General features: G+C 53.3%; 4 protein-coding genes across 10 annotated transcripts; 1 reads left to right on the forward strand and 3 right to left on the reverse strand.

The window, feature by feature from the left end:
• Positions 1–87,165: 87,165 nt before the first annotated feature.
• KIAA0513 lies at positions 87,166–114,101 on the reverse strand. 5 transcript variants are annotated; one of them, XM_082319136.1, is made up of 13 exons: positions 113,987–114,080; positions 111,838–111,952; positions 96,376–96,870; positions 95,468–95,567; positions 94,946–95,019; positions 94,734–94,804; positions 93,994–94,201; positions 93,506–93,546; positions 92,837–92,915; positions 92,415–92,492; positions 88,057–88,137; positions 87,642–87,736; positions 87,166–87,523 (listed from the first exon to the last, which is right to left on the reverse strand). In XM_082319136.1, the coding sequence occupies exons 3-13, from the start codon at positions 96,711–96,713 to the stop codon at positions 87,474–87,476; spliced, it is 1,215 nt and encodes a 404-aa protein (XP_082175262.1). In that variant the 5' UTR covers positions 96,714–96,870; positions 111,838–111,952; positions 113,987–114,080; the 3' UTR covers positions 87,166–87,473. The 5 variants fall into 5 exon arrangements, with proteins under 5 accessions (XP_082175262.1, XP_082175264.1, XP_082175261.1 ...); XM_082319138.1 differs by lacking the exon at positions 111,838–111,952 and having other exon boundaries at positions 113,987–114,101; XM_082319135.1 differs by lacking the exons at positions 111,838–111,952; positions 113,987–114,080 and adding an exon at positions 108,391–108,551.
• Positions 114,102–121,873: 7,772 nt separating this feature from the next.
• Positions 121,874–150,133, reverse strand: FBXO31 (F-box protein 31; the record flags this gene model as incomplete). Of its 3 annotated transcripts, XR_014229043.1 has the most annotated exons (11): positions 121,874–122,391; positions 122,575–127,619; positions 128,810–129,168; positions 129,766–129,919; positions 130,648–130,757; positions 132,502–132,576; positions 133,293–133,460; positions 134,822–134,898; positions 139,340–139,426; positions 141,934–142,005; positions 149,752–150,133. XR_014229043.1 is itself a non-coding variant. In XM_082320267.1 (10 exons), 10 exons carry the CDS (start codon positions 150,131–150,133, stop codon positions 127,397–127,399), a joined length of 1,707 nt encoding a protein of 568 aa, XP_082176393.1. In that variant the 3' UTR covers positions 121,874–127,396. The 3 variants fall into 3 exon arrangements, 2 of the variants coding, with proteins under 2 accessions (XP_082176393.1, XP_082176394.1); XM_082320267.1 differs by having other exon boundaries at positions 121,874–127,619; XM_082320268.1 differs by lacking the exon at positions 139,340–139,426 and having other exon boundaries at positions 121,874–127,619.
• Positions 150,134–158,630: 8,497 nt separating this feature from the next.
• Positions 158,631–168,849, forward strand: MAP1LC3B (microtubule associated protein 1 light chain 3 beta). Its single transcript, XM_082319298.1, has 4 exons — positions 158,631–158,775; positions 161,653–161,708; positions 164,144–164,250; positions 166,996–168,849. The coding sequence occupies exons 1-4, from the start codon at positions 158,736–158,738 to the stop codon at positions 167,168–167,170; spliced, it is 378 nt and encodes a 125-aa protein (XP_082175424.1). The 5' UTR covers positions 158,631–158,735; the 3' UTR covers positions 167,171–168,849.
• A 612-nt stretch (positions 168,850–169,461) lies between these two features.
• ZCCHC14 (zinc finger CCHC-type containing 14) lies at positions 169,462–224,482 on the reverse strand. Its single transcript, XM_082320235.1, has 13 exons — positions 223,861–224,482; positions 210,222–210,345; positions 187,215–187,288; positions 184,376–184,447; positions 184,056–184,165; positions 182,066–182,160; positions 181,919–181,973; positions 180,157–180,430; positions 178,680–178,771; positions 177,116–177,243; positions 176,570–176,710; positions 175,011–176,483; positions 169,462–173,751 (listed from the first exon to the last, which is right to left on the reverse strand). Exons 1-13 carry the CDS (start codon positions 224,422–224,424, stop codon positions 173,696–173,698), a joined length of 3,258 nt encoding a protein of 1,085 aa, XP_082176361.1. The 5' UTR covers positions 224,425–224,482; the 3' UTR covers positions 169,462–173,695.
• Positions 224,483–247,061: the final 22,579 nt, after the last annotated feature.

A 247,061-nucleotide genomic window follows, 5' to 3' on the forward strand; every position in this document is an offset into this window, starting at 1 on the left:
CACCGTCCCCACCAGACAGGGAGAGCAGTGGTCACCCCCGTGCCATCTCGCCATCACCCTGCGGGCTCTGCCCCCACCCGAGTTTGGAGACACCAGTGAAACGAGCGGGGTGGGGCTCAGCCCACTCGCAAGCGGAGGAAGTTACCGATCATTTACCGGCCATTACAAGCCATGCCGGTCGGCTCCGCGTGCCCAACAGGCTCGGCAGGCTCCAACAGGCAGGACCCCGACCTTCCCCGGGGAAGAAGGGAGGCTCCGGCAAAAAATTCTGTCCTGGTGCTGCTGGCCATGAACTTGCATCTCTGCAGCAGGAGACGCAGGCCACGGCGGGGACATCCAGCCGTCCCCAAGCAAGCTGCCACACCACCACACACCCCCAACCCACCCGAGCCCCTTCTCGGCTCACCCTCACCTCTGCTTCCCCTCCATCCTCCTCCTCATCCTCCAACAGGCCCCACTGCCCACCACGCCGGCGCCGGTCCTGCCCACCGCCTCCCCCGGCCCTCCTTGCCGCCAGCACCAGCGCTTTCTCCCCTCCATCTCTCTTTTCCCATTCTATTTTAAATTTTTATTGCATTCTTTTTAAAGAATACAGAGGAACAAATGCCCTTATCAGCAATTCTCACAAGGTATAAAGAGCTGCTTTTATCTCCCTGCCTTTACTAATCTAGAGCGAGCCAATGCCTGTTAATTTTTTAATTTTCCTAGTGAATGCATTTGTGGCTTTGTCAGCATCCATCCGCACACGCACGCTCTCCTCCGCGTCCCAGCCCGGCAACCCCGGCATGGGATTGCCGCGGTGCCGGCAGAGCAGCAGCAAACACAGCTCATGGTTTTGCAACCACGAAGGAGTTTCATGTGCCGGAAAGTCCTGTGTGTCACACGAGTATCACCGGGACATCTTGGGATGTGCCACCGACTGGAAAACCCCGAGATATGGTGGTACGCCCGGGGATGCCAGCCCAGCTCTGCCAGGCGGCAAGCGCCGCGGGGACGCTGCCGGAGCGGGTCCTCATCCTCTGCACGGGGATGGATTCCCGCGCCAAGCCGCCCAGCCGTCACCATCACTCGCTCTGGCCGAGGTCCCCACAGGGACACGGGGGGGTTCACCCCTGTCCCCCCCAGGGAAGGGAGGGCAGGCGCAGGCTGCCCGCACACCGGGGCTGGGAGCGCCAGCAGCCGGCCGCGCTGCGCAGATGAGATGTGGCAGGCGTGTAACAAGCCATTAGTCACTGTCACCTTTGCCCGGCAGCCACTGGCAGGGTAATAAATCCCGAGCTGACTCCAGCGGGCCCGTTCCAGGCCACGGCTCCCAGCTTGCCTCCGTGCCGCTGCCGCCTGGGCTGTGAGCAGCTTGCAAATGCCTCCCGGCCCCCCCGGGGGACACAGCGCCTTGCGGGGTCCCAAACCAGGGCCGAATCCCCGCGGGACTGATTGACAGCCGACGCGGGCCACCGTGTCCCCGGGAAGTGCCCTTCCTCAGGGACATGGCGGGGGTCACACACAGCCCCCCACCAAGCAGCCCCCTCGCCCCATGGAGGCAGCGCTGCCTGCCCCAGCTCCCTGCCTGTGCCAGCTCCCTGCCTGCCCCAGCTCCCTGCCTGCGCCGGCTCCCTGCCGGTGCCGGCTCCCTGCCCGCTGCACCTTGCGGTTCCCAGCTCTCCCAAGCCCAGCGCCAGGAACCGGCATCGGCGGTTGTTACCAGATCAAAGCAGCCTGGCGTGGCACGGCACGGCGCGGCACAGCGCGGCACGGCGCGCCCGCCGGGAAGGGCTGGCAAACAAGCCGGTCCAGGGAGGCGGCAGGAGGGAAGCACGCGTGATACCTCTCCCAAAAATGCTGCCGCTCCTGACGGACGGGGCGGCCGAGTCCCGGGAGCCGCGGCCTGGCCCAGCCCCGGGGGCCCCCCAGCTCACTGGCGCGGCCAGCCCAACACCGCGGCTCTCTCTGGCACCCACGGCCTGACTCACGGCCCCGGGGATGGCAGGCAGGGACCGAGGTGCCGTTGGGGTCACCTCCCCGGCAGGGCTGCAGGTTTCGGAGCCCGAACAGCAAACCGCTGGGCGCAAGGCTTCGCCAGGAGACCCAAACCGTGGCGGCACACCGGGCTGGCTCCCCACACCGTGCATCCCCGCACCCCCCGGCAATCCCCGGCATCACCTACTTGTGGCTCCAGCGTCCGCACCCTCTGCATCCAAAGCCGTCCTCTGGCCGATGTCCGGGGCAGCACCGCCACCCGTCCCTGGGCTCTCCCCGGTGCTGGCCGCCCGGTGCCGGGGCTCGCCGGCGGCAGGCTTGGCGGTGGCTGTCTCGAGGGATGAAGAGGACGCCTGGAAGAGAAGCAGGGAAGAGACTCAGTGCCTTTCCCTTCCCCGGCCCGAGCGCGGCAGGGTCGGAGCACGGCCGGCACGGGTGGGGGGCACAGGGGGGACCGGGGCGCACAGACACAGGATGCTTTTGTTTTCCTGCCGGCCGGTGCACGTGGCCGGCGCGGGGAGCCGCACGCCAGCCCGCGCCGCCGGGCTACAGCTGGATCCGGCCGATGGCTCCCAGCGCAGCCAGACAAGAAAGGCTGGAGGGGGGGGAGAGGACATGAATCAAAGCGGCGTCCCCTTGCTTGCCGGCGGCAGCTGGCCGGTTAGGCAGCTCCCGATTACTCAACCGGGCAGTGTTTACTCGAGATCAACAACCCCCTCATCGCCGTCCCTGCCGGGCGGGAGAGGCGAACATGCCGCAAGGATGGGGACGGCGCTGCCGCTGCTTCTCACTCGGTTTGGGGACGGTCCCCCTCCCCAAACCCCGGCGTCCCCAGGCGCTGCTGTGGCCCTGTGTTCGTTGTAGCTGTCACCCTCTCACGTCAGGCGTGCCCAGGCCCACAGCTTGGGCTGTCACCGCTTCCGTTTATCTTTAATAAAGCAACAGCCATCGACGCCGCGTGCATCCCAGCGCCACTGTGCCGCTCTGGGACAGACGCACGGACAACCCGGCCCCGGGTCCAAGCAGGTCCCCAGGATGCTGTGCCCACCCTGGGCACAGCAGGATGAGGGCGACCTCCCCTCCTGCCATAGGGGACACCCATAGGGGACACCTCGCTCCTGATTTGGGGACTTTGGGGTCAGGGTTGCAGCACAGCGAGGATTTTATGTTGATCCCGTTTTTCTTGGGATTAGTCCTATAAATGTAGAGAGCCGAAGCGAGATGGATGGTAGGTGAATTTTTTGCTGGGAAGCCCTTAGACTCAATGAGGCACGCACGCGAGCGGACGTATAAATTTACCGTTCGCTTCCTGGAAAGGTTTAATTTATGGAATCCATATGGCAGTGCCGCACAACTGCGAGTGCTCGGCACATCCCGTGAGTCCTCGAGTGCCACCACGTACTGGCTCCAGCTGGCGAGGTGCCAACGGGTGCCCCGGTGATGGCGGGATGCTCTTCCGTTTCCCAATGATTAACAGAAGATGACTTTCATACCGGGTAGGGGACAAGCCCAGGGACCAGTCCCCATCCCCAAAAGCTTGGCGTGGGATCCCTGGAGATGGCAGGGACGTCTCCCCGGGGTCCCAGGGGGGATGTCGTGCCACCGCTCCTCCTCCCGGGGCGATGCCACTGGCAGCAGCAGGCAGCAATCCCCTACCTGTGGGCACGGGAAAGGGATGGGGCGCACTTTGATACCCGGAGCAACTAATCATTAATTAGCATTAATCATCCCTCGTCATGCGTCACAGCAGCATTGGGCAAGACGTAGTCAGGGAGCAGCGAGTCAGGCCGGGGTCACGGCGGGGAAGGCGGATTTTGGCAGTGGTTGCCAGGCCAAGGCTGGCACCCTCCTGCTCCCCGGGGAGCCCCGGCAGCACCCCAGACCCCAGCCCCGCACCGGTGACAGCCTGCAGCCCCCACCCTTTCTATTTTCCCGCCGGGGGATGCCAAGATGCAAAAGCACCAGAGATGGGTCCCACCTGCCCAAGGGGCAGCCAGGATTCATCCCCCCTCGCTGCCTGGGACCCCTGGGACCCCCCAGGCAGCAGCCGGAGCCAGCGCGGAGCACCGGCCGCCTCCTTGCTTTAACTTCACCCCGCGCTATCTGTCAGCAAATCATCCCCGGTTACACAGATAAGGAATAATTGATGCAAAGGAGCCATCTGTTTGCGAACACGGAATATCTGCTCAATTAGGAGGGATCTGTCCACCCAGATAAAGCATCGCGGCAGCCCCTCGGAGGGGGGGCCTTCCTCCCTGACCACGTCCTCAAAGACTCACCCCCAATTAGAGGCAAGCGGGTTGATTTGGGTGCTAATTTGCTAAGCAGCACCCCGAGGTGCTCAGACAGAGGCCAGGAGGGAAGGGTGCTCTGCCACCAAGTGCCGAAATTCAAGGGGAGGGCTGGCAGCCCCCCCACATCCCACCGTGGCGATGCTCTGCCTACCCCAGGGCTCGGGGAGATGCACATCCCCGCGGGTGGCGAGAGGGGACCAGCCAGCTGCACCTGCCCAACGGCGCTGAGCTGAGGCTGGCCTGCTCGTTGCATGGGTGGCTCTTGCAGAAACGCACCAGGGAGCATGCACACGGACAGAGGGACTCAGGGATGAGCCTGCAACAGCTCTGCAGCACGCACCGGCCATGCACAGCACCAGCGGGGACCCAGGGCCACAGGGCACGGCCCTGGGAAGCGTCCAGGTCCAGAGTATGTGTGCAGCGAGGTGACATCAATGTGACATCGTTATGTGATGTTATTAACAGAAGAAAAATTGAGCTGGCACGCAGGCAAGGGCTGTGAGGCAGGGGAGGTGGGCAGGGACGGCAGGGCAGCTCCACAGGTGACAAAACCGGCGGAGAAAAGGCTCCCACCGGAGCTGGCACGGATGGCCCCACGGCGCCTCAAACCCCGCTGTGTGGCATCGGCCTCCATCTCCCCCAGCAGGTCCTCAGCACGAAGCACATGGAGAGCTTGAGCTGGGTGAAAACACAGCCGGTGGCCTCGAGGGACAGGCACAGAGAGGCACTGCCAGACCCCGTGTCACCCGTGCCCCCCACCGCCGGCACGGCAGCACCGCGGTGCCCCACCGCCCTCGGCTCGGTGCCTGGGTCAGGCAGCTTCGCAGCCCAGGGACACGATGGCGGCAAGGGCAGGGAGCGGTGTCCCCGCGTCCGTCTCTCCCTGCCAAGGGCACATTCCTTCTGCTCCCGTCACCGGGATAAATACCTGCAGCGGCACTCGGCTCTCCCCCCAGCCTCGGCTTCGGGACGGCGGTGACAGAGCGGGAAAGCAAAAGGCCGCAGCGGCTCTCCGGCGAGGGAACCGGCACGCAGGCGGCTGCACCGGCGCGTTTCCTGTGCCTTCGGGACACCAGAAAACACGGCTTCCCCGTTCCACCTCCCCTGCGCCTCGCCTGCCGCCGGGGCGGGCTGCACCGCACGCAGCAGCGATGCCGCCCACGGGGATGCCGCCCATGGGGTGCCGCGGGCACGGCAAAGACCCCCCCCGTCCCGGCACCATCGTCCCTGCACAGCCCCAACCTCCACCCTCCCGGGTGGCAGCGCCCTGGAAAGCCCCCGCGCTCCCAGCAGCCAGGGCACCGGGGGTGGATGCGGTCGCGGCGCTTTGCCTCTTGGCTGGCATCACCCTGGCAGGGCGGCGGGCACGGAGCCCGGCGAGCACCGGCACAGCTGCACCCGCAATGTTTTTTGGCACAGCCCTTCGTGCAAGCTCCCGTGAGCGAGCAAGGGCCGAGGTGGGGAGGATGCTCAGCAGGAAGGGGCCGCATCCTGCACCTCCCAGGGGATGCAGTGAGCCGGCTGCAGAAGGAGGAGCCTCGGCACAGCGGGAGCAGCGCACCCCAGCACCCAATTGCAAGGCTGGGGGGGTCAAACCCCCGCCGCCCCCCAGGCCTACAAGGCAGAGCCCAGAATAAAAGGTGGTTTTGGAGCATTTAGGGCTGCGGGGAGTAGGGTCCCCTGGCTCCCTTTGTCGGCAAGGCCGCCGAGCCCCCCGGCTCACGCTGGGGCTTTATCGCCGCCACCGCAGGCACAACCCCTGCCGTGTGTTCACCCAGGCAGTTTCTGCTGCTCTTCCCAGGAAGCTCTCACCCTCCTCTTCCTCATCCTCCTCCCGGTGGCCTGAAACCAGAGGGTTTTCCCCCAAAAGCAGGCTGTGCCCGGAGACCTGGTGCAACGGGGGTCCCCGCCGGTGGCAGGGCTCAGCACCCCGTGGGTCCCTGTCACCCTGCGGGTCCCTGTCACCCCGCTGGGTGCCCGCAGGAGGGGCGGTGGCCGGATCCGTGCATCCCCGCCACCGTGTTTAAAGTTTCTCAGCCGTGTTTGCTGGCGGAAAGTTGGAACCTGCAATTACAGCTGTGCTAACCCCTCATTAAAAAGGGGAAGGGGGGGGGGGGGAATGGGAAAGAAACAAAAGGCTCCAGAGAGAGACACACGGTGCCGTTAACCCTTCCCAAGCTGGGGATATGCCCAAGCCAGGTGGCCCCCCCAGTAAATTAATACGGCTGTGGGGACACGTTGCAGTGGTGGCAGGGAGCCGGCGGTGACACCGTGTGCCGGGGGTCAGCCCATCCCCGCAGCCACGGGCATCGCTGCCCACCCGGATTCCCCCCTCCGGGTCCCGGTGCAGCGGCGAAGCCGGCTGTGCCACGGCATGGCCCAGCTCGCCGGCGGCGCCCGCGTGGGCACGGCTGCGGCTGTGCCGGAGCCGTTTGTCACGGCGAGGCTGCGGTTCCTACTCGCTCTCCAGCAGCGACACCGTGACGCCTGCTGCAGGAGCCCACACAATATGTTCGCACTCATCTCGCAGCTGCCCCCAGACAGCCCGAGGTGCCGCGCTCCTCCCCGGCGCGGGGGCCGGTGTGTGCCGGCAGAGCCGCGGCGCGCCGGCGAGCCCAGGCGGGAACCGGCAGCGGGACAGGCAGGGATGGAGGGGGCTGGACAGGCAGCGCCGGAGACTGCGGTCAGGCTGGACGCCACATGGGGAGACGATGCTGGAAACGCCGCCGGCACTGGGAATGGATGCATCCGTGACCCCCCGTGCTCGAGCACCCTGACCCGGGGCCAGGCTGTGCCGTGAACCCGGGGAACACCAGGCAGGGGGAAAGGCCTGACCCTGACCCCAGTGTCACCACGGTTCCCCCCCCCGCACCGCACCGGCAAAGCAGGTTTGCAACCACCCACCGCTAGCATGGCGGAGGAAGCGCCCGGCGGAAGCGGGTGCAGCACCGCCCCGCTCCCTGCTGCTTTTGGGAGCCCATCCCCAGCAAGAGCCTGACCCTGCACCCACCCCAGCACGGCCACGTCCCCCGCCTTGTGTCCCCATCCCCGGGGAGCAGCAGGTCCCTGCATCGCCCTCCTGCCCCCCCCCCCCCCCCCGCCAGCGACACCATCTCACCCGCCGCGGCCGCAGCGGCTCTGACAGCCAGCTAACGAGCTGCAGGCAGCAATTTGGGTTATATATAGCCCCAAAGTGACTGCATCTAATTGCTCCAGCGCGCGCTGGCCCCGCCGCAGGGTCTGGGTGCTGGGCACAGAGGGACGGGGCGGGCGGCACGTGCTCTGTCCCCCCCTCCGGCCGTCACCCCACGTGAGCCGCCGGGCCCCCGAGGCTGGCGGGGCGCGAGCATCCCCCCATCCCACGCCGGCTCCGGGAAGCGGGGCTGTTCTTGCCGGCTTTGTGCCAGGCCGTAAGCAGCTTTGGCTAAAGCTGTCGCCCCAGCCCGTCCCAGCCAGGGGCCCTAAGGAGCTTTTGTCCCCTCTCATTAAGGGGTTTCGGCCGGCGGGTCCGCGGGGTGCAGCACCCAGCACCCCCTTGCTGCAGCCTGCGGGCTCCGGCCAGCTGCTCCGGCAGCCCCGGGAGGGAGGGATGGTGGGATGCAGGGAGGGAGGTGGTCCTGCTGCCGGCCCCCATCCCTTTGTGGCAGCCCCCCGTCCCCTCGCAGCAGCTGCCAGGCGAGGCGGCGGGCGCGCAGATGCGGCCGGGGGGGGGATTGGTGGTGGGGTGGGAGGGGGGTCCCCCGCGGTGGCTCCCCACGCCGGCGGGGTGAGAGGCGGCCCCCGCGTGCAGCCGCCGGCGGGGAGGGGAGCCAGAGCCGAAATTGTTTGCCAGCTTCCTCGAGACGGCACAATGGAGGGCGCGCAGGCGGATCCAGGGTCAGGGGTGAGAGCAGCAATAAGTGGTTTATGCCTTTTGTGAAGAGGCTGAACTGACAGCTTGCTGGATTAACAAAGACGTCCTCTGTTCCCGGGCAGGTCATGTGGAAAGCGCTGCGCCGACCCCTGTCACTTCTTTTTTTTGCAAGAACAGACATTTGTTCGCCAGCGAGCGGGGAGGTGATGGAGGGGGAGGCGGGGGGTGCGCAGCCGCTCGCTCCCGGCTTTCCTCGAGCCCTCCGGGGCTCTGGGCGTGGGGATCAGTGGCTGCTCGCTGTTTCGGCAGCCCCGGCCACACCGCGTCCCCTTCCGTGCCTCAGTTTCCTCAGGTTGTGGGATGAGCCACGGAGGATGGCGATGCACGAGGCCCGGGGGGACGCCAGCACCTCCACCCCGCTGCCCAGGCGGTGCTGGGTCCCGTGCCACCCCGTTTCCACACCAAAAGCCCCCTGTGCTCACCACCCCGTCACCCCAGAGCCAGGCTGGCTGGGCAGGATGGCACCCGCACCCTGCTTGGTGTCGGAGCAGCCCCCGTCCCACCGTGGGGACACACAGCCCTTGCTTACGTCTGCCGGTCCCTGCCAGGGTGGGAAATGTTCCCTCCACCCTGCTTTCAAGGCAGGGAAACTGAGGCAGGGAAGGATGTGAGCATCCCATCCATGCACGGACAGCAGGGCCGGCAGCCGCACCTCCGCTCCGGGCACTGAAAGGGGAGCTGGCCCTGCAGAGAACAACCAACCCTCTCAAATCCACAAGGATTTCCCCAAGGCTGTGCAGCACAGTGCCCACACTGTCATCATTAGACTCCAGAGTAAACAGCTGAAACAGTGCCATTCCACACTGAGACAAACTACCCTGGCCGGATCAGTGACCCCCCAGCCTCGGCTGTCCCTGCAGCTCCCATCACCCTCTGCCACCACACCACAGCCCTGGCTCCAGGCCACCGCTGCCTGTGTGTCCCCGGGACCATGAGGGCCCAGGCCGGGAGGGGAGGGATGCAGCTCTCTGCAGAGCAGGGCCTGCTAGCCAAATCCTGCAGAGACGGCGCGGGACATGCTGCTGCTCAGCCCTGGGACCCTGCTCCATCCCCCACGCTCCCCATCCCCATCTCGGGGACACCACCACCCTGCAAGCTATCACAGCACCCAGCTCACCCACCTCCAGCTCCGGAGCTGCCGAGCAGTCTGCGGCCGCCGTCCCCTCCCTGCCACCCTAAATACCTGCTGCGGGGAGAGGCGGCTGCCCCAAGGGGCTTTTCACTCCGGAAAATCCCACCCGCCCCACGGCGGCTCATGTTTTCGGGGCATTCCCACACATGCAAAGCCCCACGGCGCACTCGGGGGGCAACTGAGGCAGGGAGGAGCAGCCAGGTCAGTGCAAGGCTCTGCCAGGGAGCAGGGGGACGGCACCGTGTGAGGAGACCCGGCTGGGGGACCCCATCCGACTCAAGGGGGGGACACGTTACGGCAATAACGCACGGCAAAAGCCCTCGCCTGCCTCGGCACAGGTCCCGGCGAGGGCCACACGCCGTCCGGGCAATCAGCTTGCGACGCAACGGCATTAAAGCCTCAATCCCCCCCGTGTCCCCCTTCTTTATCCAGCCGGGCGGCTTAGCACGCTGCTTCTCAGCTCCTGCCTGCCATCTAAAGACAGACTTACCGCCAGGTCCGGCGCTTCGTTAAGCCGCAGATTAAACGCACACCATCTGCAAAGGGAAACTTTAATACAGGATAATACCTGCAGCCCACACTCTGCCGTGTCACCGCGCGCCCCGGGCATGCCAGGCGGGCGGGCACGAAGCCCCTCGGTGGCATGAAGTCCCTTCGCAGCGCCATGCCCCTCAGCGGGGATTTCAAGGGCTTTGCACATGTGAGTGGTACCCAGGCTGGATGTCCCCATCCTCCCCGCTGTCCCCTCCCGCCACAGCCCCGCAGGGACCCACGTCTGGCTGCGGCAGGAGCCGCGTCCCCGGCCAGCCCCCTCCGCACCAGCCCCTGTGTCCCCGCTGTGGCAGCCACCCCCAGGCAGGGGACAGCCAGGCGCTCAGGGTGGTCCAGCCACCATCCCACCTGGGTAATTACTTTAAGCGATTACAAGTCTGCAGGGAGCAATTCCCACCTCTCCAACCCCACAAAGGTGGCCCAGGTGCCTTTTGCCCCCCCCAGCTTGGCGAAGCCCCCCGGGATGCCCAGGCCAGCAGCATCACCCGGGGCACAGCAGGGACACGGGGTCACCCAGGCTGTCCCTAGTGATGGGGGGAACAGAGCTAGGCTGAGTGTCACGCCGATGAGGGACGCCGGGTACCGCTCAGCGGGGAGGAGGGATGCTGGTGGGGGACAGCGCACCCCAAAGGCGGGTGGGGGAGGACGAGGCAGCCGTCTGCCGACTCAGCGCGCCGATGAATTACACCGGATTACAGGTCCCTGCTCAGGTCAGCGGGGAAAGGAGCCAAGGAGGCTTTCCGCCTCCCGGCCCGCTCCTGCTGGAAAATTTACGGCCAGGACTCCGCGACGGGCTGAGTAATTAGTGCCGGGAGGGAAATGGCTGAATCAGCACCCAGCAATCGGCACCAAAGGGATGGAACTGGAGGAGGGGGTTCACGTGGCCCTGAGCTGGGGGGGCTGCGGGACTGACGGCGGCCCCCTGGGGTACAGGGGGCAATGGGTAGGCCCAGTAGCGCCTGCTGGCAGGGGATCATCCCTCTGGCCATGAGCATTGGGGAAAAGCTGGCTAGCCCAGCATCCCATCCCCGACCCACTCCTCCGGGCCCAGCTCTGGCCCAGCATCTCTGAGTCGGTCCCTCGAGCTGTCACTTTGGGAAAGCTCCAGCAAACAACCCTGGGATGCAGCGATGGCACGCAAAAGCCCCCCCATCCCGCTCTCTTAAACACAAGCGTCGCTCTGGTCCTCCCCTCATGGCCTGGAGAGAGATGCTGCATCCCCGGGATGCTCAAGCCCTGGGATGCCCAAGCATCCACCCAGCCATGCCCGGGCAGCCCTCCGGCCTTTGCCGCTGCCATCGATTTACCGGGGTTGGGAACGGCAGAGCTGGCTCCCCAGCACAGCCAGCCCCTGCTCCGCGGCTGATTACAGCCATTTCCCTGCCCGTTCCCCCTCCCCGCTGTCTGCCTCCTGCCTCCGTCTGCTGCCTGGTTTTACGAGGGCCATTTCCAAGAGGTCGCTGGAAATAGATTTTTATCACCTCGTGATAAATATCGTTTACGGTGACATTACTGCTCGGAGCAGCCGTGCGGAGGAGGGAGGAGAGGCGGGCAGGCAGACGCCCGCTCGTAGCCCCCAGCTCCGCGGGGCACCGGCTGGGCCCCTTCTCGTCCCTGTCCCCATCCCCGCAGGTTCGGGCAGCGCCAAGCCCCGACACCATCCATCTATCCAGGCGGCACGAACAGAGGGAGCCGCATCATTAGCCCCGCGCGCCATTAAGCACTTAAAAAGCCATAGGAATAAGCCGCGCCATTAGCTGACAAGCAAGCTGGGAGGGGAGGGATGCGCAGCGGTGGCGGGGTGAGCCGAGCGTGGACTGGGGGATCTCACCACCCTACATGCCATGGGGTGCCCACAAACCCCCTGGGAGAGATGCTCTGGTCCCCCGAGAGCTCCAGTGCGCCCAGGAAAGGGGGGCAGAACAGCCCCCTCCTGCACACAGCTCCGGGCTGGAAAACCAGGGGCTTTCAGAGCTGACACATCACTTCCGCAGGGGTGAAGCCACCAGGCACCTCTCCAGAGGGACTTTTCGGCAGGGCAGGGAGAACCGGCTCCCCACTCATCCCCTCCAAGCCTGCCCAGGCCAGGCTCTGCTTTAGGGACAGAACTGGTGCGGAGAAAAGCCACCGCTGGGCTGAGAACTGCAAACTCATGACAGCCGTGGCACCGGCCCCGGGTGTTACAACCCCACGCAGAGGTGATCCGGTAGCCCAGGGGAGCACGGGTCCTGCCCCAGCCGAGCCCGCAGGCAGGACGGCTGCCAAGCCGTGCCCACAGGCAGCTGCCTCTGGAAAAGGGCACGGCAGCGGGCAGGGGGCCAAGGCCAACCCGCCGCCCGCGCCAGCCTCGCCACACACAGCGCCGGGGGCCAGCCACCCCCGGGGGCGAACAATCGCCCCTTTCACCAGCGCCGAGGGGAGGGTGGCACTTGCGGGGATGGAGCCACGGTCCCCGGGGTGCCCCCCGTGCAGGGCAGCCCTGCAAAAGTAAGGGCTCAGAGCAGCAGCGAGCCTCGCCGCGGCGCCGGCAGGGAGAGCTAGCCTGCAACACCCGGCAAAGAGCAACCCTCGCCTGCGGGCAGAGAGCGCAGCAACACCAGCCCGTGCCAAGAATCCTGTTTTCTCTCCCCAGCCCTGGCACCGGCTCCCTCGGGCAAGCCGCCTCCTGCCCCGCTGCCTCAGTTTCCCCAGCACCCAGGAGCTGGCAGAGGGGCAACAGGCAGGGGGTGGGCAGCCACGGGGGGAGCCCAGCCCCACGTCCCGGCTGCTTCTTGCGACACGCGGTGCGAACCCGCCGCGGCACGAAGGCCCGGCGTCTCGCTTGGCAAGCGGCCCTGCGGCTTGGGGCCGGGAGGGAGGGAGGGAACGGGGCTTTGTATGGGGATGGGCCCCGGCGAGACAGCGGCAGCGGCCACCTGCCATGAGCCGCCGCGGTGGCACAGCCCCTCCTCTGCTCCCCACAGCCGGCGGGCGGAAAACAACCCCAAAAAAGGCCACCCCAGTGGGCTGCACGGGGACAGCCAGCCCCAAATGCAAGGCTGTGGGGTGCTGGTGGAGTGGTGTCCACCCTGTCCCTCTCTCTACAGCAGGGATGTCACCTCGCTGCCAGGACATGTGCATGGGTCAGCCGCCGCTGCCCCCGTGCCATCGCCCCCGCCAAGGCTGTACCAGCAGCTGGCACTGTCCCCCGGTGCCACATCCCACCCCAGGACGTGGGGCTCCCCCAGCCACTGCATCCCCTTGCAACATCCCCAGGGACAAGGGGTCCCTCATCCGCCCCTGGAGACCCCCACGGCGGGCAGCGCGCCCGGGATGCCCAGCAGCAGGACGCGTGCCGAGCCAGCTACCTCCAGCCAGCATGAAAGGGGGTTTGTTCACCTGGCGAGCGGCTCGGTGGCCCTCGGGGCCAGCCCCTGCCACCGCCTCGTGGCTCCCGGCACGCAGGAGCCACTGCTGGAGCCAGCACGCCCTGGCAGGGCCACCTCCCCGGCGGTCGCGGTGACCTTATGTGTCGCTGCGGGGAGAGCCTGTGCCTTGCCGCCAGCCCAGCGCTTGGCCCGGCACACGGCTCCCGTGGCCAAGGCAGGCCCGCGGCTTGGCACCCACCCAGCCTGCCGCCTGCCCGCGGCTCCCACCGCGCATCCGCCCTCCTCTCCCCAGGGCTGGCGGGGAGGCGGGCAGGAGCTGCAGGAGGTGCAGACAGACAGCCAGACAGCAAGACCACAGACCCCTGCGCGCTCTGCCCCAAGCCCTGGGGTGGAGGTTTGGGCGTCTCCTGCCCGCGCCAGGACCTGGCAGAGGCAGCGCCCGCGGGGATGCTGCCTGGCGCTGCCCGCTCCCAGGGCCACGAGCATCCCTCGGGGACGGACGGCTCCAACCCCAGCACACCCAGCTGAGCACCCGGGGGTCGTGGGGTGGGGGGGCAAAGCTTTGTCCCCCATCATCCACAAACGCAGCCTCGCGCTGCCAGGGAGGCAGCGGCCACACGGACCCTTCGCCCCCCTCCCAAACACCGCTGCCCCCCAAGAAGCCAGACCCAAACCCCCCCCGAGGATGAGCACATGTGCTGCAGCCCGGGGTGCCCCCCCATGCACCCCCGGAGAGCTGCGTACGGGCCTTCCGGGGTGCAGAAAGACCATTTTACTACTTTAAAAAAAAAAAAAACCATGAAGAACTGCAGCGGCGGCGGCGGCCTGGCCCACCAGCACCGCGCAAAGTTTGCAGCAAGTTGCGCAGAGCCCCCCCCGCCCCCGGGTGCCCACGGCGGGTCAGGGTGCCGCGGGGGTCCCACCGCTGAGCCCCCCGCCATGTGCTCACCCCCACCCACAGCGGGGGCAACCCCTGGCCGCCCCCCCCCCCCCCAGGACCCCCCCCACCTCGCAGTTTGGGGGCCACACGCAACAAGTCCCGGGGGGGGGGGGTACATCCTCCTACACCACCCCACTCCCCCCCACCCGCATTAAGGACCCCCCCCAAGGGCTGGCGCGGTGCCCCCCCCCCCCGGGGGGGCTGGGGTGGGGGGGGTGGGGGGGGTACAGGCAGCTGCCTGCCCTGCACCTACCTGGGCGGCAGCGGCGGTGCGGGCAGGAGCGGTGACCCCACGGCAGCGAGCGGGAGGAGGCAGCGCCGCGCACACGCACACGCACGATCAAATCCCGAACCGCCGGCGAGAGGCGGGGGGGGGGGGGACACGCACACACGGTGAGGAGGGGCGGGAAGGGGGGGTCAGGGACATTAATAACCTTAAAAAAAAAAAAAAAAAAAAAAAAGGCACTTACCCCCTCGGCGGGGCTCGCCACCGTGCCGCGGGGGTGGCTGGAGGGTGGCGCTGGGGAGGATGGGGGGGATCAAAGGCTGGCGAGGGGGGGGGGGTCTCGCCAGCCCCCGCTGCCTGCCACAACAAAGAGCCAGACACAACAAAAGCAGCATATGGCCAGAGCCGCGCGGGGCTGTAAATTAAACATAAAGGGAAGATTAGATAATTAATGAGCGCTCCCGGGCCGGCCTCGGGGGGAGGGGGCTGCCTGCTGCGGGGAGCCCTTCGCCCCGCGCCCAGCCCCGACGGGGAGGGGGGGGCGACGGCCCCGGCCTTGCGGGGGGCCGGGGGGGCCCGGGGGGGCACCTGTTGGGAGGGGAGGATGGGCAGAGGCCGGATCCAGCCTCGCCAGCTGCTCCGGGCCGCCAGCGCCTAAGAGGATTAGCGGGGTGTACCCCCCGCTCCCCCCCCCCGGGAAATAGGCCTGAAGCTGCAGGGCTGGGGGGGACGGACACCCCGTGGGGTCCCACCTCTGCCCCAGCCCCGGGCAGGCGGCACCCAGCATCCCCGGGGGGGGTGGGCAGGCATCCCTGCTTCCCACTGCTTCAAGGACCGGGGCCCACGGTTACGCACGGATGCGGCGCACGGAGGCACGGCTCAGCGTGGACCCCCCCGCGTGTGTGTGTGTCCCCCCACGCAGGCAAAGCGGCTCCTTTGCGATGCCCAAAACCACCCTGCTTGGCAGGAGGGGAAACTGAGGCAGGCAGGGAAACTGAGGCAGACGGGCAGTCAGCCCATGCCGGCGGCTCAGATCTTCACGGGGGCAAATTGGGGCTGTCCCCAGCGAGCCCTGCGACCCTGGGACATCACCCCCGGCATCTCCCGGCAGGCAGGAGGAGAGGGGGTACCCCGGGAAAGGGGTGCCAGAAACACCATCAGGCTCAGCCCCAGCCAGGGGAAAGAGTTAATCCCATTATTGGCAAGCTCACAGATGGCGACTGCACCGATTCCCCTGCTTAGCAGATTTAACAGATAAGGCAGGAGGGAGGGAAGGAGGCAGGGGGGATCCTCCCCCCAAAATACACACACAGCAGGGGCACAGGGGGGCAATAAACCCCCGCCCCCCCAAGCCATGAGAGCCTGCGAGCGGCGGGGGATGCTGCCCTGCTCGCCATGGGCACCAGAGGGTGCGGAGCGTGCAGGATGTGGCCAGTATGCACCAAACCCTTTGGAAACATGGATATCCATCCATCCTGCCCTGGACAAGGGGTGGCAGACAAGGCCAAGACTTGGGGACACCCAGGCTGGATGCTGTCCCCATGCCAAATCCGCCACCCCCCCTCATTTCTCCGGGAGGTCAGGGGCCAGGTCCCACTTGCCTGGCTCAGGGATATTGAAGCAGCTGATGGATGGATGAAGGGATGGATGAAGAGGATGGACAGGAGCCAACATCGCTTCGACACCAGTGTGTACCCACAAGACTCTGCCCGAGTGCCTCCATCCCTGCCACGAGCTCGGCAGGGCTCAGCGGCCCTCGCCTGGCAGCTGTTTCCCACCACGGCCCCCCTGGAGCCCCGGGATAACCCCAGCCGCAGCTGCCAGGTCCCGGCGGCGCCCAGCCCGGCCCCAGCGGGCAGGATGAGGCCAGCAGCCTCCAAAGCAAACCTGCCCGCTCTCCTTTTAAGCTGTTGCAAAACACTGCGCCTTTGATTCTGCGGGCGGCGGGGCAGCTGAGGGCAAACAGCGATGCCCAGCCTGGCACCCCGCAAACGAACCCCCTCCCCGGCCACCCGCACCAGCCTCCCTCGTCCCGCCCCGGGGGGGGACCTCAGGGATGGGGAGGGCACATATGAGACATCCCTTTGCAGAAGGCTCCGCGTTACCATGCCGGAGGTTGCCACGGCAATGGAAAAGCGGGAATCTGGGTGGAAAAGGGGGGAGGATGCGATCCCGCAGGGCTGCGGGGGCACAGCACCGTGCTGGGGGCCCCCCCTCCAGAGCCTCAGTGCGCAATGGGAGGTGGGTCGGGGTGCCATGGCACCCTCCCATCTTCTGCCCCAGGCAGGGAATAAGGATGCACCCACCTCCACACCCAGCCTGGCCCCTCTGCTCGGGGCTGGGTGCCTCCACGCCAACCCCCTCCCGCCGGCATCTCTCCCTGGGGGGCTGCTGGCAGGTTTGGGGGTGCAGGAACAGGGTCACCGTGGCAGCGACACTGAGGCAAACCCAGCCAGTGTCTGACCCCCAGCAAGAGGGGAGAGCCCCAAAGCCTTGGGGACACGCTGCATTCAGGAGCTACGGGTACCGGGGGAAGCAGGAAAGCCCCGGTGGGCACCCTGTCTGTGCTTTAGTGCAGGATGGGGCCCAGGGCAAGACCCCAGCAGGGTCAGGGTTGCCAAGAAGGAGGGCAGGCTGCTCCCCAGCCCTGCCGTGCCTCAGTTTCCCCTGCCATTAAGGCCTTACCAGCTGCAGGCAGGAACGCTACAGGCAGATTTACCAGCAGCCACCCAGCCCCATGGCTCACCTGGCCTGCTGGGAGCAAGACACCAGCGCTGCCTTCGAACCTGCCCATCCGGGAGCTCCGGCACAGCTCCCGGCGGACCTGGCCGAGCCACCCCACCTGTTGGCATAGGGGAGAGGGCGCTTGGCAGCCAGACTGCAAGCACCCCTCTCCAGCTCCCACTCCTCGCTCCAGGCACCGGCCAGCTTGGGAGCCCATTTGCACCTTGCGAGCCCAGCCAAAGCCCTCGTAAACCCACCTGGGGAGCCCTGACCCAGGCAGGGGCTGGTCCCGCCGCCGTCCCGCATCGGCGCAGGGCTCCCCGCACCAGAGCATCCTCCCTCTGCCCTCTGGAAGCAGCTCAGCCAAAGCCCACTGCAGGTGCCAAGCCGCAGGGATGCTTGGCTGTCCCCGAGCTCTCGGGGGACCCTCATGCCTGGCCGGCAGCACGGCACAGGGACCCCCCCTGCTCCGCCGAGCAGCAATTTCCATACATTAGAGATCTGACGATCCATCAGCTGGGAGCAGACAGGCTGAGGCTGGGAGCTGCCTTCCCTGTGCCAGCCCAGACAGCGCTCCCAGGGGACTAATACCGGCATGTAAATATTAGATACTTTTGTCTCCTCCGAGACCAATTACACAAATCGTGGCAGCTCCCGCAGGACTCTCCGCTTCTACTTACTGTATCATCATTAACAGCTTATTAGAGAACAGCTGCTCAAAGAGGGGGAAGAAAAAAAAAAAACCACAAACCAGGAGGAGAGATGGCAAGGAGACACGTACATGGGAGCACAGGGTGGGAAGGGTGACCTCCACCCTGCCCCGGCACCCAGGGACACCCGCACCCATCCCTGCGGTGCCGCCGGCATGCCCAGTCCTCTCTGCAAGCTCAGCGGAGGGACCAGTCCGAAAACCGTGCTGGGATCCGCTACAGGCTTCCCGGGCGGTGCCAGGAAGGTGGCAGAGGGATGGTCCCTGGGGGGGACAGACCATTCGGTGGCTGGGGACAGGAGCGAGGTGGCTGCAGGACCTCCAGGGAAAGTGAGAGCTGGAGAAAAGACACCAAAGCAGCCTGGCACCCCCCCACCGGGGGCGTATTGGGGCTGGAAGGTCCCTTCGTGCCCAGGAGGGAGGTTATTCCTCAGCCTTCGGGTGCTGGCCACCTGCAGCAAGTCCTCCCTGGGTGGAGGAGGGAAGAGGTCCCCCATGGGGGGGCAGGCAGGGGATGCTGGGGAGGGGGCTGGAGGCTGTGGGATCAGCCCCTGCCTGGGGCAATGCTGTCCAGTGGATGCTCCTCCATCCCCCCTACTCTGGGATGGGGGCACAGGAGGTTTGGGATGAGCCCCCCAGCACAGCCCAGCCTCCCTGAGGGGGATGCACTCCCTAAGCCAACTACAGCATCATTAAAAGGTGCAGCTACTTGGGAGCTGGATGCTCCTCGCCCTCCTCCTGGTCCCCTGCGGGTGATACTGGCCGGGCTGGGAGGGCAGGGGTGTTTTTCGGGGTGCCACATCCCTCCACCCCTCCTGGCTCCTCCAAGGGGCAAAGCCCCAGGTGCAATTAGGCAGCATCAATCACAACCCCGACATCCACTAACGATGTCCCCTGCGGCCACCGAGAGCAACCGGGGTCCCCAGCGGGGCGGCAGCGGGTGCCTCTGGGGCCACCCCAGGGTGCCCACGGGCAGGTGGCCGGGGCAGGTGGCCCTGCTGGGTGCCGTGTCCCCAGGAGGATGCCATGGCATGCTTCTGGTGCGCTCTAGCGTCAGCTAGCATTAATGCATTGCTGGTGCCGCGCAGCATGGACGCGCACACATGCCTAGCACGGCCACCGGACCCCCTTGGAGGGGAACACGGCCACCCCTGCACGGGTGGCTTTGCAGGGCAGGTGTCCCATGCTGGGGGGTGGAGGAGGGCAAAAGCGATGCAGCCACCCGGCATGGGGGCAGATGCTTTGCAGAGCGAGACCTGCGAGGCAGGAGGGGGAGCCGGGCTCCCCGGGGCTTTCGGGGGACGACACGCAAGCAGGGAGGTAGCAGCTTCCCGTCTGATTGCTAATTATCCTCGTTATTCGGTGTCAGACACTTTATGAAGCACCGGAGTGATTTGCTCTTTCCCTGTAATTAGGCACGTCGCAATTACCATCTAATTCAAGTTCAAGCTCCGCGTCCTCACGACCTTCCCGGCCTCGACACCATGTCCCTGCTCGTCTCTCCAGGGGCCCCCCCCAATGTCCCCTCCCGCCCCGTGCCTGGATCTCCTGCATGCCGGAGGGGAGAGGGGTACGGAGGATGGGGCACAGAGCAGCCCCACAGTCCCCCCAAACCTCTCCCCCAGCTAAATAGGATGCCAAAAGCCCCAAGCCAGGTCTGGTGTCCCTCCCTCAAGGACAGGAGGGTGACAGTCCCCAGCACAACACTCTGCGCATCCTTGAGCCCTTCAGATTTCGTCCCGGCCGCAGCAGAATCAGGACCAGGGCTGAGCCCCTCATGCAGCCGGACCCTGCCCATGCACAGCTCCAGGCCAGCGGCCACCTCATCCCCATTAGGGTCATTTTAGACCCCACAGGACGTATTTAAGTGCTCCTGACATGCCCAGGTCCCACTCTCAGTGCCCATTCCCAGGGGGATAACAGCACAGAAACAACCATGGAGGAAAAAACCACAACACTGCACGGCTTTTTTTTTTCTGAAAAAAAAAAATGTAAAAAAGAAGGCAGGAGTGCGGGCGAGCAGCAGTTCTTGCAGCTTCCCAGCGCTGGCTCGCTCAGGGATTTTCTCTCGCTGCCTGGCCCACGGCGTTTGCTCTGGGAAGACCCGCGGCTCCTTTCGGAGCATCCCCCAGCAGCCCCCGGCCCCGAGCAAAAGCACCGCGGGTGCCGCAGCACCGGGCACGGTGCCACGCCAGGCTCCACCGCTGCACCCAGCGGCACCGGAGTCACCGCAGCAGGATGCCCTCCCTCTCCCAGCAGCTAATTAATCCTTCTGCTCAGGCAGAGCTCATTAGCAGTGGTGCAGCACAGGGCTGCTCCGGCTGCCCAGCATGGCCGCCCTTCCCAGCGGAGAGCAAGGTCAGCACAAGAGGCCGTCCAGCATCGGCATCGCCACCGCGCTCGCCCCGGGCTTTGCCTCCCGTCCCCCCTCAACGGCCTTTCCTGCAGGCTGGTGGTGTTTTTTCAAGCTTATACTATAGGAAAAAAAGAAAAGAAAAAGAAAAAAAAGGGGGAGGGGGTGGAGAAAAGGCCCCCCCCCCGAGCCTGAAGGCGAGGGAGAAGCGGCCAAGGAAAGCAGAGGAGTCAGCCAAGTGCCTCGCTCCGTGGCAGGCAGGGCGCGAGTGGGCCGCCCTGTAAATGTTTTGAATTTCCAAAACAGGAGGGAGAAGCCAAGAGCTGCCGAGTTCCCCCGCACGCCAAGAAGGACAAAGGGCATCCCTGCGCAGCGGAGGTGTGGGCAGGCACCCAGCACCCCGGCTCTCCCCCATCCCCGCTCGCCCTCGCTCCCCCGGGATGCGCAGCGCCGGGGCGATGCGGCGGGGGGGCCCCGTCCAGCTCGGCTCTAATTATAGCCGGGGAGAGGAAACGTGGCAGTGCCGGGCGAGGGCAGGCAGCGGGCGCGGGGCTGGCGGTGGCTGCGCAGGCAGGTCCCACACGGGGACGATGGGCAGCTGCGGGTGGGATGTGCACCCACCAGGACAGCCCAGAGCAGAGCTCGGGGCGACTCGGTGCATGGCAAAGCCCCCAGCTCGCATCCCCTCGGGAACCTGCCCTCTTCAAAGGCCAAATCTGCTGGAAAAGCCCCGAAGCCAGCGCGCTGGAGGCTCTCCTTGCTGTGGGATGCTCCGACGCTGATCCCTGCCGCACGCCGGAGGGAAATCCCAGTGCCCACCCCGGCTGCTGGCAGGGATGCGAGGATGCCGCACGGGTGGTCCAGCCCCTCGGAGTAACCCCCTGTCGCAAGGGGCGATGCTGCGCCCCAAAAAGCAGAGCCTGCCCCATAGGAAAGAAGAAAGGACCGTGGGAGATGGGGCAGCATCCATGGGAACGCCAGCAGCACAGCTCCTATGCTGCGGGGGGGGTCCTACCGCCCCCACCACAGATTATAACCTTGCACAGATTATAATCTTAAATTATAATCTTCAACAGACCCAAAACCCCATCTGCCTAATCCTGCCCACCCCGCAGTATAACCCCCCCGGGGTTTATGCCCCAGCTGGGGCGAGCGGGGCCGCCCGGGTGCCAACCCGGCTACTGAGGAGGGGGGGAGAAGCCGTGGGGTGAGCCCCCCCAGCAACGTACCGCCGGGTTAGGAGCAGGCAGGGAGACAATATAGGGACTATGCGGCCTCCTCGCCGCCAGATGTGTGTTAATAAGGCAGCTGCCCCCTAAGCTAATAAGGTCACTTACTGGCTCCAGCAAGACGAGAAAACAAGCAGGGGCTTGGCTGTGGTACAGCCTGACTTGGCACTCGCCGCACGCCGGCTTCCTGAATTCTTGCCGCTTCCAGAGCGGCGCAACGGGGTGGAAAAAAGCAAATCTAACACCCCCCCCCCCCCCCCAAAAAAAAAAAGCCCCCGCAGCCCACCCGCCTCGGGCATCCCCAGCGTTGCCCATCGTTCTGGGGGTCTGGGGAGGGGGCTGGCTCCTGCACCCCGCTGCAGAAGGGCTGTGCAGCCCGGTGGGGATGGCGGGGCGAGGACACCCCCATCGGCTTCTTTTATTCTCCAGGGAAAACCTCCCGGGAAGGGCTGGGCGGGGGGGGATTCCTGCAGACTTTCCCAGCACAGCAAGCAGAGCAGCAGCCCCCTCCCTCCCTCGCCTGCCCCCGATCATGGCGCCTACAACTCCCTTTGTTTTAATATTATAAAGCGAGCCAGATGCCGGCTTTAATCCCCTCAGCTGGTGAGGATTTGCAAACACATTAGGAGGCAGAGCCGCTGCGCGCCGGCCCCTCCGCCGCTGCTCCCCAGCCCCACGGCGCGTCGCCGTGCCCCATCTGCTGCCTCCGAAGGGGGATCCCGGCCCCTAATTGCCTTCTCATGTCCGGATTAGGAGCCGACAAGGTGCCCGACAAGGGGGACGCGGGCATCCCCTGCCACTTGTGGTTGGGGAGCACCAGGAGGGCCTTCTGCTTCCCTTGCAAAGCCCCCAGAGGGGAGTTTGGAGGATTTGCCTCGGGTGACGTGACACTAGGGTGATGGGCGCAGCGGGGATGAACCCCGCGGGACGGCGTGGATGCACGTGGGATACAGGCAGAGGTCGGCCAGGCAGCCCTCCTGCTGCAAGGATGATGGATAGCATGTCTATCCCAGTGGTATACCATCACGGCTGCCGGACCGAAGCGCGAGCCGGCTCTCCCGCATCCCCGGCAGATGCGGGATGTTCCGGGCAAAGCTCTGCGAGTCCTTCCTGCAGCGTTAACAGGGAAGGGACCCTGTTAACGCTCCCGACCTCCATCGCTGCCAGCTCCTGCTCTGCAGCACCTGAAGGTTGCCGCTGCGTCCGTTCCCCCGGGTTTCAGCACGCAAGGCTGAGATTAAACAGGTACCAGCAGCAGGAGCAAGAGGAGTCGCTCCCAAGTGTCGCATCCCACAGGAGCGGCTCCGGGGGCAGACCGGGAGCCAGGCGTGCATTTGCCTTCCCTCCTGTCAGGGGACCATGTTTATCCCATGCAGCTGACAGCATCCAGGCCATCCCCCCTGCACCGCAGCCCTGGCTCCCCGGGCATGCATGGACCCTCACCGCAGCCGGGAGCGGGGAAACGACCTCTGCAAAGTGCGGAGATGTGGCTGCAGAGCCCCGGGAGCCTGCAGGTGAGGGGGATGCGATGCCAGAGCGATGTCCCAACCCTCCAGCATCCCAACAGGGGAAAGGGCTGCCAGCCAAGATGCCCCATAAACCCCCTCCTCACCCAAGGGCCGGCTCACAGCACGACCCTCACGCCTTCCCAAAGGCTGGGGGTTTCCCTCCAGGCACCCCAATCCTGGGGGGACACACCAAACAGCCCCCAGCCCCACAGGGACCAAGCACCCCCCTGGATGCTGCTCCCAGGGTACCTCTGCATCCTCCCCTGCCGCCAGCCCCTTGGTCACTCCCAGCCGGCCCGGTGCTGCTGGGTGCTCCCGGGAAAGCACCACGCTCCATCCCAGTGCCACCCAGGAGGGATGCACCACGCCGGGGCCATGGCAGGAGGATGCTGCTCCATCTCCCCTGAGGAAATGGCTCCAGGAACACACACAAAATCTTCCTGAGCTGCCCCAGACCCCATATTTGCACTGCAAAGGCAGCAGGGCTTTTTTGAGGGTGTGTTTTTGGTTTTTTTTTTTTTTTTTTTAAGACCAGGATCTCCTACATACCACTTAGCAGCCAGCAGTTCAGAAGGAGCAGAGCTCAGTGCTTTAAAACGACGCCTCGTTTGCCAAGAAATAATCCCAAGGAACAAAAAAAAAAAAAAAAAAAAAAAGACCAAAAACCCAGACTCAGAAGATAATTAACTCCACAAAGCAGCGATCCTGAGTAGTTCAAATCTTCGCTGTAACTACCAAGCCTCTTCTCCAAGGGCTTATTTCTTGCTGTCTGCAACACAACGGCACCAGCGCTCGGAGGCCTGGGGATTTTATGAGCATCCCCCAAAGCCCGCTGGCAGATTTGCCCCCCCAGCACACTCAGCTCACTGCCTTGGCCAGGCACGGTGGGGGGCTTGGCCCAACATAAGACCCCACGTCTCTGAGCAAAGTTGCAATGGGGTCGCTCTCCATCCCTATATGCGGCTGCAATAGGGACATCAAGGATGCGGGGCTCCATCCCTGGCTGCCATGGGAGACGGTGTACAGGAGCTGGAGAGAGGGCAAAGGGATGCTGCTGCCCCCCAGCACCCCTCAACACCCCCTGGCAGGGAAGGAGCCGTCCTTCAGGGTCCCCCCTGCAGGCAAACAGCAAGAGAAGGGAGGGCAGCTCAACCCTGGGGGGGCATTTCAGCCCCCCCCCCCCCCATTCCGTCTCCCACCTTTGGGGCTTGGCGGAAGGGATGCTCCACCGGGAGCTGGCACGAGTGACCCTGGTAGCATCATCCCCTGCAGCATCACCCCCCAGCAGCATCACCCCCCAGCAGCATCACCCCCTGCCCCTTCCCACTGCTCAACAGGGAGGGGAATAAAAGAGAGAAGAGCCGAGAAAAAGCAGTGCGGAGCCAGCCCTTCCCACTGCCGCTCCCCCCGGCATCCCCCTTCCCCTCCCAACCGCGAAAAGCCAACGTCTCCCGCGCCCCTCCAGCCAGGGGATGGGAATGTGGAAGCAATTGCACTTGGCAAGGCAGCAACAGTGAGTCAAAAACAGTTGTTTGGCTTGTCAGCCACCCAGGCCCTGCAGCACTCTTGTTTTCCTTCGCCTGCCTTAACCCCTTCCAGCCCTGGCCCCTCTCCCCAGCGGGACCCGCTGCCCCCAGCCCCACCGTGGAGAGGGGTCGGGTACCGGAGAAAAGCCTCATCCCACCACTCGGCCACCCTGCTCCTAGAAATGGGATGACGGGCAATTCCCCGACGTGAAAACCCAGAGCGAGAGGGTGTGCCGGCCGTGTGCCGAACCTGCCGTGGTGCCAGGAGGTGCATGGGGCTGGCATGGGGCAAAGGGACATCCCTGAGGCCACCAAGGAGCAGGATGCCTGGTGCTCCTGGAGCATCCCACTTGCTCGACCCAGGAGATGCAGAGAGGTCCTCGTCCCTGTGACAGAGAGCATCCAAGACGCCCCTTGGCAGGGCAAGGGGACACGGCCACGTGTGCTGGGGACCCTGTGTCGCCCCAGGGTGGCCAGACCCTCCCCCAGAGCCAGCCCGGTGGCCCAGAGCTATTTAAAGCCCTGAGCACAGCCTCCCCCGTCATGTTTATGATGGTTTAGCACATCCCAGGCTGCTTCCCACCGGCTCCTCCAGCCCCTTCCTTGCCGGCCATATGGCGGCAAGGCCAGAAACACGTTCAGAGCCACCATGTGCTGCATCGGGGTCTCTTCTCCATCCTCAGGTCACCCCTTGCACCCTAAGATGAGGGACCCAGGCCAAGCACTCAACGTCCCCCTGTCCGGCAGCATCACACGCTGCTGGGACCCCGTCCCCATTCAGGCCACCACTGAGTTGGGGCAGGGTGGGGGGACACCAGGACCCATCCACCTCCTCCCCACCACGGACGGACAGCCATGGGGGTCAGGGCATCCCTCAGGACACCCAGCCAGGACCCCCACCCCTGCACCGCACCCCAAGTCGGACCCAGAGAAGACGACGACAAGGAGGGAGCTCAGGGAAGGGGCTGCTCCCTCTCCCCATTGGGGGGGCCCTCCCTGCACCCCCTGGTACAAGAGAGCCAGGGCAAGGGGATGGATGGGGAAGAGTTAAACCCTCCCGAGCGAGCCGATGGGGAGGAAAAGTGGAGGGCACCCGCCCGGGAGAGACAAAGCGAGATGCTAGAGCCAAGAGATGAAGGCGAGGATGCGATAAGAGGGGGAGCCGGGGTGTGTGCGCTGGAGCGAGGGAGAGGGGAGGAGGAGGAGGAGAGGTGGGTGATGACCAAAGTCATTGAACATTTTTTGGCACGCCTACCCCCGAGTATCCTGGCCGTTGGCCCAGCTCGGAGCTGAACTTAAACAAACTCCTGTTGCAGCCATCTGCTTGATTTTAAAATAAATCAAACAATCTGTTGAGCCGTGGGTGATCAAATTTCCATCTGTGCGGACGCCTGCTCGCCTCCTCGGAGCCTCCGCTTGCCTCTACCAGCCAAACACTCCTGGCAGCATGTGGCCTCCCTAATTCCTCCAGGAAAGGGAGAAACCGGACCTCCCCCCCGCACCCCGGCCCCCTCCCAGCCCTTCCCCGCCACCCTCCTAACTCAAACCAAGTGCTATTTTTACAGCCGCCCACCAAACAGAGCCTTATGCCGGGTTTAAACGGGAGGAAAACAGGGCTGGGGCGGAGGGGGGGAGATCCCAAGAGGTCTCGAGCTTCTCCATCACTGCCCGCGCCGGGGGGGATTCCTCATCCTGTCCCCATCCATCCCACGGGTCCCAGGGAATGAAAAGGGCAGCAGCTGCCGGCAGCGGGACCCTGCCTGCCCCGGCGCTGGTGACCGCGGCACAGAGGCCATGGACTGGTCAGAAATAGCAGCTGCGAAGCCAGCGCCTCGCGGCTGTCCCCAGGACGGGGACATCAGGCGCACGTCACCTCCAGGTGCCCGGGGGTGCCCAGCCCCGAGCCATCCTGCCCGGCCGTCTCCTCCAGGCAGCGTGCTGGCCCTCCAGCCCACCCAAAATCGCCCTGTCCCGAGGGGCGCCCCCTCCTCTGGGAGCAGAAAACCCAAGGGGATGCAGTGCCGCTTGCATATTTAGGCACTTACCCCGAGGTCCCCAAAGTGCCAAAAGAGGGGTGGCATCACCCTCCTCCGCTGTCTCTTTGGGTGCTGCAAGACCCCAGCTCACCCTGGGCTGCCCTGGCTGCAACCCAGCCATGGCTCCACACGTGGGGACCCACAGGGGAGCCAGCACCCACGATATCCATGGCCCCGAACCCCCTCTGATCAGTCGGTCCATTCTCCAAGCTGGGGTCAAACCTCCGCTGGCATCACCCAGGCTTTGCCCTCCTTCCTCCGGAGCCCTTCCTTCCGCTCCGAGCGGAGGGCGCCGGGCACGGGGCCAAGGCGGCCAGAAATAGGCCAGCGAAGCCAGGGGAACACAGCAAAGGGACACAGAGGCGAGCAAAGAGGGAGGAAAATGTTGTGCATGAAGGAGAAGGGGGTACAATAAAGGACAGAGCGGGGTTAGGGCTCGCAGGACCCCAGCAGCTCGGGTGCAGGAAGGTCAGGTTGCTGAAAGCAAGGGTTGCCCATGCAGGGGAAGGGGAGGAAGAAGGAGAGATGCAACAGGATTTACTGCTCCTCGAGGGCTGCAAATATCAGGGCGACGCATTGCCGAGGGTCCCCATGGCACAGCACTGTGGAAGCAACAGCGAGGAAGAGGAGGTGCCCAGCACCCAAGCGCAGCCCTGCCAAGAGCCCGAGCTGGCGGCAGGGCTGGAGGAGAAACCTCACCCATGCAGGATGCTGCTGAGCCAAGAGCCGTCCCGGCCAGCTCAGGACCAGGCTCGCCAAGCCACCCGCTGCTGGAAATAACGGGGAGCTGGGGGGGTGGTTTGGGACCAGGGTGGCCCCCACCCTGCCACAGCCCTGCGTGCGTCCCCGTGCAAGCTCCTGGGGGGGAGCTGCGGGCTGCAAAGGGGTTACACAGTCCCAAGCACGCTGCAAGCAGTGCCTGGGCTCTGGGGATGCAGGATCAGGCCTGAGAGCACAAGGACGGGGCGGATCAGCAAGGGAAAACCGGCTGGAATAAATAAGCGACGTAGCAGCTTGTGTGACCCCAGTGCATCTCCATACCACCAGCCACACGCCTTGGGGACAGCCCCACGGGAAAACCTGCTCCCGGGGGAGTCCGTGTCCCCCGTGCTCAGGGGGTGGCTGAGACAGGGGGTCCCCCAAAAGCCACCCCTGCTTTGCAGCAGCTGCTGCACAGAGTAAAATCCAGGCACAGCCTCGACAGGATACACGGCAGGGAGCAAGTTACACAGCACAAGCAACAGAGGGGAAAAAAAAAAGGCAACAACAAAAAAAAAAAAACAACCACCACCAAACCCCTTTTTGGAAGAGGAAAGGACTGACAGGACCTGGCCGAGAAGCAGGAGAAAGCCCAGATTTCCCAGTTACTGTACAGATGTTCTGGACTGAAAACAGAAGACGGCAGGAGCGAATTCATCTCCCCCTCCAGAGACGCCGCAGCCAGGGCATCTGGACTCTGTCTGCAGGCAGGAGAGGCGGTTTCCCCCCCAGCTCTCCGGGGAGCCCTCCGCACCGGGGACGGCCGGGGCACGCCGAGCCCCCCGGGCTGCCACCCGCGCCCGAGAGCCGGGGCGGCAGAGGCAGCCAGGGCCCCGTCCCCGTGCCGGGTTGACCTTGGCACCGTTACCTCCCGGGAAAACTGAAGGGCCTTGTCTTCGCCGTGTTTTCACTTCAGGATAACTCATGCTGCCTGCTCCGGGGAGGGGGGAGAAGAGATGGAGAGAAGAAAATGCAGCTGTTCTAGCAGTGAAGACAAGGAGGGAGGGTGGGAGACATACATACATATATATATATTTTTATTCCTGGCCAGGGTAATAACTGAAATCACTAGCACTTGATCATCACTCGATGAAAAGCTTCACAGCCGACTGAAGCCAGCCCGCTTCCAGAAACATGCTGCAGGCAGATGGGAGGTGACGGTGGCAATTTGCTGCTCGCCCCACACCCTGCGCACGGCCCCCAGGACGCCTTGCGCAGCTGTCTGTCCATCCGTCCGTCCATCCCTCCCTGGGTCTGTCCACCCAGCTGTGGCTGCAAACCGCTGAGCGAGAAGCTGACGCCTTGGCTGTCACCAAAATGTCCCCGGCTCCAAGGTCCCTGCCAGCAACCGCAGCGTCCTCGTGTCTGGCTCCCTGGGGACCGAGGTGGCTGCCGGTGGCCCTCCAGAGCCATCAGCTGATGCGCTCCCCCCTTCCGAGGGGGGCAAAGTCGGGGGGGACGATCAAAACCATTTTGGAGGGTTAACGGGGGAAGCCACCCTGCACAGGGCTGCAGCAGAGCCCAGGCTGTGCCATGGGGTGCAGTGGGTCCTGCAGGGACAGGACCCAGCCCCGGCCGGGGCTCAAAGGGGCGAGATGCCCCCACGATGGAAGTCCCCAACTCCAAAAGCAGCAGGTGTCGGGGACACACCGGGTGCCAGCGTGCCGGGACGCAGCCTCGAGGGGGGGCCACAGAGGGGCAGGCAGCCCTGGGAACAGCCCGGGCTCTGTGCTCCGGCAGCCCTGGCATCGTCTCTGGCTGGAAACCACCACCATGCTCCTGCCCACTGGCCACAGCAGGCAGCTGCCCGCCCCGCAGCAAGGGGGGGATGCTCCTGGCTGCAGGGTCGCCAGCACCCACCTCCCCTAATGACCTTCCCTTGCATCCCAGCTGGGTCTCAGCCTTGGTTTAGCTCTAAACTAGAAGCCAAAAATTCGCCAGGAGGAGCTGGGAGAGAGCATGGGGTGCAAACCGGTCCCTGTGAGCCCTCCTGCCCCTCTCTGCATCCCTCATGGGGGGTGCTGGGACCCTTCCCATGCACCCCCAGTCAAAGCCAGCCCCAAGACGCAGCACCCTGCCGCTCACCCCTGCCAGCCACGGCAGCGCCTGGCTCTCCCTGGGTACCGGCATGGGCAATGCCATGGCTGGCCCTGCCAGAAACCAGTGGGAAGAGGCAGCACCAGGCCAGAGGGCGATTTCCTCAGTTTGGGTGCAAGGGCTTGAATAACCCCCAGTAAATCCTGCGTCGGGTCCCCACTGCAACCGGGAATGGCCCGTCCAGCACCGGTGCTTGTATATAGGCACCGAAACGCGGCATCTCGGCAGTTCTCCAGCTGGAGGCAGCTCCTACACCTGCAGCATGACAGCGCGGATACCTCCAGCTCCGTTTTGCACGTGCCGCCGGCATGCGATGCGAGGCAGCCTGGGGCAGCCGCGGCGCTCGCTCTGCCCCGGCGCAGGTCGTGGCACGCTCGGCACAGGCACCTCGCCGCGGGCCGGCAGGTTAGAGAAGGAAAGCCGGGGCAGCTGCTGCTCTGAGCACGCCAGCTCCATGGGTAAACAGATGACTTCAGTCTCCCGAGAGCTACTAAAGCCCGGCAGCACTTGCATTAACATGGAAGGAGGGAGGAAAATAAGGAAAATAAAGAGAAGCAGCGTCATATTCATGCCAGGCTGCAAAGTGCACCCAGGTAATGTCCTCCTCCTCCCAGCCCAGCCAAAACTCCCTCCTGGAGCCATCCCCTTCCTTCCCACTCTGCTACTGAAGATCCAAGGGGGAAAAAGTCACGCCAAGGCCAGGCCAGCTGCACGAGGCTGTTTATCCAGCCACGCTGCAGCAAGGCTCGTGTGCGCCGGGGCGGCTGGGGTGGGGAGAGGCTGGTGGGGCCACCAGTGCCGCGCCGGAGCAGCTGCTCGCCCGGCAGCGGGAGCAAACTGGCTGGCACTGGGGGTCCAGCATCCTCTCCGTGGCACAAGGAGGGGAACCAGGCTCTGATGGCTGGGAACGACGCCTTTTGCAAACAGGGATGTAAGTAAGGAGCAGCACTGCACCCCCGAAAGCCGGGCTGGCACCTGCCAACGCGCAGCGCCGGCTCTGCAAGGAGCCAAGGCACGCTCGAGGCACCGCTGCCGCCCGCCTTGGCGGCAGGGGGACCCGGAGCTGTCAGAGCCCTGGGCCGGGGCCCGGGAGGATTGCGCCGCTGGAAGGTCTCCCGTCGCCAGCTGCTCATGGCAGAGGAAAGCCCAGCATGGCTGGGAGCCTGCCACCGCCGGTCGAGCTCCGGTGGCTCTTTCTCAGCCTCCCACCCTGCTTGCCATGCACCAAGATGCTCCTGCCCTACCACCCTCCCAGATTTGCCCCTGGTCCCCCCAAAACCCCCAGCCTGGCAGTCCCCAAGAAGGGCAGTGTCCCCCTCAGACACACCAAAGGGACATTTCCATGCCACCCCTTCAAGCCCAGGATGCCAGCGTGCAGCAACAGGCCTTTTGCTGCAGGGAGGAAGGGCAACATCTGGCCAGATGCTGCCTAGCAGGAGCTGTATGGCCGACGGCCCTTCCTGGGGAGCCAGGGAGCACCCCGCTCTGAGCGGTACGTGCCAAGGGTGCCAGCAGGGAGCAAACAGACCCCCCCCAACTCAAAACCAGCACGGGCACGCACCCAGGGCACTGCAGGCACCCATTGCAGCCAAGGTGCAAACAGGCTCCTGGCAAACCAGCTATGCTCTGTGCCCAGGCGGTCCCCAAAACCTCACGGGTCCCCCAAACCTGCTCAGGAGATGGAGACATCTCCCTGGCCCCAGCTCAGCCCCCGAGGACGATGACAGCAGGGGTGTTGGCACAGGACCTAGCTGGTGCACCGAGGGGCAGAGGTTGGTGAAAAGCCGGCTCCTGCCATCACCGACACAGTTGCAAAACCAGGCACCCACGCTGCTACTGCAGGGAGGTTCCTCCGTGCTGGGAAACGGCCAAAGAGCATCCCAGGCTGCCCTCTGCGACCGCGCTTCCCGGACGGCCGAGAAAGGCCAAGTATCTGGACAAAACATCTGTCCGTCTGCAACAGCCAGAGCCGTCCGTCCCTCTACAGCATCTCCCAACTTGGCTGCGGCTTCGCACGAAGGGCAGACAGGGAAGCTGCTGCAAGATGCTCCAGCGGTTGCGAAAGCATTTTCGCTGCAGGGGACCGGAGCGGAGCCAGTCCCTCTCCCGGGGGGGCTGCGGGGGATATTTCGGGGGGTGCAGGCAGGGTTTCCTGGGCAGCACACATTTCAGGCCAACGTTTTTGGCAAGCGCCTGCAGAAGAGAGGCAGCGCTCGAGCTGCCAGTCCTCCGCTCCTGCTTTTGGGAAAGGCAGAGAGAAGGCAAGGGGCAGGGGAGGGGTGGGTAAAAAATAAATATATAGCAGCCAGCTGGTGAGCTGTGGAGTCAGCACAAGGTCTGGAGGACAGGGCGGCTGGCAGCGGCGCGGGAGCCCTGGTATTTTGGACAGCTGGTACAGCAAGGTCAGCCTGGCCAAAGCAAAAGGCCCCTTTGCTGTTCCCCCCTGCCGTGGCTGAAGGACACACAGCCCCAGCCAGAGACCCCGAGGGGACAAGCCACCGGCCCATGGGGTGACTCCGAAACAACCTAAGCGGTGGGTGAGGATGAGGAGGGACGCGGATTTCCAGCCCGGCTGGGTACATACCAAACCCGCCCTGACCTCATCGGCAGGAAAAAGCAAGCAGCACATTTTCCTCGTGTTGTTTCTTTGTTTGCCATCTGGGAACACGATCCCGCGGGAGGCCGTGCCCCGAGACATGAAGTCATATCATGATTATATTGCCACCTCCGTGCCGGGATTGAGATCTCATCCGAAAATGCCAGACCCGGTCGGTGTTAGCCGCAGCAGGCGCTGCGGAGGAAGCCGCTTTGCTAAAAGGCAACGTGAGCCTCGCTAAAAACATCTTTACATAGACATATGCTGCAAACAAACCAGGTTTATCCCAATAAAGTTGGCTTAAAATACCTTGGCCTGATTTTGCTCTATATCCGCTAGAATTAGTGATGTCAAAAATTGGCACAAGCACAGATATTACCACCAAAGCTGGAAGCCAAAGAACTGAGATGAGTGAGACCGGCTCTGCTCCTCCCTTACGTTTAAGGGATGAGCAGAAGCCTGGTGCATCCCCTGCCACCCCTCTGGAGCCCACACACAAAGCCCGGGCTGGGGACACATGGAGGAGCCATCAGCTTGGCAGAGAAAGTGCAACCACCCAAAACACTGCCAGTCGCCAGAAGGTTTTTGGTTTGCTTCAAAATTAATAAAAGATGCAAACAAGCCAGAGGTCCTGCCTGCCCAGCCACGACCTGGGACCCTTGCTGCACAGGCTTCTTATTTCTCATGCCACGATACACCAAAATATCCATCCCCTCACCGGGAATACAGCCCGGTGCAATGCAGGACGAGGGTCAGGCATCACCCTCCACCTCCTGGGTTTGCTTTCATGGCATCCAGGTGTTTCTGCTGCTGCTCAGCTTCATCAGGACAAGGCTTAGACGAGAACACAAAAACTCTTTGATGTTCACCCAAAACCTTTTTCAAAAGGCAAAAAGAAAATGCCCACCAACAGCTGTAAGCTCAACATAGCATTCTGGAAAGGCAGCATGACCTTTGAAGCTTGTAACCTGAAAAAAGGGGCCAAATCCCCAGCTGAGCTAACACCACCGCTGCTGAGCGACAGATGCAGCAGACTCGGCCCCGTGAGTCTGACTGTGCCCATGCAAGGAGACCCAAGTGACCCCTACAAAGCAGGACATGGAAAACATGGGGCGATGCTCAGAAACCAGCCCGAGGACAGGGCTGGAGACACGGCAGCAAGTTCTGGGTCCTCCCAAGGAGCGGGATGGCACCAGCTGCAAATTTTGCACGGTGCCGTGCAGCACCCAAAGAAAACTTGAACAGCTTTGCTTGAGTTATGGAGGGATCTGAGAGCTTTCCACAAACCTGAAGGTATTTGCAGAAAGTTGCATGCAAGGGGAAAAAACCAAACAAAACCAAGCCAACGGAGCTCACTCTTACAGGTATGTAACTGCAGCGAGAACGGTGGCAGGCAAAGATGGGAAAACTCAGAAAGGCAGGGGAAGGTTTTCCCAGTGTTGGCAGAGAGAAAGGATTGGAGCAAGCACAGAAAACCCCAGCCAGGTCAAGCACAAGCAGCCCTTGACCTGGGACCGCCGGCGATGCAGCGCTTCGCCCCTTTAGAGAGGGCAGGAGGGCTCGAGGGGCGGCTTCAGAGGCCTCTTCAGCAGGCACGGCCGGCCGGGGACACGGGTCAGCATCGCCTCTGGACACCGGCCAAGCCTGGGCGTTTTATGGTTTATTCAAAGCAATCGACCTCTACACCTGCTCTGCTCGCAGCGGCTGCCGGTCCCGCAGCGCCCCAGGGAGCCGGCTCCTCCTGGCCGGCAGCGGGGGCTCGACAGTGGGATGCACAGACCATTTTGCCGGATCAGGAGAACAAGGCATCGTACCTGGTGGCAGCAGCCACCCCAAATTCAGGAGCCCCGCACTGATGGGCGCATAGATCTGCACAGGTCCCCCTTGCAAGGGGCACAGCTGGAGAGAAGACGCATTGTCACGGCGCACATCTGCACACCTTGGAGAGGACCAAGGGTGACAAGGCAAAGGACACCCATGCCAGGGTACCCTTACCAAAAATTGCCATTTTTTCTTGGTGGGAGAACCCAAACCCACCCCACGCAAGCCAACAACAGCGGGGTTTCTGTAGCAGCCCCTCTGCCCGCAGAGCTCACCTCCAGGAGACCCTCCTGCCGCGCCCAGGACCACAGGCACCGCCACACCTCCAGAGAGCATCGCCTGCCCCACTGCTCCCCACCACCAAACCAGCAGCAGAGGCACCACTCCACCCAAAATACCAGAGCCTCCACCCTCCTGACGAGCCTCAGATGTGGGATTCCCTCGTTAGCACCTCCAAGCTGTAATAGAGAGGACCTGAGCCCCATCCTGCTCTCACTGCCCTGCTAAGAGAAGGGGCTGTGGGGGTGCCTGGTGGCATTTTGTGCATCTACCTGGTGCCTCAAACTTTGAGCCACCTGGGTCAAACACCTGCAGGCAGGACAGTAGCAAACCACCAGCTCTATGTGTGGGGGAGTGTGGAAAAGCACCTGCATTCAAAAAAGGAAGTTGCAGAGCTGCAAGCAGGAATGGGAAGATGGTTTTAACCCCTCAGGCTCATTCCCTCCTGCCTGGTCCCATCTGAACAGGGACCTGGGTGTCCCACAAGGGTGAAAGGCTCGCCCAGGGTGACTTCCAGCAGGCAGTGTGGCTGAATGAGGGTACAGTTAAATTAGCCAAGCACTCTGCCCAAGCATTAAGCCATGTTTTAAATAACCTTGATGTCTGTGAGGTCTCAGCCTGATGGGAGGTGTGTGGAGATGGGGAGGGATAAGGCAAGAGGACCTTCTGGCCAGCCAGAGTCACCACCAGGACACAGCAGAGCCCAGCTAAGCGAAATGGTCCCCAGACCAGCCGTGCGGTGGAAGAGCTCTGCCTTGCCTCTTGCCACCCTGCCCCTTGTAGCAACCCCTTAATTTGCTCATTAGCAAACCCGGGAACAAGAGGGAGGAACTGAATAGCATCCCTTCCCCGGGACACCCTCCGCGTCCTCCTCCTCCTCCTCCCCCTCCGCCTTTCATAGTCCCACACAAAAGCTTTTCAGAGCCGCTCGGGTCGGAGACAGGGCTGCAGGCAGGAGCCCAAGTGGGAGTTTGGGGCTGGGGCCAGCAGGGACGAGGACTGGCACGCCTGAGAAATGCCGGGCTCCACGGGGGCACCAACGAAGCATCCCCAAGCACCCAACGCTGGCATCCGCGCTGGGACAGAATTGCTGTCCATAATGTCCCCATGACATGGCCTGGGGACATTAACGGAGCAGAGGCGTGAAACACCGGCTGGGGACGTGCAGGTGCCACCCCCCTAGGCTCTGCTGGAGCATCACCCCAGCATCACCCCCCGGGTTAGCACCGCGGGATGCTCGCCTGCCTCCCAGTCCCTCTGCGGACACCAGCCAGCAAGGGCTCCAGCACCTTGCACGTGCCAACGGACCAGGGGACAGACAAACAGACGGGCATGGCAACCCATGCAGCCCCACACCAGCTCCAACATCCAGAAAGTCTCCACCATCTCAGACCCCTCCACACGCAGCAAGTCGTGTTGGCTGGAAGCAGACGCCCGTGTGGGTGAGCCTGAAAATAAACCATCTGCATCCACGAACGACCTGCAACGATGTCGGGACCGTCCGGCTCGGGCCGACAGAGCCCGGGGGAAACCGCCTGAAAGCAATGGCTTCCGAAGGATTCCCATCGCCAGCGCCAACCCAGCCTCCCGTGCCATCCTGGCACTCTCCGCACCGGCACTGCGCACCGACCCTCTGCTGCGTGCGGCTCCTGCCCGGTGGCTTTCCAAGCAGCGTCCCCCCAGCTCGGGAGCTGTCACAGCTGAACGAAAAATTATATTTGTAACCAGCCAAGGGAGAGCAACCCGAGAGAAAAGGAGCGCTGTCTTGGAAGGGCTGGTTTACATTTCTAAAGAAAATGCCAGTGCTTCGGAGAGCCGCAGGGTTCTGGCTAGGATGGAGCCAAAAGGCTTTGAAAATGAACTCAGGGATTTAGGATGCTGGCATTTTACGGAGCCCGGCCTGGGGCCTGGTTTGCAGATACAGAGCAGCGGCTCTCCAGCACACTCCTGCAAGCTGGAAATTTGGGGGTAAAACCAGTTATTTCCCTATCCCACAAGAAAAGCAAGCTTGCAACTAGTAAACCTTTACTCTGCTGTGCTGCTTTCTAGGTGATGCCCCCGCAGCACCCTGCATAACCCTGGCGGGAGGTGCAGAAAAGAGCAACCCGGGAAACCGGCAGCACCTGGGCGATGACACCCACGACACCCTTCAGGGCTGCAGGGCTCCATCGCGGCGGCTCGGGGGGCTGGAGGCGCGGGGGGATGCTGCCCAGGGCTCCCGCGCTGCAGGATAACCAGAGCAGCACAGGTGGGGGGCACCCAGCCCCGAGCCCGCAGATCAGCCCCCAGGCTGCGGGAAGGGCTGGGGTTTCTCCGAGGGGAAATCCTTTGATTAAGGCGCTTTATAAAACCGGAGATAACTTGGGAAGTTTCCGATGGCGGCGGAGGCCACGCGCTCCTTTGAGCTTCCCAAGGATGCTGCCGCGGCCAGCAGGCCACCAGCCCTCCCTGCCCTCTGGCACCTTGACGGCGAGCGGTACGGGATCAGGATTTCCTCCGTGCTGGCCCCCACCTCCCTTGCGCAGGGCTGCGAGCAAGCAGGCGCCGATAACATAGATAGACGCTTCTGCAACAGGACAGGTCTTGGCTCTCCCCACCTCTTGGAAGGATTTTTATCTGCTCCTTTGCGGCTTGACAGCTCCAAAAGTTCATTGCTAAAGGCACCCCATCCATTAGCCCCCAGGGACCAGACCCAAAAGGAGAGCATCCATCTATGTCACCGCTCTACCTCCTCCTCGATCCCAGAAGTGGGAAACACCGGGAAGGGAGGGATGGGGTCCGGTCCAACCGCCTTACCTTGGGGAGGAGAGCCGGGGGTGCCGCCGCCGCCGCCAGCAGCTCCGGCGGGGTCATGCTCTTGCCGGCCAGGACCACGGCACCGCACTCGGCACAGGCGCCGATGGTCAGCTGCTTCCCGTCATCCACCAGCAAGCTGTTGGCCACGCGGAGGGTGTAGAGGAAGACGGGGAGCCTGGCCACTTGAACTGCTTTTAATCCAAGGCATCGCTTCTTCTCCTGCCGGCAGAAGAAGCAGACGAAGGTCTCCACTTTGTATTGCCGGGACCAGGCGCTGCTGGGGTGGTGGGAGTTCCTGCCCTCGTGCTGCAGCCACTGTCCCAGCAGGTCATGGTAGCAGAGGACGCAGGTGGCCACCAGCCCAGTCGAGTCGGCCGGTCTGGCCCGTGGGGCGGGTGGGTAGACCGTCAGGAAGGGGAAAAAGGGCTCCTTCTCCCCGAATCGCCCCGGTGGGTTGACGTTGAGCTGGAACTCTTTGCCGGCTCCCAGCTCGGCCCCGCAGATGTAGCAGACGGAGGTGGGACCGGGCTTGACGGCGGGGTGGCCGGCCAGGCCGCCGGGGTCACCGGCAGAGAAGACCTGGTGATACCTCCCCAGGAAGCTCTGCACGGAGGTGATGAGCTCCTCGTTGTGGCAGGCCCTGTACATGGCCCACAGGTCCTGCAAGACCCCGAAGCACTTGCGGCAGCTGCTCACCTCCCAGTGCTTGTTCAGCCCCTTGGCACTGGGCGGGCAAGGCAGGAGGCTGAGGAAGGGGAAATGCATGGTGCTCTTCGCATTGCCGTTGGTGATCTTGGCCGCCACCGGCCTCGCCTCCTTGCCGCACTCCTCCCCGCAGAGGTAGCAAGCCTCGGGTGCCGGCGGGACGCCCGCCCCGTCCTCCTTCAGCCCTCGCCGGCCCTTAGCGGGCATGGCACCGGCGTTGAGGGGCACCACGTAGAGCCGCTGCAGCACGGGCACGTTGGCCAGCTCGAAGCTCTGCCACTGCTGCATGAGGGAGGCGAAGCAGCAGGGACACACCAGGGTGCTACCGGTGGGCGAGAGGGGCTGGGCGCCCGGCGGGGGGCTGTGGAGCCAGAGGAAGGGGAAGAAGGGTGCCGGGGAGGTCTTCTCCTGCTTCTGGACGTGGACGCGGTGTTGGGTGGTGGGTGACAAGGGGCTGCCGCAGATGTAGCAGGCGGTGCCTGGCACCCAAGCGGGCCGCTCGCTGCCTTCCTCCTCCTCCTCCTCCTCGCTGGTGATGTTGATCTCGCTGTCCTCCGAGGAGCAGCAGGGCGGCCCCCGCTTGCCCGCCGCCGCCGCCGCCGCCGCCGGGGGGGTCCGCGCCGCGCCGCCCGCCCCCTCGGGCTCCGAGAGGGGCTCGGCGTCGGAGAGCTCGGAGAGGTCGGAGCCGGCTGCTGGCCCTTCCTCCTCCTCCTCCTCCTCCTCCTCTTCCTCCTCCTCCTCCTCCTGGCCGGCGGGGCGGCGCGGCGGCGCGGCGGGGTCCCAGCCCGTCGCCCCCCGCCGCAGCCCGGCTCCCCCCGCCGCCGCCGCCGCCGCCGCCGCCGCCGCTTCGCACTGATGGGGCCGTTTGAGCCAGTACATGCGCTTCTCCACCGGCGTGCGGCTGCGCTCGAAGGAGTCCCACTGCTCGCCCAAGAAACAGCGGCAGACGGCGCAGACCAAGGCGCAGCCCTCCGCCGAGACGGCGCGGGCGCCGGGCGCCGGCTCCTGGTGCTGGAGAAAGGGGAAAAAGGGTCGGTGGTCGCGGGGGGGTCGCACTTGAAGCTTTAGCTCTTTGCCGCGGCTGATGCCCCCGCCGCAGATGAAACAGCAGAGCGGAGGCGCCGGGGGTTGCGGAGCCCCGGGGCCGCCCGCCACCGCCGTTTCGCCGGCCGCCAGCGCGGCCATCAGCCGCTGCTTGCGGGAGAGCGGCAACGCCGCCGCCGCCGCCCCCGGCCCCGCCGCGCTCATCGCCGCCCCCGGCTCATCCCGCGGCTCCGCCGGACACGCAGGCTCGGGGGGCGGGTTTGTGGAGCGCTCCCCCCCCGCTCCCCGCTGCAGCCCGCCTCCTCCCGCCGCGGGGAAAGCAACGAGGGAAGGAAAAAAAAAAAAAAAAAACAACCAAAAAAACCCAAACCCAAAACAACAAAAAAATATCCCCAAACAACTCCAAAAAAAAAAAAAAAAACGGAATAAAAGTTCGGTGCGAAAGTTTGGGTCCCGCTGGCGGCGCGGAGGAAGGGCGGCTGCCGGCCGCCTCCCGGCCCCGGCGCCCCCGGCCCGGCTCCTCCCCGGTCCCCCCCCGCCGCGACCTGCCCGCGAAGGGGGGAGCCGGGGGGAGGAACGAGCCGCTGCCGCCCCCCCCCGCCGCCAGCCCGGCGGGGAGCTCCGGCAGCCGCCGCCGGGGGTGCACAGGGACCCCACGGAGGGGGGGGGGGGGGTCCAAAGCCCCCCCACCGACCGGGTTTATAACCAGCCCCACGCGGGGCTTCGCGCCCCCCCCCCCCCCCGCGTTGTTCCCTCCCCTCCATCACCGCCGTTTCACCCGCGGCCCCCTCCCCACGCCGCGGCTCCCCCTCCCCAAATCCAGCGTGGAAAAGGCACCGTGTCCGCGTTCACGCCGGCGGGACGGATCCTGCACCGGCCACGGCCCTGCCCTTTACAGCGCTGCCCACCGGCCATTAACTCAGTGTCCCGAGCAAGGATCAGCCCCGGTAATTTATTTCACATTTAAAAAGTCCTGCTGCTGTTCCAGTTCAATACCAGATTCTATTTCCCGCTCGGTCCTAAAATGCTGCATCGCTTTGCCACTCGCTGGTAAATAGCTGATGTGTTCCCAGCCGGAGTTGGCCGCCTTTCAGCGACGCATGCAATAATCCCGGTATATCCTTACCTGCCTTGCAGCCTGTGATAAGATTTAATGCTTGTAAAGCACTTTGCTGTCCTTGGACAATAGGCACCGCGGAAGTGCAAACTGTACCGAGGTCCAGCCACAATTAAACCTGACTTATTAACCACCCGAGCATCTAGTCAGCATACCCACCAGCCGATTAAAAAAATATATTAGCAGCTGTAAGGATATTTTTCAAGCGGTCATTTTAGGAAGAAGCCTGCTCCCAGCAGTGCTGTTGAGTTTTGAGTTCATGGCAAGTCACTGCCACATCCCCAGTCCTGTCCTTGCAAAGCCTCTCCTGCTGAAGGAGGGTGCTGTGCGGGATCAAACCCGAAGAGGGAAGGGGGGTAACTGCAGTAGGACGGAGGGACAGAGGGACAGGCGGGACCACGGGACACCCGGCTGATGCGGAGAAGCCCCATCGTCCCCGCTCCTCATCACCCCTGGTGCGAGCGAGCGCGGTCCTCGCCCTTGGGACACCCCGGCTGCGTCCCCCGCTTGGGGTTGACCAGCCCTTGATGTCATCTCCCACCCAGACCGCGGGTGACAGCGTCCGGCGCTCCCCGGCAACTGGCCGTGAGATCAAACAGATTGCGTGACATCAGCTGGAGCGCGGGCAGGGGGCAGGAGGGCTCTTCGGGGACCCGGATCCAGTTTCCACGCAGATGGCTCCGGCAATAAAGAAGCAAAGCGGGGGGGTGGGAGGCGACACACAAAGCGGGGAACACGATACCTTGGGAGAACTGGCTCTACGGGGCTTTTTTCAGGGGTTTTCAGAAGACAGCAGGGCCTTGTTATATTTTATTTATTTATAGGCCTGATGTGGCGGCTGCTCTATGCACCGAGGGCGTTGGGAGGGCTGTGCGCGTCGGGGTGGACATGACTCAGATGTTCTTTAAAGGTGCATGTGGTCTCTCGGTGACACCCCTTTTCCTGGCTGGGAAGGGGCCGCCCAGGCGGGATGGGGTCCCTGACCCCGGGCGGCAGCACCGGGTCGGGGAACGCTTCACCCCGTCCGTGCACCCTTTGCTGCTGCCGCCTCCGAGTTTTCCCTGGGAAGCAGGGTCTCGGGCTGCCCACGATTGCCCAGCCTGAGCTCCCCGGGGAGACGCGGCCATCGGCTCAGCCCACCCTTCGAGCGCGGCCGACAGATGCTCTCCCGCCTGCTCCGCAGATGGGCGAGAAAACAACGTGCTGCATTCAAGGACCGGAGCTCAGCAGGGCCAGACCCCCCTCCCCACCCTGCCCCAAAACTCCAACCCTTCCCGCCACTCTCCGGAGGCACTGGGAGCCCCCGTCTCCCCCCGTGTCCCACCGGGATGCGGGCTGCCTTGGAGCAGCTTCCCGGGCCTTGGCTGCGCACGGACAGAGCAGCTCATTTATCATCCTGTGCCGCCCCAGCCCTGCGGTTGCTGTTTGCAACAGAGAAGCTGGGAGGGAGAGAAAATTTCTCAAGTCGGCCTCGGCAAGAACTGAAAACATATGCCCTGGCGGCAAACACGTCCCCCGGGGCGCGCGGGGATCGAGGCAAGCCTAGCACAGGATTTTCCACCGCGGCTCCCGCCGGCGCACAGCCCTCCTGCCGGAGCCGGCGTTTTAAAGCGACCCGAGGGCTGGGGATGGTGACAGCCAGGTCCGCTCCTCCGAGCCCGATGCCGTGGGGATAGCAGGATGCAATGCAGACGGAGCGGGATGCGGTGCAGGATGGCTCCTCTCTCAAGCTGGACGGCTGCAGTCCAGGTTCAGGAGGCAAACATCCTCGCTGCGCCTGTCTTAGACCTCCTTGCTGGTTTGCAATGCAGAATCGTCCCCTTGCAGAAAGGCAAGCCCCAGGGACGGATGTCCCTTACAAGGCAGGGGTCGGACAGCCACTGCGTGACCGTATTGCGTCAGGACTCGGCGCCGGTTGTGCAAGGTGCTGTACAAACAGCCCCGAGCGGCCTCACGGTGCGGCGCTCCCCCGGCTTGCAGCGGGCAGGGGCTTGGGATGTATACACGAGCAGCCTGCCCGGCGCTGGGGCCATCCCCGTCCCCACCCCTGTCTCCATTCCTGTCCCCATCCCCATCCCCGTGGCTCCTCGGGCGCTGCAGGACGGTGCCCAGCAGCACCCACCTCGCAGCACATGGGGGCTTGGGATAGATACATGAGCAGCCTGCCCGGTGCCAGGGCCATCCCTGGGGCCATCCCTATCCCCATCCCTGTCTCCATTCCTGTCCCCATCCCTGCAGCCCCTCGGGCACTGCAGGATGGTGCCCAGCAGCACCCACCTCACAGCACACGGAGGCTCGGGATGGATACACGAGCAGCCTGCCCAGCGCTAGGGCCACCCCTATCCACATCCTCATCCCCATTTCTGTCCCCATCCCCGTCCCCGTCCCTGTCCCCATCCCCACGGCCCCTCGGGCACTGCAGGATGGTGCCCAGCAGCACCCACCCCACAGCACACCGGCGAGGTGCCGCTGCACCCTCACGAGCAGGCACGTGCTGCAGATTTCTCCCCCCATCCCCAGGACCGGGAGGTTAATATGGAAATTACCAACTGCTTATTCCTTCCAGCTGTTGCTGTGAGTCATCAAGTGCCTTAAAGAGCATTTCAAACAACACAGTGCCTTCGAGACAGCGTGACTGTTCCCCCAGCCACCCCTTCCGGATAATCCTCCACGGGGTCTGGTGTTTGAAAAGGGAATATTTCTCCAAGGAGGCAATTCCCAGCCGTGCGCGGCCGGGGAGGCAGAACAGCCGCTGCCTGGCCGCGGCGCCTGACCAGGCTCCCACCTCCACCCGTGGGCTCCCGGCGTCCTGCCGGAGAGCAAACCCAGGCGGGGAAGGGCACCGTGGCGGGCAGCCCAGTCCTGCCGTCATCCCTGTTCGAAATCCAACGGAGACATATAAATGCCACCGCACGCAGGCAGGGGTGACGATCCCTGCTATGCCACCTGGGGAAACTGAGGCACGGGGCAGCCAGCCTGAGCACCACGGTGTCACCTGCCCGGGGCGAGGCTGGCAGGACACGGCCGCGGGACACCGGGGCACTGGCCTCGCGTTCAACGACCTTGAACTCTGTGCTCAACAGCTGTATTTTTCTCTGCAAGCTTTTTTTTTTTTTTTTTTTTTAAAAAAAGACTGATCTCTGCACTTGGTTGGTGCTGCTTTTTCAGACAGAAAAGATAGGGCTGGCTCATGGAAATAGTCAGGATATATCCTTTATCTGCTGCTTTAACCTTTCTTTGACTTTTTTTCCTTTCATAATTGATTTTTTTTTCTTCTATTCCTTTTGCTGGAAAAGCCCAGCCAGGTTTTCTCCTGCTTGTAAACTATTTCTCCCGGTCCTTCGCGTGGCCACGCAGGTGAGTCAAGGATGCTCTCAGCCAAGATCGCGGCTGGTGCGAGCAGGAACATCTGCCTCTGCGCGGCTTGGGACCTGAAACAAAAAAAGAAGATGACCCAAGAAAAGCTGCGTGAAGGCGACAGGGAGCTGTGGGGCGACCGGGGGGGATGGAGAGGCAGCCATCCTGTGCTGAAACCGCAGCCACGGACTGGGGCATGGGGTCTGGGGTGAGGGAGGATGCAGGGTGGTCCATGCCTAGGAGGGAGGGATGCTGCTGGGATGGTCCCCACAAGGCAAGATGGAGAAAGGTGACTCTTGGGAGAGGAGGGGGCCAGCGACAGCCACCGCAGCCCTGCGGGGACACGCTGCGGCTCAGCCGGAGCCGCTCTGCTCCACCAAGCGCTTTCGGAGATGCTGCGGCAGAGAAATTGCTGCTCCTGCAACAGCCAGAGGACAAAGCCATCGCACGGACGCATTCGGCACTTGGCCCGGCAGTTGCCGGTGGCTGGGTCCGACCAGGAGCCCCAGGGCCAGCCTGGAGGTGCACCCAAGCGTGCACCCGCCTGTGTGAGTGCATGAACATACGTGGAAGCGAAGTGAAGACCCAGCACCCTCAGCCCCTGCTCCGAATCCCTGCGTGGGCACCCGGCGGCGTTAACCTTGTACCACACCTCCCAGCTCATCACCGCCGGGGCCGGGCGCTGATTCACCCCATGGCACCGTGCCCTGCGAGGCAGGAGGGAGCCACGTCCCCTGCAAGGCACAAGGGCCGGGTTGCTTTTTTTTTTTTCAAGGTTTTTTTTTTTTCTCTTTTCCTTTCCAGAACGAGCTGCTCTGCAAATGCCAAGTGCTGATGCCAAAGGGCCGTGTCAACAAAGAAGAATGAGTGTGGCTGTTAGAGGCTGCTATTAAAAAAGGGTGGAGAGGAGAGGGAGGGGGGGGGAGAAAAAAAGGAAGAAAAGGTTTGTCAGTGCAAATAGTAACAGTTTGCACAGCAGTAAAAATTCAGGAGCAGCAGCCTGGCCCCCGCAGTGCCCTCGGGGGCTTACGCCAAGCAGGGACTCTGCACCCCGTGTCCTCCCTGGGGTCGAGCGGCCCGGGGCACAAACCCATCCCAGTGACTTGGCATCCCTGCCACGGGCAGCACAAAGTGTTTTCCAAGCTCCGAGTGTTTTCCGAGCCCGTTCCGCTCCTGCTCGGCTGCTGAGCCCCGATGCAGGGAGCCGCGGCAGGGCTGTGCGTGGCATCGGCTCCCCGGCACGCGGCGGGGCAGGTCGAGGTCCTGCCGCAAAAGTGCCAGGAGCTATTTCTAGGCAAACCCTGGCCGCTGCCGAGTGGGATGGGAGGGAAGGAGCCTCTCACATGACGCCGAAGATGCAACGGGAAGACGCGGTCTCTGGTTTCAGCTTTCTATTCCCGGCCCGTTATTCACCAGTCGAAGATGCCATCTGCCCCGCCGGGCAGCCGCGGGGAGCCAGGGCCCGATCCGCGGCTGGTGGAGCTCCAAAAGAGCCCAAGGGAGTTAGGTGCCCTCGTCCCCCCGGGAAGCAGGCGGAGGTTACGGCTCCTGCCCAGCTGAAAATCCCCCTCGGCGTTGCCTCTCCCCACCGCCGATATCTGGTACCCGAGATGTCAAACCCAGGCAGATGCGGCGGTGCCTGGGATGCCCAAATAGCACGGCATGGGAAAAAGCAAAACAAGCTGTATAAATACAGAGAGAGAGAGATAAACAAAGGCTGAACCTTTCTCCGAAATCCAGATTGAAAGTCTTTCGGAGGTTAATACGCCAGTTTACTCCATTTTTGACTTTTTAAAAAGTATTCTAGCTTACTATTTTTGAAGCGCACCTCAGGCTTTCCTTAGCCCTGATTTTGCTCCCACATCAGCGCGCACCCTGCGCGCTCCACGACCCACCCTGCGGTGCTTGTCTCAAAAGCGATGTGAGGAGGAAGGCAAACCTCCTTGAAAGGCCTGGTGTTTAAGTATTCTTCCCCCCCAAAAAAAAGAAAAATTTGGTCAAAATTGAGATGTTCCCACAGAAATTGGTATTTCCCGATGGAAAAACATTCCATCAGCAAAACGCTGACCCGCTCCGGTTACAGCCTGGTCATGGCGATGAGGCAACGCAGCTGGGAAAGGAATTAAAAGGGAGCTGGAGAGCTGCACGGCTTCACCACATCCCGCGGCCCCGGCTGCGAGCCGGCAGCAAGGACCCCACTCCTGCCCAGTGCTTCCCAGTAGAGGGATGCGGATCGGCCGGGAGGAGCCGAGCTGTCAGCACAGCACCCAGCCAGCGGCACCTTGGGATCCTGGCACCGGTGGCTGTCACCCCGGCCCCATCGTCACCCCAACCCTGCTGTCACCCCGTGATGGCTCACCGGGGTGTGAACACCCGCGGTCCCTGCTCCCCCAAAGCCGACTGCTGCTTATCTGAAGCTCAGGGGAGCCAAGGGTACCAGATGTCCCCAAGGATGAAGCTCTGCAAACAAACCGAGCCCGGCCTGAGCTCGTTATTGGGAACATCTTGCAGGATTTAGCGAGCTGCGGGAGGAGATTAGCAGACCAAGGGCCGGGAGCTCAGCAGGTTCACCACTGAGGCTGCAGATCAAGGGCTGCCGCCAGTGTCTTCGCTCTAAGAATTGGTGGAAGTGCTTGTTTAGGAGGTTCTCCTGCGTCTTCGGGTGGCCAAGCGATGGGGGGTTTGTTTTCTTTCTTTTTTGAAGGCAGGTTGATAAACGCAGGCTGGAGTGGATGAGGAATCAGTTGCCCCTTCTGCAGCCTGAGAAGCAAAACTGCTTTATTGGAAAGATTTTTGTTGGCAATAACAAGGCAGAAGCCCGCAGCCCCATGGTGGCAAGCGCAGCCCACACAGGGTCCGGCCCCGCTGTGGCAAGCACTGATGCAAGGGAAAGGTGCCGGCCGTGCAGGCTAAGCAGGCACTCATCACTGCTGCTGCAGGCCCACCTTCCCCGCACGGCACGGGATCCCATCAGCCGTGACGGACACATCCCTTCGGACACAGGATGCAGCCATCACACCTGGGGAAACTGAGGCAAAGGGGCTCATCTGCAGGAACGTGAGCCCAGACCTCCCAAATTCCCATAACCACCAGCTCATCCCTTCCCTGTACCGAGCCCTTCTCCCCCCGTGCCTGTCAAGAGGCATCACCAGCCCCCAGAGCCCCCTCCCCGGCTTGGCAGGTACCTCTGCGGCCGCGCAGCCCTCCATCCTCCCGCAGCTTCCACATGGGCTGGGCACCTCCTCCTTGGCCAGCTCCTGTCCAGTCTGTCCGGTTAAAGTGCATCCCTGCGTCCTGCTAATTGCTTTCCCAACCAAATGTGGGTTTCCAGCAGGGATTCTCCCCCTCCAGCCGTGTGGATGCTCTCAGCACCCAGCGGTCCCTGCCCTGGGGACCTTCCCATGCCTCCAGCCACGGGGCGTTTAGCAGCAGCACAGGACTCAGGAGCACTGCTTACGATGGGGACATTGAACCTCTTGACCTGTGCTCAGGTTGTCTCCCAGGCAAGCAACAGCCCCTTCCCAGGAGGAATTGCGCCTGTGTGTCTCCCTCTGACTTCTGCTAAATGCATCCATCCCAAGGGACGTGCTCACCCTGCCAGCGGAGGTGAAGCCTGATCCCAGCGGGCAAAGCACCGGAGGGGACCCCACGCCCGCCCAGCCCAAAATCTGGGTGCACCAGGGATGGGATCCCCATCCCAACCTCTCCTCATTCCTCCCCGCTCCACCCCTGCTGTACATCAATGCCAGCAACGTGAACTAAAAACAAGTTTATCTTAAAGGCTTTTTTTAAATACATATTAAAAAAAAAAAAATACAGCTTCATCGGAAAGGCTTTTTTTTCGTTCTTTCTTTTTTTTTTGGGGAAAGGTTTATGCCTCCCTGGAGACCTCTTCAATAAAACGCGTTCTGGCTCTCTGAGCGTCTGACTGCAAATCAGGTTCCAGCCGTTCCCTTCCTGTGCCGACCTGCTGGAGTCGGCTGTTATTCTTGGCTGGGTGCCCCGAAGGAAGAAAAAATCCCCCCCCCCAGCTCCCAGCGGCTGGGAAATGCTGATGACATGACACCTTCCAGCATTCTTCAAGGTCAAGAGGGGAGGGAGGGAAATGAAAGGGGAGAGGGTTTTTTTTTTGTTGTTAGCGTGGGTTATTGCTTCGCTCAGGCATTTCCCTTTGATGCTCGCTCCTTGTTACACAAGATGTTGCAGGCTCGCCGTGCCGCCCAGCGAAGCGCTGGGGGTGCGAGCTCGCCCCTTTCCCCGCCAGCGAGGGGCTGCGCTCCCAAAGGCATTTTGCATTTGATCCATCTCCCGCCGCCCCGCCGAGCTCCAGCCTCCGGGACCGCAGGCACCCAGACACCCCCATGGCCCTGGCCGTGCCAGTGAGGAGCCCACGGTACCTATTTAAAACCACGCAAGCCAAAAGCTGCCTCCGTGGCATCTCCCTGCGGCACTGGCGTAGGGGCTGCCCCACGCAAAAAGCCCCGGTCCCCCTCGGCAGGCCCCGAGTGCTGCAGCGAGCTGATAGGGGCACGCAGCATCCTTCGGGGTCCCCTGCCGCAGGACTTCTACTCCAGCAAATAAAACTTGGCACCTCTCTCCTTGAGATCCAACAAATCTCTGCTAATCCCCCTGCTCCCGGCTGCCAAATCCTCCTCCTCCCCCCCAGCCAAGGTGCCGAGCTCTTCGAGGCAAGTTGCACGCAACCATTAATCCTTGCAACAAGGAATCATCCTTCTTGGTGCAGCCGGTACAGAGGGAGCGGGCGCAGAGGACGAGCGGCAGCGCCAATGTCGTGCACGGCCGGCGCCGGTGAGGATGCTGAACCCTTCAGATAGGTTTCGGTTCATGCCCCGACTCCGGGCTGATGTGGTGCTGCCGGAGCAGATGGCTCTGGCCGCTGTGTCCCTGCGGATGGATGCTTTTGCTCTCCCGCTTTCCCAGACCACTGTGGAAGGAAGATCAGAAACAACCCAAGCACAGTGACGAGGGGAAGCAAAGCAGCTGCCAGCAGCGGTGGCCAGGGAGAAGGAAACAAGCCAGGGACAGCGATGGGGTGCTCCCCATGTTTGAAGACAGCTTGGGATGGGGCGATGTCCCCGGTCCCCCAGTGCATTGCTCTCATCCTCACAAGCTGCATTGCAGTGCCTGCGGTTCGGGATCTACCCCGGGGGGACCGCGCTCCTCCTGCTCCGTGTCCGGCTGAGCTCTCGCTGCCACGCCGGTCCATGAGTCTGCCAAGGATGCTCGAGGATCATCTTCAGGAGCAGACAGGAGATAAACTGCCTGCACTGGGGACCCTGTTGCCTCCTTTACACAACACTTTTGGGCTAGGATGGTGCAAGAGCCTGTTGGCTGTGCTGGACCAGGCCAGGGCTGACAGGGCTCTCACCTCTTTGCCAGCTCTCAGCCCTCCCTTGTGCCATGGGAACTGGCCCATGCTCGGCACGGTCCCCTTGGGATTACCAGGGCCACAAGCACCCAGGCTGGCCCTGGGGATGGCTTGGAAAGGAGCGGTGGAGGGTCCCCAGGCCACCCCAGCATCCATGCAGGCTGCAGGTTCCCCTGGAAGCTGGTGCGCTGCCGCATCCTGCTCCAAGGGCTGCCGGAGGAAATCCTGGAAGGCCATCTTACAATGCAGCCCTTCCTGTCCCCGAAGGACCGCCGAGCACGGAAAAGGCACCGCGGGCTGACGGCACCGGCTGGCCCCGGGGGGATGCGGTCCTACCCCACGGCACCTCGCTGTCCAGCCCACCTGGGGCCCGCTTCCCCCCGGGCTCCCAGCCAGCAGCGCCGCTTTGTATTAAAAATACAGAAATACAATAGGGGCAGCGGGTTGATTGCCCAGGACCCCACCGGAGGCAGGGACATGGGCACAGCCCTCGCAAGGTGGGGGAGACGCAATGGCAGAGGATGCTCCTCTGCACGCCCCCGACCCCCAATGCTGGCACCTCTGTTCCCCCTCCCGGTGACATCCCACCTGCACAGCAAAGGGAAATGTCTCATTAATGTCACCAAATTGCTCCCCCCCTGCCACAAGCAGCCCCTTCTGCTCCTGCCAGCCCTGTGATGCCCCCGGGGACCCGCAGCCCCGTGTTCGGGCAGGAGGCCGTGCGGGGAGGCAGGGTGGCAGCGGGTCACGTCCCAGCGCTGCCTGTGCCGTGGTGACAGGCTCGGCGTGGGGCTCCCGTGTTATTGTTCCCGGTTGTTTTCCAGCGGGGAGGCCGCGGGGCCAGCTGGCTGCCGCCGGGCTGGAACAGCGTGGCCTATTTTAAACCGCTTGCACAAGGAGTCAGCAGCTCCAGCTCGGATTTTTTCCGAACTTTATTTGTCCAAACACTCCGTGGGGAGAGAGGGAGGGAGGGAGAGCAGGAGGGGGGAGCAGCTCCCGGCTTGCTCTGCTGCCAGCAGCTCACCTGCGCCAGCGGTGGTCCGGGCTGCCGGCAGCAGCGGTGAGGATGCCGAGCCCCCGGGGCACGGAGGGGTCCCCAAACCCCGCAGGGTCGGCGCACACAGAGAAGCTGCAGGAGAGAGGGACAGAGCATCAAAGCCAGTATCCTGCCTTTAAAGGGCAGCAAATACCTGTCTAGGGGCCAAGCTATGGCTCTCGCAAGCATCCCGAGGGCGGGCGGCTCCGCTACACACATGGGCTTATGCCAAGCAGCCACACATATGGAAAGACCCACTGGGAAGACAGGATAAAATCCCAGCCAGACCCTGCTGCAAACACCAGCAGGGCTCAGAGACACCCAGAAAAGGGAGCTGGAAAACCCTCCTGCTCCCATGCTGGTCCCAGCCCCATCGTGTCCCCTGTGCCCCCAGCCATCCTGCTGAGGCTGCTTGCGACCTATGGATGAAAATGCCAAGTTTGCAGTGATTAAACATCGACAAGTTTAAATTAAAATCCCCAATTTGCTCTTTTCCACGTCTGCTGCAAACTTCTCGGAAGGGCGACCCTTCCCTGAAGGTCCCGAAGGACCCAGTGGCCCCAAAACATGGAGCAGCAGTGCTCACAGGGAAGCACCTTCTCCCCAGCAGAAGAATTCATCTGTCCACAACATGACCAGGGCATCCATCACCCAGGATTTTTTCCATGCCATTTTCTTTAGACCAAGCTGCTTACTAAACCTCTTTATGAAACAACCCCTCCTGCCCCGGGCTGAGGTGAGCTCAGAAGACCCCCCTCCAGCTCTTTTGTCTGAAATCCAGCATCTCTCGCAAGGGTCAGCAGCCAAAGCGATGTAAAACACAATTTCCTAACCCTGCCGGTGGGAAAACACTGTGAAGAACAGAGGGGGATGACTACAATTTAAAAAAATTTAATTGTGCTCAAAGATCTATTTTTTTCCTCCACTTTTTCCCCCAAAGAAGTGGGAGTTGTTGTGGCCAGTAGAAATAAACTGCCTTTTCCAGAGTTACCAGACCCTTTACTCGCTGGGGAGGGACGGTGCTCCCACTTGGGGGGACTTGGCCCATGTTGGGGGTCCCCGAGCAACCTGAACACCAACGCGTATGTTTTGTAACCGCTAAACCACCCAGCTCACAAAACCTACATCTTGGGTTTACACGCTGTTGGCTGGAGGCCCTTTCGAGCTTTTTAGTTGAAGAACAGCTCAACTCTTGGAAGAAAAGTGGGGGGGAGGAATAGTTATCAGCTGTTGAGTGCTAGCTGGATGCGAGAGAGCCGTTGAGCTGCACGCCGGCCGGGTGGACGGCCAGGGAGCTCCGTGGATGTCATATTGGCTGAAGGCAATATGTTTATGGCCCTGGCTGGAAGCCCTTCTGAGAAACCCATCGCAGTGATTTACGGTGCTTCCGATGTATACGAAGCCATTCCTCTTCCACTGACCAGCCTGAAAAGAAAACATCTGCCATACGTCAAAGTCAGCGAGAGGGATGAAGGCGTAAACAGGCGTGTGTGCTGGAGGGCAGGGTGACACGAGTCCCAGCATGTCCCCATGCCCGGTGCCGGCCGAGCCGGGCCAGGGGCTGCTGGCAGCAGAGCAGCTGGTCCCACTCGAGGACGCCCCGATCCTGCCTGCTGCCCTTCCCAGGGCTTTCCCCTCCAGCGGCGGAGCTGAGAGGTACTAAAACATGCTTTAAATAAACAGGCTACCTTTCCCACCAGAGCCAGTTCGGGGGGATGGAGCCCGGCTCTGTTTAACGCTGGATTTACCCTGGCAAGCCCGGAGCGTGGGTGGGAGCATAGCCGGCAGCCCCCGGCTCTGCCGAGCCCTCCCACCCCAGCCAAATCCAACACCCGCAGCAGCATCACAGATGTTTCTGACCTGCTCTCAACATCTCAGCTGCACCCACACCGGCCCCGGGCAGGTGCTGCCAGCGGAGGGGTCTGACCCACATGCAGCCCCCCAGGACCAGCTGGGGTCCCCCACCGTGGTTGCATGGCTTTACCATCCATCACGGTGCCCAGGGACTGGGATGCAGGAGGTGAGAGGAATTGCTTCACACCAGCAATGGAGATGTGGGACAGACAGACGCCTGGCTCCAGGGCAGCCACCGCCTTGGGGAGCAAACAGCAAATCCCACCATGGAAATGGGATTTTTCTGTGCAAGCAGGTCCCAGCTATCACCAGAAGCAAAGTCCCAGGACAAAGGTGCTGGTGTCCCAGGCTAGGGACAGTGTTTGAGGCCTGCCTGCCAGCTGCGCAAATGCTCCAGCATCTCCATTGCTAATGGTGCGTGCAAGCACCTCGTACAAGGCACAGCTACAACCTGAGTGTGCACTTGGCCAGGCCCCATCACACCAGGGACAGAGCTAAGGACAAGTCTGGCCCCAGGGGACCAGGGGATCTCCTGTCCAGACCTGCAGTTCAGCTCCCATCACACCCACTTGATCCCAGGACTGCAAGCTACACATCCTCTACAAAACGGCTTGGACCCAACCGCCTCCTAAGCAGCAGCCTGCCAGGACCAGTCCTGGTCTGCGAGATGATATCTTCAGCTTCTGCAGTGGCATTAACACCTTGTCCCATTTGGGGACTCCTTGGCAGAGCCAGCATTTCTCCTCTTGGCACCCAGAGGGAAAGGTGACCCCGCGGGGAGACCCAGAGCTCCCCTGCTGCATTTGAGCATGGGGCTGCTCAGGCTGCAAAAGCCAAAAGAGACCCCGGAGGGGGCAATCTGCTCCCACTCAGCCCTTCTGCAGGAGCTGGCAGGTCCCTCACCCTGGGGTAAAGGAGGGACAGGCAGCAAAGCCCATCTCTGCCCCAGTATTAAGAGATGCTGAAAGCTGGGCCTGCATCCAGAGCAAAATCTGGATGTTTTGAGGTGCATCACCCTGCTCCAGCATCCCTCCCTGCATCCCGTGCCGGCAGGGCAGCCGTGATGGGAGCAGGCTCAGGGGATGGAAGGTCTTGGCAGCAGCCAAGATGCGGCCACGATGGCCGATTTGCTCTGGATTTCACTTCAGCTCTTTGCGGGGGCAGAAGGGGGAAGGATTTAAGTCTATTTCTGGGCACCAGAAGTGAAACAGCAGCGTAGAAAAGGGACCGCAATCCCTCCTGCATGTCACCCTGCACCCACCAAGCCAGTCTCCCAGCCTTGAAAGGAGAAGTGGGGGTGATGCTGCCGTCCATGGAACCCCCAAAACCCACACTCCCACCCACCCCCGGGTCAGCAGAGCAGCCAGGCAGCATTGCACCAAAGCCGCATCCCGAGGCTGCCGTCCTTCGGCTGTGGGTCAGGGGGATGTGGCAGCTGCCGGGTACGATTGCAGCCGAGCATAACTCTGCCCTGGCTGCTGCCAAGTTTTTTGTTTTGTTTTTTTCTTTTATGAGCCTAATTTCATAGAAAGGAAAGAGCCTTTAATGCAAGTGGGTGATTGGCAGCCAGCTCCTGGGTACTTGGGGCTGGGGGCTGCCAAGGAGGAGCCCCCCCCAGCTATGCTGCTCCTCCTTGGCAGCCCCCAGCCCCTTGCTCTGCTTCAGCTCCCCATCCAGCCACTGCCAGCTCGGCCAGGTTGCAAATCCTGCATGGCAGAGGCCGAGAAATGCAAGTGGGGAGATTGCCCAGCCAAACAGTTCCTCCTCCAAGCCCTTCGGAAAAAAAAAAACCACAACCAAAACCCCACACACATTGAAAAAGCTGGATCCCACAGGAATCGCAGGCAAATCGCATCCCTGTGCCCTCCCAGACGCAGAGGAGGAGAAGGCATTTGATGTCTGCTTGAGCTCGTGCCAGGACCTGCCCAGCTTGCCTGGTTTGGTACTCAGGAGCTCAAACACGCTGCAAGATGCTTGGCAGCAGGGACAGCAGCATCACCCTCAGCTCTGCCCTCGCCGGCGAGCCCAGCACCTTCCCACGCAGCATCAGCCACGGCCGGCCAGTGCCCTGCAAGGCAAACACCCACGCACAGCCTTGACCTGGCTTTGCAAGCCCATGCATGGGTGCAGATGACCTGGGTGGCTTCACCTTCGCGCCAGGGCAGAGACATTTGGACACGGGCGAGAGGCGGACGCTCCCGGCTCTGTGACCCCCTGCTCGACACAGCCTCCAGCCTCTCCCCCATCCCAGCTGGTTCCCAGCAGAGGATGCATTAAGCCCCCCCCCCACCGCTGCAAATACGAACAGCCCCTGGGCTACGCAACCCAGCGAGCAAACAGGGCTCATTGCCCGCTCCCGGGGACCGACCTGCAGCAATCCCACCCCCAGGTTGGGTGCAGGCAGGCCGGTTTGCCTCCCAACAAAGACCATATGGTTACAGTCATACAACCAGCTCGTACGCCATCAAATGACTAACTGTGAGAAGGCAGGAAGACTCCCAGGGGCCGTAAGGCAGCCCCCGGCACGGCCTTTGAGCAGTAAATGGCTATATTCTCTTCCCAGCACTCACACCATTAAACATGCATGCGTTTCCGCCACCGCTTTAAGAAAGTGATAAGTCAGATTTGGGAGGGCGAGGGGCGGGAAAATAAAAAGCACCCCCAGCAAGCCCCTGCTCCCCTGGCCCCCCCCGGGATTTATGAATGAAAACATGCTTCGCCTTGGCACTGCAAATTTCCTCGATGCATGCGGGCAAGGAGGGGGGGAAATCCTGGAATTATGAGGCTCCAGCACCAATTAGGGCTGTTTACATTGACGTAAAGTCTGGGTGAAGTCCCCACCCCTGCTCCCAGCATATTTATGAAATTACTCCTGCTGACACTGACAAATGCAGGAGGGAAAGTCCCGGAGAACACAGATCCAGCCCAGCTCTACATGGGGCTTTTTTTTTTTTTTTTTTTTTCAAACCAGCACTGAGACAGCCAGTTCCTATAAATATGGGCCCAGACCCCCCAGCCACCCTCACCCCAACTGGGCAGAGGGGACCCCCAGCCCTCAAACCACCCCTGCCCACTGGGAACCGCCAGCATCGCCCCAGGGCCAGGACTCCCGGAGATGGAGGGGAAGGCGGCAGCACACCCAGGGAGAGAGGCTGGGATGTGTAGGCAAACCCTCCACATTTCGGAAACACCTGGATAAACGTGGTCCAGGCTCCCCCTCCCTAATTTAGGGACCTCAGGCCACCGTCACCTGCTGGGAGAGGGTGCTTGGGTGGCAGAAAGGGGGATGCTCTGGGGGCCCCGCTGTCTCCCATCACTCACTGCTGCTGTACCAGAGCAGGATGGCCCAGGCTCCGTCAGCGCTGGCGAGTCCGTGGAAAAGAAATAGCAGCTTTATGGCTGAAAAATCCCCAGGAAAGCTTCCCCCCCCCCCCATAAAGGGAAACTATCTGAACCTGCTCCCCACCACCCACGCGGCAGCCCAGACGCAGCGCTGGGCGCCAACACAGGCGTGTTGGATGCGAACCTTCGAATTAGGGAGGTTGGCCAAGCCAAGATATTCCCACTAACGGCTCCTGGCACGGGAGCTCGCCGGGGCTGAGCAGGCTGCGTGCACGGAGGGAGACGCCGCAGCCGGTGCATGGCGGGGGGTGGGAGGCTGCAAGGCGGGTGGGGGCGAAAGGATGCCGAGCGCTGCCAGATGCTGCCGCAGCCTCCGCGGAGGTCAGCGACGTCGGGAGGGCTGCAAATAGCTCCGGAGGGAAGGAATTGAGGCCTGATTCAGCCAAGCACGCAGGAGCGTGCCGGAGAGGGCCGGGGGGCCAGCGCCGAGCACGTTTGCGAGGTTTTGGGGAAGGGCCTTGGGCAAGCCAGCAGCAGATGAGTTTCGGCACCGAGGAAGGCACATGAAAGATGGAGCAAGCCATTCCTGCATGCTGCCGGGCTCGAAACAAGTCGAAATCCCTCAGGAAGGAGACCTAAGCGTGGCAGCAGTCAGATCAATGCAAACCGCTCGGCTCGCTGCACGCCAGCGGGGAGAGGCACAACCAGAAAGGAAGCAAAGGCGATGGAGGAGGAGGAGGAGGAGCTGGAGCGGGCAGAGGGGAGCAGGCAGAGCAGGCAGCTCCGCCACCCAATAAAGCCGAGCGCAGAAGTGCAAGAGCAGGGAGGAAAAGGGGGAGAAACCCCTGGGCGATGGGGTTAAGAGGGATCAGAAGAGCTGCAGAGGAAATATTAAGCAGGGGGAGCCAGCCCACAGAAAGAAAATTATTTCCCTTTCCCCCCCCTGAACAGAGCTCAGCGCTAACCTGGGGAACTCACCACCACTGTACAGCAGCAAAGCTAGAAGCTCAATGGGATTAAAGTCACGGACTAATTCCTTTTTCAACAAATAAATATCTATTAGGCATCTACATGGACAGCAAAAGCATCTGTGGGTACCTTTATTGTGATAAAAAGCATGGACATAAGAGGAAACCTCAGGCTGCAGAACCATAATCCAGTCAGATCTGAAGGTAAATTTTCCCTGCTGCCATCCTGATACCCAACCAGTGGAAAAAAACCCAGCAGCTTTGCTCAATTTGATGAGAAGAGAGCCTTACCCTGTACCACAAAGCTCTTATTTGTTAACAGATTATAGATTAGAAATTATTTAACATAGCCTGCAAAAGGACAGGTTTCCCATCTGGCAAAACCGCTCTCTTTTGCTCCACACGCACGATGCCTACAGCCCGCCGAAGCCAACAGCCCGCGCTGGGGGGAACACCGGGAACTGCCCCCCCTTGCAACGCCCTGACGACATGCCAAAAAGCAGAACTTCCAGCAGTTAAACTAAAAATGGCAAATCCCCTTTCATCTCCCCAGCATTATTTTTACCCGGTGTCCCAGCGCAGGGACGGCGCTGCCATTTCAAAGCTTAGACTTGAGCTTAAAAAGCTGGGGAAAGCTCAGCGGTGCCTGTGAGCCGTCTCGGGGTGAAAACAGAGCAGAGATGAGTCGCTTTAATTTTATCACGAAATAACTCCCCGCGCTGGGCCACGGGCACCCTCCCGGGGCCGGACCTGCTGGGTTTGGTGCAGCCGGAGTTTTTGCTGCAGGAAAGCTCTCAGGTGTTACTTACCCCAGGTAAAATAATGCAGCTTTTCCAGCAGCAAAACAAGCCTCTAGCAGGGAAGGTAACCCTCCCCATCACTGCTTCTCCGCAGAGGTTTCCTCTGGTGTCTGCACTGATTCAGGAGAGCGAGGACCAGCAGCCGCCGGGGATGGGTGCAGGGGGACGGAGCCGCATCCTCCTCCTGCCAACCGGGGCCAAACCTCCATCGTGGGGAGAGGAAGGGAAGACCAGGAAAGCCTGGGAGCAAGAGGGATGGGATTTCAGGAGCCGGGACTTAGGCAGGCCAACGACATCTGCCTGACAGGGCTTTGAGCCGAGGCGCTGGGTATTCCCACAACAATAAAGCCATGGGGGGAAAAAAAATCCCTTTTGTTTCCCAGGCCAGCGGCTGGAGGAGTTCCTGTTCCAGCAATGATATTAGCGGTTTTGCTGTAACACTAATTACGTGGCAGCACCAACAGGGGAGGGCTCAGCCCTTGTTTTACTTCTTCTTTCCCCCTAAATAACTTAAAGTAAATAAGGAAGGTGCAGCAATGGAGCAGGGAAGCCGTGGCACACATGCCCCATTAGCTCCTGGTAATGATCTTATTTGTATTAAAGCCTGGCCTGGGATGAACGCAGCCCAGGCAGGCCTCAGCTTGGGTCTGGAGGGGAGGCAGGGGAAGAGGCTCCTCGCCAGCTGAGAGGATGCTGGAAGCTGTATCTGTGCAAGGGCAGCGGGGAGAGGGAGAAGTCCCTACCCTCTCTTTCACATCCCCCTGTAAGCACTGGAAAATGGGAATTTTCTTCCCCAGAGGGGGATATAATCTCACTCCCTCCTCCCCGAATGTCACAGCGGGGTCTCCCCCACCCCAGAAGCTCCGTCTCGCTCTGCAAAGCCACGCTCCAACACGACCACGATGCCAAACGCCTGCCGTGGTCCCTCCCTGAGCCCTTGGGATGGCAAGGGGAGAAAAGTGCCTTTTGGGGGCTGCCACCCAGACCCGAAAGCTCTGAGCAGCACCTCTGCTCCCTAAGCACCCACAGAAGCAAGGGGCTGCCTTATTTCACCAGCACTGCTCCCCATATCCAGGCTGGGAGCAAAATACTGGAGCATAAAGCAGAAAATATTTGTTATTTTTTTCTGCAAAACTCACATTGCAAAGGGAGGCATCCCGGGCTTCTCTGCCCCGACAGCAGGGCTGTGCCACCCCGGGGGCTGCATAAACCAAGCATGGATAATTTGGTTGCCAACCCTGGATTTTGCCTCCAGCCCTGCTGGGGAGGGGATGCTGGGCAGCCTGGAGGTGCAGCAACAAATAAACGCCATTGCTTTAACACCGTTCCCATTAAGCGGCCGCAGGTGCAAGATTTGCTCTTACAAACACCATAGAAAAAAAATCAAGGAAGCTTTTGTCCTGTCTCCCAGATGAAGGGAAGGGAAATGAACCATGAAAAGGAGAAATTGGGGAGTTGAAATAAGTGGCAGCAACCCAGACCGGCTCTGGGCAGGTCGGCACCACCCGGGATGCCCTGGGTGATTTTGTACTGTACCGGGATGGGAATGAGCTGGGGAGGACTGGCTCTGCCTCCTGCGTCTCTGTCAAGGCAGCCCCAGCTCTGGTTTTCATGCCTGGCTGGAGTTTGCAATAGCAAAGAGCCAAGAACTGGGTCAGAGCATCCATCCGTGCAGGCAGAGCCGGCAAGGCTGGGGCAGGAGGCTCAGACCTGCCCAAGCCCTGGTCCACCAGCCCAGGGATGGACGTCTGCCCCAGCTCACACCCGGGAGAGCAGATCAGAGCCACTTACAGGGGGAAGAAAAAAAAAAAAAAAAAATAGTGTCTCCGGCTGAGCCTGCCCCGGCTCTGTGCTGCCAGCAGCAGACAGGGACTCCTTGTTCTGCCAGGGGCCTGGAGATTAATCCCCACCCAGGCCCTGCACTTTGCACAGCTCCAACAGCCCCCTTCTCCCCCCGACCCACACCCGCTGATGCTGCTGGGTCCAGGGAGACCCACAGATACTCCAGCACGGAGCCAGGACACGAACAGCTCCCACCAATCATCCTCGGGGCAGTGCTGCTGCACACATGGCGTGCCGGGTGCATTTGTCCTCTTCTGGTCCCCAAACCTCTGCAAAGGCTCCAGCCGGCTTTCCCAGCACGGAGCAGATGGCGTGGTGCAGGGAGGTGGCACAGGCAGCACCAGCTCAGTCTCAAAGCCTCCCGCCTGAGCAGGGATGCATTTTGCCCCATCACTGCAAGCGTGGCAGCGAGGGGATGGAGTGCTTCGACCCCTTTTGTGGGCATTTTCCCTATCTGTAAGGGGTTTGATGGCTTTCCTTCCTCCTCTCTTCCATGATCTGGGATGGTTTTGTGAATGGGCTATTGTAACCAGATCAGGGAGAGGGAAGGGAGCAGATGGGGAGCGGGCTCGTCCTCGTCGCAGGCTGGTGGCCCGAGCCCTGAGCGATGCGGCCAGGTGCTAAAGGCCAGCCTTGCTTGAAGGTTACCCAGACTGGCGAAACCTGAGATGCAAAAGACCTTGCAAAAGGGCAGATCCATCCTTACAGCCCCTCACCACCACTACAGGAGCAGACCTCCCCTCTGGCTTGCACCCCTTCTTTGCCACCCACTTTGCCGGTGGGGTGCAGGCTGGGCAGCAGCCCCTGCTCTCTTTGCTTTCCAGGGCAGGAGCAGCCCGGACCATCCTCCTCAGGCAGTCGTTCTGTTTTGCCTGTGCTTCGCAGAAACCCCAGGCCAAGCTCCGAGCCCAAATACGGAGGCGCTTTGGCCCCCGTTCCTCCCCTGCAAGCGCCTCCAAGCCTGCCCTTGCCCAGTCAGCACGGCAGCGGGTCCCGGTTCAGCGCCGAAAGCAGCCGGGGGGGGGGACAAGGGCAGGCTTGCACCCCAGCGGTCCCATCCCCGATGCAGCTGCGCGGGTGCAGACGCACCCTCGGGCATCGCCGCCTCCGTCCCTCCTGCCTCTTGCTGCTCCCCCAGGCAGCTCCCTGCTCTTGCAGAATGGATGTGGGGGAGACCCCGGGGGGGACAGAGCAGAAACACAGACACCCCCGACACGCACACATTCCAGCAGCTTTACCCTTCGGAGTCGCAGTGGCTGGAGAATTCCAGCTATTCCAACATCTTTATCTTTTTTGGCTACAATTTCTCTTTCGGCCACGTTATAAATTAAAAGCTGCTTTGCTTTTAACCTCCTCCAAGCTGCACCTTTTAACCTCCCTCCCCGGGCCGCTGGCAGGAAGGGGGCTGCTCCTTGCCGGGGCCGATGCTCTCACCTTGGAGGTCTGCCGCAAGCCAGCGAGCCCATTCTCCCCCCCCCCGCCCCTTCCCGGCTCGGCACAGGGTGCCAACAAAGGCTCCTTGCAAAAGGAGCTTGTCATCGCTGATGGATGACGTGGCCGCACGGCGGCTGGAGCCAGGGAGCCGGGATGTGTCTGCACGGGGGCTCAGCCAACCACCTGGATGGCACCAACGGGCTCCCCGCCAGCGCCACGGCAGCTGCCGGGGCTCCACGGTGCTTCCCGGGCAAGGGGGCGACCCGGGGTCCCTGGGGGGCGGTTTGCACCGGGAAGGGAAGGGCCACCCTGGCTCGGAGCAGAGAGCTGGATCGGGGTCCCATGGGGACACATCACCTGGGATGAAGGTGGCACGCAGCCATCCCGAGCCCCAGCCTGGCTGCGCTGGTGACTGGCGGGTTCGGAGGGGCCGGCCGGCGGCTGGGGGATGACAGACAGGCAGCTCTGCTCGCTGAGCTCCGAGAAATAATTCTCTCCATCCTATGTGGCTTCCTACATAAGGTATCAGTGCTGCTCTTGATTAGAGAAAAGCTTCCCATATTACAGGCTTTTGGCTCCGGGGAGGAACGAGTTGGCCAATTGCAATTATTAAGACATTTAAAGTGCATTTAACCCAGGAGCCCTTATTTTCCCCTTTCAATGTAACCACTAATTCCTCCTAAATGGTCTGCTCCGCGCTCCCAACCAGACAAAGGCTTTAATGTTTGCCTGAAAAGGCTTATGGCACAGGCACCGCGCACGGCGAAGGAGAGCAAAATGAAAGGCTGGTGCAGCCTCCAAGGGGAAATCAAAGACGGCGACTGGAGCTGAGCACGGCTCGGGCCCACGGAGGGGTGCAGGGTTTGGGCAGGACCAGCCTGGAGCTGCAGGGTAAAGCTCAGCAGGACAAGGAGAGGCAGGGGAAAAGGTTTGCATTGCTTGAAGCATCGCAGCCGCAGGAGAGCCCGGCCAGAGCCACCCCTGCCTTAATGCAGCGGCAAAGGGTCACCCTGGGGAGCCAAGGCAGCCAGAGGGGACATTACCCACTGTTCCCAACAGCTGGTGTCCCCAGACATCATGGGGACACTCAGCCTTTCCACCTTGACCACGTCTTGTTCGGGTGAGCAACCGGCTGCTGGAGCCGGGGGAGCTCATCCTGCTGCCTTGGGGGCCCGGTCCACAGCCGGCAATCCCCCGGGACACCAGCCCCTGCCACCGCAGCTCGGGGACAGCCCCCGGCCACCCCACCAGTGATGCAAACCCGGGACTTGTCTGGGAGCTTTGTGCTTTAATCCAGGGCCAGGGGTTTATTTGCTTTTTTGCTAACTGCTACTGGATCCCCCTCAGGCAAGAGCCGTGGAGGAGGCAGAGCCCAGGCCTGGAAGCAATGGATTTGTACCAGGTATGAACCTGGGGCCAGGTCTGCAACAACATCGCCGTGCCCTCGCGAGCCAAGCAGCCCGGCAGCCTCACCAAGTGCTCCTCATCCAAAAAAAATTGATGCTCTGGAAGGAGCCTGGCTCAGTGCAACCAGCATCCTCATCCCCTCCTCAATGCCTAAAATCCCAGGTTGGATTTATCACCTCCAAAGGGGTCTGAGCCCCCAGCCACTCACATACCCCCACATTTCTTCCCATTTAATTCCTCCAGGAGCAAGGGACTCTCGGAGGAAGTTTTTTTTCCCCCCAGCCCTGGCTCGCCTGCGGGCTCCCATTCCCAGCTGAAGTTATCGCCGCGCTCTGACCCGATGGGTAAAACAGATGCGGCAGCAGATGCAAAAGTCATCGGCTCCTTCGGGGCGGGGGAGAGACGGACCAAAAAATAAAAAAGCAGAGTGGGATGGGTAAAGGGAAAACACATTTTTTTTTTTTTTTTTTTGGCACTGGGGTAACCAGGAGGCGGCACGGCGGAGCTGGTGCGAGCCCGGCTGTGCCGGATCCAGACCTTTTCCCTGGGGTTTATTTCCCAAACAACAACAACAAATTGGTTGCAGATTCCAAGCCGGGTGGGGAAATAAAAGGAAATCAAACCAAAATCCTTTGACTGCAGAGATTAAAGGGGATCAGAGGCCAAACACACAGTCAGCACCCAGCTCCTACCACTCACATGACGGAGGCTGCTTTGCATTCAGGCTGTAATTAAACAGCTGTGTTTTCTTTAAAGTACAATTTAGAGTTTGTTCAAACACCATTTTTGCAGAGTATCACGGGATTTCGAATGAATAGACTTTTAAAAACATATTTTGCGGGGTGGCCTTGAATTTGTGACCAAGGAAGGAGGCAGGAGAATATCTGAAGGGGGAAAAAAAAAAGGAGAGGAGAAAAAAAAAAAAAAAAAAAAGAGATTAAAATTGCCTGAAGAGCAAACACGCCTCGGCAGCAAGGATGTGCAAACGGGGGCCAGGACTGCCGTCCCTATGAGGGGAGAGGCACCGCCAGCAAGCACAGGGTTAAGGCTCCAACCAGCCCCTCTATTAAGAGCTGAGCACATTTAATGGTTTAATATTAACCGAAGCGTGACAGCAGGATTTCAGCCCAACTGTCTCGCCTTGGAGTGCACAGCCTCGCCGAGGGCTCCGGCTCCCCGGCAAGCAGCTCCAGCGGGCAGGGTAAAACCTGATCCCAAGCCCAGCCAGCTCCAGCATCCCTCTGAGCCGCGAGGAGATGCCAGCGGCCCCTTGGCACGGCCAGGGGGGTCCAGACCCCATGCACACACACGCGCGTGCACGGCGATGGGAAGCACGACTCGCTTTACAGCAGGTAGCGCTGCCCGGCTCGGCAGATAGTCAATACCTAATTTGAGGTTTAGCCTTTCAACCATTTCCCATTCATTTCAGCAAATGGATTGGACTCCCACGACTGCGGGAAGATCGAAGGGCCCCCCCTGCCCACCCCTCCGGCTGGCCAGGGTGGCAGGACAGCGGCTGCCAGACTCTCCCAGCAGCTCAGGAGCGTTAATGGGAAGTCGATGCCACAGCTAACGACTGCTCTGGGTTTGACCTTCGTGCAGGCCAAGGTACTAAGCTATTTCGTTAAGAAAATTGCAACTTCAGGCTGCTGACTGGTTCAGGAGGCTAATTGCGGAAGGGTTGGTAACTGAGACTTGGGGTTGCTGGTTCACATCCACTCCGGGTTTCAGGTTCCTCGGTGCTCATCCTGCTCCAGCCTCCAAAATACAGCTGAGCTAGATCTGGCTGTGACCATCTCCCACATCCCAACCCTCCTCCAGCACCCCTGCAAGGGCTGCTCCGCCACCCACCGCCTCCATGTCCCACCACCCAACCCTACACACACAGTCACCCACAAACCTCCCAAAGCAGCACAGCTGCAACTCGGGCTTCAAGGCAGCATCCCAACGTCTTTCAGGAGGATTATAGTGGTGCTTACCTGAAATCACATCCAGCTGGAAGACGCACAGTGTAGGAAGCATAGTGCCTCTGCTAACACTAACACCATCACCCTCCACAGCAGGGCCAGAAGCAGAGCCAGCCCTCTCTGCTATATAGGCCACCGGGAGCCTGATGATGGGGTAACGATTCCCACCTTGGAGCCTACTGATGGGGTGACGATTCCCACCTTGGAGCCCATCGGTGGGGTGAGGATTCCCACCTTGGAGCCTACTGATGGGGTGACGATTCCCACCTTGGAGCCCATCGGTGGGGTGACCATGCCAGGTCAAGCATGAACCCCACCAGCTTGCACAGCAGAAGATGAGGAAAGCCTGTATTTCGCAGAGAAGGACCAGTGCACCCACCCGCTCCATGGGACCCCCGGGACCCCACTGTCCCCTGCAGCAGGGATGCACCGGCCAAGCAGCCCCCAGGCAGGGTGATTTTTTTGGGGACAGCTGGTTGCAAAGGTCACTGTTGCCCTCTGCTGGTCCAGGGACAGGGAGAGCGGGGACAGCCCGGCTTGCACCCGGGGCCTGGCACCCCGGCTGGCGGGGACCCTGCTGTCCCTTGCTGTCACACGTGCGCTGAATGCGCCCGTGCTCAGCCAGGCTGCCCCCGCCTCGGCAAGCTCATGCTGTTCGATCCGCCTTGCCGGCAAAGAGCCTTTCTGGTCCCAGGTCCGTGTTTTCTCTCACATAAGGGTTTTTCTTCCAGGCACCGCTGCAGGCTGAGCCTGCAGAGACACTCAGCGAAGCTGAGGGACAGGTCTCATGTGGGAAATAAATCAAATCTCTGGGAAACAAATCAAACCTCTATCCCCGGGGGACTGCAACCTACCTCCTCTGCTGCAGGGCCCCTGGGACGACCCTGCCTCTCACCCCTCCATCTCCATCCACCCCCCCCCCCGCAGCAGTAGCTCTCCATCCCAACAGGTAACTCTCTCCTCCTTCCCTTGCTCCAAGCTCAATATTTTTCCTTCTCACAAACAAATCAATAGGAGGTACTCGGAGGCTGGCGACCAGAAGGCAAAGTCCGCAGCTTGCTAAATTCAAAGCTGTCGTTGCAGTCACAGTGCTGGCGGAGGGCCCAGCCAACGCTGCCTTGCCTGCGGGTCCCTAGGCTCAGCACCGGGGATGCTGAGCCAGACCCTGCCCGGCAATTCCTGGCTCCTGGCCATGCGACGGCCTCAAAATCTCCAAAGCACATGGGGAGGAGGGATGCTTTGGGACCAGTGGGGATGGGAGATGCCTCAGGACCCCCGGGGAAGGGGAATCTCTTGGGACCCTGGTTATTGTGGCAGCAACACTGGCAGCAGCAGCAGCTGTAGGGGTTGGGGATGGGCACACCCGTGGGTCGAGCCGAGGGTCTTGGGTGTTTATGGTACCTCCCACCACCAGTCCCCACCAGGCACGGGGCTGTGCTGAGCCCCAGGGCCAACTTTACAGGGAGATGCCCCAAATACCTTTCCCTTCCCCGAGACAGGAGCGAGGACCCAGCTTCCTGCGTGTCCTACACCCAGGTCCTATATCATGCCTGCAAAACCCTGTCAATAAGCATTACGAAAGCATCCAGCTCACTAGGGAAGGAAAAAATCTGTAGGGTTAAGATAAAGACATGATGACAGAGCAAGACAGGGTGTTATCTCGGGCACGGTGGAAGGAAACAGGAGCTTGGAGGGAGGGAGGTGGAGAGCGGGGCTGTTTTTCCCTGCAAAACAGCAGTCTGCCAGGCTGAAGGTCAGGAGAGGTCTGTAGCAAATCAGCTTTTAATTGGAAATGAGCACAGCAATCACACCCGTCCGCGGGTACCTGCGCGATGATGCTGCGAGCTGGCTGGCGAGCCACGACAGCTGTCCCACAGCTTTGCTCCCCAAATACATGAGCTTTTTTTTCTCCCCCCAGCATAAATGGCAGCACACCCTCCCGAGGAAAGCCATGTGTTTAGAAACACAGCCTCTCCTGCATCCCTTTCAAGGGAGGAAAGCAGAGAGAGAAGCAGCCTGCTGTCCTGCTACCTCCCAGCAAGAGCGAGAGGTGGAGGAGAAAGACCCTGTTTGGATTCGGCGTTTAAAGACACATGCAAAAACCACAATTTCCTAGAAACTTTGCATCTGCTGGAGCTCGGAGGCTGCTCTGACAAAGAGGGCTTGCGCTATATTGGATCCATACGTTACGCCGTGCAACTCGAGCCAAGCTCTCGCTGTGGGATTTGCGGGGCCTCATCAGGAAAACGCACCAGAGCCCAAGAGGTTCCCAGGCAGCTGCCAGCAGGCTGCTGCCTCCTTCCTCCCCCAGGTCTTCCTCCCGGCAGAGAGGCCCTTTCCATCCCCACCACCCTGCTACCTAGCAGGTGGTGGGAAGGGCTCCTGCGGTGGTGTTCCCAAGGGATCACGGCTTCAGGCAGTGCCTCCCACCAGCATCCAAGCCGCTCAGCATCTTCTTGCTATTGCAGGAACATCCCTTGTCTCTGGAGACAAGAGCATCTCCCAGACCTGCCCTCAGCTCCCCCCAGCTTTCCCTCACCCTTCACTTGCATTTCAGCTCTCCCCACCTCTCCCTTGTTGGTCCCAGTTCCTTCCTCTCACTGGTCCCCAGCTCATCCAGGCAAATGGGCATGACCCCCCATTCCTTAGGGCACTACAGCCCACCGGAGCACCAGCGCTGCTTGCAAATGCTTTATTTTTGGCAGAGGGTCACTGAAAGCAGGGAGGGGGGAGCAGCAGTTCACTGGAGCTCCAGAACTTGAGAAATTTAAGGTCCTGCTAGTCACCAACCCGCAGCCCACCAGCACCACCAGCACCGTGCACTGGGGAAAGGCAGGAGCAATGGGGAAACTGGAAGAGTGAGCACAGCTCCTGCCAGCCTCAGCCAGGCGTGGGTCTGCAGCACTCCTGGCTTTACAGCTTCAGCAGTCCATCTGACGGACGGACATCGCCACTTGGGAAGGCAGTGGTCAAGGAGAACGGCAGCCCAGCCCTTGAGGATGTGCAAAAGACGCTTCCTTGCCTGCGTTGTGGAACATCATGGCTCAAATTCCCAGTGCTGCTAGCAATCCCGGCCACCCCCCGGGTGTGTGTGTCCCCCAGGGACAGCTGGGTGAAGCTCATGGAGAGGACGGTGGCCAACGCAGAGAGGTCCTTGGCCGGTTCTGCACCCCGACAGCTTCCTACACGCAGAAGGTGGCCAACCTCCGCAACGAGGTGGACCTCCTGGTGAAGCAGCTTGCGGACTACGCCAACACCGAGAGCCTTGTGCCGCGAAGGGCTTTGCCGGGGAGTTAGCCAAAGTGCAGGATTACAGGCAGGCCGAGGTAAAGAGCGGTCGAGACCACAACCCCCTAACAAGGTCCTAAGCAAATAGGTCCCAGATGTGGGCCTTCCCATCAGGAAGCAATAAACGCACACCCGCAATAAAGCGAGCTGCAAGTACTCTGCAGCGCGGTCGTGACTGCCTTGGCCAGGGAGGGATGTGCTCCCTCCTGCCCTCACCATCCACAGGCAGAAATGCCCATTCGTGTGATGCCCGGCTGGGTCCTTCAGCCCATTGGGGAGGAACCAAGCCAAGGGTTGGATCTTGCCCAAGATGATGAGCCATCTCTGCTTCTCAGAGCATTTTGGGGTGGAAAGGGGGGAAATCACATCCTCTGTACCACCTCGTGGTACATGGTACCTGGAGGTAAGCGGCATTTTTAGATGCTCTGGTTGGCATCACCAGCTGGGAGACCTCCAGGTCTGGATCTGGTCCAACCATGCTGGCTGTTGGCCTGCTCCTGTTCATGCTTGCTCTGCCTTTCTACCTGGCAGGCAAACATCCCTTTTCCTTGTAGGTGGAGAGGCTGGACGTGAAGGTCATTGAGCCCCTGAAGCTCTACAGCACCCGTCTGAAGCAGACCCGGGTAAACCCCGGCGAGGCTGCTCTGCCCAGCCCCGACCAGGACACAGCTCCACACGGTGGAAAACTGGTCTGGGAAGGGCACGGGGTGAGACCAGGACAGAGGGGACAGGCCTGAAATGAGCTTTGTCCCTCAGCATCCTCACCGTCCAGGATGCAGCCGGAAGGAAAATCGCCGCTCCCGCTTTGAGCTGAATGGCTCCTGTACCTTGACGGTGGTTCCAGAGATGAGTCCCTGCCTGAAAACACTTCCCCTGAATTAATAACCATTTTTTTCCATTAGCACTTTTGATGAGACAGATCTGCTGCCCGCAGGCATTTGGGAAACCAAAGTAAAGCCCAAAAGCAGGGAAGCAGGGGGTTGCCCCTCTCCCCAAAGTTCAATACGGTTAAACAAAACCTGATTGTTCCTATCAGCCCTGCTTTCCCGCATGGTCCCACATGGAGCATTCGTTTGTCACAGCACTGGGAGATGCTAACTCGCTGCCACTGCCCTTAAGGGCGTTATTCCTGATTTACACCAGGGCCAAGGATCAACTCTGAGTGTCCCCAGCAAGCAGCAGGATGCTCAGGGATTACGACTGACATGCATCGCCCCTGAGGGACAAGGAGAAGCTGTCCCTGCAGTTTCCCATGGGAAGGGGGGAGGAAGGGGAATGTCGCTAAGCAGCTCCTTACCCTGGGAATAATTAATCTGCAAAGCCCTTGAGGAGGGAGCGGCTGCGTTGCCCTCTCCATGCTCCCATTTCCAAGGCGGACCTTTGAAAGCAAGCCCCTGGCTCCTGGCAGGGGCCTTCCCACTTGCCACATACGGGGTCTTCAAGGGCATGGGGAGGACCACCTTGGCTCCCCAGGAGCAACACCCGGAGGCAAGCTGAGCCCCGTGCTGGCCATCTCGGAGCGTGCCGTGCCGCGGGAGGGCTGAGCTCCTCTCCAGCCTCCGGGCAGCCTTTGCAAGCTGGTGCATTTTTAATCTGGCGCTGTGGAAATTTGGGCAGCTCTCCAGCCCTCTGAGCTGTTTCGCATTTAGGCTCGGTTGGCTTTTAGCTACTGCATCCAGGGCAGAGGCAGGAGCAAGGCTGCCTGTCCCCACCGGCTCTGCCCCTCGCACGGGGCTCTGTGCCAGCACATCTAATCTTTCTGCTTTTCTTAGGGCTTTTGAGCAAAGATCGGCACAGCATCAGGAGACTACGACTCACAGCCGCTCCGCTCCATCGTCCACCCTGCCGTGGTCCACGGGCAGCCCCCCATTGCACAGCATCCCCGGGGTCGTATTTTGGTCTTGGAGGAAAACCCCAGTCCCATCCTTATTGCTCAGGCAAAGCCCAGGAGGCCGTTCCCAGGGCGGGAGGCGGCATCCCAGCTCAGCAGGGTGGAGGACGATGGATGGGGAGGGAACATGCATCCTCCGGGAAACCTTCCTGGAGACAAAGCTGCTTTTAGCACCAGTCCAGAAAGTCGCTAGTGAGTGCAACAGCTTTGCAAGACGCTGGTCTGGAGCTCTGTAAAAACAGGAGGGCTCGGCGTAATGGTGCCCTTGAGACGAGCTCGGCGATGCCTTTGAGACATGCTCGCCCTGCCAGCTCCTGCCACCTGCGGCAGCCCCTTCCCCAGCCCCGGCCTTTGATCCGCCTCCAGCTCCCGGCTCTCCTCGGCGTTTGCTGCCCTGGTTTCTCTCTGTAGGGATTTTCCAGACCACCTGGGTAGAAGCAGTTCTGCATTCCCCAGTGCGGCCCGATGCCGGCGTGGGAACACGGCAGCTCCTGAAGTCAGCCTTGTCTCTGCCTCCGTTGCTGACTTGCTCTCCCGTGCCAAACCAGGCCCCTAAAATAAGCTGAATTTCCAGAGCAATCGCTTTTCCCCAGCTCTTCTGAGCTGCCGGCTCCAGCGGGGCCCATGGTGAGGGTTTGCAAAAGCTTTTATTCAGATGTGCAAACACCAGCAGGTCTAAAGCCGCTCTTTAGCTGGGACTGGCAGGGCTTAATCAACCCAGGGGCTCGGAAAGCTTCACCAGCTTCACCTGCCTTGTTTACCAGGAATACATTTCTCTCCTGTGCATGCACCAGACTGAGCCGTATGACGGCATCTCCAGCCCCGGCAAACTCCCCTCCATCACTCCAAAGCTTGAGGGGTTTTGCCACGGCGAGCCCGCCAGCCAGCAGGCCCCGGCTCGCTGCTGGGTTTCAATCTGGTTGGAATGGAGATGTTTGCAGGATTGCAGGCTGCTCCCAGTCGGATGGGGCCGTTGGGTCTGTGCTACGGTCCCTGCGACCCCTCTCCAGCATCCCCTATAGCATGAAACCCCCCGCTCCAGCATCAAAGCCAACCCCCAGCGGTGTCCCCGGTCCCCTGAGCCCTGCCACCCCATCACCCGCTGGTGACAGCCAGCTGAGCATCTCCGCACCCTGACCCAGCCTGCAGGATACGGCCCCTGCTCCCCCCTCCGTGTCCAAGGAGAAACAGCCCCCGGTGGTTTCACCCCCCTCCTCCTTCCCTTGCAGGCTGTTTTTCTCCCCCTCTCCTCCTTCCATCAAGCAGCAAATATGCTTTCAGAGCAATAAGACGGCTGTTCAGCCTTTGGAACAAATGTTCTCTGCCAGGCTTCAAGCACAGGGGCGGAGGGGGGACTCACACTGATTTAATGACAGTGATTTAAGCAATTTGATCCATTTTTATGGCGCATTTACAGTTAGGGGAAAGGGAAAAAAAAAAAAAGAAGAGAGAGAGAGAAACACAGGAGTGGAATGGAGGCAGGAAAGGTTAGGGAATGCACCCCAGCAGGCGCTTGGAGGGGGAGAGAGGCTGCCGCAAGCTGTTCCCCTCGCCGCTCTGCCAAGGCGAGCCCTCGCCAGCCTCCTGCGCCATGCTCCGAAATCTGGCTCGTGTCAGCACCGGCTCCCCGGGGGCTGCGGCTTCACCGGAGAGGTGCTGCAAAGCCTGCGGGGCCGGGGAGACCTGAGGAAGGGCTGATCCTGCAGCGAAGGCTGGGCTGCAGGCATGCACCGTGCAAAAGCCTCCAGCCCCGCTGCAGCTCCCTGCGCTGGATGCAGCCAGGGGCTGGGGGGGTCAGGACAGGGCTGCACCCCCCTTTCATGGGGGAAAGGCAGCAAGGGCTCCTCCAAGCCCCAGCTCTCATCCTCCTGCCCTCATGGAGGGGGTCCCAGTTTGCCATCACTGAGATCCCATCCGCTTCTCGATGCCGGCAGCTATAGGGGCTGCAGATATGCCTTTGGGGTGCCAAGGAACGAGCTGCCAATATAAATGCACCGTATCCACTTGCAGTGGAGGCGAAAACAGAGCTCCAAGCACAGCCAGCTCAGCAAAACACCAGCCCCGGTGAGCCTTCCCCATCGCTGTGCTGAGACCTGGCCTCCTCATTGCACGTGCTCTGCACAGCTTCAGCTCGGCCCCGTTCCCAGCGCGGGGAGCACAGCTGCTCGCTGGGGCCGGCAGCGCTCCGCGTCTCCCAGCTGGCTTTCAGCGCTTACAGAAATGCCGGCCAGACGAGGGTCGTGCCTATGCATCCCACCCCGCTCAGCACCTCCTGCCCCACGGGGCTCTCTGCCGGGAGGTGATACCCCTGCAGAAACGCTGCTGACCCCCGCTGCCCCGTCCGGCTCCGTCACGGCCACTCCTTCACCTCCAACCAGGACTGACCCCTATTAATTCAAGGATGCACCAGCTCAGACATCCCTGCCATTCGGCACGGCCCTGGAGCAGGGGAATTGATGGGCAAACGCTGTTCCTCCATCAGGAAGAGACCCTAGAGATGCCTGCACTCGGTGGAACAACAGCCAGCCAGCAAGATTGGCTCCTGTGGGAAAAGAAAGAAATCCCATGCAAAATCCTAAGGAATCCCTCCTGGGGGTCCCCTCTGCTGCAGGTGGTACCTTGGTGGGACCGGAGCTGGCTGCAGCATCGCACCCTGCACAAAACCTCATTGCCCCATGGCACGGCTGCCCCCAAACCGCATTTATGCTGCTCCTGGTTGTGCAAAGGTGGGTTTAAAACCTTGCAGGGGTGCAAGGTTTCCCAGAGAGCCGGCCGGGGCCACTTTGAAGTCATGTGCTGCTAATATTCAGGCAGTAAAGCTATAAGCTGCAATTAAATAGGCTGTTCGTTTTGCAGGCTTTCCCCAGCGCCTTTGGCCTGTTCCTGCCCAGCTGTGACCACCCTCACGCTCACCCAGTGAGAATCTGTCCTTGGGAGCTCGTCGAGGGCTTGGTATAAGGTAAAACACAGCTGGACCTTATCCCGCTCCCCGGGCTGGAGAGCAAAACGTGTAGTGCCGCAGGAAAACTGACAGGAACCATTAGCTGGGGGGAAAAAAGTTGTTCCAAGAGAGTAAACCTAGCTTTAACATCAATAAACAGAGGGGAGCAGCCTCTGCCAAATCCCCTCCATGACAAGCTGCGAACCGCGTCCTCCCGCTTCGGTGGCGAGGAGAGCCCCACGCCAGGAGCTGCCCCTGTCCCACCGGCTTTGGGTGCCGGTGGTCCCTCGCCGCGGCTGCCGCATCGCCTGTGCGGAGCGAGGGCTGTCCCGAAACGTGGGTCTCAAGTCCTCATAACTCACCCCCGCTGCTCCAGCCTGCGGCAAGCACAGGGTTTGGGATGCTGCGGGTCCCTCGCGCCACCGGAGCCGTCACCTCACCGAGATGCTGTACCATGCACCCATCACTTATGCCTGGTTTCTCCGGCTTGATTCCTTTTGCATCCCGTGGGAATGGGATGCGGCAGCTGGGGGGTTTCTGCAAGATGGGGAAAGGGGCACCCAGGGACAGCGCAGCAACATGGGGGCTCCCAAACTGGGTTTCGGCAGCCCGTGCCTCCCTGGGGAAAATGGGAAAGGGCTGCATGGAGAATCCACCCTCCCGCCCCATCGGTCGGTCCCACAGCCAGAAAAACTCTTCCTGGAGGCCTGTGGGGTTTTTTCTTCTTGTTTTTGTTTTTTTTTGTTAATTTTTTTTCTAAATATCAAGGCTCATCTGGAGGGTACAAATGCCCTGCAGGTCTGTAAAGGGTGGGCTTTGAATTCGCCCCAAAAGGCTCTACTTCAAGTGCTACAGGTGGCACTGACACCTGCATGGACCCAGAGACACAGAGGAGAGCAGCGACCCCAGCCTGGCTCGGGGGGTTCGTCAGCTTTAAATGCCCCCAAGGAAGAGGGGAAAAAAAGAAAAGAGATGGGAAAAAAATTCCTAGCAGCAAACAAAATAAATCTTCCTCTCTGAGCCAAAACAGAGAGAAAATAGCCAGGGCCCTTGGCCGGGAAGCTGTTTATTATAGTCATGGGATTCGCTGCCAATTTCGGCAGTTGGACAATTTTCCTTTTTCAGCCCATAAATAGCCACCCCTTTGCTGGGCGGCCCCAGGCGCTGCAGGGTGGGCTGCTTTCCTCGGCTTGGCGGCTGCTCCCAAAAACATCCCTGCTCCGGCAAACGCCCTGACCCGCCTGGAAACCCCCCGGCCAGCAAGAGGGTTTGCTTTGGCAAAGGGATGGGGCAGGAATCACCTGCAAAGCCGAGATCCGGCGCGTGAGCGAAGCCCCAGCCCTGCCCGGGCGGCCGCAGGCTGCCGCGGGATGCTCTGCCGGGTGCAGCTGCCCTTTTTTTTCTTTGTTTCGAGGGGATTAAAAAAAAAAAAAAGAAAAGAAAGAAAGAAAGCTCAGGAGAGCACAAGTGATAGGCGCACCTGCCTGCGGCGTAACCCTGCGCCCTGCAGCTGCTCCCCCTTCGCCCCCGTCTCAAGAAGGTTCCCCAGGAAAGGAGCAGCTGGTGCTCGGTGGGGTCCGGTCCTCCCATGGGAATGGGGGACGGTGGCCCCAGGGATGGGTGGCTATCGGTGGCCCCGGGATTGCCCTGTTCCCTTCCCATCTTTCTCATCTTCCCATGAAGACGTAAGACAAAGCCGCTCCGGGAAAGGCAGGCTCCCTCCAGCACGCGGCCTTTTGTCTTTCAATTAAAAACAAACAAAAAATAATGTACGAGAGGAACCTGCCTGCTGCGGCCGCGCGGCTCCTTCACGCAGACTTTGCTCAGCGGAAAGGAATCCGCAGGCTGCAAAATCAAATCCACGTGGGATGCGAGAAAACGCTCCCGCGGGGCCGTGCACCCCCCAAAAGCCCCGGCCCCTCTGGGGGGGACGCTCGTCCTTCGCACGTCTGGCAGCGGCACAGCTCCAGCTTGGATAGCATCTCTCCACCAGTGGTTTCACAGCCAGGTTTCTTCGCCTTGCTTCCCTCTACGCCTGCCATTCCTCCGTGCTGCCAGCACTGCCCTGCCATGGGCTCCCCGAGTGAGGGCAGGGGGACGGGGAGCTCCTGCCCTACGCCCTCGGTGGGGGACCCAGCCCTTTGTGGCCCTGGGGAGCCTTTGGGTGCCCAAAACCACCCAGCCCAGGAGCAGATGCTCACAGCAGTGTTTTACCTTCTGCATGATGCCAATGTCATCATTACCTTCTGCAGGTGATAACGGCGGCCAGCATGAAGTCCTGGGCCACCAGGCTGATGGCAGTGAAGAGCAGCATGCTGAAGAGGATCAAGGGCAACTCGATGCCACAGAAAAGCACCTGGCTGAAGTACACCTGGACGTCCGGAAGCATCAAGACCTTGCTGAGCATGGAGCACCACTCAACACCATCAACGGGCTCACACCTTGCCCCAAGGCCGCTGAGCCTCCTTGCAGGAGGGGACCAAGCCTCGCTGGTGATGCTCAAAGCCCGGGCGATGCCCAGTCCCCTCTCCTCAACCCAGAAACCCATTGGGAAGTCACACTGCTGTTATACAGCATCTCAAACTCCACGGCCAAGACATGCTCCAGAAAGATCTTCTCCTTCACCACATCCCCCATATCTCTGCCTACCTGGGGCAGAGCCGGGGCTTGCTCCCACGGCGTCGCAGCCCCTGCAAGGCAGGGTCACGGCAGGCTCTCAGCCAGGGCCCTGGGAACCTGGTTCCCCGCTTTGCGGAGGAAAAATTAAATTTTCATTCAAATTTTCACTTTGGCAGCAGAGATATCGGCTCAATTTCCACCTGCTGCTTTGAAGCCTTCGCTTTGCATGGGAGAAGCGCACAACTGAGAGTTTTCAATTATAAAGCACATACATATAAATGCAGTAACAGCCAGGCATATGGATTTTAAGCCTAAAAAAATTAAATAAAAAAAAAAAAAAAAAAAGAGGGGCACTGAGAAGCACACGCTATCCCAGGAGAGACTGTCTGCTGCTTGGCTGGGTGGAGTGGGGTCAGCCACATCCCCGCCGGACCACGGAGGACCACGCGTGTGCTTGGTTCGACTTCAATGCCAAGAGCTTCTGGCGTGGAGCTTGGCCCTTCCCTCCCCCAAAATCAGCCCTGTAGATCTGGCTGGGGAGGTCCCAAGGCTGAACTCCAGGCCAGGCTTTAAGCTGGAACGTGGGGTAGGTTTGGACCCTTGCCTCAAAGGATGCCCAGGGAGGATGCATGGAACGGGGCTGCAGTCCCCAGGCTATTGCTGTACCCTCTTCCAGAGGGATAAAAGAGGATTTATCCTCCTTGCAGGGCTGGGGATTCCCGTTCCGGGGCTGCAATTAGACTGGAAACTGCTCCAAGTTTCATCAGCAGACTTGGAAAGGTGGGTGGGAGAAGAGGGGAGCTCAGCATAGCTGGGCTTGAATGCAGTGCCCAGCAAACGCCCCGGGAGGGATGCTTGCTCGCTCTGGAGCCCCAAGAGCAGCTCATCCCCGTGCCATTTAAGAGTAATTTCAACTTAAATCTATCACGGACAGCTCTTCGAGACCCAGCCAGGTTGCTGGGTTGGAACCTTAAGGAGCAGAGGTTCACGAGCAGCTGAATCCTGTCCCCCACCAACTCCTTGTAGATGCCAACAAAACCCACCGCCTGCAGGAAGAACAGTGTTAGCTCCCAAAACCACCCCAGGGAGGATGAAAACACAGCCTGGCCTTCCTCCCTCTGGCATCTCACCGCTCAGCATCCTCGCTGAGCCCACTCTCCCTACCAGCCCAGCACCGTGGAGGGTTTACTCCCAGTTTCTCCCTCCCATCCTCCCCGTTGTGCATCCCCAACCCCTGGACCAGGGCTCACCTTATCCAAATTTCCATCCAGCTTTCACGCCAGAGCCCAGTGCCACACGGCAAGCACAGCGTGGGAGCACGACCCTCCGGAGGAGGCAATTGCAAGTGCAAAGAAAAACCTTCCAGCTGGCCACAGGAGATATTTATTGAATAACTGTGACAGCCACAGCTCCACATCACCTCCAGGAGCAGCCTCCAGATTTGGCCCCGCTCGCTGGAGCTCAGGACGGTTCTCCTGGCGCTGCCGGAGGAAGGTCTCCCGAGGGGGAAACGCCACGCTGGGTTCAATTTGCTCCATCCTCAAGCACCGCGCCGGCCGTCGGCAGAGCGCGAAGTTGAAGTTAATCTATCGGTCTCAGGATGAAGCACCGAACTGGCGCTGATTTCTCAGAACTACCCCGGGGCCGAGACTCGTCTCCGAGCAGTAATTAGCTCCGGCAGCCGCGACATGACCTCGAGCAGAGGGTGCAATCCTGTCCTCCTCATAGAAACGGCTCCTGCTCCTCGTGGGTGCCTTTTATTGCACCTTTTATGGCCTTTTATGCATGGCGTTAGTGTGCTGGGGGTCTCCCAAAGCACCCAGAAGCCGATGGGATCACCCACCCACATCATTCGGGCTTCTCCCAGTCCATCGGAAAGGTGGAGGCTGTCGACTGGGTAATCGTGACAGGCAGCAGGTCCTGAGCCCTAAATCAAAGCAGGCAGGGGTTTTGCCCATCACCACGCGGGAGGGCAGCACCACTGCGGTACCCAGCTGGAGCCAGGCTGGGGGGGACACCGATGTGCTTCATGGTGGGGGCAGATTTGGGTTCGTCCTCTGCCTTTCCCCATCTCCTCCCACTCCCGGGGAAGAGCTGGGGAGATGCGGGAGCTGGGGGCTTGGAGCCAGCTCACCCCAGGGCTGCGGCACAAAGAGCCTGGGCTCCTCTCCAGCTGCTCCAGAGGTGGAAAACCACCTCCTCCGCCAGCTCCCGTGGGGCCTGACCCTGCCAGATGCTCGGCCCCAGCCCTGCCTGCGACGAGGGACCCCAGGATGGAGCCGGCCACTGCCTTAGCGGTCAGCGGGGGGGAGGCACACATCCTTGCCAAAGAGGAAGCCACCCCACAGTTAGGGATGGACCTCCCGGCACCTCATCACAGACCAGGACACAGCACATGCCATCCCCTGGGATTTCACATGTGAAACAACCCCAAATATCCCCCCAGGCTGCTGGACCAGGGAGCCCCTGGGGGGACAGGGACAGAGGTTGCAGCCTGGAGCTGCACAGAGCCTGATGAAACACAGCCCGAGCCCAGACCCCTACCTTGAAATCAGCGAGCCAGTAAATCCCAGTTCGTGGGACCACCACAACAATGACATTTGCCAGAGCCCCTGCAAGGAAAGCCAAGAACGAGAGCAGGACCTGTGAAAGGCGAGAGGGGAAAGGCTGCTGGGAGAGCAGCAGAGAAGCCTTCGGGGACGCGTTAAGGAGACCTTGCAGGAGGACATGACACGACCCACAGACGCCCCGCGAGGTCGGCGTCTTCCGACAGACCCAGACAAGGTCCTGCTCTCCAAACCGGACCCGTTTGGAAAGGGGGAACCACACAGCTGTGCCCCCCTCCCAAAGCCTGGCTTCTCAGGGGGGATCAACCCCCGCTTCCCAAGGGACCTTTGCAAGAGCAGACGCCTGCCCTTCCTCCAGGCTCCTCTATTGCATTTTAGGGCTGATCATCAGCATCCCTCGAAGCCATCCCGCATCTGATGCTCACCCCCTCTCTGCCCTTTCCCCAGCCCCTGCCGGTGGGGGGGACTACCGGCGGGTGCCCCCCCGCCAAGGCCAGCTGCGCGGCACACCGAGGGGCCACCGCCGGCTCGGCAGCAGCTGCCTTGGCCCGGGTTCAAGCACAGCACTGGTTGAGAGCAGCTTGTTATTTCGGTCCTGCGCCGGGGTTATTTTTAGAAAGCGCTGAACACCCCTTCTCCAAAATCGCTCCTTGAGGTATGACCTTGCAGTGCTGCAGCCGCTCGGCTCCCAGCCCCACCACCCCTCTCCTCGGGGACCAGAGCAGGGTGTCACCCACCCATCTCCCCTGGGGTCCCCTGCAAAGCCCCGGTGACAGTGGCTTCATTGCACCGCGGCGGCAGGGAGGGAGGGAGGGGGGGGATGAAGCCTGAACTACATCTCAACCCCTGACGCCATCCAGGTTCGCTCCCGGTTTCAATTATCACCTGCTGGAGCAGCAGCTGCCGAGCGCTGGGGAACTCAAAGGCAAGTCAACAAGGTCTTGTTGTTTCAGCTGCTCGGGGGCACGGAGCTCCATGCGCCTTTCCCCCGGCGCCGCGGGGATGCTGCGGCCCCCCGCTCGCCCCTGTGCGTGCGGGGCTGCCGTGCATCGCATACATCCCCCGTCCCGCTCTACCCGGGCAGGTAAACGCTGCAGGAGCTGCCAAGAGGGGAGCAGAGAGAAACCTCAATAACAACAAGGGGAAAAAAAGAGAAAGGAAAAAGGAAAAAAAAAAAAAGCAACAACAACACAGCCACTGCACAGAGGTTATCCGGGGGACAGAGCAAATAATTGGCGAGGCGAACAATGCATTTTAATTAAACCTCTGCAGGAAACGACGGGAGGGAATCAAGTTAATTGCACGGAGCGGGAGCAGGAGATTAAAAATGCTCTTCGCTCGGAAGATGGTGGCTCCCATCCGCCTTTGCCGAGCAAAACATGGCCACCTGGGGCAGCGATGCCGGCAGGGCGGCCCCCCGGGCTGCTGCCGGGCCCTGCCGGGGGACAGGCGGCTCGCTGGCTGCTGCCGGGGCTCGGGGCGGCGAGTGCCAGCGGGGTCTGGAGGGGCATCGCGCTGCTCCCCATGGCTGCGGGGTCCCCAGGGATGGGCGCGGGACGAGCCTGGCCGCGGGAGCAGCTCCTGGGAAGTCCCACAGGGATGGGGAGCATCACTCGTGGCTGCAGGAGCAGGACCAGGGGCTGCATCCCACCACAGCCCAGTCCCTTCCCCAGGTCCGCGCTGCTTCGTGCCCTCTGCTCCGCCCAGGCTGTGCCGGCCGCTCTCCCCATGCCCCAGGCAAAACCACCAGCCTTTACTTTTTCCTGCCCTGGATACTTCAGATTTCAGTCTCCTCCAAGCAGAGACGTGTTTTCTTCAACTATTCCCTTTTCTGATCTTGCACCTTTTGCTCAAGCCCTTGTCTTGACCCCCTCCCTCCATCCCAGACACGGTGCAAATGGAGAGGCCGCAACTTGCTGCCAGCAGACCGGTAACACCGGCACAGCTGGGCTCCCTTTCCTACCCAAGAGAGGAAAAAGCATCCCATGCTCCAGGATGCTGGAAGACCAGGGCAGGAGCCAAGCAGGATCCCCGACCGAGCACCCCAGGCCTGGCACCGGCGCAGGGAAGCGCTGCCAGCCCCCCCAGGCACCCGCCGCCCCAGCGTCCAGGGCAGGAGGCATCAACCTCTGCTCCCAGGCAATTTGTGAGCTATCGCACTCTGCCCTCCGCCCAGCCTCCTGCTAATTAGCACCAGCCCAGCCCTCGCCTGCAATGAGAACAGCAATCAGCTCCGCTGTTCGCCTGCTAGGATCAATCTCCCTCCTTCCCTCCTCTGCATAAATTTCCCAGGCTGTGGTTTTTAGACTCTGATCCCACATAGCTTTATTCACAAGAGAAGTCCTACTTGGGGCAAGCAAATTACTCCAGGAAGCAAAATTACCCGTGCACGGGATGCACATACAGGGCACAACACAAGGGTTTGGTTTTCTTTTTGCACAGCATCGAAACCCAAATAAATCCACTGAGGGAGCTCAAAGCCAAGCCTTGCTCCTGACCATGAGTAAGAGCTGGACAAATTATAGCAATTAAAAAGAATAAAGAGACGTGGACTTTCATACCCACAAACCTCAGGATGCAGTCGGTGGGAGAGAACAATTCAGTCGCACACACGCTGCAAAACCAAGGCACATCGCAAAAGACTTTCTGTCCTCGGAGGCACAAGCTGTCCCTCCAGGCAGGCAGTGCCACCAGCGTGAGCAAGAGGCTGGGACAGCCTGTCCCTGCCGCAGCCACCTGGGATGGCTCGTCTGCAGCAGGACACAGGCAGTATTGTACCCAAAGCGGAGGTTTTCGTGCTGGAGATTGAATTGCAGGTCATCGTCCCCCGCCGTGCACAAATGCTACCCTGATGGGGAACGAGAGCTCAGCCGAGATCTTCCGCTTTTTCCCTGCAGCTGCAATCGGATGGGCAGAAAAACCACAGCGCTCTGCTTAAACGCTCGCTCTTGCTGCACGAACGAGCTTTCCACCCGAGCGACCGCGAGTAACCGGCCAGAAAAACGCTGCTGCTTTAGCACAAGCTTACAGTGCATATTGGGAGGGAGGGAATTGTCCAATATTTTCACCCAAAACCCAAGTCAGAGCCAGGAGGCGAAGCCCACCGTGCAGACAGTGAGGTGGCTGCAGCGTCTCTGAGCTGGTTGTTCAATAAGAGCATCCTAAGTGTGAACAGGGCTGGGAGACGACTGGGTCAGAGCTCAGCATCCCTAGGAAATGGAGGGGAGGTGGGGGCCAAACCAGCAGGTGCACCCCAGGAGCACCCTCCCGGACACCCCCCCTTGCTGCCGCCTCTCCATCACCCATGAGGCTGCCCCAGCCCACCCTGGGGTATTAATTGCAGCCCCGGAGCTGTACGAGGATCCCGGGCTGCGAGCGGAGGCGTGGGCACGCTCGCCTCTGCGTGCCACGCTCCGGGGACGGGGACATTTGGCAGCTGCCTGCAGGGAAGGTGTCTGAAGTGCTGCTTGCTGTGGGAACATGAGTCAGAGCTCCCTGGTGCAAGAGCCTGACGTCTCCCTCCTGCTCATTTATTCAGCACGTCAAATATTTGCCCTGCGCGGTTGCACCAGACGCATGTTATTCAGGAGCTTCCCCCCCCCCCCCCCCTTTCTGCTGGCAGTGACAACTTATAAAAAAACACCACAGTGCCATCTTGGGAAACTTGGCCTTCCAGCTAAGCATCCTTTTCCTCGCCTGCTTTGAGCACCAGCTCCTCTCCAAGCATCCCCTCTGCAGGGACCAGCAAGACCCTGCAGGGACCAGGAGGGGCTGGATGCTAAAAGCCATGGACAAAAGCAACCACCTCATGGGCTGCAATGGGGAAAGGTCATTTCAGACCCATTTCCAGCACTGTCTGAGCGACAGCAAAGCCAGGAGCCTGCAGGCAGTGAGCGGTGGCCCTGCTGTCCCTCCTGTCCCCTGCCCTGTCGAAGCACCCTGCCTGGAAGCGGCACACGCAGTGGCAGGAGAGGCCAGCCAAGGAAAACTGCTCAATTTTGACTCCCTTGGGCGAGAAAGCGGCTTTTCTGGCTGCCAGCCCCACAGTAATCCCGTGGGGACCTCAATTTTTTTTGTGCCACATCCTTGGATTTCTCATTTGTAGAATTTCTCGCACCCTGAATGCCCAGTCCCCAGGGAGGAGGAGGAGGTGTTTGTCTCTGATTAATTGCTAAAGGCTGGAGACGGTGCCCTCGTGCAGAGGTGACACGAGAGGCCCAGCGTCCCACCTGGCACCCCCGGGGTTTCTGTCCTGTGGTTGCAGCTGAAAATGTCCCATTGCATCGGGAAACGGCAGGAACGGTTCATAAAACAGGAACTTCGGGATGCAGCTGGGCAGATCGGCCACCCGCACGGTGTGCTGCCGGATAAACAGTGTGCTGCAGGGAAAACACACATGCCTCCACCCTATTTGTAGGAGGAAAATCACCCTTCAGTCTCTGCTTGCATTCCCAGCTAGGACACACGCTCAGCTGCTTTGGGCCTTTGAAAGAGTTTCCCAGGATCAGAGCTGGGATTTCTTGCTGGTAGTGGCTCCGGAGCCCGCTCCCCCCTAGGCGTGCATCCTCCTTCCCGGGGCTTGCGGGAAGCCACAACACGTGGAAAAGCCCCAGGGCTGGAATAAACCAGCAAACAGCTTTCACAGCACTGTCAGAAATAGCACCAGGAGCAGCAGTGCAGTAGCTGACGCTCTGCTCTGCCCAAGAGGACGCGCGTCGCCGATGCTCGGCGGCCGTCTGATGCCATCTTTATGCTTGGTGGCTCCTGTGGACCCACAAATGAGCCCCGGCAGGACCCACACCCGCTGGGCTGATGCTTTGCAAAGCAAATCCCCCAGTGCATGGCACAGAGCATTTGCTGCGCCAGCCGTGCTGCTGGCGAGGGGAGAGAGGGGAACTGGTTGTGGGCTGGGCCCCCGTTAGCACTGTGTCCTCCCTACCAAGAAAGCATCCTCAAGCATTGTACTCAACCAGCTCCAGAGGGATCTGCTGGGGAGAGAAAGCATGCTGCCAGGAAAGGATGGGATTTTCCAGCTTATCCAGCCCTTGCAAAGCTGCACATCCCGCTCTGCTTGCGGAGGGGCAAGTTAGGCTGAGCCCATGGCAAAGACTGCTCACAGCTGAGCTCGATGCCCTTTGGGGAACCAGCAGTGAAAAAAAAAAAAAAAAAATCATTGCTCGGGTGAAAGCCTGGTGAAACTAATTCAGCCGAGACACCACCACGCACCTCCCTGGCCGGCCAAGAAGCTGCAGCGACCTTGCCCGAACACAGTGTCTCGGGTTGAAAGTGCAGAGCGAGAGGATGTGACTCACATCTGGGATGTGGCTGCAAAGGACAGATGTGTTTCGTCACTGTCCAGGGCCATATCTGCAGCTCTGTCTGTGCACGCAGTGACTCAGCCTTGCCTTCCAGCCCTTCTGAAAGAGGAGCTGCGGCACAGCTCTTCCCAGCAGCATCCCTGTGCTGCCGTAAAACAGATTTGGGAAGTTCAGGCTCCTGCAAGGGAAAAAAAGAAAATAAAATCAATCAAAGTCATGTTCCTCCATGGGAATCTTCCAATTTCAATTGTAAATCATTCCGAGAAGGATAAAATCAAATGCTTTAGCGGTGGAATCCATCTGTCTAAGTTTAGAGACTTAGAAGCTAAACGTCCCCCCCGTTGCAATGGAAGCACACCAATGAGTCCCCTGGGCTTTCTTACACACTTACCATAGGACAAGAGGAAACATCTCCTGGAGATGCTCCTTGTCTGGAGGGAGGAATAAGGGAATTTCAACAGGTCTCCTTCCTACAATCCCTAGAAAATTCAGCAGCGTTTAGTGGAGAGAGCCCCAAAGCACTGAGGTAAGGCTGAGACACCCCATATTAGACATCAGAGAATCTAAAGAGGGGAACGCTGTTGCCAGATAAGCATGGCACATTACTTCTGTGGATCTCCTGCAAAACCCAGCCCCAGCCCCCCCACATTGGGCAGTGTCCCCCCGATTACCCCCACACGCAGCCTTTTTCACTATTTATCCGCCGCTGCCCGCACGCCCTGCGGGTACCGAGGGACACCGCGGGGCGATGGCCGGGGTCCCCGGCCGCAAACCAGCTCCTGCTCTGCATTGCACAGAACCCCCCCTTCACACCAGTGGTTTTTCCAATGGAAGACCGGACGGTGCCACATCTACTGGGAATTTTTCCCGGGTGCATCCTGGCTTTGAGGGCACCAACAGCCCCGTATATTTTGCTTAAACGCCCATGTGCAATATGGGGCCAAGCACTGCCTGACCCAGGGGCCAGAAAGCTGGGAGCCAGCAGTGCAGTTCACTTGGCAGACACTTGATGGGGCTACGAAACCGATTACCGGCGCATCTGGCAGAAATGGGGAGCAAAACAGCCTCTGCCAGATGTTTTGGGGTCCCGCTTTGCGGGTACCAGGCGTTGCAATAGCTGTCAGCACCCGTGCGGGATGCTGGCCCCGGTGCAGGGGCACTCGGTGTCTGGCAGCTTCGCTTTGGCCATCGGTCGTATCCTGGATGCTCTGCGGCTGAGTGAGGATTGCCAGCACCTGGACAAAGCTGGAGGCTTTACCCCCGAAAGATTTTCCGTGATCTGTTTTGAGAAGCGCTGCAGCAACGGGAAGGGAAAGCGGGCAGCTCCGGCAGCGAAGCAGCAGGCATCTCCAGCAGCGCTGCCTCGCGAAGCGCTGATTAAGTTTTATGCTGCTGTTGCAAGACGGGGTGACCCTGCTAACTCCCGACTCACCACTGCCTAAACCCAGGATCTTTGCAGGCTGCTGCGGTGGGCATCGGTGGGATTTTCCCATGTTTCAGCCCCAAGCAAGGGGAGGATGGGGAGATGCAGTCCCAAAGCAGAGCGCGAGCACGGCGAGAGGCGCAGCCCTGCATTGCGGAGCCCGCTGCGGGTAAGGGCCAGCCCCGAATTCCCCGAACGCTGCTGTCAAACTTTCCAACACGGCTCTAAATCCACCAGCACTTGCCTGGCTCCAGCTGGCCGAGCAAGCTGGCAGCAGCACACAGACGAGAGCAGCTAGCAAGAGTCAAAGCATCTTCTGCTCGAGGAGAAAAAAAAGAATAAGAGACAGTCCCCATAAATCACGAGCTAGTTACTGACGGAGAGGACTCCCCTCCCTCTTGCTCCGCACACTGCGGCACGAATTATGGCCCCAACTTCGCTGTTGTTCAGTGATGAACATCTGAAAAGGCTGTGACAGATGAGAAAAGGGATGATTTAACAGCCATAAATCCAGCCAGCTTAGAGGTGTTTTTACAACCAAACCCATCTTGAATCCCCTCTGTTATGAATACTTATCACTCCCAGACACTACTACAATGGAAAGATTTTTAACAGCTTTAATAGAGACGCAATAAAACCCCCAGAGCCCAGCAAGCAAACGTCCTTTGTATCCCTGGAGGGAGGGAGAGGGGGCTGAGAGCCGCTTGCTGCGCTCGGGCTTGAAGGATCAGAGCTGGATGCCACCAGGCCACTGCCAACCCCTGGGTTTAACGGGTGGGCGTCACCACCCGAGGACCGCATCGGCTTTCCTCAAGCCGTTGCACGAAGGGTGTCATTAATACCCCACAGGGAGGGATGGGGACGCAGGCTGTGCCCGTGATGTACGGCGCCTTCCTCCTCCGGTGCTGCTCTTACCTTTGCCGGGGTCTCCTCCTGCCGTTACCCAAATCACAGCAGGTCTAACCCACCCTTGGGGATTTAAAATGAGGGCGGTCTCAGCTCAGCCAAAGACCCTCCTGGGCAGGGTGCCATCCCCCAGCTGCCCCTTGCCTCATTTAATGACCTTGTTTCTCATGCATTAAAGGCTAAGTGGGCTCAACGACCAGCACCCAACGAGCAGGATGGGGACGCTGCAACCTGGCACTTCAGGGAGGCTGGGAGACCTCCCAGCTCAGGGGTAGGTGGCCAAGGATCTCGCTCCTTGCTATGCATGCTGCCCCTATAGCCTCTCTATACCATCCTGCAAGCACAGGCTGCACCCGGCCAGCAAAACCAGTGGCCGAGAGGTGCTGGGGGTGCACTTGCTGCAAAGGGCACCCGGCGCTGAGCAAATCCCTAAGGAATAAACACCTCTTTTCTTATACACAGCAGCTTATCAGGCAAGGCGATAAGTAATTCATCGGACGGAGGGAACAAAGCCGTCCCAGGGCCTGTGGCTTCTGGTTTTCCATAGCTAGTCAGCCTGTACCCGTGTAAAAACCCAGGTAAGACATCCGAGCACAGGCTGCAGGGCTGGTGGGTTTCCCTCCTCCCATGGTGAATCTGTGGAGTGCTCCAAGGAGGGGAATTAGAAAAAAGAAGGAGCAGGGCAAGCTCCTTCCTAAGAGAAATGTGGCCATGAAACCCTGCTCCTGGGCCATCGAGAGAGAACAGGCTCGGCTTGGCCATACGGAGACCCGAGGGGACGTGGTCTCCAAAGCCTGGGTGGAAGGTGATGCTCCCAGCCCATTAATCTAAGGGAACATCTTTTTTTAATAAGATAATACTGAGTAATTGATTTTTAAATACACTGAAATCAAATGTCCCGAGGCCAGAGCAGGATCCCAGCTCCATCGTCAGATCAGCAGCGACTGGCAGAGATTGAGCGCACAAGGGAAAAGAAAATAAAAATTAAATCTCCTTCGTGTGCCTAGCTGGCTCCGGGGCAAACGCTAACGTTTCTTTAAAAGGTGCATCAATTTTTCCCTATTAAAAAAGTAGGCCATCAAAAGGGAGAAGCCGGCAGGGGCTGAGCTGGGGAAGGCACCGGGGACCATCGAGGCCGAGCAGGCAGGATGGAGAAGATCCATCTGATTAAAACACATGACAACGGCTGAGCGAGAAAGTAATTTTTAAGACAATTTATTCCAATCTCACTCTCTCACCCCATCCTTCACACAGTCCCAGTCGGGAAGGGTTTATGGACATTTTTTATTTTATTTTAATACTTTTTTTTAGAAAAATACACATGCAAATAATATACATTTCACCGCTGAAGTTTTTTTCATGTTGGAAAAAAAAATAATAATAAAGAAACAAAGCAGGTTTCGGGAAAGACCCGAGCAGAGACAGACCCGGGGATGCCGCGGGGATGGGATGCTCCAGGGTGTGGGTCTTGGTGCTGAGCTGCCTGATGCTCGTGCTCCAGCACATCCTTTCCATCAGGAAAAAAACCTTTCTCCAGTAACTCTGCCCCGGTTTGGGAATGGCCAAGGGAAAGCCAGTGCTGGATCCGATCCCTCCTACGACACCCAGCATGGAGCAGAGTCCCAGCTTCGTGCTGGCAGGAGCCAGAGCTCCCAAAATCCCAGCAGCAAGGGAAACCCAGCTTAGGGAAAAGCATCATTTTGATGGTAGGAAATGACACTAGAAACTGAGAGCTACATGGAAAAAACCCTGTTATGCTGTTTATCTTACGGGACACAGCTGACAGCACGGGGAAAAATGGACTGACGGTCCCTTGAAACCTGGACGCGTGTTTCAGGACAATGTTTTTGGGGTGAGACTGAGCGCTGGACCCTTGGCTGCATGGGGCTGGGGTTTCCTCTTGCTCGAGGAGCAGCTTTTCCCATCGGAGCAGGGATGCACCCTGCAGAGAGGAGCAGCGATGTCCCCATGTCCCCAGCCTCTCTGCAAACGCCGTGCCGAGCTCCGTGGGGCTCCGATACGCTGCACACCGGGTAGCTGCCGTCACTCGAGCAGAATAGGAGCTGTACTTAAGACAGGGCTATTTCAGGTTTGAATGATGGAGCGAAGGGGCTGGGGAAGGAGAGGGCAGCGAGGTGCAGCCCGGGGAAGGAGAGCGATTAATCTAATACCACAGCCGCTGCGGGAAGCCAGGAGGCTTTGGGAAACGCCGCAAGCCTGCGGCAGCCCCAGACGCTGACGACGCAGCAGGGAGCGGGGGATCTGCCTCGCTGCTGCTTTGCTACCTCCTCCCAAGCCGCTTTCACGCGATGCTCCTCTGCCTCCTCTCCCGGCAATCCCGCCCAAGGCCATGGCTTTTTTCCTGCTGATCCAGGCTAATGATATGGAGCAAACTGTGTTTTCTCTCTGCCCAGAGGTACAAAACCACACAGGCAGCGCAGGGAAGGTTTCCCAGGGGAAGGATTTCCATCTGGCTCCCGAGGAGCCTTATACCAAGGAAGGCAGCAGCACTTTGCCAGCCCCATCTCTGCTCCCATCAAGCCCCCACACTGCCCATGTCCCCGGCCGGCGGTGACATCCCTGCATACACAACACAACCTGTTGCCAGACTGACCCAGAGCCTCCCATCGGCTGCTGCATCCCATCGCCATCCTCAGATGGGATCCACAAACCCACATGCTGCGAACGCCCGGTGCCTCGCTACGGAGGGATACGGGTCTGTCGTGGTTTTGGCTGGGATGGAGTTGGGATAGAGCAGGGTCGGCTGCTCTCCCCCAGCAGTGGCTTCCCTCCGTGGCTGGATGCGGCCTCGGTGGGTGGATGCGCTCCCTGCCATCACCTCCCGCATCCCTGGTCCAGCTCCAGCCTCCGTTGTGCTCGCCCAGTGGATGCCAGCAGGGAAAGGCAGCGGGAGACCCACAGCTTTGTATTTCTCTGGATTTACCACCATCCACAGCAGCCACAGAAAGACATCGAGCAGCAAAGACATTTGGCACCTCTGCACCCGCCACCATCGTGCTACGAAACACCAAGGACCACAGGCTGGAGACACAGCGATCCAGCTCCCATAAACACACTGGGGGGCCGCAGCAGTCGCTCTCTTTTTGTTTTTGTCTTGTTTTTTGGTTTGTTGTTTTGTTTTTTTTTTTTAACTGACAAAATACACTTTTGGGACTGTCTACTCTGAAAATAGATGCAGGAGGGTCTGCCGAGGAGGTGGGGGCTGTTTGGCTTCTATTTCTACAGGCTGCCCTGGTGCAGCTCTAAAGTTTGGTGGAGGATCATGCAGGTTTTATTGCAGCTTGTGTGTGTGACTTTTTTTAAGTAGCCCAGCTTCAGTTTCAGGTAGCCCCGGAGGTGGGTTTTTCTCCCCTCCCCACTCGCTCCGGCCACCGTCTCTCTGCCGCCGTGCCAGCCAGGCGGCTATTCGGTGGCCATCTGCTCGATGTGGTCGCTGAGCAGCTTGTATTGCTCTGCGGAGGAGAAAGAGAAGGGTGCTGGGAGGGTGCTGAAGCATCCCAGCCAGGCAGGTGGGCTCCGTCCCTCCGGGACCCCGCGAAGGCGGCGCGCATCCCCCGGGCTCGCCCTTACCTTCATCCAAATTGCCGATGGTCGCCTGCTTCTTCAAGAAGTCGCTGCAGAGCTTCTTGTTCAGGCCAAACGCCAGCATGTTGTGAATGAAGGTGCTGAGGAAGGACAGAGATGCTCTTGGTGAGGGAAGGGCCAGGCTGCCCTTTCTTCCCCCCACCTTCCTCTTCCTCTCCGCAGCCCCTTGTACCGGGCACTGGGATGATGCTGGGCTGTGGGAGAGCGTGCTATGTCCCTGTGGTGCCCGGATTTGCAACGTAAGGGGCAGGAGCAGGTCCCGAGGAGAAGCATCAAGCATCCTCTGCACCATAAGGGATGTCCCCAGTGGGGGAACATCTGTCAGGTGTCCCACCCACAGCTGGCGAGGACACACCGCGGAGCCCGGCTGCAGGAGGGACGGTCCCCGCGCCCTGCTCACCCCAGCTGCCCGAAAGTGATGTTCTCGTTGAAGCGGAGGCTGTCGTCACGCTCCTCCTGCGTCATGTGGCACCACTTCTCCCTGCAAGGCACGAGCCCGTCTGGCACCGCCGTCACCCTGGGACCCCCCGCCTGCATCCCCCCCTCCCCGGGGCCAGGCTGCCCGAGGACAGGAGGGCACCGAGAGCCCCTCGGCTGCCAGCGCCCGTGCGGTGCTGGATGAGCTCGCACACCTGCATCCATCCGCAGATCTCTCGCCCTGGGGCAAAGCAAGAGACGCCCCAGGAAAAAATTCTTCTTCAACCTTGGCTTTTTCCTGAAGGCCTTGATTAGGAGCTAGGAAATAGCATTGGCCCAGCACAGAGTTGACATCTCTCACCTTCGGTGCTATTGCTTCGATGCAGCGGGGCTCCAGCTCCCCGAGGCCCGAGCAAGCTGCTCCCCAAACGTACCTCCCCCCTCCGACAACACGGGGGGCTCCCGTGCCCCTCCCCACGGCCCCGCTCGGGGGCTGAAGTCCGGAATCACAGCACTGCCCTGAGGATGCTCCAGCTCCACACCGGCTCCCTGGCAAATGCAACTGCAGCATTGCCTCAAAGGAAGGCTTTTTAAGCTCTAGATGTTTGCAACCCACTCTAGGTGGTGGCAGGAGTCCCCATCCAGGTGTCCCACTTGGAGGTCTTTGGGAATAAAGCCTGTGTCACAGAAATGTCACTATGGTGGTGCAATGCTCAGGTGGTGGCAGGGGGACTCAGTGCATGCACGCCAGGGAAACTACAGCTCCAGGGTGAAGCCAGACCCCTTCTGAGAAGTCAGGTGAGGTTACAGCCAAGGATAAGAGGAAGAAAAGCAAGGAAAACCAGGGATAGGTAGAAGAAAAATGGAGGAGAAGGAAGAGGAGAACACAGGAGCAGACCGCACGCGTGCAGCTCGCGCTAGCTCGCCGGCACGCCAAGCAGGATCGGAGGAGCTGTGTCGGGTGAAAACGGCGGCTGGGAAGAAGGGTGTCTTGCAGTAAATTCAGTGAGGTTAGCTCAGCCCCAGTGCGTGTTTGTGCTGCTGAAACTGGGAAAGGATGAGTGCTCAGTCAGGCTGACCCCACGACGGGGAGGCTGGCCTCACTCAAGTCAGCCCAGCCTGGCCGTGCAAGAGCTGCTGAGCTGAGCCTTTGCTCTCCAGGGGTGAGCTACTTATATTTATAGGGCTCTGGAAACTTCTATGATATTTTTAAAAGGCTTAAAAAAAAAAAAAAAAAAAGAAAGGTGTAATTTTTCCCAGATAAAGCTTACGATAGCAAATAAAAACCACATCCAAATCTGGAGGCTGAAAAGAAAGGAGAAGAATCAAATTAAGGGGCTTTGAAATCTGGAAGCAAAACTTCACAGATCTCACTGGCCCACTTACAGAAGAAGCATGTTTGTAACTATTTTTTTCCTGCCTTTTTATGTTTTTGAGGGAGGAAGGGGAGAAAAAAAAAATTATCAAAGAAGTGCCCAAGAAAAATACACCGTGCTTCTGGCTTGTTACTCGGGAATAACATGCCTGGGAAAGGGGAAAGCCCACATGTGGCTCTACTCAAACCCTTTCATCTTTATACCGGCACGGCGGGGCAGGCGCAGGGGTGCGTAACCCCGCGGGCTGCGCTAACACCTTGCCTGTGTTTCAGGGTACCCAGGAAAGCCTCGCCACGGCCGGGCACCGGCGAGAACCGCGCCGGTGAGGTGGGGCTTCTGCCGCTCGGCATCGCTCGTCTTTCAGCAGCAGCGTTTCACCCCGCACAGCTAACCTGAGCAATGCTCTACCTAAGCAATATTTAAGTTATCCAGTTGCCGGCGCATGCCTTAACCACGCAGAAGATTTACTGCCGAGCTTCAAAGAGCCCTCATCCTCTTGCTAATGCCATCACTTCGAGTGATTTGCTCCAAGATCGAATATTCCACGCTCCAGCAAGAGAGCAATGACTCTCCCCACTCCCCCAGTCCCAGCTCGGAGCGCGGATGGATGCGGCTGCTTTTGAGCTTTGCAACCTGGAGGACACGCTCACGAACGCGACATGCAGCCCCGTTTGCATTTTTCTTTTTATCTAGGGATGGCAGCACAAGAGTGCGTTAAAAAAAATAGAAGGACCAGCTTTTCCAGCTGGCAAAGGATCCTTGGCACATCTATGCGGCAGCAGAAGCCGGGAGCAAGCAGGAAGGACAGGAGAGGGGGATGCTTTCTCCATGAAGAGACTCAGTTCATGTCCAAAACCTGCCCGGGGAACCGTTCCCGGCACAAGCCCTTGGCTTCCCTAGCAGCTGGGCACCTGATTCCCACAGTAAAATACCACAGCTTGATATCAGCCGGGTTTCTTTTTAAAAAGCCGCATTAAAGAGGAACCAATCTCAACCTTTCTGGCCCTTTCGAGAGGATGATGCACATGAAGTCAAACCTCCGGCGGCTGTTCCTCTCCAGTGGAGAAGGGCCTTTCAGAGCCCCCCTGAAACAGGTTACCCCCCTCCCCAGGGCAGGATTTGGACGTGAAGTGAGCATCAGCCTCTGGACACTAATGCACCGAAGTACGGGGACAGACACACCTCTTCTCCTCTTCCTCCCCAGCGTTCCCTCTGGAGCGGCAGCAGAAACGGGGCCGACAAAAGTGGTGCGTGAAAGATCATGCAAGACAGAGGGATGGAGGGGAAAGGAGAGAAGAAGAGACGGAAGAAGGTTGTTAGAGGCAGAGAGAGGAAAGAGAGAGGAAAAGAGGAGTTTAGTTCTGGTTTGTTCCCCCCATCCCCTGCCCTCCCCACCGAGAGGAGAAAAAACCTCCCCAGCTCTCACTGCAGCCCCGGGAGGACGCAGCCCGGCCACCCCAGCAATGCCCTGGCCACCCCACAGAGATGGGCACCATCACAAACCCGTCACCACGCACCCTGCAGACGCCTGCCATAGTCAAGCACCATCCCTGGCGTTTCAAACCCAGCCCGTGGGACGCCAGCCCTCGCCAACCAACTCCTCCTGCCAGGGATTTTAATCCTCAGTCCAGCAAGCAGCATCCCAGTTCACCCAGTGGCTTCTGTTATCCTCTCCAGAGGACTGAGGGGGAGTCACCACCAACTTCCAACCCCCCAAGATACTGGGAGTACTCCAGGCTGCAGCTCCTGAAGCTCCTTCGTTAGTCGGGTTTGTTTCTGCAGCAGAGGCAGGCTCAGCCATCAGATTAATTGGGAAAGGCACTCAGAGCAAAGAGCAGCTGCCGGTGGCGTATGACCTTGTGAGACATTTGCTGCTGCTAATTTGGGGCTTAATCAAAGCAAATGCAGTTATGGCTACATTACTGTTCAATAGGTTCTTTCAGTGGCTTGCTTGGAAAAAAAGAAAAGCAATAAAGGAGAAGCAGAGATTGATCGGTGCGCTGAGCCTGGCAGAGCATCCCGTGGTGTGAGCCAGGGCTGCCTTGGCCTAGCTCAGGTTTTGGGGAGGATGCAGGAGGGCTGGCTGCTTCAAGAAGTGCCGTTACTGCTCAGAAAAGGGGTTGTTCAAATGCTCCGAGCTCAAGGACTCTCACCCCGAGAGCTCAAAGCCTCAAAGCACCGCACAGAGTAATAGCTTCGGAGGGGTGAAACTGTGGTCGAGCAAGGAGTGAATCGCTCGAGCCCTCGCAGCAGGTCCATGGTGGAGCAAGAGATGGGCATGAGCCCGGCGAGCATCTTGCCCACCCTTGCACCCCGTGAGGTCCCCATGCCCAGGCACCCAGATGCTCCCTGCACACAGCCACCCTCTGAAACAAGCAGCCCCTTCCCTTTGCAAGGTTTATCCCAATTCTCCCAGCCCTCAGGGCCAACCACGCTGCCGTCTCCAGCTCTCGTCCTTGCTGGCTGCCGGGGGTCGGTCCCCACGCTGTGCTGCCAGCACTTCCATGGCCCTCCCAGGGACAGCCGGGAGCCAGGGCATCCCTTCCCCATCCACTGCACCTCCCCGAAGGGCTGCACCAAGCATCTTTTCCCAGATCTGCTTGCAAACTAAGCACCAGCAGCCTGAACCCTGGCTAGGTTGTCTGAACACACCTCTGGGACTTGCAAAAATGATGCAAAATGAGCAAGAAAACCTTCATGCTCCCAAATCCCTACGAGGATGCACATCACCCTCCTGCTCCCAAATCCCTACGAGGATGCGCATCCATCTGGCCGAGGAAAGGGATTATTTCCCTTGCTCACCTGCCCACCCCACAACCCAGTGGCCCCAGCAGCTTTGCAATTAGGGGTGGAAAGCAGAGCGCTTTCCCATGGTCAGTAACGCTTAGGGCTGTTAGGAGCAGAGGGGAATGCCAGGGGCCGGAGGGCACACGGCGTCTCCTTTTCCCACGGGGACATGTCCTACCTGGTGGTGGGGGACCGCTTCCTGCGCTCACAGTGCACGGCGTCGAAGAAGGCGGCGTTCCAAAACCGCAGGTTGTGCCTGCAGGGAGGGAGGGAGATGTTGGACATGGCCACCCCTCATTTCTCCCAGCCTGTCCCCGAGTCCTCCCAGCTCACCCACGTCCCGGGGGCCAGGAGATGATTCCGGGGGGGCTAAGCAAGTCTGGCAGATTTGGTCCATTTTCGGACCAGCTCCTTGTGTGTCTGCAAACACACTCTCACGAGCATGAGGGATGTGCAAAAGCCGTGGCCACCTCTTTTGGGGGTGGCAGCAGCTTAAAAACACTCATGAAAGTCTGGGGAATGTGTGGGCAAGGAGGACAAATCCCTTCCCCGGGGAGGCCAATGCCGGGCGGGAGCCAGCTCGCCCTGGGCCGGCTTTACCAGATTGGCTGCTGCTTGAGGTGCATGTACAGGTAGATCTTCTCTCCTTTCTTCTCCTCCTCTGGGCTCTGCACAGAAACTGTGGGGACACACAGTTACATGCCAAGGTGTGGATGACTCCCTCCTTCCCACCCATGCACAGACTTTGTGCCCCCCGCACCCCAAGCTCGGCATCCAAGCAGCCGTGATGGCAAGGTCTGCAAACCAAATACTCAGCTCCAACACATCCCCAGCAACATGAAGAGGAGCTTGGGCTGCCCTTTGTGGGCAGATATTAGCTCTGATCAAGGCATGGATGTCCCAGGAGGATGCTCGAGGGACTGGACCTCTGGTTCGGTAGCCCATGCAGCTACCAGGGTGGCAACTGGAGCAGCACGAAAGCTCAAAGGTGGTGGATGCCCAAACCTCTGCAACCCGGTGCCACTGAGGACAAGATGCCACAAGATGTCCTTGCAGGACAAGAGCTGTGATTGCTCCAAAGCAAGGAGCTGGGAAGGTCCCTTTGGAGCACTTCTCTAGGAGCTCACAGGAGACAGCGTCGGTCCCTCTTGCCCTTCTCCCCACCCCACACCTCCCGCAACACCGGGCATCTCGTACCACTTCCAACCCCCGCTCCTTCCCCAGAGATGCCTTGACCATGCCTAATTCAGCAACGCTGGCCCCACTCACCCGTCTTCTTCAGCTTCTCCTTTGGTTTGTCCTCACCTTCGCTGTGGCACAGAAATCAGCATCAGCTCCCAAAAAGTCTGTCCCCCCAACAGCCCATGCAGCAAAGCTCTGGCCCCCCTGGCAAGGGGAGTACCTTCATTTGAAAGACCCCCTGCTCCCATGCCACTGGCCCCAGGGCCAGAAAAGCGGCTAAGAGACTGTGATGTCCATCCCAGTCGGACCCAGTACAGAGATGATGCAGAAGACCACAAAGCAACAGCACCATCTCCTGGAACCACGTATCTCCATGCCCAAGGGACACAGGACTCCCAGGCCGCGAGATGCCCAATGATCAAAGTATGAAGCATGGGACCAGGCTAGAGACCGTCTTCCCATGGCCATGATAACCCCTGGCTCACAGTGGCCCTACACCCAGGAGGTTTCTGGCTTGGTCACGTTACGAGTGCCTGCCTCAGCCCACCCTGCCAACCCAACGGAGTGGTACCCACTCGCTCTTTTTGGTGGTAGGACCCTTCAGTTTGGTCTCCAGGCCCCCGAAGAAGCCCTTAACGTTCTCCGTCTTGGCCGATGTGTTTTTCAGCAGCCGCTCCGCGATGTCCTTCTTCTCCGCCAGCCAGCTGTTCGCCGACTTCAGGTACGAGTCGATGCTGCCCATGGGCTTCTCCTTGGCCTCCAAAGGCAGTGTGTGGGTCTTGCCTGTGGGCAACGTGACAGGAGCTCAGCTTGCCCCATGGTCCTGGGTGCTGCCAGCTCCTGGGGGATCTGCTCCCAGCTACAAGATATACTGCGGAGACCAGGAGCCAGACAGAAACGGCCCAGACCCCATCCCAATCCCAAATTCCTGTAGGTCTTTATTCTCCCCCCAGTTTGGATAGAAAATCCAGCCCCCCGTGGAGGAGTGACCACCACACACCAAGCCACAAGCCAAGGTGCTTCTGGGCTGGGGGTTACACATCACATCCCCAGGGTTGGGGAAGATCTGGGGATCACCACATGCACACATCCCTGGCTAGAAGCAATGACAAACCAGCGTCAGCGTGATGTACCACCCCAGTGAGGGGCTCCGGCAGGTTTGCACAGCTTCTGGGCCACAGAGGCTCTTTTCTGCTCAATATCGGAGTCAGCCAGAGCAAGCTTGGGTACCCATCCATCACCCTTCCCGTGCACAGGCACCCTTCACCACTGGTCTCCAGCACAAGCAAAGCCCAAGGCTGCAGGCACCTCTTACCCACGTAGTAGTAGGTGAAACACATGGTCATGAGGTTCTTGGCAGGGCTGAAGTCATCCATCTGGTGACACCTGACACGGAGGAAGGGTTCGGTGAAGACACCCAGCGATGGCAAGCCAAGCAGCCTCATGGTTGCTGCCCCTGCTCGAGCCGTGGCTCTGATCTCAGGGGCTTTCGGTGGTTGCAATGAAGCCCCCAACCCCCTGACTTACTCGAACAGCACGAGGGCGAACGACTGCATCAGGCGGTAGAAGGTCTGCTCCGAGACGCACTTGGAGTTGCAGCGCTGCAGGCACAAAGCCCAGGGTTTAGCACAGACCCGCGGGGCAGCTGCCTGCCGCAAGCAGCAAGGGCGACCTCGGCCCCCCCGGGACCCCCAGCCGCAGGGAGGTGGGCAGAGAGCACAGGCAGTCAGGCCTCCCTCTTGGAGGCAGCACTTTCCCTCTCTGAATTGTTTTTCTAGGGAATAGGACGTTTCTGAGGGCTGATTTCATTTTAAATAAAACAGATGACTTCTCTCCCACATTGCAACAAGCACGTATTTAACTGCCTCAAGATGCATTTATTCACTTCTCCATCTCCCTGTACTGAAGTTTCTCCCTTTCCCCGAGTTCCTGCCCTCCAAAAATATTGCTTTGGGCCATTGCTAAATTCCCCTGGCCTGAGCCTCCTGCCCAGGCTGCTCCAAAGCCCCGGTACGGGATTGCTGCTCCTTCGCCCATCTCTCCCCTTACCTGGGCACTCACGTATCTCGCGAACCACTCCCTGCCCTTCCCGTTCTCGCCGCTGCAGAGCTCACCAAACCTGGCCTTCTCTTCTTGGTCCAAATCCTCTCTGAAATGGGGAAAAATAAAAAAATACCATTAAAGTTGAGGATGTGGCCGGCATCCCCTATCCAGCCAACACGTCTCAGCTTCCCCACGTCATCCCTCTTGGCCGCAGCATCCTGGTGCTGCGACGCTGGGAGGAAGGCAGAGGAAGAGGGGAAAGGGAGCATCCATTTTGTCATCCTCCGGCTCACACTGCTCTTTTGTTCCTCCCTGGCAGGGGGGAAACCAAAAGGCAGACGGAGAAGGGAAGAGCCAAGGACAGCCCGAGCAGAAGCTGAGCTCCAGAGACAGGCACTCTGCCCCAGAGCAAAAACAACCCCTGTTGCTGCTCATCACACTCGGTTTGCTCAATCCTGCTTGACACGCTGAGCCACAGCGTTATGGAGACGGCAGCGATGGGAGCTGGGAGGGATGCAGGGCTGGGGGGGGAAGCCACGGGCTGCCGTGGGGCCCCAGGGCACACACGAGCTGCTGGCATTCGTACAAGCAGCAGCAGAGATGCCCAGCGGGGGAGAGGAGCTGGAGACCCCTGCCATGGCCAGACCCCAGCATGGGAAAGGGGAGAAAGAAGAGCAGAGGGAATTTGGGGGAGAAAGATGAGCTGGAACGTGCCTGAGAGAGGGGTGCAAGTCAGAGCCAGCATCCCCCACTTAGCTCCAATGCCACGTTATGGCGGGGAGCACCAAGCTGCGTTAGCCAAGCACGGGGAAGCACAAACCGATGCTCCCGGAGTGGGAAAGCAGCCAGCTCCCATCCCGTGGGATGTCCCCTGGCAGCAGCCTCGGCGGCACTGGCCGGCCCTGCTCGCTCACCCGCCGGTGAAGATCTTCTCCACGTAGTGCCGCATGAACTCCCGGCGCTCAGCCATTGCCTCGTCCCGGGCCGACTCGGTGCTCTGGCTGGAGGAGAAGGACTCGTTGGAGGAGGAGCGGCGGTAGCCGCCCCAGTGCCTGGGAGAGTCACCCATGTCGTTCTCGCTGTCCGCCGACTCAGTGGCATCACTCTCCTCCCCGGCCGCGTCCCCCGCATCGCCCAGGTGCCCGTTGCCGCTGGGGGCAGCAGGAGGAGAGGGCTCCGAGGGGATGCAGGTGGGCGTTTCGGCATCAAAATCGATGAGGTTTCCTACGGGCACATCCAGGGGGGCCTCCATGGCTCTGCCGGGGGATGTGGCAGTGTTGGGGGGACTCGGTCCTCGTCCTTTAGCTGCTCAGTGGGGCGTCGAGGCCATCGCCGGCGGGATGCCTGGGATGAGGGGCTGGCTAAGGCAGGCAGGTCCTTCTGCGAGGCGCCGGGCTACCGCAGGACATCTGAAAGACAGAGCGAGGATGAGAGTGAGGAGAGGACCCCGGGGAACCGCCACCATGGACTTTTGGCGAGGAGACCACAGGTCACCACCTACGATGTCCCCAGGATGCCCATCAGCAGCAGGGAGGGACAGGACACGGGTGCACTGGGCAGACAGAGCTGGCTGCTCTCCATCAGCCACGTGAATAAGCAAACCCATGCAGTGCTCATGTGCTTTCTGCACCGTTCAAGTGGGTTTTTCATGCTTTAGCCCAGAAAAGAGACAATTTGAGCCCAAGCTCCATATGCCACATTTGGGATGTGACATCTCGCAGCCTGACGGGCAAAACTGGGCCGGCATGAGCCAGCAGCTGGCAAACACACTGGTGATTTTCCAAGTCAGCCCCAGAAAAGCATCCTCCTCTCTCCTCACAGGTCTGCCTGACCCCGTTTGGAAATGGGACTGTCTCCGGGGTGGAGCATCCCAGTGTTAAACATGCACCAATTTGGTTAAACTGGGAATGGAAAGGGGATGGTGAATGCAACAGAAACCGTAATGGGATGTGGATGTAGCGTTCCAGACTGCAATTAGATTAATTAGTTTTGGTGTCCAACCCAGATTGCAAAGGTCCTGCAAAGCAGGTACGGCAGCCACGGGCAGCTCTGCTCTCCGGAGAGTGCAGGGAGCACCGGCCGGCGATGGACCGCAATGCTCCGGTGCATGCACATCCCGGGTGGTACCGCAGCAGCTGCTGTGCAGCAAAAGGGACAAAGAAGGGACTGCCCTGAAGCTGCCTCTTGGGCAGAGAGTCACTCATGTCCTCAGCAAGCGTGTTTCTGCCCTGGAAGATGGCAAGCGATGCTTTCTGAGACGTGAGCCCGGTACAAGCGGCCACGCTGCAGCAGCCGGGCACGGGGCCAGCGTGGGGCAAGCCAGCACGGCACAGGAGCAGGGACAGCAGCACAGGTAAAGCAGTGACAACCCCAGGGCAGCACAATGGCAGCACTGCTGCAGCCTCGCTCCCTTGGAGGGAACTGATCCCAGGACACAGGCAACCACCCCCAGAGGCAAAAAAAACCCAGACTTCTTTCAGCCCAAAGACTAGCATACCCCAAGGGACCAAGGTCCAGTTCATCAGACAAAAAGGAGTTCAAAATGAACCCAAATCTGAAGTGTTTCACCAACAGAGCACACTGTCCCAACTCAGGGGCTGGGAAAAGAACCCATCGGCTGCAGGAGGAGCAGCTCTCCCAGCAGTGCCCTCCTCCCCTTTGGGTCAGCGGGGTGCTGGAGGTGCTGGGACCCACAGGACAGGGAGGGAGGCACAACACTGCACCCTCCCTGAGCATCAGACAGCTCATCACCCCGGCTGGGAAAAGCCCCTCTCACCCAGGTCCCCAGGGCTGAGAGACGGCAGGGACGGGAAGGAAAGTCGCCTAGCGTGGCAGAAACTCGTGCACCCACATGCACCCAACACCTAGCGGTCACCTCCCCTCCGCTGGCACCCCGCTCTCCCACCCTCCCTCCCACCAAACCCCACTTTCCCCAGGCACGCACCTAAACCCGGGTCCTGGGAGAGCCGCAAGGACTCTGCTGCAGCCAGCGAGCTGCCGAGAGCATCGGCTGGTGGGCAGAGAGGAGCAGCCGAGAGGCTGCGGCACCGGAGGGACTGGCGGCGTGCCCATGGGGAGCCAGCCAGCTGCAGCCCGGCTCAGCCCCCCCGGGCAGCGTGGCCCCCTCCAAACCAGCCCCTCCAGCTGCAGGGATCACGCTGCGCTTCATCCATCCGCCCCCGGCCCTTCCCGCTCCCAAGGCAGCTGCAAAGTCCCTTTTTGCAGGGATGGAGCGGGGACCTCCTCCGCCAGCCCCTCCAGCACCTGCAGGTTTGGGCTCAGAGCTGCCTCCCCAAAACGCGGGCAGTGCAAGCTCGTTTCTGACCATCCCAGGCTGTATTTTAACAGGAGGCAAGCCAGGACGCATGCGGCGGACCTTCACGCAGCTCTGCTTTGCAGCATGTGCCTCCCTCCCTAAGCCCTACCTTGCTTTTCCCCCGTGCGCAGCGTTCGGGAGCATGCCTGGAAGCAGAAGGTGGCAGATCTGCAAACCGAGCTGTCAGAGCTTTTTGAGAATATTTTCTCAGTTCTGCACTTAATGGAAGGGAATTGGTGGGGAGAAGAAATCCCCCTGCCCAGATAACAGCCACTGCGTGGATGTGACATCCAACAGTGTCCCGTGCAAAAGACTTTGTGCAGGTAGCCTGTGAGCTGGGCATTCCTTGGCATGTGACAGTCCCAGATGTCCCCTTTCACGTGCAGCCTGCAAAGAAACTGCAGAAATTCCTCCACCAGATGGGCATCCTTATAAGTATCCATCCAAATCAGAATTGCTCCCGCTAAGCGACTCGGAGACGACAGCGTTCCTGCACTGGTGCTTTGCAAACGGGGAGGGCACAGCCCGACCCAGAGCTGCTCACAGCCCCTTCCCGTGCACAGCCCGCCCTTGGACTGCCACCCACCCCGCGCACGGCCGAGCAGAGAGCTTTGCAGACCCTGCCCTGAGCAACACGCTGTTTAGGAGCAAGACATAGCGAAGATTAGGGTGTTCCAGCTCTAGAAAATAAATATAAATGAAGGTGCATTGCTCAGACATCAGCTCTGGCTCTGGGCAGGCCTGTCCTGCCCCAGAAACCCAGCGCCAGCACACCAGCGGCACAGGGAAGAGACAGTCGCATCCAGGAGAACATATTGCTCCAGACATCACCAGAAAGAAGAGGACTGTGCTGGGGCAACGGTGGCCCCTGGCTCTGCTTCAGGCCATGCCTGTGCCCAGAAGGGACAGAGGGGCATCCCCGAGCTCTCTGCCAGATGTGCGCAGCAGGCAGATGGCACCGCCGCCGACCAGCCTCTGCCCATCCCTGTCCCCCCAGGCGGCAGCAGGTCAGGGGCTGCTCTGCGCAGAGCAGTTTGCAGAGGCTCGCACACAGCTCTCGGCACGCTCTGCTGCCTGAACAACTGCTCTAAAACACATCGCCCCGTGTTTTCCCGGCATCCTTTGTGCCCTTCTCCCTGTACATCCCACGACCCTCTGGGAGAGAGGGCTTGGGGTGCAGGCTGAGCGAGACCCCAGGACTCGCAGGGGGTATAAGAAGCATTGCAGGCTCAGCAGAAACCCAGCCAGGGCTGCAGGCAGCATTAGTAAGTGCATTCTGTTTGCAGAAGGACAGAAAGTTTAACTACTTGCTGACCAGCTCCTGATAAAGCCCTGCCCTTGAACGAAGGCCATGAAAGGTGTTTCAAGGTGCTGGCAGCTGCTGTGGGTGCCCAGGCTTCCCAAGCCTCTCCACAGCTTCCAAGGTTGTTGGGTGCTCAGCACAGAGCCCAGAAGAGCTTAAAAAAAAAAAAAACCAAGCCTCAAACTCAGCCCTGTACCCATACCACAACCCCGTCATTGTTCCAGCAGAACAAATCCAGGAAAGGAATAGCCAAAATACAAACCAAGAGCCCCAGCTCCTGCAGCCTGAGTGCTTGGCTCCATCCGCACATGGAGACAGCCCGGCTGCACGTCCCGCCACCGCTCAGGCACAGCCCGGGGGATCCCGCTCCTGGCTTGCCGCTGCTGGGTCAGGTTTGAGAGTGAACGAGGGCCCTGGAATAAAAAGGAGCTTTTTGGCTGCTCGGGAGCCTTACTACAATGTCATGAGCTTCAGCATCTTTCAGGTCCTGCAGTTCTTGGGCTGCCGCAAAGCTCAGCCAGACAGACAAGGTAGCGTGTAGCTGACTATGGCCTTTCTTGCAAGCAAGCATGTTCCAGCACATCTGTATTCTCCATAGGCAGCTGGCGTACAACAAATCCATGTCTTCCCGCTGGAGACACCATCCCAGGAATACCAGCAACCACAAAAGAGTTGGCTGGAGCCATGCACAGACAGACAGGCAGCTCTGAGAGCTGCTTCTCTCCTGCAGGATTCATCAGAGGATGTTTGGGTGGCAGGAGACATCCCAAGGCAGGGATCTCAGTTGTAAAATCTTATGACTTCTCCTGGCCTGGGCTGTTTTCCTTTCACCTCTCCCTGCCCGGCGAGCAGCCATTTACCCACCAGACAGCCGCACTTGTCACCCCCACCTCCCAGCATCCTGCAAACACCACAGGAAACCCCTGGTGCCCTGAAAGTTTGGGAAAGGCCTGTTTTTACTAAAAAGAATTGCTGAGGTAGATCTGAATGATACACCTATAGATGCATATACACGTGCAAGCAACTTTCATCCATGACCTGCCTTGAATCCAGCATTTCTGGCCCACCACAACCAGGGAAACTGCCCAGTTTTGCTGCTTCAACCTGCATCAACCCCTGCGACATCTCAGCTACCTAAGAAGGGGGCAAAACCTGCCGACCCCCCAGCACGTGGGCACTGTGGGTGGTGCGGGACCTACTGTGGCCGGGTACCCAGGGATAACGATGCTGCCGGCACCGGGAGATGAACAAAACCAAGTTGGTTTGTGCAGCTCCAAGCCCCGGGGCTGCTGGCGGGTCGGTGCCCTGAGGAATGAGGCAGGGAGGGATGGGAGATGTCGCATGGCTCTGCCCTGAGACAGGAGTGTGCAAGCCCACAACGGACCCATGGGGTGTTTAAACACCGGTGCCAGGAGAGGAAGGGAGGAGCGAGGAGCTGGGATGGAAAGCAATGAGCAGGGGATGGGGGAGGACCCTTTTTTCTGCCCTGTTTCGGAGGAATGTTGCAACTTTGCCATCCTCCTCCCACCCTGGTCCCAGCACATCCTTTCCAGGGGACAGGACCACCAAGTCTGGGTTTGCAGTTGAATTCCTTCTCCTTGCAAAGCCTGGGGAAATGACACAGGGGGAAAAAAAAAAAATCACCCCCAAAGCCTCACCAAGCGATGCCAAACTGGCACCCACGGGACCAAGACCGGCGAACAGCGATGATAAAGGACACCATCATAGAATCACAGAATACCAGGTTGGAAGGGACCTCAAGGATCATCTGGTCCAACCTTTCTAGGCAAGAGCACAGTCTAGACGAGAAAACATGACACAGCCTGGCTTCGAGCACAGCCTTTGGGGACCCTCCGCACCCATGTGCCGCTGCCAGCGCTGGTGCAAGCGATGCACCGAGGGCGAGAGCCTTGGCTCCACTCCGGGGCCTGTTATTACCCTGCGAGATGAGTGGCCTGGCCAAGGTGACACAGCAAACCCAAAACTCCCCTTCCCGCCAGCACCGCAGACCCCATCGTCCCACCCAAACCCAGCGGCCGCTTGGACCCCCGCAGCAGCTCTTTCACCGTGCCAGCAGCCTGTGTCCCCATGCCACGGGGTGTCCTGGTACCTCCTGCCAGGCAAGCCTGTGTTTTCCAGGTATTTCAAGATAGGATGCTTTCTCCCAGCATCCCTAAAACCCTGCACGGAGTTTCCCCTTGGGGCTTTTTACAGGTGTGCTGGGTGCAGAGGTCGGGTATGCTGCAGGATCTCAGCAATTCATGCCTGGGAAGCGGGATCCAATCCCAGTTTGCTGCGATGGAAATCCCAGCATGGAGCAGGATTCAGCCAGTCCGTGTCCCAGCTCTCCTCGCTTCCCGGCTGCGGGGCTTGGCCCCCCGCGAGCCCCTGCCCACCCCGTCCCCAGCGCTGGATGACAAACTCGGCTGATCCTCCTTATCAGCTCAGGCCGTGGGCGGCATCCTGCATAATGAGAGCGCTCGAACCCACACTCGCATCTGCATCCTACACGGAGATGGTGCTCCAGCCTGGAGCCATCAGGGGTGATTAAAAACTGTAATTAAAATGAAGACGCCTCTGGCTGTCTTCTTGTAGCTACAAGAGTGCATCTCTCCAGTCCCTCTGCTCCCTGGGTGCTGGGATGGCACCCAGACACGTAGTGCAAGGGCTCTGAAAGCCCCTGGGGACATTCAGCCCAATTGCATCCCCAACTGGAGATGCTGCCCTGGGGAAGGGGAAAAGACACAATTAAATATTCTTGCAGGACTCAGCTTGGCAGCCCAGAGGGGACAGCTCTGCTCCTTCGGCTGCCAGGCACCGACACAACCACGAGCTCCGCCGGGATCTCCAGCAGCGCATCCATGCCATGCCAAGGGCTACGTTTGTCCCCGCTGCTGCTCAGAGCCGGAGGAGCTGTGCCGGGGTGAGAGAGCTGCTCCTGCAGCACATGGGCAGCTTCTTGCCCTGGCCATGGCAGGGCTTGGGCTTGCCCTGGAGCAGAGGTGGTTTAAACACATCCCACGACTCCGTTTCCCAGCCGTGTCAGGGGACATGTCCTCCCTAACCCACGGGAAGGGGGACGGTGCATTGCTACCTCCTCCCACCGAATCTCCTCCTGCCCTGGAGAGGATGCAGCCCCGACGCAGGGGGGACACGGGGAGTCACTGCTGCTGGAGGGACGGGGCAAAGTGCCATTTCTCAGTGCTGGCACTTTTCCACGCTGCAGCCCGCCACGGAGATCCACGCTTGCCTCATCCACCCTGTGCAAGAGCGCATCCAGATCCCCACATCGCCCACCACGCAGCCGGACCGTGGGGTCCCAGGCGGGCACGCCGCTTGCACCACGGCCGCGGCAGCAGCTCCAGGTACCAGCACTCCCCAGGGAGACGATGCAGCCACCCACCTCCAATGCACCCATGGGTCCATCCCAGCAAAGCACCTCCGCACCGGTGAGAAGTGCCCCGGCCGGCACTGAGCCAGCCCGGCATGGCTCTGCAAAGGCACCGTGGGCAAAGCTTTGTTTCTGCCAAGGAAAACTCCCTGTACCGTAAGGGAACGGCCTGTTTCCTCCAGAGGAACTGGTCAGTCTTGTTCCCCCATGTCTCTCCCACAGTGCGAACACCCCAGCAGCAGGGTCATGGCTGAAGGACACAGACCCATCGAGTGCCAGATCCCTCAAACCACCCTAAATCCGGAGGTACCGCACCTACCCCGCCTCCCAAAGTGCCCCACGAACATTTAAACCCACAAACCTCCTTGCTTAAACTGGGACTTAGGGAAGCTGAAACTCCTCCTCTCTGAGTTTGCTTGTCCCCGCTGCAGATCTGCTCTGCTCCCTGTGCTGGCAGAAAGGACACGCTCCCCGTTTTATCGGGGCTTAAGCTGCGTCCTCGCCAAGGCACAGCCGTGCTGCCCCGACTGCAGATGCTGCCCAGCCACTTTGCAGGTGGAGAAGCTACAGCCTCTGCAACTTAATAAAAATAATCCCCTGAATACCAGGGAGGCTGTGAGCTGAGACCTGCGCTCAGCTGTGCTCGTGCAGGCAGAGCAGAGACCGCGCACGCTCGGTGCATGCCAGAATCAGCACCCACTGCTGCACCAAGGCAGGGGGAGACGGGGAGCGGGGTGAGAGCCTGTGGCCGGGGTCGCAGCCCCTGATGCAGGGTTTTTTGGCAGGCGATGTGAACACCGTTTGCCCCCCGGGTCTCCTCCCCAGCTGCGGCTCTTCTGGCCCCAGCATCGCTCTGCGGGGCTCTGCTACCTGCCAGTTTGGGCAGCCGCGGGCAGGACCCTTCCCCTTTCCAAAGCCAGCATTAACCCACACGGGTCACTTTACAAAGCCAGCTCACTCAGCCTTAATAACGGAGCCTTTTCAAGACAATGTGAAGCCCAGCAAGCTCCCAACTTGCCCCCGCTTTGCAAAGAGCCCTTTCTTCTTGCTGCCATCAGACACCAGATGGCAGCTCCCTGTTTGCTTGGACTTTAGAAGAGAATTAAATGTCTCTTGAATAGACCTGCGCTGCATAAGACCGGCTTTTGTGCCAAGCAGCAGCTTCTCCTTTAACATTCGCCAGTGGCCCAGCGTTCACCCCCCCGCCGTGCACACACATCCCCAGGGAGCCCCAAAACGGAGCTATTTATTCTGCAATTCCCATTTTCACCCGGGAAAATTTCACCCAGGGGCCAGGCTGTATTTTGGAAATGATCTCCCCAAAAGGCACGGGAGGGTTTCCCCTGCCCCGAACACGCTCAGCCCCCCACTCCCACGGGAGATGCTGCCTCCAGCCTCCGCTGCTGGGTTCGTGGTTAAAGATGCAGTCGGCACGGCAGCGCGGCCGAAGCCTTTTCCTGATGGAGCCCGGGGAGCCGCGGGGTGCCCGGGGACCCTCCATCCTACCCGGGGAAGATGAATGCATCCAACAGAGGGGCTGAGTTTAAAGAGAGGATGGCGATGCCTCAGCGGCTGGGTCACAAGAAAGCGGGTTATCCCCTCCCAGCGTGAGATGGGGAAAGAAGATGGATTAAACCTCAGCGGGGGGGGGGAACCGCGCTGCCGTGCCGAGGCCTGTCCTCGCGTGGGGTCACAGCGGAGCTGGCGTCCCCGGTAGCTGCCCTCCCTCCCCTTGCTTTTACCTGCACCCAGGAGCCTCGGCACCTTCGCTCGGTGGCGGGTCAGCGGCATCCGGCGAGGCTGGGTCCAGCGTGGCCGGCACGCCGGGGAGCAGCCGAGGTGGGCGACGTGGGGACGATGCGATCCCTCCCTCCGGAGCTCAGGCGCATCGCGTCCCCCCCGGGTGCCCACGCAGGCACGCACGGCTGCGCGCAGAGCCCGGGCTGGCTGCAGCGCCGGCTCAGGAGGAAGGGGAAGGAAAAAGCTCATTGTGCAATTTTGCCACGGTTTTCACGGCCGGCCGAGTGCCGATGTCTCCTGAGAGCCGTGCCGGCCCCTTTCCTGTGGCACAGGGCGAGCGTGCAGCCCTGTGAGAGCACTTGCCTTGCGGGGGGATTCTCATCACCCCCCCAAAACAGCCTGTCCAAGCCCCTGTGCATGCAGACATCCGAAATACTAAATAAAATTAGGGGGGTTCCCATTAAAAGGGGAATTCTCCAGCCCTTTCCATCATCTTTAGCTGGTTTTTAAGCCTCCCCATCACTCAGACCCCTACAGATTGTGAGTTACCTGCTCTGCTCCTCCCCAGATGAGCCACTCCGGGGGAAAAAAAAACTAAACCAATTGAGCTCAGAGGGAAAAAAGCCCCAGTGGGGAGGAGAAACTGGGTGAGAGCAGCCGGCACAGCGTGTGGCGGGACGAGGGCAGTACCCGAGGGCGAGACCCCTGGGAGGGATGCCCCAGAGCGGGTGTTACATGCCCGGGTGGCAATTTTGGGGTGCTCACAACGGGGAGTCTCTGATACAAAGAGAAGCAAACGACCACATAGAGGAGGCCACCAACCCCTCCACCTCTACCATCGCAGGGCATCACAGCCCTCCCAAAAGGACCCTGTCACCTGGCCAGCTGCTGCCCGCGTCCACCCAACGGGGTCTCTCCAAAGGGGGTGCTTTGGGGAAGCAACAGCCCCCCCCAGCTCTGCCCAGGCAGTGGCAAGCACCCTGTGAGAGCGCGGGGAGGCTGGAAACCCCCTGTGCCAGCACGGCATCCCCAGTCCTGCTTATCCTCCCTGCTCCAGCGTCCCCCCAACCCAGAGCAGAGCCCCTTTTCGTACTCCTGTATCAGAGCATCCCCCATGGGCAGGGACCAGCAACAGCCAGTCCTGCTCTGCTACCCGCAGGGAGCAAAAACCAGGCTTGGCTGTACCATCAGCATCTTCCCCTCCAGGAGATGCCATGGGGGATGACCCCTAAGCAGCAAATTGTACAAAGCCAGGGAAATATTGGTGGGACCGGTGCTGAGGGGACTGCGGCATCCCCAACACAGCCTGGCCAAACCCAGATGCTGCCACTCAAAGGCACCCTTGAAGAGAGTCAAAAGCCTCCGCGTGGCTTTTCAGTCCTTTCGAGCTGGGTGAGACACTCCTGCCACGGAGCATCCTCGTAGGGAGGGCTCAGACAGTGCCAGTTAGCACGAAACTGCTCACCGCCCCGTCCGTCCCCGCGCCGAGGGGATGCCGCCTGCCCCCCGCACGCAGCAGCGGCAGCCCACGGAGGAACCAACGCGCTCGTGCCACAAAGTTTGAGCTCAGCAGAAATCCAAGAGCATTACTAATTGACTGTCTGCTGAGGGTGATTATTATAATTAAGTCACATTTCAGAAATTGCAAGTGACATGTAAAAACACATCCCAGATCCCCAGTTTTTATATAACACGATGGTGAGGGTTTTACTGCCTTCCCCTTGCCGGCTCTTGCCGGTTGGGTTTTCATGTGGCCACCCGATCTTTAAAGCCTGACTTGCAGGTCGTGTTTTTTATCTGTTGCTTCCGCTGTTGACCTTGGGTTTGCACCGGAGCACGGGAGACGGAAACCCCGGAGATGTGCCGGCACGCACGCTCCTGGCGCCGAACCAAACCCAGCCTCCGGCACCGGGATGGGAGATGGGCAGTTTTGTGCTTGCTCCGCCTGCTTTGGTAACTCACGGGCCTCCCCAGGAATGATTCACCCTAACGAGGAAAGGAAAGGTCCTGCCGGGAGAGCATCCGCCCCGTGGCTCTGCCGTAGCACACGGCCTCGGTGGGAAGCGGCCAAGGACCAGGGCAGTGCATCTCCACCAAGGTTCAGGTTGGGTTGTTAACCTGCCTGCACCCATATGAGGTGTTCGAGACTTTCCAAGCAGCTTGTGGAAACTTCTCCATGGTGGTACCCACCCAAAGCACCCTCCTGGGAGAGCGGCTGCTCAGCGAGGTGGAGAGACCCCGCTCCCCATCTCCATCCCCATCCAGACCCACCTCCCACCGCCCCCCACTCTTGCAGCTGCATCCACCCTCCAGCACCCACCTCCACCCTCCAGCACCCACCTCCCTCCTCGGTGCATTTGCGGGGAGCCCATGGGCACCCACAGACGCACCGGCGCGGGGGCCCCAGCTGCAGCTCTGCCCCCGGCTTGACGTCGATATTCCTCACTCCATTCCCTTTTTTGCAGACAAAGGCTCCGGGGGTGGCTGTGGCTGTCGCACACGATAAGTGGCCTATTTTCCTTCCCCGATCACAACACGGCACGACTCCAGCAGTAGGCGGGTGCCACGAGACAGCCAAGCTTACATCTGCCAGGGCCGGTTCGCCAGCACCAGGAGGGAGGCAGAGAGGAGGAATGGGTGCCGAGCAGAGAGTGACATCCCCACCTACTCGGCAGCTACAAGGGGAAGCACCTCTTTTGTGGAAGTTACTAAAGAATTGGGCAATTTTTTCCTTCACGCCCTTGAGCAAAAAGCAGCCCAGGAGAGCAGGGCTGGGCCCAAGGCACAGGGGAAGGCGCTGACAGCTCCGGAAAGGAGCCAGGCTTTCGAAGACAGAAGGATGTGGTGCAAAATCCCGCTGTAAGGAATGGAGGCAGAGCAAGAGCAGGGAGAAACGAGATAAAAGCCCTGACAAAAGCCTCAAAGCCCAGGTCCTGCGTGCAAACTCCATAGCCCCATAGCAGAGGGGCAACCGCTCCGCTGGGGCTGGACGTGTCTGCGGCTGCAGCCTGGGCAGCGCCGTGCCCACGAGCACACCCAGAGCACAGCAAAAGCACGTGGGGTGGGACGGGGCAAGAAGATGCTTCAACAGCACGGAGTCCCTTGCATAACGATAAATTAATTTGCATTAAAAAGACCCACAACAGTATGAAACCATCCAAGCCCCGAAGGATACTCACCCTCCACGACCTCATGGGCTAAGGGATTTGGTTCATGCTCACAAGGAAGATGTCGGGTCCCTGGTGCCTACCTCGCCGTGTCCTCCCATGCCCTCTCACAGCCCTGACCACCCTTCCATGGCCACCCTGCACCGTGGCCACCCCGCACCCAGCCCCGGAGCTCCCGGCTGCTCGCTGAGCCCTTCAAACCCAACACCCCGATGTGACCATACAACGCAACAACCTGTTGCAACACCCCATATGGTTGTGACATGACTGCTAAAAACCTAAATAAGCTGCTCTTCCAGACTGGCCCTCTGCAAATCCTTCCTAATCCAATCTGCTTTATGGCATTAAGTTGGACCCTCCCGTACTGAACGCCCCTATTTGCACAACGGTTGGGAAAATCCTCTCGTTTCCTTATTCCTGGTTGAATCTCCAATGCAGAGATCACCAGAGCTTCCTTCTCCTCACTTATGGAAGTATCTAAGGATGAGGATCAGCCTGTGCTCCCAGCTTCGCAACTCACTGCCGCATCCCATGCATGGCACACCACCGGTCCCGGCGTGGGAAACCATCTCCCCTGTGCTGACCGCCACCGAGCTGAACGCGGCTGAACGAAGCCGAGCAGCTTCTCCTTCGCCAGGAGTTTATGTGGTTTAAAACACGAGGTTTTCTCCACCTTAGCCAGACGCAGTGGAAGAGCTAGAGGGGACGAGCCCTGCGCTGACCTCCAGCTTGCCCCAGTAAATCACAGCTGGGATGCAGGTTACGAAACAAGCCCGAAAACACAGCAATTTGGTGCATTATTCATGCGGAGCAGAAGATGCCAGAGCAGACGCTCCCCACCCTGGCTTGGTTCAAGTGAGGCTCTGCCCTCCCCGGGGCCACCCCACAGCTGGATCCCACAGTGGGGACACGACCGCACCGCCAGCTGCCACTCACCTCTCCGCTGAGCAAAGCCGAGCCTGCCACAGGCTGTCAAAGACACACTCCTCCTTGATGCTAACTTCTTTAGGGAGGAAAAAGCCTCCCTGTATCTCCCCAGGGTCCTCTCGGATAGCAAACATCTGCCACAGCACGTGTGTTAGAAGAGCTCGGCGAGGGAGGCAGGTGGCAGCAAGTTAGGACGAAGGTGTTGTAATTACCCTCAGCCCCCCTGTAATCTGCAGAACACCAAAAAGTTATGCCACGGAAAAGCAGCCGAACCTATTTATATTGCCTTCCCGGGGAGACGCAGATGGTCAGGCTGACACGAGCTTGAGCAACAGGAGCAGGGCTCCCCTCCTTGTGCTTTCCCTGCAAATACGCCCGAATCGCGTTTGGATCCATCAAACGCTTAATACAGAAATAGCTGGGGCCCGCGCGGGCGTTGCAAACACACCATTGCTGGCTGCATGGCGAGATGGCCCCAGGGAAGAGATCCTGCTACACCTGCAATTTAAATAATTCCCCTGAGCGCTGCTCTTCGTCCTCTCCCCAGTAAACCAGCCCGTGGGAGCACAGCAAACCACCCAGGGAGCGCCGGCAGCGGCGGAACTGGGAGAAATGGAGGTGGGTTTGATCCCTCCCGCCCATGCGAGGCAGCCGGGATGGGCGAGGAGCAAACGCGGGACTGCTGGGAGTGCAAAGGTTGCATCGGCGAGTGACAGCTCAGCTTTCTGCTGTCACGGTGTCACGGGGCTACGGTGGCAGCGGGGACCTTGCCAGCATCGCGGGGCGGCTCCCAAAGCAGCAGAAGGGGCCTCGGCGTGGCAGGATACGCCTCAGCTTGTGCAAACCGCCGGGTTTCCAGGGAAAAGGCGGCGTGGGCAGCCCGGCACTGCAGCTCGGCGCTGGGCAAAACCCCGCGGTGCCTCCACCAGCCTCCCCAAAACGCGCCGCTTGCTGATACCCGCAGCGCTTGCCCAGCACAGCTCCCACGTTTTATGTCCCCTCTCCCTTTTCTGGCTCAGTTGCTAGAAAGGGTGACAAGCCACGGTTACGTATCGCCTCCAACTGTGCCGTCTTACCCAGGCAGAGCGTGGTCCTCCATCGCCGCCCCACGCACAGGAGAGAGGAGCCTGCGGCAGCCCCACGGTCCCCGTTCGGACACGAGCAGCTCAGGGCGAGTGCAGCGGGTGCTCGGGTGATGCTGGCGGCCGCCGCACCAAAAGGAAGGTCACCGGCAAGGCGGTGCAGATGACTTGAGCCCAGCAACGTGGATGCTAAGGGCATGACATGCTGGCAGAGAAGCAAATGCTATTTTTCTGCCTTTATTTCCAAATCCTGACAAAAAGACGTGGATTCCTGAGCAGGCCACCTTATCCTGAGCACCCTGCTTGGGTGCAGCCTCCCTGCAGAGACTTTTACAACACCATATTAAAACCACTTCTGCTAATACCTTTGTCGATGATTCCTTAAGCGTTCTAGATCAGCCATTCGCGCCACCTGCTCTCCCAGTCACCTTTCCCAAGGCTCGGCTGATTTAACTTTAACATCGCCAGCACCCTCTGCAATCCTCGATGTGCAGCCTGGCACGTCGGGCATCGCCATCGACCTTCCCGATCGGCAGCACGCGGTGCCCAGCAGCAAGCGGGCAGGGACAGGGCGGACAAAAGACCCATTGCATTTCCAGAGGGGAAATTGCTCCATCCCCAGGGAACCATGTCCCTAATTGTTTTGCATTAAGAGCTTCCAAATTCATGAGCACGATAACCAGGAAGAGGAGAAAAGCAATTAAATTAACTCCATGAGCCATGAAAGACAGCTTCGCCTCGCGGTCCTGCAGCCCTCCGTGACGCGGCATGCTCCTTCCGATGGGATGGGATGGGATACCAGCCACTACCAGTCACCCCCAGGTGACTATTTCTTAACCAAATCTACGCAAACCAAACTCATTTTGCACGCACCCACCAAAGCCGCTTCCCCGGCAAAACCCATCACGCTCTCCTAAAGTGCTTTGTGCAATATAATTTCCTTTCCAGTTACAACAGCCAGCAGTGACTCGCGGCTCTCTGTTTGTGTAAAGCTCTATCACATGCCGGATAACAGCCCAACAAGGAATTTATAAATATAGTCTTTTGAGGCAGTAATTGTCACTCCAGCCATCTGTTAAAACAGAGAGCTAGGCAGAGGCGTGGCGGAGGTAAAACGACAGGGGAAAGCGTGGCAGCGGTGCCATGGATGGGCCTCCAAGGGGGAGCAGGGGAGATGCCGTGATTTGGGATCTCATCATGGGAGCTGCACTTTGATCATCGGCCATTGATCCTAGCGCTCATCCTGCTCGCCATCTGAAAAAATGCCCGATTTCCAAACTACGTCAACTTTGCCAACTTTTGCAATTCCACACCTTCTTCTTGCTGTACGGAGTGCAGGCCAGCAGCCAATATTTCGGTGGGCAGACGCCCACCCTCCGGGAGCCCCAAGGGGCTGCTCTGGCCCCAGCACGCTCCCCGGCCAGCCCTGCAGCACCCGTTTGCTTTTTACCTTCAATCCGCGGGCGCCGGCTCCCCGGGGCTGCTCCTTCCAGCGGGCGAGAAGCGTCTGGCAGAAGGCGATGCCCCGCGCACCCCGGCGAGCTTGGTCCCGGGGCGGACACAGCCTAGTGTTACAGGGACAGTTTTGCAAGCATTTACCGGTGCACGATGATTAATTAAAGCTATGACTGTCAAAATAAAAGATAAACAAGGCAAGCTGGTGACGCACCCAGTGCTTTTCCCTCTCCCCGGGTGCCACCCCGCTGCCGATGCGCCCCGAGAGCCGCGATGGGAGCTCCGGAAGGGGCTGCGTGCCGAAACGCGGCCCCGGGCAGTGCCGGGGTGGGACTGGAAAGACCTGTTGCTGCTCACGCTGCCAGAGCCATGAGGGCACGGGGCCGGGAGGAGAGGTGTGGCGGAGGCCAGCGAAGCCGGTGTCACCGCCTCCCGCACCGTCACCGACACCCCTGCGCTTGGCAAAGGGTCGGAGCAACGTTAGCAGCCGGCGGCGGAGGTGGCTGGATGCAGCCCAGAGCATGAGCCCACAGAATACACCCATTTCATTCTGCCCTCGCCTAAGGCTGGGTCTGCAGGTCCCTCACCCATGGCCGGGACCCCCAAGGTCGAGGAGTAACCCCCCATCCCAAATCCGGAGTCAATGGGATGCCCCGAGGCAGCCACTCCCGTGCCCCGGTCCCCATCTCCCGCTGTTCCGACTGCGGCACAAAGTGCCTGCAAACAAGTTCAGCCGGGGGCGGGGGGGGGAAGAAAAATAAAAAGCAAAAAAAGGCAGCTTTATTTCTCCCTGACATTTAATAACCTTTATTGTCCTCCGAGTGGCGGTTTCCCATCCCAAGAGCCAGCAGCACGGCTGATCTTCCTCCAGGCTGGAAACGCTTTAAAGCCCGGCAGCCGCCCCGTCCCCCCACCCTCCACCGACGGCAAGAAACCCCGAAGGGTTCAAAAGGCACAAAACAGAAGGAAACACCGCGGGAAGCCCTGGATGCCGGGGCCAGGCTGGCTCCTCCGGAGCTCGCTCAAACCCTGCATCCCTGCCGCTTCCCGCAGCTCCCAGCTTCTCCCCACGGCATTTCCCAGGCTGCTCCGGTTATTTTTCAGCCTTGCTGCGTGCACTGAGCTCGTACAAAAGGTGCCAGGGCCACAGCAGAGCATCCGACCCGTTGGATGCAGTAGTTACTAGGTGAGGGGAGAGCTGCCGACAACTCGCAGGAGGCAAAAGGAGAAATTAATGGTGCTGCAATTCCCACTGCCTCCGTCATTAGGAAAAGAAAACGCATTCGAGCATCCTCACTCGAATGCACAATGTAATTTGTTTCAAGTTTAATATCACCCTCCTTCCCGGAGATGGGCTGAAGCTGGGAAAAGTCTCCGGTTTTATCGGCTGTGCTTCAGGGCAGATGCAAGGCAAAGGAGGGATTTGCAGGGACTTGTATAAAGGGAAAAAATCATCTAAACCTGCGCGGTGTTGGTGCTGCAAGAGGCAATCGGCCACTAAACCATTATAGACGTTATCACCCAGAGCTGCTTGCTTATAAAATAGCTAAAATTAGCTCAATATTTACCATAAGTCTTTTACAGAGGGTGTCAGTCAGGTTTTCTCCTCCCTACCAAACTCTGCACCACTAAAACTGCCCCAGCGTTGCCGTGCTCCTGCACAACCCAGCGGCGTCACCTCTCCTGAAAGCATGAGTTTTGGGGCAGGAGCGAGATGGGAGAATCCCAGTTTTCTCTGGGATTTAATCCTCTCCTCCAGCCCCGGGCTTTGCACGCGGAGGTTGGGATTTTCCCCAGCCTGGCTCCTGGCGTTTCCTCCTCGGGGCCTCTTGTTTGCACAGGCGGCTGCAAAGGTTTCCTCCTCCCAGCGCCACGAAACGGCCGCGCTCGCCCCTCGACGTGGCTCCCAGGGGAGCAGCCCGGCCGGGTATCGGCACCCACGACTCCCCAGACCCACAAAACACCACTAATTAAGGCATCAGATCTGCTCAGCTCATCCCCCCAAAAGCTGCAGAGCTCCCCTGGCACCTTCTGCTTCTGGCTTTTAATTCGAGAGCACGGCCGGGCCGTCAGCCGCGTCACGCTACGTAATTCAAGTCAGGTCTCCAGGCGCTGCTGGAATAGAGAAATAATAAAATACAGACCTGGTGGTCCCACGGCAGCAAAATCGCTGGGTTTTTTCTCCAGGGCTGGAACAAAGAAGAGATAAAACACGCGTGCTCCAGAGCACAGGCAAACAACAGCTTATCACCACGTTAGCAGCCTCAAGGCTATTGCACGGCTTCAGGAAAAGTATTATTCCTCTCTGCTCCTGGTAAAGTTTCTATTTTTGGCCCCTCCGTCACACCGAGCCGCTGTCTTCACCCGCGCTGGGCTGGGAAGCCAGCCAGCCCCGCAGCCCCGGGGGACCCCTGCAAAGCCCGTTTCCTCCACAGCTGCCAAACTCACCAGCAAAGGGCTAAACTTTCAGTAAAACGGAGGTAGTTTTTGTTAAAGCTGCAGATTTCTTGCAGTTCATCTTGGTTTGGAGGGTTTTTTTGGTTTTTTTTCCCTTGAAATGGTTTATTTCCTGGGAGATCTCCCCGGCGGAGACCCAACACGTCAGCCCGCAGCAGGCGCTGCACGGCATCACCACCGGCAGCCCAAATTTGCAGGAGTTAAGTTGGGGTGGCTGAAACGCATCTGCCTGCAGATGCCAAAGGGCACAGGCCGGGGGGACGCTGCGAGCCTGGGCTGGCAGCGGCAGGGAGGCTGCCGCGGCCTCGGCGTGCTGCTGGGGAGGCTGCCGCGGCCTCGGCGTGCTGCTGGGGAGGCTGCCGCGGCCTCGGCGTGCTGCTGGGGAGGCTGCCGCGGCCTCGGCGTGCTGCTGGGGAGGCTGCCGCGGCCTCGGCGTGCTGCTGGGGAGGCTGCCGCGGCCTCGGCGTGCTGCTGGGGAGGCTGCCGCGGCCTCGGCGTGCTGCTGGGGAGGCTGGCCCGGGAGAGCAGGCAGCAGTTTGGGGATGTTGAGATGCTGGGGAGGGTCCAGCCAGGTCTACCAGAGGGTTTGGGGCTGGCATTGGCATCCCAGGGGATGCTCGCCTGGCTCGGGGAGGGAGATACCCAAAGGGCAGCTGCAAAAGGGCAGAGCCAGACTTTTTGCCGGACTTTGCAATGACGCTTTGGGGGGTTCAGGGTGGAAAACGGTGGATTTTCTGTCCTTGGGGGGGACAGAAAAAGCCGCAGCTGATCTGACCCGGTGCTGGCGACAGCCCTGCATGGTGGGTGAGAGACCGCCAGGTCCTTCTGCCAACACATCTGTGATGCTCTCCTCCCGGCACCACGCTTTCCTCAGCCAGAAAGAAAAGAGACATTCATTTTATCTCTCCGCTGGTTCCACTTTCCAGATCTCATCAGCTAGCCTCGCTTGCAGAGCTGCCACCGCATCGCTGCAATGCTCAAATCCAAACACTAAATACATTGAAAAAGAACATTTTTGATAATTACATTCTGTAGAACTGTGGGATCCGTAATTGAGGGTGAAATTACGTCCAGGGCGCATTGCACTACTGAAAATAGCATGATAAATTAGCTCAGCTTTTTCCTGGTTGACTCAGCTAATCCTTCAGACGCCGACAGACAGATTTGATTGTATCGGCTCTCCTTGGGCTCAGTAAATACCAAGGCCAAGTCGTGGCAGCTGCAGAAGATATATACAGAGCTGCTGCCTGCAATATATAATCTGCCCTTATTTCTGAATGCACCCCAGCTCGGCAGCAGAGCTGAACAGAGGTCGCTCACGCTCCTGTTTTGATTTATGAATATGGATTTTGTTGGTTAAGCCATTAGGAGCGGTGATGAAGCAATTCAGCGTACATCCTGAACTGCAGCTTGCCTCATTTGAAGCCCGCTCCGCAGAACATTCTCCCTGTCTTCCCCCTGCAACACCGTTCATGCAGGGCAGATTATATTAAGGCTTTGTCTGTAACGCTGTAATTCCACCTTGCCGCCCTGAGCCCTCTCCTGTGTTAAACAACCCAGCTGCAAGCAAAGAAACGGTTGCAAAAGGGGATTGCAGAGGACTCGCACCCGTGCCCGGTGGGAGAAGCTGATATCCCACCCAAGAGGCTTAAAGAAAAGCGTTAAATCTGCTGCGACCCCAGCGGGGACCCTGCTCTGGCTGTTTGCGGTGCCACCCCGACGCCTCCATCCACCCTGGGGGGCTTGGGGATGCCCCCGGCCGGGGTAGCTGGGGTGGGGGGGACCCGTCCCGCTCCGCTCCGTGGGCAGCGCTCCCCTGGGAGCAGCACTTACACCCCCCCCGGGGGCAAAGCACCCGAGAGGAGAGTTACCATCACGGCCACGGCTCGCTGAGCGGCCGAGCATCGCTCCCCGGCGAAGCCCAAACCGGTTAGATCCCTCTTCCAAGGTCGTATTCCCCGTTCCCGGGTCAGCACGTCCCAGCCCCATTCCACGGGGCTTTGTACCAGGGTAAGAAACAGGCTGTGCCCGGGAGGCCTCGCTGTGCAATTAGAGAAAACAAAGAGGGAGATGGGAATTGTACGTACGGCGTGGGGAGAGCGGGGGGACGGCCTCTGCCGCCTGCCTCCCAGCTGGCTGCCGGCCCTAAGCCATATTTTCCCCCATCGCTGCCATATCTGCTTGTTTTGGAGAGGAGAAGGCTCCCCCCGGCTGCTGATCGCCTGCAGCTGCCCTTGCGTCGGGCACCGCGCGGTACAGGGCCAATTTGGCCCCTTCTCCCTAACGAACCAGCACAAGCCAAGATGTGGTGGAGGATGAAACAAATGCGTTATTGGCGCCGGAGCCTTTGGGCAGGGTCCCAGCGAGGGCAGGTTTCCCCTTTAAGGCAGCAAGCAAGATGCTCAGAAAGGAGCGCAAGTAACATCCAAGATCCCTTCCAGAGCAGCAGAAAATTAAATTTCCACATTATTTATTCGAGCAACTCGCAGAACTCCTAAATGGAGCGGAGCAGTCGCAGCCATCGAGTGCATCACTTGCCAGCCAGCCCCTCCTCGTTTGTTTTTCAGTAGCAGAAACGAGCAGGGGGCCGAGCCGTGCAGCGCTCGCACTGCTGATACCGTGACAGGTAACGGAGCTCGGCTCCTCCAGCCGGGATTACGGGACATCAGGCAGCCGGCTGCAAATCACCCCCTAATATGCTGGGAGCAAGGGTGGGATAAACGCACCCGAGCAGGTAACAAGGTCACTGCCAAAAGGACACTCTGCGTCTGGGGTATTATGGTAACGAGGATCGAGGGACACGGGGTCAAGCGAGGCTCGGGGACTGCACGAACCGGGGTGAGCTGCAAGACCTGCCCCAGCCCGTGACTAATTTGGGTTCCCGGAGGTGAGGCGAGGGATGAGAAGGTGAGAAAAAGCCGCAGGGAGAAGCCAGTCACCGAGAAAAACGCTGCAAAGAGAGGCGAGACATGAAAGCTGAGAGGGAGGGGAGTGAATTGAAATATAAATTTAAGCCAGTTGCATCCTCCGCGGCTCAGGGGCGGCACAAAGCGTTCACAGTGGCTAAGGCGGGTTTGGGTTGTCCCCTGGGTACCAGAGGGACAGGCTGAGGTAGGGGATGGGAACCGGTTCGTTCGGGATGGGGTGGAGAGGGTGGGTGGTGCAGGTGGGCGAGCAGGAAAGATGCTCCAGCTCGCCCCTCTCCCAGCCCGACCCCAGAGCAGCCCACGAGCCCGGCCCCCAGCCTGGACGCAGCCTGCACCAGGGGGATGCCGGGGCCACCAACGGCCTGGACTGACGGACAGTGAGACAGAGCACCTGGTGACGGAGCACGAAGCAGGGAAGGCAGTGTGTCAGGTCGGCTAACGAGATGCTTATTGAATAATTCAGAGGGAGCCGATGATGGCTGGTGGCCACAGACTCCCATCGCCCTCCCTGCCCTTCGCATCAGTGTCCTGTTCCACCTCGTGCTGTGTTCCCAGAGAGGTCAGAGCTTCCTTACCTGGCTCGGCCCTTCCCGCTCGTTTTCCAGTGGGATAAAGCGCCGTCCCCGCGTCGCCCCGGGCCAGGCGTCCTCAGGCTGTGGCTGCTGGCAAAGCCACACGCCGGGGTCCCCTGCTAGCCCCGCCGCGCGCCATGGCACTGCCGCAGGGAGGGTGCACAAGGCCAGTGTGGAAACGGAGGGCAGTGGTAGAACATCCTGGGGGTGCCCAGGTCCCGTGGGTGCCACCACCCAGTCCCCAGGGCCTGTGGATGCCTGGCTCGCGTGGGTGCCACCACCCAGTCCCCAGGGGTGCCCATGTCCCATGGGTGCCTGGCTGCTGTGGGTGCCACTAACCAGTCCCCAGAGGTGCCCAGGTCCTGTGGGTGCCACCACGCAGTCCCCAGAGGTGCCCAGCTCCCGTGGATGCCTGGCTCCCGTGGGTGCCACCACCCAGTCCCCAGAGGTGCCCGGCTCCTGTGGGTGCCACCACCCTGTCCCCAGAGGTGCCCAGGTCCTGGGAGTGCCACCGCCCAGGTCCTGGGAGTGCCACCACCCAGTCCCCAGAGGTGCCCAGCTCCCATGGGTGCCACCACCCAGTCCCCCCAAAAGATGCCCAGCTCCCGTGAGTGCCTGGCTCCCATGGGTGCCACCACCCAGTCCCCAGAGGTGGCCATGTCCCATGGGTGCCACTAACCAGTCCCCAGAGGTGCCCAGGTCCTGTGGGTGCCTGGCTCCCATGGGTGCCACCACCCAGTCCCCAGAGGTGCCCGGCTCCTGTGGGTGCCACCACCCTGTCCCCAGAGGTGCCCAGGTCCTGGGAGTGCCACCGCCCAGGTCCTGGGAGTGCCACCACCCAGTCCCCAGAGGTGCCCAGCTCCCATGGGTGCCACCACCCAGTCCCCCCAAAAGATGCCCAGCTCCCGTGAGTGCCTGGCTCCCATGGGTGCCACCACCCAGTCCCCAGAGGTGGCCATGTCCCATGGGTGCCACTAACCAGTCCCCAGAGGTGCCCAGGTCCTGTGGGTGCCTGGCTCCCATGGGTGCCACCACCCAGTCCCCAGGGGTGCCCAGGTCCTGGGGGTGCCACTAACCAGTCCCCAGAGGTGCCCGGCTCCCATGGGTGCCACCACCCAGTCCCCAGAGGTGCCCAGCTCCCGTGGGTGCCCCCGAGGGTCCCCACCTGCGAGGATGCCCCAGGGGTCCCGACTCCCGTCGGTGCCCGCTCCCCAGAGCCTCCGGGTCCCACGAGTGCCCGTGTCGGTGGGGGGCGCCGGGCCCCCGCGTGTCCGCGCCCAGTCTCTGGGCGCCCCCTGGCGGGCGCGACGTGCCACAACCCCGCCCGGCAGCGACCCCGCCCGGCAGCGGCCGCCGCGGCCCCCGGGGGACCCCGGCCCCGGAGAGGGTGGCTCCCAGGGGAAGGCCGGAGGGGACGTTGTGACATGAAATCCGGGTCCCAAAGGCCCAGCCGCAGGGATGCCAGCAGCGGAGAGCATCACGCGGGGCTGGCACGCACGTTAATTACCGCCAGAACGCGCCGGCGGGGAGGGCAGCGTGCAAGGAAAAGGCTGACGAGCCCAAGGAACCACAGCAAGAGCTCACGCGTCTTTAATTAGCCAGGTAGAGCTTGCCCCTAATTAACCTTTTGCACTGGGAAGAGGAGGAAGAAACAAAGCCCTGCTGGGAAGCGGGGTGAGCAAAACACACGCCGAATTGCTCATCCTCCTCCCAGCCTCTGCGCCGGGGAGAGGTGCAAAGAGAGGGCAGACCCAAGGTTGGAGAGCCGAACGTTCCCCCGTTTAGGTGCTTCCAAAGGCTTGGAAACTGGGAAACACCAGCCCTTGGCCCAAGGAGTGAGGTGGGTAAGGTTCCTGCCTCTTCCCCTGGTCCCAACCCTCCCAAGCAGCACTGAATAAAAGCCTCTGTTCCAGCCCATTCCCGAAGGAGCAGGGAGATCAGGACCCAGACAGAGTGCAAGATGGTGTTTCACACAAGGATAAGCTTACACAACGCCTGGACCAAACTCAGTCTGGCTTGCCAGGCCGGTCAGCCAGCACGAGGCTCCAGACCTGCCCAGCAGCGCGCGTCTCCCAACAGCCAAAAATAAAATAAGCCTTAGGCAGAAAGGCAGAAGCGTCGCATCGAGAGGGAAAGGCAAAGCCTGATGTCGCGTTCACACCCCATCCTCGCCCCAGGGCGAGGTCTCCAGCGGCTGCCAGGAGTTGGGCTCAGATGGGGAACCAATTTTCAGGCACGTACTTGCAGCAGTAGGAAGGGAGACCCATCTGCCTTCCTGGCTGGAACCGACAGACCTCTGACTCCGCGTTAAGGCACCCAAAGCCTCGTGGTTTTTAGAAACAAGCCAAGTAGGAAGAAGCAGCATCACCACAAACGGCAGCGGTGGCCTCTTCGGTGGAGCAGAGACGCAGCCCTGAGAGGAGACCAAGACCCAGCCGCAAACACGGTCCCCGAGCCAGCGTGGGATGTGCCCGTTCACAGCAACCCCCTTCCCAGAGAGGGAAAAATTCATCCTTGCACGGCCTCGGTCTCTAAGCTAACAACCACGGGGACAAGGCTCTGCCTGTGCCACAGTTAACAGCCCCGAACTGGCCATGAAACTCGGGACTTCACCATGGAAAAAGCAGTTCATCCATCACCAAGCCGGGAGGAGGAACCTACCTGCTGAGGAACATCTCCGCCAGGTCACAGGTCCCTCCGCGCTCCTCGGCCAGCGGCTGCGGCAAAGGAGGCGAGCGAGGCTTAGCCCAGCACCGAACCTTCTCATCTCCGAGTTTCTTTAGAAGGAAAGGGAGGGTTGCAAGCCAACATTTGGGAGGTGCACATGGTTGGTATTCAGAAATGCTGCCGCTTGAGAAACTACATTTGTGCTCCTCGGAGGCCAAACATATGGTAGGAGTCATTGCGTGCTCATTAGACGAGGTTTACTATTTTCCCTTGCTAAGGCTTGAACAGCAGTAGATCATAAATAGAACACTTCGTGTAAAGGAGCGGGGTCAGACGTGACTTTAGCACCAGAAAACGAACACACGGGATTAGGGGAAGGCATGGGTGGTAAAAAAAACAGGGGGAAATGGAACAGGTCACGCGTTCCCTGGACTGCACTCGAGGAGCTCTAACAGTGCACGCTGGCCTCCGTTACCTACCAGCATTATGGCAGAGCCGTTTCCAGATTAAAAGTTCATGCGTGAACTGTGGTATAGCGCTCCACGGCCAAGGTTTGTTCTCAAAAATAATAATCTGCAAGAAACCTCCCGGCAGAAGTGGGCTGCGTAACTGGAAGCACAACACCCACCCCAGCAAAGGCAGGGCTCGGGCCATCCCCACCGAGCGGGGGGCTCCGCCGTACGCCCCGGCACCAGACCCGCCGCGCCGACAAATGACTCCGTGGTGGCAGCTGAGCTCACGCCACAAATTCTCCCATTTCAACGTAATCGCTCTTTTGGAAAAGCAGTGAAAGCAGTACAGATCTGAGCTGGGGGTGAATTTGAAGGCGGGGTGGGGGAAACATGAAAAAAGGCGTAAGAAATAAGGACAACTCAGCCCGATTCCATAAAGAAGGGGGCTCACACCATCATGCTGCCTCCCCCTCATCCCTTGTGTTAGTTTTGTGCCAGCTGATCTCTTTCAGACTAAGTGGAAGGAAGAATAACAAAAAAAATAAAAGGGGGAAAAAAAAAAAAATCAGGATTACCACATGGTTCCTTTCAGAAAGAGAAAGCTGTGGCTGGGAGGGCAGCAAGACATCGTCAGGGCTCCGGTCGTTAGTTCTGCCGGCCCCGGCATCTGCTGGGGAGGGAGCCGGGCACCCCGGGGTAGGAGCCGCGCGTGGCAAGGAGCTGCGGGAAGGACAGAAAACGGGGGCTAGGGAAGAGCTGGGATTTCGCAGCATGAGGTGTGGGGGTGTATGCGCGGCATCTTCAGGAAATCGGTTTAACTGCTCACCAAGTACCCAAACAAGGGAAAATTAATTCGCATCGCGCGGTGGAAGACAGGCTGCCGCACGTCAGAAGGGTGGAACTCACCCGCTGCTTTCCTTTGGAACAAAGAAAAAAAAAGAAGATGCAAACAGAAGTAAGTTCACAAAACTTTCGTTTTTATTATTTGAAACTGGAAAAGGCTCCTTGGGTAACAATGATCAGGTGTAAAAGTAACACACACGTTTTGCTCAGCTTTCTGATACCTGGGATGAAGTAGGCCAAGTGTTGCAAAGTCAGATCTGGCTTTTATACAGCCTGTTCCTCTCACGCTCGCAAACAAAAGAACAGGCAAAGCCCCGTCCCTCAGACAGGGGAGCAGACCGGGCAGGCGAGTTGTTTAAAATACAGTTAACGTGTTCCACATGGATGCTTGTGGCATGAAACCGAGGTGTTTGATGTCAAATGGCATTTTAGAAAGAAAAGCTCACCTTTTTCCTCTGCGCTACCTTCTGTACGAAGCAGGGATCTGGTGTTTCACCTTCATTTTTAGTAAGTACCACGGGGTACTTCATAGAGACTTATTTACGCTCAAAGCCTACAGGAATGCCCGGATTAATCCATCGGTGTCACGTTAAAGTGGTGAGTGCAAAACACACAGGCAAAGAGGGTACACCTGCTTAGGGGAAGGAGGAGTATTAATGAGAAAAAGTGCAGATTGCTTTAATTAAGCTAATGAACACAGTCGATCCGAGTGCTCTTTTCCTCAAAAATTAAAAAGGCCGCAATCCAAACAAAACCCAGAATCATACATTTTAATTTAGCACACACAAAAAAAAAAAGAGTCAGTGGCACTCACAGTTCAGTAACTTATCTTCCACTCCACCGCCTGATCGCGTATCTCAAATATTTCACTGTCCAACTGGTAAGTTATGCTGTCCGTCTGGCCTGCAGCGCAAAGGCCAGCACGCAATCCTTTGGCAGCCGAACGCAACAGAAGATTATTGGCCACGTGAGCAACCAGCTACAAGACAGAGTTAATGTATTATCATTTCCTAAACTAGCAAGTTGAGATTATACAACCCATTTCCACACAACACCCAACACTCCCATTAAGTTCCACTAGTGTTAAATTAATAAAAAGCAATAAAAAGTCATCCTCGTTTAAAAGTAAACATTGAGCCAGCTGCATTTTGGTTTTTTTCCTGGGAGCTTACACCTCCGAGCAAGCCTGCACGTGGATTTGCTTTCTCCCCAGTTACAAGCTTCCTAAATAATTGCCATCCGAGCTCTGCTGTCCCATTCCAGAGTAGCCGTGGCACTGCTCGCTCCAGAATTACACTGACAGCCAAAGTTACGAGTAATTCCATCCCTTTTCCTCCTCCTCAATTAAAAAAAAAAAGCCTGACAAGTCCATGTGGACTGCAGCGAGTCTCCTACAACCACAACGCCCGATCACAGCACATTTATAGCTATGGAATCGGGCCCAAGGCAAACAAACTAGCTGGATGAGGATCTTTGATGCTTCTGTTTTCCAGCTGGCCAAACCCATGTGTTTTGACAACACAGAAAGCATGATCTAGGAGCACAACACAGCCCGAGCACGTAAGCCAGTCACTCGCTCCTGAGCTCGGATTAAGCCCTAGGTCTTGCTGTGGCTATTGGGGCAATCCTGCTCTGCAACCTCATTGCAAGCACTTTCTTTGATCCAAAAGGCTTCTGCCAAGAGAGTATTCCTACCCCTGACAAGTTGTTTTCCATCTTCCCCAGCACTTTCCACCCATCTGGGATCAAGAAATAAAGCCAATCGTCCCCAAGGTTTTCTACAGAGCGAACAGGACGAGGACACGTCAGCACCAGAAATTTATCACCATCTGCAAGGCACCACCACACGTTATCCCTGTCAACAGCTCCCAGAAAAATCCCAACAAGCTGGACGACTAGGGTTCAGGAAACAAGCAGGGTATGCGCCGAGACATACCGCGAAGGGGGTGGTACGTGAACAAATACAGCAAAATAATGCACGGTTAGCACCGCTTCCCACAGGTACCGCGAGGGAAGGCAGGACCGGGGCTGCGGTCGCATCCCCCTTCGGCCACGGGTGATGCTCAGATCCAAATTGCCTGCCGCTAGGTCTGGCTGCACTCCTCTTGGCCGCTCCCCTCTCCCAGAGCTTTCAGAGCTGCAAGCTGTAACTCCTCGTCGTGTTATTCTGCTTTTCTCTGAAAGCACTGACGTAGCCGTGCACGAAGGGACCGGCAAAGGCACAGCAGTCTCTCCAAATTCGCTGCTTTGACAGCTTTCCTCACCCAAAGCCAAGTCAGAGGGAATTTTCTTCTGAAATGCCACAAAAGCCTGCCAGGCTTTGAGGAGCAGAAGGTGAGACGAGAAGGCAGAGGAGGAGTATTAATACAAAATTTGCTATTTTCATTGCCTTTGCTCTAGACAGAATAAAGCCACGGTGTATCAGCAGTTTTGCCTTTAATCGGGACTTGCACATTCTGACATTTTGAGGCCAATCAGGTACGCTATAAATAAAAAGATGCTACTACAGGAGCAAAGCTGAGCTGTGAAAAGTTCCTGCAGGGCATCAAGCCTCTGCAAAGCCCTTCTCTCCAGCCAGCCAAGCCAGTCTCGCCTGCAGAAGGGAGATCCTTAACACTACCACTGAAAAGGTTCAGAAGGGACAAGCTACAAGCAGAAGCACCCTCGTAGCCTGGAGAACAGCAGATGCACAACCCGTGCCAACAGGCAACCAACAGGTCCTCGCCCAAGTGACAAAGCAGACCTGTATTCAGCACCGAGCAAAACACTCCTGCCATCTGCTATCCATGGGTCTGCGCTCCCCGGCAGACTCCTGATATCAAAGGGAATTTAAGCTGCAGGGAACAACTACTAAAAGCATTTTGTGACACAGCAGTGGAACATACCTACACCGCCTTTACACACTCAGTCAACCCAACGCAGCAGGTTACGGGGAGGAGACCGGCTACAGAGTCAGCGCCTGTACGGAACAGTGACTCCGGTCTCAGGCCAAGTGCTTGTAGTGCATTCAATACAGTCTGGATTTTCAATCGTACTTCAAGAACAAAAAGCAAAAACTATTAAGTTAGTCATGTAAAACTTCAGGATTTTTACTTTTTCGGGTGAGCGGGGACATTGAAAGAAGGAGGAATCCACAATTGGAACTATGGATCTATTTGCAGCCGAAGCAGAGCTGGTTTTGAGGACAAGCAACTGAAAGAGCTGCCCAAGGGGACCTCTCCCATCCCTTCAGGCTGTTAGGGAGAACACAAAGCAGCCAACACACTGGCTGCACCAGCCTGACAGCAAGCTCCAAGATAAACTGGCCACCCAGATGCCGAGCAGACTCCCCGTGTCTTAGGTATCCCAGAAATCTGCACCATCAAGCTGGCAACCTCTGTCTGCAAGATTAAGCACGTGCTCCCCTTCTGCACGCAGCTCGGCAGCTGCAGCACAAGGCTGAGATGCCGGATTTTAGCGTCAGCTCACCTCTCTGCCCCCACACCAAGGCTCCGAGAACTGCCAGCCTTCCCCTCTCCCGGCCCTGCGTGACGGGGCGAGATCCAAGTCAACTCTTCCCTCTGCTGATGCCGACAGGAACACCTCTAACAGGCTGCTCAGAAACAACCTACTTTTTATAGCTTATTCACTACAATGGTATTAGCACTTTAGATCCTCACCTCTAACACTGCGGCGGGTTTTCCACTACTGACAAAGCAGTAGGAAACAAAGAAAAAAGTGCCCCAAATCACCTTCAAATTCCCAGAGGTTTGTAAAACTATATCCAAAGAGACAGGAATTAATCCTGTGAGTGATGTGACCTTCTGCTCAAGGTCTCTGCTGGAGACTCGGTTCTCACGCAGCTTGAGGGACCGCTCAAGAGCCAGAAATGGCAAAAAGCCCTTGTGAGAGCGAGAATCAAAGCTGCTCGCAGTCGGCGAAACTAGGCAGTGACTGAAACGTCCTCACAGAAAGGGCCTGAATCCTCCCAGCACAACACGTGTACGGACACAGTGACAAACCAAAACCTGAATAAGCTGTAAAGGCAGAGTTTTGTTAGACACTGATCCAGCTGGTAGCGGGAAGAGAAGCAGCCTGGACTTTATCACCATAGCCAGAGCGCAACTGCAAAAAAGGATGTATTTTGCCTGTAACCAAAAGCCTCCTTACAAACAGCTCTCTTCTCCCCGCACAAGGGTCCTTATCATCTCTTCCTACACCAGATTAATAACACAATGCAAATGCTGATGGGTTTATAGCACAGCTCACAGCCTGTAGATCAGCACTGGCCAGGATTTTCCTGCATAGGACAGTCTATGGGGAATCTGCTTCCTCGCCTGCAGCCCACACTTCCCAGTGGAGCTCACATCTGCCAGAACACAGGTGTTGTGGAAAGAAATTAAGCTCAGGAGCTTTCTGTGGAAGCAGCAATCATCTGGGATGAAACAAGTGCGACTAGAAAGGGAACAGAAGGGTCCTGTGAGCGGAGCAGCAGCACCCACCGGTCAGCACCAGCCCTAAAAGGCGCCAGAAAAAGCCACAGCAACATTAGGAGAATCCCTCATCGCTCCTTCGGACTGCGCAGGACAACCCGCTACAAGAATGACACGTAACTGGGCTCATGTCAGTACCAGCAACACGTGGCACCTTCTGCTGCCCAGCACAGACAGGAGTCAGTGGGCTGCATTTGGGTTTATTTCACGGTTAGTTTTCTTTTTTCTCCTTCCTTTACATTTTCAGGCCCAGTTTAAAAGATCTGAGGTGATCTCTCAGGTACAAAACCAGTTCTGAATACACCAGATTCTGCATTTTACACTCATTTCCAGTTCCGTACCCGGCTCCTATAATAAAGGAGAATCATCTCCTCTGTGCTCAGGGAGACATCCGAACCTGGAGCCCCAGGGACAGCACATCCACTAAGCTCCAGAAGCCAGGGCAACGCTACACACGCTGTCATTTACAGTGGGAATCCTCCCCTTGCTGCCAAGCTGAGGGAATTTCTCAAAAGGAAACCACCCACGCCAATTACTAAGCCAAGGATGCAGGTATTGCACCAGCCTCTCTTGACAACGCTGCACCCAGAGAAAGGTTTCTGGAGAGGAGGATGTGCTTTGTCGTTTTATCGTTAAGCAGCCAGCCAGTCTGCAGCGGGGGACCGCGCAGGTTTTCAAGAGGGCAAAGCAAGTCTCCCAGGAGGACAGATCGGCCTAGAGCACAGCGAAGGCTTAAACGAGTCCCTTCCCTGAAGAAGGGCTCTTTCCACGGGAGACTGCTAAGGGTCAGAGCAGAGGGCTCGTGTCCATCCAGTCAGCTATATGTTCTTCTGATCCAGCTCTGACCTGGCGTTATTTTTGTTCCAATACATTCTTTTTGCAATAAGAAAGGTTTATTTCCTCCTCTGCAGGATCCCTTCAGCTATACAAAGCTATGTTACAGACTGGGTAACAAGGACTGCTGGGGAGCAGTGTGGGGTAGCAGGGAGGAAAGGGCAGTCATGGATATTTTAACCGGGATGTGTACATTTGGGGTAAAAAGGCTTTATTAAAAGTGCATGCTTTTATTCAGAGGTACCGAGAGCGAGGAATCCCCATCCCAGCCCTGGCTGGGGAGTGCAGCAGCCTTTGCAACCCCTAGCCCTGTCCATCACCCATCACCCGTCAAGTAGCCAGCGACTGAATGTTCTTCAGCATTTCGTCAAAAGCCTCACGGGAAGGCGCTTCGGCGTTCTGGAAGGAGACCTTGATCCGGCTGTAGAGACTGAAGGACTTCAGCTCCAGCCAGATGAATCCAAAGCGATCGTCATCAAAGAGAACAAAAACACCTGGTGTTCGCTCGGGGCTGGTGAAGCCGTGGCCAGCAATAAGCCCCGTCCCATAAAAACTGCAAGGAGAGAAGAAGAGCAAAAAAGATGGGAGAACAGCCATAATTACCCAACATTTAATTAAAAAAAATAAAAAACCAAACACGAAACTATGATAAAGCCATTGTCAAACACACTGCCAGGTGCTACAGAACAGGGAGTTTTATGCAGTTCTTACCGCACCACACAAAACACTGCTGACACCATTTTAAGAAAAGAAACTCCCCATTGCTCTTTGGAGGTTGCCGCTTTTGGCTATTCTAATTAGCACCTGCACACCAAGCCTGAATTTTTCTGTAGTTCAGCCCAGTAATCCATCTGAGATTTACTTCTGCAACTGAAGGATCAACCCAGGCACAGACCATCCTCACAGAAAAGGAAAGGCATGTTGAGAGGGTGACCAGAGAGGCAAAACCCAGGGGAAGGGAGAGAAAGAAAAATCTAAAAAAAAAAAATAATAATAAAAAAAAATTAACTGGAGCCAGGGAGGGGTAAAGGTCAGCCTAACCTCCAAGCAAGCAGCAGGTGGAGCAGGGTTTTATTCAAACACAACTTGCTTGTGACAGCAGGGGCCTTCTGGGATTAACCAGCTATTGGTAGGTTTTTCCATGAGCACAGATGTTTGGCTGAAGGTCACTCGCCTAAGCTTCAGCCTTCGGGCTCTTTTTCCACACTTCATTTAGTATGTTGCTTCACGGACTCCAGGTCCCATTCAACAAGGCTCTCTGCGTACTTGTACCTACTGCTTAGGGTGCTCAGCACCTTCCAGAGCTGGACCCAAGGTACCAGAGGCCAGGGAGGGGTGGGAGACAGCACCGTGTTCCCACAGCCAAGGAACACAAAGGACATACGCAGAAATGGGAAGCGACTTGAACAGATCTCCAAATATACTAGCTGGGCAGCTCTGGGAAACAAAACACAGAAAAACAAGGCGGGGGGTGGAATATGGGAGAGGTGCTAGCTTTAGAATTAACAGGATAAAATCTAGCAAGAAAGCCGGATGGCAGATGACAGCATGGTAAGAAAGAGAGGGAGCAAACAAGAGCGTGGGAGACAGGGCAGCAGCGGCAGCAAATCTGAGCACAAGGGGCTGGGAGATCCGCATGCGGGTGAAGGGCAAGCAAATACAGAACACGCCTCAAAGACTCCCCCCCTTCCATTTCAAAAAGTGACTGGCACGACTAGGCTATCAAACACTAGGCCCCGTTACCAAATTCGGCAGGTCCGGGGATAGTCTTCATTCCTCGATATGACTCCCATGGGCAGCACGAAGGGCTGGGAAGCTGGTGCCTTGTCCTGGGTCGTTCCCTCCGCCCCAGCTGCAGTCTCTTCCCCCTCGGCACCTTCTCCTCCCAGGGGCCTCGCAGCAGGCTGGGAGGCAGCCTGCTGGGAGCGGTCCTCTTCCTCCTGCCGGTGTTCCTGCTCCTCCCGACGCACCTGCTCCTGGACCTCCAGGACAATGCGAGAGAGCTCACTGAAATCGCGAAGGTTCTCGATGTCGGGTAGCTGCAGAGGATGCGCCAGGTCGATCTCCACAGTCTGCTGCCCAGCTGGGATGTTGGGATCTCCCTAGAGAGAGGAAGCCACAGCATGGCTGTGCTGCAGAGGCAGGGTGCTACAGACCTGTATCCTCCCCACGTCCATCATCTGACTTCTACATAGCTCACCCTATTCTACAATCACCAAGTTGGCAACAAAAAAAACCCCCTGCTTTCCCCCTCCCAGAAACAGAATTTTAAAATCAAAAGCTGCGAGCCAGGCTGTACTTGCAAGGGTGAAAGAACATCAAAGCTGCAATTGCATTTTGCCAGAATCCCTCCCTGCAGAGAGGAAGGAGCTCACTAGCCTGGCTTCGGCGAAAAGCTGAACAATTTGGTACCTGCTCCTCAGGTGCATGCAAGTGATCTCCAGTGACCTGCTACCAGCTGCTCACAGAAAGCAGCTGGAAGGGAGAGAAAAGGAAGGGGGAGCCAGGTGGCGTCATGAGAAACTTTGCACAGCAGGTTCTAGCTATTCTGCACGTGTTAAGATTCACCCAATGCCACCAATCCCCACAAGGAACAGGGTTTGGGGTGGCAACAACTGACTACTTCCCAGAGAGAGATCCATGGCATCAAGAAGAGAATACTTTTAACACGCATCTGACAGGAAGGAAAATGCACTTACGGTGATTTTAGTCCCCTTTGCTTTCTTTCCATGAAAGCTCAACATGACAATCTCCAGCCCATGGCTCCCATACGTTCCCTTGAAGAGACCTGGCTTTATAAGGTCGTCAGGGCTGCTAGGAGGGAGGTAGATGCGTCGGTATGTCAAGCAGTTGCTGTGCAAAAAACCCAAAAGGTTAGAGAGGTTAAGAGAGAATCCCTCGACACAAAGAAGGTTTTTGCAATCTGCTCCTCCAGGCACCTTTGGGATGTCGTCGAGAGAGGCGGGATCTGTGTTTTCAGCAATACCACCAAGCTTAACGTTTCGCTTTCGACCTATGCAAGCACTCCCTCCCTTCACTTCTCTCCACCAGTCCTTGTTAGCACACCAGGAGGCTCCTGCAGCAAGGTCACAGTAAGCCTCCTCGCTCCCTGGGATTTCTGGAGAACCCAGGAGTGAAGCATATTTAAACATCTGCTACAGCAAGGTGGCTGCTATTGGAAGTCTGGAGTGACGGTTAAAAAAACCCCAAGTTCTCAAGGACTGTCTGATTCCTGCCTAGCACACCAGGAAGCATACTGCTTACTACGGATAATAAGCAGATAGCTCCTTGGGATCACGGGTATTTGCTCTGTCTTCAAATTAAACACAGTTAAATGACTCAAAACCATCTTACTGTGCATAGTTACTGTAAAGAACTTGGAACTTTATTATTATTGCTGTCATTACATCTCATCTCTCTGTACAACTGGAAAGCACTGTGCTTCCCCGTATCGTTGCAGAGACAGAACATTCCTCTGGCTGTTAAAGCCCACTGCAAGCAGCCCATTTTTGGAACAAATGATTCAATGTGTTCTTGAAGCTGCAGCAGCCTCAATACCCAGAAAGAGCTGGAGCCCTTACTCATATTGGCTGGTGTAGATGAACTTCATCAAGATGAGCTCTTGCATGTGTTCATGGAAGATGTCTTCCAGAGTCCGACCCCATTCTTCCCTCAGCCACGTCCGGAATTCCTGCAGCACAAGGAGAAAAGAGGGAAGATAAAGGCATTTCATTTGCGACAGCGAGGTACCCCAACGTGACTTCGCCTCGTCAGCACGATTCATTGGCAGAGTCACAGAGAGGCATAGGCTCTGCCAAAGACAGAGGATCGTGGCTGGATTTGGGAAACAAGCACGTGTTGCTACAGAGCTGGCTTGGAAATATGCTGAACAAGTAGTGGTAACGGTAACTGCCCTGTACTTGCCAGACTCCACACAATAAACATGCTTCCCTTCAAATAAATCACAGGTAGAACCAATATGCTGCCTCAGAATAAAAGCATAAGCATCACCTGTTACTGCAAAGTAGCTGATCTACTACTTCTTTATGTCCTGACTTACCTCGCAGTAACTCATTTGTGTGCCCATAAGCTGACTCCTGTGCCCTATCCTGGCACGTTAACCATAAAAGGGGAAGCTTTTGAAAGGCACTGAAGATTTAGGAGGTTAAATCCTGCTGATTTAATACTGATGCATCTAAATCTAAAGGGTGCTTTGAAAACATCTCCTTAAATACCTCCACACCAGCTCTGACAAGTTAATACCCTACCACGAGTTAGCATGATAACAGCTTACACTAAGATTGCAGCCTACCAAGTGATATTCCAAACCTGCTTTCTTTATCTTCTAAAGCCAGATCCTCCAATTACCATAATGCCATGCACACTTAACGCAGTGCTTTGAAAGTATTAAAGCATTTCTCATCTGCTACGGAACCAGACAACACTTAACTAAACCTTTTACCCAGCTGTTTCCCATTAGTAGACAGAAATTTTAAAGCATTTGTTAGAAGCAACTGAATATCAGATTTGTCACGTTTAACTAGCTGGCAGCAAACACCGCTACCTGGAACAGGTAGGTTTTCTGAACTGAAAACTGAACTGAACTGAAAACTGAAGGTTTTCATCCTGACATTTATACCTGCACCTTAAAACATGTAGTTTGAGTCGGGAATCTGCCTTGCTGGGTACAGCTGACACAGACAAGGGATAAATAATCAAATGAAGCTTTTAATCCCTCAACCAAGATGACAAGCAGCAGAAAGCCACCCCACTGACAAGCAGGTATTCAAATGCAACTGGTACTCAATATTAGGCCTGTGTCTGAAAGATCTTAATTATACAGACAGCAATGCCACAGAGATCAGTGTCTGGTAAGTGCTGCATGGAGTACAACGCACGTTGCTGTCTTTCTTTCGACAGGCCTGCTATCAAATAGTAATGGTGTCACGGCACAGGAAGAAAAAGGGTGCTGGGGCTCAAAGAGCAGCCTGCCACACAGAACCGCCTAAACCAGCGCTTTGCTCAACACGATGGACGTAACAGCCTGCTCCGCACTCGGGTAAGGCACGGGGTCTCCACCCAGACATTCTATACGCGTAACACTGAATTGATCCCGTATACTGGATCCTTAAACCACACCTTGGCAAGTACAGAGGAAGTTCCCCAAGATCCTGCAATTATTCAAACGTGGCCGCTTTAAGTTTTGATTCTAGTCACAGATCAATTCTACTCACTTCAAAAAGATCGTAGTAAATCAGCCAGAAGCCACCAGCCTGGGTTTTCATGTATGTTCAGATATACAGAAATTAGAAGGCAGAAGACCACCTCCCAGACCCCACCACTAGCCAAGAGCTTAGGTAAGAGAGCAATGCTTTATCTTCAGGAAGGGGACATACAAGCAGCCTTAATGCAGACTCATGGCAAAGCACTCTTACCTCTTGCCTTCCACCTGACATCCGATGGTGATCTGTCTGGTTGCATTTCGTGGAGAACTCATCCTTCTTTACAATCTGTAGTTACCATGGAGGAGAATTTAACAGGTTACAGACCTGATTAGAGATGCCTAGGATGATGGAACTACGACTGCTTAGATTAAATGCTTTACACAACAAGCGTTACTGAATTTGCTACAACAGAGAAATCACTAAGTGATACCGAGTGCAACAGCTACAGAATAGAGAAATAAAAGCAACAAAACCACACTGTATTCTAATGAAAGATACTTGTTTTAAGTTGCTTCTCTCTTTGAGCTTCCTTCTTCAAAGAAAAGGAAACCTCTCAGGAAGCCTTTCAAAGCATCCAATGTACTGAACGGATGCTACATCACCTTCTCAAAGTCTCAGCTCAGAGAGAGCTGTAAAACAGAACAGGTCTGCGTGTCTGCTTGGACGCATTCACCAGCTGCACAAGGCCGTTTTGCGTATCGTTTCCCCCAGCCTGTACACATACCGGTGCTCCCACCCTCCCACCCTGTTCCAGCCCAACAGAAGACAGTATAACAGCCTTGCTGTACTATTGCCAGTGAACAAATTCAGAGCGGGGAACAGCCCACACAACTTGTCAGACACATAATGAGCGTAAAGCTGGCATCCACACATACAACAAGGTGGTGAAAGCCACATCCCTTAAATAAAATCCTCACAGTTTGTTGAAGAATCCATTTCCAGAGCCAATGTGCACACACATTGCACCTAGGACCGATGTCGAAAGCGCTAGAGGAGCTCACCTGGATATGGCCGTTATGAGGTCCCTTATGACCATACATGCACTCAACTGTTGCGCATTTCCTCTCCATGAGATGAATCCTGAAGAGAGGTTTGAATCTCATGGGATCGTCGACATGAGGGTCATGAGGTGGCAAGTACATCCACCCAATGATGAACAAACCGTCCACCTGCAGAGGGATGGGAGACAAAGCACACAAGATCAGCCTTGCACGCTTTCTGTTGAGTTTGCAGCAAACAGCTCCGGGGCCTATTCTGCAACAGGGCGGGAGCTGTAGAACAGCTTGCTGCATTTCCAAACTGCTTTCCAGCAATTAAACCAGACCATATGCACTCACAGCACACCCTTGGTGAAGAGGGAGAGGGTTTCTTTACAAGGCTTTCTGCACCACTGGAAAACGATCAGGCCTTTATTACTGCAAACGACTTTGTGACGGGTGCTTGGTGCGCAGGATCCAGAGGGAGAGACTGAGCTGAAGAGACCACACAGCTAGTCAAACGCTAATTGGTTTGAGAGCTCATGCTGGCAGACGCTCGAACAGACAAATTTTGCTTCTCAGGATTATCCGTGCCTTTTGGACAAGGAATTATTTGGCTCCATTACTCACAGACAGCACAGGAAGCAACAACCTCCTCTGCTGAGAGGTACAAGTGCCAGCCCTCTTCCTGCACGCCTAACAGAATCCTTCCCCTCAAGCCCTGCAATTCCAGAGAAAGGATATTTTCTAAACAGAGAGATCTGAGACAAAAGCAGAGCAGCGCCACAGAGGCACACTTGTCTTTATAAGGTCACAAAATCATGTCAGTATTGGTGCACTTGGATGCACTCTTATACCAGTTCATGGAACAGAAGCTTGCAAAACCCAAAGGCCTCATGATTTGTTATGCTTCAACCTGTCAGCTGTTGAACCGTGGTGCAAAGAGCAAGGGCTTCAGGCAAACTTCTGGCCCAGCTCTCACCAATACAGAGTCAAGAGCTGTTCATTAACTGCTCTCCCCAGCAGCACAAGAGCTGCCAGACTCCATGGGTCTTGCACCAGTATCACTACATCCGATGCATCAGCCTTAGACACAGCTAGTGAAAAGCTTTGCAAACTACAGGAAGGAGAGGTGCGTGAACTCCAGCGCAAAAGCCTTTGCAAAATGTTCAGCTGCAGGCTGAGATAAAGCAGTAAGCGAGGGGCCAGCGCCGAAACCTCTGCTGTACTCGATGCACAAGGAACGGACTCCTGTGCCAGCCACTGGAATATCAGCATTAAACTCTAAATCAAGCTTTTCCCTGAAACATTGCTCATGTTTTCTGGGTGCTTCTGTGTTTGGAGTACAGCTGAAAAACAAAAGGACTGTCTGGAGAAAGGTGCTGATGATGAAAAAGATCCAAAAAGCACCCTCTGGGTCCCAATCGCTTGCTTGAGGGTTGACTGTTCAGACTTCTCCACAGCAGGGAGATGGCAAGCGGGTCTAGAAAGCGGGATACAAAAGGCTCATCGGTCCTCAGCACCACAGCCCCCAGAATGAGGTACTCACTCACCACCACGTTCAGCAGTCCCCCGTAGGGCCCGATGTCCGGCTGCCATAATCCCAGGATGTGTCGGTATCGGTGCAGCACTAGGGAACAGTGAGACACTGACGTGAGCACATCAAGCTAAGGAACTGGGATTTGGGGAAAAAAAAATAAAAGGAAAACTGCTGCCAGACTGCACACAACACTGACCAATACCACCCACAGCTGCCTTTAGTAAGGAAAGCTGGTTACACCCAACCGCAGCCAGGCGGTTCTGAACTGAGGCCTCCCACAAGTTCACACGGATTTATGTTTTTCCTTGCAGCCCTGCTCCTGGCCCAGTGCAGGGGCAGGAGTTAAGTTTCCAGGACTTTACACACCAGCAATTCTCAGAAAACTTTTGCAACATGGTCCCGTTAATGCAAATCACATGATATACCCAGAGCTAAAAAGAAATAAAGTATCTGCCATCTTCGGTTACAGAAAATGTACTTAATGCCTCGGACTGCAAAGCAACAGAAAATAAAGAAGGGCACAAAAGCAGTAAGGAATAGGGAAATTTGAGTATTTTGAAAGAATTTCCCCATGTTGTATAGACAAACTTGTCTCCAGGGTTAAGCATCCTTAAAAACAGCCACTGAGAGAGCACGGGCAAAGCGCACAGACCATGCCAGCTCGGGAGATCCGGTGATGTTACCAGGTCAGTAACGGCCTTAAAAATTCTAAGTAAGCGGCTACATTTCAGCAGTGCCCGAAAGCTGCTTCCAAGTCCCTCTCAAAGCCTACTGCAGCAGGTGAGGCTTCCCCATGTCTCCTCTCCGAGCCAGGCGCACTTTCAATCCCACCAAAACTAAAGGGCAAGTAGGAACATTTTCAGCAAGCAGGAGAAAATGCCTACTACAAGCTGATCTTAACAAACCTCCTCTCTTGAGGAAAGCTTAGAGATGCTACTTGCCTCCCGTCCTTACACATTCAGCCATGAATTCTGTCCATACAATCTCCTGACGTGACCAGTTACCTTGACGTGAAGACATTACACACAATCTGGCATTTTGGGCGGAAAGAAAAGCATGGAGATTATTTCTAAGATGGCAAGAAGATGACACTTGCCTTACAATGATGTTGAAGGCCACAGGACTGGCTTGAATAATGGTTTTTGCTTTGCATCAATTTATGGAAAGAACTGTGTTTCAGTGCAGCCGTTACAACAGCTTTGTTTCATTAACTACTTAAGATAGCAAGAACTATAAGCGTGTTTTTATTACACCAAAGCAAAGAACTTCCACAGAGGTTTAGGACAGCGGGGAGGGTTGTCCGGAGCTGCTGCCAACTGGCCTGGAGGAGCCTTTTTCCTGTGCAGTAAACAATTTAAGACTGACGGCCTGGTTTCACCCAGTGAACCGAGTGCAGCACAAACAGCACTAAGGCAAGCAAGCAAACCACATTCCCAGTCTTCTCGTCTCAGTGCAGTAATTACATATTAATAAAACGGTATGTGCATAAGCTGCTCTACCCACCACAATCTGCCTTCTACCCTGTCTGGCATGGAGCTGATAAAACCCAGGGTTTTTTTTTTTATTTTTAGGACACAAAACTTGATGCTAAGCTATCCAAGAGCGATGAGGATGTCCCTCCTCCCCCAGCTCCTGTCGGAAGCACTTTCAGAGCTGTAGCTACAATCGACGGACTTTTCAACAGCGCGGAAAGCGTCTGCTTGACAAGGCAAACCCTTCCACTCCAAGACACGTGCCCGTCGAGGGCAGTTTGTGCGCTCGCTTTGAGTAAACAGCCGGCTCCAGCTGCAGCTTGGTTCACCAGAAAACCTGGCTGAGTCAGACTGAGCCTGCTTCATCACCAGCCCCGACCACCCGGAGACCTGGGGGCTGCAGAGGAGGGAGGAGGCCAAAAAACCCCATTCACCCCCAGAAGAATCTGCTGGACAGCAGCTTCTGTGCTACTACTGCACTACCGTGGGCAGCTCTTCTTTTTTAATTTTTTAAAAACCCAGCTGTTTTGGCACCACAGAAGTCTCCAGATGAGCTGAGGAACAGGCTGCAACGCGAGCAGTGCTTCACCCAGCCTCGCCCTCCCTACACACCAAGGCAGGGACACCTCAACAGACACGTCGTCTCCCTCGCTTGCTCGGGGGACTCCTTCTCCTCCTGTTCTTTCAGGAAAGGACATTACTGGGGAAAATGCTGCTACTTGGCCAAAGGCCCAAACGAGTCTCAAAGCAAAAGCACAGCTCCACTTTCAGGCCTGGGGTGTCTCTGGGCTCCAGCGAGCCAGCAGCTATATTCATTGCAGGAAAAACCTGATGAATCCCAGCTCTGTCTCTCCCTGGCAGGAGACAAGATGGATCTGACAGCTTCCCTCCCTGCTCCTCCAAAGAAAACAGCACTTGGCTCTTTCTCCAAAGTTTCCCTTTGCTATGCTAGCTGCCTATTTTTCTCAGTCCTGAAGAAGCCTCTTGCCTACCCGACTTTCTGAGCCCAAATCCTGCCAAATGGAGCAAAAAACCACCCGCTGGATGCTTCAGTACAACCCTCACCCAGCCTGGATCTTACCCACGTTGCCACAAGCAGCCCTGCACGCTCTTCAGATGGGAAGGTGGCTTGAATCCAGCTGGGGATGGGCTAGGAAAAGCAGCGAATGCCCAAGCTCCCACCAACAGAAGGCTGCCCGGGAAAGGTCTGCGCTCTTCGTTAGAGTTGGATACGGGACAAGGAAGGGACACCGAGCAAATGCACAGCGATTCAAGCAAGCGTCGCAGCGCTGGCACACCACAGACACCACGGGTATGAACAGACAAGTTACAACCCCAGAATGGGTTATTAAAACAGGAGGAGAGCAGACGCTTTCAGGTATTACTTTTTTAACTAAATCTTATTTCATTACCTGTGCCAGCTTGGAGGGCACAGGCAGAGAAATGCAAAAACCTAACATGGGAGCTTTCAGTGAAATCTGCATTCTTTAAAGCAGAGGTAGCTCACGTTGAGTGGAAAAGACCTGATCCACTACAACTCTCTTGGACTCTCAGGATGCAGCAAGGTATCCAGAAGCAAAACGAGTAGGAACAACGTAAGCAGTTACTGCCCTCCAGCTGGTGATAGCTGACCTGCTAGTGGAAAGAGCTAAGTGTCAGCCAGGCTAGCTTAAAACCCTGGGGAAAGTGATCTGAGCTGACCTGGCTAACGCTGCATGAATATGAATTAGGGAGCACTCACATGGTAAATCCTGGCAACACGGTCTTAATACAGAGGAGGGGAAAAGGGGGAAATGGGCAATTGCATCTTAAACAACACTGGCTGCTCCCCAAGTAATACAACACAGCCCAAGAGAAAAGGGGCATGAGACATCAGAGGTTTGGGGCTGCAGTTAAAGAATCAACAACTAAGGGAAGAGGACAAAATGCCATTTCAGAGCCACCACAAACGGCACGTTTGGAGCAAACACCCAGGTAGCAGTCTACAAAGGGATCCCTCATCCTGCGGGGCAGCTTGGACGTGCCTCTCCTTCCCATCCAGCTCCAGAACAAGGCTGGTGTTGACAGGCAGGACTGCCAAACCTAAAATTTTCTACTGATTCCTGCTGTAGCACTGCTGCTGCTTGTCTGTCGTGACTCACATTAAAGACACCATCTTCTCTGCATGGCCCATATTTGACTGCTTTCTTTAGCACAGGTAAGTCTGCAGCATCCACTCCGCTTATTAGTGTGTGCAAAAAACTACATTCCCGAGCAGCAGCGAGTTAGGAACTTGAGTCTGTGAAACTACGCAGACCCAAAGAAGCATTAAAGACAGCTCAACACCCCCCCAAGTACCAAGCAGTACTGGCTTCCTTAATGGATGTAAACTAATCCATACTTTTCCCCAACTCCTGCGGAACAGCGAGCGTTAAACTCCAGTGTTTTACTGTTCTTCCCTCAACACAGCATCAGGAGGGAAAGAACAGTTTACTCAGAGCAGTTTCTTGACTGAGGAAGGCAAATCACAATCTCAACCACCAGCAGAATGTTTCCTAGAGGGGGAGATGGTGGTTAAAACAATTTGCCGTGGAGGGAGGGAATTAGTATGGGAACCCTCAGCATTTTTCACCAGGAAGGGCTGTGGAACTAAATGCAGCTCATCTGGATGAAGACAAAAGTTTTTTGTCAGTCCAGAGCTTATTTAAACTTGCTTTTGGGGAGCCCTCAGCAGGGTATCTGAATACTTCCTTCATGAGAGGAGCAATCCATGAAGAGCAGAGCGAGTGCTCCCCTACTGTGAACAGAGACCCCCCCTTTCTGCGCCCAGTCAGGACCATTTTCTAACTCAAAGCACTTCAAAAGGAGACCAACATACCTCACTGCCTGCCCTACTCACGGTGTCACTCCAAAGGGTCAGAATGCTCCACTAACGTGCAACACAAAGAACTGACTAACCGGCACCCTCCGTACTGTCCCAAGGTCCACCCCAAAATAATTTGCTTAAAGCAACGTCACACTCCATGCAGCATCTTGTGTGTGCTTAGTGCAGGAAGCATCAACCAGCAGGAGGTACGTACGGCAGGTGTAAACATCTCTGTACTCCATGTGCTCGTAGTCGGGAAGGATTTTCATAAAACGCCCCGACTTCACTCGTGGGTTTATACCTGAACAGACACAGCAGGGTAAGTACCAGCGAACGCCGCTCCACTGTAACCAGCACGTAACAGTACGATGAATCGGGACCAACCACGCAGGAAAGTCAAATTCTCTTTTGACTTTACTTCCAGTTGTGGTTCGCCATTTGCTTCCATCAGCCCCAGTCTCGGGTGTACTCGGTTAGCAGGATTACTCACAGAGAACTTGGCACGTTCAAGATTCCCACAGACAATACTTACAAATGGCATCCAGTGAATTCAAAGTGAAACCAGGGTCTCCCAAACTCTGTAGTGCGACTGTAACGAGCACCACTGTCTCAGTAAGACCACTTAGGCCAAATAACTACATGGATGGCAGCCCAGGCCTTGGGTTAGTTATGCTTTCTAGCACTTAAGCTCAGTTCCCCATTTCCAACACTACTTCTTACAGAAACACATTCAGTGGACAGAAAAGTGCACGTGAGCCCTGCCAGTGGCCCCAAATTAACTCTTCTGCAATTAAAGACGTTTATCGGGCAGTAAGGAAAATGGGGTCACACCACCAGGAAAGTGTTCCGCTAAGTGTCTGCAACAGGACAACCTGCTGAATCTGAGCAGGAGAGCTAAGACGGTGCATCCCTGAAAGCCAGAAAACAGCTGCCAAGCATTCTGACTTTAGAGTAACCACCGCTAGTTAGGATTGCTGAATGGATATGGACACAGTCCTTACTCCAAAATGCAATCAAGTCTACCACAGAGGTGGTTCTCACACGTCAAGTGCGACTCACTGCCAATGGATGCTACGGATTCAGAAACTACTTTGGTGCAAAGGAAGACTGGAAACATACATGTAAGACAGATGTGTTGAGGGCTATCAAATCAACAAACCACATTAGACTCTGGAAAGCCCACAACCTGAAAACAGTCAGAAGCTGGGAGAGTATTTAGGAAAGTATCGCCCAGGCTTGCCCTCTTCTTGGTCTTCCCTGGGTGACTGCTCACAGTCATGGCTGGGAGATACAGTACTGAGCTAGGGAGAGACCATTGTTCTGAGCCAGTAAGGCCATTTTTACATATAACTTGTGTATAAAGAAGCACTAAATATCACTTTAGTATATCTGAATCATGGAACTATTGTAGTGAAAAAGACTACAGGTCACGAAGAGATGTTCTGCCATTTAAGACTGGCAATGCAGAATTAAGATCCGATCTGGTACGTGCTGTATGGCTGTTACCACACCAGTATCACACAGAGATACCGTATTGAATGGGAAGTAAAAGAGGCCTCACGTGCTAACGAGACTTCTCTGGGGACATCTAAGTGCCAGCTCAGCATCGCTCAGCCCTCTCACCCAGGAAAATCAGGCAGTTCCAGTCCTAGCGCACAAAGAGGTAAAGAAGGACGCTAGGTGATGAAATAATTTGCTCGTGGATGCTCAGCAAGTCTATTACAGATGGGATTATAAACCTTCTATGCATTCTTTTTTCCAGCATTAAGATCAATGCTTGAGGTCTTCACTGCTTCAAGGCTCAGCAAATACAGTACATGTAGAAGCTGAGCCAGAGTTTGGATCTGCAAAGCCTACAGAGATCTCCCATGACTGTAACTTGGGACAATTACAGCTTTTGTTTCATAAAGCAGGACCTTATTTGAACAGCCAGAAGCCATAGTTCACGTGCTGCAGGTTAAATCTTGTTCTTTATCCTATGGACCACAGGTAACTCCCGTACAAAATTTGTGGTGGGGAACCAAGACAACACAGCCTGGCAGTGCTGGTATGGGAGCTCTTAGGGGCTTCGCGAGGCTCTCTGAGCAACCAGCTCAGCTTCTGACCGCAAAGGGTAAGATTTGGTGATGGGGGAGACAGCCTCACCACGGATCCAGGCCTCCACTCAGTCCTTAGCCTGCCTTGGTTTCTCTCCTCTGATGATGCTCCCTGCCCTCTCCCCGCTATAAGACAGAAGATGTGCATCTGCCTTGCAGCAGGCACACTGGGTCTAAGGAGCTGGGGTCCCACTCCCACAGATGTTCCTAAAACACACCGACACCTCAGCAGAGGCCCAGCCCTGCCAGGCTCTCCTCCTTCAGGAGCAGCCCAGGGGAATGCTCGTCCCGTTACCTACAGCACCTTCCCACTGTCAGCGTGTAACCGTGTCCTTTCACCGAGATCGAGACTTAGCTACATTAGGGCATAGGAAGCCTCCAGCTATGAAAAATATCAGTTAATTCCTCAGCAAGATCTAAAAATGGCAAAACAGGAAAGGATGAAAACCCCTCAATACACTTTATTATAAATTTAAAGTACATGCTCTTTTCCTACCAAAGGATTGTGGGACATAGACAACCCAATTCCTGGCATCTGCTTAGTATTAAATAAAACCCCAAACACATCAACTTCACAGATGAAACCTCTGCCATTAGAAAGTAAGTCTGAGTAACTTATACTGTCAAAGTTTAATAAATATTCAACTTGTATACGCTTTCAAAATTGGTACTAAGCAAGGACATACAGATCTATATCAGCTTTATCACTTACGTTTGGCATAAACATCTCGACAGGACACTCCCGTGATCTCCAATTTCCGCAAGTTCTCACAGACGCCGTATTCTGCAACGACACGGATAATAGTGTCAACTCTGGCACAAAGGTGTTTGCTACCCGTGATCTTGATATCTACTGTTTGAGCAAAAATGAGATCTTATTAGCTGCATTCTTGCCACATCAGTCCAAGAATCTTATTGCTGCTTTGAAGAGAAAACAGAAAACTAGATGTAATTATACTGCAGTTTGGGAATCTAACGCAGTTGACAAGCAATGTCTGCAACAAACACACCATAAGGAACACACAAACACAGCAAAGTTACGGATGCTTACACCCAGACCAGAAAGAGTGTGAAATGTGGAAGACGTACTCATTCCAGCTGGGACTGTATGCCCGTTTCGTTCAAATCATGATTGTGTGTAGTAATTATCTACTCCCACGGAGGTATCCAACAGGGAAAACTGCTTATTAGGATCCTGAAGAAAAGGTCACAGACTTTAAAAAGAATAAAATGGAGACATAAAACAGGCATCAGCATGTACAAATATGGCTACACTTGAAAGCAGATCAGATTGAGATGGGTCTGTTGTACGCTCAAACACCTTTGATTGCTTACAGAACACCCTGAAAACAAAGCAGTCCAAAGATCTTCAAGGCAGCTTTGAAGCAGAAAATGAGATTCTCTCATTTCATTTTCAGGAAGTCAATGCCAAACTTCTAAGAAACTTAAAAAAGCAAGTACTAACATCTCAGTGCAAGAAATCCTTAGAAGACCAGAAGGAGGAAATGAGAGGAGGGATATCCCAAAAAATCATCCGCAACCAAAACCACCCCGCTGCAGTGACCTCGTTAGATCTCAGCACGGAAAACAACCCTCCTTGACATCAGAGACATCTATACCACAGATCAAACACCAGCTTTCCTTAGCAATACCAAACACCTGCCAGAGATTTGATGCAAAAGTGTGTCTGTGAAGGCCCTCATCGAATCATTAAATATGAAACTTATCCTCGGTCGAGCTGCCTTGAATTAGCAATCTATGGCGGCTGCCAAATGCCACTACCTAATGCTGGTAACCTGCTGCAAACCAAGGATTCCTTTTTCATATACGAGAAAAGCAGAAGTTTCCCTGAATGAATTCAACCTCCTGTCTATAAATATACTCGTGGTACATGCACACAATGATAAAGCACGCAGAAAGCTTACTGTCAGCCTGCCTACGGGGAATACACGTCCTGCATAACAGCGCTTCGGGTAAGCGGCAAGTTCAATAAAGGTAAGAGCGGGCAGAAGGTACAACAAACCCATTGCCCTTCATTAAAAGCTGCAGAGGTCAGCGGCAACGTTCCTGCTAACTTCCGCGGCAAAAGCCGGAGGAAGCTCTAAGCGTTATCAAACGCAAGGCGGGATGAGGAAGCACAATTAGCCCGAGAGCAGGCAGACAAGCTCGCAGGAAAGTACATCCAGCCCAGCACAAACAAGCTGTTTAGTGCTGGGCTACAGCCAGCCGACCCGGCACAGCCCTTCTGCAGACTGGTGAAACCAGAGCTCTGCCGGAGGCTGGAAATTCAGACCCAGCCTGCAGGTCACCCCGTGTCTATCCCTCCTGCCAGAGCTATCAAGGCTTTCAACCACTGCTCTGCGTGTGTACACAAGTGGGTAAGTGTTTGGTAATTACACCAAAGCGGGGAGGGAACAGTATGTTTCCTCAGCTGATCAGAAAGTTGAGAGATCTTTATAAGATGACAGAAACAGTGTGGTCATAGCCTGCCGTTTGCAAACGGCCAACTCTATCCACGTAAACAAATACTCACCTGGCCGCAGAATCAGTAAAACGCACACTTTGCGCAGCAGGCATTGCAGCTAGATTAAATTCAGTGTCACTGAAGGTATTTATACTGCATCAGAAAGGGAGGAGACACGCAGAGGACCCTGCCCAAAGCGCATTTCTCCGTGGTGCTCTCCAACGGCAGTACAAGCACAGTGACGTTCCCTCTTCCTCCAGAAGGTGCTGATTTTTCGCAAAGCGTTTTCCCTAATAGATCAGTAAATCACTTCCAGTGCGGTCGCAGCGCAGTGTCACGATAGAGCCACTACCAGCAGGCATCTTGAAACAACAGGGTGGGATGGGAAGCGATGTGGTGTTAAAGCTCTATCCCAGTTTCATGCAAGTGCCCTTGATAACCTGCAGTGAAATTTTATGAAAGCTAAACCACTACTAAATGTGCATTTCCTAACTTTTGTAGTTCAAATCTTTCCTGGAAAGATTCAAGGTTCTCCCAAGTAATAGCAAGCTCCTCTAAAAAAAAAAAAAAAAAAAAAAAAAGACAAAAATTTAGAATTCCGATATTGCTACACGCTATTTGACATTAGACATCCAAGGCTTATAAGAAAGTATTATCAAGAAAAAAAAAAAAAAAATCTCATTTTAGTGTGCTTTAACACTCATCTCATTGTACAATAACTAGTCCTTACCCTGTTTTGTTCAGCAAACAACTACAAAACCTCAAAATCCCAGAGTGATGGCTTAACTCTGGGTAAGAGCATCACTTAAGCTCTTCTGATCCATGAGCTGTTAACACCACGATGGCCGCTTGATAGGAAAAATCAGTCTCTCGGCTCACAGTGCCTACAAAACCTCCAAATATCACCAGCAAGAAAGCTGCCCATCTCTTTTTAATCCAGAGGACAAGAGGGACATAAAATTAACAGCAAGCAGAGCTTCACGATAGTTACAGAAAAATAAAACTGATGAGGTTTTCTTAACAGAGAATAGAAAGCCTTTTCCAAGAAAGCTTTGAAGGGCTCAAGCTTCCCGGGAAATTCTACTTCAGTGCAATTAAGTCTATTTTAAGGCAACATATCTCAGTGCAATAGCTCACCGAGTAAAGTATTTTAAGGAGTTAATAGTCACAGAAATTCACACACGAAATTTATACCGGTAGAAAATGGCTACTTAATCCTGCTTCAAAAGCGAGGATGGAAATTGGGTTTAAAGTTCTTACTGGACCAGCTGGAAAGCCTGTTTTATTAGGTTTGTAAGGAGTGCTTGAAAGATTTACCAAACACAGAGTGACACAGTGCTGTTTCCATGGTCACAGGCACTGGAATTTAAAGGACTTGGAAAGGCAGTCTCCATTTATTATGAACTGCACTAATACTTTTGCAAGTGTAATTCACTCCCGGGCCTGCTCTCACCATGTGCTCTCCTAAGCCTCACCCTCCCTTCTCCTTTCTACAAGAAGCCATGTCACACCCCAAGTTTAAAAAAGCAAACCAAACCAACCAAACGAGGCTCTTTAAACCCAGGTAGGGAAGAGCCCCCGTACTCCTATCAAAGGCCAAATTACTGCTTTTTTCTTTCTTTCTCAGCATGGCAATGCCAGTAAGAGGCTGCAATAACTGTATGTGGACAGCCGCAATTCAGAGGAAATTAGGATGTCTGGCAGAGCCTGACACCCTTACCATTGCTAAGTTTCAACCGTGCCCTGACTAATCAAGCCCTCTAATTTTTCCTGGATAAATAAATGCATGTTTGCAAGGCTGTACACAGAACAGAAAGCACAGAAACTTACTGGATTATTTCAGAGACCACAAAAATGGGAGATTCTCAGGCTAGCATCGCCAAAATACCAGGCGGACACATGTGGAACCAGCTTCTTGTTTCCAAAGGCTGAACTATCAGATTAAAATACACCAAATACTTTCCCAAACATTTCTCCCAGGGGAAGGCTTGTAGTTAGCACCGAGATTATTTTGCAGCCGCAAATAAGGAGCTGAGCAAAAGGAGATTTGATCTGCAACAAGTGAAAACACTGCAGAAACCCTAAAGCAAAAGACGGGTGGCTTCAGATCTACAGCTCACAAACAGATCTAAGGAAGACCTGAAGGACGGCTACGGCGAGCAAGCACCCGCCATCAGCAGTGAGAAACAGCAAACCATTGCCAAGTTGTAGTCTAAAAGCCAACGAACGTGGTCAGAGATGAAGAAAAGCCCCTAGCTATATATATATACATATATATATAGTGCTGCTGGACCTAGGCTTTCGAAGTCTCAGTTGGACACAGGCAGTCTATCCGGGTTTTAACAGCACTTGTATGAGCATGCAAGCTTGTGGCTTGCAAATAACATTTTTTCGGTTCTAGATGCCGGTCCCGCTTTTCACAGCGACACCGTTTAGACCGTCAAGTCCTCGAGACTTAGTTTGCACTTGGTTCACCAAAGAAACAGGCTACACAATGCTTTCACCTCGCACAAAGGGAGATGAGAGCCTTGTGGCTTATCAAACCACCTTGGCATTTACTAGGGTGCAGCACTATAAGAAATTGTTCCTGTTGCGGGAGCAGTCGTACGTGGATTCTCCGGAGTCTTGTAAGACCTGAACTCCACGCAACGGTCCCCTCACTCAGTGAATAAACCAAATTTCCCACTTATTCTCCACAGGCACCTCTTTCTATAAAACTTGCTGAAGGTTAGCATCTTTAATACCTTGGCTGACATTTTTCAGCAGGTCCAAAAGCTGTTGGAGGTTGTTTTCACAAACAAAAGCCTTTTCATCCAAGTTCTAGATCCGGTTATTCTGAATTACTGGTCTGCTTCCAGGTGTTCTGCTGCCCCTGCACTAAGAGGAAAGTGGCTACCATTTCAAATGGACTATCAGGTGTTAATCAAGGTAGGTCAGGCCACCAGCCAGGGTGAAACACACTTTAATTCCGCTCCCACTGCAGAGATCAGCAATCTCCTATTTATAGAAAACACGAAAGTGACTGCAATCCTCTTCTTGCCAAAGAAGCAATTCAGAGACATTGTTTACCCCAAACAGTTGCAATGATAAAAGGACAACAGCCCTAACAGCCGTACCGGTGTTACACAAGTACTCCTGGTTAATCCCAGCACTCTCCCAGTTCACAATCGCCAGCCAAAGCCACTCCGCTTTCAGGAGGACAAGTCCTCCGGATGCTCGCGCTAAACACAACACGTTCTCAAGACTAATCCACACCTGAGTCGGCCCACGAGATACCAACGCTCAAGGGACTGAGTGCCCCATCCCACCTGGGCAACGGCCGGGCTTTTGCTTACGTTCAGTGCTGCTCCTGTCCAAGACAGAGGTAGAAAACGGCTACAACAAAGCACCGCAACAATCAGCTTCTCTCAGAGAAGAACTGTTCTGTTTAATTTTACGATTGTCTTTCTTGTCTCTTTACCGCCGTGCGTTTCTCAGAACACAAACAGTTTTGCATATGCAACCGACACAAAGTTGAAGTCTACCAGTTACTGCCTCAAAGAGCTCAGCTCCGGAACGTCATCAGTAGGCTTCAGAGTGAATAAGCTATCAATACAAGGAGTATGCTAGGAGAGGCACACGTGCTCTCGCTCTGTTTCTAGGACGTGCGGCTTCACAAGACACGTTGCTATGCCACGCAGATATAAGCACACGCTTAGGAACTGTCCTCAGTTGGGAAGTGGCTTGTTTTTGAAAAAGATTACAAAAAGTAATTAAATTTTATGTTTGACTATCATATAGTCACCTATTTATGGCTGTACAGAAATACAGTACAGGATATTCTAAATTTTATTGTGTATTTATTATTATTTATTATTATTATTATAAATTTTATATGTGTATTTATATACCAATGCCTGATGTCCCTGTATGCACTCAGCACACAGTTGCACACTCACATTTGAACACACTCAGTAGCCGAGCATGTGCAACGTATCACTGAAACACATGCAGAGAAATTAACTGCAAAGTAGCTCCATAAAAGTGACCCATTTTATACTCACGTGTACAAATACTCAAAGTTACAGTACTACCACAACGGTAGTTACTTACACTGCTGTGCAGAGCAATGCAAAGCACTATGAGCAGCGCAAGAAGTCCAGATCAGGAACTGCTTCGAGAACCATGACTGGTTAAAAGATTGCAGTAACCGTTTCACAGATGTAGTAAGTTTTTCAGCCAGGAACCTGACCCTTATCTGTCCAGTACAGCTTGCACGCCATGCCTTTGGTACAAGATCTACCTCAATCACACCGGCAGTCCACCAGTACGCTCTCTGACAGCGGCAGGAACGTATACGTTGGGGAAACATAAGAAACTGTGCGCAAAAAGAGAATAAAAATTTGGTTCTATGCGCCTCTCACCTTGTAGCTAGCTACGGGCCTTGAGACAGGAGTCTAGTCTGAGTACCTTCCCTTCCTGTCCAGTTTAGCTTTAGCCGTACAAAGCCCACTGTTTCTTTACGTTTCAGCTAAGCTTCTGAACACTGCTTTATCCACTGGCAAGAAAATCCAAGGAGCAGTTGTGAATTTAATAAATAAATTTATTTCCCCATCAGGCCTAATTTAGTCGTTCCTTTACAAGACAATCTAGCCTATATTTAAATATATCCATTTCTATAGCAACATTTTGCCAGGATAATAACCTACCAAAATAATTAACCAGTGAAGTTTTGCAAACCATTCATGAAACACACAAACATCCATGAGGACTCTATGTCAGTAGAGCAGTACGAGGAAAGAATGAATGCCATTTTGTTAGCCTGTCTCCAAAAAACAACGTGAAGTTATTGGGACAAGAGGATCATCCCACACTGAACGAAGAAATAAGAGTGCTTTGGTACACATTTTCTAGGTACAGCCTTTGTACTGTCCAAGGGTTCTTGGATAGTGCTGATAAGGCATGAATTCATTCCTGCACAGTTTAATGCATTTGAACAGATCCCACTGCCTATGGCAGGCAGCCACTCCGACATACCCAAATTCTTCATCCCGATGCCCTCACTGGTATTAAAAACAGACAACAAACAACAACAACAACAAAGTATACATGACTTCATGTGCTGGCAGCAGATGCACCTGGCAGGATCACACTACGGAGAGAGAGGACGAACACAGCAAGACAGCCCTCGGAGGGTGGGACAGCCGCTGGATTAACAAACAGGGGACAGAGAACCACGCTGATACGAGGAAAAGGACGAGGAGGAAAGAGTAAGAATCACAACCTAACACAGCAGGGCCACAGCAACACAGAACTGAGGAACTACTGAAAAAAAATGTCTCCGAGCCTTTGCATTAATGCAGCACAGCATCCTTGCAACAGACACTCCCCAGGAAACGCACATGCAAACCAGGAACCCCTCCGAACCTGGCAGCGTACCCCCCAAGCCAGGACAGGAACGGATGACCTTCCCCGGGCCTGCCCCCCTCCATCCACTCACTAGACCCCAGCGGGCTCCCTGCTCCCGCTTTCCCTGCTGTGTCCCCAGGCTCCAGGGCCCCCAGCTGCACACCCAAGGGCTTCTTTTTTCCCCAGCGCAGCCCCGTTCTGCCGGGACTCATCGCTCCCTTTCCTCGCTGCCTGAAATGCGGCATCCTCAGGATTCACCCAAGGACACCCTACAGGGAGGCACCATCTGCCAGGGCCTGGGCCTGCTCCCATCCCCATTCCTCCCCTCCAGGGGCACAACCCCAGCTCGACGCCCTTTGCTAAAGCCGCTCGCACCTCAGCCCCTGCTGCAGCAAGCGCCACCGAGAAGGGACCGTGCCCCGAGGAGCCGGGATCTGCCCCCTTCTCCACCCTGCACAGATGGCGCCCTGCATGCACCCCCCCAGGCCCCAGCTCCTTCCTGCACCCCCAGACCTCACACACCACCTCCCTCCGCACCCCGCCACCTCCCCGCACCCTGCGGGACCCTGACCTTGCACCCCCCGGCCCCATCGCCTCTCCGCATCCGCCGCCCCCGCTCCCCGCCCGGGGCCGTCTCCCCAGGGCGCCCCCGGCCCCCCACCTCGGGGCGGGCGGTACCTTCGCGGCAGCGCCGCCGCCAGATCGTGTCGGTGCGGAGGATGCGGCGGAAGGTGGTGCAGACGCGGGCCAGGCTGGGCAGGTCGGTACCGGGCAGGGAACCGAAGATCTGCACCAGGAGCTCGGGGGGCAGCTCCAGGAGGGACAGCGGGGCCCGCCCGCCCGGGCCGCCCTCGGCGGGGTGCGGCGCGGGCCGCCCGCCCTCGATGCGCTCCGCCGCCTCCTCGTCCTCCGCGGCGCCGCCGCCGCCCGCCTCCTCGGGGTCGGTGTCGGTGTCGGGCTCGCTGTCGCCGCCGCCGCCGCGCCGCTGCTCCCGCGCCGCCCCCCGCCGGCGGCAGCCGCGGGCCGGGCCCACCCCGCACAGGCGGGCGCACACCGCCATGGCCGCGGCCGCTCTGCCCGACGGGGCGCCGCGCCCCGCCCCGCCCCGCCGCCGGCCCCGCCCACCGCGCGGCGCCGCCAATCAGCGCCGCCTCCGCCGCCTCGCCACGCCCCCGACGCTCCGCGGCCGTTATCCCCCTCACCGACACCGCCGCCAGCGGGCCCGCCCCCTAGCGCGCGGGGGGACCGGGCCCGGTAACGGCCCGCGCCGCGGCCCGGTGGGGCTCGGTCCGCCCCCTGCTGCGACTCCGTTAAAAAAAAAAAAAATAAATATGTATATATATATATACACACACATCCCGCCTTCCCCGGTAAGGCCCGGCCTGCCCGCGGGGGGAAAGAAAAGGAGGAAACCACTGCTGCCCCGTGTGAGGATCGAACTCACGACCTTCAGATTATGAGACTGACGCGCTACCTACTGCGCTAACGAGGCTCCTCGGGAAACACCGCCCCGCGCAGGGCCCTTCTCCCGGCGCCCCCGCCGCCTGCCCGGGGCCTTCCCGGCGCTCGCACCCCGCCACGGCTCTTCCTCGGGGCGCTGCCTGAGAAACCTCACTTCTTTGCAAATGACTCCTTTTCTGCAGGAGCGCCCTGTTTTGTTGGGTTTTCTTTCCCCAAATTCATTCATTTCCCGTGCTTTTCTGCAAGACAGACCTGACATTTTTTGCAAATATCTCTTTCCCAGGCTGAGCTGCAAGAGAAACCTCGGGGTTTGGGTTTTTTTGCAAATAGCTCCTCTTTCCCATACTGTTCTGCAAGAGAGATCTTGGGGTTTGGGGTTTTTTTTGCAAATGGCTCCTCTTTCCCATGCTGTGCTGCAAGAGAGACCTCGAGGTTTGGGGTTTTTTTGCAAATGGCTCCTTTTTCCCATGCTGTGCTGCAAAACAGCTGCATTCCTGAAAGAGTCCTTTAGGGTTCCTCAACGTCCTCATCCAGCTCCGCTGGCCAGGAACGACTGCGAGGACTGCATTGACAACACGCTCGCAAGGAAATCAAATTGTTCCCATGTAATTACAAAAATTAAAGCCAGCCTCGTTTGCTGTGAAGAGCGGGGCTTTCCGCAGTGAAGTGAACTCCGTGCATCCACTGAAGTGCTGGGCAGAAGAGGGTCCCCTGCGTCGCCGGCAGACGTGCCGCCCTGAACCCCAATCGACAGGCCTCACGCTCAGGGAGGGGCTCCCGGCAGCGGTCACCATGATGATCAAGCTACAGATATATAAATTGGAAGAAGATGGGAAAGCAAGACATTTAATTGATGCAGAAAGTCTCCAAACCTCACCCACAAGAATCACTGGCCGTTCGCCTGCAGAGCGAGAAGATGAAGGAGGAGCGGACCTTTGGACATCAGTCCCACCAGACAAGAAGAGATGTTCGGGTTGCGTTGGAGAGCCCGAGGATTTTGCCAAGGGTCTAGTGGGCAGCTCTTGCTGTCAGGGGGACGATATCCTGATTTCCAACGATCCGGCTGGCCGAGCATTCGGGACGATTGGCCGATGAGTCCAGGCTGGTGGGATGAACACAATTGCTACAACCCCAGGATGAGTCAACGCACGGTTTCTTACAGCCTGAACCTCTGCATTCCTCCCTCCAACGCTGCCGGCGCGCAGAATGAGGATGTCATTCTTAATAGCGTGCTAATCCTTTGGGGCTTCGGTGAGGGATGAGTTTAGTGCCCACGATTCTGATTAAATTAGGAAAAGCTGCTCCAAGCATCTAAAACAAGGCACATGGACAGTGAGTCACCTAAACCCAACATCAGCTGTTTGGAAATATGTCTGTAGCTGTTTTCCACCTGTATTGAATCACTGGGTTTTCCCCCACATTACATTATGCTCAGCTGGTGCCCAAAGTTTCTGACACAGCTCTAGAAGGCCTTGTCGGGTCTGTTTGTTTAGGAACTGATGGATTCATGGAGAGGACAGGAAAAGTACTGATGGCAAGGGTTTTCGTGTGAATGAAACGGAAGATGTCCTTGGTGACATTGCCTCGAGCAGAAACTCAGCAGTCTACGGCACACACATGCTTTTCCCTCTTTTGCATTTTCTATTTTTATCTGGACTTTCTCCTTTTCCTCTGAATGCTCCTGCTGTGCCTAATCACACCCTCCTCTCCCTTCCCTCACCCCCCTGACCCCTGTAGCCTTATCCCACAGCCTTGGCTCCACGGGTGCCGAGCCACCGCGTCCTGCTCCGTCCCTCGGCGATCAGACTTTTCCCCTGGCCCGCTGACGCCCTTTCCAGTCCAACCCAGCAGAAGGCAGGACAGCCCATCGTAAACCCATGCCAATTCCCACGGAGCTCCGTCGCCCCGTGCCCATTTCCTCCAGATCAAGAGGAAGAAGGGGAAAAGCCTGTCCGGCCGAAAGGCAGCGCCCACCTCCGTGATGCACCCATGCCACCTAGCAGGGAGCAAAGCCCAGCAAAGCCAGAGGCAATGAGACTCTCAGTGCTCGGGGTGACCGCGTTTCCCCTTCCCGTGGAGCAGAGCAGGGGAATCCCAGCCTCTCGTCACATTAGAGAGGAGAAACAATCGTCCTCTCCGCTCCCAGTCTCAGTACCCAGACAGAAGAGGTTTCCAGTGCTGCTCTTGCGGAGCATCGCACAGTAGTTACAAGCGGAGAGTTTGGAGGCTGGGCGCAGCGAAGCTCCTTGGGGCCCAGAAGGCAGAGAGCTGGTGCAGAACAGGGTGCTTATAACTGAATATAACTTACAACTTCGGCGTTTACCACCCTGTCATCAGGCTATAAAATTGGCACTTTCTCCTCTATGTTACTGAATCCATTATCTGAATCTACCAGCTTTATTTGTGACGATAGGGAAAACAGTAAAAGCGCGTTACCGTCATCTCCCACCCTCTGCGGCGCTACCGAGTGCCTGAGCACCCTTCTTTGTAAACATCGCCGGAATAATAGCCCGGAGCTTTCCAGTCCTGCTGTTTCAGGCAGGCGGCTTGCAGCCATTACCAAAGGGCTCTTGAAAAAACATGTACTGAAAGGGGAAATTTTATTGTTTTATTTCCCTTTGGCAATTAGGGAGCTGATGCAGCTCTTGCTATAGTCAATTAGTCTCCACGCTCACTCTAAAGGGCTTTGGATTGGTCCCAAAGTTAGCGTCCTCATTTTCTGTAATCCTGGAAGTGTTTACGCCTTCCCAGCCTCTGAGCGGGGATGAGCCAGCTGATGGCATATCCAGCCAATTATAACCCCAACAGCTAGGAGAGAATTATTTCTTTTCCATTTGGCAAGAGGGACAGAAAAGTATGGCAAGGCAGGCCGAGACAGATGAACAAACCCTCCTTGCAAGCCCTGTTTGCCACACAAAGTGTTTGCAGCATGGTTTTCTGGCATAAGCCTGCAGTGCGATTTCTGCTTTGTAATAAGCATCGTCGGAGGCAGGACACTTCGACGAGAGAGTATTTCAACAGAAAGACCAAAGAATTTTGCTTTGGTTTTTGTGAGGTACATATTTTCCTTCTTTTCTTGCTATTTTAAGCTGGAAAATAGCTCTTCTTATCCTGATTTTAGTATTTCCCACCTTCTTCCTTTCTGGCTGGACAAGGATCTCGCCAGCTTTTGCAGGATAAACTGATCAGCGGACAGACGGGGCTCTTCAGGGAAAATCCAGAGCACTGCGGAAAATGCTGCTGCTGACTCAGGACGTGTTTTGCATCCTTCTGCTCTAGAGCCGAGCTCGATGCCCTCTCTTTCTAAAAGAAGGTACAGTCTTTCTTCACCACACCGTCCTTGCAACGGGGTATCAGTCGATCTAATGACCAGCTGCGCTCATGAGTGCTTGGGGTCACCAAAGACTTTATAGCACTTCTGCAAGAAGCAGTTGTTGTTCTTTCTGCTTTGGCCACGGTCCAGCCTGAACAATTTCATTGTGCCCAACGCCTCCGGCAGCTCAGTTCGCAGAAGCATTCTCCCCTCCAGGACAGATCACGGGACAGGCAGTCAGGTGCTCGAGATGCTATTACTGGTTCGGGTGCTGAGCAATGGTTGTGCAATCACAGGCAGCTCGCTGGACCTCTGCGTGCCTCATGTTTCTCACGATGTAAATAAGGAGGGTGTTTACTGAAGCCACAGGCTACGTAGTACTCGGTTAATATTTGAATATGCGTGGAATTGCTGAAATCCTAGGAGTATTAGAAATCAGTGGCAGACTTTGTTGCACGCTGTATTATTCCACAATTTCCCTGCTGTGCCTCCCGCACTCACGCTGTCGTTACTGCTTGCCAAGAGGTTATGGATCTTTTTGAGTGAAAGGCAGTACATAAACATAAGTTATTGTTGCTTACACTGACCGATTTACTGTGTTTCCTTGTGAAACCAATGGCTCCCATTTAAAACTTGATCCTGAAGCCAAGAAATGTTTGCTGGAACAGCAGCAGCAGCAGTAACTGATGTCAGGGTTACGGTACACGGCAATGATGCCTTGGGCAATAGTTCTTGCAGGGGAAGTGCAATGAATTTTTAGCCAAACATTCTAAGAAAATGACAGTTTTGTGACAACATTGCATACCTCTGTGTGTTAGTTTGGATTTACCATCCTGAAAAGCACCTAATAATCTCAATTATGTTCCAGAAGTCTTGTGAAATAGGTGGCCAGATAGAGGAGAGGGACGGTGGCAGTGTTCCCCCGGAGGGACAGGCTCATCTGTTGTTGCCCTCGGAGAAAACCCACCCAGGGAAAATGTTCCGCGAGTGGTTCCTTTAGTTTCCCTTTTCTCAAATTACACTTTTATATCCCCACAAAAGAGAGACCCTTCGTCATTCTCATCAGTTCTTGCTAGAGCCCTCCTAACTCAGAAGGTGACTTCTGCAGAGAAATTTGAAGTTTGGGAATATGTTCGTAGGGTAGGCACCATCTTAAGACAAATTTAAGACTCAAACTTCTCAGAAGAGTTATTTTAAGTCATTGCAAACAGTTCACTACAATCTGATTCTATCTGAAAATCTCCAATAGCAGCTGGGTAATGGCTGCACACCGTATTAAAAAAATCAAGGCCCACATTGATCTTTAGCTGAGCCAGATCAATAAGAACAATTCATGAGGAACTAACTGAGGGAAGGTATTTTGATTCAGGTTTAAATGCAAGGTGCTCTCAGCACAGTGTCCTTCCTTTTATTTTATGGGGATTTTCTCTCCGTGTTCCTGGTGAATTTAATACTGCTGACAGCTGCGGAGCTAATAGCCCTAGACACCGAAGTGCTGTCTTCCAGCAAGGGTGTAGCACTGCAGAGGAATAGCTTTGTCTGTTCGCTGTAAAAAGCCTTTTCAGTACTGGTGTACCAGGGAAATGAGAGGATGGTTTATAATTCTGATATGGTGAAACGCGCTCACTTTGTTGTGAGGCAGCTTACATGGAAAAAATAGGCAAAGTGGGAGTTTTTCCCCAGGGAAATGCTGTAAGTGTCAGCCGGGGTTCAGAGTCACCACTCATACTGGCTTTTTTAACAAAAAAAACCCAAACCCCAGCCTTCTGGAAGATGTAACAGTTGGGAAAGCCTGGCTTTTCTTTACTTCAGCCTTAAAATTTAGTATATCCTGCTGTATAGGGTGCAGACACGAGGATCTGAGCTGGAATCCAAACCCAGCTTGGGCTCTAACCGGCTTTGTAAGCTTGGGCAAATCACGGCTCTTCTGCTTCCTGAAAAACGAGGGCTGACAGGTATTGTAAGAGATTATTTACCCCATCCTTCTCCCGGAGATAAGAACAATTCTCCCTAAACTGTTCAGAACAGATGTTTTACTGATTTCTTGTTCAATAAAAATATGCGATGGTGACTATTCCACTGCTTTCCTAGGCAATTTGTTGCGGTGCTCAACCCTTAACCCAACGTCTGATTTCTATCGCCTTTTCCAAGATGTAAGCTCATTATTTCTTGTCCTAGACTCGCTGCATGCAGAGAGGAGCTAATTCCCTCCTGCTCTGCCGCAACCTTTTGCATATTTGAAGACGATATAATAGCTCCTTTCAGTTACATCTCCTCTTCTTCAGACTAAATGCTTTGTAAAGTGTTCTAAGACTAGCACGAAAATGCTCTGCAGGCTGGATTTTTAAAGGGCTCTGTTCCAGCGGAGTCACTAAGTTTGAGGCAAAAGTGTTTTCAAAAGCAGCATTTTCTCACTAGGGATGGAGAATCGTGCTTAAGCATAGCTGGTCCCAAAGCCTATGTCCATGCTGTCATCCCAACTGCGCCTAACACCTTTCTCAAAACCAGACTCGCCAACTGTCTGTGCTGTCGACATGCAGACATAGGCGAAGGCTGAGATGAGGAGGGAAGGGTCAAGCGAGTCTCGGTGTGGATCTAAGTTTTCCTTCTCACAGCCTCTGCAGATTATTCATGAGCGGAACGTGATAGCCCAGCCTGTCAGCAGATACTCTGATCGTGGCTCTTCCTAAGCACCATATGGATGCTTTCAGCCTGAGCTGCAGCCCTGCTAACAGTTGGTAGCGTGGATGAAAACCGCCCGACACGCGGCGCTCGGTGTTGCCGGCCCTGCCGCCGGGACTCTCCCGCACACCCCAAAACCACGGCTGCGCCCTTTCACCGGGGCTTCTCCTCCGGCCCGCGGCCACGCAGCCCGCGGCAGCCCGAGATGCAATTCTGAGAGCGTGGCGGGATTTCCTCAGCCCAGAAAATGTTTTCTAAAAGGCATCCATTTAAATAAGAAAGAATTCTGTTGAAACAGAAATTTGGGGTGGCTAGTTTAAATTTCGGATGTATCAGCCCTCTGATGATCATCCACCATGTCTCACCTGCTGTCCCCGGACAGTGATGTGATGGATACAGCATTCATAGACCTTAGGGCTGTTTTTCTTCCCTTGATTAGTCACACCTTTAATGGTCTCATCTTATAATTATACAGCCACCGGAACTGTATGACCCTGAATCACAAAATGAGGCAACGAACCCTCATTCCAGCCTGTGAGCGCAGCATCGCTCTGACTTCAATGCATCTGTCCGCCCCAAAAAATGCAAAAATCCTGATAATCTCTAAGCTGGTTAGAAAATGGCCCTTCTCCCTAGACTCATAAGGACACTGCTGGCTGCAACTCCCTGTCCCTTCAGCCGCAGAAGTTGGATTGTACAGCGAGATTGTGTAGCCCTATTGCTGCAAAATGGTTCTTATATTTCAAAACACGGTGCCGGGAACATATGTGAGAGAAAGAGAAAGAAAGGCAGCTGAAAGTCTACAGCCAACAGCTTGTGTCAGAAAGCTGCTAAAGGAGGAAACAGTTGGGCATTTTTAATGGCGACGCGGTATCTGCAGGATGAACGCGAACAAACTTGGCTTGCGACCGAAATTGTTTGCGATCTAATCAATTCCTGACAAACCGCACGAGGCCGGGTGGCGAGCTTCGAAGTGAATTGGAACACCTGCCCCTCAAATTTTGTTCCCCGCACGTCAACTTTGCCTCCTCATGCTCATGTCTATGTGTGCTGCAGGCAAATCGCTAAACTTGCACCTCTGCGTGGAGGCGAAGTCGCTTGAGAGCCCATGTTGTTGAGACGGGACATGGTGGGACACCCCGAGGTGGCCGTGGCTGTGTGTTGCTGAGGGGGAACGTGGCAGGGTGCTCTGAGGCGGCCATGGCAGCGTGCTGCTGAGGGGGGGCACTGCGGGGTGCTGTGAGGCGGCCATGGCTGTGTGTCACCAGGGGTGGACACTGGCAGGGTGCTGTGAGGCGGCCATGGCTGTCTTTCACCAAGGGTGGACACTGGCAGGGCTCTCTGAGGCGGCCATGGCTGTGTGTCACCAGGGGTGGACACTGGCAGGGTGCTCTGAGGCAGCCATCACCATGTATGGCCCAGGGTGGACACTGGCAGGGCACTGGAGGCGGCCATCACCATGTATGGCCCAGGGCGGACACTGGCAGGGCTCTCTGAGACGGCCATGGCTGTGTGTCACCAGGGGTGGACACTGGCAGGGTGCTGTGAGGCGGCCATGTCTGTGTGTCACCAGGGGTGGACACTGGCAGGGTGCTCTGAGGCAGCCATGTCTGTCTTTCACTGAGGGTGGACACTGGCAGGGCTCTCTGAGGCAGCCATCACCATGTATCGCCAAGGTTGGACACTGGCAGGGCGCTCTGAGGCAGCCATGTCTGTCTTTCACCAAGGGTGGACACTGGCAGGGCACTGGAGGCAGCCATCACCATGTATGGCCCAGGGTGGACACTGGCAGGGTGCTCTGAGGTGGCCATGGCTGTGTGTCGCCAAGGTTGGACACTGGCAGGGCGCTCTGAGGCGGCCATGTCTGTCTTTCACCAAGGGCGGACACTGGCAGGGCGCTCTGAGGCAGCCATGGCCGTGCGTCGCCGAGGAGGAACATGGCAGGGCACTGAGCGGCCACGGCCGCGTACCCCCAAGCGCCGGGGGAGGGAGACCCCGCCGGGGGAGGCGGCGGCCGTCCCGCCCCGCCACACTCAAGATGTCGGCGTCGCCGCGGCGGTGCCCGCCCCGCCGTGACGCGCGGCGTCAGCTGACGGCGGAATCGCCGGTGGTGGCGGCGGGGGGCGGGCGCCGGCACTGGGGGTTGTCCGCCGCCGCCGCCGCGCAGAGCCGCCGCCGGGCCTGAGGCCGAGCCGCCGCCGCCATCATGCCCTCGGAGAAGAGCTTCAAGCAGCGCCGCACCTTCGGTGAGCTCCCCGGGAAGGGACGCGGCGGGGCAGGGTCGCTGACAGGACCCGGCCGCTACCCCCCGGTCCCCTCCGGGCCTCGTCGCTCGGCGGGCGGGCGGCGGGGCAGGGCGGCGGCGGCGGCTGCCCTCGCTGCGGGGCGGGGGGGGGGGGGGGATCGGCGGGGGAATCGGCGAAGCGGGGCGGGGACAGATCTCGTTGGGAGCCGCGGAGGTCGCCAGGCCGGGGCCGGCTCCCCCTGACAGCGGGGGGATCGGCGGCCGGAGCGGGCCCGGCCGCCCTGCCCCGCTCACCGGCGTCGCCGTGCCGGGCTGCGCCGGTCTCCGCGGCTGCCGGGGCCGGAGGGGAGCCGCCGCCTGAAATAGAAACGAACCCCGGCTCGGCCTCCGCTCCCTGCGGGGCCGTGGGGCTTGTCCGGCCCGGCAAGGCGAGCCGCTCCGCTGTGGGGCCAGGGCCTGGGGGTTTGGGCCGGGGGTCTCTTTTTTGGGGTGTCCGGGGGGGGGTGGGTGGGGTGAGCGAGGTGTGGAGGTGGGCGGCAGGGCGGCGGCGAGGGGAGCTCCGCGCTGCCTTGGGAGAGGGGCTGGGGTGGGGAGATCGCCTCTCCACATCATCCATTATCCACTGCAAAATTCCCAGGAGCCTGGAAACATCACTTTGCGTTGCGTGCCAGGAGCGGGGCCTGCCCTTCCCTCCCGACGTGTCTGCTCAGTGTCCGGCTTCGGCTGCGCTATTGACAGGAGAATTAAGCTCCACTTGCAGTTTGGTCCTGGGCACGGTGCGAGGAATTCTCCACTCGGGGAGTTGCGAGTGGACTGGGATGTGTGCCTCCTGTCTCCGTGTCGTTACTGAAAACTAGCAAGGCATCGAAAAGAGCTGTGTAATGATGGCTGGGGAAATGAGATTAGTCCCTTTCTAGAAGGAGCAGCCTTGATAGAGCGGTGCCAACACTTCTTTCTGTGCTTAGGTTGGGACCAAAGCGATCAAAGAGCTCAGTATCTGTTTGTGTGTGTCGGTGAGGTAGGCTGAAACGCTCCGAGGGTAACAAGAACTGGCAGCGTAACCTATTTCTGCGTGAACTATAAAATCTCGTACGTAAAATGGAACTGGTGGAAGTAATTGATCCAGATTTTCTTTTCCTTCTGCCTTTGGGTTAAAGTCAAGCTGCTTAAGACAGCTTTCTGGTGTGCCCACCCTCGCCTTCGCTCTTCTGTTAAACGTAAGCTGTTCTCCGCATTGAAGCAGACAGAATTTTGATCTATCAGAGTCTGTGTTTAAGCCGCCCCTTTTCTTCGAGTCTTCCAAAAATGTTGTTGACCCCATCGCCTGTCAGCAGCCTCTGTTGCAGGTATTAAGTTCAGCTAGGATGGCAGCCAAGCAGTTGCCACTGCAGCTAATGTCGTCAGAGAACAGTGTTTATCTGTGGCTGACTGAAGCCTGATTTTGAACACGCCATATACAATAATCTCAATGATTTGTCCCGTTTATGTTCCTTCTGCTCCAAGGAGTTCTGCTGAATAACACTGCCGTGAACAAGCCTGTCTCAGCTGAAAAGTTAGTCAAACTTCTCTGTGCTTGCTAGGTTGACGGTTGGTCTCATTCACTCCCCGTCTCTCTTTTGTTTCTGGTTAATCTTAAAAAGTATTTTAATTAGCTAGCGATCTCTGCCCTTGAAGCGTTAGTGCTGGTCTGTAAGAGCGTGGCTTGGGCTGTGGGCTGTGAAGCAGGATGGCTTTCGGGTTCTCGGTCGTGCAGTCAGGTGAAGGCTTTGCATACTCCTTGCCTTAGTTCTGCTTGATTCACCTCCAGCTTAAACCCGTGATTCACGTGAGTTGCGTTTCCTTACTGGGCTCATGAAAAGGCGCACGGATGTATTTCATGCGCGCAAACTTAATATGGACTAATGGAGAGCTGAGTGATGTTATTGCTGGGTGACGGGACAGGTAGGGTGTCCCGGGCATTAGCATACCAGCAATGAGTTGGGCTGATGGCTGCTGATCTAAGCTCTTCCTCTCCCATGAGCAGCACCTCTCCCTAGGTAGATGTCTGTTAAAGCTGTGATGCAACACTAAATCTTCTCTCCGAGAGGTGTTTATAAGATGGAAACGGCCTGGAAAGCCCCGGCCTGCTGAAAAGAACTAGAGGTTAAAATTGAGTTCGCCGAATCTGAAAGTAGGCAGGGTATAAGCAGATGCAACTGCCTGTAAAAGCAACTGCGTCTGTTTACTTTGGCTTGGACGTGTACTTTAGCCTGGTTTATAATATCTGTGCTATTAATATTTATGTCTGGGGAGAGGTGAACTTTATCTGAAAACTGGCGCAGAGCGCGGTGAAATGTTTCGGTACACAAGAACCTACCGACAGCTCCTGCAACAATGGGTGCGGCATAATCAAAATAGAAGACTGTAATTTGGTAATATTAGAACGCACGGCGTAAGCTGATGCTGCCAGGCTTCGGCTAGTCTTAAGTCTCAAGTAATTGTCGACAGCTTCCTCTTCTGGGATCTCGCAGAAATAGTACAGGATATTTAGTCATTAACTTGGGTGGTGTAACTTGATGCTATAAATTTATGAGATTAAATGTCTGCTTTTGTGGGCAGAAAATGAGGTGGGAGGGTGGGTCCATCTCCTTTGACACTTTCTAGGAGTCCCCGGCAGCGTGCATGCAGTACTTGTCACCTTGGCTAAAAGAGCAAAGTATCATCTGTCAAAGGAGATATTTTACTTGTGACAGTGCTGTCCCATTTGAAACCTGCTTTGCCTGAATTTGCTTTTGTGGCTTTTACTAACACGCAGTTCCTCTCTTCAGTGGTGGAGAAATAAAGTAATAATAGCATTCAGTGTGGATGTTTGAACAGAGTTTTTTTTAATCTCTTGCAGAGCAAAGAGTGGAAGATGTACGACTGATTCGAGATCAGCATCCAACTAAAATACCAGTAAGTCTGGTTCTTTTCATTCAGTTTCCAGTCTCGTCTTCTTTTTAGTAGCTAGAAACCTGGAAAAGAGCTGCCCTGATGAGACCAAGTTAAAATTTGGCCATTCGGGGTGGTTAAGCCTGGATTTCAGAAACATTCTCAACTAGTAACCAGCAGTCAGTATGGCAGAGCAAGGTGCTAGCTGGGGACTGGAGGAAACGGGGTTTCCTGCGTATTGAAGTTGTGTGTTGTAACTTGAAAGAAAACCACACCCCGGCTGAGCTCTGAGATTCTCCTGAGCCTTCAGCTCTTCTCATCTCAGTGTTTTTCGTCTCCAAAAGAAGAGTCTGCAAAGGCTAATCAAGAAGAATACACAGTCATGTAGAGGCAGATACAGCTTTTATCACCAGTCTGTGCTGAGAAAGACAGAAACGCTTGCCGCTTGCCTTCCGGGAAATGGGCCTTTGCTTGGGGTTTCCAGGAATGCTATTTGGCTGTCAAACCCCTCCACCTAGTGTTGGGCCACCTCAAAGAGGAGTTTTGATTTTCTTTTATTTATGGTATCCTCAAGGTTACAAATGCAAAGCATCTTAGAAAGCAAAAGACATGGTTTGCGGTCTGTTGTTGATGAGTTCTGCACAACTGGTGGGCTTTTGTGTGACGGCTGCCACCGCAGTAAGCAGTGAATGCAGCCGTCCTTACGGCCGTTTGGTGGAACAGGGAAAGTCTCAGGAGATCTTGGGGGACAGAAGAGAGAACTTAATCGGACGCCTCAGCCTTTGGTTGTCAGTGGTGAGAGCTGGGGATCCCTGCGAGTGGAAATTCTTCCACGAACAAACTGCAAACTGTCTGCAGTTCCAGTGCAAGTTCATTAACACAAGCAGTTGTTGCCTCCATGTCAAACAGAAACCGAAAGGTTTTCAGTTTCCCTTTAGCTTTAAAGCACTTCACCTCGAAGCTGCTGCTGCTGTTTCACTATGCTGTTAGGCATGGGAACAAGTAATATTTTACAGCAGAGATTTTCTGACTTTTCTGGACTGCGCAGTTTTCCCGAAAGGCCTTTTCCTAACAAATCTGTTTCCTGACAGAAGATTGCTTTTTCACCCACCTCTCACAGATCATGTAGCTGTAGTCCCCAAGCTCTGTGACCACAGATTGAAAGCCATTGATTTATAGCAAAGCTCTCGTCTTAAGTCAGCCATGGGCATATTACTACCAAAAATTCGGAGGTACCTTGCTGAAGGTGCAGTGATGCAAACTCACAACTATGGCAGAGGCCTGCTGGGATCCCTGGAGGCTTCCTGTGGTCGCCTGTCCACGTCCTAGCTTGAGTCGCTGCCTCGTTATTATCATTAGCAGTTCGGGATGCGATAAGATGGCAATGTCACGCTAGATGGTAAATCCCTCCTGCGCTGTCAACATCCTTCATCTTGCTGTTGGAAATATTACCTATTGGTTATGGTCTAGCTTTTTAAAAATAGCGTTGGTTTTCTTTCCAGAATGAGCCAGCATTTATTTAAACTGGTGTAAGGAAGTCTCTCTCTGATAAAATTAAATTGGCTCAATATCTCTTCACCTGTGCAACTTTTGAATGTCAACACAGCCAGACCCCGTGAGCATGGAAATGATCCAAGGGAATGGTGTCACGTAGCTACCGTTGATATAAAAACAACAAAACCCACACGGCTGTGGCAACGGGAGCGCACGAATTCTGAGATCATTTCTTAAAAGCAGGAACTATATACAGTTGCTGGGCAAGGTGCTACTTAAATTGGCAAATCTGCAATTTCCTTGTGAATTAAGTAGTTACTACATAACAATCTTGACGGAATTACTGGTCCCTAAGCATGCTGTCTTGAGATTAAGGAGGAGGAAATTCTCTCCTTTGAGGCTTTATACCCTTCCAAAGTAGCTTTCTTTCATGCGTTAGAGTAACCATGGAAGGTGAATGGAATAGCTTACTAATCTGGAGGTGTAGTTCTTAGAAAGAGATGGCCTGAAACGGGAGAAATTCTAGTGAAAACTGGTTCAGTTTGCAGACTTCCATAGCAGCCCAAGCCCCTAGTCAGCCACTGTAATGCGTTAGAGGGAAGCGTACTTCGTCTTTTCTTGGGTTTCCTTGTTGCTGGGTGGTTCAGTGCTGGATTAAATGATTCCAGCAAATGAGCTGTTGTAAAACTGCACCGAAGCTGTGGGTGTTTGCTGTTAAATCCCTGTTTGTTTCCCCTTTGTGCAGTGACTCTTGCGAACAGAACAAGAGGGGCAGGTGAAGATAAATATAAATGTGCCTTTTCAATTTCGAGATGCTGCATTCACACGTGAAGGGAAATGGAGTTTAGCGTAAATGCTTGTACTTTGCTGTGTGTAAAATGGAAGGGGGAGATGAGGGCACCAGAGTGCAGCAAAGTTCCTGCTTTTCACATCTTCGGCTCCTTTCTTTTTGTGTTTCTTTTTAGGTGATCATTGAAAGGTACAAGGGAGAGAAGCAGCTTCCAGTTTTGGATAAGACCAAGTTCCTGGTGCCAGATCATGTCAACATGAGCGAGCTAATCAAAATTATCAGGTAGTATGCTGGGATTTCAGTGTAAGCTGCATCAACCTCAGTCTATGATTCTTTATTAACTCCCCACCTGGTGTATGCATTTGGGAACTCTTTAAATGGGAAATTCATCTAACGAGCGCTTGATGTCGTCACTAGGGCAGATTCATGAGAAGGTGCTCTTCGTTGGGCTTTGCTGGGAAAAAACCTCTGAAAAGAGCTGAGCTGGTAGTCTGCTTTCAAGAGAAATAATTGGTTCCCAGAGATGTAGGAGGGAGTCTGGGGCCGTGAATCCCTCCCTTAACATGGGTGCATCTGGCCCAGGGCCCCAGCGCTTTCTGCTTGGCTATTTTAGGATGCCTTTTTGGTGTTCTGCCTGGGAGTCCCTCTCCGGAGCGCCTGCCTCTTCCCACCCACTGGAGAGGGAGTTTGGGCTCATAGCCAGAGCTCCGAGCTGTTGCTTAGGGTTGATGTTGGCATCCTTTGATCGTGAGATGAGGTTTCCCTCAATGGCAGCGTTGAGGCCTGAAAAACACACGTTCAGACCAGCGTCTTCTTGTCCCAGCTGTTTGCACAGACCGTGGCTTGAGTACTGCTCCGCTCTGGTGCTTGAGCTTCGCTTACAAGAAAAGGCAAAGGGGAAGTAGCCATGGAGTGGAAGTTGTGTGGTCTAAAATTGCGGTCAGAAATTCTGCTAGAAGGGCGTTTCTCCTGGCTTAACGCCAAGAAGGAATATTTGATCAGTAAGAGTTCTCAAGCGGTAAACTTGGAAGTTAATGGCAAACCAGAGTTTGCTTTTTGTTGGTCACGGTGTAGCAGGGAGCTAGCTCTTGGAGGCCACAAGCTGTTAAAACCGAGAGTTGTCCCACGTATCCAAACAATTCCCCGCCTCCGAGGCTTGGACGAAAATTGTCTGTCGCAGGCAAATCCCAGCTCTTCCATGAGTAAGAAAGTGAGATAGGGTTTTGGAAGCGGGAAGCAGGTTGCTCGAGTCTTCCAGAATTTCTCATGAACATTGGAGGCCCTGAGCGAAAAGGTTAACAGCAAGCTGAAGGATTTTCCCCACCTTTTTTCTTTGGCTTCGCTGTTAATAGGTGACTTGGTACCAGCGGGAGTTGGTCCTCAGCCAGCTCCTCTCGTGCATAGCAAAGCCTGTCCTTCCCAGCCCTCGGGTCGCTGCTGCCTGCTCTCGGCCTGCTGGCTCTGGAGTGATGGAGCTTGGTTTTGGAAGGGTCCCTTTCCAGGGCTGCGGCTGGGAGGGTAAATAAATCCTTGTTTCCAGCTGCTGCCGCCCCTCAGCCGTGATGGAGAGCGGCGGGAAGCTCTTCTGATCTGTTGTTCTTTCCTTCTCCCTTTGGTTGCTCTCCACATCTCGGAGTTCCTCTTGCTCACTTGGTTTATGAAGCAGTAAGAGCGCTCCTCTCTGCAAACCTGCTTTCCAGCAGGCAGTTTAGCAGAAATACCTCTTTCCTCCCAACCGGAGCGAACGATCCAAGGGAAACCCCAAAGTTAGATGTTCACTGTGCCACGCGGTCTGTGAAGTCTGTCGCTCTCTGCCCTTCCCACGACGCTTCTCCTGGGAGGGAGGAGAAGAGGGGGCGAGATGCTCCAAAGGTCAAACGCAGGCCGTTACAGAGCTGGTGACAAAGTGAGTGCAGAAGGTCCAGGGCCTTCCCGTGGAAGCTCTGCCCGTCCGCCCTCCCCGTCTTCACGCGGATCTCTCAAGGTCAGCCTGGGTTTGCATCTCCAGTGAGACGCTGTTGAGCTGACCTGCAAGCCGGCGGTCCCGTGGGCCTTGCGTGTTTGCTGGTTGTACAGGGATCATCCTGAACGTGAGCCGGCAGTGGGCCCGGGTGGCCAAGGTGGCCAACGGCATCCTGGCTTGCATCAGGAACGGTGTGGCCAGCAGGAGCAGGGCAGGGATGGTCCCCCTGCGCTGGGCACTGGTGAGGCCGCCCCTCGAATGCTGTGCTCAGCGCTGGGCCCCGCACCCCAAGGCGGCCATGGAGGGGCTGGAGCGTGGCCAGAGCAGGGCAGCGAGGCTGGGGCAGGGGCTGGAGCACAAGGCTGGGGAGGAGCGGCTGGGGGAGCTGGGGGGGCTCAGCCTGGAGAAGAGGAGGCTGAGGGGAGCCCTCCTCGCTCTCTGCAACGGCCTGAAAGGAGGCTGGAGCCGGGGGGGTCGGTCTCTGCTCCCCAGGAACAAGCGATGGGACGAGAGGGAACGGCCTCAAGCTGCGCCAGGGCAGGGTTGGGTTGGGCATTGGGAAAAACTTCTTCCCCCAAAGGGCTGCCAGGCCCTGGCCCAGGCTGCCCAGGGCAGGGGCTGAGTCCCCATCCCTGGGGGGATTTAAAAGCCGGGGAGATGTGGTGCTTGGGGACATGGTTTAGTGGTGGCCTTGGCAGTGCTGGGTTAGCGGTTGGACTCGATGATCTTAAAGGTCTTTTCCAACCTTGAGTCTATGATTCTATGAGTACCTCTTCCTTCTCGCTTCAGGTTAATGCCCTTCTAGAGCGTAGTTTTTCTAGTGAAATAAGGGCTTCTCTCAGCCTGTGACTGGACTTAGCAGATGAATTTAATACCAGTTTGAGGTGGGAAGCAAATGCCCTCTCCAGTGGCCGGGCTGCTGTGGGTGGGGACATCTTACTGCTGTCGGTGGTGGAGGACTTTGCTTTGCCAGCTGCCCTAAAGCCTTTGTTCATGTGGGTGGAAATGCGTGGTCATCCCTGTGAACCTCCTTCCCCCTCCGCTCCCCAACCTCCCCCCAACAGGCGACGCCTGCAGCTGAACTCCAACCAGGCGTTCTTCCTCCTGGTGAACGGACACAGCATGGTCAGCGTTTCCACGCCCATATCCGAGGTGTACGAGAGCGAGAAGGACGAGGATGGGTTCCTCTACATGGTGTACGCCTCTCAGGAGACTTTCGGAGTGCAATCTTCTGTCTAAGACACGCAAGCGGCTTCTAGCCTAGGATTTTGGTTTACCCTTGGCCATCACCCCCACTCTGCCCACACACACCCCAGGGAAAGAAACGGATGTCACCTACGCTCTCCGTACCTTAGCATAGTCTTGCTTTAGCAGGTGTCTCATCTTACCTTGCCTTCTTCGTGACTATTAAACAGTACAGACGAGCACCTCCGGCTTTGAAACCTGCTGTAATATTCCACACAGGCACATTTACATTTCTGGACTTTATGAATGGAACCCAATTGTGCGTGTGACAACAAAGGGACACTCGATTGACTTTGAACAAGCAAACGGGCACCAGGGAGGAGCTAAAGTGTTTCGTGTGACAGTTTTCCGGAAAATCTCCCTCTGATTCCTTAAAGCTTTTTTTTTTTTTTTTAAAATGGGAAGGCTTCTCACCAGAGCAAAAATGTTTTAATGCTCCAAAGCGGAGCTTTGTCTCCTGCAGCTCGATGAGCCTCGTGTCAGTGCCGCAGCGAGCCGAGGCGAGCGCTTGGGGTGAGCTGGGGGAGCGCAACTCTTCTTGTGTCCGTTTTTTGTGGCACCGCAACCTTCGGGACGGTGCCGGTTTCTGAAATACTCGTACCAAACACCACAGCTTTATTGTTAGTTTTAGGAAGTGTTTAACTGTAAAATACACACCCGGACAGGTAACACTGAAATAAACTCCGGTCTGTTATGAATTTCCAATGCCTATGTGTTCGGTGAAACACTGTTCGGATGAGCTGGCTTCCAAAAGATCGTCCCCTCCCCTCGCCCGGGGCTTTGCCCTTCCCTCACCCGGCAGCGCCTGCCGGGAGAAGGTAGCGGAGGGCCGCGGTGCCAGCGCCCGTCGGGATGCGCGCCACCAGCACGGCTAGCGTGATCCGAGACGGGAGCCCTGCCCGCGTCCCGGCCTCGCCGTCTCCATCCGCTCGGCGGGACGGGTGCATGGAAGCCCTCCGACGCCAGCGGGCCTCCGTACCCAACGCCGGACTCGGCCGTGCCGCTGCAATCACCGACCCGCGCCGCCCGCCCGGCCCGTCGCTTCTTTTGCCTGTCACCGCCGAGGGGCGGTGAGGGAGAACCGCTTTTGGAAGCAGCTCACCTCCAGGAGTTGCTGTCGAGAGCTGACGAACAAATGATTTATTTTTCTTTTCCATCACCGAACTCTCCTGCCACTCGCACGGGGTTTGGAAGATCTTGCTGTTACCGCTGTCCCAAGGAAAGGTATCTCGTAGGACCTGGTTTTTTTTCCTCTCGAGTCGTTGTCAAGTGAAGCGTAGCGGGATGAGATTACTCGTGTATATTCTGTGTCTGTGAACTAACTACATCTGTTACTGGAAGCTAACTTACTCTAACGGGGGGAAAAAGAAGCAATACTACTGCGTCTTGGCACTCTAGCTCAGCGAGGCGGACGCTTTGTACCTACCTACGCCTCTTTGCATGCATCTCGGTCACAACGCTTACTTCCGATTTTTTATTGTTCTTTGTGTTTTTACTCCAACGTAAACTTTTAAATGCAGCTTGTTCTATGTTTAGTTCCGTTCGTGTAAGAAACTGTTTAACTCATAACTGACAACCATACTTGTAATTACGACGTGATTGACTGATATTCCTGTACAAATGTTGCTTTTTTAAAATTAATACAGTGCTGATATGGATGGATTACATCCCAACTTCGCTACGGCTGGCGTGGTTATTTCTAGGCGGCTTGTTTAAGTCGAACCTCCGTGGGGAAGGGCGCGGAGGGGCCCGTTCCGCCTGCCGCGGACGCGCGAGGGGCTGAACCAGGTCCTGCCGCCGCCCGGACGCCTGTGCTGCGGCCTCCGATACCGGGTGCCGTTACCAACGCGGGGAGGGAGCCGCCGCCCGCCGGAAGGAGGAATTTCGGGTGTAGTCGCCCTGTACGACAGCTCCGCTCCGCGGACGGGCACGGAGCGGGGCGAGCCCGCAGGCGGGTGGGTTTCCATATCCCCCCGTCGTTGCTGCTCCCGCTCGACCAACCCCTCCCTCGCGGCGGCTTCGGGATCCCGACGCTCTCGCAAGCGGGATCCTCGGGAAGCGCCCCAAAACCACAAAAGGTTTAAGGACGGGAGCCGCCTCAAGGAGAGGAGAGCACTGTACCAGATCTGCGCTTCGGGAGCAGATGTCTGTGGGTGGGGAGACAGCAAAAGGAATAAAAGGGAATTAAAAACAAAAAGATAAATCCGCCAAGCTGGAGAAGCCCCCACACGGATGAAGCCCCTTTAAATTAAAAAAATACAAAGGGATTCTGTTTAACTCTTTATTTTCCATACATTAAATTTACTCAGATAAAAACATTCTAAAAATGTACAATTTTACTTTTAACAAAGTATAATAAAACATAAAAATCCCAATACCAGAATACTTGACATTTACAATTCAAAATCAAATTAGCTGAATATTAAATATTTACAAAACTATTTAAAATATTTATAAAGTTACATGCACAATTTGTAATACTAGAATTGACCGAAGTAAAAGAAATGGCTCAAATGGGAGCAGGAGTTTCCTTCATTCCTAGTGGAAAGTGATGTCCAAGAGAAGCTGTTAATCTGCACTTGAAAACACACAGGATTCGCTTTCTGCTTCCGTACCCACACGTTGCTTGCTTGCGTAAGGGAAGTTTAAGAGAGCAAACGGGTGGTTCCAAGGGTTGATGCCAAGGGGGGGCGGCGGGCGGGGGCGGCGGGCAGGGTTACCGGCGCCTCGACCGGCAAAAGCCGCCTCCAGCCTCTCGCCAGCGCTCAGCGACGTGGATTTCTGTCCGGCTTTGCCCATCTCGTTTATCGGCCGCCCCGAATCCGCAGCTCCGAGCGTCCGTGACCTCCAATAAAGAGCGCTACCCCGTACGCGGGGGGCTGCGGACGGTGGCGTTTTTATTCCGGGGAGGAGCGATGCTCTGCCGAATGCCGCACGCAACCTTGAATTGTTGAGTACCTTCACCCTGAAGCTTGCCAGCGAGACAGGACACAGACTTTCGGTAAAGGCCTAGCGGCAGACCGTTCTTTTCAGAAGTCTGGCGCTGAATTTGCCAAGATTTAATGACCGTGGCGTGACAAAGTTTGACAAAAAGTGGAGCGTGACCTGTTATTTTAAGGAGAAATATCGTGGAACTCTCTGATCAATACCTCGCTTGCTGAAACGCGGCTTCCCTCTTCCCTCTCCTGCCGTTGAGCATCGAGCCCGGCCCGTTTATTAACGCTAAAGCCGCAGACTGCCGGCGCGAGGAGGAGCTTGTGGAAAATTCCGTCCTATTTCGAGCGTTTCCATCCCCGACGCTCCCGCGTGGAAACCGCTGCGGCACCCGCCCGTCGCTCGCTCCCCCAGGGGAGGCCGATGCCCGACGTCGCCGTGCCCCTGCAGGGAGATGGCTTGGGATTCCCTTCTGTCTTACATCTCAAAATCATTCCCGTTCCACAGTGGAAACCATTTTGAGAACGAATTCTTTTTATACCTTTAGGACAAAGATAGGAATAAATAGCATTCTTTGAAATCTCCATCTTTCAGTGTATAAAAATAGGTTTTAAGAACCGGTTCTTTCAGCCGGTGAAGCTGGAACTACTATTTTAAAACAAGCTGCCTTACTTTTCGGGGGGGGGAAAGATGGATTTGTGCCTTTTAAAAAACAGATTAAGGGTTATTTTACGGAACTAAAGTGCTGCGTTCGGACTTAACCAACTTTGGTCGTTCTCGGTACAAAGGGGACAGCGTTCGCTAGCAGATGTGAAGCCGCGACTCGCTCTGGTTTCGGGAAGGCTCTGGAATTGCTGCCGGCTCACCCGACGTTTCTCCGTTTACACTGGCGCTGCTTTACGGTACTCAAAGCTTCTGAATTGGAACCGACTCTAAAACCAGACTTCACGTAAAAACCTTACCTAAAAGCACACATAGGCCGCTTTAAGAAACGTCAGCCTTAACTTTACACAAAGGAAACAATCCCAAAGAAAGCTCTGAAGAAAGGAATGAAAGAGTTTGCTGGACAGCAGCTCCGTTTCACAGTCCTTTTCTTACGGTTTCGACTCTGTGATGAATATTAGACGAGACTACGTGCCCGGCCTTGGGCATTAAAACAAAACGCAACTGGTACAGAAATTATTTTTGTTTTTTTCCTGTTGATTTTTGCTATTTTGAGAGGGTTTTTAACACTTGCGTGTTGAAATACAGTTTATTTAAATACAATTCAGTTTTAAAATATCGTTTAAAAAAAGTGGGGAAAAAAAAAAAGTTAAGGTTTGGCTTTCAGCACATGTTCCAGGCCACTGGAGAGACCCTCAAAGCTGCAAATAGTGAACACCGTCACTGAAAACGGCCCGTTTCCTTCAGCGCAGCGCAGCGGGACGGGCTGTTCCTACCATTGTCTCGAGCTCCTTAAGGCAAAGTAAATGGCGTTGTCGGTTTTCCTCGCGTTCGTGGGGCAGGCCTGGAGGTCGGTCGGGAGAACGCGGGTAACCTCCTCCTGCAAGGCAGGCAGAGCGAACCGAAGCATCGCGACGGGGTGGGCAACGCTGCGGGCAGCGCCAGCTGGGCTGAGAATACACAAATCTGGTTTCTTTTTTTCATTGCATAGGAAGAAAAATTACCTTTTTTTTTTTTTTTTAACCCAAACGTTATGCAAATTTAGATTTTGGTTTCCACAAAGCCAAATCCACTACGAGCTGCAGATCGCTACCTGGACCGAGTCTGGTTTCTGGCCGTCTCACGTTACGGTGCCTCTCCGGTGATGCTCGTCTATCCCGCGTCCCTCCCCGGCGAGGCCGACGACCGCCCGCGGCGAAAGCGGGGCTGAAGGATGGCCCAGAACGTTTCTTTCCTATGAACATGGTCCAGGAGGGTCTCGACCGTCAAGCTGCTGCGTGACCCCCTCACGCTGACGTTTCCCTGCTAAGGCCCCATCTCCTCGGGGCAGCTCTGCTTCAAAACCTCCTTCTCGGCTACGACCTCCCTCGCTTCCGAGCGAAAGTCGGCTGCGCCACCACAAACGCTATTCATCCTGGTGTGGTTTAAATTGGTGTAAAGAAATACCTCCAAGTGTAAACAAGGCTTCAGACTTTAAAGGTGTCTTCCAAATTACGGTATGCAAATATCTCTGTGTCAGACATTTGAAAGAGAAGGCCTCACCCATTTAATGCTGTCAAATTCCGCGGGTGAGCCGTGAGGATTAGCATCTTCTTTCAACCAGACAGGACCAAACTGTTTCAAATTAGCAGTTCAAGATTCGTTTGGCTTCCTCTCGAGTCCTAATTTAGATTTGTCACCCACAAATTATGTACGCTAAGTAGTTAACACCAAAGCTAGTCATCTACAATCTATTGCAACGAAGGAGGCTGACAAGAAATCCTTCAAAGTCTTGATAATAATGAAGTTTACTACCTTTTACATGTTTGACTTCTACCACTTCTGAATCCTGTAGCAAAAGCCTTGGGGTAGGAGTCAAAGGGGTTTTTTTTATATAAAGTAAAGCAAAAGCTTACAAACTCTGCTGCCAGAGTTGTTTTTTTTTTTTTTTTTTTTTTTTTAAGGATGGTTTAAAATTCATTTACAAAAGCAGAATAATAAGGTTTCTGTGAAAGAGACCTATATACAGTAACAGGACGTAAAGGTTGTTTTGTGTATTACAGGAAAATATCCTTGAAGCCTTTATGACTCTGGAGTCTCTGGGACTTGGACCCTTGGAAACTAAGTTTATTCACTGCTGGAAACCCAGCACTATCTAGTAATAATGAGACAATGAAGCACAAGTTTGTTTCCAGAAGGAACCGAAACTGCCGTGTGTGTTCTTTTGGAAGGGAAAGGAGAGACTGACTTAAGATTTTTATTGTGTAGTTAAGTCACATAGCCTGCTGGTGCCAATTTTTCCAAGTTGGAACTTCTTTGCCTCTTGCACTGGTCTCAGAGTGACACTGTCTGCTCAAAGTGCAGAAAGCTTGAAGAGTTTTACATTCTTCTGTAGTGCAATCCTTAAAAATCCCAGAGATTAGTGCCTGATCACTTTTGAAAAAAAGTAGACATTTTACCTAGCCCAGGGGTGCCAAAGTCCTTCTGGCGAACGGCCACTCCTGCCTTCGGCCTCCAGCTTCCCCTTCAGAACGTAGCTGCCCCGGCGTCAGACGTTTCACCTTAGAAAGTCCGCGTACGGCAACATTCTCCAGCAAAAAAAGTACATCGGGTGTCGTACTCGCAACGGAAAACGCCGCTGGCCAGCTCCACCACCCATCCAGTACGCATCGGTCCTACGACACGCATCGGTCCTACGACACGCATCATCGGTCCTACGACACGCCGTCAGAAGTTCCAACGACAAGATCCAAGCTTGAATTTGGCAATCGAAAATGGGTTTGATGCACCCCTAAGCTAGATTTTCTACCTAGTCTAATAAAGTAAAGCACCTTTGGATTAAAAAATACATTAAGCTTAACAGCAACTGGACGTCTCAGTTTTGTATTTCAATCTCCTTTTATCTCCATGGCTTACAGTATTTTCTTGCCAGATGATAAAATATCAGTCTGTGGAGTCAAGACTTTCCGAGGGAGGAGCGTATTTCAGCCTAAACGTACCTGGGGGAGAGGAAACAGAAGAATTAAACCAACATCGACCTTCTCACGCGCGTTACATCTCGGAACTTTCTGAAACAACCTGCTTCTTATTAGGCGATCAAAAAAATCAAAGCGCCATTTTACACAGTAAAAGTCACCGGCGTAGATGGAGTTTTAGGGCGGGCAAAAATTCGTTTGGGATAGTTTAAATGGGAATTTAATTAATGAAATGAAAATTCAGCTTAAAAAGGCAGCAGATTACGTTTCTGAAGTTCTCCAAATTAGGATTGATGAGGCAGCGTCACTCGGCCACTATCAAAATACTAGCCACAGAAACCCAATTAATTAGTTACATTTCAGCACTGCTGTAAATTGGTGCCTCAAAACCAGTCACTTGTTAATTTATAGTTTATATACTCAAGACCTTGTCTGCACCATATAAAAACCAATGCAGTCCTACGCTATAGCCAAGACACAACGTAAAATGTAAGACCTCGGTGCTGTTCGCTCCAGTCGAAAGGTGGTATTTAATTTTTTAAGCCTACACCACGTGCGAATTATCTCAACACAATATGTCAATCAAAACAGAAAAGAAAAACAGGATTAGAAGGCGCTCTGGGTAGAGTAACATTTCTCTGTTTCCTGCCCGGAATTAAGGATTTCAGCGCTCTCCTGGAGAAGCCCGTGCTGTAACCAGGCAAGCAACACGCCCCACAAAATAAGTATAGCAGCGAACACGGGACCTTCGAGAGCATTAACAGTAATTCTTCATTTATGTTACTACTTTGGGGAGGAAGGGAAAGGGGGAACGGAGATGTTCAGGCTGTGAACTTCCCGGGGAATGTGCAGTTACACCCACGGACGACCCGGGTGACAAGGAAGGAGCCGCAGCAGCAATTCCTCGGCAGCCGGCACGCAGAAGCTCCCTCCCTCCCTCCCTCCCGCGGCGTGCGCTTCTCCCCTTCCCAGAAACCAGCGCCCGGGTCCGGCCCAGGGCCTCGCCTGGGCCCTGTCCTCCTCTTGGGTCTGCACAAAAGTTTAAACTTTTGTAAATACCACTCAAACCCACCAGCTTTCAAGAACGGGATTTTTTTTTTTTAATGCGAGTCAGAAACGCGAAGGTACGGCGCCGCCGTCAGCCTCCCTCCTGCCCTCGGGGTACGCAGCCATTCCCCTTGGCTAAACGCAACACCCTGCGTGCTGGCCCCGCGTGCTAGCCCCGCGTGCTAGCCCCGCGTGCCAGCCCCGCGTCCCGCACCAGTCCCTCCGCCTGCTTTTACCTTGTCGATTGAAATCCATCGGAGGCTGTTTGCAGTCCTGAGCTCTGTGACCACTGGCCCCACAGTTGTAACAGGAGAGATTCCCATTTTTTTTGTGACTTGAACCATTGCTGTTTCCCATCATTCCCTGCGCCTGATACACCCCTGCCGTCCCTGCCATAAAGTTCTGCATTGGCGGTACCGCGAACGTCGACTGCCCAGTCATTACGGAGTCCGGTGCTATACCGCTGTTGTAGGCGGTGTGGACCACGGGGAAAGTCGTGCTGCTGTTGTACTGCTGCGTGTTGATGTAGCCGTTACTACACAAGGGGTTGAAGGGCAGAAATGGAAAAGTAAACATTGAAGGTCCTGAAAACGGGTGCTGAAAATAGTTAGCGTAGCTGACGGTCATACCGCTCGAACCGCAGTTCCCGCTACACCCGCAGGAGCTGCACACCATGCACCCGGGCGGCTGCGGCTGCTGCTGCTGGTGGTGATGGTGGTGATGGTTCTGGTTTGGTACCGGGATGCTCCCTGCGGATCCGCTGCTGCTGCTGCTGCTGCTGCTACTGCTGCTGCTGCTGCTGCTGTAGAAGTTGTTCTCAGCGACAGATGAGAGCGTGGGGCTGGAGCTGGGTGCGGGGCAGCTGGGCAAATTCGCCATGGTGGCAAATGACGTGGAGGGGTGGCTGCTGGAGGAGGCTGCGTTACTGTTTGCGCAGAAGCTGCCTTGCATTGGCGCCACCGGCACGCTGCTCATTGCGGAAAAGGCAACTTTGGTGTTGGCTGTGTACAGAGCAGTCCGGGGATTTATTATTGCAGGGGACACCGTTATTTGCATATTACTGGAGCAGGAAGTCTGTCCGGCAATGGCAGAGTCAGTAGGAAGAGACGAAGACACCAGGAGTTTGATGGGTGGACGAGCCAACTGGAAGACTGTGCTGGATGTTACAGTGGCAGCAGTGCTCGTTTCTACTATTAATCCTGGCTGCTGAGCTGTTTTGATCACTCTGTCCAGAGTCGAAGCGTGCACGACTTTGGTTCGAGGACCAAAGTTAATAGTAGATGTGGGTGAGCTGTTCTCAGCAGCCCCTGACAGCACTTGCAAGGGCTGGTGGGGAGAAGATGCAGACATTACGTCCACCACGGTATTGCCAAAGCTCTTTTCCATTTTTATGCTGCCCCTGGGTCCGGGAGAAACTTTATTTCTTTCTTCTAAAGATAAAAGTGAATGCATAGACGATGAAAGCAGCTTCATGTCTGCATTGCCACGGTCTGATTTATGCACTGAATTTAGCATCCGAATGGGGGTGATGTGAGTAGAGGCCGCCGACATCATCTGCATTGGCAGAGCGTGGTGGCCGGACGGATTGGAGCCTGCATCGTTTTGCACTGGTAAGACCTGAGCCGTGGGTCTGGCAGAGCTCGAAGTGAAATGATTCAGTAACATCACTGGCTTCTCCTTTTCCGAGCCGTCCAAGTGAATCTCTAAACCTAGGGACAGAAACATCTATAAATACAACCGCTTCGCTAGGCAAAGCCGGGCAACACAGCCACCCTCTTTGGGGGTTTCTGCTTACGTCTCTCGTTCTCCTCAGCGCTGTCGGAGCTCTCTTCCCTCGTCTGGATCCCCATGGGGCTGGAAGAAGAGCTGGAGTACTCGGAAGAACTGCCCTCCCGGGGCAGCGGGTGGGCTGGCTGATCCACATCCACTCGCAGCTCTGCAGATAAAGGGTGTGCGAGCAGTCAGGGAATGCAACGAGAGGGGTAACACCGACCTGACAGGACCTCGCTACAACTGCTCCATGACACCACCTAACAGACGGTGATGCTCAAGATGTACAGCGATAGGCATCGGCTAAGAAGCAGGACTCTGGAGGCGTAACGGTGGCTGACTAGCGCAGCCAGCCGTTCACACAGAAGCTGTGAAGGGGCGACTACTTTTTATTGCACTCCATACGCACAGGAATTGGACTTTTTGATTGCTCCCTATAAAGCCGATGGCATTTTGGAAGATAAAGCTTACAACAGGTTGGTGAAAAAGCAGCATAGGGATGAGCTTGCTCTTGCGCAAGAACATATTCAGCCCCGGGAGCACAGCAGTGTCCTCTGCTCCTCCTTCTTACCTGCAGCATGGTTGCCACGAATACTCTGGATAGGCCCTACGTGCGTAGTAGGGGGAACCCTTGCCACACCGCTGCTGGTTACTGAAGAAGGTGTTGTGGGGTTTAGGCACCGTTTCTCCGATTTTTCTCTGTAGGGTGATGGAGAAAGGTATGAAGAAACAAAAACTGGCTAAAGCACAACAACAGAGGAATCAATTTCTGAATGAAGCTGAAGCAGACGAAGGCCGCTAAATAATCCACTAAAACGTTATGCTAATTTCAAATGGAAACATTTGGAAATGACATCAATCCTGACCATAGCTGCGTGCCAGCAGTTACATTTGGCCTATTTGCCATCTGATTACAATACTAATGCTCTTATTTGTGAAGGTAAAACATCACCAAACGGTGACTAAATTCTATCACACGTTACATAAGCGCGTCCCAAACCTAGCCGTGCACACCAAAACCGAAGACAAGCCAAATGCAGTCCAAAGTTTTCATTTTCCAAACACACTCTGGAAAAACGAAGACCGATGAAAAATGCTGTCAAGGAACTTTGATAAACGGGCATGGATTTGGATTTTTTTAATTGCTTTTTACGTAACTGCAGTAGCTTCAGAATAAACATTTCCCTCTAATTGGAGACACAAAAAAGAGGAGAATCTGTTGCATCGGTTTCCCCCAAGGGCTATTAATATTGCACAGAGCACTGGCCTTCTTTATATCACCTTGACCACATACAGCTGTGATCTTCCCGAGACCAGGGTGACCTGCAACAGCCCTGACTTCCAGTGGTTTGTCCCCGTACAAAGTCAGAAGTCCAGATCCTGTACGGGAATCACCGGGCAACCTGCAGCCCAGCTCCAGTAGCCAGCAGAGCCCTGAGCGGCTGCCGCTGCCACAGCTGGCTTGGCTCATCACAGGACACCAAGGAGGCTCTCAAAGTAGCTGTGCTCCGTCCGCACTGACTGGAAGCCAAAAAATTGTCAGGTTTTACGATGAAAAAGTCCTGCTGGGCATCCTGACTTTCTGTGTGCATCACCTGAGCTTGCAAACCCTACAGCTCAGTGGCTTGCTTGCCTGATTCCCTCCTACCCTGAGAATCTCACGTGGGTGCTAAGCCCAAAATCTAAATGGGCTTTTGCACACCTGCTTTACAAGACCTATTATACCAGTTTAAAAAAACCCCTAAGCAACAGTATGTATCTTTTGTAAACTATTTTTAAAATGTCCCCTTCCTTAGAAGAGCTGTCAATGTGACAGGTGAACACAGGCATTTACGTTACCACTGGGTTGCCATACCCTTTTAAAACGGAGTCCCCAAATTCTTTACATTCGGTTATCTTTATCATAACCTTAATGGGCAACAGGGAACCAGTAGGTACTAAATATGATCTAACAAGCCTCCGTTTCAAGAGCTTTTCAAAGTAACCGACACAAGTGCAGAGGGAGGGAGATAAGCATTACCCATACTTACAGGTGGGAATCCTGGTAGGTTTATGGTCTGAAAAGCAAAGACCACTGTAAAACTTGCATTAAATACCTTATGACCTTAAAAAGACAGTTCTTCCCCGCCACTTACTTCTCCAGCTCTAGCTGGGTCTTGAGCTTCTTCTTTGCTCCCATGGTGAGGGATTCGAACTTATTCAGATCTTCCTCAGTAAGACTCAGAAACTTGTAAAGAAAAAAAATGTGTGCTTAGTTTTACAGCCTGAAATATTCTTATTTACATTTTCAGTAAAGATCAATTCTGAAAGGCAACCTCAAAGCCCTTTTTTTAAACATATGTTAATTTAAAGTAACTCTCTACTCCAGTTTCAAATTATAGAATCAGTGTAGAATAAAAGTGTGGGGGATTGGAATGAAAGAAAGAACATCTGTAGATTAAATTTAATTAGATGTGTGCTTACATTAACTATTCACAATAAAGATGAAGCAATCCATGTACATTTTAAAAAAGAACTTTGTGCTATAAATGAGTTTAAGGATCTGGTTCTCTTAAAAAACAAAAATCACTCTAGTTTTCCTAGTTGTGTCATTTAACCCAGAAATCAACGTGCAGTCATCTCATCAGTTTAATTGGAAAATATACTCCAAAATTAAATTTTGTAATAAAATATAGACATAGAATATGAAAATAAAACAGATGCATTTATAATATAATGTAATGAATATGAAAGCCAGCAAAGTATGCAGTATAATACATTTTTTTTAAAAAACACAGTAGAATATGCACAGTTTTGCTACTTTATTAAAGAAAAAAACACTATTTCCCCCCACATAACGAAGACAATAAAACCAGAAGACTCTGGTAACAGATTATAGTTAAATACATACAACATACTATATAGCCAGCACAAAGCCATCCCAATTTAGGCCTGGCTGAACCTAAGCACTGAGTCCACGGGAGGGCGTTCAAGGCTAAAAGACAGTAAGCAGACACGAATTTTACAGACGGAGCTGGGTAAACGCTGTAGAAGTGTTCTATTTAGATAAAACCCAGCACACATCGGTATCATTCGTGACTCTTACCGTGCAAATACATAAGCAGTTATTCTTCCACAAGAATTTTTGCAGAAAACAAAAACCTCACGTTCCCTTGCAGGTACGTGCACACACTAATGTTCATGTCAGAAGCCTCTGTGAATCTACTTTTTAAAAGAAGGATAACCAAATATTTTGGGAGAAAAATCGATCAAGAAGCAGAAATTTTAAAAAATCTGCAACTTTTAGTTATCTACTGCACATCGAAGGGATGATGGGGGAGCCAAAGCAGAGCCCCTAGGCCAGCCTGCAAATTGGATCTTCAATCATTCGGTGAAGAATTCCGAAACAGGCGGCAGCTGTCAAACAGCCCAAGGCCCGGACACAACACAGATCAAAAATAGGAAGAAGGTTTTCATCAAAATATTATTGCTTCAAGAGAGTGCAAACCTTCACAGCATTTGCCAATAACTTCTGCGATTCTCAGCGCGGAAGTTTGCAGCTTCTCTCTCCACACTAGAGAATATTACGGGTAATTTAAAAGCCGGCTCCCTTTTCTTAATCTACTGCCCTACCTTCTCCATTGTGAGCTGTTTGAAGACAGGATAGTATTTGTGCAACCGCAGTTTCCTGAGCCAGTCTAAGATCCCGTTTTGCTCCTGTGTCTGAGGGGTCTGTGGGCTGGAAGACATGAGCATGGGTGAAGAAGAGGCGTCCATCTGGGTGCGATAGGCCAGCGAGGAGCCAGTACCTCCTGCGTGGGAACAGTGGGGTAGTGCAACGGGAGCAGCGGCCGAGTGCTGGACGTGATTCTGAGAAGACTGAATGCCAGCCACTCCGCATATAGGTCTGCAAAATAGTAACGTGATTCGATTTAGCACATTGAATCTGTGTCACCCAGAGTTCAGCTACTACGGCCGTACAAATCTGCCACTTCCACGATTTCTGGTAAAACCTGCACTCTTTGATCCAAGTTACAGATTTGGACCTACGCCGTTCAAGAGCACAATAAAAACAGTGCAGTTTATGGCAAACAGAAAGCCTTATCTTCAGCTTAAGCGGAGGTTTCCTTCTATAATCACAAATAATATATGCTCTGCCGCCTCTCTGTGATTTAAAAAGGGTTGAGAGTGAATGGCTGTGGTTCAGCTTTGCATTATTAAAAAGAAGAAAAGAAGCCCAAATATCCTGTGGAAATTTTTTTGACATGTGGAAGTGGCAAAATAACCCACAATATTGGCTCCTTGGAGGGTTCTGGTTTTTGTTAGGAAAAAAAAAGCAAATTGCCTCTTAAGAGAATGAGTTCCGAGTTTGTTAAATCCTAACAAAAGGCAAGAGAATTTCTTTCCTTCTCTTCCCAAGGCTGACTTGTACCTCCCCTGGAAGAGGCTTCCTTCCTCCTTCTGAAAGGAAAACCCCTTTGAATGAAAACATTCAAATATGCTGTAGAGAGAAAAAACCCTTTCAGAGATGCTCCAGTCTCCCTTCGCCCACAAAGACTGACACTAGGGACGCCCAGATCCGCGCCTACAATTCGAATGATCATTATTCCTTTTAAGTATGTGATTGAGACCACTACGACTTACGCAGTAAGCAGCGGATCACAAAGAAATCATCCATCACCACAGCTCAACATCCAAGTGTCGATGCCAATTAGTAGTTATGGCTTTAAACATTTTGAGAAACGCTGCTTAGAACGGGTGTTCACAGGTTTTACGGCCAGCAGGAACACTGCAATTGTCTGATCTCACCTCCCATGTAACGCCGGTCAAAAGCTTTCCCTAAATTCTTCCCCAAACATACACATTTCTTAGGACAAGAGAGCTGCTGCTGATTTCATAACCGCCCATGACAAGAGGTTCTGTCGTAACGCTAGAAAGCTTGGTCCAATGGTAATTACATTTTACATGCTTTAATTTTGAAGCTGGAGTTGAATTCTATCTTCCATTTCCAGTAATTATATCATGTTATATTTTGACTTGCAAGTTGTCTGTTACCTAAGTTTCGTTGTCTTTGCGATCAACTCATTGCAAAACTTTTCTTCAAGCAGTTACCCACACTCAGCTCTTGCAGTTATTATTCTAAGATGTGTTTCCTTAAGGCACTTAAAGAACGAACAAATGACAGCACTAGGAATGCTAGCACCTTACACCGCTGTTCTCACCATTTGTCTGGTTTGGGCAGACCACACACTAAAGGCTAGAATTTCTTAACATTTTCTACAGATGAATATGAAAGTGTAGACTCAAATAAATCCCCAAGGGGAGACAGATAATTACCTCCGTAATGGGGTTTTATAACTAACCAGAACAAACACAGACAAAATAAACCGTTCACCTTCCAGATGTTCCCAGCGTCGTTCCTACTTTATAAAGGGAGGGGTTGCCAGGACCTAAAAACAGGGAACAGAAGTTACAAATGGCATCAGGTTATGAAATGTACCTCAGTACTAAAAATTCATTTTTAAACGTTATTTAAACTTACTTGAACTCTGAAGTTGCTGGGAAGGAGATGAAGTGCTGAAGAACTTTCTAACGTGGTCGTTTTTCACCACATGGGAAGGTAATGGTGCCAAATACCTGCATGTTCATCAAAAGCAAACAACCCCCCCATTCTGTTATATTTGGTTTGCAGCTGCCGATGCAATCATGATTGCAGACTGTACATGAAATTTTGAAATTGCATTTGAAATCTTGAAAGTAGAACATAAAAGACCTTTCAAATTAATAACACCACGCAAATCTGATTCAAAGTAGACTTGAAATGTACGGATATTCTTATCCTTAATACTACTTGCACACATTACCGTTGTGTTGCTTTCACTCTGTTTAGCGTTTCACTCAAGATGCTTAATTTAGGAACACTGAACACTTGTAAGGCAGATAATGTTCAAATACAAACTTGAAAATTTCCTTTCAAATTCATGAACTTGAAGACCATAAAACAGAGATATATCAGTTATTTCATTCTTTTTCCTCTTCGAGATAAACAGCAGATGCAGAGTCTGGCCGTGTAGGGAAAAAGGCTGTAAAACTTATGTCACATTTTCCCTGGGGTTCCTGTGCCTCTTTGGGGGGGAAAAACAGCAATCTCCTAAAACTTTGCAATGTATAAAGTGTGTTCTACCGCTGTCACTTCTTCTTGTTATGCAAACTTGACTGCCTTTTGCCAAATCTTCTATAGATTTGAAAAGGTATAAAAACTTGTTTAAAAGGAGAGCATTTTGACTATATCTTTCTATTTGTCATTTTAAAAAAGTCTTTGAGTAAAAAAATCCAACTATACACACGCTCCAATGTGCCCTCCACCTTGAAAAATCACGGTTCGTTTCTGAATTTTTCAAATATGTAGCACTTAACAAAACAGCTTCTTTCTCTGCTCCAAAGATACAACCGTTGCTGCGTAAACACAGATTGCTGTTCTATTAACCCAGATTTGTAGAGACTGTTGCTAGCTAAACAGCAGCAACACGCATCCTCTCTCACCCTACCTAATTCTCATCAATAGGCTGTGATCCTCAAAGCACAGAAAGGACTGTTTGAAATGTTAACGCTCTTTGCCGTGAAAAATAATTGAGGCGTGCACCTGCTGGCTCTGACTATGGAAAAACAATATCCACTGCGGCTCTGCCAATGGTGGACAAAAATCTGCCTTCACTTAGGGAAAAGAGGCGTTTACCAGAAGCTCTAACACAAGTTAATTACTATTTTAAAATGTCATTTAATACTTTGCATAGATAAAGACAGTAGTAGCTGAAAATACTTTTAGTCCCTCAAGTTTTCCTAGCAAAACTGTTGCAGTATTTAGAAAGAGAGAACTGATGTGGCCTGCCACAGATGATGATTTTTAAAATGGTGTTTTAGATTAGAATACCAGGTGATTTGTGATAACGTGAGGAGGTACTATCTAAGGCTTCAAAAATTTCTTAGCTGTTAACGGTTTCCAAAAATTTAATGGCTATAATATGTACATACATACCTACCTTTTTAAAATTAAAGTAAAATAAACACCATGACAACCTAAACCAACTGAGACAATAAAAGACTCTGTGAAAGGGTAGGGGGGGAAAAAAATCCCCATAACCCAATACAGAAGGATAACTATTTTTTCTGAGTTTTGGGTTTGTTTTTTTTTAAGCAGTTTTGGCTATTGTTTGAGCCCAAACCAAGCTTCTGCAAAGCCAATGATCCTCTATTTGTTTTTCACAAGGAATGAGGAAATGTCAATTCTCCAGGAAGCTTCATACAGAATATTATTACCACATGTATTTCTGAAGAAAGAATTTCTGAAAAATTCTTATGCACTGGAATTAGTAGAACATCAAGAAATAATGCTTAGGATCAGGCTCTAATTTCTTGAAAGTAATTTAGAATATGAACATAATATTTCTATTTCCTGCTTCTTTCTTCCACTTGGTGAAAAAAGCCAAGTGTCAAGAGAAAAAAAAACCACCACAACAAAAAACCCAGCATACCTAAGGTCCGATTCCAGGTCCATGTGGTTCCGTTCTAGGTAAAATGAATCTGGACCAGCTAGGCAAGGAATGAATTTCTCCAAGTTTTCTTCTGGATACAGCTGAGATAGCTAAAGGTGGAGGATATGACAAACAATAAGTGAAAAGACGACTTGTTACTCATATGAGATTCAAGGCACAGCAATTTATAAGTCAAACATTTTATGAAATTCAATCTGTCTGCATTATCTCAGTACATTTTGAAAAATGTCATTGAACAAAATTACACAGAAGGACAAAACATCCCTCCGTTTGCAAAGTATTTTTCGTATCGCCTTTACCTTTGAAATAAATTCAGTCACTTCAGCGGAAGATTTGGTTACCAACGTCACTGAAGAATCAGACCACAGGACCTTAAGAAGTAAAAAGCATATTCCGTTTAGTAACTGATAGTCAGGGATTTAAGTTTGGTATGAAATGTCCCCCCCCAGACTGAAAGAAAGTTTGTAAGGTGTGACATCAATAAGGAACAACCTTTTTTGTGCACAAGTAACTACTACTCAGTCCTCCCTCGCTGCCCGATTCTTGCCGTTACTATGCTTAACAACTATTCTGAATGCTTAAAAAAGCACTTCGTAGTTTACACAGCCATTGCACACTGCAGACATCCAGTATTAAGGAACAGACTACTAAGTAATGGAAATTTTTTTTTCTTATTATTGTTAAAGAAAACAGCTGGTTTGTAGAATCTCATGTACAACATGAACAACTCGCCACAGCACAAGAGTCCCTATTTATAATTAATCAACTCCATATGCCGTGCAAAGTTGGAGATGGCAGCAAATCGCCCTGCTGCAAAAAAAGGCGAAACCTTGGAAATGAAACCTTCGGTTACCGCCCTAGCTGCGCTCCACCATCTTGTATATGCCCTAGAAAAAGGAAATAGTTCAGTATCTCTTCCCATACGCTTTCTGCATTAAGTCATTACATTCTTAGCTAGAGAGGCATTTGTTGGTTGGTGGATGATTAGTTTAAGTGAGCCAAAAGTCAGGATTTCTTGGCACGACGAATATCAGCATGAGACTGGCCAATGATAAGTCCCTTCGGCCTTAAGATATCTGTTCGAGGTGGTTGGAAGGTATATGGCTCTTCAGCAGTTCTATAGGGGAAGAAGCTGGGTTTATGTGTTTAAGAATCAGGAGGCCATCGTCTCACATGACACTAGTTTCAATGACAACTGCAAACATACACAAAGTTTTTCCAGCCATCAGAATGCTGCCAAAAAGACTGGTGAGAGGAGAGTGTTTCAAAATATATTACATAATGGAGGAATTTCCTCTCTGCAGAGCTGTTACACAAAAAGGGGGGGAAAAAAAAAGGAAGAAAGAAAACTTAAGCAGTTTCTGGTTTTACAAAGCCTGTGGGGTTTTTTTGTTTCTTTTTTAAAGTTAGTGATAAATTAATACGTCTTTAAATTCATAAGAAACTCCAGAAAATATAGGAGAAATGTCTCTTTCTTTCTAGTTTTGTAATAACCCGACATTTGTTACGACTTCTGTTTTGCGAACTTGTTATAATTTTCAATACTTATAAAACAATAACGTGAACTGTAAATGCAAGGAACAACAGCATTGCCAAGCGATGCTGAGCGCACTGAACTCCTCCATCTAGTCACCGTCTATTCCCAAGCTACTAAACAAAACATTTAATAGTTGGGTTTCTAACCCAGCAAACAGCAATTTCTTAGCTCAGCTAAACCATATACTGTTCTTTCAGTTACAAGATGTTAAGTGAAATACTGGTAAAAGTAACTTCTGGTATTTATAGAAAAATTTATAATAGGAAAAGATGTTTCACAAGATACGAATACGTAACTGAGTCTAGACAACTGCATATTTCATAAAGATTTTTAAAAGCCCTTGAAAAAATCCTTTCTAATATTGATGACATTTGGAACAACCATGGGATTCAGAAAATTCAGAACATTATCCACGAATCGCGTCATGCAGAGGTTAACGCTGTCAACATCACAAGAAGATGCTGAACTGACGATCTGTCTTGGGTGGCTGGTAGTTTTAAAGGAAACCTTTTTTTTTTTTAAAAAAGTTGTAGATAATTGAAATTCTACTGTCCATTTTCTTTCGGGTTCTCCTTTTCTCACCAAGCGTTTGGCTCTGTTGCCTCATTAAGCAAAGCAAAGACATTTTCTGGGCTTTGCATTCTGAATTTTGGAATACGTCGTTCCAACTAGATGGGAGAAAAGCAGTTTGTCATTCTTTCTCGCCAGCACCCAGAATCCAGTCTCTGCTATTAAAAACAAGGTTTCACAGAATGAAGTCATCCCTCTGCAGAAACTGTCAGCCACGACCAAACATCCAAAAGCTGTGTAAAAACGAGGAGGGGGGAGCCGCTTCTCCTAGCAGCTTGTGGCTAACCACTCTCATTCCAAAGAAACTATTCTCACTTCCAGTTTGAATTAGCCTGGCTTCAATTTTCAGACGACGGTTCCTGTTATGCCTTTTTCTGCTACGTTAACGCCCCCTTTACCATCAAATATTTTCTTCTCTTTGAAAACGCGTTTATGTGATACTTAAAGTCATCCTTCAGTCAAGTTCTTTAACTCTCTCGCTACACGGCTTTTTCCTCAAGCCTTGAATCATTTCCATAGCTATTTTCTGTATTCTTCAACACCCCTTTTAAAACCGGTAACACCTGAGCCATATGCCACAGTCTCGCACTCCCCTCCAGGCTGAATGCAAAGATAAATGACCATCCTACCTCTTTTCCCATATATGCAACACTGATCTAGGAGTCTAAATTCTCTTTGTTGAGACCGAGACTTAAATTCTTTCTAGCTTCTGCATTCCAGCACATAGATTCCCATTCTGTAAGCATGGCGTGATATTTTTCCCCTAAATATATACTCTGCCACCACCTGCTGCATTAGAGTGAATACTTTTATTTTGCCTGTGTCCCACTCTGCATCATCCACAAATGTTCATCAACTGCAATTTATGACTACTTCCAAATCATTGATTATAAAATATGACTAGCATTTATCCCCAAGGAGCTCCACCAGACCAGTTTCTAGGATCTAAAAATAAGGTTTGAAAATTTAACTCCTCCCTAAGTACTACCCTCCCTTCTTTCATAGTAAAAAAAACAATCACAAAAACTTACCTCAAAGGAATATTCAACATTTCTTTCATTCTTCTTGTGTGCCAGTCCCTTTAACTCCACTTTTTCAACGCTCACTATGAAAAAACAGAGAGAAGAAGAATGAGGAGGATAATCTTAAATGCATGCAAAAGCGATGACTCTTCGGTAGCGCCGGGACTTGCTTTGAGAGCGTCCGACGACTTGCGGCAGTGCTACAGGGGCACGGCTCAGGCTCGCCTCACTCGGCACGCAGGAAGGTTGACGCCACTGCTCCGTGATGCTTTCGATTCCAGCCTTCGCAAGGCTTCGTTTCAACCACTACCCGAACTATACACTAAATGCAAAGTTTTTTATTTCCTCATGGCCTTATCATACCACTAATTGGCATAAGAGCAGAACACCACACAGACATGCATGGATTTAACTTAATAACATCAAGTAGCAAATACCATCCCTCCGGGGGAAAACTGGCGCACGGAGAAATGAAGACAGGCAGAGGTCTCCATGTTTTCAGGGGCTGATTTTGCAAGGAGTTTGGTGTGGTTTTATCGCTGTGTTGACATCACGACTCCTCCTTGACTGCAGTTTTATGGAAAAATTGCCTCAATTACTGCAATTTGAGTAAAGTAAAAACAGGATCTTACTGTGGAAAGGGTTGAGTAACAGTACATACAGGTCACTGCTTCCATCTCTACATATGATATGCAGCCTTTAAAAACACGATCTTACGCATCAGGTATCGGATATGCTAAATTCTTGGAGATTCCTTTCCCAATACACACAGATCAGAAATCCTACCCTGCTATCCTTTATGAAGATTATTTTACTGACTTTCTATTTCTCTTGCAAATTTCTCCTGCCTTTTGACTGCACGCATGGGGATACACACACAGAATATTTCTCATAAAAAGCCAATTTACACTGGCTTAAAAATTCAGAAGCAATTATACTAAACCAAAGTCACTAGAATTTTACCTCCAAGCGACAGGTGCTTGAAGGGATGCATGCTGTGTATATTGTGTTTTCACTGAGCAGTCCTAATGAGCAAAACACAGAGCCCTACCATTTTGTTTCTGGGGAATCACTATTTACAAGATGTTTACCTGTTTTCCAGACTATTTATACACTATATTACCTGTAAGACTCAAACGTATGTTTATCACACCTATCTTCCTCATAACATAACTGCATGACAAAACAGTTCCAGTGCAAAAGTCAGAGCAAGAGCATTGCAAGAGGCGACTTGTTTCATTAGCCTCACGTCTCCCTGTTCCCCGCAGTGGGACTTCAGCCAAAGCCACCCTACTGCCAGTCTAGAGCTTGATTTTCCTCTGTCTTAAAACAATCACGGCCTGCAGTCTTCACCGTGGCCATTTAACAAATTTTGTCGTGTCTTGTTCACTTAAAAATGTTACAACCTAGGTCTCGGCTCTTTTAAAGACCTCCTCTTTGAGTCTGCTTTATTTGCAGTCGAAATTTTTAGAACTGGCAAGTTTTAAATAGATGTACAGATGTTTGTGCCCATCTTTAAAATACAGAATTAATATTCCTTTCGTGATCTTCTCAACCGTTCCTCTCCATGTAATTCCCCATTACAATAACATAAATCCCTGAGCTTATGAATAATGTCAATTCATTACTTACTACTTTCTCCTGCATATTATGCTTTTTGTAGAGACTTGCTCCTCTTAATTCAGCGGCTTCCCCTCACGCTTCTGAAATGATTTTACAGTACTACCGCGCTGTTACACTGCATGCTGAGCACCACAGGAATAAATCTTTTGCATGCCAGATACTGATGAGCTATCTAGACAGCGTGTAGTGGCATGAAGATTTGAACATGCACGTGGTTCAGAGGTTTTCTTGCCATTTTAAGAAAAATCTACCTCGGTACCCTTATTTAAGAGAATTCAGGGCACCCTTAATTGTGATCACAGTTAAAATATACTGAATATTGATTGGAATTACATGTACTTCAGAATTATAATTGCAAAGAACTTGTAAAGTGGATATTGAGAGGGGGGTATCACCGTACTGTTGGTGAAACAGCTGAAGGACGAGCAAATAACTTGTAGAAAGCCTAGTGTCAACTGCTGCAACATCTGTTTTTGGAGTAGGACAAAGCAAGCCAGAAAGACGTAGCAAGTGTTCCTCAACATTTGTCTTTTATAGCAAATCCAGCGTCACTTTACCGAAGCTGTTCTTATCACTGGTATTTCTACAGCATTCGAATACCATCTCTTCGATCTATTCATCATTCCTCTACAGTAATTCAAGCAAAACAGGATTCCCTATCAACATAAATGAAGCTATTTCTGTTTTACTATGTGGGTTAATAACCAACTTTAAATCACCACATGGATTTTGTTGTGCTGACAGTTACATGACCTTTTCATGCTGAAGTTCTGGTCTGAGCTTGTCCAGTTAATGTAATCTGCTGCAGTGAATTTACCCTCTGGAAAATGATTGCAATTAGCAAAGCAAACCATTAGGTAGACATTTCTGATCCTAAACTGAATCTTGTAAGATTAGGTCTGTTCAAGAGCATGGAATAGAGTTCATTGTGCAGCAGCAACATGCTTTTAGGGACAACTGACTGGATCATTTCTAATGTTTTACAAAGTGCTCCAGTCATTTTCTCCCAATACTGTGAAAAATATCATCCATCTAAAACATTCTGGAGTACTTGTTTAATTTATCAAGTTGTATGTTTTGTTATGTGGCCTCTCACATACTCTTCGTATTATTTAGCTTGTTGTTGATTTTATTAAAATAGCCTTCCTACACCTACCATGACGCTTATCTTCGTTCAGAGCAATCACTCATACAAAACTCAGGAAGGAAAAGGTGCCATCTGCAAGGTAGGAGTGAGTGGATAATAAATTTACTCTCAAACACATGGGAAATTGCTCAAAGAGCTGCCTCTACCCAATATCACTATAAATGATTCCATGACCAGAAGAACCTTCGTACTGAATTAAGGCCACATGATACTGTTTTCTTTTCAGGATGCTGAATTCAGCAAAACTCAGGCTTCTCAACCCAGGTGATTAAAAAAAAAAAGTTAATGTTTCTAATTCAGGAGATAACCAGAGCAAGTATATTTGCACTACCGTAAATCTGAGCTTTAGGTCTGGAACTAATCAATGGGAACACATCCACAAGTAATCCAACTATGCTCTCCACGTTAGGCTTTGTTGTTGTGCATGGGACAGGAACCGACCAGAGCAGTTTGGCAGGGTATCAATCATGATACAAGATCTCAGAGACATACCTTTCCCTCTGCTCCTCTCTCCCAACACTTCCCTGTAAAACGATCCAAGAAAAGTGCTTGTGTGACTGCTAGGCTTTCTAAGCTGCACTGGCAGAGGGGCACAGAAGACTTTTCATCATGGAGATTTATCCAGAATTATCTGGGAAATTAAGGCAGGTAAGTGAAACAGCGAGGTGAGACCACAAACGACCTATGAAAGGGGCACAGAAATACCAAGGAGGTTTGGGGCACGTCAGTGCTGTAGGAGAGGCTCCCATCGAGGCTGTGGCACCCTCGGTGTTACGATTCAGAAAAGGGCAGAGTAGCAGGACATAGCTGCACAACCCTAAGCATGCAGTCGTAGTTACCAGGAATCAGATTTTTAAATAGCTGAACCTTTGTCTTTTGCTGAACTCTGCTTTGAAAGGGCAGCAGACAGCACAAAAACATCTTCATTCATTCACAGAGATTTTCTGTCATCAAATTTCCCAAGTCTCTTTTGTATTACTTTATTTGCTGCTTTCCTTTAAATACAACAGAGAAGCATTCTTCATTTAGTTTTCAATTGTACATAGGGTTTAAAGACATTTTATTCAGTTCTGTTTTCCTATTCTAGCCTGGGATTTCTTACCCGTTTGGCTGATATTAGTGCATTTGTCATCTGTTTCTGTGAAGGCACAGACAACTCCTGCCCTCTCCTCACCACCAGGTACGAAACCCTGGGGCTTGCTTGATGCCAGCCACTGACCAGCCTCTCCCTCTGGAACAGCAGAACCTTGGACCTCCCCCTCCCAAAATGTCAGCAGCTACATAAAGTGAAAGACAGCCCAAGGCTTTAGGATTAGCCACTCCTGGCAGGTCAAGGTCAGGGTAAAACATGAGGTCCATGTGGGTAAGAGCAGAAAAGACCCCATTTTCAGAAGCCAACTTAATATCCCATTGTAGGTTGTGTTTTTTATAACTCCCCTTTTTCAACTTCTGGATCGAGCCACTGGTAACCGGTAAAAGGACTAGATAGATCAACGTCTCAATCCACACTGAGAATTTTTGTGTTCCTTCTGAAAAAGTAAAAAAATTCAAGATAATCACAAGTCTTGATGGAAGGCTAGCCCTTTTGCATAATATCCAATATTTTAGCACTAACACCAGCACTCTAGAATTAAATCAAGCACCCATTCCATCTTTCACCAGTCTTACTGTGCATATCAATGTAATTTGTACCAGTACGTGTCTCCTTTGGTTTCATGATAGCTTTACACAGCGCTTTTTTTTTTTTTTAGCGGTTTTCTTTACCGAAAGAAAACATACATGAGCAACTAGGGGGTTTTTCGTACAACAGTAGATGAAAACTACAGATAATACTGCAAGCCAGGAGCACATCACGAGAGCTGAGCAATTGGGTTAAAGTGAATGACATTGAAACTACCAGGAAGATTTTACCACAGAAAAGAGGCATTTCTACTCCATACCTAGCTTTTCTTTTTCCTTTTTATTAAATCACTGCGTGTAGGTTCAATTTGTGGGGCATGTAGCATGGAAATACTGTTCTCCAGCATTCAGGTGGTAAAACTGGAGTGGCATGAGAGTGGGTTGAACCTGTGCAGCTCTTGAGACATGGTACTTGACAAAAAAGCAGAAATGCTACCATTTATTTTTAAGCAGGAAAAAAAAAATCATAAGTGAAATTTAGTTTGTGTTATACAGGAGGCCAAGTACATAATCGTAACTGATGCTTCTGGATTTAAAGATTTATGAATTTTTATTCCTGAAGTTGTGCCTTCATGGAAATAAGCACCCAAACACAAATACAGCAATTGAATTTTTGCTGAAAAGGTCTATGTAACAAAAAGGAACTAATAAAACACTTTCCACATCCTTGTTTACACAAAAGCAGTAACCAAAAATGCAACACCAAGACTTTCACATGCCATCTCCTCTTGTTTTTCTAAAGGAAATACTTCAAAAGCAGCATTGCTCAATTACTGCTGTCCATTCGACAGCAGAAGGTAATCCCAAGTGCACAAAAACTGGAAACAAAAACCCACAAAGTCTCCCTGCTCCAGCCTCAAACCCACCAGGATTTATATTCCCATAGGTACAGGCAAATGCGAGGGGAAACAGGAGAAAGTTTATTTGCTAGTTTCAAAGCATACTTATGGCAACAAAGCACATGAATTTACAAACTTTGGTGCTTGTTTTTGTTTTTTAACAGAAAGATCAACTGAATTGAAGCTCAGAAACTGCTTAGACATAGCAGCTTACGAGGGTTTCTGCCTGTTTTTCAGAAAGCTTCCTGCTTTCACATTCCTGATCTTTTTAAAGCTTTTTATCTAGGCTATGATGGAGAATAAAAAAAAAAAAATACACTCTTCTTGCCAGGAAATACATTGATCCTCTTCTGCCACAAACATACAAGACCAAGTTTTCTAATCAACTAAACTTATTTTATTTCCCTAACCTCATACTCCTCCAAACTTAAATTATTCATTAACTGGAATACTGGAGGCCTGAAGAAAACTTGCAGAATCAAATATTAGTTTTTCAAAGCACATACAGAAATGGTTGGCCAGAGTCTGTAACAGTAACAGCAAGCTGAAATTAGTGAGAACTGAGATCTAAGTAACTCAGGTACTCATCAGCATCTTTCAGATTGCTGAGAGCTTGGTGTTAACGATAAGTCCCAGGACCTCAAATCAGGCCAAACTCGGGTTTATTTACTACAGTTCTTTCAACAAATCAGACAGCTACAATGTTAGCTTGTAATAGTTTTGTCATGAAAGCCAGAAAAAGACCTGGCACTGTTGATCTGTCCCTAAGACTTCTTCAGAGGAAGATTTCACTGGAAGAGCGTCCCTGCAGCCTCACTTCATAAAAAGCTTAGGCAAACTGTCAGACTCGGACCTAACAGGCTCCGAATCACTAAATAGTAAGAGGATGACACTGAAACCGTTCAACTTGAACTTGGCTCTATTCAACAACCAGCAAAAGCACACCTTGCATTGTTTCATGACACATTAACTCACCAACTATTCCTTTTAGGTAAGGGATATCCGATCGGCAGCAAAATATTGATGGGTTTGAGTCCAAATAATAGAATACCAAGAGATGCTCGCTGGTACATAACGTTCATACTTACAGAAACTGTGCTTCTGGGGAGTGAAAGAGCATGAAAAGGCAGGTCACATTCTTAAAATGCAAGCGTATCAAACAATTAAACGGTGTCAGAGGTAAATTTAAGTGACAAGCACACATCAGGCAGCTACGAGCTTGTCTATCTATAGCTACGCCAGATGGAAACATTGCTTCCACTTGAGAGCCTCAAGAACTGTTTAGAGTATTTCCTTAAAAGCGAGGGAAGACAGGTAAGGAAATAAGATCACTTTCAAAAAGAAACACTTGTTTTACTACTTCTAGAAAAAGTCAAATATGGGAAAGGATGAAGCAATTCCCTCCACAGCCCACTACATTGATTTGTCATGTAAGAATGACCTTTCGTTATTTTATTAGTAGTGAAGAGAAGTAACATCTCATTCTCAGAACTCTCCAGACACAGCAGGGTAATTTATTAAGATATTAGCCTGTTTTCACATAATACAGTGGTTATGGATTGAGAAAACATCATGTGAAGAGGTGTAATTCGGACACTTAAGTGATCCCAAAACCTTTATGCACGTATAAAACTGCTGCTTGCTAAGAAACATTTGAACTGAACCGTAAGTTACGTAGAATTTACATCCTCCCTCCGAAAGAAGGCAGAAAAAATTGTGGTTGGTACGAAAGCACAGTAAGATCTTTGCCTAGTCTTCCCACATCAGGTATCTTCGAAACACTCCATGAAGCCTGACCCGTCCAGGAAATCAAGGACTGCTTTCCAGGGAGAAGACTACTACATTTCCAGTAGCTTTGAAACTTCGCAATCACCCCAGCAATACAAAAATCATCGAAACACTCTTGAAAAAAAAGTCACACATTCACTTGAGACTCCGAATGGAGCGGTCATTTTCTGATTACCAAATTCTTTAAACCAAGCGTCCTGCAGGAACTAATTCTGCCTGGCTAACAAACTCGGGAGACAGGACTAATTACCATCACGGCTTTCATTTAGGAAAACAAAGGAGGGAAAATTTAGCAGAGGACAAAAAGGGGCCTCTACTTCTCCCCCGGTCCTGTGACCGAAGCTGATGAAGCAGGGTCTGTCATCGTACGTGACCCAAGAACTACTGGCTAGCAGTTATTGAGCACGTCCATCACGTGCTGCTCCCCGCATTTCCACTTTTTGGCCTTTACTTTTCTTAAGATTAACAATTTGTGGTTCCTTAAAAGTCAATACTAAGTTGATCGGCTTCTTTTCATGAGACAGATGGTTTTGTGGAGAAAAATGGAGAAAACAGAACTCAAGTTTAAGGTATGTTGGACTTGTTAGGACCCAGTTCAGCCTCGTAACAGGGTCCAGCATCTGGTTTTCTGCTGGTATCTCTTAAGACTAAAAGTAGAAGAGCAGACAGCAGCTTTTCCATGGCGTCTGCTTAAAAAGGAAGCTGCAGCTAGGAAAAAACTCATAACCAAACAGAACAGTTTTACTAGTTCGCAAGAAAATCTTCTGGCTGGCTGTTGCCCCTACAAAAACACACAGGAAGACACTGGAAATTAAAGCTTCGTGGACATAATGCAAAATTTCTGTTAGCAGCAACATTAGCAGAAGAAAAGCTCTTAGAACTGTCATTTTTCTTTGTAAGAAATAAGGGTTCTTCCAATATAGAGAATATTGCAGATCAAAACCAACACATACTTACAACATGAGTTTAAGTCACAAGTTAATCCTACTTTAATTTAGAAGACTGAAGACTATGAACTGCAGTATTCCACAGGAAATCATTACACAGCTTTTCTAAAAATCGAGGACATTAGCTTACTTTTGGCAGCGTATAGGAAGCAATAATACGCTGGGATTGTATCGCTCGCCCCCGATCAAACGAGTAGTTTTCATGTTCCTCCTATTTCCTCAGTTTGGCTTATTTAACTTGCCAACTAAATGACCTTCTTATGTTTCTACAAAAAAGACGTATTAAAAAAATATCTGTATATCTTAGCTTTTAAGATTTTAATTGATTTCATACATTGTTTTGAGTAATACTGGATGATACTGTCAGCACTTTAGCTAACCACAAAAGCCAATCAACCTAAAGAATGGTTTCGCAACTTCATTGGATTCAAAAGCTTAAATAAAACAAAAAGCTGTCTGCACCGAAGGCTGGAGAAGACTCCCATCTGGACAGGAAAACGTAAAACCCAGAAGAATCAGTCAGCTGCTTTCAAAATCAAGATACAGCTTCAAACACTATTTTGAAGGTTTTTCTTACCAAATACTTCAGGCCAAGAGTACTAACTTTTGCGTTACTGCTGAACCGCCTGCCATTGCCACTGAATAGACAACCGCCTTACAAGCTGCCTTTTTTCTTTTCTAATGCCAGAAAAAGCTTTTACAGAATAAATTATCCAGAAAGGGCTGCTGTATTGGACATATTTGTGTAACAGCTCTGCTGCCTTACTAAATCTGAGCACCAACACATGTCACTAAACAGGTGCTGTGCCTTGAAACATATACTTACCAAGGATATGCTGTTGAAATATATATAATAATGCTCTGGGCAGAACGAGAACTATGATACAGAGCCAAGAAAGGCTGCGAGAGTTTGACATTAGTTAGGGACAACTGAGCAACAGGTAAAATAGATTCCTTAATTCAAGTCGCTCTAATCAAGCGAAGGTGTATCTCTCTATAATGTCAGGCAGAACACAGCCAAAAAGGAATCCTTAACTATGTTTTTTTAATACCATGGAAACCCTTTGGCATTTTGAAGCACGATTTTAGGCAAACACTTGAGACACTGAAGGCTTAAAGGTATCCTACAACAAATTCAGAGACGCTCGTCACAGTGCTTGAGATTAAGCGTGTGCTCACATTTTGCTGCTTGGGGGCTGGGGGACTGCTTGTTTTTTAAAGGACTTCAGAATTTAATTTGTAAAATATATTTACTGCCTAATTCCCCAAGCTGGCTAATGCTACATCTAACTGTAGCTAATTAACTATTTTCATACAACTGAGAAAAGCATGTCTAAGTTACGAATGCAGCTGTGTACTTAATTTGCTTAGAAATCTGGCCCAATGACTCATCTTCCTTCTCCGATTTAACAAGAGTAGACTTCTCGGAGGAATGTGCAGCTCATTTTGAAAAGTACTCCTGCAAAAGTGACCATGAGCCCAAATGCTCCATTTGAAAGCAGCTTCAGTAACCACGCACATACATTCTTGTATAGGCAATTAAAATAAGCAGGCTGCCCATATCTAATTACACAGTCCATGCTAGTAAAATTATCTCTGCAATCAAGAGAGATGTTCCACTTTGTATATAAATACTTCTATTTACTGGTTAAGTAACATGCAGTTGTATATTTAGTCTAGTTTTATCTGATCAAGTGATTATTTTATTTTCTGTTCTTAGACCACTTTTAAACAAAATCTTGGCTTTGTTTCTTATTTTTAAGAGAAGGTTAGCTCATCCTAGAGAAGTCTTATGCTTCTCTAGAAAGGATTTTCTCTGGCACATAATTTGCTGAACCCCCGCAAACCCAAGGCGAGCCAGATGATTAGTTCTAATCCGAATGCTATATTCGCCTACAAAACTAAAAATGCAAAGTCAGTTTTCCATGGAAAACACTCTTGGCAGTGTAGGCCCTTTCCCCAATCACAGTTTTTGTGCTGAAGTGTACCAAACCCCAGAAAACCCAGGCTTCACTAAATCCCCAACATCACCGGAGGAAACAAACCCAACGCAGCTGAAGCCTTTGAAGTCGGGACATCTGCACGGAGCAGACACATGCCCTGAGCTTAGAAAGGGAACACGAACCTCGCCGATGCACCCTGAAAGGAAACCAGATGGGGAAAATGTGAGGCATGCAGGTAGTCACCCCAGCTGGGAATCCGCGCTGGCATTTGCTTTGAAGTTTTGAGCAATGTCCTAAATACGGACGGACAAATCCAGTCTCACAGCAAGACACCAGACCCACCAGTGAAATAATGCAAGATGCCACCTTTGAGTGCAGTTTGAACTAACAATAAACCACCTTTTTTGGAGGGATGAGGAAAATGGGAACTGAGTTAAGGTTGCCATTAGTTTTTGCTTGCTACTACCCATTAGTTTTCCTTCATCACACAAGATTTTATCCATTTATGTCTTCTAGGTCCCGCTTAGATAACTATAATCCACTGTTACTCTTTATTAAAAAGACCCAGTCCCCACTGCATAAAAACAATTACAGTTGTAATCAGCCACAATTGCATCCGATGAGGATTTGCCCAGCAACACTTTAAGCTTAGAAGCCATTAAGTCAGGACCTGAACATTACATGTCTATGTATTATACATATTATATAAACATATGGGGTTTTATATTTTTGTTTTCTCCTACAGCACAGCCAAATACAGATTGTGGGCTGCAGCGTGTAACCATATATCGGCATAGATGGACCCCTGTCAGTGAGATTATACCGCGGCAGCTGCTCAGCCAGCATGCCCTGGCTTGAAGGGCAATCTGGTGATAAAACACCAGCGCGCTGAGATCAGATGGCCGGCTGCTCCAGCCTTGGCCACAGGATTTCTTCAGCTACCTAAAAGAGTTAAGAGTTTCCAACTCTGAAGCAAAAATACAGCAGAAATGTGCATTCCAAACCTCAAAGGCACACGAATGCGCGCAGCTCGTCTTATTTGAAAGACAGCTACTGCAGACCAGCATAGTTTAATGCTCATGTAAATAAGCACGTGCTGTTTTCTGCATTTTTGAGAACAGTATCAGCATCTTGAAGCTCATGACTAAGGCTGCAATAACAAGCAACCATGAGCAGCAAGGACAAAGTAATTTTACATCGGCTTCAATTTTTTTTCCTAAAGAATTACAGCAGGAAAACCTTGTTAGCAACGAAAAAAATATTCTGTTAGCATATGATGCAAAAACACCAGACTAAGGGACTAATCTAGAATAGGCAAAACCTTGAGTACATACAGTCTTGCCAAGAGCCACAAATGCATTCAAGTGCTTAGTTCAGTGAGAAACAAATATCCCTCTGCACAACCACTTCTGTGAGGTTCTCCTTTTGTTGGCAATTATGTCCTTCTACATTTTCAGGTCTCTGGTCTCAGGCTTTAATATTCCTGTTCCCTTTTATACTTGTGTATAAATCATTGTTTCTTCATTCTGGATCCCAGACAAGATTGGACCAGTAATTCAAAGAGACAGAAAAAAGTTCTAATGCAGCATTTAAGCTTATTTGGAGATACTGTACAACTATTAGACAACTGTTTCTGTAACACATCTATGAAGCAAATACAAAAGGGAAGAGAAGACCAAAGTAGATTTTATGACTATTTGCCAAGGCAGTGAGAAAGCCCAGGAACTCAAGTAAAAAGAACAGAAACAAAACCAAAACCCCAACCGCTAAAAACCTCAAAGTCTGGAAGCTTTGACTCTCCACACTTGCCACTAGATTCCTCCGTACGTAGTACAGAATAAAGCAAAAACACTTTTGCAGTAGCAGAATATCTAGCAAATCCCTGAACTATGCAATAACAGGGACAGGAAGGAACACAAACTTTGAGCTCCCAAGCTACTAATACCAATTTCATACCTACTGGTTTTGCAGACAAAGTTCACTTATTACACTCTTCCACAGAACTGTTTACAAGAAAACAAAGTCTGAATGCTTTGCAAATACGGTGGTCCAGCGGTACCTCTGCTTGAAGGATACACATTGAATAATTCATCGCCAGAAGCGGAACACACAATAGAGAGAATCTCCTAAGGCACTGTTGTGTTTTATGCCATTTCCTTTCAGCTGTGTATATTAATGATGTAATTTTAGCAGGGCTACCCCTTTGAGTTACTGTTAAAAATAGCATCCGCACCATACGCTGATGAAATGCATCCACTCCAGGCAGTGAAGTAATGCAGCAAGTCCACCGCTTTTTTTTTTTCCAGGGAGATAAAAGACACAAGTCAGAAAGCAAATGAAACATTAACCTTTTAGCTTAGCATTTCCACGCACCTGAGAAAAAATTTAATCAAAACCGTTGCTTTGCATAATTACAGCCTATGACTTTCCAGCATGAAAAAGCAAGAGAAAATGAAATTAGAAATGAAATCTGACAAAGCACCTCAACAATGCCAAAGTTGAGTATTTGTCTCCTCCTCTCCTGGCATGGCACACAGTAACAGATATACCATATGGATCAGAGCCACAATTCCTCTACTGCAGGAACACGTCTGACAGCACGAGCATCAAATGCTTAAGGAAAGGACAAGATAACCCTGCCATACGCAGGTTTGGGGCAGTATGACCCCTTCAATGTCTCCCAATTTCCCCTATCTGCAATCCCCAAATGAGATTTTATTCTCAACTTCTTAGCGTCGACCCACGAACAACTCTAGATGCTTTCATTACCCATACAGCTGTCAAATCTCTTAATCCAGGTCTCAGTATCTGGCTCCACTGTGGCATTTTTCAACAGATGTATTCTATGAAAACTACAATAAGCCTGCATTAAACAGAAGAATCCAACTTTCTTTAAACAACCCCAAATAGGATTGAATTAATACACAGAATTTCACTGCTTTGACAGTTCTCAGCTTCATTCTTTCTTCATTTTGATTCTATTTACAATGAACCCAGTGTCAATAGCACCATTTTCGTTTGGTTATTAGCAAAAGGTGATAGAAGTTAGTGAAGGCACATATAATTTAAGAAATAATATCTAACTATTTGAGCGAAACAAAGAGGAGGAACTTGCTTTTGTCTACAAAGAGTGTCCAAAGAGCCCTTCTGACCACCAGTTAGAAAAATCCCAAACATTTTGACATAAACCTGAGTTTTCTCTCAGAACGCTATACAAACATTAAGCCAGCCCTGATGGGAAGCAAGAACCACCCTCTCTTCATGGATACGTAAACAAGACTCTACAGTCAATCACAAGCAAAGCCATGTCTACCACACAAGAGTCAGTCGCTCTTGCACAGAGATCCCCAAAGGACACAAGGCACCAATTCCTTCCAAGTTTGAATCTGCAGTTTAAAAAAAAAAACCAAACACACCCACTGTCTTCTGACCTGTGAATCAAGGCTGGCATCAGGCGGTAGGCAAAGTGCAGGAGAACACTGTTTAAAAAACACAACCAATTTCCTCCCCTCTAACTGCACATGTCCTGCAGCTGGACTCAGGAGTTACCATTTGCAAAAGGTCTCTCTCACTAGCGCAAGTATTATTACGTTCGTGGTTTCTTCTTTGCAGTCCATCTGTTCCCTTGTGCCAGATACTGAATGTGAGAAATCACGATCACTTCCATGGAAATAAAGTGTTGTCATTTACTAAATGAGGTCACTTCCAGATTAGAAAGAAGGGAAGCAGAGTAAAAACAAAACAAAAAAATGTTTGCTGTAGTAGTAGGGGAAACAAAGAAAATTGCTGGCAAAGTAAACAACTTTTTTGGTGACATGTTCTCATCCTTCTTCTCCACCCACTTCCCCATTTTCAAACCAGACCAATACGTCATGTCAGTGCTCAGGACTAAGGATAACGCATCTCCTCCTGTGACTTACTGCCCTGCTTGAAACTGGAATTTCTTGTTTCCAATCCCAATATCACCAATTTCTCCAATGTTATCTCAAGTCCTACAGTGTCTGGTATCTTTTCCCTACTGTAGTCTGATTCTTTCAAAAATTGCCAGCCTCCCATGTCTGCAGAGAAAAGCCCCAATGTGAGAATCCTAATGCTGACATCAAAAGTCAAGCAAGAAACCCAAGATTTACCTTAAGTTCTCATGAATTTTCAGATCTGGACCCAAAAATCTGTGAGGGATGACAACACTTCTAACTTGTGTATGCAACTACCTGTAAAAACTCCAGCTATCTATTGAGAAAATTCTTGTACTTGAAGCCTGTTGCCCTCAGGGAGCCACCTTTTGGAGAAAAGAATTAATCTAAATGTAAAGGTATAGGAAAACAAAAACTGTGCTTTGGAAAATGAGGGATTTAACAATAAACTGATAAGGGAAAGGAAAGAACATCTACCAGCTAACAACTAACCAGCTATAAAAGCTTCTTAAGCATGCCATACACAAGAAAACTGCCATTTAGTCATTAGTACACTTGTGACAGTATGTGGAAAAAAATGGGCAAGGACATTATGGTTTTCTAGGAATACATGTGAATCACTCCTATTTTCTTCTTTAAAGTGGTATTTTTTTGTCCAATTTACTTTAGGGAAAATGTAAGCCTAGATAGGATAAGCAAGCCATTTATTTTAAATTCTTGCATCCCTCTGTTTAACATGGCAGTGAAACGGGTTATTTCAAAACAGACATTTCCAGATGTTAACGGGTGTTAAGTTCTAAAGAGATGCAATGAACAGCTGAGCATTTCTGAACATCTCAGACGTCCCTTACTCAGTCTTCGAGCAGCAGACACAGAAATGTCCAGTCCTAGGGAGCTATTTGCCATCAGGCTGCAGCAGGAATTGCCAGGAGGCAAGGATCAGCCAGTAATGTTTACTGTTGGTTTTTTTCCTTGCAGTCCTGCATGACATGTTTTCTATCCTTCAATAAATTTTTAAATTTCAAATTTCCTCTCCCCCCACCCCCTGCCTTTATAAAGGATTTTCAGTAGAAAGGCAGGTTTAAGCATTAGTTCCGCCAAGATGCACACCAGATAAAGTTTTCACAACTCATTTTATTCTGACTCTGCCATATTTGTTTCAGAAGATGCACTGCATTAAGCCATTACCTAAAGATCTGAGGAAAAACTCGTTTTGCTCATTTAACACAATTTTAAGTAAAAGCTCAAGTTGCTTATGTTGTTTCCATTACTGGCAGAAGGTCATGCTATTGCTTCCATAGCTGTTGAGGTAATGGCTATTAATTTCATCTGCATTAACATCTAATGTGCCACAGCAGGCACTTCCAGAACTTCATAGACATGAACTGGCAATACAACAGAGTCCTTCTAGAAATGTGCATGCTTCAGTGTTGCCTCCTGTGCTTCTGAAAGCCATGGAAAAAGGCAAATAGTATTAAATATGAATTCATCATCTCACATTAGACATTGACAACTACATTGTCATTGTCTAAGATCAGGAATCTGAGGAATGCATTACAGCAAGGTAAACTCCTTGGCACGGCTGAATTTACCAGCATACTATTCTTATATTTTTCTTTTTCAGAGTGGCTTGCTTCTAATTCATTATTAGCAGAAGTATCATCCAACTGCCACTAAAACCAAATTGAACAGGCTTCAGAGTACTCAAAATGAAGCGCTTCATTGTCCAACCTTACTTTAACAGAAAGCTGGTCATTTTCTAATGTTTAGTAAGAAAATTATATTGCCCAGTACACAAATTCAGAAGTCTTTATATAACATAAGAATAAATAAAAGCAAGATTAATTAGTAACGAGCAAAATGAAGCCTCTTTCCTGTGGAGCTATGCTGTATGTCTCTTCTGCAGAGACTCCAGCCCCATATCCCCTACGACAGACCTACAACAATACTGCTTTCCATATCTACCACACCTACCTTAAATTCTTCCAGATTTTCCACATATTCCCCTAACTTACGCACAGAACTAGCGACCTTCCTTCCCTAGGCACACTTCCCATGGCAAGACGCCTGCCTCTCTCGCACACCCATTTACCTCTGCAGGATGCCCGTTCAGTCTTGCATGCCTACAGTGATGTGCACAGGACTTTTAGAGCTGCCAACCGGGCAACAAGCAGCACATGTTGCCTCTAGTCCAGAAAAAAAACAAACACAATGAGTGGCTGGGCAGACAAAACAGGATAAAGGCTGAACTGTTCTTACCTCTCCCTCTTGATGGAAGCATGAATGAGTCTCTTCTATCCACACATTACTGTAAATAAACACTACAAATACCTCTGTCAAATTTGAACTAATTTAATCAACAGGCTCAACAGTTAATAAGGTAGGGACTGACAGAGCTGCCCAAGCAGAGTGATTCCATCACCTTTAGTGAGGAAAGACAAGCAAGAAGCCCAAACAAGACTAAAGAAAAAGAACCACTCAGCAGATTCGAGGTAACACCCCAGATTCAAGGTAACACCCTTCATATATGCTTGATATAAGCATCATTTTAGGTGACTATGTGAACGAGGCATACACAATTAAAACTGCTCATAGGAAATGTTATACGAAGTCAATCAAGAGCCATGGGTAAATATATACAGCATGACTTTCCACTGAAGCCAACTCACTGCAGCTCTTGGCCAAGGGGTAAACCTTTTAGTCTTCATGTGAAGAGCCTGTAAACAACAAAGGGCTGCCCTCATGAAGGAATCTAGGCCATGAATTACAAACTTCAGTAAAAAGCACCTTTAAGTATTTGCACAAAAAGGTTATGACAATTAATGCATGAGTAGGCAGATCAGAAGCCTACTTTTCATTCAGTTAGAAGAGTCCCCATGCTACTCTCACCTCCTCTCCCGTTCTATCTTGGCATAGCAATGCCAGATCTCTCCTGACAAGTCTTGTTATGCAGAAAAGATGGTAACAAGGATGACAAAGAAATACTGACTCCAACCTCTAGAGAGTACAAAAGTTAACTTTTTAACAATTAACCACATAAACTTGCCAGAGTCCAAGTGCAGCTGCGGGTGTGGAACTCTACTCCCAGCTCTTGTCACAGCCCGAGGGTGAGCTACTGACCCTGGCCTCTGGCTTGGGGACATCAAATGGGCTTCTATGCCTGCCTACGTAAGCATGGAGTACAACTGCACGATCAGTAAAAACTTGAGATGAAATGCAATGCTTTTGAATTCTTTTTAAAACTAGCTTAAAACACCCTCCTGAGTATTGTCTTTATTGCAAAATTAAACCTCCAACCTTAACTGAACTCCAACTCCAGAAGACCAAGCTGCATGGTTTATGCAGCATACAGGCTTCAAGAAATTTCTTAATATACAATAATCTTCTAGCACAGGGGAAAATATGCAACATCAAAACATTTTTTTGAAGTACACTAATCCTTGGAGTTGATTGCTAGAATTAACTCTAAATACTTGAAACTCATAAAACAACTAGTATATTAGAGACAGTAAGTCAGGAATGCAATGCCTTGTGTGTGATCTAACAACCTACATCGCTGAAGTTTAGAAGTGGAGTTCTACTTCAGAGAGAAAATGAACGAAGACATACACAAACAGCTGAAAAATTATATACAGTTGGCAGAGGGAGATTTTTCCTGAAGGATTATCATAGCCTAAATATTTCTTTAAGCCCTACCCTAACAGTAGTTGACCCAATATTGTTGGAGATGATGTATTTACTTAAAAATAGAATAATCCAGCTACACAACTGATGCAGAACAAGGCACTATGCAGTCTCGACCCTGAACCAAAAGGATTTCAGAGCTTTTTCTCCCCCTGTATTTTCTCCCTGCCTTCAATAGGCTGAACAACTGGTGTCAAACATTTCAGGAGGAGAAGACTGTTGATTGCCATTAACCAAGAGCTCCTGCAGCCTAGTTTCTTGTGGAAAAAGGATGAGTCAAGGAAGTGGGAGACAAAAAAGGGTGCAAGACCATACAAATACATTTTGTCAAGGAAAATAAACTGGGTAGGAAAAATAGTGGTTAGAAGTTCTGGATCGCTTACCCCACACGCTTCTGCTCACTATTGTAATGAAACAATTTAGGTACCCAAGCTTGCTGCAGACAACAAGCAGCTTAACCTACCTGCAACTCATATCCTACCCGAGGTCAACAGGATTACTGCAAACAAGGATATATTTTACATCCTAATATTAACCCAAAATTAAATCAATACATTACTGCCACGGATTTTCTCTAAAGTTTGTTTTTCCTCATGTCCACAGACTGCAGCTCCTTTTGTCCAGTAAGTCATGTGCTATTCTATATATTTATTCTAGCCTGGGACACTGTTGAGGCTTTGCAGGATCCTGTACGTGGACTAACAGCATACCTTCAATTAAGCACGAAGTTCTACTGTGCTCAGCAGGAGTACTAAATGGAGCACAGATTGTAGAATAAAGCCTACTGCACTCATTTTACATCCAAAAGCTTTACTCCTCTCTGTCCACAGAAAGCAGTTTGTGCCTATCATTAGATGCATGTGTTGCAAGAATTGTGATTCAGCTTCACTATATAAGGATCATATTTCAACAGTTGCTTCATTTGAAATCAGACTGGCTTGGAGACAATTTTGAGGTTTTGTGTGGCAACAGCGGAAAGGCAAGATAAATATACAGGAAACACAAGAATAGGGGAATTTTTGTCACTTCGCAGAAAATGAGTCTTGTTCAGTCGAGGAAACCATCTTCCAGACGGCTTTATGGAGGAAAACCGTGGTAAGTGCCACCTGCAAAGCCTCAAAGCAATAATGAACGTCTTATAAATCCCGACACAGAACTTCCACTGCAGAAAATTTAAAAGAGAGGCTGTGACAAATCAAAATTTTACTCAGTGTTAGGAGAAATTACAGTATGAAGACTGCACAGTCTTTGTACGGTAATGTTTTGCAACTTACATTGCCTTTATTATAAAGATTCTTTTGTTCTGCACTTCAACATCTGGTCTAATGTACTTTATTCCACTGTGCTTTTGGAAAATATGCTGTGGTCACTGACCATGTTTAACACATTGCTAAAATATGTCACATGTACAGAGTAGTACTTGCTTACAGTGCTATCCACCTAATGGCCAAATCGTTCTGCTTGGAACCTTACAGTAAGAGTAATTAATAACATCTCTGGTGGACAGGAACTTCCTGTCGCTTTTTTTAAAAAAAAATACAAAATAAGCTGAATTTTTCATTCAGCTTTGATAACCATAGCTACTCCCCTTTGGGAATTGCCACACAAGGTCAGAACAACTCCACATCCATAGACCTGTTACGAATTAGCTCTGTGAATGGGACTTCCCGGAGGTCAGAGAGCTCCTCCTGGACTTTGGCATAAAAACTGAATTTCCCTTAGCACAGGATTGCCTGCAAAACAAAAGTTGCTAATCAATGTACTATTTTTAACCAGTGACCTTCTTTAACCACCTGGGCCACTTGCTACTGGAAAAAGGTTCTGAGGTGGCTCCCCAGAAAACATGGGGTAAAATCCTAAATTTAAGACAACCAGCCTCAGTGCCTTTATCAGAATCCCTCCAAGCTAAGTTTGCTGACTTTGTTAGCATTCTGCTGGGAAACACAAACCTGCTTATAGAAGGGACCATCGCTACACAGCTGCACTGTTGCTAAAGTACGTGCCTATCAGGCAAGCATCTGCAAGCATGAAATGTCATCTTGGAAACTGGAATCAATATTTCTGACACTGACACTGCAGCTATATTTGCACTGGTTCGATTCTTGTAGTATTGCAGAAAAAAGCCTAGGGCAACACAAGGAAGAAAGCATGGCACTCAGCTCACACAGTATGCAAAAAATGCCCAGCCTTCATTTGATTTGATTTTGTTCAGATCAGTGTTAAAACCATAGTTAAAACCTGACTACAATCTAGAAACAGTGGGAAAAGAGACAGAAAGGTCTAGCAACGCATCCCTCCTGGAATTTCAATTACATGTAACATAAGAATCTATCTGTAGTTGCCTCTGTTCTCCTTGACCAGTGAGAACTGTCAATACCTTAAAACTTGTAAATAAGTCTGCAGCTTACAAGCACAACCACCATAGCCAGTCCCTGAGAACAGGGAAAGTTTCCACTTCCTGAAGCTACCTCCAGTTAAAGTAACTTCCACATCTGTGAAAACAGGTTTGAGCAATCCTAAATCATCAAAAAATATGAGTAAAAAGCACAATTTATACTGCGTGTTACAGCTATTAGACTTCAGAAGAGGTCCACATCCTCCTATGTCAATGCCATATTTTTGCTCAACTTGCATAGGCTGAATCTTTGAACTTTATTTTACAAAAGAAAAGTCCAGATAAAGCACAGACAGCTGACAGGCTTATGTCAACAGGTACGGGATCTTCCTAGTGTCACAGCCCTTTACGTTGCAGAAACGTCCACCTGGTTTACCCTGCTTCAGCACTGATACATGCAGAAGGGAGAAGGGGCTTTAGCTAAGACTGAAGGACCAGCATAGAAAAATTGGTGAATTTTGCTAACTATTGATAGGCACGTCAAAATATTGATTTGCCCCCAGCTGGTCATCACTCCCTGCAACTTGGGTATTACAGCACGGGTCCAGTACCCCAATGCCTGCCAGTGTTCCCACAGTTAGCTGGGCCTCCAAGATAAAAGGAAAGGTTTACGGGCTTCTCGGACTGACACTCATTTTATAAATTCATTTCCCAAGGCAGCAATATTCTGTGCAGATAGGATGGGGAAATTATTCAGATGTATGTGACAAGTCTCTACATGAAGCATGTATGAACATTTCCAGCTAACCACTTAATGCAAACACAAGTGCATACAGACTTCCACCACAGTTTGTTAGAGTATTCAGCAATATACTCCGCTCTCCTCCTCTCTCTCCCATGTAGAAACTTGAAATATTTTATGCTAAAAGCTAGTTTCAAAGTGTGGATTAGGGAAAATACAGCCACTGATAGCTTTCAGGTCCAAGCCTACCACAAACCCATTCACTGTTCAACTACATACAGAGTATGTTATATTACTGACATTTCTACAAATCAGGATTAAAACCATTCGCTGGATTAATACAAACTGTCTCTAATCCAACTAAACATAATGAATACTGCACCTTTCGTGAGCTTTCTCATTTTAATTCTGTTTCAGCTACAGCCTTTTTAACTGAGACATTTCCAGCTCCAGTACTTTGCCAAGAGAGGAATGACGAACTTAGGCAGCTCACTATTTCTGACCACAAGTGAGAAGAAATCCTCTCCTCTCAAGCTGTCTGAAACAAGACTCACTAGAAAATATCAACACAAGAATTACACAACTGGTCAAGAAACATGTCCATCCCATACTCATGACCGAATTTCATGCGCTCTAGGTTAAAACGTTAGCAGGTCCTGCTAAATTAAGATGTGTCTGTCTGCTATGAGAATTAGAAGCCTGTAAGCGAGCAATGATGGCTCCAGGCTGGCAAATAACCTTCAGCTGTACTACAACCTCCAGAGGCAGAACTCCCTACCAGACAGATCATCATATATCAAGGAGAACTCAACACAATCTTTGCTGCTGGTGAACCAGAAAACAGAGTATCAGTTCAAAAGAAAACTATATTTGTTCCACAACTCCTTTACCATCTACCACTAAGGCAATCTATAAATTAAAAAGCTACATTCTCTGAAAACTAAGTACATATTCTATAAGAGAAAAACAGATCAGAGGAAAACCTAATTAATTTTCACAGCGTACCATGACTAATCTTGGCATATATGGTACTGGAATAGCAATCACTGAGTACAAATGAAAACAGTGTTGAACCCTGTCCTATTTTTAATCAGATGAAAGCCACAAACCTAGCCATGTTTCTGCTTAGTGTTGCATTTTCTTCTACCCTGATAGCTTTTACAGCTGGAGAAATAGCTACTTACAGCACTATTCTGCTGTAAAAAATTATTGCTACTTACAGCTACTGGGATTATAGTTGAGTATGTCACAGAAAAGGAGGTCTGGTGGAGGCAAGCTAAGAACATTTCCTTGGGACCTTTAACCCTCTTCAATCTGTATCAGTTCCTCCAAGTGAAGATGTGCTTTGAAATTCTTGATCACCATTTACATGGTATTAAACTATATTTCCAAGGTTATGTAGCAAGCCAGCGGCAGAGAAGGAAACAGAACTCTGAAGACCAGTTCCAAATGAAAAAATAATTTATACGGTCCACGACAATACTTTTAATGACATTTGAAGGCAATATACTCGTGCTGCTAATGTGAGGGTAGATTTCACCTGCATTAGGTCTGCCATACAGAGCTATTTTTGTTAACACCACAAAGAGTTCACAAAAGCTGTTCTACACAAATAGCAGCTCACAGTTCAAAGACTTTCCTCACTTAACAGTGCTTTTTGTATGCATTAAACAAAAATACTGTTAGTCACATTTTAACCTAGACATTTTAATATTTGTAATCACAGCCTGGAGTGTGGAAATGGAATGCATACGTATTAACTCAAATTTGCTAAGCCCGGTTTGTAGCCAGGTCAGCATGCAATATAGCGTTACAAAAATAAGACTTATTTTGTAACAACATTCAGGGCGCACACGTGTGCTGTGAAAGGTGCAAGCTCTCTCTCTCTCTCTCCTGTCTTCCACTCCTCTTCCCTCAGTTTCTCACTTACTCGTTCTTGGGAACCAAGAGAAAGGTGGAAGTGGAAGCCTAACTGCTGTTTTAAATGCCTTCTCTTCTCCCCAGTAAAGCAACACTCAACACCATATGCTTCATCCAAGAAATAACCTGCTACTATAAGGATGAGAGGTGGAGTGTCAGAGATATTCACTCTTTGAGAGTGTAATATTTCATGAGAACTAAGCTGGTATTTCAACTCATAAGGAACTTTCTTGCTTATTTCCAACAGCAAGAGTAAGCATGCTTGTCTCTCGCTGACCATTTTTCACTGATACGCTTCCTACAAAACCCCTTCTATGACTTCCTTTGCTCAACCCAACCCAGAAGCCAAGACACAAAATTCCAGCCTCCGATCACAGCTAAAATAACGCTAATCACCATCAAGAGACATGAGTTTGTTCCCCCATTGGAAGTACGCATGCGGAAAAGGACACACCTTTGGAGTGTTTCCCCGAAGGCCTCTTGGGTAATGACTCCTCAATGGAATGTGTTGATGTATGTAGTACATTTTCCAAACTGTTACTGACGCTGTTGATGGGGGTCTCGGACCTTGGAGTGACCTGGAAAAAAAAAAAAACACAAAAACCCAGTAAAATAAACTGAGGGAATGCGCAAACATCACACCTTCCTCCGGAGCGAGCAGAACCACTTTGAAGGCAGTTCGGAAATGGTTGCTTCTTTTAAAACCATGGGGTGTTACTACTGATATTCCACAAGTAACAGCTCGGGGAAGTTGTTTTAGTCAGCAGCTATTCACAAATCTAGATTATCTTGGCTAATCTATAAAGCTACTTAAAAGTATAATTCTTTTTTAAACAATAGTCACACAGCAGTCAATTGCAGAGCTGTTGCAAGACCCTTAACCTCTCCACACTGCAGTTCTTAACTTTTCAACAAGAAAACTAGGGGAAACGGGCTCTTGGAAAATGTAATTTTTATGTCACCTGTCTACACAGATGCAGACTCAAGGCATTTCAAAGTATTTCCACACAGATTACAAGGAATGAATTCCAATTTAGCGACAAACTGATTTTCTTGTCTTTGCCATTTAAAAGCCTGCTATCATGATCATATTTCAATGAAAAAATGCACACTAAAAATGCCCAAGCAGAAGGCTGCATCATCAAAACAGACTTCATGGCCTAATACATAGCTTCTAAACGGCATTTAGCATAAGAAAACATATTTTCACCATTACTTAAAACTACAGAAACAAGCTTAAGTCATTAGAAAAAGCAGGCTTGAACACTGCCCACTTCAGCTGCTGTCCACAAGAGCAGTCACAATTATGGAGCTACACATAAAAACATCTATTACTTGCAGTATAACATTCACTGCCTGCCTCATAAGCAAGGCAATTACTCTCTTGTTTTCTAGGTAATGAGAAGCAGAAGTGGATGAACAGTTACATTAGCAGTACAGAACACAAGGGTTTAAGTAGCTTACTGAGGAAAGCGTGCGTTAAAGAGGTAGTTAAGACTAACAAAAGCACTCGTACTAACGCATTACTTGAATTTCAATTGCCACATTTTGAATCAACGTGAAGTCCGGGTATGGAGAGTTGTAATTAGAATTTAACGTGGATTTTAGCCTTTCACAAATCACGGGAGAAAATGTGCATCTCGACATGACAAAAGAAGCTATCCTTTATTCATGGTAACTAATACCAGCGACTACAGGTCCCTGTGAGAGAAAAGGCTCACTCAGATCCTGATTACTTGAGACGGTGCCATGAGTTAGGGCAATTTATGCTTAAAGCAATACTTCGCTCACCCTACCGTTAGCCTTACATATTGACATCAGTTGGAACACACAATGCAAGTCAGAACCAGCACATCCCTACCTCTATACAATTACCTATTGTAAGCTCCATTTTAAGACTGATGTTTACATGTTTATATGCAGTTTAAGGCAGCAGCACAAGTGAAAGACTTGGTATACTTGACATCCGTAGAAAAAGCTTATATGTGCAAAGAAATCAACCCAGAAAGACAGATGGGTGTCAGAAGAAAGCAGGATTACAAGCACCTGCTTTCCTTTTCAGCACTGTTAGTCTACTTTTTGATCAAAAATAAAGTTTACTTGTATGCTTCTTCAGTCTACTTTTTGATCAAAAATAAAGTCTACTTGTATGTTTCTTCAGCACAGCTTTCCACCAATAACAAAAACTTCCCATCAAGCTTTCACATTAGAAAGTCATTAAACTTTCAGCTTGGGGGAAGGGTGGGGAATAGTTTAAATCTCCTTGCCAAAGTCAGTCTTTACCAAAGCTTATCTCCCACCGTCTCTCTCCTGGAGCTCATTAAACTCTCCCTCCAGTGGACTGCTGCTGAGAAGAAGTTCCAGCGGACTGAGCAATGATACCACCATCCTCCTGGCAACGGGAGACTGCAGAAGAGCAACCGAGTAACAGAGCAAGCTAGAAAATGAGAGTCAGGCGAGACTATGTTATCCTAAATAACCAGGTTCCAAATATTCAGAACAATCAGCAAATATAAACACTTGAGAGTATCTGAAACCCTAAGAACAGAGCCACACGGTTTCAGAAAATTCTCTAAACAAGCAGTTTGTTACAATATATTGCCTCCTATCTTGTATTCCCTTCTCTCCACCATCCTCACAATAAGCATTGCGTGCAGTTTAAAATTTGCGTTTTGTTTATACATAACCTCCAAATCTTTCCATAAAGATCTAATTTTTATATACTTGGTAAAGATTAATTTAGCCCATATGTCTTGACTGACTGAGCTCATATACTATCTGATTCAGTCGCACATCAAAGCAAAGCAGTTTCAAATTGGCCTAGAAAAATCACAAAGCTCTGATTAGTTCCAAATGGAGCGCTTTGTTAGCAAGCTGAATGGTGTTATAACCAGTGAATCTGACTGCTTAAAGCTTTCATTCCAAATTTTAAATAATTTTTTCCACTGACTTAAACATACCAACACTGCAAAGGTTTGGATTTGTTTAGGAAAAGTAAAATAATGAAAAATGTTTTGCAAATCAAAGTTTGATTTCCAAAATAGTAACAGCCTTTTTTTTTTTTTTAATTTGAGGCCAAGCAAAACACAGAGGAACAATAACCCATCAGCTATGAACTGCAGAAGATACAGTCCTGGGAGAGCTGGGAGAAACACTGGCAAAAGCTTAACAGTAGATGCCCAGGAAGGACTTGTCCAAATTCAACTGGAGAAACTCAATGTCAGGTAAATTCTGGGAGGAACGTTCACCGTATCTGAACACTACTGCAATCCCTTGTTTGGGCTCAGCACGCACAACTACTAAGTAGTCACTAGATTCTGCATAAAGAACACAGCCTTCCAGTGAGAGCAAGATTCTGAAAAGTGGTAAGCAAATTGCTTCGACCTTTTAGGATCTGTAGCACCTCTAAAGAAAGCCAAGATGCCATTAAAGAATAAGCATCTGCTGTTCAAGAACTGTTGAAGGCTTGTTTTCTAAAGCAGTAACAGTCCACGGTAAAGGTGGATAAGCTGGCATCACGGAAACCAGAAATGTTCAGGCTGTGTATCATAACAAACCACAGGACTGACATTTTATAAATGCAGAAAAAAAATCATGAATCATTCAAGGTCTCAGAGGGCACAGCATCAGACATTTGAACAGAAGGCTTTGGATTTTTCAACTTAAATTATTTGAGAACATCAGCAGAAACAGTCCATGAAGACTAATCAAATACAACAGCAACCCCAGAGAGTTAAAGCAATAGAAATATTCTTCACTATACCTAATCTTTTCCTTAGCACAGCATTTTGTAGAGGGCCAGGGAGAAGGAAAGCCTTTTGCTGCACCTATCCATAGTTTCATTAGATTATTCATAAATTCTTTTTAACATCAGAGTGGCCTGGAGGCTTATTCAATGACTCTAGAACATGCACCGCTCAAATGGGTGCAGAAGAGATTCTTAAAACTATTTTTACTCAACTCTAATGTTGCGTCTGCTCCCTCCATAGCAAAGCATCTGGCTCACAGATGAACTTCTGATTTTCCAGATTAAAACCTAGTTTGTCACTTGAATTTCAAATTAAAGTCGTAGCCATAACTGAAAATAACAAAGAAAAGTCAACATTACCTAATGACTAACTGAGGCGCAGCCAATTCTTCTGTGCCTCGTTCTCCACAGTAATAAAGACAGTTTCAAAACTGGTATCAGCTACTGAAAAGCGCACCCTTCCCAACGAGGGCTAGGCAGAGGGATCACAGAATGCCACCCTGAGGCCCTCCACCCCCAGCAGTTAACCAGGAAGAGAAACAACTCCTTTGACAAACATCTCAAGGTATCAGAAGTCATTGCTAGAAGTTTAGCCATTAGCACATTTTTCCCTTTTCGCCTGCCAGCAAACAATAACTTTTTTTTCAGCAGAGCACAGTGATTTTCTTCTCAGCATCAGAGATGTACTAACAGGCATTGATCTTCTCGGGACAGCAGAAGAAGTTCTAGAAAGCTCTCCAAACCCCTTGATCCATCAAAAAGCACATAGAAAAAAAAATCATGCAACAAAATCACCAGGAGCAGCTACTTCCATAGGTGGTGTTTCTCCTTCAACCACTGCTACCTGAAGGGGCTCTGCCACTATGCAAGACAGTGGAAGGCAAGATGGAAAATGGTAAATCTGCGAAGCCAGATTCAGTAACGGTTAGCTTTGCTCCCCAGGGACAATGCCTGACATTTAATATAGCAAAGTCTTTCATAAAAATAACAGGACTGATAGAAGTCAAACTTAATGTGGTAAGAATTTTACCAAAACAGCAATTATATGTTCCTTTTAAAAATAACGAAACAGAACACAGAAAATACATGGTTTAATAGCAAAGTATTTGCTGACTTAGTCTGAAGTGGAGCCAACACTAACAAATCAACATAGCTTACTACCTAAAGTGTAGCATGACTTATAATTTAAGGAAACAATGATACAGGATCTGAGGGAATAAAATACTGATTTCTATACCTAGTTAGGTATGAAATTTAGGTCATGCATTACACAGGAAAAGTGAACAAAACATAAAAGCAATGAGTCAGTCGAGCGAGATACTGGGGCTGCAGCTAAAAGCCACAGGAACACATTCTCCCATTGATCACGCAGGAAAACTTTTCCACATAGTGTTCAGTTTTCCAAAAGTGGCCAATGATCTGCTGGGAAAGTCCCGCAGATAAGTGCTTCTGCCAATACTTGCTTTGGAAGTCACCATTAAAAAAGGTTTTTCATAATCATAAGCTGACCTCCACGTTTGAGGCTAATGCAGATAACGTGTGAGAGTGAATGCAGGAATCAGAGTACTGAAGCCTGGGCGGAAAAAAACCCAGTCAACTCCATTCACTCCTGCCAGTTTCATATTAGTGAGTATTAACAGCAGCTTATTTTGAGGTTAACACCAAGGTCTTTAACACAGTGCAATCCTGTTTGCAAAAATGCTCCAGCAGAAGCTTGATGGCAAGGATACAGCCCTTACATGCTTAGGCAGATAAGCTGCTATTTCCCAACACAGGGACGTAACTCAGGTTCCCAAATAATTTGAAAAAAAAGCATTGCTAAAACTCAGATGTCAGTCCACCGCTGCATGAGATTGTTCAGTAGGCTAAGGCTGAGCCAGAAGCAAGAGCAAGGACCTGGAATTCAAAATCTACTGAGACTACAAAACCAGGAGGAGCAGGACTGAGCAAACATCTTCCTCCTAGTAGCAACAAGCCCTTAGTCTGCCCAGCTGCTTGTGAAACCATAGCCTCAGGCACCAGTTCTGCATTTACTTACATATGCAAATACCTGACTGTTCTCCCACTAGAAGAAAATTAAAAACTACTCCTTTTGAAGATTTGGGCTCTTCCACAAGGATGTTTAAGGAACACTCACGAACGCACCCAACTTTTCACATACCTACTGAAGTCCTCACCACTGCTCCACACTTAAATTTACACGTGTTTAGTTCTTTGTTGGACTGGGACATGAATGCAATTGAAAGTGTTTGGTTTGTGCTAGAAATTCATGCAGTTCCAACAGCCAGGGTCTACAAAAAAAAAGGTGTAAGCACCAGGTGCAGTCAAGTCAGGGGCATCCATGTCTCTCAACAGCTACAAAAGGTCCCACACCTATTCTCATAGGAAGTTGGTAAAAAGGTATCCATCTTTAAACACAAAGGGTGAAGAGGCAATTTACAGTGAAATGGGATAATAGATCAGATGCTTTTGTCCTGCGAGACTATTACTGGAATGAAATGAGGCATGCAGTACTTAAATGCTATGGGACAAGCACACCTGCTACAAGGCTCCATTATAAATTAAGTAGAGCAGATGGACCAAAAAAAGTCCGGGTTGTATTTTATAGACTAAGTAATTTCCACTAAAAATCCTTTGCTTAAAGAATTGTAAATACTTTGTTAATACTAGGAACATAAATCTACCAGAGCAACCGGACTTTAATTACATTGCCCTGTGTGTTTGCCATTCAAGACAGTCAAAAGAAGCATTCGGGAACACCCGGCAGCTCTAGCTTGTGCAAAGATGTGCATTCACCCCATAAGCCAAACAAGCGTAGCTGCGCTCTGCAAAGAAGTTTCAGAATTCTTTAATATTAGCTAATGCAATGTTTTCTGCCACCACTACACAGCCTCCAACAGTTAACCATATAAGCTTGCCAAGCAGGCAGAATATGTGGGATTTCCCGCTGAAAAGATACACTGAGTTAAAGTTTGAACTCTAAAGGGAAAAACTCTCTATAAAAGGCAACAGGAAAAAACCCCAAGTATTAATACAAATAAGCTACAAAACAACAGCCTGTTTCATCTACCTGATCGTCCATGATTTACTGTAGCTTACTGGACAGGCTGCAACGGCAACCAGTTCGCTCACACTGTGCTAGTTCGAGGCACTGTAAAGCTAGACTTCTGGCACATCAGGCATATTTCAAAAGAGACAGATGACAAGATATTTTTCTTTCAAAACAAAACAGAAATCAAATTTGAATTTTACAAACCAATCATTACAAACACCTCAAAATCAACACAGATAAATGCTTATAACCAGACCCTGAAAGAGAGAGTGCTGCTCCCTACCCCAGCACTGATGTACAAGTACGTCCCTGTTTCTTCACCTGAACGCTACCAAAAGCTAAAAGCGTAGCCACCAGAAGGGAAGATTACCTTAAACTTCCCAAGAGAATTCAAAGTGTAGCATGGTCCTATCTGCCTTTAGCCCTTAATGATATCTGCCTTTAAAATGTTAATATTATGTTGACTTTAGAGCTACCGTACTTATGTTGCTAGCATATGGGTGGAAAATTGCCCCCACGGGGCCAGTACATACATTTGGGAGGTAAAAGGATAGTCAAAGAAGCAATTCTAAAATCTGCTGAATCCAGGCAATGATACCATAAGCCCTTCCCTGGTAGGACGGATTCCTGCCACTCCAGTCTCTTCTGCAACAATTCACAGATTAAGAAGGTTGGCAGAAGTTATCTGACAAGTCACAAATTCACAGAATTGTATTTCTCCCTCCTTCCCTTCCTCAATATCCACTTAAGTAATGGCTTGAGTGGAATAAAACTACTTATGGTGGAAAAAAGACGACACTGGAAAAGAACTCATAATATGCATGAAAAATGTTCACTTTCACTATTTATCATCATGACTTGGCAGGTCTTTAAAATTAAGATCTTACTCTTAAGTAATTGATCTTATTATTTCTGGATCACTTCAGCTATTTACAAAAATCCTGAAACCCTATACTAGCCAGAACGCCTGTTAAAAAGTTTATCCCTTCCAATGCTTATTATTGGATAATCATACCAATGGGACCAAAGGAAAAATTCTATTTTAGCACGAGGCAAGAGCAAGGAATTTTGATGTTTGCTCGTTACAAAACCCATGCAAAAAAATACCAACATATCAACATCTCTTTGCTAGATTTAATACCCATTTCAAATCTAAATAGGGAACAACTTCAATTCAACTTGCTTCGATTCTTTTGCCAAAGCGTAAAGTCAAATTCTACTTTCAGCGTGACAATGGTTCTCATTTCTACAGTCAAATTAGACCTAGCATTTCTATAATAAGATTCTGGGTATTCACAGAAACTCTTATCTATATTCTTGGGGATAACATTCCTATATTTGCCTTTTTTTTTAGGAGAAAAAGCACTCAAGAGCAAGTAGTAAAATGGACACGGCAGTGTTTTAATATAGAAGATGACTTATACATTTAGAAGATGTATATAGAATATACACGTCCCTTTACCAGAGCACACTTAAGAGAAAAGCATCACAGGTACCGCAGCACTGAGAAGTCCATAGATGAATCGGAGCTCTACCCTGCTAGAAAGAGGCAGTGCTGTATCTAATATCCAGCTGAAAGGTGACAGGATCTCAGTTTTAGCAATTCAAACATTAAAAAAAGCTAAACCAAATGGTTAAATACTCCCAAACAAGGATGCTGTTCAGTACCTTTGAAGTTAGACACTGGAATGCTTGTTAGGTGTGGTTAACTACTGCTGGCTCTGCTTTTCCAAGCAGGATCTGCATACAGCTTGTACACTGATTCAATTAAAACAGTTTGAAGTCTGGTACAGTTCAAAATGTCCAACACCTTACAATAGGCATTTTTATTCCAGAAGAGATGAGGCCTAACTCCGTGTTGCTTAACTGACAACTAAAAGTTACGAGGTAATTGGGGGGGGGGGGGGGGGTAAATTTAAAAAGTGAAGTCAAATGCACTCTTAAAACAAAAACTTCATTCAGCCTGCACAAAAAATGGGAAACCAGTTCACGTAAAAACCATCATTATTAGCTCAACACAGATTTTTTGGCTGCTCCGTCCCTGATGTTTGGATGTACAGTCCATTTCCCAAGCAAACTAATTTAGGTTCTTCAATTCAAATTCATCACGTAACAGTATGATTAGGCAAAGTGAATTTGGTGGTAATTAATACTGTTACTACATGAGACCGTTGTCTTCCAAGGATTCCTTTATATGTTAAGCTCATTTCTGAAAATATTGCAGGTTTGAGACTGAACCATTTTATCAGAATCACAAAAACTTTCAAACAAGAATATCAGTAAGAAATGAGCCAGAACTGGAAGCCTCACATTTCTTAACTGGAACAGCAAGAGGTGTGCGTAAACTGTGTAGCCTCAAGTACCCAGAATACTAAAAGGGCACGCAAAGACTGGCACGTGTCACCAGCTGGAAGCTACAAGACCTGCCCCTACAGCTCCCAAGGTTAGTTTCATGTGTTTTTGAAAATGAGATCATTCCTGAGATAGCAACTACTGATATCAGTGAGTAAACATCTCTAATCCTAGCTAGCAACTGCTATTAACATGGTGATCTACTAAAGCTATGAAACACCTTCAGTGGGTTAGGAGGCTTTCGGGTTAGGGGTTTCGTGATTTATTCTATCCCTACAACGCTAGCATAAAAGCCATAAAGGCAGCCGACACAGATCACTTAATAGCTAGATTGCTTGCTCTGTGAGGACTTAAGGACTCGGTTTGAACCCAACAAGTAATAGTTTTTTCCAACTCATCCTTCCACATATGAAAAAAACCTCTGAATATTTCCAGAGATGGTGTATGTAGCTTCAACCACCTGTAGCAAACAGTACAGAAAGGTGAAGGTACTTGAACTGGACCCCTAGGAACACCAGCTCTACACAGCTCCCAATACATAGTCTTTAGTTATTTCTAAGTTTTAGATGAGCCTATGGAATTAGCACGGGTGAAAAATAGCATCTTATGCTATAAACTTGAAATAGCCATTGGTGCAGTATTTGGAAGCTGACTAGGCAAGAGCCCTTTTTCCCATTCACAAGATATCAGCCTGAAACAGCCACATAACTACAGTGTCACTGACTTATTTCCTTTCAGCTGCAAACAAACTGTAGTCACACCTGCTATTTATGACCCTGGTTCTGCAGCTGAAGCCACAACCAGATCACTGCACCAACTGCACTGAAGAGCTCTTGTCAGTCAGCTAGCAGAGCAGGCCCTAAGTAGCCAAAGCAGCATCTTATTTCCCTGTTTTTACAGAATTATCTCAATGAGTAGATGAAACAACTCCAAGAAATACAAGGTGACAGATTCATGAATAACTTCTCCTCTAGTTCTGGAAGTTACGTCCCCAGTGTTACTAACACATGTAGACTTCTTGAGAGAAAAAGTTAGCCCATGCAGAGATTCGTATTATTATGAATATGAATACATATGAGTGCCCGTATCCAAGTAGGTCCCCGTATGTCATTATCTACAAAACACAAAGACAGCATCACTACAGCCTCAAAGCAACCAAGAACAAATAAAAACATTAAGTTTTCACCTATAGCTAAAAAAAGATGCTTGTTCTCACAAGTCGTACACAGTAGAAGTCTGAATGGGTGGTTCAAGATGTTGGGAGACAGTTTTGAGACATTTCTCCCTCCTCTGCGGGTCACAAATTCAGCAGCGGCAATTTGCCTATCAACACCCCCGGATTTGTACATGCACAGCAGGAGACATTTGGCTCCTGGTTTTCACGTGCCCTGGTGCTCCCAGCTCCACCTCGCTCTATGAAGAGAGCAGTAGTTTGCAGCCCTAAGCACTACGCATCAGCACAGAAATGAGCCTTCGGATGCTAGGCTCCAAGTGCTGGCCAGCAAACCATTCTACCTCCTTTGTGGCAAAGGTATAAAAGACAGCTCAATAGGCATCTTGAGGCACAAAACCAGCCTGAAAACTCAGTTGCATCATTTCCAGTTAAAAATAAGCCCATTACGGTTAATCCCAGGACCAAAAGTTTTTAAAGACCCGATTCTTTAGATATATGCCTGGGCTTCATTTGAAGACAACCTGCACTGTTTAAATTTTTAAAAACTATACAACCACACCTACAAGCAAGAAGTGTGAAGACTCCACAGCTCAAGTCCTGCAAGCGTTGGCGTCATTCAAAACCAGAAGAAAATACAGGACAAGACAAGGGGCAGAAATGATCATCTTTACAGAGACTAAAGCTATAGCCTGCTGCAGAGGGGGCAGCGTTCTCCCTACTCAGGGCAAGGAAACTTAACGTTCATTTTGTACTATCAAGTAGAAACCATGAATCTAATAATTACTGACCTACTTAAAGCCAGCCATAGCCACCTTTTCCTGTAAAGTTAAGATTCATATAATCCAAGAATAATCTCAAAAAGCACAAATTAAAGCAAAAATATATGGGCAGCTGTTTTGAGCCTCCTTGTAGTCAGCAGTTGCAGCAGATAGTAAAAGACAACAGCAGTGGTTTGCATCACTAATGAACTTTAAATGTGTTCACCTATCCCAAAGCAACTTGAAGAATCATGAAATGTTTACAGTAATTTTGTATCGCCTGTTCAGTCTCTTCACCGTTACACACAATTTATTTTTGAGAGATTTCGCTGTAAGATGTGAAAGAGGTAGGAGATGGAAAGAGGACTGCAAGCTCCAATCCTCTGGAAAAAAGCTGTAGCTAGTATCAAGTTGGGTCATATTTTAATAGGACTGACTAAGCAGAAGCAGCACATTTCCATTTGTTTCTGCAAAGAGAACAAAGAGCACTGTTCAACTTCCTCTGTTGCATCTCCCTGAATAAAGAAGTTAAGTGTAAATGATCAGGAATTGTAACGGACCCCTAGTTATACAGAAAAACAGGTAGTCACACAAGTGTTAGTCCCTATTCCCACACTCAGGACAAGGGAAACGCTGAAGGATAACTAGCCCTGTTCACAAAGAGCTCCCTATTTGCATGCCATTACACATCCACTCCATTCCAGCTTCCAAAAGTTTCTCAGGACCTCAAACGGCGACCACTTCTCCAGCTCATTTTCTAAGGATGAGCTCAAAGAGGTTTGCGCCTGAGAATTTAGGAGCAGCATTCATACAATTTAACACACAGCGTTGACTTAGTACCAGCTTAGCGTAGCTCAAGCTGTAGTAAAGCAACAAGAGTGATGAGAAAGTGCTGGCTCTGGGGAAGAAATTCTCCTCCAGTTCTGGAGGGGACAAAGAGTGCAGGACTCTTGGCAGGCAGCAGCCCAGCGCAGCTCACTTTCTCTTGACATCTGCATTGGTTTTTTTCTAGGTGATGTTACAACACAAGTATTGTCACAACATAACTTGGTAACATCACAAGATCTAAGTCCACAGCGCTGGAATTTATTTGTGCATATTTAAACGGGGCTGAATGGAGAAAGACATTGTTTTTTCCACTTGCTTCATCCAACTCCTGTTTTAAGCCAACTGCTTACTCTAAAAGTAGCAAAATTACCCAGCTATCAACATCAAAAAAATTTAACAATCTTAAAAAAGGAGATCTGCATCTGTTCAAACAAAATGCATATTCCAGAGACTGTGAAAGCAAAGTCACCTTTGTTTCCTCTCAACTATTCTGTACTTAGCGACCAGTATTCTTCAACATCAATTTCTTAAAAAAAAAAATATGTATTTTTAAAGAGACAACCCTTCAATGAGTCCAGAGGAAAAAAAAAAAAACAAACGATAATCAAATGACTGTCCTGTATGCCTTACTGCTGGCACAAAAAATGGTAGGATGGATTCTCCGTCCATCTTAGATTGACATAAATAGTGCAGGAGTTTTTCAGCTACATAAATCGTGCACTGTTTGTGAAGCTTTGAAAGCATACTCTAAAAAATCCTCCTGCCTGCGTAATTTTATCTTTTTTTGCTCATCTTATTTTGGGAAAACTTGTATATGATTTACAGTCTTTCCTTTCCAACCTAGGGTCCATGCATCTTTTGAATAAGGGAAGTTGCAAGTAGTTAAGTATCTGAAAGGAAGCTTTTTCTGGTTTTAATTATACCCTTCTACATGCTGTGTGAAATACTCTTTCCATCTATATTTTATTCACGTAGAGGTTTAAACTCAATAAAGAGGCATTCCTACACCCTGTTCTTTCCCCTTAAAACAAAATGTCAGGAACAAGCACTGTTTAAAGACATAGGAAGGGAAGATTAAGAGAAATATGAAGTTTACTAATACCTAAATTTTACAATTAAAGCAGCAGTATTCAAAGAAACACGAAATAGGAAGGGAATTTGTATTCAGGGGAAGACCAAGCATACGTTCTGTCTCAGTCTGAAATTCAGGGCTCAACTTCATGGAATCTGTACTGAGCCCTCAGAAGCAGCTTTATTTAGGATACTACTCCAATAAAGGGATTTTCGTAGCCTTTAGGTATACACCGTCTTTCCCAATAGAAGGGTAACATAAATTTGCTGACTGAGTCCTACATCCTCAAAATCTACAGCCTGTTAACTGATCACATGCACCCACTTAGCTGGTACTTACTTTGAACTTTAAAGCAGGTTAAATTCAGTCAAGAATACAGTTTGACTCCCTAGTTTGCAGCAGGCTAAGAGCACTTAAGCAGTCAGTAACATACCTAATTACTAAGAGCACATCTTAAAATGTTACTGTCTAGCTTCATTGCTGGCAATTGAATGAACAAACAGCAAGTTAATGACGGTGAACCACTGACACCAGGATCAATACCTGAGAGATTCAGGGTGACCGGCAGCCACAACGTTTCTTTAAGTTTAGTATCAGAAACTCAAAATGTTTGCCATCACATTCGTCTAAACAAAACCCAGACTCACCAAGATGCCTTTGCCACTGGACAGCTACTCCCAAAGCTGATCCTCCTTTCCAGCTTCTTCCAGGGAAACTTTTAAATAGATGCTTGTTCCCGAATCTAGGGATATTACATGTTTGTTTCCCCTACCAAATCACTGGTCTTCCATGCAACTGGCAGGACTGTCCCCTCAGCAGATTTACTGCCAGAAGCAATCAGTTAAGGTCTATACTGCTGCCTGTTGATCAGCTGGTGAACCCCTTCTCATTTAAGTGTCACAAGCCCATAAAAACTCCATGCATCCCCTCTTTTTGCCCTCAGTTGACCACCCCCATCATCAACCGAGCAGGTGATCTCTGCCAGTCTCTTAGGCTGCCATTTACCACTAGAATGCCCGTACTAAAAGAAAGGTTTAAAATCAGAGGTGAAGACACAGGCCAGTGCCCTGCAGCAGTGCCATTATGGTGTGCAAAAGCAGGATACCCACCTTATGGCAGCCAGGATAGGTTGCCATGGTGTTGAGGGTAGAGGTGCTGGGATTCTTGCTGGTGCTGGCCATGATATTCTGGATCTGGGTGAGCTCTTGCCTCAGCACCTGTTTCTGGTGGAAGCTGAAAGCAGGGTGGTTGGATGCCATCGTGAAGAGCAACAGGAACTCATCCCCGGTGCGGCCCTCGTTGAGTTGTAGCCCATAGTTGTTGATGACCGAATCGATGTGGGTGAGGGTACGGAAGAGGACCCCGGCCGCCTCTCGGTGGGCAGAGCCGAGCAGGGCGAGGGAGACCAAAAGTTTGCTGCGTACCACCTCGTCCGTCAGGTTGGTGAGGCTCCCCAGGTCGGCGGGGTTGTTGGCCTTGATTTCGGAGTCGCGCAGGGAGTGGTAGTCCTTGCGGGCCAGGTCCTCCAGGCAGGCGCCCAGGAAGCGCAGCTCCAGCGGGATGCAGAGGTCCAGGAGGCCGCAGAGGAACTCCACACGCTGCGGGGAGGGCAGCTCGGAGAACCAGCGGTACACGCCGTCCCGCTGCAGCCGCGGGCACCGCTTCTCCACCATGGTGCTTCGCCTACCCCCGGCCCGGAGGGAGCACACCCTGCTGGGGGCGGCGGCGGCGAGGGCGGGCGGCAGCGCCCCGAGGGGGGCCCGCAAGGCCGGCGCCCCGACACCCCCCGGGCGGCCCCCTCCGCGCTCCCGCCCCCCCGGCAAACCCGCCCCCCGGGGGGCGAGGGGGCCCGGCGGCGAGGAGCGCGGGGGGCAGCCCCCGGCGGCGGGCAGGGCCGGGCCGGGCCCCCCCGAGGGTGGCCGCCGGCGGCGCCGGGGGAGCAGGCCCGAGCGCTGAGGCGCGGCCTGGCCGCGGGGTCCCCGCGCGGCAGGGCCCGGCGGCCCCGAGCAGGCCTCTGCGCTCCCGCGTCCTCCCTCACGGGGCGGCTCCTTCTCTCAGCCGGCCGCCGGCTGCCTCCATCCTCCGCGCAAGCCCGTCCCGCCGCGCTGGGCCCCGCCGCCGCCGGAGCCGCCCCGCCGCCGCCGCCACAACCGCGGGAAATAATCCCTCGCTGGAAGGCAGCGAGCAGGCGGAGGGGGACGGGACCGCGGCGGAGGGATCCCGCGGTGAGCAGTCCCAGCCGGGAGCGGAGCGGCGGGGAGAGAGAGAGAGGAAGGAGCGATGGAGCGCCTTCACTCCCGGCCTGACCCCGCGGCGGGCCCCGCCCACCGCCCTGCCGATTGGCCGAGCCGTCTACTCGCACCTGGGGATTGGCTGCCAGCACGCTCTCCCCGCCCCTTTCCTAGCGTACGGGCGCGGGGTCCAGGGGGCTTGTCAATCGCCAGCTTTTAGCCCGCTTTAATCCCTCCCCTGGGCGCTGATTGGTGGAGAGGGCGCTTAAATAGGGGAGGGGCGGGAACGGCCGCCTTTTGTGTGCGGGCGGCTGCGGGCGGCGGGCGCGGCGGCCCCGGGGGGACGGGGCGGGGGTCGCGGCTGGGTGGTCTCGGTGCCGCCGCCGCCTGAGGCGGTGACTCCCCCCTTGGGGCTGAGCTGTGCTCCGGGCTGACCCCGCCGTGGAGCTGTGGTGGCTAATTCGGGCCTGGGGCTGCCGTCCCCACCTCAGGGCAAAGGTTGTCCCTGCGGCCTGGCCAGCGCCGGCCGGGAGAGGCACCTCAGGGCGCCATCCTGACTGACGTCAACTCATGTTTGGCCACCTTCGTTCTCTCCCTCATGGCAGGCACGTTCCCAGTCTGTCGACTGACTCAAAGAGCAGTATCTACATGTAGTCTTTGCTGCCTCTGGTGTGGTACACGCCTTTTCCCTGACCTTTCTGTCAAAAGCATCCTCGTTTCAGCCGCGAGCAGCCTTACGGAGTAGAGGAGGGAATGGCTGCGCTGGCCTCTTCCCTCAGCTGTTGCTTGGGGATGGCAAAGAGCCGCAAGGATGGAGCGGAGGGGTGCGGCGTGGCAGGGACCGCTGCTGGGCGCGTGGTGCCAAAATCCCGATAAAGCTTTTGGCAGCGGCGTTTGCCCGAGCAGCCTCACCAAACCCAGCCGCGCTCTGCAGGCACGGCCAATTTGGCGGTTGACTTCAGATTGTCTTTAAATACAGTGCGGAAACAAAAGAGATGCTAAAGGCCTCTTAAAATGGTAATTTCCCCCGCTCCACATTCCCACTCTCCATTCTAAACCGGGATTCTGGCTGACAGCAATGTGGCAATGCACATTTTGAAGCAGTTTTATCTTCAGATTTGCCTACGGATGGCATCCAGCAACCAAGAGGCGGACACATAATTCCTTTTTTTCATAATGTTTGTCCACGGGACTCGGCTGCGAGTCTGTTGTAGCCCAGTAGCTGGACTGCACATCAGCTAGATAAATGAGACGGGTGGAGATCTTTAAGTGGAGCAGGCCAGGAATAACATTTTTAAATGCAGCCCCAGGCAGGCAAAGGATGATTCCAGATTTGATTTTCATAGGATTATAATCTCCTCGGAAGATGGACTGTGTCTTTTATTTTAGCGAGTGCAATATTGCTGCAACGCAGATGAACGAAAGAGCTAGCGCTGATGTTTTTATAAGCACAATTGCCTTTTGTCTTGAGTTGATCTTTATGGGATGTAACTGATGCCCAAATGCGTGCCGCTTTCTGTCACATGAGTTGTGTGAACACTTGGGTTGGTATCGTATAAGAGAAAAAGGCTTATTCCTTGGGGTGATGGTTTATTGGAAATCTCATTATACACCTTGCTAAGACGAACTGCTGCACCACAAAAATTCCAAATGCTGGTAGTTTATCCGTTTTTATTTCCCTGTGGAATATCGTAGACTATCAGCTGCATTTATTGAAGTCCTACTGAAATGCAAGAGCAAGCAGCCAAAGGACGCTTGCTGGGGTTGCATAATGTCGTAGACTGTAAAGCTACACAACTCTCCTTCTGTGCGGCAGACTCCTGCTGTGAGAGGGTCCTTGACAATCCCACAGCCTCTCCGCGTCCTTTCCTTGCAGTGATCCGTCATTGAGTGCAAACCACATGCGCTTCCTTTTCCTGCCGTGCCCAGCATTGTCCGTCGGAGGAAGGGATATGCAGAAAACAGAGGAAGTGCTCTCAGTCCCTTAGGAAAGGTTCGCATTGAATCGAAGCAAGGGCCAGGCAATAGGCGTAAGGACGCCGTGTTCTTCGGTGGCCTTTCTGCTTTCATTGGTGTCTTTATCCCAGCATTCATCCATCCTGAAGGCACTACGCTGTGCTCGGAGTCAGGTAGCTGATGATTGCCTGGTCTGTAGCAAGCTGAAGGTTTAAACTTTTCTGCTTGGGAACCGGGTCTAAGCCTGAGCCCAAATGAAAGTCTGAATGAGAATTTTGCTGCTAAAGAGTGTCTGTGGTTTACAGCCAGCGCAGAAATTGTTTGTCTTCAATGCCAGACAGTAAGACAAACTCTAATCTGAAGTGTAGTAGATGAACTGGGAGCCTTTTCTCTGATTAGAAGTGGTTTTGGGTGAAGCCCGAGGAAACCAAAAGGAGCATGACATATAATTCTGTCACAAGCCACCGAGAATTCCTGGCTAGCCAGCGGGCAAAGCAAGGAACCGCCCTCAGCAAGATAAATCAGCTTGGTAAGAGCTCGTGTTACCGCTCGCTCAAGCCAGCGGGTTGCGAGTGAAGGTCGTTCTTGGGTGCCTGCACGGCCACGTTCCCCGTACGAGCGCAGCCCTCGGGACAGCAAAACTGGCTCCGTGGTTCATCCCCAGATCGTCCTCTTTCCTGCATCTTCTCTCTTCCTGTAACTTCTCCTTGTGCATGTTTGCGATGAACAGCTGGGGAAGATTTCTTGTTGGGAGGAATCAGTAAACAACCGAGAGTGCGGTTATTTTCCTCTTTTTGTATTTTCAGAACATGCAGAGGCTGTTACTGAATGTCTCAGTCAGGAGAGGGTCCATCTCTTCAACACTGGACGCATCTGTTAGTTCTCACCTGCTCTCTTCAGGGTCTTGTACTTGGATTCCCTCGGTCCTGTTTAACCAAGGAGCCTGGCTGAAGCGTTTCCTTTCCTTTAAGCAGCATGTCAGAGCAAACGTAGCCAAATCCACCACGATAATTTCTTCTTTATGTGAGTTTGACTCAATGCAACATGGAATGTCCGAAAGCGTATAAAATTTAACTGAAATAATTCAGTGTGAGGTGGGGAACTGAGTCCTGTGTGAAAGGAGCTGTTTCACTTCGTTATCCATCCGCAGAGTCAACAGGAGATGAGAAGCTCTACCATTGAAACGAGAGGGGAAGCCTTATTTAGGAGGCTGCTGGTTAAAGGCCAGTTGAGTTACCCAGATCCCAGCCCACAGGACTCCTCCACAGGGACCTTTTCAGAGCTTTTCTCTATCACCTTTTAAAAGTTCTCCAGTTCCTTTAGGAGGCTGTTCATTAAATGGGCAGAAGTTTTTGCATGCTTGGCATTTTTAGGCCTCCTAAACGTGGCTTAAATGTTAGCACTCCTGCCAGAAATTAAACCTGGAAATTCTAAGTCTTCTCCCAAAATGACTTGCAAAGCCGTAGATGAACCTGCTGCTGTCTCCATCTCCCTGGGTGCGAGTTAGCTGTGATGGGCATCCTTCCCTCACGTGGGTTGCACCCAAAGCCAGCTCTCCTCCCTTTTTGGGACTGAATGCTGTCCCAGGACAATACGCTGAGAGAAAGCAGCCTTCTGCCTCTCCACGTACATAAAACCCGGCAGACCAACTCGGTGTTGTTTTGAGTGGGACCTCTGCGGACTTTCACCTTGAAGCTGCTGGCTCCTTTCGCGGTGCTCAGCCCTACCTCCTTGCGTTTCCTTCCAAAACCTTGCTCCCCATTGCCTGGTAAAACCGCCCATTCTGACCTTTCCACCTCTCCCATTCCCCTTCCCCACTCGGCCTCAGCCTTTTGATTCTGCAGCTCCAGCCTCCATCTCGTTTTCTGCTGGGATGCAGTGAGTGACAGGAGAAATAGCCTTGCATGCCGTCTGGGCCGTGCTACGGAAGGGAAAGATAAATATTGCTATTGCAGGTTCACTCAACTACTTCTGTGCGCAGGGGTTATTTCCTGTAAGGTTTCTCGCAGATGCTGGAATCGGAGCTCTTGGTTTTGAAAAAACAAACAAACCCCAGCTTTGAAGCACATAAGAAAAATACCACGTGGGCTTTGGGAAAAGGGAGAAAGAAAAAAAAAAAAAAAAAAAAGAGGCCAGATGTCGGGGCTGCTGCATCCCTTGCGGTATGCCTTTCAAATCACAAACTGAAGGCGTTTGGTTTGGGCAGGGGTGGTGGAAGGTGGCCTTGCTGTGACAGCAGCAAAAGCAGGATGGATTAAAGGCTGGCGGGGACGTGTGTGTGTGTGTGTGTGTGTGTGTGTGTGCGTGCGAGTGTCACTGCCCTCTGCCGATAGACTCCGGCAGGCACAGACGTGGCTTTAAATAGGGATTTTTCAGGGTTGTTTTCCAGCTGAAGGCGTGAGGGATAGGCTTGCCTCTCCCTGAGTGAAGGTCCCCCTCCATCACCGCCCTGTCTCATCTGTCATCTTTCAAAATTCAAAGTGCGAGTCAGCCCTGAACTTCCCTCGCCCCGTGTCCCCTGCGTCCCTTCCCCTGCGGGATAGCCCTGGCACGTCCCTTCTTGGCCCCAGAAGCCAGGCAGACCTTCTGGCTTTGCGCAGTTCCCCGTGGGGCTTGCCTCAGCGTGAGAATCCACAGTCCCTGGCTGCCAAAAACGCTTCCCCCAGCTCCCTTCCCTTGCTCCTTGCATCCGTCTCGGAAACCACGGCAAAAGAAACACTCTTGGCCTGGCCTCCCTCCTGCTCTGCGTGGCTGGAAGGACGGGGCCGTCTCAGCCGGTGCTGAAGCTACAGCCTCCCGGTCCCCACCGTCCCAGTCCCAGGCCAGCTATTGCCTTTTGATTCCTACTCTGAATTCTTCCTTACTTTAATCTCACCGCAGGAAAGTCACATTTTGGGCGACTCTTTACAAAACAAGGGTGTGTTGCAATCGTTTTCAGTTTCCTTTTACTTGAGCTAGCAGAGCTGCTTGCCACGTCGGGATCCAGGTTGCCGGAGCCAACATTCGCCCCATGTGCAGGCTGCTGCTGCGGCCGCCCGGGAGAGACGTGCAGCAACCCGGAGCGGAGTCATCCTCTCCGATCCACAGGCTGATTCCAACTCTCATCCATTACACGATGTTAATTTACTCTTGGCTACAGCCAAATCACTTTACAGTTGGAAAGGAAAGTCTGGAAGCATTTACTTGACTATTCCAGTGACATTCCTTGGGCTGTTTTCAGATCATATCCCTCCTCTCTCTGCCTTCGGTCAGTATTCCACTAACCAGCTAGATCCGTTTAAAATGCTCAAGGAGAAAGCATGAGGAAGAAAAGGAGCGTGCGCAAGTATTTACCGAATAGGAATGTAAAGTTCAGTGTTTCTTTGCAACATTTGAAATTCATGGTACACTTTTACAGAAATATCAGCTCGGGCGAGAGAGATAATGTCAGCTGCCCTACCTGCTAGCCCCACACTTCACACGCTTCTGGGCAAACATCTAATCTTTACGTGTTGCGATGCGCGCTGGAATTGCACGCTGGGGATGATTTCCTGAAGAAACCCACAAATAACTTCTGAATGACGACCAAAATGAGAAAATTGGGATTGGTTCATGGGCAATTCATGAATAGGAAAAGAGATGAAATTAGCTGAATGAACTGTTCATTATGCATTATTCAGCCAGCTGTACTAATTAGTGCCTTAAGGACTGTTCCTGTTCCCACTGCAGCCAACTCCAAAACTCCTTTTGATTTCAGCGGGAGCAGGACAGAGCCCTCAGAGAATGGGCCTGCTGCCTGCTTCCTCTGCAATGCCTTTTTTTTTTTTTTTATTTTACTATTGCTTGTTGATTCCAACTTTTTGTGTCTTCTATTAAACGGGCTACTTCTAAAATGTCCTGCGTGGTGATCAATTGATCGCAGGAAAAGAAACGTATCGTCAGTCCCAGGGTGTGTGTCTTATGCCCGATGTGTTCTCCGAAGGGGAAGGTTTTTCATATGTCGTCTTTGCTTTTATCCAGACTAGGTGGTACCGAGGAGCACAGAAGCGTGAAAGCCCTTTGGACAACACGAATCAATCCAGAAATGTCACTAGGGCAGAAGGTGCAGGGATTAAATGTTTGCACCCTGAGGCCAGAAATTGCAGCTGGGCACTTAATTTTTTTTTTTCTTTCTGTGTAAGGATAATGTTTATGGTGTTTCTTTCCCACCACAAAGTTCCTACAGTGCAGTTTGGCTCTGAGTGTGGCAACGTTAGAAAAATACATCAGTTCAAAGTGGTGCATGTGCCTTTGGCAGAGCTGCCTCATGTAAGACTCGCCTCAATAGCAGACTCCTGCTTTCAGATTTATAACACACGATATTGTCTGCATCGGTCTCTCCATCAGACCACGTGGAGAGCAGACTCCTGCTTTCAGATTTATAACACACGATATTGTCTGCATCGGTCTCTCCATCAGGCCACGGTCAATCAGACTATTAGTGACCAGAATAACATGCCTTATGTCTTCCTTTTCTTACTGTGGGAAGCCAACACCTTCAGGGGAAGCAAAACCTGATTCTGCTGTTGCTCACGGGAGACTGCAATGTCATTCTGCTTCCGATTTCATTCTGGGTTGCAAAGACAAATAATTTGGAGAGGCACAACTGCAGACCATCACCCACATAATCCTTCCTGCTGGCGGTGAGGCCAGGGAGAACCCAGACTGGCGTTCAGATCCCGGGTTGAACTCGGAAGGGATCACGTTTAAATGAATTACCCCAGTCTCGCTGCAGAGCCCTTCTGTCCCCACGGCCCAAGGCAGAGGCGTCTTCACTGGGGACTCTGCAGAGAACTGCTGGCCCGGTAGCCGCTTCCCGTTTACATGCAGACGCATGCAAGTTTTGCCTGGATTTTGCCCAAGTCTATCCGTGTTGTCACAGACGTCTGTCTTCTCCCCGCTCTTTTGATCCCTCGGCGAGCAGCAGCAGTGCAGCTCCATGGTGCTGATGGTGGGTTTCTGCCCCAGCCTGCCCCAACCAAGGTGGGCTTCCTTCCCAGCAATTCAGTAAAATTGCCTGCTGGGGAGAGAGCAGAGGACATCCCACCGGCTCGGCCCGGAGGAATCTCCACAGCCCCACTCTTTGGGCTTCTCTCCACTGACTGCCTAAAATGGATATAAAGGAGCCTTACAGTGGAATTTATTTTCTTCCTAAGACCATCCTTAAAATAACAAACACCAGAAAACTGGTGACATGTGGTACATCTGTTTGAATAACATGGACCTTCTGTCTGTAATAGAGGAAACTCCAAATAACTCTTTGATTTGTGTTTCCTTTCTTCTCCTTCCTCATCTCCTCCTCCTCACTACTGTATACAAATCTGTTCTGCAAGCTCAAAACCACCAGTTCTCTCTCCCCTGACAAGCTTGTTTTTATGCCATGTGATAGTTATTTAATTTCCTCTTCCCTTCTAACACAGCTAATATTTATCTTTCCTTACGGGATTGCGTCTTTGTTTATACGCTGATGTCAAGGGGTAAGGACGGCACTTCTTCAGATCCAGCAGACCAAATTCCTGCCCTCTGACTGCGTCTCATGGAATAGCATCTTCCCCTGCGGGCAGTCCCGCAGCAGCACACGGTCCCAGTTCAGAGGAGCAATTAGGGTTAAAATACGTGTTTAAAGTTAGCAGACGTAGAAGTCCGTTTCTAAATAGGGACGGTCTCTAAAGCAGAGCCAGTGGAGTCACTGGTATGGCAGGCACGGTTCAATATGCATAAGGCTATTAAAATCTGGCCCGGTGTTAGCCGCTTAATTGCTTCCCCAGAAACAGCAAGGCTGTGAAAACAATGGCTAATGGCCATTTCGCCTTCTTTTTTAAGGCGACCGATTAAACACAGAGTTTAAACGTATGTAAAACAAAGATTGCGGGGCACCGCTTCCAACAATTCGCTTGAAATCAATGCGACCCTTAGAAAAGGCAGGATCTTACCAGGCGGTGCGTTTTGTCGGTTTTCCTTTGTTCAAAGCTACGCTCTAAACCGAGTTAGGAACCATCTTTTCCTCATTAAATTCGGTTCCTTTCAGCACTGATCCTTTCACTTCATTACCACATGCAATTTTTTAAAGCCCTCATAGCTAATATCACAACTCTAGATCTAGGGTTTATTTATAGCCCTAAACTCTGCAGAGCGCTGTGTGTCTTGTTGCTGTGGAAACTGGGATTCTAAAAGTAAAAGGATTTTAAAGGGATTTTAGAAGAGACCTGCTGAATTTGAGTACTAGCTTTCACTTCCAGAGGTCTGTGTTCAACTCTGCCTTAAACTTACCAGTAAAACACATCCCACGGGCTCAGCTAGCCCTCAGGGGATACTGGTCCCCTGTGCTTTTTTGTGATCTGGCACTTTGCAGCCTGGCTTTTGCTCTCTGTCGTGAGACAAAAGGCGTGCGGGTAGCTATGGGGGTGTTAAACTCCTGGTGGCAGCCATGGCATATTTGCCAGGCTCGGGGCACTTTGCTTTTTTCTTTCGCTTTCATTGTTTTGGGGAGCCTTTTGCCAAGGGAAATACCACCTTACGCACTGCTAAGTTTGCAAACCCCCTGCACGCTGCAATAAATTCAGAGCTTTGAGACTGGCACGGATCAGTGTTTCCTGGAAATTAGATTTTACTGTATTAAACAGTTATTTAAATGATTTTATTTATCTCTGGGTATAACGTGTAAAGGACAAGAGCATGATTGATGGGTTGGGTCCTCCTTACACTCTGCATCCCCTACTGGCAGATCAGCAATGGGCAGACTTGCGCTTGGCAGAAATGCCGCGCTTTACCTGGGGCAGGGACCTCGCTGAGCCACCCAAGGAAAAGCCAATCCTTCCCCACGGTCCATCTAGGGATCCTCAGCCCGAAGCCAAGCGCCTGCAGGAGATGCCAAAAGCCGGCAGTGTGACGCCCCCTCGGCCTGGCCGCGGGCCGTGCCAGGCTGCCGGATCATCGCAGGAACGCTGTGCTTGCCACCACCCAGGCTTTTTCCGTGCCTCTAAAGGTCAGGTGTCCCCCACCGCCCCGGGGACAAATCTTTCGAGAGCTCTGCCAAAGGGCTGCGTGCAGAACTTCTCTGGCTATGGGTGTCACTTTCTAGCAAGAGCTAAGCTTTAAAAAAACCTTATAATTCAAGCAGTAATTCTGTTTACGAACCAGCTCCAGAGCCCAGTCTAAGCTGGGCAGAGATTTGAGATGCTTCCAGGCTGCCGAGCTTGGAAAAATATCCTGGAAAATGCCACCCTATCGATGTGGCCAAGGGAGAGGAGGGGGAAAGGGAAGGACAGGCGACGGAACATGACTAGCCCGCTAGCACATGTCTTAAATTCACGAACAAGGCACAAATGTCAGAGCTGATTAGCTATTGCCTTGCATTTCCATAAGTAAAGCAGCAATCCCTGCGCGCGCTGGCTTCCAGGGCTTGGGGGCGATCGGCCGGCAGCCTCTCCCTTCCCAGAGCAGCCTTGACATTTGTTCAGCACATTCTCCGGGTCCGTGCCGGCACGGGGTGTATCGTGCCTGGCTAGAAGTTATTACTGTGATATTAGATTAAAAATAGAAATGCAGGAGCCAAGACTCACAGAGGGAATGGTAATTCAGTGACTTATCTTTTCCATTAGAGGGTGCCAGGAACCTACTGTTGCTGCAGACCCCAGAAATCCTGGAAAACGTGACTTTGTCCTGTACATTTTGGGACCAGGCAAATCCGTGCCCATTTTGGACACCCAATCCTTGCACTGCCCAACCAGGCCAACTAAAGTAATTTGACTGCCATGCTGAAACGCGGACGGGGAAGTGTTGATGTGGCAGCTGTCAATCAAAAGCACATCGGCGGGTGACAGCCGGCAGCAAACTCAATGAGACGGAGCCCTCCTCGCACCGCTGTGTGTGAACAGGAGCGTCAGCTGGGGATGGGAGAGGCCTTTACTGGGCTTCAGGTGGTGCTGATGAGACTCGGGTGACGTCCAGCGTTCCCCATTTTAGGTTGTCCCTATACAGGAGGTAGTGACAAGACGGACGTGCAAAGAGTTGGCTTTGCTCAGCCTGGAAAACTAGGGTTGTTAGGCCCAAAATACATATACGTGGGGTTGCGGCGTCCTTTTGGATGCTTGTAAGAAAAAGGGGTGACTGACACTTGTCGGGGTGGCCCCTGTGTCATCAGTTCCTTCGCAGAAAAGGAAAACCTTCCTGCAGCGCTTCCCAGCCCTTCAGCTGTGGAATGCCAGGGGTCTCTCCTGGATCTCATCTGCACGGTGGGTGTTTGACGGGACAGAAGTGGGTTTTGAAGAAGTGAACGCGGAGAGCATAGGATCTCAACACTGCCAAGGGATTCTGGGCATTATCTGAACAAGAATAGGAAACCCTCATTAAAAAAAATAAAACAAGTATTAACCACAAAAAGTGAAAGAACAGGTGGTAGCTCTAGCGGGAAAACAGTTTGTATGGCTATTACTTGTGCTCTGGGTCTAGCGGTGAGGACAGGCAGTAAAGGACGGGCCCCCCGTCTTCTAGTCTGAGTCTGCCGAAAATCACCCAACCTCAGGTACGACATGAACCGCCCAGTTATCAAATGGATCCGCTTCTCCATCGCAGAGATGCCACTTCGGAGGGGCAGAATAGCCTTGGGTCTGTGCTGTATGCAGCAGCCAGCCAGCCCTATTTTAACCCTTCCTTGGTTGCAGAGGTGTGTGCAGCTCTCCAGCTCTCAAAATGCGGTGCGTTTGACCACCGAAACAGCCGACGGGACTTGGGTCTCCACTTCTCAACACAGGTGTTGCTAAATTACTAGCAACAACCATCTACGGAGTTAAAAAATGACAATCCAAAGGAATTAGGAGATCAGTCTTAACAGCATGAGATTAAAAAAATAAGATTAATTTTTAAAAAGGGAAGGCAACCTGGTCTTCCCAGTTTAGGCTTTTGAAAACAAATGCAGGCTTTGGGAGAGAGCATGGCAGAGCAGGCTTAAAGACTCCTTTTTTAGTCTTGAACTTTGGAAAAACAATTCCAAGATCTATAGCTTTGTGGAAAAAGTGTTAGTGAAGCTATTCAGATCAGTCACTCCCAGCAGCGTGAAGACGCTGGCTCTTCTTTGGGCCCCCAAGGCCACCGATGGAAAGAGCTGAGATGGCCACACAGGGGACGCTGGTTCCTGTCTTTATGCCTGGTGCAGCTGCAGGGGGGCAAAATGAAGCCTTGGATGAGGAGATATCTCTGTCCTTGACCTTCCTCTGCAGTGATTCCCGGTGCAATGCCGGGCAGATCCGGCCCCGTGTCTTGCTTTCCCCGCCTGCCTTTCCAGCACAGTGCTCTTCTGGAGCATGTGGCTTTCTGGTGGGCAAGTTATCCAGGGGATATGAAGCTTTTTGGGATCGGTGGCTGGAAAGCGATAGGTAATAGCAGTGATGGGAAGGGAAGGCTAGTGTGTCTAGATCCCAAAGCCCAGCGCTGCTTGGCTCTGCGTCACGCTGACGGCTTTTGCTGTGGACTTCAGCCAATGTGGCTCAGGGTTTGGAGCTGCCTGCTCCAGTCCCAGCCGCACTGGGGGATTCAGAGCAGATGGGATGAAGGGCCGACCCTGAGGCCCACCAGCAAGACTGATCCGTGCTTTGCTGCCCGGGATTGCAGCGGAAAGCAGGAGCAGCAGTGTCTTGACCAGGTGGGTGAGGACAATGTCAGCAGCCAGCACACAGACTGTTTTATTCCCCGGCTCTGGGAGGAAGCCGGTCCTTCTGGACCCAAAAATTAGCATCATGTGCCGGCAATGATTTCTGGCTGACAGATGAAAAAACAGGGGTGGTAGAAGAGCGAGTGACTCGTCTGAGACAGCAGTTTTGCAATAAAGCCGTGCTTGGCCGAGTGCTGGTGTTTGCTGAGGCCATCCTTTTGGTCGCGGTAGTTTCCCTGGTGTTGCAAGGATGGAAACTGTGGTTCACAGGCGGTCCATGCGGAGCTCGTGGGCAGCCCATCTCTGGCTGCTCCCTTGCTGCCGTGGCCGAGGGGCAAGAAGAAACCCTGCACCCAAGTCTCCAGTCCATCTCGTAGATCTGAAGCACTCTGATTTCATGGGACGGGAATAGCAAATTGCTGGGCTGCAGTCACATCCTCATGGAAAGAGCCACTGAAAGACGGTGTCATCTTACGTTGCCGGGGCGTCTTTCTTCCCAAAACGATCCCCAAGCATTTTGTGGAGTAAATATAAACCAGAGGTATTTGGGGAGGAGCATGGGGTGGGACTCAGGGCTCAAAGCGGCACAGCTCAGCAGCTTGGGATAGGAAGGGAAAATACGACATCTCACTGCATCGGAGGGAGCGCGGGCCGGCAGAGCGTACAGTACAGCAATTGGCAAATCTGGGGCTTGGCCAAGAAAATAAACATAGGAAATACTTGAGACTGATGAAAACCATGGGCAGCCTGCTCTTGTTTAAAGAGGTCTTTCTGGGACAGCGGAGCAGACGCCCGTTGCAGATGGAGAGAGATCCCAGCCCTGTTCAAACTCATGGCGAAACCTTCGTTGACTTCAGCTGGGCCAGGATTTCATTTCAGATGGTTCTGGTTTTTCGCAGGATGTGGATTTCCCCTTTTCAGGATTTCCCCTTTTCAGGACATGCCCCTCTGCCACCCTCTGCCCAGCAGGGAAAGCAGGCTGTTGCAACTTTGGAGGTTTGTACGCAGATTTAGGGACGGATCCTGTACGGGGCTGAGTGCTGCCAGCGTGTCAGTAGGAGCAAAGGATGCTCTGCAGCACTCCAGAGCTATGTGTAAGCACGTAGGATCGATATATTCAGAGCTGAAGACCAAAACTGAGTGCTCAGCAGCTCTGGTAATCAGTTGGGTGCCTGCATGTGGCTTGAAAGCCAGTTTCTTCCAAATTTTCGCTTTCAGCAACTAACTTGGAGGCTTTTCACTCCAGAGTTTGACTTGGGCCCCTTGCTTTAAAAATTCAGACCCCTGTATGTTCTCCAGTTTCCTAATGAAGATGGCAGGCCCTGGGGCATTCGAGAGAAGTGAGAAATTGAAGCAGGTATTGGTTTGGCACTGACTTTCAGTCTGAGACCTTCTCCAGAATTAAAATGCGCAGGGTCTTGAAAAGCCTGGTGACTTTAATCAGGAAGGAGGTTTAGAGGGAGGGATCGAGTAATACGGGTAAATATGTGCGGAGGGTAAAGGGGGAGCTTGGGGTGGTGAGAAGGAGAGCATTTCTAGGAGGCGGAAGCCTAAGGAAGATTTTATTCCTGGCTAAAAATGAAGCTGGGTAAGAAGTGAGTGAGACGGAGGACAGGGCAGGTAACCTCCAGCTCCGCTCCTTTTGGGGAGCTCCGCTCATCCCGTTGTGTCTGGGAAAAACAGTGGAGTTTCAGTCCAAATCCAAATTTTCCCCCACTTCAGAAGAGTCCCCAGCTGGGATTTATCAGCACCGCGTGCTCCTGGGATCCTCCGGGAGGAGGATCCTCCTGGATCCTCCAGGATCCTCCTGGCAGGACCAAGGTGCGCATTTCATCACAGTGAAAATTCAAATCCCCTTTTCTTCTTCATCCCTGCTGCCTCCCGAGCTTTGTGCCCAGGGTGTCGCTTGGCAGTGACAGCTGAGTTAATCTGGTGGTTTAGGATTCTCGTGACTTGATTTCTAAATGTCTCGCTGTTCTAGGGTGACGTCCCTTTATCCCTCGCCCTTTCTTTTCCTGCTGGATTATCCCACGTTAATAGGTACCACGTAATACAGTCTGTTGTTAACTACTCCTGAATCCTGCTTGCTGATTCCTTAAGCAGATCTTGAAACCCCGTGAATCTGGCTTTGAGTTTTGTGGAGGTTTGTTTTGTGTTTTGCTTTTTTTTTTTTTTTTAAACACAACGCATGAAATGTGTAGGATAGCTTTCTACTCCGGCTTTTGGGAAGCAAAGGAGTTTCATGTGTTTAGAGAGTCTGGATACGCTATTCCAGACTGCAGAGTGCATCTGTTTAAATCCCCTGCAAAACAGGCTGTAAGAAACCTTGTTTGAAAAACTACATCAAATATGGAATAAATCCTTCCGTAGCTGTTTATCTGCTCAGAAAAAAAAGATCCTTGGACACTCTTGCGTGACAGTATTTCAGAAGAAAAGAATATGAGTAACGTCAACTTTTTCACATCACTGTGTCTTCTTGCTTCAACGAAAGACATTTCTTCTTTGTTATGAATTATAAATCTCTATTGCTACAGTCCAAACAATTCCGGGAACTACTGCCCCTGGCTTTCCGAACACAGGGAAATACACTGTCCTCACCATTTGCAACGTTCAAAGCATTTCCAAACATTCATTATTCACATAGAAATTCGTACATCAGCATCTCCATTAGACTAAAAACATAATCCCTTCTTTCTAATCAGGTGCCAAACTACTTCGTTACTTGGTTGATTCCTGAGGATCCACGGTTTTAAGCTTAATGTTTGGCTTTGCTGAGGCTGGCGAGTGGCAGGCGATGCTGCGGAGAGGCCAGCCCTGCCTAAAATTCCCATGGTCCGAGCTAGCAACAGGAGCGGCTGTGCCGATGCGCGATGCGCTGCAGAGCACCGATCATCTTCTCTTCTCTTGAAAATGGGGAAGGAGCCTTATTTCTTCCATCAAGAGCAAATCCTGATCCCGGGGTTCGGAAGCGGCACCTTTTCCAAAGGGGCAGACCAGAGGAGCGAGCGTTTCTTCCTGACCGTGACGGCGTGACAGCTGCGGTGCTGCCTTTCTGTGTCACCTTTGCCGAAACGCATCGTTGGTCCCTGCCTCAGTTTCCCTACTGGCAAAATCAGATATTGGTATTCAGTCCATTGGGAGCTTGAGGGAAAAAAAAAAAAAAGGAAAGCGTTTTTGGTCAATACTCGCAACCCTCAGCTCTAGAAGTCCTGGAGTTCTTATGAGTTTTCCGAATTAAAAAAAGGTGACTTTCTGTGGCTGTTAAGAAAAGCTGAAAAAAACCAAGCTCTTTCCAGAAAACATCCTGAATGTCCCCAAAACAACAACAACAAAACGCTCTGAGTTGTTTATTTTTTTAAATCTCAGGCAGGTTGAAGCCCGTCTCAAGACTGAGGTGGGCCAGAGGGAGCAGACATGGCTTTTGCCCCTAGGTTTGGCAAAGCTTTGGGACATAGCTCGTCCCGGGCTGACGGGCTCTGCGTTAGCTCCTCTGGCCCTTCCCACCGGCGGCGGGCAGGAGCAGCCCTTGCACATGGCGGCGATGAAGATGGAAACCAGCATGCCAGGTCGTTTTCCGAAGCAGCTTTCTTCTCTTCCCATTATGTCAGCCGCAGTTCCTGACAAAACCAGCAGGTAGACGCGGGTGACAGATGTCCCTTAATTATCGGCAGCGTTCCCGCTCCTTGGTCACAGACATAAAATTCAGAGGCTTGAAATGAAGGCTGTGTTTTGTTTGGTTAAGACTGGCTACCTCGGTTTTATTTACAAGCATCTTTCAGCTATGGAAAATTAGTCACCTTGGGTTTTCTGCCGTGCCAAGGGGTATGCCAGCCCTCCACGAGCGCGGCGGGCAGGCTAGCAGGGTGGAAAATACGGGGGGATGTGGGTGGCTGGGGAAGCCAAGTCCCTTCGAATAAATGATGTTATTGTATTGCCGATTGCGGAGGTTTGCCACCTGGGATGAGAAGGGCAAAGCAGGGCCACGCTGCACGGCAGAGTGTCTTGCAGAGCGGTGACCGTGAGAAGGATCTGGGTTTTATCATGAACAAACAGCTCGACACACATTTATCGTAGGGTGATCCAGTAAAATAAAAGGGCAAGTGAGACATCTTGGGGGGAAATCCTGTTGTTTTCCCTTAGCTTTCTTTTTCGGCTTCCAAGATCACCATGGGGAAAAGCTATCCCGGTCCTTCAGCAAACATCACGGAGGGACGGAGGGAGGGAAGGAGGATGGGATGCCACCACCTGCGGAGCCACGTACCGCTCCTTTTCTCCCTGTATGGTATTTGCTTCGCGGGCCTTTACGCAGGATAGCAGGTTGATTTTACCGAATACACTTGCTGGGTACGTTCCACAACACATAGGAACTCAAATCTGGTCATCATCTATCTACCAATTTATCTAAACCTGCAGCAACAGGGTTTTTCCCCCAGCCTGAATGCCAAATGACCGGTATTACCTGCTCATCTTTCTTTGCCCTTACTGCAGAATGCCTCGTGCCCACCTCTGCGTCGGTCTCGGCTCGTTTGTCCCTTCCAGCTGATGGCAGCCCTATTCCTTCGCTTCTGAAAGCGCACGAAGCAGCAGCGCTCGGAGGAGGTCTCTGCCTGCCTGCCTGCGGTTCCCACACTCCCCAGCTCCTTCCTTCAGGCTGCCTGATGGGTGCTGGGGAGAATATAGGCCTGGGGGAAAAGATCCATCTGGCCACGAAGAAGAAGGCATCATAACACATTTCAGGCTCTCGGCATTGCGAACCTTCCCTCCCATGTGCTCAGTTGATCAGGATCAGCTTCTTTGCTGCTGTTTTTGTGCCTCTTGATTTCCACACGGAAACTGGCTCTATTTTTACCCAGCTAAAGCTGATTAGATTTGCAGTAATTGGCAGGATAAACAGACACATACTGTATGCAGCAGGTTAATGCGATACATTCAGTGACCAGCAAATGCACTTAGCCCATGCCCAGCACAAAGACGACAATCAAGGTAATTTATCGTCCACATGCCTGCAACATGCCCATTAGCCATCCCTCTCCTTCCTCCCTCTGCAAACCCGTTTCCCCCCGGAGACAACGAGTGTTATTGCAGAACGCAAAACATTTCATCGTTTTCTCCTCAGCTCTTTGCAAAGCGGTATTAAACCCAAGGACACGCAGGAGTTTCTCTTTCTGGTTAACCCAGGTCTTGACTTTTGTTGACCTGTGAGAGATTATTAGCATCGAAGCAGCCACGTGTTAAAAAAGAAAAATGCTACTTACAACTCGAAGGCTGACCTCCTTGAAGTAATGTAATTTCCGACCATTTCAGTCACTTTCATAAGCTACAATCTACCGGAAGATTAGCAGTAGCCCTGCTTGCTGCAATATCATTCTGTTCTTTAATTGGTTTGGGGGTAATTTAGCTAGAGACCAAGTAGATAAGAGAAAACTTGGGGACAACATCAGGTGATTGTATACTCCTGGAATTCAATTAACTGGGGGAGGAAATGAGCGGGAAGCAAAAATGAAAATCATTCCAGTTTCCGAAGCTGCATGTTTCAGTCTAATGCCGTTAGACCTCGGGAATACTCCGGCTGTGGGGCTTGGTGGTGGTGGCAAGGTGGTGGCCGTACCACCCGTTCACGCCCGGGAGAGACACGCAAGACGGGCAATCCTCAAAAAAGTTACGAGCCAGGGCGGGAGGTGCCCTGTTTATTTGAAAACACCCGTATCAAGGCTGATCCCATGCCAGAAGGCTTCCCATCCCTCCGGCTGCTGCAGGACCCCACAGCAGCCGGGGGGTTTTGAGCCACGGCCTCCTACCCCCGCTGCCAGCGATGTGTTTTCTGGAGAGTCCCGCCGTGCAGGGCTCTGAGCGGGATATAGAGAATAAACCCCTCCTCTTTCTTCTCCCCAGGTTGCTCTGATCCCCAGCATTCAGCTCCTCTGCATATGCTGGTGCCACAGGCAGGATATTCAGCCCGCCTCGGTCCTTACCCTATCCCGGCGTGCCACAGCCCAAAGCTGCTCGCCCGCGATGCCTCCGGACACACGCTTGCTCGACGCTCACTCGCTCTTTACAACCGTACTTTGAGCTGTCTCAGTCATGCAGTTTTAATCTATTTAATGCAGGCCCTGTTGATTTTGTATTGTTTCCCGATCAATCCGTCGCATGGGCCCAAGCCAAGAGCTGTGCGGAAAGCTAAGGATATTGCATCGGTATGATTATCTCTACCCAACACCCCTGCAGCCTCATCAGCGAAAGCCGGCGAGCTCACCACTGCCTCTTTCCCTCAAACTCCTCTTTGCCGTTCATTGCATCACCCTCTTTTAATTCTCTATCTACCAAGTTCAGTGTTAGTGGTTCCATTAATTGTCCAAGATCCCTCCAAGGCTTCAAATCGGCAGCGTCCCCTTCACCCCTTCAAGCGTGGGCACGGCGCTGGCTTTTTCCCAGTCCTCTAGTACTTCCAATGGCTGTTCCAAGACCTATTGAAAATCACCATTAACTATCCAGACAGCTCCTTGGCCACCTCCTTTACAACTCTTGCAAGTTATTCAGATCTGCTGGTTTAAAAATATCGAGCTCCATCACCTTGCTGTTCAGCATACCTCCTGTGCACTCTTGGAAAGTATTTCATTAGCACGTTGTCTTTTTTCCACCAGATACTGGGAAGAAACCTGCACTGAGCATTTCTGCCTTTTCTCTGTTACTGATAAATCTCCCATCTCTGCGTAGTATCGGCCCACTGCTAAGGCAAGGCTCCTTTTCTTGAAAATCTTGGAAAATATCCTTCTGTCTTTAATTTCCCCAGTTTCTGAGGTCTATTAATTACTACCAGTTTCCCTTTTCTTCTTTTTATGTGTTTATATTTTACGTGTTAGTCTTGGCGGCTCTTTCGCTTCCTTTCCAAGCCACGTTGGTTTTTTTAACAAAGATTTCTGTCTGTGTTGCTGCTTTTTGGGTAAAAAATTCTTAAAGGCTTCTCCCTTTTCAACACATTTTTCGTTTAAATTCTTTCTCCAGATTGATCTGACTTGTAATTATTTTCTGCTTTGTGAAACAGGACCTTTTAAAGTGCCAAGTATATATATATATATTACTGCTTTGAGCTTTACTTTGTTTGCACATAACGAATGTAATCAAGCCACGATCGCTTGTGCCTAGTACAGTGAGAAATTCATCTTCACCTGCCAGGACGAGGTTGAACGTGGAATTCCCTCACGTTGGAGGCAATATTTTTTGCGTTAGGAAATTACCTTTTTTTTTCCCCTGAAATTCTAAGGATATTTTAACACTGGCATCTCCGGACCTCCAGCATCCATTGCTCGGTCTGAAGTCCCCAGTGAGCACCAGATTTTTATTAGCTATTAGGGATGTGGCTGCTTAAAGAAGCAGATTGTGTCGAGTCCCTGCTGCAGCATGGTGGTCTGCTGCAGACCCTTCTTGCCTCGTGCTTTATTTCCCGTGATAGCGATCCAGAAACACTCTGGATCATTTCTTTCCACGTCGCTAATGACTTGGAACCAGCCTGGGACTGCCGGTGCGCAGGAGAAGGAGATACCTGCTCCCAAACCAATCCCGCTGGGATGCGGATCGGGACCGGCAGATCAAAACCTCCAAGCACGAGTGGAGATCAAACGGAGGAGGTGGTTATAAGGCAGGGCTGCAGTACTCCGCCCAGAGAAATCTGTTAGGATTAGGTGTTAGGAGTGGGGTTGTGGTGTGTACTCAGCAAGTCCACCTTGTGCCGGCGGTTTTTGCCGCTGTGGTTAATTCCCTTTTAATTCCCTTTGCGTCCTGTGTTTTCCCGATTGTATTTTTTTTTTCGTTCCTCCTCCACTGCATTACCAGGCTAACGTGCCCCTGCCTTGGCTGGCCAGAGTGCCCCCCAGGAGCTTTTCCCTTTGAGATGGAGGTCAGCCAAGCTCTGCAGCTCCACCACCGACGGCCTCACCCTGGGAAAACACAACCCACCCTACACCGCTTAAACAACCTGGTATTTAATTCCACATTTAGCTGCCTTTTCCCTTTCTTTCCCTATGAAACAGGGGCGATTTTTTTAAGATCACTTTGATGTGTTTCCCCTTCAGCATCATTTGGGCATCCCCAGGAGCTGCCTGCAATTTGTGAGGTCCTGCGAAGCCCTGCTGCTAGTGCCAAAAAAACATCCTCCCCCGTGGACGGCGGCCCACTGAGTTGAGAAGCCTTCGAATAGCACCTCGCGGCTGGGCGCGGGGAGGCCAGCACGACGTCCCTCCTCCTCCTCTCCCCATCCTCTGTTGTGTTTCCCAGGATCAAATTCCCCCCAAAAAAAGCTACCCGCCTTCCTGGGATGCCGGAGATGTTTTTCTGGGCAGCTGGACTTTTAGAGATACATCCCGCCGTTCTCACGCTGGGGATGCAGTAGCAGCATGGATTCCTCCAGCTAATCCTCTCTCTCCCTTTGCTCTGTGGCAGCTTTTTTTCTTTCTTAAGCATAGCCAAACTTCCCAGCAGGTTTTCTGCAAAGGCCGGGTCTCCCCGATGCCCTGCACTCATCTTTCGGAACCACGTTGTACATGAAAACCCGTTGCCTGCCTGCATCCCCATCCCTCCCTGTGCTGCTCCCTTGGGCTGTGCCCCGCTCTTTGCAGGGCCAGGCAGGTTTCTGCACACGAGGGCGGGATGGGATCCACTGGAGATCTGTGCCTTTCCACCAGCATTTTTATCTGCAAGGCACACCAGCAATAGGCAGCTGCTAATTTTATTCGCTATATTTTGCATCGCTCCTGCTGCCCAATGCTATTTTGTCTTCCCCCCTTCATGCTCAGTTACTTACCATAAGCTGATTTGCTTTTTATTGTATTTTGTCATCATTATTCTTTTATCCCAAACGTCGTCTCACTCCCCTCATCGACACCTGCACCAAATTATTAAAAAAACCCCTGACAGCCCTATCTACCGCTGTCTGTACCCTTTGGGGGAATGTCTCCAGAGTTAGCCAAATGTACTGGAGAAATCCCGCTGCGGTTTGAGGGCAGCCCGGCTCTGGCCCCGGCATGGCAGCATCTGCGGAGGTCAACCTGGCACTCACCGGCAGCAAAAGCATCTTCCAGAGGGAAAAAACCTGCTGGTGATCCGGGGCTGGTGAGAAATCCCATCTGGGATTTCCTCTGCCTCAGCCTCCCGCACATCAGCAGCACCAAGGCAATGGGAACTGGTCTGGAAAGGACTCCCCAAGGCAGGCAGGACTGCAGACGATTGGGGCGTGAGGTTTTATTTTAAACAAATCCAGACCTTTGAATAAAGTCTGGGAAAACCAGATTTATTTGGAGATAGGCTCAGGGACAGCAGTGTGGCTGTGTCGTGGTCGGCCACCACGCCACGATCGCCCTGGCATCTGTAGTCGTCCATCCAGCCCCTTCACCTGGTATTCCCGCAATCTTTGTTCGGCTGCCAACGTGGCTTTTGGCAATTTTCAGAGCCTCCTGAAGCCCATCTTAAACCCTTTAATAACCAAGATGGTCCTCTCTGACCCAGCCCTCCGCTCCAGCCACAGGGCAGCAAGGCAGGCTACGGACACGCCACAAAACCTAAATCAGGTCACGAACAGAAGATGTAACACGTGGCTGCGTTTTTAGTGTAGAAACTGCCCCCTCGTCAGCCACAAAGGGGCCGTTCCTAAAATAATACTTATTTTAAAACCACGCACCGTCCTGGTAGCCCTGCGCTACCACTTGTCCCTAGTAAATCTCATTCTTCTCTCTGCTCCCTCAGCAGATTGTTATTAGTGATTTCTTTTTCACTGTTATTAGTGATTTCTTTTTCACCAGGTACCATTAAACATGCCGTTATTTTAAATACCTATTTTATTAGGAGCGGCATCCCGCGTTGGTCAGAGGCGTATCGCACCTTGGTGCGTGCGCAGGCATCAGCCTCTGGTCTCTATACCCCATTTAACGCCGCAGAAGGAATAGCTGGCCGTTAATTACCATGCCAATTAACATGTGAAGCCACTATAACCATGTAAAACTACTGAGGAAACAACAGAAGGGGGCTGGAATTTCTTTTTTTTTCTCTGCCAAAATTTTTATATGCATTGAAGCAACTTCAGTTGTAGTGTTTTTCTTGGAAAGTTTGGGGGTTTCCACCCAAAGTCTCTCTCCATGAAAAAAACGGGAGTTTGCAGTTGCCAAAAAATGCGGTACCTGAAGCGTGGGATTTTTAGAAAAAAAACCCAAAACAACAAAACCCCCAATGTATAATGTTCTCGCATTCACAAAGGGCTCGGTGTAGTTTGAAAAGACATTTTCCACTGAAAAAAATGCTTCAGTGGGAAAATTTCCACCCACTCTGGTTGTATCTCTTCCCTCCAGCTCTGAAAGAGAGGAAGGTTTTCTTCCAGGCGAGGGTGGTTCTGTGTTTCAATGGATGGACAAGAAAACGCTTCGATATAGAAAAAAAGATGCAGGCTGAAACTTCCTACTGGGTGGGCAAG

The sequence above is a fragment of the Platalea leucorodia genome (genome assembly GCF_965183815.1).
Source record: "Platalea leucorodia genome assembly, chromosome: 8".
NCBI lineage: Eukaryota > Metazoa > Chordata > Aves > Pelecaniformes > Threskiornithidae > Platalea > Platalea leucorodia.

Bases quoted from the DNA above. Each gene is read 5' to 3' on its own strand.
- KIAA0513 (XM_082319138.1), bottom strand. From the start codon at position 96,713: ATGGAGGCCCCCCTGGATGTGCCCGTAGGAAACCTCATCGATTTTGAT. The intron at 95,568-96,375 runs GTGAGCGAGCAG...TCCCCATTTCAG, and splicing joins GAGAAGATCTTCACCGGCGG to AGAGGATTTGGACCAAGAAG. The intron at 92,916-93,505 runs GTGAGTGGGGCC...GTGTCCCCACAG, and splicing joins GGAGAAGCTGAAGAAGACGG to TTTCTGTGCAGAGCCCAGAG.
- MAP1LC3B (XM_082319298.1), top strand. From the start codon at position 158,736: ATGCCCTCGGAGAAGAGCTTCAAGCAGCGCCGCACCTTCG. The intron at 158,776-161,652 runs GTGAGCTCCCCG...AATCTCTTGCAG, and splicing joins CAAGCAGCGCCGCACCTTCG to AGCAAAGAGTGGAAGATGTA. The intron at 164,251-166,995 runs GTAGTATGCTGG...TCCCCCCAACAG, and splicing joins GAGCTAATCAAAATTATCAG to GCGACGCCTGCAGCTGAACT.
- ZCCHC14 (XM_082320235.1), bottom strand. From the start codon at position 224,424: ATGGTGGAGAAGCGGTGCCCGCGGCTGCAGCGGGACGGCGTGTACCGC. The intron at 180,431-181,918 runs GTGAACGGTTTA...ACTATTTTGCAG, and splicing joins ACGCTGGGAACATCTGGAAG to ACCTATATGCGGAGTGGCTG. The intron at 176,484-176,569 runs GTAAGCAGAAAC...TTCTGTCCCTAG, and splicing joins CGCTGAGGAGAACGAGAGAC to GTTTAGAGATTCACTTGGAC.